This window comes from Castor canadensis, chromosome 1, assembly GCF_047511655.1.
Source record: "Castor canadensis chromosome 1, mCasCan1.hap1v2, whole genome shotgun sequence".
In the NCBI taxonomy this organism is placed as follows: domain Eukaryota; kingdom Metazoa; phylum Chordata; class Mammalia; order Rodentia; family Castoridae; genus Castor; species Castor canadensis.
This window is the reverse complement of record NC_133386.1, coordinates 160582355-160870712: the sequence shown is the minus strand read 5'-3', so window position 1 is coordinate 160870712 and position 288358 is coordinate 160582355. Positions and strand designations below refer to the sequence as shown.

The 288358-nt window shown below is 34.6% G+C and overlaps 4 protein-coding genes and 1 long non-coding RNA gene across 14 annotated transcripts; 4 read left to right on the top strand and 1 right to left on the bottom strand.

The window, feature by feature from the left end:
* Window positions 1–67348: 67348 nt before the first annotated feature.
* On the top strand, window positions 67349–70127 carry Ccdc179 (coiled-coil domain containing 179). Its single transcript, XM_020188318.2, has 4 exons — window positions 67349–67393; window positions 68218–68259; window positions 69625–69729; window positions 70083–70127. Exons 1-4 carry the CDS (start codon window positions 67349–67351, stop codon window positions 70125–70127), a joined length of 237 nt encoding a protein of 78 aa, XP_020043907.2.
* A 33994-nt stretch (window positions 70128–104121) lies between these two features.
* Window positions 104122–110326, top strand: Svip (small VCP interacting protein). The gene is made up of 4 exons (XM_020188317.2): window positions 104122–104291; window positions 106261–106311; window positions 106797–106910; window positions 110089–110326. The coding sequence occupies exons 1-4, from the start codon at window positions 104238–104240 to the stop codon at window positions 110101–110103; spliced, it is 234 nt and encodes a 77-aa protein (XP_020043906.1). The 5' UTR covers window positions 104122–104237; the 3' UTR covers window positions 110104–110326.
* Window positions 110327–115967: 5641 nt separating this feature from the next.
* Window positions 115968–234518, bottom strand: Gas2 (growth arrest specific 2). 10 transcript variants are annotated; one of them, XM_074042938.1, is made up of 9 exons: window positions 234406–234518; window positions 226295–226459; window positions 216165–216286; window positions 192824–192965; window positions 181742–181805; window positions 173750–173891; window positions 167612–167719; window positions 153722–153775; window positions 115968–117577 (listed from the first exon to the last, which is right to left on the bottom strand). In XM_074042938.1, exons 2-9 carry the CDS (start codon window positions 226437–226439, stop codon window positions 117359–117361), a joined length of 996 nt encoding a protein of 331 aa, XP_073899039.1. In that variant the 5' UTR covers window positions 226440–226459; window positions 234406–234518; the 3' UTR covers window positions 115968–117358. The 10 variants fall into 10 exon arrangements, 9 of the variants coding, with proteins under 9 accessions (XP_073899039.1, XP_073899032.1, XP_073899042.1 ...); XM_074042931.1 differs by having other exon boundaries at window positions 234305–234443; XM_074042950.1 differs by lacking the exon at window positions 234406–234518 and adding an exon at window positions 156245–156330 and having other exon boundaries at window positions 117333–117577; window positions 153722–153778; window positions 226295–226570.
* Window positions 234519–261209: 26691 nt separating this feature from the next.
* On the top strand, window positions 261210–264547 carry Fancf (FA complementation group F). Its single transcript, XM_020188315.2, has one exon. It carries the CDS (start codon window positions 261244–261246, stop codon window positions 262318–262320), a length of 1077 nt encoding a protein of 358 aa, XP_020043904.1. The 5' UTR covers window positions 261210–261243; the 3' UTR covers window positions 262321–264547.
* A 4945-nt stretch (window positions 264548–269492) lies between these two features.
* Window positions 269493–276219, top strand: LOC141421502 (uncharacterized). The gene is made up of 3 exons (XR_012446058.1): window positions 269493–270132; window positions 274455–274585; window positions 275973–276219. It is a non-coding gene; the product is annotated as an uncharacterized lncRNA (long non-coding RNA).
* The last annotated feature ends 12139 nt before the right edge of the window (window positions 276220–288358 follow it).

The window sequence follows — 288358 nt, the reverse complement described above, 5'->3', positions numbered from 1 at the left end:
CTATTTCCCCATTCTTACAACTTAGGAAGATAATTATTTTACGTTTTTTTTAGCAAACACAGAGTGCTTATTACTGCTAGAAACATACTGAGCACTTTAGAATTACTAACTTGCTTAGTTCTCTCTGAAGATAGAGACTATGATTATCAACAATTTTTACTGAGAAAAACTGAGGTCCAGAATGACTACTTTGCACAAGGTCATGCTGATACATATGATAGAGTAAATTTCACGAACTATAGAAATGATCCCTGAAAGTATAGTCTTTAGAGTAAATTTCAAATAGAGCCATCTGGCACTAGACCAACAATTAAAGTGGTTAATTTGTCTGAGAACACACACTATTAGTTCATAGTGGATGAATAAGATTTTAATCATTGTGTGTTTGCAGCATTGCCATCAGACTCACATAAGAAGAGCTTGTCCTAAGCCTTATGTTTTAGAAAGCCCTTCCCTGGTCTTCTTCACAGTAAGCACCTGTGTCCCACCCCCTACTTTCAGAACCACAGGACCAGCAATTACTGTCCAGAGTTGTCACTGCCAGCCCAAGCATGCTTTTTTACTTCTTTTGGGTTTGGTAGTGTCACCAAAAACCTGACTGAACTATTAGATTTGAATTCCAGGTATGAAATGAATCTGGACAAAGTTCGGGCATATGATTTGAGGACTTCCATACATGTTTACAAAAGACTCTTTGTGGTTCAAGACACATCCAGTGATGAGGAGAATAACCCCAAGGCTAGCAGCCTTATTTCCCCATGCAATCATGTTTTGCTTGATGACTCCAAAGAGTTTAAGCATTCTACATTTGAATACGGCCTTCCAATTGATTATGAAAGCCACTTATAAGTATAAGAAGATAGAATTAATTTATGGGTATCTTGCTGCTGTGTTACCACCTGGTAGAAAGCAGAAGGGTAAAAAATGTCTACCTTATTCCCTCCAGTCCTTCTATAATGTAATTATTAACATTAATGAGAGTTCTGCCCTCAGAACTCTAATAAATGCCCATTGCTTAATATGATCACTTAGGTTCTAACATATGAATTTAGAAGAGACACATCCATGCAAACCATAGCAGATGCTATCAGGACTTTTTCTAATCATTTATTTGGTTGAAGGAATACAGTGATTTGGAGTTTCCACATTATTTCAAAGTATTATTTGTGAAATTTGGCACTTGAAATGGCCCTCTTACAAATTTTTCTGATGCTATGTTTTTATGGAGAATATCATGTTATAGATATTCCATCATGTTAGCAAGCAATCTTATTCACAAAATTTTAGTAGTAGCAAAGAAAGAATATATCACTTTTTCTGAAGAAATGCTTTCTAATTTATAACAAAATGTGACTTCAGAGAAAAATCAATATTATATTATCTCAGAGGCAAAGAACACTGAAGAATAAGAGTAAAAAATACCAAGCCTAGATACTATAGTTCAGGAAGAAAAAACAATCATACAAGGTCTATCTCTTGTTAGAGATAGAATTCCCAAGGAAAACTAATAATCTTTTCATTATAAGTTAATACCATCCAGTCTGAAAAATGGGCTTTGAAAAGGCTAGTCACACATGAGCAAAAATAATACTTATAGCCAACAGTCTATTAAAGCCATACATTTTGGGAAAGGGAAAAATCTATTGTTGAAAAGTTCAGAAACTTTTAATATTCCATTAAAAACTTTTCTATCTGTTTTAATAACTTTTACTGGGATAGTTTTATTTTATAAAATTTTAAAAGTAAATGGAACTGCTGGTGAAATCTAGTTTTTTAAAAGTGTCCCAAATTATATATGGAAAGGTAAAACAAAAAAGTTAAATCATATTTCAGCCTTCATATAGTCTACATTCTGGGCATTTTGAAATTATAGAGTTCAGCTCAACTGTATAGTTAGATATAGTTGCACTAACATTGAGCAACCTCTGACCTCCAAGTTTTGGGTTTTGCAATAAGGGATCATCACTCATTCTTTAGTAGTGGGTCAGATATTTATTTTATGGGGTATTCCATACTAATAATCCCCTCTCTTCTTTTAGCTATGATCTGAACATGACTAAAAATCGCTATTTGTTACTAAGGGCAAAAAGAATGAAGAAAGAAGGGGAGGGAAATGTGCTAGAAGAGAGAAATAGAAAGGAAAGAGGATAACCAACAAAGTTTTCCAACATAACAACACAAACGTACATAGTATATAAATAAGGAGAAAACAACCAGTCATTTTGATAACCTTCCTACACAATCTCTAGAATTCATATCTTAATACAAGTTAAGTGCTAGCTGTCTTTTAGGAAGTTACAACGAAGGCTAAAATGCAGGGTGTAATCAGAAAATTAAATTCTGTCACCAAAGAAAGATGCATATGCCAAGATAACTTTAGTATATTCTCCTCTGAAATCATATTTCTATTTCATTATGAACAAGTGATTGAAATATAAACTATTCTAACACGATCTTGTTTTTCTGAGAATACAGATATACACATAATTCAAATACTTGTTCACTTAATGGTATCCCATGAGACTCAGAGTCTTCATTCTTTTGGATTTTTTTTTTAAATAACTAGGCTATTTCAAAAGAACTGTCTTTGTGGTCAGAAATTTTTCTTCTTGATCTGCTCTGTTGTTGAAATTCAAAGCTGTGTTTTTTATTTGACTTATTAATCCTTCAGCTCTAAAACTTAGTTTTGTTCTTTCCTATGGTCACTCTTTGCAAAACTACTTTTTAATATTATAAGTTATTTACCTAATTTTGTTGAATTATTTGTATTGTCTTTGATACCACTGAGTCACCCTCAAATCATCCTTGGAAATTGTTTTCTAGGAATTTTGATAATTTCCTTTCCTTTGCTGTCTATTGTTTGTGTGTGATACTACTCCTTTGAGGCATCATATGACTTTGTTTTGTCATACTGACTGTGCCCCTGTGTTGGTATTTATACATCTGGTGGATGTCTCTGCGTCTTTTATACAGTGACTTTTGTAGTATGAGGCTTTCTCCTGAAGATTTGTCTTAGTGGTTCCATCATGCTTTTAAGATTTCCATTGAGAAATCTGCTGTAATTTTGATGGGTTTACCTTTGTATTTTATTTGTTTTTTTCTCTATTAAAGCCCTAAGTATTCTGTTTTACATTAAGAAATTAGTACCTATTAAAGTTAGCACCTATAAGTATATTTTGTAACATGAGCATAGGGTCTGATCTATCTTTGACATAAGATTGACTCCTATTCATATCTGCACCTACAGTTAGACTGCAGCCTAGCACATTGGGTCAGTATGGAATTTTGCACTGTGGTATCATATCAGCACTCAAAACTTCAAATTTAGGAGTCTGGGCGTTTGGGGATACTCAACCTGCAATAGTAAATTCAAATGTGCTTGCAAAAACCTGTTTATTAGCAAAACAGTTGCTTTTAGAAGTAGATATTTTAAAAAATATTATTTATCCCCCATAACTGTGACAAGTTGGCTTCTCTTAATGACGTGAATATGTGTGTATGTATACATATACACATATGAGGTGAATATATATATATATATACTTTATATGTGTATTATATATAATTATAGGATATACATATATCCTATAATTTTGTGTCACTTTGGCATTCATTTTAAATATAGGCTTAACTTTCTCATACCAGAAGTAGGGCTTAGTCACCTTGACAATTTCTAGTTCCCCATCTCCTCCTCATTCTCTATATAGTTGATTCAGATATTTGCCTCTGAATACCACCTCTGGGTGATGAACTCTTTCCAGGATATGTACATACAATATACTTGACTTGCCAGACTAACCTATACCCCTCATGAACTGTGTATATATACTTCAGTGACCACCTCTCAGTCACAATATGACTTTATGATAATACATATACTTATTAGAGACCCACAAATTAGAGCTCCCAAGCCTTGAACCTTAATAAAGGCCTTGGCTCACTTTCCTCTCTCTCTCCATACTGACTTTCTGAGGGCATTGGCTTCCCATTGACTTTTGTTGGTATTCATCTTCTCTCATAAACCTAAAAATATTAAACTCCTTGTGCTATTTTTATGTGCTTGTTTTATTGTCTACTCTGTGTCTTACCTGATAGATATAAGAACTAACTTTTCTTCCAGTCACAGTTCTGCTAGAAAATGGCAATTTCAGCAGGAATAATCTGGACATGGGTCAGAACAGGATCCACAAGGGTTTCAACCAATATAAATATTTCCCATAAAAAAGTCATGAGCCATACTGTCAGACATTAGGCCATCCACAGAGGTTAAGAAGCATCCCATGAAAGGCACATTCCTCCATGACCAAATACTCTGGAGCCAAATCAGGGCACAGATAAAATTTACACCCATTCTCTCAAGAAAGACCTTGAGATAAAATTAGAAATAAATATACTATATATTTAATAGTTCACATTAACATGATTTAACTATATACTTATGTTTAGTGTCATATTGGATGTAACAATAAAAAGGATGTAGGCTTTCTTCTAGCTCATAATTTAGGCTTTTATTAATTCCCTTTATATATTTGCATATTATAAAGGAATAATGGTCCTAGCATTAATCATTATCGAGTGATCCTTAATCCTGGGCCCAAAAATTTCAATTTTGCTTTTTTAACCATACTCATTAAAATAATAACTTTATCATGGTATTCAATATTAGTGTTCAATTGGTGGGTTCAAAAGCCACTTTGGATTAAGTTTGACCCCAAAATTACAGAGCTAGAGATCATGTTGTGTTTGAATCTATATTTTCTCAATTCACTCATTGATACACTTTGGCATCCTAAATTTGAAATCACTGAATTTGGGTGGAAAAAATAGCTCTTAATGTCACTAAATTTATCACCAATGCTAATAGCTAGTACTTGCACAGAGCTTACTATGAATCAGGTACTACTCAAGTATTTTAAATCATTCAAATATAAAAAGAACCCTATGAGATAGGTAGTATTGTTTCACCATTTAAATATAGACAATTGGTTCTGTTCTTCAGTCATCAGTTCCCCTACATTTAACTCAATTTTATAGTCATTTAATGAGTGCTTATTGAATCTCTGATCTATAGAAGACACTCTACTTGGAACTAAGGGAATAATAATGCATTTACATTGTTTCTTTCTTGAGTATAATTATATGTGAGAGAAAGGCAAATCAACAGCCACAGGATACACACCAATAAGTACATATAAAGGGTACCTTAATGCAGCCAGCTGAATCAGCCCAGGAAGGTTTTAGAAGACTTTCTGGTATAAGGAACAGTTAAACTGAATTAAGATGGGCCAGGTAGGAGAGGAAAAGGCTTGTCTGGGGAACTGAGTGTGTGTGTTTGTGTGTGGAAGGGAATGCATGCTTATAGTAAATGGCATTCCAGAAAGAGCAAACAATATGTATAGCAATATTTTGATTATTTGTCAGCAAAATTTTGACCCGGAACAAAAGTTATCTTGATGAGATGAAAGTTTTAATTAAAAAACTGTTGGAAAAGTCAGGTGTGGTAGTTCATGCTTGCAATTCCAACACTCAGCAGGCTAAGGCAAGAGGATTTCAAGTTTGAGGACAGGTGGGCTACATAGAGAGACCCTGTCTCAAAAAAACAGCTGGTAGGAGGGGAGTGGTTTATTAGGTAGTAGAAGATCCTAGATTACTGTTCAGTAGCCATGTACTTAAATGTCATATTTTGCCCCACCTTATCTGTTGATCATCAGTCTTACCGTGATATAAATCCACATTTTATGTGTGTGTGTGTGTGTGTGAGAGAGAGAGAGAGAGAGAGAGAGAGAGAGAGAGAGAGGAGAAAGAGAAAGAAAGGTAGGGGAGGGAAAGAAGGAGGGAGTAGAAAGAGAATCTGCAAAAGATAGAAGCTTTGCAGTTATTAATGAGTTGAGGGATGCAAAACGCTCTTGCAACATACTGTGCTCATTCTCTTTTCCAATTTGCCATCTTGTTAGAATCTGATTATCTCCACTGTGAATAAATGTGTCATACATATATTTAACTTGATAACTGTTTCTTGTTATAACAATAAGTATAGATATGCTCTTACTGTTGAATAGGCAGAACATTTTTCTCTATATAACAATTTACATTGTTACTTAAGCCATGTATGATTAGGATTATTTCATGCATAGTAAATATACATAGAATTATAGAACCGTGCTTAGAATCAGATGACCAATGTTACAATTAGGGAGAACTTGCCTCAATCACTCAGGCTAATTCAACAAAGCTGTCTCCTCTAGGGACCCCAGCAAAACTTAACAATCCTCAGTCAGTTTTTTTACTTTTCTCAGGGTTAGAACCAAACTATTCTCATTTCCTCAAGTATGAGTGGAGAATCCATTCTCTGTGATTCCCACTGCAGGAAATTCTCCAAAAGGACCTTTGGATTAAGCATGGATCAGAAAGCAGACTGCCATCATTCCTCATCTTAGAGAAACGTATCTCTGCAAAATCTGTTCTCCAATAGTCTTTCCTCTCTAGAATCACAGAGGTGGGTGAATAGTGTAGAGTAGCCTCTCCTTCATTCCCTTTGTATAGGGAATATGTTCAGTCTCACAGTCATGTTGCTATCTTAAAAAAATCTAAAACTGATGTGGCTGCATTCCCATGGCTGCACCTGCATGACTGAGAATGTGGTCTCCTCAGGGTATTCAACCACTATTAAAATTGGAGAGGGCTGGTAGAAAGGATAAAATGGTAGAATGCCTGCCAAGTGTGAAGTCTGAGTTCTAACCCCAGCATAGCCAAAAAAGAAAAAAAGAATTGGAGAAAAATATTTTTCTGTATCTATTCTTTTAATATCACCAGTGCATTCTAGACCTGTTTTATATTTGTAAACAAAGGATAGAAAAACTAGCAAAGTAATTGGTATGAGTCTTAATCTAATGAGAAATTAAAAGGAAAAAAAAGCATGTCTATAAGAGAATAATAAACCAAAAAGAGCCTAAATCAACTTGTCCTCTTATAATATCTGTGCTAAGATTGTGTTATAATAGTTTCTAGTGAAGGTTGGTCCATGTTATCTGAAGAAATTGTAATTCACCCAAAAGTGGCATACCCAAAATAAAACATAAATCAATTTCAAAACTTTTCTCAAAACAAAAGTTCACAAAGAAATCTTCATTTCAAGTATTTTCCTTTAATCATAGTCTTTTAAAATCAAAATGTGCCTGAAAAATTTGGAAGGCAAATACCCTACAACAGTTCAGGACCCACTGTCAGATAGGCATTGGAGTGTTAATCTGGTTACAGGTGGGAAGGTCGGAAACTAGGAAAAAAGGCTTGAAGTTGAATTATCATATCTAGCACATTATTTCTGCTTAGAATCTCTGTTTATTTGGGAAGGTCCTTTACAAATGTGAATTTGTTTATAAAGGTAATGAATATAATACTAATATAATATATAATATAATAATAACTAAGAGTTACTGCAAGAAGCTTCTTGAAAATCAGTGATTTAGAAGAAGTCATTATGAAGAAGCAAGCCTAAATAGAACAACAACCTATTTATTTTAATTTTTAAGCTTTAAAACTTGAAATAATATAACAGGTATAATTAATAGCATCAAAATAACACAAAAAAATGAGTAAAGGTGAATTTTTTATTTAAAGAACATCTTACTAAATTTTTAGAAAAGATAACAATTATTCTAGAGTTCATTTCTTCCTGCCAGTGTAAAGAAAATATATGCTTCTATATACTTATTGTGTCTATGCCTATACATGGACAAATTTAGAACCAACTTGAATTGCTCCTAAATCACATTGTAAATATGAGAAAATTATAAAATTTCCCTTAATTTCATGTACAATTATTTTAAATGCTTTCCTAGATTGTGAGTAATCATAAATTGTAACACAAAGAGAAACCAAAAAATGGATTTTCAGCATTACTGTGAAAACATAATTATGCATGCAAGAACTGTTTGCATTCATGCTATCTTAGAGAAATAATTTGACAATTTAATTAATTTGATTTTTCTCGTAAGCAAGCACTTCTGCCTCTTAAATCATCCTTGTTCTCCAAAATAATGTGCTATTAATGTCAGCAGTGGCACAAAACATGGATCTTTACAGCATACATGCCATCACCTTGTATTCCAAGGACATATGGTAAGTGTTAGAGAAAAGTATTTTCCTTAATCCTCAACAGAGTTATTCACAATGATGTCTGGCACATAAACACATTTTATCTGCCACAATCCAGCTGCAGGAGGGGCTCCAACTCTGGTCTTGGGTGCTCGACCTGCGAATAATGACACAACCTTGGGGTTGTGCTGCGCAGCAATGGCGTAGTTTATTTTCTGAAGAGTGTATTTAAGCAGTGCAGAAAAGCAGGAAGGAGTACCTGGCAGTCCCCAGGTTTCCTTTGACCTCTCTACTGGGATTTGCTGCCACGTTGCTATGGCTACAAGCCCAAGAACAGAACATCATGTTCTCGTGACGGGGTCTTCCCGGTCCCATGCAGAGAGAGAACAGGGTTGTTCAGCAACTATCCTTTTGGACTGTTGCAATCTCTCTTAGGGCTTTTGCACAAAAGCTACAGTGACTCCACTCCTTTCCAAGAAGCTTGGTGGTCCTAAGGGTTTCCCACACTTATCCAAGCTTAAGGGTGTCTATAAATTTTCTTTTCCTGAGTATTAGGGTCCTGTTAGATGTAAGAATATCCATTTTGCCTTGCACATTGCATACCTCCTAGAATTACTCAACATACCTACCCAATTCTCATAGCATTCCTAGTCATAGGTGTCTACAATTTTCCCAAGTAGTTTCAAAGGTCCTATTGAAAATTACTATTATAGAGCAAGTCAAGTTAGAACTAGGAATTATTATAATTTATGTATTAATTAGGTTTCATTTAAACAAAAGTTGGTGAGACTTATCATTTGAGTTAGCCCTTTAAAAATGATAGAGACATTTACTTTTTGGACAACAAAGGAGCTATTGCTGGTGAGTAACATGGCTTGCTTTCTGTTGTATCAACCAAACAAAATTTCATCTTCAGTTGGATCACAAACTACCAAAGATTTACTAATCACTTTTCCTATTGCTTTATTGCTCAGTTCTTCAACCTACATCATGTAGCTCTGTGAATTAAAGAACATAGAATGCACATGTCCTTCTCTTTTCATGAAAGTTATGACCAAGTAGTCAATCCAGGTATAACTTTTAGCTAAACTTTATTAATAGGGCTCTACCTTTCTCAGATCTGCATTCCAGGTAACCAGGTGAGATGGAAAGAATATGAGATGAAATGGTTTGACATTGTTCATATTGATACTTATAAATTATTAATGAGATACTAATACAAATAAAGGAAATATTAAGTCAGTTTGTTAAATGAACTAGATCTATGAGGAAAAAGAAACTTCTCCGAAATCTGAGGAGTTGTAGCATCAAGAGGGTGAGACAAGTCACATCTCTTTAAAAAAAAAATCTAGAAGAAATGCTACTACAGATATAGTCATTCTGAAATCACCACAATGAGAATACAGACCAGCTGCAATGCTTTTATTCTCCGGCAGGATATTGTAATTTATCTGACAAATATGCATTCAATTAGCCACCTTCTCTGAAATCCTCTTTCAAAAAAGTGTTTAGATCAAAATTACTCAGATAACATATGCTCCTATTACAAGCAAGATAGAGTGAACACACCTCTTTTTATATCTTATACACTTTACAATTATTAAAAATGCACAGAATACATGGAAGAACTATTTAGAAATGCTGAAAAATAAACAGTAGCAGGTAGATTGAGGAAAATCAGTATCTTAGGTACAACTAAATCAGAAGGAGGTTGTAAGTTTTTCTTACATTTGATATTTCCCTACCCTGGATTCAACAAAACTCTCAAAATGGAAATGTACAATGAAATGAATGGAAAGAGCTTCATGAGAAACCTCTGGCTCTTGTTCTAGGAGCAGGAAACAGGTTTCATAAAGGAATTCAGAATTTGTTTTCTTTTCTCTATCCCTACAAAAGTCAATCCTCAGGCATTCCTGAAGCAATATTGGTGGCAATGGAGTCCATGAGACTAGATCTTTAAGGAAAGAAAAACTTCTGTGGAAAAAGCCCTATTTCTTCTTTTTCCTCCCTTCCTCCCCCTTACCCCCCATGCTTGGTCCTGAATACTCATTGGAAGTATGGAATTAAAATAAGTAAATAAAAACCCAGATGATGCCCAGAGAACAAAAACACAAAGCCTAAGAAAATCAGAAAGAGCTAGATAGATCACAGAGAGGGAAGAATTCAGGAAAGAAAGCCTCATAAAATTGTGATCTGTGCATGCATAGATCTGACTCTAAATAGCATATTAAAGATACTAAAAATTGAACTAAAGGACAGATTGCTGACAAGGTCCCTACTAGCCACTGAGTGATGCACACATAGATCAGATAATAGGACTCCAAAGCCTTGAAAAAGCTAACTTAACGCTAAAACCAAAAACTTCCAGAAAGCTGATTAAAGTTTTTGGCCTCAATTCAACTGTGTCAATTGCCTGATAAAATACAATGTGCACATTTTTATGGCCATAAGCACAAACCTGCATTCTATATCATGTTTAAAATACCCATGGAGGAAGCCAAATTAGTAGATTAGAAATAAGTAGTACTTTCCAGTTTCTCCAGGGCTCGGAATTGAACCAGCCAGATAATAGCTTTGTTTATCAGCAAGATGAGTGACTGAGGAAACACACTGAAGTTCAATATTAGACAGAGACTTGGAAGGGCCCAGAAATTAGAGTTATCTGAACAAAGGGCAAGAGAGCATTAGTGCTGAGCCTGAGACAGGTAGGTGGTGCTGCAGAGGAGAGAGCTAATAGGGAAAGAGGCAGAGACATAAAGCATAAAATGTGCACAAAAACTGGTGTAGGACAGAAAGATAGTCTTAACTTTGCTGATCTTATTACTGGAAATTAAGTTTCACGCTGCTCACTGGGCTAGGAAAATTCAGAAGACAGAATTAGTGGAAGGAAAGTAGTTTTATTCAAGATCTATCCTGAAGAAAATTGAGGAGACACTTTAGTCTTACATCTCCATGAGGGTGGGGGTAGAAAACCAACTGTGTTGAGGGTCTTTATGGATTACAGTGAGACAACAGATGGGAAATCCCAGTGCTAGGTGGAGTCTTTCTCTCAAGACAGCAGTCTTTTTATTTTCTTAGATCTGGACCTGGGACTTTAACTTTCTGGGCACCTTGACCTCTGAATTTTCTTTTTATACAAATTCCTTACTTTTCTTCAAGTCAATTCATGTGAGCTCAGGAAAGGAAAAGATATTACAGTCACCCTTTTTAGAATTTAAAATGCCAGTGTGAAAGGAATGGGTCATTAAAAGATTAGGAAAATGATTAGAGAGGGAAGGCAAAGGTTTCAGGTCCCTCCTATTCTGTTACATTGCATAACAAAGGAGACCAAAAAAGAAACCAGGCCATCTTCTGGCAAAGCACTGTAAGAATGACTTTTATTTCTCATGCAGCTTTTAAACAATAGGTAAACAACTATAAGTCCACATTTTTTTGTGAAGGTTCTGTTATGATCTTGTTACCAGAAAATCAGCACATCTACCTTGGTCCTTGCATCCATGAGAAAAGAATTCAAGTAAGACATGGAGATATAGTGAAAATGGTAGCTCTAAGTTCAAATGAAACTACTGCCAAAGGGGGAAAAAACAGACCAAAAAACCTTATATAAAGTATGAACTCTTATATACTGTAGATGGGAATGTAAATTAGTCTAACTATAAAAGGTGCTCAATTTGCTTTTGCTGAAAAGCACCGACTCCTTATTTGAGCACACAAATTAACAAAAACAGGAAAAGTTTGGCATCTTTGTCTTTCCTTTAAGCCATTCTCTTTGCAGTCACTTTACAATCACCTTGGATTTCAAACAGGACAAAACTGATAAATATCTTTATAACAATGAACTGGAGCCACCTGGAGCTGCTGAAGGGCGGACTGCCAGGGGTTCATGTGTTACCCAGAGATGGTGATTAGCCAGGGAAGGAAACACCTTATCTTCTTTCCAAGAGATACCTGTTAGTGCCACCTGGTGGCAATAAAAAAAAAAACTATAAAACCTGACATCCAATCTGACATGGGGGACTACCGGATTCCAGTTCCCACCACACACCTCTCTGTATGGCCTTTTCTTTCATTTCTCTGTACATAAAATTCCTTTGATCTTTGCTTCAGTTCTTGCCTTTGATTTTGATCTAAGCATGGAACCAGGACCCTCGCCACTGGGGAATCCCAGTCCTTCATCTGGCAACCACGAAGGGTTGCCAGACCTTCTTCACCTAAGGTCAGAACAGGTTGCACCAGACTAAAGGGACTGCCTAGGAAGTGGCTGTAATCAGTGCTCTGGTGGAGTCTGCCTTCCAGGAGGGTCCCCCATCACCGGTTAGCTATGGTGGAACTCTCAAGCCAACTTTTCTCTTTCTCTCTCTCATTAAGGAGGGTTTCTCCCTCAAGAATCTGAGGAAAAAGCTCTGAGTCCACTACAGCTCTTAAGCAGGCAACCGGAGAGATCGGGCCAGCCAGGGGCTTATACCAAACTGCCAGTGCTACATGGGTGGAGCTGAAAGCTCGGTGCACTGAGGCTTTTGTCTCAACATTTGGTTTCCTCCCTTTTTTCTTTCCCAAGTAGATTGGAAAGAGTGGCCGTATCTTCTGCCCTAGGTAACAGGTAGATATGGATCAAAACCACTCTGAGGGAAGAGTTTATCAGCAATATTTCCTAGGCAGACATTATCTGGGAACAGCCTAGCCTGCATTCTCCCCCTGTCAATGCAAGCCTTCCTAGGGCTTAACCAAAGACCTATTAAATATCAAAAACCGGGCACCTGCCAGCCAGTTGCACGTAAATAGCATGAGCTGCCAGCCTCAAGGTGCTGGGTGTGAAGCTTTGCTGGGATGTGTCAGCTCATTCCCTAAGGATCCCTCACAACCCTCCATCTTCTTCTTGCTCCTTTATTTATCATTGCAAAGGGAGGGAAATTAAAAAAAAAAAAAAGGATTAGGCATTTTTCAGCTTTACTTCTTGGTGCAAGGGGCTCATTTACTGGCCCTAACAAGAATAAACAGTCCTATAGATTGAATAACATACTCCAGGAAAAAAAAAGATATTTCTGCTGGACCCGCAGCTTGACTTTTCAGGTGGATGCAGCTGTCTTAGGACCCCCAGACACATCACTATTGACCCCCAGACACATCACTGATGACCCCCACCACCAGGAACAAATGGGAGCAGGGTTTCTCTCCGTTGGAGTTAAAATTCCAGCCTTCTGGTTAGGAGGAAGGAGAAATCCTCAAAAAGTCTCCATAAGAAAAATGCAAAGGGACACAGTAACACAGACAGCACTATATACGGCACTTGGCAGAACATGTTCCTGTGGTCTCCCACTTAGGAAAGGAATTCTTCCCCTATCTATGCTAGCCCTCCTGGTCATTCTGGGACCCATTTTCAATAAAATCTTGTTTAAACTAGAGGCTCTTTACAAATTGAAAATGGCTAAATATTCAGGTCTCCTTTGGGAGACCAGGAGTGCTGGCTAGAAGCATTAACTATAACATCTTCCTACAACTAGACTTATTCTACAGAACGTAGGGAAAAACCTAAACTTTGTAGAAAATGTTATATAGATGCTGTGTCGTTAGCTACCTTGCAGGCATTAGCTCCTGGAAAAAAAAAATGAGAAAAATGGGAAAAGAGGAAATGGCAGTTATAAAAAACCAAAAAACCCAGGGTGTTTACATTGGAGATCTCTACAGTAAACTGCTTAAGCTTTTTACATAAAAATATGTAAATATCTTGAGATGTTCTTATTGTAGAGTTAATGTAAAAAAATTGTTACTTGTATTCTGTTCTGCAACTTTCAAGAAAATCAGTTTTCAGATGAATTCAATCAGGTCTCACTAAGATGCAAATATTCAGGGGTTAACACTCCAGCTCAGAGCAAAAAAAAAAAAGTGCTGTTTTAAATTCTGGCTGAAGCCTGCAGCAGAAATCATAATTTGGGTGGTTAAAGAAATGACCTTAGCCTGTTAAATGAAATGTGGAATTTAATCCTCTCTTATAATACTTGGGTTGATCAACAACTGGGCTTTCTATAAATTGTTTTTATACAAAAAATAATTGTAAGGTTGCTTTCTGGGTTTTTTTCAGACAAATAAAAAGCTTTAAGTTGAAAGACTTAAGGAGTTATTTTCAACAAGTAACAAAGAAATATAAAAGCTATTAAGGAATGGTTTTTAAAAATAAAAGGTTAAAGAAAAAAGGCTTTTAAATAGAAAAAAGAATTATGTAAAAAACTTTGTCCTCAAAATTGTCTCAAAACGGGAAAAGGGACAAGGACAAGCTCCCCCAGGAGGGTGCAGTTGTCATAAAGAACAGAGTAAGTTGTCATAAAAATATGGAGCTTACAAGTGCTTACATAAGTGGCTAAGTTGACTAAAATCTTATAGTTACATTAAGGTTTTATAAGGTTGAAATTTAATGAATGGACATTAAACTAAAACTTAATTCTCTAAGCTCATAACAGGGCGTCTTAAAATACTTGTCTGTTCTTGACAACACTTACAGAAAAACTGTCTTGAAGAAAAGGTTTTGTTCTATCAAGATAACAGTCAAGGATCTTTGGTGCTCCAAGAATTTACCAAGACAATCAAGTAGGAAAACAAAAATTTATTAGGATGCAGATAGGTGACAGGCAGCTAAACACAGGGAGTGCTGCTGCACTAACATTTAGATTGGGATAAATCTACTTTTGTAAAGCAAAGTAAGAAACAAAGCCAAAGTACATCCTCCAGACAGGATTAAAAAGGACTTTAAAAAGAGCACTACAATGGTGGTCTTAAGACCTTAAGTCTTTATTAGAGTCAACAAAATAGAGGTAGTTCTAAAAAAAAAAAAAAAAAACTGGGTGGAGTGTCATTAATTCTCAAACACTGGGTTACACATTTTCAACTCCAACTCCTCCCACATGTTAGGTTGAGGAAATTCTTGGCTTAGGCTGGTCAAAATGAATGCGTTAATTTTGGGGAGTTCCACTGGCTACAGGTCAGCAGAACCCTGCTGTACCTCATAAGCCATCCATTAATGCCAACCATCAGGTTTCCTAACTCTACACTTAGTCCTCATGAATATTTACTTGTGTTCTCTGCTGATTTTTGTCATGGTCTTGACTACTGAGATAACTGAATCAAAATTAAATAAAAGTTCATTTAGGAGTTGGTTTATGTAAAATCTTCTAGATGACCTCATAATTGTAGTGAAACAACTATTGTCTTAGGTTATAACAATGCAGTTAGTACCCTATATATGCCTGTGAATAGGCTATTTGGGGTCACTGACACTGCCTCCCTCAACTAACGGGAAATCTAAGGTTTTACTCCAAGGATAACAACTAACATGTATATATAATTTTGAAAGAGCTGTGACACCTCTCTATGCAGCCTTTTCTTTCACTTCTCTGCAATAACATTCATTTGATCTTTGTTTGAGTTCCTGAATTTGATTTCTATCTAAACATGGAATGAGGAACCTCACCACCCAAGAAATCCAGTCTACAGCTGCCACCCTCCCAGTCAAGACAATTATCCCAAGAATCCTCTCAAACAGGAACCAGATTACTCCTTGCAGGTGATAACTTCCAAAACTGGACCATACCATTTGCCTAACTGAGATTGTGAGCTCCACCAGACCACCTGCCTGACCAAGAATGCCAGCCCTGCCAGTCATGAGACCAACCAGACCACACTTATGACTGGACTGTTTAACTTTGCATACCTTTGTCCCCTGCCCCCAGTTCTTTTGTCTGTTTAAACCTATAGCTCATTTCTGTACCCCAGAGATGGCTGAAGATGAGCTGAGTGCTTACTCTGCCTCTTCCCTGGGCATGCCCTGAGCTGTCCACTAAGCCTCCTTTCTCTGCCTTCTCCATGCCTCTTTATTTGGCATTTAGAGGTGGATGGCTGGACCTGGCATATAGAATCTCAGGAGTTTGCACCTTGGGTCCAAAACTCTGGTTTCATAACTAGTATGCATATAAGTATGGTGGTTCCTCAGAAAACTAAAAGTAAAACTACTATATGATCCAGCTATGCCACTTCTGTTTACTTACTGAAAAGAATCAGAGTAACCTGCCTGTAGAGAATACTTGCATAACTGATGTTTACCATGGTGTAAGACGTACTCAAACTGCTTTGCTGAAAATCATGGACTCCTTACTCAGGCCCACAAATTGACTAAAAGCGGGAGAAAACCATGGCATCTCTCCTTAATTTGGTATCCGTCTTTGCTCTAGGCCATTATCTTTGCAGTCACTTTGCAATCACCTTTGATTCCAACAAAGACAGATGACAACATCTTCATAACAAGGGAGCCAACTGCCCCCAACAATAAAGTTTCCTCGGGATGGACCCCCTGTCTGACTCTAGATGACAACTCTGGAAACTCTCTCAGCACAAGAACTGAGAAAATGACCAACCAGACCACACCTGTGACTAGAAATTTTTAATGATGCATACCTTTTGTCCCCCACCCCCAGTTCTTTCGTCTACTTAACCCTATAGCTCATGTCTGTACCCTGAAGATGGCTGAAGACCAACTGAGTGCTTACTCTACCTCTTTCCAAAGCATTTGCCCATCCTTGTAATAAATCTCCTTTCTCTGCCCTTTATCATGCCTCTTTATTGGGTATATATGGTCAAATGGATGAAACTGGCATGTGGAATCCCAGGAGTTTGGGCTTGGGGTCCAAAACTCCTGTTTTAATGCCACTAATTCAGAATAGTCATGGAATCCAATCAGCGTAGGTTCCTGTCAAAGATGAATGGATAAAAACAATCACACACACACAGACACACACACACACACACCCCACACCCTGGAGTATTATTCAGTCATAAAGAATAATGAAATTATATCATTTGTAGGAAAATGGGTGGAACTGGAGATAATCATGCTAAGCAAATTACTGAGACTTAGAAAGAAAAATATCTGTCTTATGTGGAATCTAGAGAGAATAGGAAGACATAAAAAGAGAAGGGGGATTTGGTGATGAGCACGGAGATCAGGGGAAAAGGGAGAGGGTAAGAGATGGTATGGAAGGGGTGACTGATCAAAGTATGTTATATATGCATGAATGAATTTTACACTGAGCTCCATTATTATATATAATTACATTCTAATAAAAATTGTTAAAATGAGTTGTGTAACTTTACACACACACACACACACACACACACACACAAAATAGATAAGACAAGAGCTGGAGGAGACATGGCAAGCAGTAGAACACCTTCCCAGCAAGTGCAAAGCACTTGTACTTCAAACCCCAACACTGCCAAAAAGAAAAGATAGAGAAGGTAAAATCAGGTGGTTCAGAATTATTCAATCAATTAAGTAGAAAGGAAAAACTTAGACCTTTTGGGTGCAAAAATTATAAATAAAATGATTACAGTATTAAAAAATAATGTCTAAGATACTGCATGAAGGGTTTAAACTGATTTTGCTGAAAAGCACTGACTTACTTGGGTCTGTGAGTTAACAAAAAACAGTGGAAAAGCTTGGCATTGCTGTCTCCATTCTGTACCTGTAGTCCTTTGCTGTGAGCCATTCTATCCTATAGCTAACTTGGGATCAAGGAAGGACAGCAAAATTATGGAACCACTTCTTACTTCAAAATATTTGTTAATTTTCTATATTTCTATTGACAATAATGAAAGAAAGTGCCTTTTTAAAATTGTTATGCTGGGTGGGAGTACACTGTAGCATTTACAAAGGTTCTTAAAATGTATCAAATATATCATACTTGAATTCACCCCCTCCACTGCTCTCTTTAATCCCCACTTTTCTGATTCCTGGTATTATTTTTGCATTTACATACATGGGTATACATTATTTGTACCATATTCATCCTCCTACCCCTTTCCTCTCCATTAGAGTTGATAAGGACAATTACTTTATACACCTATAAATAGGAAGTAATAGACCATTAAGAAAATAGTGATCACCATAATAGTCACTGTTAAGTAACTCTTCAATAAAGTGTGTCTCAATAGACCAACAGACAAAATAGTCATTTTTAGCAAAAAATAAAATAGATTTAGTAATGTGATTATACAAATCAACTTCAAGAAACATTTGCCCATGATAACACAAAGGCAACAACATTCTGAGAACAAAATAAGCCATGAAGCACTCTCTAGCCTAAAAATGAATGAAATGAAAATGTAGCTATTTTCTCTAAGCTCTTTTTCAATACACTATAATTTGAAAGATAAGAAAAATTCATCCCCAGGGTTATGTGTATAGCTCATATGTATGTAGAAGTAGGAAATGATACATAAACATTAACCAAGATTTCTAAAATAAGAAAGTAAAATCAAGAAAAGAAACTCCTGCAACTTAATATATGATACATTTATGAAGAAAAAAATCTTAAAATTCAGTGAAAATCCAGATTAGTGACAAAATGTCCACTGTCTAAGTGTGCAGGTACATTTCATTATTCTTTATTTCTCTCTCTTGATCTCTCCCTTGGTCTCTCTTGATTTCTCCCTTGGTCTCTCTCTCTCTCTCTCTCTCTTCCTCTTTTGTTGTTCTATTTTAGATTAAAGCATTGAAGATGCCATTTAACATAATAGAATAAGACTATGTTTAAGCATTCAATGTCTGTAATATATGTTTGTTGAAGAATATTTATAGATGGCGGCTAGAGGGAGGAAGCAGAAAGGGTACCTCCTAAAGTGAAATCTTGGAGAGATGCTGGAGACACCGAGAAGAGGCAAAACTTTGACCCCTCCACACCTCCAGCCTGCACAGAGCATCTCCACTTCATGTTAAATGGAGAAATCAGGAGGGCCCCCAGGCCGCCACCAGATGCCCACACCCAGATGGCTTGGGAAGATGTGAACCACAAGGTGAGCTAAGTGATACGTGGCACTTCCACAGACAACCCTGGGCCAGATCAGCATAGCCCCCTGGACAGACTGACCCCCACCCGGGGAAAAAAGAGAAACTGAGTAATAAGCAATAGGAACAATTAAAGATACATAGCAAAGAGGTTGGGTCACCCTGAGCGCCAAAGAGGCGGGGAGGGGAATCCCTCACAGAACTGGAAGTAAACAAGCCGGGCCTAGCTGGAGAGGGCGGGAGCAGCGGCGCGCCCAGCAATCAGGAGGGGGAAAGCTTGTAAAAGTGGCGGTGGGAGGAAAACTCCACAGGAGAGGGGGGAAGACGCACTTCACATGTGAACTGTAAATAAACACGAAGACCTGAGAAAGCGAGTGAAGTGTCACCTCCTCCAGTGTGCTTGGAAAGGGGAAAGCTTGTAGCAGTGGCTCATGCACAGGAGAACTCTGAGTAAACAAAGCCTGCAAGGCCAGGTGAGTGCTAAGTTCACCCCTGAGATCTGCATAAATAACGCCTCCAGCAACAGCAGGCTGACAGCAGCGGGCAGGCAAGCCACAGCCGCAGATACCATTCTCAGAACTGTCTCCAGACTCTTTTTTTCCTCTCTCCCTACCTTTGATGAGAAAACAACCAAACTACACCTGCATGATGAAAAACTTACTGAAACTGTATTGCACTTGAACTTGGGACACTTTGTGGGGTTTTTTTTGTGTGTGCAGTTTTGTTCTATTTTGTGTTTCCCCTTTGATGAGACAACTACAGAACTACATCTGAGGCGCCATCTCCAGGACTGGAGGCTGAGGGACAAACACCAAAACTATTAAGACTGAAACTTCATTGCATTTGAACTTGGAGGTTTTTTTTTTTTTTACTTTATATATTTATTATTTTATTTTATTTTTTACATATATTTTTCTTTCATTTACTTATTTTTTATTTTTATTCTTATCTTTACTCTTTTTTTTAATTTTCAATACTCTCTCTGTCTCTCTAATGCCTTTTCAGCTTACAGTTAATTAGTACACTGTCTCTCCCTGTTTATATCTTTGAAACACTTTTCGTTTGTTTCTTTGTTTTGTTTTTTTTTCTACTTGATTGTTTGTTTTTCCCTTTTCCTTTAACTTCTTTGCTTTCCATCTTCTCTCACCCTTCCATTCTAAATATCACTAGTGCTATTATTACAAGCCAGAAAATACTTACTTGCACACAGTACAGGGACAATAACAACACCAAGGGCAATGACAGGAAGACAGAAAAAACAGGGAAACCAGTTTCCCTACAGCAAAAAATTAGTACAGGAACCAGAGGGAAATGAAGAAAACAGATACTCAGATCCAGACTCCAAAAAATGAACATAAGCTATGCCAAAGAACCCAATGAAGCCCACAAGAATAATTTAAAAGAAGACATACTACAGGTACTCATTGAAAATTGTATACAGAAGATACTGGATAAGGCCAACCAAAATGTACAGGAGACACTCAAGAAATTCCAAGACAACAAAAATAGAGAATTTGAAAAAGCAAAAGAAGAAATAAAGGAAACCATAGAAGCACTGTATAAACACCAAAGTGAAACAGAGAACATGATTAATAAAGAGATAAATGAACTCAGGACAAAAATAGACAACATTAAAGAGGAAACGACCCAGGACATGGAAAACCTCAGAAAAAAGAATGAAACAGAATTGCAAAACAAAACGGAAGACCAATCCAGCAGAATAGAACAAACAGAAGACAGAATCTCAGAACTCGAAGATGAAATGATAATTAAAGGAAAAACCAAAGAACTATTAAACAACTCAAGACCTGTGAAAAGAAAATGCAAGAACTCACTGACTCCATCAAAAGACCAAACTTGAGAATCATGGGCATCAAAGAAGGAGAAGAGATGCAAGCGAAGGGAATGCATAATATATTCAACAAAATAATAACAGAAAATTTCCCAAATCTAGAGAAAGATATTCCCATACAGATGCAAGAGGCCTCCAGAACACCAAACAGACCAGATAAAAATAGAAATACCCCATGACATATCATCATTAAAACAACAAGTTCAAAAACTAGAGAAAGAATGTTAAAGGCTGTAAGAGAGAAAAAACAAATAACATACAAAGGTAAACCCATCAAAATCACAGCAGACTTCTCAACAGAAACATTAAAAGTAAGAAGAGTGTGGGGTGTTATCTTCCGGGCACTGAATGAAAATAACTTCAACCCCAGGATACTCTACCCAGCAAAACTATCATTCAAAATAGATGGAGCAATAAAAGTCTTCCATGATAAGCAGAAACTAAAACACTATGTGACCACAAAGCCACCACTGCAAAAGATTCTTCAAGGAATTCTGCACACAGAAAGTGAAACCTAACATAACCATGAAAGGACAGGCAGCACCAAACTCCAGGAAAAGAAAAAGCAAGAAAGTAGAGAGTAACCTCAACTTAGGTACACACAATCAAACCTTCAAACACTAAGACAACGAAATGACAAGGAATCACCACATACCTATCAGTACTAACACTTAATATTAACAGACTTGATTCACCCATCAAAAGGCACTGTTTGATGAAATGGAATAAAAAGAAAAATCCAACAATTTGTTGCTTACAGGAGACCCATCTCACTGACAGAAATAAGCATAGGCTTAGGATGAAAGGCTGGAAGAAGATTTACCAAGCCAATGGCCCTCGAAAACAGGCAGAAGTAGCAATACTTATCTCTGACCAAGTAGACTTCAAACCTACATTGATCAAATGAGATAAAGAAGGACATTCCATACTAAGAAAAGGGGAAATAGACCAAAAGGAAATAATAATTATCAACCAATATGCACCCAATGTCAACACACCCAATTTCATCAAACATACTCTGAAAGACCTAAAAGTATATATTAACTCCAACACAGTGGTTGTGGGAGACTTTAACACCCCATTGTCATCAATACATAGGTCATCCAAACAAAAAATCAATAAAGAAATCCTGGATCTAAAATATACAATAGATAAAATGGACCTACTTAATGTCTACAGAACATTTCGTCCAACTTCTACACAATATACATACTTCTCAGCAGCCCATGGAACCTTCTCCAAAATAGATCATATCCTAGGGCACAAAGCAAGCCTCACAAATATAAGAAAATAGAAATTATACCATGCATACTATCTGATCACAATGCAATAAAACTAGAACTCAACAACAAAAGTAAAGACAAAAAACATGCAAACAGCTGGAAAATGAATAACTCATTACTTAATGAACAATGGGTCATTGATAAAATAGAAGAGGAAATTAAAAAGTTCCTGGAAGTCAATGAAAATGAAAACACAACCTACTGGAACCTATGGGACACAGCAAGGCAGTCCTGAGAGGAAAGTTTATAGCCATGAGTGCATATATTAAAAAGACTGAAAGATCCCAAATCAATGACCTAATGATACATATCAAACTCCTAGAAAAACAAGAACAATCAAATCCTAAAACAAATAGAAGGAGAGAAATAATAAAAATAAGAGCTGAAATCAATGAAATAGAAGCCAAAAAAACCATACAAAGAATTAATGAAACAAAAAGTTGGTTCTTTGAAAAAATAAACAAGATCAACAGACCCCTGGCAAACCAGACTAAAATGAGGAGAGAAAAAACCCAAATTAGTAGAATCAGGAATGGAAAAGGGGAGACAATAACAAACACCATTGAATGCCAGGAAATCATCAGAGACTACTTTGAGAAATAAATTTGAAAATCTTAAAGAAATGGACAGATTTCTAGATACATATGATCATCCAAAACTGAACCAAGAGGAAATTAATCACCTGAATAGATCTAGAACACAAAATGAAATTGAAGCATCAAGAGTCTCCCCAAAAAGAAAAGTCCAGGACCTGATGGATTCTCTGCTGAATTCTATCAGACCTTTAAAGAAGAACTGATACCAACCCTCCTTAAACTGTTCCACGAAATAGAAAGGGAAGGAAAACTGCCAAACACATTTTATGAAGCCAGTATTACACTTATCCCAAAACCAGGCAAAGACACGTCCAAAAAGGAGAACTATAGGCCAATCTCCTTAATGAACATTGATGCAAAAATCCTCAACAAAATAATGGCAAACCAAATTCAACAACACATCAAAAAGATCATTCACCATGACCAAGTAGGCTTCATCCCAGGAATGCAGGAGTGGTTCAACATACAAAAATCAATAAATGTAATAAACCACATTAACAGAAGCAAAGACAAAAACCACTTGATCATCTCAATAGATGCAGAAAAAGCCTTTGATAAGATCCAACATCATTTCATGATAAAAGCTCTAAGAAAACTAGGAACAGAAGGAAAGTACCTCAACATTATAAAAGCTATATATGACAAACCTACAGCCAGCATTATACTTAATAGAGAAAAACTGAAACCACTCCCTCTAAAATCAGGAACTAGACAAGGATGCCCACTATCTCCACTCCTATTCAACATAGTACTGGATTTCCTAGCCAGAGCGATTAGGCAAGAAGAAGGAATAAAAGGAATACAAATAGGTAAAGAAACAGTCAAAATATCCCTATTTGCAGATGATATGATCCTATACCTTAAAGACCCAAAAAACTCTACTCAGAAGTTCCTAGACACCATCAATAGCCACAGCAATGTAGCAGGATATAAAGTCAACATAGAGAAATCACTAGCATTTCTATACACTAATAATGAACAAACTGAAAAAGAATATATGAAAACAATTCCATTTATAATAGCCTCAAAAAAAAATCAAATACCTAGGTGTAAACCTAAGAAAATATGTGAATGACCTCTACAAGGAAAACTATAAACTTCTGAAGAAAGAGATTGAGGAAGACTATAGAAAGTGGAGAGATCTCCCATGCTCATGGATTGGTAGAATCAACATAGTAAAAATGTCTATACTCCCAAAAGTAATCTACATGTTTAATACAATTCCCATCAAAGTTCCAATGACATTCACTAAAGAGATTGAAAAATCTACTGTTAAATTTATATGGAAACACAAGAGACCATGAATAGCCAAGGCAATAGTCAAAAGAACAATCCTGGAAGTATCACAATACCTGACTTCAAGCTATATTACAAAGCAATAACAATAAAAACAGTATGGTACTGGCACAAAAACAGACATGAAGACCAGTGGAATAGAATAGAGGACCCAGATATCTAGCCACACAACTATAACCAACTTGAACCAACTTGTCTTTGACAAAGGGGCTAAAAATATACAATGGAAAAATAGCAGCCTCTTCAACAAAAACTGCTGGGAAAACTGGTTAGCAGTCTGCAAAAAACTGAAACTAGATCCATGTATATCACCCTATACCAAGATTAACTCAAAATGGATTAAAGATCTTAACATCAGACCCCAACTCTAAAGTTGATACAGGAAAGAGTAGGAAATACTCTGGAGTTAGTAGGTATAGGTAAGAACTTTCTCAATGGAACCCCAGCAGCACAGCAACTAAGAGATAACATAGATAAATGGAACTTCATAAAACTAAAAAGCTTCTGCTCATCAAAAGAAATGGTCTCTAAACTGAAGAGAACACCCACAGAGTGGGAGAAAATATTTGCCAGCTACACATCAGACAAAGAACTGATAACCAGAATATATAGGGAACTTAAAAAACTAAATTCTCCTAAAACTAATGAACCAATAATGAAATGGGCAAGTGAACTAAACAGAACTTTCTCAAAAGAAGAAATTCAAATGGCCAAAAAACTCATCAAAAAATGCTCACCATCTCTAGCAATAAAGAAAACGCAAATTAAAACCACACTAAGATTCCACCTCACCCCTGTTAGAATAGCCATCATCAGCAACACCACCAACAACAGGTGTTGACGAGGATGAGGGGAAAAAGGAACCCTCTTTCACTGTTGGTGGGAATGTAAACTATACAACCACTCTGGAAAAAAATTTGGAGGCTACTTAAAAAGCTAGACATTGATCTACCATTTGATCCAGCAATACCACTCTTAGGAATATACCCAAAAGACTGTGATACAGGTTACTCCAGAGGCACCTGCATACCCATGTTTATTGCGGCACTATTCACAATAGCCAAGTTATGGAAACAGCCAAGATGCCCCACTACTAACGAATGGATCAAGAAAATGTGGTATCTATACACAATGGAATTTTATGCAGCCATGAAGAAGAACGAAATGTTATCATTCGCTGGTAAATGGATGGAATTGGGAAACATCATTCTGAGTGAGGTTAGCCTGTCCCAAAAGACCAAAAATCGTATGTTCTCCCTCATATGTGGACATTAGATCAAGGGCAAACACAACAAGGGGATTGAACTTTGATCACAAGATAAAAGAGAGTGCACACAAGGGAGGTGGGAGGATAGGTAAGACACCTAAAAAATTAGCTAGCATTTGTTGTCCTCAACGCAGAGAAACTAAAGCAGATACCTTAAAAGCAACTGAGGCCAATAGGAGAAGGGGACCAGGAACTAGAGAAAAGGTTAGATCAAAAAGAATTAACCTAGAAGGTAACACACATGCACAGGACATTAATGTGAGTCATCTCCCTGTATAGCTATCCTTATCTCAACTAGCAAAACCCTTGTTCCTTCCTATTATTGCTCATACTCTCTCTTCAATAAAATTAGAGATAAGGGCAAAATAGTTTCTGCTGGATATCGAGGGGGTAGGGGGGAGAGGGAGGGGGTGGGGTGGGTGGTAAGGGAGGGTTGGGGGCAGGGGGGAGAAATGACCCAAACATTGTATGCACATATGAATAATAAAAAAATAAAAATTAAAAAATAAATAAGTAAAGAATATTTATAAGCGCTAGAATACTATACTACTAGAGTTTCAATCCGGGCAAAACAAAAATGCAGTTTCACAGTAAAGTTTTGGAAGAGAATGTTTAACAGAGTACAGATGACATGAGCCATGGATTAGGGCTACAACATATTCTTTCTATAGAAAAACTACATTCCAACTGAGAAACATGTTCATGGTTGGAGACAGGAGGCAAAATGAAAGCATAAACTGTACTTAAATTCAAAGAGCCTCACTCCTCTCCTCATGCTCTTGTTATTCTTGGCAGTTGTATGGAACAGCTGAATGAACAATATATTCCAGCTGCACACAGTAGAGATATCCTTGGCTCATACAGCCCAGGTATGCTATTCCTTCTTGTTACCTATGAAACAAAAATACAAAAAAAATTGTAGAAATAATTTAGAGAAGCCAATGATGAAAAAATTCTAGTCACTTATTTTCTTCTTTATTTATTCTTTAGTAAATATTACTTTCATTACTAGTACTGTTCACTGAAAAAATATAGTCAAATTATGTTCTTTTTCAACAGTTTGTCAAAAAATGGTAGCTATGGCAAAGTGCCAACATGTTTCCACTTACAAGCTTATATTTCTGTAGTTACATGTTTGTGATGTGAGTCTTCCCCCACTGCCAGTCACTGGTCCATAGAGTATGATAGAAATTAGAGACCTACCCTCATGTCTAAATCTTGAATCAAAGCCTCTCAAGTGAACGTAATATAGTTCAAACAGCCCCTCCACTACTCTATTCCACCCCTACCTCAGCTGACCTGCAGATTTATGAGGACAATTTTTACTTTGGCTTAAACTAATCTGTCCTGAGATGATTTATTACCCAGCAATATTTTATTAATAACAAACTGACCACATGCATATTGCTTACTGCAGTAGAAAAATACAAGCTGCACATGTATGCACCTCCACCCATGTTTGCAGAGAGAGCACATGAAGAAGAAAAGAGCACAGGATGAAAAGAGGAAGACAATGAAAATGAGCCTTGTATTCACAACACACCAAAAACTTTAATAACAATTTTTTGGAGTTACTGAAATTTACCTACTACTACTGCCCTGGCTATTTCAGGTCTTTACAAATTCTACTATTCTCTGGAATTTTACTTCTCAGTTTGTATCTCTATCTAAAAAGCAACCTTTCCAATGTTTGTGCTTGAGTCTAGAACATTTTATTAACTGTTGGTGTACAATAAATAAAGGGTCATATTGCTATTCAAAGGGCCAATAATTTGCTATTTTCAAGTAGATATTATTATTAAAATATTATAGAACCTCCAGCCATTGGTCATTTGCCACAAACCACATTATTTCTCACCCATCACTAATTTATTGGCTTGCCTCTTTGTCCCCCACAATTCTCTTTCTCACAAGTCTGGTATCTTAGTCCACTCCAGCAGCTCTAACAAAATATAAAGTACATAGCTTATAAAAAGCAGGAATTTCTCAACATTCTAAACTCTGCGAACTCCAAAATCAAGACAGATTCAATGTCTGGTGAGGGCTAACTTCCAGTTCGCAATGTGGTGCCTCATTGCTGTGTCATCACATGGTGGAAGGGGCAAGGTAGACTTCTGGTATGTCTTTTAAAGGAACAGTAAAGAATAGTAGGGACGAAATCCCATTAAGGACTGAATCATCTCCCAAAGTCAGTATTTCACAATGCTTTCACACAAGTGATTTGACCTCAGCATATCTACGAGTGTATCACTACAATCTGGTGAATGACTTTGATTGAAAATTCTGCTTAACATATACTACAATGGCCAGCTGCAATGAAATGGAACAACAGCTCTCAAATCCATAATTAATATTGGATTTTTTTTCTAAATTTACTCCTCAATCCTTGTAATTCCTAGGGGTTATGTCTCTACTTGCTTCCTTATCAAGGATTAACTGACAAATTAGAAATTTTTAACTTTGAGTAAATTGTATAGATTTATTCCAATTTTGTTAACAAGAGGCATATACAAATGAAAATATCAAAATAATCCTGTGCAAATAAATATTTTACTATAAGCATATTTTATTAATTAAGGGAAGTTCCGATAGGTTTAAGCCTGAAAAAAGTTCTTGAGTTGGATTGTCCATTATGTTGATGTTTATCAAGGAAATATTTCTTATAATTAGTAGAAGTGATCATTTTGACTGCAGGTTTAAATTTTTCATTAACTACTTGATTGATGTACATTTGAAGTTTTCTTTCTATTACAAATGTTTAAATAATGAATATATAAATGAATGAATCAAATAAATCAATTAGTATCAATAAAACAGCACATTAACAAAGAAATATGGAACTTAAGATAATGGGAAAAGGCAATGAGACAGTTACTAACACATCTACAAGTACTCTATAAAATGTCTGTGAAAATGGAATTTTTTTTTTTAGTTCTCCATAGACACTGTCAATAATTTGTTCTCATTTTGGTTTTGACTAGGAATACCTAGTTCTATAATAATTTATCAGCTGCAACAAACTTGAAATTTCTGTAGAAGGAACGGTGTTTGAATGTTTGCACAAGTATAGACAAATAGATAACTGTGAATAAAACTTTGTAACAAAACGGATATTTGGGAAATAATGAGTTTTCACCCTTAGTATATAAAAATTCCTATACCTTCAAATATCACCCACTATAAAACAAAGTCATTGCTATCCATAACACAAAAATGAACTTCAACCAACCTGCATAAATAAATGTCATTTTAATGATCTTCTTGTAGAACTGAAGCTGTATAGTACTTGATATTTGGGTTTATTATAAAAATGCAGCAGTCAAGAGTTTAAGGAAGTTGTGTAAAAATAGACATATATATTCAATAGAGTCATTTAGATGTAAACACAGATGCTTATGGCCAATTGGAACTTGTAGTGGTCAATTTTATGTGACAATATGACTGAAACATGAGGTACTAGTACATTTGGCCATGTAAAAGACATTCATATAAATATTCATATCAGCTTCATTTATACTAGAGAAAAACATGATGAATGGATGGATAGTTCCATGTCCAGTCAACAAAACATCACAAACTAACAACAAAAATGTACTGCTGTCATAAGAGATAATGGATTATTCTCAAAAGCATTTTGTTAAACAAAAGAAACTAGACATCAAAATTAGTCAGTATATGATTCCATTTTAATAAAATTATATAAATGACAAAATTATAGTGACAGAAGCAGTCTAGCAGATTGCTAGACTTGGGAAGCAAGAAAGGGAATGCCTATGAATGCATGATTTAGTGATGGAAATGTCTTATACTATAATTATGGTAGTAGTTGTAAGACTATATATGTCAAAATTTATCGAATTATACGTTTGAAACTTCTGGATTTTGTTGCGTAGATTATACTTTATTATGATTATTTTAAAAATCATATTTCACAGGATCAGGCATTGTGGTATATATCTGTAATCCCAGGTACTTGTGAGGGAGAGATAGAAAAATTGTGGTTTGAGAACAGTCCAGGCAAAGAATTTAGCAGTACCCTATCCCAATAAACAAGGTTGGCAAGGTGGTTTGTATCTACAATCCCAGACACTTGGGAAGTCGAGATAGAGCATCACTCTCTTAGGCCATGGGAAAAAGTACAGTACCTTACCCAAAACAAGCTAAAACAAAAAGGAATGGTGGTGTGGCTCAAATGGTAGATCACCTGCCCAGCAAGTGCAAGGCTCTGAGTTCAATTTCTATTACTGCCAGTATATAGACATATAGTTCATAAATTTTCTTTTTTATGAATTAAGTGTAATTGTTTTAAGAAAAATAGCACATCTTCAGGGCTATAAAGAATGTTTACACATGCTGAAACTTAATGTCCTATATTATTTTAAAAAATGGCTTTCCAATGTGTTGTGATTATATTTCCTCCTTTCTTTTTCTTTTACAGCTAAGGGAAAGTCTTCCACTAATCACTGTACTCATCCTTTCTAAGTTGTCAGTGAAATTATCTTCTACAATTTGCTTTAGAGTATATGATTAGATTTCCAGTCTCTTATACGCCTACTAGATTGTTTTAGTGAGATGTAGATGTGTGAGGATGTTACAAACACAGTATTTCTTTCAATGGTCATTAATAACATAGTGGTTTCACTGACAAAATGATGCTTTTTTACTGTTAAAAATTTTTTTATTAGAATATTGTGCTTTTTTTTATTGTTCCATAATTATGTGTTCAATATAGCACACAATAAGAAAAATCAAAGTTATTTATTATTTACCCTGATGTGACTGTACCTGAAGTTTTAAAAATATGCCCAAATTCATCACACATGCAATTTCATACAAAATTGAGGACACTGACACTCTGTAATTACTTTAGAAATGGGAAATGACTTTGTAATCAACTTTTTATGAATTCTTTGTGGTAGTGGTGTGACAAAAAATTACTTGCTTCACAATACCTTTTATATTAGTCATGTATATGCAAATTAGGTTTAAAAATCAACAGCAATCAAAGTAGTCACACACTTATTGAGATCCATAAACATGTGCAGAGAGGGAGAATAAAAAATACTAGAACATGATAACAAAATGTATGTTCAAATATCATTAAATTTCATTTTCATATTTACTTACTTGTTTGGTGATACTGGGGTTTGAATTCAGGGCTTCATGCCTGCCAGGCAGACACTCAATCACGTGAGCCACTCCACCAGCCTTTTTTGGGTTAGGTATTTTTCAGATACTGTCTCCCGAACTATTTGCTCAGGCTGGCTTCAAACCTGGATTCTTCTGACCTCTGCCTCCTGAGTAGCTAGTATTACATGTCTGAACTACCAGCGCCAGGCTAAACTTTATTTTTTTGAATATTATTAAATTTTAGAATAAAAAGAAACAGTATTGATAATATTCAACAACATATTTTATAAAAGCAAAGGCTGAAACTCACTTAAATTAAGAGATTTAACCAAAGTCAATTTTCTGACTATAGTGAGAGTTGATAATCCAAATTCTCATCTCTGAGTGGTCATTATACTTGATGAGTTTCCTCCTTTTCTTTCTTTTGTTAATAAACATAGGGATACTACATTGTACTTGGAGCTTTTAGGACTGCCATTTTCACCCTCAGAGTGCATTAGACCACTACATAGGGTTTCATTCAAAAAGTAGTCTGTGTGATTGTTTCCCCATAACTTGCATAGCAAACAAACTACTGACCACTCTGACATGATTTTTATACATTGTATATATGTATTGAGTTAGCACACTGTACCCCATAATATGTACCATTAAAAATACTAATCAATTTAAAACCCCTTTAGATATCATCCTTATTCTTTATTCTTTGTCCTCCAAGAAAGCTTAGTGAATGTAAACATTGGAGAATATGCCTTTAAAAGTTCACTGGATTAAAAAAAAAATCCATATATTAAAGGCAGTTTGTAATTACAGTTTTGGTTCCTCTGAACCAATATTCACACAATTGCCAATATCTAGTTATTTCAATCCCTTATTTAAAAATCTTTGAAATTTTCAAAGAAGTACCTCATTAGGTCACCTTATTGGATATTCCCGAAGCTTTAACACAGAGAAACAAAAGAGAGAAAATACCAATGGGGGAAAGGAAAAAAAAAAAAAAAAACCTCAGTGGAGGTTGCAGGTACACACTCAGAGAGCAACTTTTCTTTTAGTTTTTACTATAAAGTGCCATTTCATTTTTAAAAATGTTTTTTATTATTGTTGTGCTGGGTGGGGTACACTGTAGTATATATAAAGGTTCTTATAATGTGTCAAATAATTGATACTTGAATTCACCCCCTCCACTGCTCTCTTTCACCTCCCTTACCCCAATTCCTGGAACAGTTTCAACAGGCATCATTTTGTATTTAATTACATGTGTATACATTATTTGTACCATATTCATCCTCTGGCCCCTTTCCCTGCTATACCCCTCTCCCAAATGTGTTCAGCCCTACTGTTCTCTGATTTTGCAGAAGAAAAAACAAAATTAAAAAAACACATGGTGTTTTTGCTAGTTTGAGATAAAAATAGCTACACAGGAAGATTCCTTGTGTTGTCTTCCTGAATGCATAACAACCTATATTGGTTCATCTCTACCAGTCCTCTTCACTACTTCTGAGCCTCCCTCCCTTTGTGGCCTCTGCCAATTTAAGATTGATGTATTTGTTCCTATACAGTAAGCACACCAACCACATTCAAGTTTGTGGTTTCCCATAATTGTCCTATCCCTCCCGTGCACATTCTCCCCTCAGTGTGACCCATGTCCAATAATATTGCTGCATTTGTTTTAGGTCTATAGTATGTATATGAGAAAGAACTTGTGATTTTTGGCTTTCTGAGCCTGACTAACTTCACTTAAGATAATGTTCTCCAGTTCCATCCAGTTACCTGCAACTGAAAAAAATTCATTCCTCTTTGTGGCTGAGTAAAATTTCTTTGTGAAGTGTCACATTTTCTTAATCCATTTGTCAGTCATGGGACATCTTGGCTGTTTCCATAGCTTGGCTATTGTGAATAGTACTGCAATAAACATGGGTGTGCAGGTGTCTTTGTTGTAAGCTGACTCACATTCCTTCAGGTATATCCCTAGATGTGATATTGCTGGATTGTACTGCAGAATCTATTTCTACTTTTTAAATGAGCCTCTATATTGTTTTCCATAGTGATTATACTAGTTTACATTCCCACCAGCAGTGTATGAGAGTTCATTTACCCCACATCCTCACCATTTGTTGTTGGTTTTCTTGATGGTAGCTATTCTAATAAGAGTGAGGTGGAATCTTAGTTTGGTTTTGATTTGCATTTCCTTTATGGCCAGGGATGATGAGCAATTTTTCATGTGTTTTTTGGCCATTTGGACTTCTTCTTTTGAAAAAGTTCTATTTAGTTCAGTTGCCCATTTTTTTATTGGTCATTGAATTTTGGGGAGTTTAGTTTTTTGAGCTCCCTATATATTCTGGTTATCAATCACTTGTCTTAAGTATAGCTAGCAAAGATTATTTTTCCCACTCCGTGGGTGGTCTCTTCAATTTAGAAACCATTTCTTTTGTTGTACAGAAGCTTTTTAACTTGATATAGTCCCATTTGTCCATCCTTTCTCTTAGTTGCTGAGCTGCTGAGTTCTACTGAGGAAGTCCTTGCCTGTACATACTGTTTCCAGAATATTCCCTGCCCTTTCCTGTACTAACTTCAAGGTTTTGGGTCTAATCTTAAGGTCCTTAATTGACTTTGAGTTGATGCTGGTACAGGGTAATAGGTATGTGTCTAGTTCCGGTTTTCTTCATACAGATATCCAGTTTTCCCAGCAACATTTGTTGAAGAGGCTGTCTTTTCCCCATCACATATTTTTTGGCACCTTTGTCAAAAATTAGGTAGGCATAGCTGCGTGGATTCATATCTGGTTCTTCTATTCTGTTCTACTGGTTTTCATATCTGTTTTTTTGCCAGTACCATGCTGTTTGTATTGCTATGTCTCTGTAGTATAGTTTGAAGTTGGAGATGGCGATCCCTCCAGCATTGCTCATTTGTGTTTCCAAATGAACTTTAGGGTAGATTTTTCATTCTCTGTGATAAATGTCATTGAGATTTTGATGGCAATTTCATTGAACATGTAGATTGCTTTTGGTAGTATAGCCATTTTTACTATGTTGATTCTGCCAAACCATAAGTGTGAGCGATCTTTCCACCTCCTGTAGTCTTCCTTGATTTCAGAAAGCAACTTTTCTAAAATCAAGCAACTGGATTCAGACAGCAACTGAAGGGGAATCACCCAGTAATGTACAGTGTTCATGTTACTGACATAATGATGGGCACCAAATGTGTTGTTTTCTTCTTTGACTCAGGAACACATGAAATTCTCCTCTCCAAAAGAATTCAACTATGATATATTGAAGGAATTTTTGTAAATATCACATTATACCCTCAGTGCAACAACAATAAAAAAATTCAAATATGTTTGGGAATTAAATAAAAATATTTAAAGGAACTAAATTATCTATGAGCAGAGTGTAATCTTTACTCTCGATTCATACAAATGATAAGTGGATCCAAGCTGTGAGAAAACAAGTTATTTTGTAAATTATTTTCCTTCTAAAAACTGTGCCATTAAGGTCTTAGTGAGTCAATGCAGTCCTATAAAAATATATTTATCAAAGTATATATTATATTTATATGGAAGCTATCATGTATTATTTATTTCATTTTCTTTTGTTTTTTTTTAACCTGGTCCAGCTATTTATTTTATTTTTTAAATTGTTTTTACATTTATTCATATGTGTATACATTGTTTTTCTGCCCTCTTCCCCCTCCTTCCTCTCCCCACCCCCCAGCTTCTAGGCAGAATCTGTTCTGCTCTCTTATTTTCCAATTTTGTTGAAGAGAAAACATAAGAGATAACAAGAAAGACATAGCATTTTTGCTAGCCCGAGATAAAGATAGCTATATAACAGATTCCTAGTATTGCTTCCATGCACATATGTATTACAACCCACCTTGGCTCATCTCTACCAGACCTCTTCACTAGTTCCTGGTCACCTTCCCATAGTAGCCTCTGCCAGTTTAAGATTACTTTATTTGCTCGTCTACAGTGGGCACATCAGCCACATTCCCTCCCTTTCCCTATTCCTCCCATGTGCATTCTCCCCTTAGCATGTGACCCATGTCCAATAATATTACTGCATTTGTTTTAGGTCTATAACCTGCATACGAGGGAGAACATATAATTTTTGGCCTTCTGGGCCTGGCTAACTTTGTTTAAGATGATGCTCTTCAGTTCCATTCATTTACTTGCAAATAACAAAATTTCATTCTTCTTTGTGGCTGAATGAAACTCCATTGTTTATAAATACATTTTCTTAATCCATTCATTAGTAGTGGGGAATCTTGGCTTTTCCATATCTTGGCTACTGCGAATAGTACTGCAATAAACATGGGTATGCAGGTGCTATCATATATTATTATTATGAATCTAATAATTGAGAAATAAGAAATTCAGTAGATCTCACTGGATTAAAACCTCGGTATCACAGGGCTATGTCCCTTTATGAACACAAAGGCAGAATTATTCCATTTCCTGCTTATTTGGATTATTGGAAGAATTCAGTTCTTCACTATTATAAAGCTCAGATCTCATTTCCTTGAAACAGGGAATGGTAATTCCCATGACCATGTCCCTTGGCCTGTGGCTCCATCCCTCCATCTTTAAAGAAAACAGGTTACATCCCTCTTTTGATACTTTGAAACACTCCTCCTCTTATGTTATATTTCCTAACTATTCTTCCTAGGCCATTTGATCACATGGGACCACTCAAATAATTAAGGATAATCTTTCTAACATACCTTAATTTTACCTGCTACCCTGATTCCCTTTTACCATATAATGTTATATGTTCATAGGCATACCATTATAGGGAGAAGATCATGGGTGCCAAAATCTTTCCTACAACAGTTTCAGAGTATGATATTTCAGTTGTAAGTTCAGAGGCATAAGAATCACTAGGAATGTGGTTTAAGATGCAGCTTCCTGTACTGCATTTCATGAAATTCAAAACTACATAGGTCTTGAGTATGGCCTATCAATCTTGATTTTAACACAACCCAGGTGACTCTAACACAAGTTGACAATAGATTGCACTTTCTATTTTATAGAAAATTAGATTTGAGGTTAGGCAAATAATTTTATTTGTTCACTCATGAAATACTATCAAGTACACAACACAAGTCTGACACTTCTGGAGATACTGTTGGGAATCAACACTGAACCTAACCTCTAAAAAAAAGTTGGTTAAGTTCATAGTACATCTGATAATGATGAATAATAGGGAGAAAGATATTCCAAGACACAAAGAATTGATTCTGCCAATATTGGGCATGGGAGAAAATGCGTGTTTTTGCTAAGAATCCAAAAAATCCTTTGGAAGTAATCCCTCTGCTGGCAGTGAAAGGAATAAATTGTAGAGAATCAAGGCAAAAGCAATGAGATTAGTTAGGAGACAAGAAACGGTGACTAGCCTAGTAACATACCTGGTAAAAGTGGTTAAATCCTGGTTACATGTATGTACATTCACAAAAGAATCATTAAGATTCATAAATGGAGTGAAAATCAGACAAAATAGAGAGAAGTCAAGGATGACTCTGTTGATTTGCCAGCTAGTAGAGGAAGGAGTCATTATTCACTGAAATGAGGAAAAATAAGGGAGGAGCATGAGAAAACGATGCCTCTTTGGTTCTCACATGGATTTTTCAAATAGCCAGATAGTTGGCTATTTGTGCTTAAGTTCCTGGAGAAGATATAAGTTGGTGAATAATTAGCTTATAAATGGCCTTTAAAGCCAGGCAAAGAAAGAGAATCCACAAGATAATAGGTTTAAAGATAGGAAAAAATATCAAAGATTAAGCCTTGGGTCAATTCTACCATATAGAGAAACCAGAAAAGTAGACTAAGAAAATACAATAAATAGAAAAGGAGGATAACTGTGCAATTGTGACACAAAGTCAAGGTAGATGTTGTGATTAAATGTGGAAAATATTGGCAATAGGCCAAAAAGAGTTTTGAGAACTAAATGGCACTGGAGATTTGCTGATCATTGGTGACTTTGATGGCAGCAGTTTCAGTGATACCGGGAACAGTACATTGAAGTAGATCTACCACTAGAAATTCTGTCATTATATACTAGTTTTCTAACCTTTTTAAACATCAGTTTTCATCTCTGTGAGATAAGATAATTATACTCCTATTGTAAAGTGTTTGAGGAGAGTAAATATGATAAATATATAAAATGTATGGCATATAGGGATAAAAAATAACAGTTCCTTTCACCTTCTTTGAAATTTCCATGAACAGATAGATTAATAAAGAAAATATGACTCATATACACAATGGAATTCTATTTAGCCTTTATGAAATTACTATATCCTCTCATGTGCAACAGTGTGTGAACCTAGAAGACATCATGATAAGCAAAATAATACAAGTACAGAAATAATACTATTTGATTTCATTCATAAGTGGATTCTGAAAAAGTTAAACTCATAATTATAGAAAGTAAAATGTTGGTTACCAGGGGATGAGGGTGGTGGAGCTAGAGAAACATTGGTAAAAGGTTACAAATTTTAGTTAGATGGAGAAATAAGTTGAAGTGATTCATTGATCATGATGGTGATTATAATTAATAATATATCATGTACTTGACAATTTCTAAGAGTGCAGATTTCAGTTTCACCACAAAGTATGGAAAGTAATACATGTGTTAATTAACTTCATTAGTTTAGTTACATTTAGACATTCCATCATGTAAATATGTAACAGCAAATCATGTTTTCACAAACAAAATATACAATTTTACTTATAAACTAAAAAATTAAATAAATAAAATGCAGTGACCTTCCAAGAATTTGTATCATCTCATGAGGGCTCACCTTCTCAGAGATAAGGCTGGCTTGAATTGGTTCACTTGATGAATGAACTTATACTTTTATCTGCTAAGAATTTGTTTAGCTATAAACAACGAAAACCCCAATAAGTAATGTCCTAATATAAAAGTTTATTTCAACCTGTAAGAAGTTCAAAAGTTAGAAGTCCAAATCTGGTATAGGTCCTCTGTGGTTCTCTAGAGGCCTTAAGCTCTCTCATATTTACATTCTCTTACCTTTAGCATGCATGCCTTTGTCCTTCGCAAAGTGGAAAGGCACTGCAAATAGTTTGGTATCAACAACTCTGTGGGTGGGCCACCATGACCCAAGTATAAATTCAGATATGGAATGGCAACATTTTTCTTGCTTCACACACACATGTGCAGGAACAAACACACATACACACAAACCAGGCCTTCAACTGCATATTAGAATTCATTAATAGGTTGGAAAGGTATAGTAAAGTTTATGTTGCAAAAATGCACATTATTTAAAATTAGTGGTTATGGAGCTGGGGACACAGCTCAGGGGTAAAGTGCTTTTCTAGCGTATTCAAGGCACTTCACCACAAAATAAATAAATAAAATTACCGATTGTGTGTTTTTGCTCTTAAATTTCCATTCGAATTTCTAGTATGTTCTACCACTTGGTAGGTTATTTACATATCTGTTAGTGACTATTTTCAAAACTTGAAAATGTTAAAAGTTCCAGGTACAGTGAAGTCAAGTTTATATGAGTATGAAATTCATGTCCCTTTAGCAAAATCCTTGAAAAACTAATCCAATGTGCATATATATATATATATATATATATATATATGTAAAGGAACACATTTCTCCTAGCCCTAGGGATTATGTGCTTGAATTTCCTTGAAAGCACATTCAAATTAGCTGGGTTAATCCTCATAATTAGAATTCAGTGGCTCACTATATGGCTAGGCCCACTGTAGATGACTGACTGGTTTGTGGGATAGAAATACACCCAACTTATACAAAAGATGTGGGCTCCTCTGAAACATGTTTATGACTATAGGATTCAAGAGATGCTATGTTTCTGATCATTTGGTCTAGTTCCTCAATGCCTATGAATGCCACATCTGATAAGCTCATTACAGAAATTGTCTCCTGGGACACTACTGAGAATTTTGTTCTCTGATATCATCTGATAAAATTACTCGCAATCTTCCAGAAGTAAATTAGCTGAGGTTTCAGTTTGTCTACCTAACTGTATCATATTTATACTGATCCCCATAGACTCAACTTCTTCAGATGCCCATTTTGTATAATTCAAAGCAGTGATGATTCCTAAACTCACATAAGTAAGTGTTCTACAAATTAAACCCTGGGTAAAATTTGGGAGTTCAACCAATACTTCTTTGGAATAATTAAATTAATCTGAAATGATGATTCTAAAACCAGACACTTGGAAGCCCTGAGTGTAGGCAATTTAATGAGATGGTTAAGAACATGGTTTTTGGATACAGCTATTAGGCAGATCTGGTACCAGTCTTTACTTTGTCAATTACAGACTGTGTGACTCTTGGCTATTTACTGCCCTGAGAAAACCTCAATTTCTTCATTTGTAATATAAGAAGTTTGTGCATGAAGATAATAACACCTGCACAAAAGTGTTAATACACTAACATGAAAAAAATGCAAGCGGACTGACATAGTACTTGGTAGAGTGTAAAAGCTCAGCAGTTTCTGTTATTATCTATTGGTGGTGCCCTAAAAAGAGTTGAGAACGAGTGAAATCCCCTCTACTCTCCAAAGCAGCTTTACCTATCATCCAGTTTTTATTTTTGGCCTTCTTGATAAAATTCTATTTTAAGAAAGGATTTTATGACTTAGGAGGAAAAAATATGAAAATAAATACTGTGAGAAAATAATACTATCCAATATTTTTTACATATCATATTCTAGGCACTATTGTAAGTTCTTTCTGTGAATTAATATGTTTAATTTTCACAACAAATTCTGAGGTAGATACAATTTTCTACACTTCATAGAAGAGCAAAATGAAGCAGGGAGGAATTTGGTAACTGCATTGTGTTATACAGCTATTAACACAAAGAGCCAGAATTACAACCAGGAATACTAGCACAAGAGCCCACAAACTTAGCCTCTCTCTTCTACTGCTTTTTTAAGTATAAGAAATTCTCAATAGATCATAAATTTCAAATTCTCCTTAGTATTTTGCAGGGAACAATTACATTCACTTCAACATTGCCAAGAAGAAGAGATGGCTAAAATGATAGCTAACCTGGAACACATCATGGTGGCTAAAAAATAATTCATAGCCTACACACATAAAATACTACAAACTTATCCAGTGAAAAGTTATAAACTTTAAAGTCAGGTGGATTTGGTTCATATCCAAGGTCTATGTACAGTAGCTGTGTATTCTGTATTAGGATTTGTAAGGGGGCAATTAACAAAAAACTCAACTTTTTACTGGCATAAGAATTTAGGGATTGATTAAAAAGGTGCAAGATGCTTCATAAAACCAAAAAGAAGGCCAGGCCAAAGAAACTCAATAATTGGAACACAAGACCCAGTACCAACAGAACTTTATTTCTCTCCTCCTTGCATTATTTCCTTGCCTCTTGGGTGGCATACATAAAGCCATTCTTAGCTCTAGGATCACACTCATAGCATACGTGATCTAAAGTAAAGGAGTAGTCTTTAAACCAAATTCAGCACAAAACCCAAGCTACTGAGAAGTATGAGGTCCACACCTATTTCCAGAAAGAGAAAAGCTGCCTCCAGAAAAATGGGAATGATAAGAATTTACCAAGTAGATGAAAACCGTAGTTGCCATAAGGACTCAAGTTGTTAACTGAAAAGCAAGGTAATCCTATTCACCCCATTAGTTTATAATAATAATTTGTGTACTGAAGATATTGAGTAAATATGTGGATTCTCAAGTTCTGTAGCCCTCCCTCCAAGTCTTGGGAAGATGCTGACAAAGGATGGGAGCTACATGAGAACTGTGAGTGTGTGCATGCATGTGTGCATGTGTGAGCATATGTGTGTGCATGCATGTATGTGTGCTTGCATGTGTGTATGTGTGCTTGTGTGTGTTGGAAGGGGCATGACCTTACCTCTCTCATTGTGCTCCTTCATCTTGTTTTGACCTGTGTTCTAAAAATTATGTAACCCAAGGTGAAGTTAAACTATAACAAAGTGCCTCTTCTTTCTGGAGCTTTACTTCATACCTCTTATTTTTATTTCTGTAACATTTTACAATTGCTCTATTATAATTTTCATCTTGCTGATCACATTTATTAGTTTGCATGTCTTTCCCCTCAAGTGAAATGTAAGCTTTTAACATGAAGGAAGCATTTTTATTCATCTCTGAACTTCTAGTATGTGCCCAATAAAATGAATGAGTTCAGATAATTCAAAGTTTATGATTGCAATTATGTTTTTGGTTGTGTTGTTTTTAAAGTATACATAACACTCGTCAACAAAATAATGTCATGAATCCCTCGTTAAGAACTACTCTGATTAAAGTATGGTGTATAAATGCTTGTCATATTCATTCTCATTATTTCTACTTCAGTATTTCTATACATTTTATGGTATTGGTTCCTTACCTTTCCTTCTGTAAATACTTTATGTATCACTTTTAGATACATAAAATGAGAATTAAAGAAATCAAATAAATGGAATTTTAAAAGATCAAGTGATCACTCCCAGTTGCCTAATTAGTATTAAAATCATCAATACTTTGTGGGTTTTTAATATGATTTTTTTCTGAATGTCATGTAGTCTTTCAGCCAAATGTACATAGGAAACACTATGGATGCTGACAACTTCATTGCAGAACACTATTTGCATTCATTGGTCTCAGAGCATATGTCAGAATCAGCTGGGTTTATTCTGCCCTCACAGGGGGCTATGAGATAGCCAAAAACTAAAAATTGTTTGTCATATTATTCCTACAACTCGCTGTTGTTAGACTGTGTTTTATAAGGAAGTACATATGTATTTTTCTGAAAGTACTTGTCTCTTGCTGTCTTACCTTCTTTCCAGGAAGTGCCTCTAAAATTGTGCCATCTAAGCTGTCTTGCAGCAGTCAATCAGCCAGCCCTCACAGCAAGTTAGAGTGGCTGAAGAAGGTGGTAACGCCTGTTTTAGGAGCAGAATCTCTGTTGATCACTGAGAAAAAAGCATTAAAAGAACCTCTCTTGCCTAGAGGCTATAATATTCTAAATCTCCTCCAAATACTTTTTTTCCCTGATAGCCAGATTCCAAAAACAAAACTCAAATGAGAAACACAGATAAACCTGATTTCACATACTTCCATTTATAATGGGAAATATTTCCTTAAAAACGAGAATGTCTGAAGGATCTGAGTCTAGGATCTGAAAACCATCTTCCTAGTAGGCAGTTACTCAGAAGGTAGATCTTTTCTCAGAAAATTTTATGAAATATACAGAATTAGATTCAATGTGGGAGAATGTTTGCCTTATGTCAGAGAGCAACAATACTCTCCAAGTGGACTCTGAGTCAAAAAATGCACTTAGGGCAGGGGTAGGCTTTCATTTTTCCCAAATATGGTACTTTTGCAGTATTGGACTCCATGACAAAATTTCTTCTCTGAATTCTATTTTTCTAAGATAATGACAACCCTTCAATTCACCTTGCCTTCCTCAGCTTGGGCAAGAAGCTAGAAGATAAAATGCCGTCTTGGATGGAGCTCCCAGAAGTGGGCAACCTTGTGCATGAACCCAGCCAACATCTTATGTAGCAAAAGGATCACACAACTGAGTTCAATCAACCTAACTGATAGTGAGAAATAATAAATTTAAAATTTAAAAGTGAAAAAATAAGCCAAAACAACGACAAAAATTTGTTTTGATAGGTATGACGAGAATGAGAGATGAGGAGGCTGAATTTTTTCTTTTGTATTAATTTTATTAGGTCCTCTCTCAGCTTTAAGGGTGTCCCTAATGATTATCTCAGAAAGCATCTGAGAAGCCAGCACAAAAATCACTCTCAACTGCATAGATGGAATGACAAAGTGTTGAAAGACAACTAGAAATTTGGGGATAGTCTTAGCTATAATAAAAAAATAGAGGCTGACTGGTATCCTAAAATGGGGTTAAAAGCCCAGAATTGAAACTGTGTGGACCAGGGTACAAATCTACTACCTACTTTACAATAATGTCATATTAACTAGCATCTCCAGTCCTCTGCCACATCTCATATAAAACAGAGATCAGAATAGTATAGCATCTTTCACATAGGACTTTTGTGCTAATTTAGTGTGTGAACATTTTAGAACTGAAATAATAACCTGCCGCATAACTTAGGGTGTAAATAACTGTCTGTAATTAGTTTCCTAAACACAACCTTGCATTCATACCTTCTCAGCTTATCAAAGAGTCTCTAGCTTAACCAGTTATATCTGGCTTCCCCAAATATAAATGGAAATCCTCATACTCATTCTTGTCCAAAAAGTTTTTTCTCTCTCTCCTTGTCTCTGAATCTAAAACCCAAATATGCCCCCAAGAGACAGGGAAAATTCTACAATTGCTTCTGTCATAAAAACTGAATTGCCGTAAAATAAAATAAATTATGTTATATAAATATTACGGCTGGAGTCAAAGCCAAAGGTTGATTGACACATATGACATTGAGACATTACAAAGGGACATGAACCCTCTGCTTGTTACTGTGGGCAATCTAAAATATATCTGTGGAACTAAGCCTTCTATTCTTGTCTTTGCAACTGTAATTGATGTAGGTGTTTCTCCCATAGCATCTCACAGGAGAACATAATTCACCCCAGTGCTGTGCTCACCGGGAAATAGTGCTGCCTTGGGGCCCAGTATAATGAGGATGCAACATAATAATAGAGTGAAGGGGAAGGGAGGGGACAGTGGTTTTACACCATCATTTAGGGATGCCATTGCTGTTTTAGCAGCTTCCCATTTCTCTGGTCCAGGCCTGAGGAGACATAGAAGTTATTGATTTCATTCAATGTATGTCACTCTTGGTTCTATGTAAGAATTGGCTTGTGATCTTCTGGAGGAACCTGAGTGAGGGATCCCTAAATCATCTGGAGGCATAAGATAACAGGCTGGCACTATCAATTCAGCTGGTTTCAGAATGATATCAATGACATTAGGATTGCATACTTATTCCTTATTTGTTGTGTGATATATCTGTACCTTCTTTTTAACAAAGCATAGCAACAATGGCATAAATGTATTGTTTTGGTCTCAGAGAACGATAAAAGAACAACATGGCAGAATGAAAAGAGTCTGAGCTTTGAAATCTGTGCTAGGATTGAGTAAAGATTCTGTTACTTATTACCTTTGTTATCTCAGGCAAACTTGGCTTCTCTAAACAATTTTTCTTGTTGACAGTGAATCTATTACATCTTATTCTTACATGCCTTTTTTCACAAAAGACAGAAAAGTACTATTGAAGCAAAGAATGAAAACTAGAAAGACAAAGCCAAAAAAGAACAGTAAAAAATCTTTGGCCAATGTGGAAATATTTGTCATTAGCCACATGTATCTGAAAAGAAAAACTAGCTTGATAGAAAAAGAAATTGTGTTTTGCTATAATGTATATAAATTTCATGTATAATATGGCACTTTTCTTCCTGAGTGATGGTAACTTGCCCAGGGCCAAGCTCATCAGTAGGTTGTTAAGACAGCACTATTAACATCACTAAATGAAATACAGTATATGAAAGATTCCTAATCATATTTTTTTACCACTTTATGAAGAGAACATTACTTTTGTGGGCAATTTCAGAACAGGAGATGTTCTGTAGGAAATCATAGAGCAGAAATTCTCGATCAGTTACCTACAAATCTGCTTAACAGACAACACTTCCGTGGTTCAGAGCTCAGGAAAAGGGAAATTTTAAAGATGCTGGAATATTAGAAAAACACTCATTTATCTCTCCAAAATAGTGGTATTAAATTGAGATCATGCATCGTTTAGGGAGCTGGTAAACATCCCAGAACTACCAGCCTCCAGCACCCTATCCTTCTCATGGAAACTCTGTAAAACCTCACATATGACCCATACTCTTGTTTGTTCTCCCATTTGGAGACCTCTGATCTTTTGTGTTTTAGTTTTTATTCTCAGTTTCAAGTGTATCAGACATTATGGTTTTCCTTGGTATTTTTTCTCAGTTTCCTGGAAATTATTTTGTACTTATTTCTTCACCTGGATGTTTCAGATAACCACCCTCTCCTAACCCACTAATATCTCATGAAATTCTAGCACAAATTCACTGAAATGCTGTGTCAGTCTGCTCCAAATATAAAAAAGAATATCAAGAACCATGAATACCTATGAGAAGTCCTGGCACTAAAGAACAAAACCTCCATTAAGAGCCACTTTAAACAATGCCGGCACTTGCTGTCTCACCTAATCAGAAGAAGTAAGAGGTGTCAATGCCAGTGCAGCTCTTCAGCATTTTCATCAAAGGTATAGACTCCTTCCATTTTTCTTTCCCCTATTCTCAGAGCATTGGCAAAAATTGCCAACATAGCTATGAGACAGCTGCCACAGCTATGAACACAGATGATAAAGAAAGATTCCCTTGGGCAGAATAGACTCATCCTTACATGGCTTTCTTAGACCAGGGAGGGAAAACTTTCTCATTATGCCCTTATTAGACATGCTTTGTCTCCAACTCCCAGAACAAAAACTAGCAAATATCCTGGGAGTGACACTCCTTCTCCCAAACCAATTCAGTTTCCTAGGAAACCAAAAAGAAGAGATTGATGACTTTGCATGTGCAACCAAAAATGTCTACCAATCTATATTGAAAAGGAGTAAAAGAAAAGCATGGCAAGGGATGTGGTATCATAGTTTTATTTGCTAAAAAAAAAAAAAAAACCCTCAAAATTTAGAAATTTAGAAACAATGTTTTATTCAAAAAGGCATATTAAGTATTATTACCTATGCAAATTACAAGATGAAGCAGAAATTAGTGTCTTTTGCTTGTAGGACATCCCCTCTAGTCACTGCCCTGATGAGAAATCATCTGACACTATCACCAGCATCACTGCTCTGCTTCATTTTATCACAATTTCACTGAAGTATAAGGCAGGAAGGGGGGCAGCAGCAACAGAGCTGGGAAACTCACATGAAGGAGATGAATCACAACCGTGCTTTTTTTCTGCAGGATTCTGGTGCACAACACAGCATGTTCTGGGGTGAATGCTCCATGTGAAGAGAAATGAAACAAGGTACAAGTAAACCTTGTTTTGTATGGCTGTGCAGCTCTGAGGAGGTTGTAGGAACAGTCCACGATGACAAATGTTAAAGAAGAGGAATTCAGCTGAACACTATGAGTGTACACAGAAAATACTGCTGATTGCTGAGATACCTGCTAAAATAGAAGGCTTTAAGATAGACATCTAAAGCAGTGTTTATCCAACTGTACAAAGTCCTCAATCATATCCCTGCCCACATAACACAATGTGCAATTGCTTGTGTGAATGTAATAGGTAGACTGAAACAATCCCCACAGGATAGAAACTTCTCTAGGAACTTTTACCTTCTTGCTATCATCTGCTCCAAAAGACAATTTTGAACCTAAGCTACCTGTCTTATTTTATCTCAAATAAGTACATTTAATAACTCTCTATGTAAAAAATTAGTAGCAACTGATTTTTTAAGATAGGTAAAAATGGTAATAGAAATAGAATATACAAAAAAACTACCATTTAGTTTTATTCATCAGACTCACTGACATGGCTTGATAATATTATCTATCATTTGTCTTTTGAATGTTAACCACTCAAGTGCTAAACAACTTTCTTTCTATTCATTGTTTATAGTAGTTATAACAACCTGTCTTACAAACAGCTAAACAGAATCTCAAGACAGTACAACAGGAAAAACATAGAGCTGATCTCTTAAACCAGGTTTGTCTAACTGTAAAGGACTTTTATTTCATATATCCTAATATGTTGTTTCATATGTACTAGTGTTTCTCACAAAATTAATTATATGTCAGGTCATATAAGATTGCCTATCAAAAGGGATAGGTTGAAAGTAAAGGTTGACAAAGATGGTTTTAATCTTGTTCTGTGAGGGACACAGAAGAACCGGCTAAAAAACTGATTAAATTGTCTTTACATTCTGGGGACTAACAATTGGGAAATGCTCTAAATAATGGGAAAAGTCAACCAAAAGAATAAAACACCATCTGATATTTTTGCTGCTGAGTCTTAATATTGGCAACGTTCATAAAGCAATTTTATAATTACATAGAAATTCTACTTTTCAGATCATGCCTATGATCTCAGCACTCAGGAGGCTAAGGTAAGAGGATCATGAGTTCAAGGACAGCCTGGGTTACATGGTGAGACCCTGTTCCAACACAGCAAAATAAATCAATACAAAACAAGAAAAAAGAATATTCCAGTTTTTCTTTAGTGAAATTAAACAATAAAAATCTCTTAAAAATAGTAATTTATTCGTATATCTATATATCCATTAATATTTAATACATTCAATTTGCTAAGCATTGGAATTACAAAGAAAAAATACTTATTGCCTGTTTTGAAAGAGCTTAATGAGTGGATCAGAGAAAACAGAATGGTTATACATAAACAAATACATACAAAACAGTCTTATGTTTAGAGATAAAAGATGGAGTAGGAGAAAATATTATAGCTTCCTCTAAACTGTTAAGTTCAACATCGTGCTGGGGAATATTGTTTAACCTTATTGATACTTTATTAGTCACTAGTCTTTTGAGTTGATGAGAAAAGCTATATACTCTCAAAAATAACTTAAACACTGCAGTTCATTTGGAGCAAATACATTGCCTCCAACATAATTTCCTACACAGGAAAATTTACAGTTTTTTGAAAATGGTTAAAATGAAGTATGTATGCGTAAAGAATAAATGAAAGAAAACTGCAATAATTAAAACAAATCTTTTCAATAAAATGCTTCTAGTAATTATGTATTCATGTACAAATTTACAAATTTTACATAGGTACTGAAGAAAGTAAGGATAGGATTTCACTCAAAGCATTCTGGATGAAGTCAGCCCTACCCTGTCACCTGCTGTGTGACTTTGAAAGTTACTTCCACTAGCTAAGCTTCAGAACATAAATTTCTATTGTTAGTAAACACATATTTTCATTATTTTAAATAAATGCAAAGAAGCAGAAAGAATGAGTCATCTGATAGCCTCAGGCCTAGTTGTTGTTTTTTTCTTTTATATCGGCTTGTTTTTTTGCTAAAAACTGTTTTCCAATTTGCAGTTTTCTGTGTCATCACTAGCATTTGAGTCATTTTGACAACTATGTGGCGATATCTCATTGTTATCTTAGGGCTTTTAGGCACAGGATTTTTTGTTTGTTTGTTTGTTTTGTCATTGTTGCTGCTGTGGTTGGTATTGTTTTGGTTTTTATGAAACAGAGTCTTGCTATATAGTCCTGGTCTTGAACTTGCTATGTAGCCCCTGCTGGCCTCAAATTTGATATCCTCCTATCTCATCCTGGGAGAGTTTTCTGGGAGAAGTTTTAAAACTTTGAATTCAGTATCCTTCATAACTACAGAACTACTCAACTGATCTATTTCATATTGAATGAATTGTGGCCATTTATGCTTTCCAAGGAATTAGTTCATTTCATTTAAATTGTAAATTTATATCTGTGGAATTTTTTACCGTATTACCTATCATCTTTGGATACATGAAGGATCTGTAGTGCTATACTCTATGCCATCCTAATATTGGTAATTTGTGTCTTTTTTTGTCCATCTTACCAAAGGTTTTACATTATACTTACCTTGTCAATAAACTACACTGTTAAACTGATTTTTCTGTTTTCAATTTAAGTGATTTCTACTATTTATTATTTCCTTTCTTCTTCTTGCTCTGATATTTTAAGTTATTGAGCTGAGAACTGAGAACTTTTCTCTATGTATGTGTTTGGTGCTATTTCTTTCTTTCTCAGCTGTCCTCTTCCTATGTTTCACAAATATTTTCACTTTCATTCAGTTCAACGTATTTTTCCCTTGAGATTTCTTTGTCCAAGTGTTATTCAGAAGTGTGTTACTTAATTTTCAAATATTTGGAGATATTCTTTTGTTTCAGCAATGAACTGAATGTTTAATGTCCTTCACTCAAAATTTATGTATTGAAATCTTAACCTCCAGAGTAATGGTATTAGTAGGGGTTAACTGTAGGAGATAACTAGATAATGAGGGTGAAGATATTACAAATGGAATGTGCTTTTTTTAAAAAAAGGCTAAACAAAGACATCTTGTTCTTTCTGCCATTTGAAGAGAGCAGATCTCTGAACCAGAAAAGTGAGTCAGCTAGTGCCTTGGATCTTGGATTTCCCCACCTCAGCAAGAATGAAAATAAATTTCTGTTGTGTATAAGCCACCTGTCTGTGGTATTTTGTTATTGGAAATCCAAACAGATAAAGATCCATTCTATTCTATTGTGATCAAAGAGAATGTATGTTTTATTTTACATTTGTTGAAATCAGTTTGTTTCATGCTCCAAAGTGTGACCTATCCTGGTATGTGCTCTGTGATAACATGAATGGATATATGATCTCTGCTTTGGCAAAGAATGTTCTGTAAGATTCTTTGATCATGCTATTATGGTGCTTTGTGTGTCTATATGCATGTTGATTTTCTGTCCAGTTTTGCTGTCAGTTGTTGAAACATCAACTGTAGTTGTGAATTTCTCTATTTGTCTTTCCACTCTTACAAATTTTTTGCTGGAAAAAACCCTTTTTTGTTTGATGCATGCAAATTTAATATTGCTAAAACTTCTAAGTGGACACTTTTGTGTTCTATTATCTTTTAAAATTTATTAGCAAATAACCGTTGAAGAGGAGATATATTGCAACATTTACATATGTGTTTATAATACATCTTAATATATCTTAATTAGATTCACTCCCTTTATCATTATCCCACATTCAACCTACTCCCTTCTTAGAAAAATGTCAACAAGTTTCATTATTCTATTTTTTTAGTACAAAATACATCTACCATATTCTACTTCCTTCATCCTATGTTTATCACTATACAATAGCCCTATCTATAATTTCCTTTTCTATTACTGAAAGTTTCTGTCTTGGTGGGCTACCACTTACTTCTTTCTTTGCCTGGAGAGAGTAAATTTGTGTTGGTTGTTTTTCTTTTTTCCTTTTATTTGTTTTTATTCTTCCTTTTTTTGGTCTGGTCTTATTAGCATTTCTGAGTTATGAGTTTCTTCAGCTACATGTTTAGGATATTTGGGAGAAATAAAACAAAGCAAATAAAAAAACCAGAGATTTCACTACCATGTCATTCCTTGGTCCTAAGGATCTGTAGCAGGTCTATCTTCTTTACTTCATCTTCTAGAATATGTTTATGTTTGTTTTGTACATAACACTCAGGGTTTTAAGTTGTTCTTAGCTGAAGGAAGAGAAAACTACATAAATTTCCTCTTCACAGAAGCAGAAATCTCTTGAGTTGCTCTATAATTATATGGCACCATGTATGTGAAGCTGTCAGCAACATCTGAGAAATAGTAAATGTTTACTCTGGTCTAGGTTTTTGTTTACTGACACAAAAGAACAATGTGACATCTCAAAGTTGGAAAAAATGCTTATTATATTTTGCACATATTTATGTATTTTGACATACAAATTGCTTTCACAATATAAACATAAGATTGTGTCCAGCCTGTCATATATAGATGCCAGTCCTGAGAAACATGAAAAATTTCATAAATATGAAATATAACAACTTCTAATATTCTGAAACTAAGTCATTGCAAAGTCATTTAGACATTCCTGCCATAATTACTTTCCCTCACTAAGCAGTCATCTCTAGGTATCCAAAAGGCAAAGTACATTTGACAAGCATTTTTTTTCCAAGGGAAAAAACTAAGAAACTGTTAAGAAATCCTCTGAAAATACAAGCTTAATAAAGTAAATACAGAAATGAGTCATATTCCTGACTTTTGTTGCAGTCATTTGCTATGTGTTTCATTTCTCTGGGTAATAGACTTCAGAAAGACATTATCATCAATAAGAGATATGATTAGGGAACATTGTATCCACAGAAAATATCCAATGATGGTGTTTGTCTATATTCTTTGATATTTTTAAATGAAAATAGTCACAAGCTACTGTAACTGTTCTTTAGCACACCATATCATAATAGAAAGGGAGAAGGTACAGTCAAAAGGGGAACAAAGAATTTTACTTGAGAATCTTTCAAAATGTAATATCAAGGAATTTAGAAATAGATGACCTCTATCCAGCCCAGTCTTACTTTATATAGCTATGGCAACTGAAATTCAGAGAACTTAAATGATTTGCTTAAGCCCAAAAAGCTGACAGCACTGCAGATTAAATCCACATCATTTATTTCTAAGTCTGATTGTTGTTTTCCACTTACAATGAGTGTTTAACAATACTTTTGGTTCATAAAACAAAGTAAAGACTTGATAGCCATATATTTGAAGAGGGTGGAAATGAAGCATGTCTTTTGCTAAGTAGAGACTATTATTTTTGTTTTTCATATAATGTGTTGTCTTTCAAAAAAACTCTTCGATAGACCCAAAAGATAAACATATATACAAAAACAAGCATGATCATATACAAACTCATATGTAGAACGTGTTTGTAATAGTTGAACTACTCTGTGGAACTTGGGGAAAGAGGAAAAGGAAAAGAGAATGATAGAGCAGCAGTAAAATCGCAAAACATAACATCTTTGCAGGAGGAGGATATAAGGTTATGTATTGAAGACTGTTGAAATTGGGAGGGGGGGATGTACAGGGGTAAGAGAGAGTAATGGAAGGGGTTGAATGGACCAAAGTAAAGCACACTCACAATGGGCATACATTGAAACATCCTTTGAACATCAACTTAAATTTAAAAACTAAAGAACTGTAAAATAAGTACAATGTGTATGGGGGGTGTAGTACTCATGGGAGAGATTATAGTGAAGGTATATGGTTGATGGACTTCATATATCTATTTGAAAAAGAACAAAGAAACAGCTTGCAATTGCTTTAAGTGGGCAGGGAGGAGGTTGACAGGGAGAGATGGAGACGATGTAACTAATGTATAATATAAACCTAATCAGAATTGTCACTATGAATCCCTCCCTGGTGTAACAGATACATCCTAATAAAAAAATTGTAAGAGAAAAGAAACTTTTCTATATTTAGAACTTGACCATTAATTTAAACCCAATATTAAAAAGGTATGATAATATTAATCAGAAAGAGATTAGATTTAATTTCTTGAATTATAACCGGAGAACATCCCGAACAATAATATGCATTATTAAAGAGGTCTCTCAAACATCATTCTGAGTGGGGTTAGCCTGGCCCAAAAGACCAAAAATCGTATGTTCTCCCTCATATATGGACATTAAATCAAGGGCAAGCACAACAAGGGGATTGGACTTTGAGCACATGATAAAAGTGAGAGCACACAAGGGAGGGGTGAGGATAGGAAAGACACCTAAAAAATTAGCTAGCATTTGTTGCCCTCAATGCAGAGAAACTACAGCAGATACCTTAAAAGCAACTGAGGCCAATAGGAAAAGGTTAGATCAAAAAGAATTAACCTAGAAGGTAACACACACACAGAGGAAATTAATGTGGGTCAACTCCCTGTATAGCTATCCTTATCTCAACTAGCAAAAACCCTTGTTCCTTCCTATTATTGCTTATACTCTCTCTACAACAAAATTAGAGATAAGGGCAAAATAGTTTCTGCCAGGTATTGAGGGGGTCGGGGGGAGAGGAAGGCGGCAGAGTGGGTGGTAAGGGAGGGGGTGGGGGCAGGGGGGAGGAATGACCCAAGCGTTGTATGCACATATGAATAATAAAACAATTAAAAATAAATAAATAAATAAATAAATAGGCCTCTCTATTACATTATAAACTGAAAAATTGATTATTTAATTTTATGTACATTTTAAACTTTTTATTAATGTTTGTTGCATACTAAATAATATATGTAAGATATATGTAACATAATTTACTCATAGATTGGGAACTGTATGTATACTTGGGCTCATCAAACAACTCAGGAAATAGACTTATAAACATCCTCTCCAAATTTCCTGTTGTTTTTCTCTTCTCTGTTATCCCATCAGCCTGCTTTTCCCACTTATGAGGAAACTGTATCCTCAATGTTAGCTCTTTGCCAATCTTATATATATGCATTTCCATCATCTATCTCTCCCTTCGGTGTACACAGTCTTAACTGGGAGAAACCATGACACTTGGTATAGTAGCAGATAGCTCTGTAAATTTCAATCATGTCCACTGTGATGGATAATGCAACAGCAGGATTTTCCCCCTATTTCTATTAGTGTATATTCCTTGTATAGTGGGGATTCATTGTGATAATTCTGGATAGCCTTTTATTGTACATTGGTTGACTTGCTCCCACCATTCCCCCCCAAAAAACCCTCCCAATCCCACTTAAAGCAATTACAAGAGGTTTCTTCATTCTATTTTGTATGTGTATATGAAGCCCATCAACCATATTCCCTCACCTTCGTCTTCATCATTCACTGTCCCCCACATTGCACTTACTTTACAGTCCTGTCTTATTAATTCCAAAATCAATGTTCAAAGAGGTTTCTCAAAGTGTCCCAGCTGTGAATACACTTTACTTTAGTCGGTTCAATCCCTTCCATTATTCTCTTATCCTCCTTCCCTCCCACTCTCCATTGATCAACAGCTTTCAATACAAATCTTTATAACCTCCACCTGCACAGACGTTATGTGTTTTGATACTGTTGTCTATCATTCTCTTTTTCTTTACCTCCTCCCCAGAGTTCCATAGAGTAGTTGCACTATTACAAACATGTTCTACATACAATTTTGTACATAACCATGTTTATTTTTGTGTATATGTTTATCTTTTGGATTTATCTTCCACATGAAAGAAAGCATGCAAACTGTCTTTCTGAGCCTGGTGCAAAAGCAGTTTGTGTAGGAGAACTCTTGTGTGCAATTTGGCATGACAAAAAAATTGTAAATAGAGTTGCCAGAAATTTCCTGTACTTACAGAAAATCCTAGGTTTCTAGAAGTTTTCTTTCTCCTTAGGATAGGGGGAGCAAGAGCAAAGATGATTTGGAAGTGCATGTATTTTCTAATTTTTATATATGAATTTGTTATTATGCTTTACCCACAAGAATTCTGAATTTTAAGAGTGTGTATTGGACATTGAGATAATCTACCTCTTTGGTTGTGATTTATTTTATCTTCTTTATTCTTTCAAAACAATGTTGATAATAAATTGTATTATTTTGTGTTGGTTTTAAGTTTATTTTTCAAAATAAACTTCAAAAGTTCATCTGGGAAATATTTATCCCACAATAAAATGTATCAAATGTCTAAAAAAAGAAGGTTCTGGTCCTCATTTTTCTTAGCTATCTGAATGTACAGTTCCACTGCCCAGAGATAACTACTGATAACAGTATGGATACAGACTTCCTTAGATACATTTAGATATAGACTTTTTTGATTTTTTTGATGCACTCACATTACCTTACTTTCTCTATTAAATGGAAAAATAATGTTTCTAACATAATGTTTGCTACTTGATACTTTCTCTGAACAATATATGATGGAAATAATTGTCAGGTAAATTGATATAAAAAAAGGATACTTGCTATCTACCAAAAGCAAAAGGATATTTGCTATCTACCAACACTTCAGGACATTGAAATAAGCAAAGATTTGTTGGAAAGGACCTAAAAAGCAAAAGCAACAATGAAAAAAAGAAAAACAGACAATGGGATTATATCAAAGCATGCCTATAATTCTAGCTATTTAGGAGGCAGAGATCAGGAGGATCTCAGTTCAAAGCCAGCCCAGGCAAATAATTTGAGAAACCCTATCTCTAAAAAACCTTTCACAAAAATGGGATGGTAGAGTGGCTCAAGGTGGAGTCCCTGAGTTCAAGCCTCAGTACCACAAAAAAAAAAAAGAAAGAAAGAAAACAGACAATGGGATTATATCAAAGTAAAAAGCTTCTGCAGATCAAAGGATAAAACAGAATGAAGTGATAAAAGATATAAAATGGGTGATATATTTCCAAATGATACATAATGGTTAATATCCAGAATACATAAACTACTCTAACAACTCAATAACTAAACCAACAAATAATCATATTTTTTTACATAGGCAAATCAAAACCCCAGTGAGATTTCACTTAATTCCAGAATGGTTATTACCATAAAGACAAAAGATATCAAATCCTGAAGAGGATGTTGGAAAAAGGGAACCATTGGTGGGAACATCATTTCCACTATGGAAAATGGAGGTTCCTCAAAAAAAAGAAACAATTATTGTAATATGATCCAACAATCTCAATAATGGGTATATATCCAAAAGAACAAAAGAGGCAAAATCAGAATGTCGGAGAGACATCTGCACTCCCACCTCTATTGTAGCTCTAATCACAGCTGACAAGAAATAGAAACCACCGAAGTCTCATAACAAATGAGTGGATAAAGAAGATGTGCCCTATGTGCATAATGGAATACAGTTCAGCCACAAATAAATGACATCCTGTCATTTGTAACAACATGAACCTTAACTGGAGGTCATTTTGCAAAGTGGTCAGTTTGTCCAGAAAGACAAACACTACATTATCTCTCTCATATGTGAAATTTTTAAAAGTTAATCTCATACAGAATGAGAGTAGAGTCGGTACCAGGAGCAGGGAACAGAGGGAGTAGCAAAGATGGGGAAAGGTTGGTCAATGGATAGTAAGCGGCAGTTAATAAAAACAAGAACTTCTGGTGGGGTATTATACAGATGAGTCGCTATAAAGAATGATAATATACCATATATTTCAAAAATCAAGGAGGAAGAATATCAAAGCTTATTTTACCACAAAGAAATAATAGCATTTGGGAGCATGAATAAGCTTGTCCTGAATTGAACGTTACATGATGTACACATGGAGCAAAATATCTCATGGTGCAAAATATCACATGGTGCCACACTAAAATGATTGCTGTGTGTCAACCAAAAACAAAGCTGAAAAGAGAGAAAGAAGTAAGTTGAAAGTTTAAAAAAAATGCTGAGCTTCATTATTTATATAATATTGTGATTGATATATTTGCGGTTACAAAATCTGGGTTGAGATCTAAAGGTCAGGACACAGTGTATTGATTACAAAGGTCTTGACCCTTTCTCTTGCAGAGAAATTAGATTTGTGAAACAAAGAGCTCATTAGCCACTTAAATTTATGGACAAAAGTGAGCAGATTAACATCTTTGAAATGTAAAAATGTGATCCAGTCCCCTAAAACTAATTAACATGTTTTATTGATCTAAAATTCAAATATATTCTCAAAAAATTGTGAGCAAATATTATCAATGACTCAGTAAAAGTTAAAGCAACAAGAGTGGGTAGTGCCTCACATCTGCAATCCCAACTACTCAGTTAGAGATCAGGAGGATTACAATCAAGGGCAGCCCAGGCAAAATGTTAGCAAGAACCCATGTCAACAAAACAAACTGAGTATGGTGGTTCACACTTGTGATCCCAGCTACTCAGGAGGTGTAAGGAGGAAGGAGGAAGATGATAGTCTGAGGCTTGCCCCAGACAAAAACTGAGCCCCTATTTGAAAAATAACTAAAGCATAAAGGTCTGGGAGCATAGTTTTAACTGATAGAGTGCCTGTCCAGCAAATGCAAGTCCCTGAGTTCAAACCCCAGTTCTACCAAAAAAAAAGTAATTTGAAACAGACAGGCTCAGTTATCAGAGAAAATGAGATCTGAAAAAACTACCTCAAAGTATATTTCAAGTGTGTTGAAAATCCTAAAGATGATATAAATTAATTTCAAAACTGTGTGAAGTCCTACTATACTCAACATTGACCTCCATAGAATTTCAAACCTCAAAGGGACTTTGAAGTTAATCTAACTGCCCCATTGGATCCAAATGTAGGGAGATTAATTATACTCAATTACTTTAGTTACAGGTAGTTCTCCATCTACCTCAGAATTTGTTCTAGTTTTATATATTCATTTTCTTTCACCTTAAAATTAATTTTCTCTATCAACTTTGGTCTTAGATCAGCTCTTCATTACTCTTTCACAGAGAGTCCTGCAGATACTTTGTGACAGCTACCATCTGCTTGCTGAGCTTTCTCATAAAGGTAAACATCTTGCAAATGGGAGATATTCTGAATCCTACAAATCAATCACACTTCCCAGAGTCTTCTGATTTTTGTTTATTCATTCCATTAGTTCACTAATATTTATTGAAAGTTTCACACAAGTAAAGTAAAGTGTGTCTACTCATGGAAATACAGTGATGACAACTGTCTCAGTCCTTGTAAAGTTTATGCAAGAGATAGGGCAAAAAGACCATAAGCAGTTTTTCACCATAAATAAACCACATCCAATTGCAAAGCTGTGTACCACGAAGGAGAGTTACACAGAACTATGTTATGTAGAAACACATAACAAAGATCTCTGACCTAGACCTTGATAAAAGGGTAGGTTTCCTGGAGAAAGTGATGTTTAAATCTATCTGAAAGATGTATATAAGACATTTAGGTGGACAAGTAGATGAATAGTGTTGCTGATTCAAAGAACATGTGAAAGACCTGAAGATGGAGGCTGCACTGGCTGAGAAAGCTCTTGTACAAGGCTGTAGAAAATGATTGGAAAGAATGGGATACTTGAAGATGTGCCTTCTGGGCATTTTAAAGGTTTTAGTGTTTAAGAGAAGTGGAAATTTATTGGTGGCTCATCAAAGCAGAAGTCGAAATGGTCAAATCTGTACTTATAAAATGTTATTCTGACCTCATGACAGGAGGTTGTGAGGGAAAGGAATGCCTTCATAGGAAGGTACTGGAAGGGCCCACTAGCCATCGCTAGGTGATGAGGGAGATGCACTGTCTTGTGAGAAATGGATGTCCTTGAGAGAAATTTAATAGGAAAGTATTCAGAATTAATGATTTGGCAAAAACTTTTAGAAAATAGAATTTATGCTACTATGAAAGTTTTCAAAAAGTCATGAAGCTATTTAATTATTTTCTAGTTTTTAATGTAATTAAAGATAGGTATATTGGCAAGAGAATGTACAAAGTAATTGAATTAAACAATATTTTTGAAAAGCCCATTAAGTACAATAGAAGAATTATAATTATTTCAAACTTTTTTTCTAATTTGTACATATACTGCAATGTTTCTAAATCTGAGTCACTGCTTCATCTTCCTAAGAGGATTTTAGTGGCGGAGTAGAAAGAAAAGGTTATGAATTTAAAGATATATTCTGTGTGATCATATTATCTCTAAATATGATCTTGAAACACATGAGGATAAACAGTAAAAACAAAGTATTTAAATATGATATATTTTTCCTTGCAAAGATTATGAGTGACAAAAATTATAGTAAATCAGCTGTATTAGGCTTCATTTATTATAAAAATAACACATTTAAGTTTAAATTTGAAGATATTGAAGGTATTGAAGAATTTCAAACAATGCTGTCTGCAATATTTAGGTTTTAAGTCCTGGGATTCAGCAAAAGTGCAGTTCATGGGCTGAGGGTGTGGCTCAAGTGGTAGAGTATCTGCCTAGCAGGCAGGAGTCCCTGAGTTCAAGCCCCAGTACCACCAAACAAAGCAAATTATATATATATATATATATATATATCCTAAAGTGTAGTTCATTATTTCACAGGCACTGTGTTTTAAAGATTGGTCACTTAGCACCACCTTCAGGGAAAATAACAATTTTTTTTTCCTTATTCCCCTACAAATTTTATTGAAATAAAAAATATGATTTTGGCGCCATCTGCTGTCTAAAAAGTACACATCAAGTTGCCAGAAATCAAATGGCTACTCTGTAGAAGCATGTTATTTTAATCACTCTATATCTTTTATATTACCCATATCTATTATATCATTCATAATATTTTTAAAGTATTTAGAATCTTGTTGCCAAATGTTACTCTAAACTATTTAGAAATAATATCCTAAATAATCATCATAGATCCAATTTATTCTGATGGGAAAATAGGCCATATGGCCCTTCTATCACTTACTCTCCTCCTCTGAGTATTGAACTCAGGCCCTCACACATGCTAGGCAAGATATCTACCATTTGAGCCACACTCCCAGCCCTTTTGTTTTCGAGACAATCCTTAAACACATGAGAAGTTACCTTCATACAATTAAGGAGAAAAAAAAACTAACATTTAAGTACACTTGAATAGATGATCCATTAAATGTTAAAATTCTACAAAAAGTATTAGCCCCATTTTACCATTTAGGAAATGGAGATGTGGTATAGCTGTATTTAGAGTGACTTACTCCAAAACAAAATACACAAAATTTGAACTAAAAGTGTTTTTACACTGACTCTCTTGTTTTTTTCTACTCTATTTTCATTTCTAGTTAAGAAGGTTTGAGTAAATGTAAATAGAATATAAATGTAATTTTTAAAGTATGTTAAGAGATATTCCAATCTTCATTAATATAATTTCCTTATCAGACTTCACAACTCTTAGCAGAAACCATTTTATTTCCTATACTAATTTTTCCACTGGCTGCATACCACCTTTTCTAGTTATTGACCATGCCTCTTTTTTCTGACTGAGTATCTTTAAAACCAACCATAACATTCTAATCTCCATTTTTGATATTTGGAGGGAAAAGTCCAAAATAAGGAATAAAACTGTGTGTCTTGTTCTAAAGTATTTACTAAATTCAACCGAAGAATAAAAATGCTAAAATTTCTGTCAATTAAAAAACAGATGCTCAATTAATTTACTAACACTAATCAAATGTAATGTGATTTAGTGTAAACCTTTTAATTATGTATTTTAATTATTCTTTTAGCTGGTAATATATACCAGTCAAGCTCCTCCTCCATAGCTGGCAGTGAAGACTCTCTTCACAAAGAAGGGCAGTAGGTGTGGCCAGACTCCCTCCTTTGCAGAAAAACCTATCTTCAAGAGGGTGGAAGAGGGCCAACCTATAGAGGAAAACAAAGCTAACAACAGGAAGTTGAATAATTTGAAGTGAACCAATTTGACTCCTGTATCACCTCATTATGAAACCAAACTAATAATCTTAGTGTTTGTTATTGTCATAAATATTTCCACTCTTGATGCTTAAGGAGTCTTAATACAGTATCTCAAATATATTTATTAACAATAAATATTGACTAGGATGATTCTAGTTGATTCCCCAAAGCTTTGAATTTCATTTCTTGTTTTTATTAACACCACAGTTAATTTGTAAATATTTTATGAATAAAAAATTAAATTGAGTTTTACTCATTATTAAATTATAAAATTAAAGTTTTTATATACACTTTACTTTCCTCTGAAGGTAGGTTTCACATGAAATGATAGATTTACAAATGTATTATACATGTGCTGTAAAACGCCCAAGATCATGATATCCAGACCTGTCACGTTGTTTTAAAAAAAATCAATTTACTCTCTCAGCAATTGCTCCTTAAATATGATGTATGTCCATAAAATATAATGCATTTGCCAAAGTAATCTGTTTCCATGTGTCAATTTTAACACATCAAGATAGGAATGGGAAACTTTTCATGGGCTTTGTCATTTAACATGGAACTATAATTTAATGTTATGATAAAATAAGTTGATTAAGTTAAAGTATCAGTATACTTAACCACTGGCATTTATATTTACTTTATAATAGGTGCCTGGAAAACCACTATGCAAGAAATAACACTACCTTTACATTTTTCTACAAACTTTGTAGAAAAGCAAAATTCTTTATCTGTCATATAAAAGTAGATGATTTCTCACAGTGGTTTTTCAATTCCTGCTATATAAGTAATATTTTCTTTGATCCAACCCTTAATGTACTAGTGGTTGTTAAAGATTCAGAAGAGCAATTCATATTTATTCTTATGACATAAATACCTAACATAATTTTGTCAGACTGAAGATTCTTTTTAAAAGAAGTTTTACCAAGGACTTATTTTAGTATGACAGAATAAATTAGAAAGAAGTGGGGGCAGGGAGGATAGAGAACTATTTCATTTTCCATGCAGGAAATAAGAGAAAATATTTGTCTTTTTTCTTTTAAAGACAGCTTAATAAGGTCACATTTTTTTCTTTAACAAATAAGTATGTGTGCTATTTAGATTCTGTATAATGTATTTTTATTGATGTCTTCAAAATAGCAATATGACATGAGAAATTGTATGATAACCAAAATTAGAGTATGTGAATGGAAAATTTATTATTTCTACAAACTTGAATACAATTATTTTCTTTTATACAGGATGACAGTATTAGCACATTCACCCTTTCCTTATCCCATCTTCCCTGTAATTTGACATTTTAAGAATCACAAGTACTAAAAGAGGAGTTCTCTCCTCACTACAACTTATCTGTAAATTAATTTTTGTTCTAAAATACATTACATTGTGCTTTTCTCCAATAAGTTTAAAATAAATAAATTCATTTAATAAAAATACGAAATAAGAAGAGTCTTCGAATTAATCCACTTTGTTGTAGTAACTCATATAGTAGTATGAACAAAGAGGAAAATAGAAGTTAAACAGGGAACTATGATGAACCACAGCAAACCCTAAATCTAAAGCACTGCAGATCCTAACATAAAGGTATGTTCAATACACAAGTCCTAGAAATGCATGCTTCCTAATAAAGATAATCCAGTATTAGGCCAATTAATGTATGTGTATCCAAATAGAAGTATTTAACACTTATAAATTATAATCATTAATCTTCAGTTCAGCTTGCTTTGATGTTGCCTAAAAGTTAATGTTAAGTCCTGAAATTCAGGATTGTTTTTTCCAGTATGAAATGCATCACCACCCTAGCTAAATATTCCACTAGTATTTCATCTCTAAATTCATACCATGTCCAGGAGTAAAGACAAAAGTATGGTCACTTTGGGAAAATTTTGTCAGGTAGTAGTTAAGCACAAAGTGCTTTTTCTCTCCCACTGCAGATGACCCGTGATGGGGAAGGAATCATTTAAATATTCTATAAAAATTGATCATCATTAACAAGACATGTTTTTGTGTTATCTAATGCTGTCCTCAGAGATTTCGTGAGATACAGTCCTTCCCCTTGTGAAAAATCTGTCTTTCAGGATGAAGCGAGAACCAAGAACCCTACAACCTTGATCTCTAGAGTCAATAAATAATTGAGAAACCAGTAGAACGGGCTTATATCTGTCTAGGCTGATTGTATGTAAGGAACTGTAAGTCAGAAATGGAAGACATGAGAAATGTATTGTGTTATGACTTCAGTGGGTATGTGTGCATGTATGCATGTCTGTCTGCCTGTTTAACGAGCTAATAGTAAGAGTCTTTTCTAGTAAGCAGTGTATTTTCAGGTCATTCCAAATATTTTGAATTGAAATACTAGGTTGATAGGAAGTTAAGACATTCCAACTACAAGAAAAAGAGATCATGAGAGAGAAAATATCCTCAAAAATTTTCATCTAATAACTACTTAAATTCTAGAGGCTTAGCTAAAATGACCAAATTTCTATTTGTGGTACTTAACCTATTGTCTTATACAGCCATATTTAAAACCATATTGGAATCATCCCTCACTATGGCAATTGTAGATACCAAAATCCACAGATGGATGTTTATGTTCCTGAAATGAAATGGCATAGAATTTCCATAAAAACCCAATCACATCCTCTTATGTACATTATTATTGTTGTTATTATTATTTTAGTGGTGCTGGGGTTTTATACTCAGGGCTTCACACTTGCAAAACAGTTGTTCTACTGCTTGAGTCACTTCTCCAGTCTATTTTGGTCTGATTATTTTGGACATGGGGTCTCAGGAATTATTTGCTTGGGCTAGCCTTGAGCCATGATCCTGTCAGTCTCAGCCTCCCAAGTAGCTAGGATTACAGGCATATGCACCAGCTCCCTGCTCTCTTCTGTACTTTAACTCATCTCTAATTCCTTATAATGCCTAATATAATATAAAACTATGTAAATAATTGTTATATCATTTAGGGAATAATGACCAAAAAAAGTCTGTGCACATTTTGGTACACACACAATTTTTTTAGATTTTTTTTTGCAGTGCTTGAGATTGAATGCAGAGCCTTGTAATTTCTAGACAAGTGCTCTACCACTTGAGCAATTCTTCAGCCCTTTTTTAATTCTTTTTTGAGACAAGGTCTTGCTAACTTTGCCACAATTGGTCTCATGATCCCTCTGCCTCTCCCTCCTGAGTACTTGGCATTACAGATATGCACCAACACATTCAGTTTTTCTCTGAATATTTTATCTGTGGTTGACTGAATCCACGGATGTCTGTACTATATGAGTAATGTATTAGTTTAGAACTATTACTTATCTCTATGCCCACATTTCGCTAACCAGTATCCTTCAAACTTTCCATAAACAAATTCACACCACTGTTTTTTAAAAATCATCACTGGAGATATTTTTTATATAGCAATTTTCTAAAATATTATTTTTCATTCCCCATCTAAGTGCCTTGAATTACAGCACTTTTAAAATTCTAGTTTGATACTGTTGCATGTTGCTAGAAATTTATCCAAAACCTAAGTATGCTTTCACATAACATTAGAACAGTCATTTGTTTTCATTTGTTCTTTGTATGTGTATTCAGAATCTCTGAAATGTAGCCATTTGTTATTGTATTAGTCTTGAAAGTGATCTTTAAAAGGTTTGTTTACAGTGACTTTCAGAACTCCCAAAGGTGATGTTGCACCCAAAGACCTAGGTACTAAATTTCTTTACCTTGTATTTTTACTGATCCAGCTATGTGACCCAAGAAGCACTCAAAGTAAGTATTCATTAAGGTCATTCATAACTGATGTGTTTCCTGAAGATTTTTATCTTTCAAAACAAAATAATTGAAGAAACTCTCTAAAGTAGAGACATGACATAACAAAACTCATTCTTTTCTGTGGAACAATTTTGAGGAGAAAATCTTGACTTCATTTTGGGGCAGGTATGATAGGGGAGCGTGGTGAGAAGATTGAAAGCACAGCTCAAACTCCAAAGAACTTAAGAGAAAATTTAATCAGTGGAAGCAGGGTTGCACATTATCTCCTTGCAGCCAAGAAAATGGAAGACTGGATACAGGGACCAGAGGATAGAAACAGTGAGGAAAGCAGCACTCACCACTGATTTGTGCATCTTCCAGTTGATTTACCTTGCCTTTTATAATCTCATCTCAGTTCTACCTTTCTCCACTAAACCCTATCTTTTTCAATTGCATATTTCACCCATAGGTATAGGTCTCTCCTTTTCGGGCTAAGGCAAAGATGACCCTTAAATTGTCCTCTCTTGCCTATAAAGCCATTTCTAGCTCTCGCTCTCTCTCTCTCTCTCTCTCTCTCTCTCTCTCTCTCTCTCTGTCCCTGACTACCTCTGATTTCCTTTGTCCTTTCTGGTGGCAATCATATGGCCTTAGTTCTTATTCATGCCCATGATTTATAAGGCACCACCACTAGCCATCAGTTCACTTCTGCCAGCTCATATCTGTAGTCAGAGCTGATTCTTGGTCCAGAAGGAATTCAGAAACTAGAATCTGGGACATATGATTTGCAAAAACTCCTACCAAAAGGAATATGTGATTAAAGCCACATAAAGAAATGATCATAGACAATTTTTCATATGTATAATGGCAAAGAATGCCATTTGTTACTTCTAGCATTCTAACTGTAGAAGCTGGTTAATTGCTTTCCTTGCAATGATCCAATGCCCTAAGAACACATTAAGTGTGACCCTAACTTTATACCACCTGGGTGAGAAGTAACAGTTCCAAGAGGTGGAAAGAAAAAGCGGGTCCCAATAAGATAAAGAGAATGCAGGTGAAATTAGTCCCTATTTCATCTAAATGCGGAATAATTTTCAAATGGACTGAACTATGTCTAGATTTCAACAATGCATGTGAAAAAGTCTTTTTGTGACATGGATGTAGATGAAATGAAAATAATGGGAATGAATTTGTAAGTGAATGAACTACTTTACCAAAGGCACAAAAGGTGCATCAATCATGATCAAGGAGAAAGAGATGAATTCTATGTTGCAGAAAGGCACATTTTTCTCCTTCTTGTTCTGTCCATGGTTTTTTATCACAAATTTAAAGGAAGACATGGCCTGTTCAGCAGATGGCTTGGAAGTGCTATGCTGAAGGAAACAATAAAAAGATTACTGATGGGGATAGAATTGTGAACTGAACCAAAACAAATGCAATTCAATAGAAACTAAGTAAAACTAAGTTTTGAGATTTCACTTCTGGTTGACTATAGTGTAACAAAGGCTCATCAACTTTGAAAGGAACGAGACTTAAAACAATTCTCAGAAAAGATATGAAAGAGTGCATGTGGCTTTTTCAGAGCATGATGCTGCTATAGCACTTACTGAGCTTTTATCTCTTACCTCTAAGTCCACTCTTCTTCATGTGTGAAGAGCCACAACTGGGACTCAGCATATTGTATTTTTCTTTAAAAACTAAGAATTGAAAGTTAGCTAAGTGGAGTCCTGAAAGATTTATCCAATGAACGGTACTACGGAGAGAGTGGAATGCAGGTGGAGGGGAGAAGGATTTTGCTCATTCATGTTTTCCTCCTGGCAGTGGCACCCAGCAATGACCCTTCACCTGGTAGTGGAAAATGTCTTCAGCATGTCAGTAGTTTCTTCCAATTTCTAAGACTTTTCCTCAGGATTGGCTTTACTGCTCTTCCCTAATCTTATCATCACATGCCAGAGACTGCTGCTTTATAAGAAGTCTTTCAGCTCTAGAAGGTTTCTTATTCTTCCCTATCCAACTTCTTGTCATGCTACATCAGATGGCACTGCTACCCTCATCGGTGGTCTGATTCCTAGCTTATAGGGCTCTGCCTTCAAAAGTAATAGCTGACAATACCAGCTCCTTTCTCTGGCCTACCACCATGAAAAAGAGGGACTTCTTTTGTGAGGTCCTGGAGGATATAATATTATGTAGAAAATAATAATTAATTGGCCAGGGACACAAAAGCTTTCAAGTGGCTAAGGCAGAATATGGACTTGTATGGGTTCCACTGAGCAATACCTAGTGTCAGACATGTGATTGTGAAATATTCTTTTACCGCAGCCTCCCAGTGCCAGATTCCAAACAATTGTTTTATTTCAGTGTTGACATTTTTATTTATATTTTCTGTACAAAATAAGAGAGTAGGAAAGGCAATGAGAAGTGATCAGTAAAAAGTGGTGACAGCTTACTAATTGTTACTTACCACCCCATAATACTGATCCATACATACTTCTTGCCATTGGCACACACTACTGTCTCTATATAATGTTCTTCTTTTAACTCTGTGGCAAACTCTGACCACTCCACTTAAAAGTCTTCTTGGGCTTGTCTTCAGAGAGAACTAGAGGATATCAAATGCATGCACAGGTCACTGTTTTACTTTTTCATTAGTGCTAATTTTTCTGACTTTCTGTGAGGGAAATAATGTTTGTAAGTCATTGGATCCAGAGAGATATGTGATAGTAAGTATCCAAAACGTGTTCTTGAGACATTGTGATGTTTTAGAAAAAAACACAGGGTTTTATGGCAACTTATGATTTGTGATCATGGGTAAGGTTAAATAATTTTGCTAAACTTTATTTTCCCAGAGAGGAGTTTCATGAAGGAAGAGGTTAATGGTGTCAAACACTATACTTGAGCATGACAATTTAATTTTTATAAGTTTAATTCATGCAATAGATCTCTCAGCCATTTCCAACATTATACATACATCTAACATATTACATGATATAAAAGTCATGTGTCAATTGAATTCAGAAGAAAGTTCATTAATGACCATTTTGAGACAAGTCCCCGTGGTGTTGTTGAGGGTTGGAGCAGGCTGCAATGTGTCAAGCATTACATTGAATGTAAATAAGAAGGGACACATGGTAGGAACAACTTTCATGCTTGTTTCAGCAGAAGAAATGAGATATATAAAGTTGTTATTGTTCAAAGGGATTCCCAGTATTAGTTTGAAGAAGGAAAGATTTGAGCATAGAGTGTTAAACTATTTAGGAAAAAGGTGGTAACAAGAGGTTGACAATGAGAGGGAACAACATATGTAGTAAGATCTCTGCTGAGATTCTTGGAAGGGAAATGACATGGAAAGAGAAACAGAGAAATTCGAGGCAAGAAGAGGAACACCAAAGTTTTCCATTTCAACAGGACTCTGGGGAAAGGGTAAGGTGGACACAGACAAGTTTATAGGGCTATGGATGCTAAGAAATAAAGGTATCCCCAGTCTGGGTTTCAAGAGTAGTTTGTAGCACAGTGCTGATTCAGAACATGTAATTTCGAGGCAGACATTCTGGATTTAAATCCTAGCTCACCTTTTTGCTAATTATATAATCTTGGGTAAGTTATTAAAGACGCCAGTGCCTCCTTTCTCAGGTAACACTAATCATGCAGTTACCTGCTGAGCTGTCTGATCAGTTAATATGTATAAATCTATCTAGAACCACTGAGAGAAAAGCTCTATCTGTGTATCTCACTATCAGTGTTTGACCAAGGATTGTCCTACCTCTGCTGGGAGTGACTGAGATGGTGGGTTCAGAGATTTTAATACAACAAAGACAGTTTAGGAAAAAAGTGCAGAGCACAGTAAAAAAGAAAGTGCAAGGGCAACATAAAAGCAGTGTAAGCAATGCTAAGGACCCAGTTTAAGTTGGGAATCATAAATATTATATCCATCTTCAATTCCCTCCTCCAACATCAGTCCCACCTTTCCTCTGCTATAGAGAGATGGGAAGGAGATAGATAGTTGGGTTGATCCAACTAGAAGCTGTGATGGAAGGCAATGAGTTGTTAGAACTTAGAACCCAGACAACAGATTGAAGCGATAAACCATAGAGCTGAGCTGGATATGTTAAGAAATGAAGGGGAGTCCATAGAAAATAAAAAGATGAGGGCTGGAAAGATGAGAATTTGGTATGGCGCAGTGTTCTGATAGAAAATGGGGAAAAACAGTAATCTGACCTGCACAATTCTGAAACTGTGAACAGCTAGGGGTTTTGCTTTCTTGTCATGGGATTGGGAGTGAGGAAAAGGGTGGGGCTCACGCTGAGACAGTTAAGAGAATTATGATGGGGACAGGATACAGGGTGGGGCCAAGTGTGGTTGAGGGCCAACGGTGACTCCATAGTCGGCCGTAGGCGCCAGGGCGCCTTTTGGCTCTGCAGCATGTGTCTACGCTGTGCAGATGATGATCGCACCCAAGTCTACCCCGTGAGTCTTCCAAGACCCTTAATTCCTTTTAGAAAGCCACCCTTGCCCCAGGCTTGCATTCCAGGGCTCAGGGCCATTTGCACTACTAGTCATTGCACTTGTGGACCGGAGCTTAGGGAGATACAGTAGATTCTGGACTGAGGGACAGACCTGGAAGAGGAAGGGTTCCACCCAGTGCTCCCAGCAGTCAAGCACGTTCAATCTACTGTGTTGACTGATCCATTGACCTGCCCTAGAGGGTGGAGTGGAAATTACAGAAATGGGAGAGGGAATAAATTTCTTAATGTTGAGATACAGAGGAGACTATCTTGGGGTCTTCAGGTTAAAACTGGGGTGAAAAAGAGGGAGAGTGGAGGAATTTTGGTGTTTGAGGGTAGATTTGGAAATTAGGCAGAGGGGAGCTTCTCTAACAGCCAAGTTCCTTGTGCCAAATCACTTCAATTAATGCAGATTTTCCAGGCTTTAGAAGCCAGATTAAAGCCTAGATCCCTAAATCAAAAGCACTCTGGAAGCACTGAAATCACATATCACCAGAATTGTGAATTTAAAACAAAATTTTTTGTACGTCTTTCCCTGTCAGAATAAATCTCAGTCTATTTCTCCCTTGAAATATAGTTCATAGCTGGTCCTTTTTTTCTCTTAATGTATCTCCATACTGTGCCTTAATTTTTCATCTGAGATTGTCCTTTTTATCCTGCCCCTTGCAGTTCATATGATATTCAAATACTATAGAAAGAAGCAGTAGCATGTTATAATTGACTTCTCCACTTTCTCATGACTTTCTGTGGTTATGTGTGTGTCTTTTAATTTTACATACTATGTAGGAAGCATCAAGAAATCATCCTTCAGAGGTCAGTGCCAAGCAGGTACTGTTTAAATAAACTAATTTCTAGCAGTTTCAACATTGTGCTTTTAACTTATTCCTTTATGTCTGATGGTCTCTAATGTTATACAATTTTTATTAACCAGATACTTCTGTAATATCTTTCTCAATGCTGGGATCTTGTGATTATTATTGGAATTGGTCTTAACTAGAGTAAACTAAATGGATTATTTTATAGTTTCTTAATATTTGATATACAAAACATACTTTGCATATGTAATTTGTGCAAAAGAATAATAAAATATACCTACAACTTAAGAATTAATACATTATGAGTATCTTTGAATCCATCTAGAAACCAACCACCTACTTTACCTCCCTGTGTATCTCCTAGAGATAAGTCCTATCTTGAATTTTATTTTCTTCACTCTTTTCCTTTTAATAGTTTGTTGTACATGTGACACTATATGTGCATTGTTGGGGTTTTGGTTGGGTTTGAATTCTATAATTGTAGGATCACAAAAAATTGAGGATACAATTCCCTGTTTCTTTTCAACATCGAGTCCTAAGGTTAGTCTAACTGGCTACATATAGTTGTAGTCCCTCTATTTTCACTTCAGTTTAATATTTTCTTGTGTAACAAATTATAGTTCATTAATCCTTTCTCTTGTACATAGATATTTGGTTGTTTCCACATTTTCCTATAATGAAGAGTTAAAAAACTAGTGCATGCCCTCTTTCCTCATGCAAAAAAGGTTCACTTGAGTATTTAGATAGGTGGGAAATGGCTGAATCACAGGGAAAGCACAATTTTCATTGCTTTAAAGATATGTTACATTGTTTACAAAGCAATTATATTAATTTATACTCCTATTTGCAGTATTAATATTAGAGTTCTCATTTTTCATATTCTCCTCTAATGGTGTATTTCAGTCTCTTCAAAGCATTCTGCTTAAACTTCTTCAGTCTTTGCTACTTATAGATACCATACAGCAGTTATATAAAAAGCTATGTGTGAAATGCAACATTTAAGAAGAATAAGATGGAGCCAGTGGCTCATGCCTATAATTCTAGCCACTCAGGAGGCAGAGGGAAAAAAAAGAATAAAACCTAAACTTTTTGTACATTCCATGTTTTTAATGAACATTACATTTAAAATCAATGAATCTAGGTTTAGAGAAATGTGCATAGTGGTGAAGAGGAAATTGAGTAAATGGTCTCTTTTGAAAACCCTATTGGTTCTCCACTGTTTCACCTATGTTTTTCTTCACATTTGCAATAAATAGTTATTGTCTACCTGTGTTAATTATATAAATCCTGTATCTTGGTTGTGTTTAATCTCTTTTCTAAATTGACACACATATTAGAAAGGGTGTGATTTGGCTCTATTCTTTTAATTTCCCTGAAGTCTATAGATAGACGTATCAGGTATATGCGAAACCTAAGAAAAGAGAAGAAGAAATTAAGTAAGCAGTTTTCAAGGCCTTCTCCTGTTCCAGGAGAAGTACTCCGGGTAAGTATGGAAGTGTCACTAAACAGATCCCTAAATACTACTGGCATCCTCTTTTTTAGGGGGAGGAAGGGGGATTGGGGTTCGAAATCAGGGCTTCATGCTTGCAAAGCAAGTGCTCTACCACTTGTGCAACACCTCTAGTCCATTTTGTTTTGATTATTTTTGAAGATGGGGTCTTGAGAACTATTTTCCTGGGTAGGCATGAACTGCTAGTGCCCAACTGACATTTTTGATTTAACTAATATTAATTCCTATTTGTTCGCCACTTTTCTTTTGAGAAATTCATAATTTCAGTCTGGAAAGGTGTCTTAATATTCTTTGATTAAGTTCTCATTCTTCCAACTCCTTTTCAGTTGTCTCCTGGTGATAATGCTATTAACAGAAAGTTTGGTCTTTGAAGCCGTGTGCTGTGGATTTCAGTTCTTGTTTTGCCGTGTTAGCTGACTGTCCAGCTAACAAGATGTTTATTCGCTTAAACATCTTGGGTTACATTATTTGAAAAATAAATTACAAAATCTCCTATGAAACATTTATTTAACCTAGGATTGAGCATTTGAAATATTTGAAAACTCTATGTCAACCTGAACTTATTCCATCTTTGCATATCTTTGACAAAGATTTAAAAGTTCAACACATAATACATTTTACATTGTTCATGAGTTTTTTATTTTATTGGTGTGCTGGATATAGGGGTATACTGTGGTATTTACAGAGATTCTTACAATATATTAAATATATTGTAATATATTAAATATATAATACTTGAATTCACTCCCTTCCACCATTCTCTTTTATCGTCACCTCTTCCTATTCAAGAAATACTTTCAACAGGAATCTTTTTTCCATTTACATTCATATGTACAGAGTATTGGCACCATATTCACCCTCTTATACCCTTTCTCGACCTCTTCTCCCCTCCTATTGCTACTAGAACTCCCAGACAGGACCTGTTCCTCCCTCCTGTTCTCAGATTTTTGCCAAAGAAAGGAAAAAGAAATGACATTTTTGCTTGTTTAAGATAGCTACATAGGAATTTCCTTGTGGCAGTACTTCTGCACAATTTGTTCTATTCCTCTATTTTTTCTTCTTTCTAATTTAGTCTCTTTGTCATGGTTGTTTCATCCAGTTTAAAAGTTCTATATTCATTCTTGCATAGAGAGAATATCAACCATATTTACCCTAACTTCTTACTTTTACCCTCCTCCTCTTGTGTGTGACCTCCCCTTGGCATGTCCTGTCTTCTTAATATTGCTATGTTTGTATTAGGTCTATATTTTGCATATGGCAGAAAACATGTGATTTTTGGTCTGCTAAAGCTGGCTAACATCACTTATGATGATGTTCTCAAGTTCTATCCACTTAACTACAAATGACAAAATTTCATTCTTCTTTGTGGCTGACTAGCATTCCATTGTATATAGGTACCACATTTTCTTAATCCATTCATCAATAGTGGGGCATCCTGGCTGTTTCATAGTTTAGTTATTGTGCATAACGCTGCAATAAACCTGGGTGCCTTTGTTGCAACCTGAATTACATTCCTATGGGGATATCCCTAAGAGCAGAATTGCTGGATCATGTGGCAGCTCTATTTTTTTTTTTTTTTTGAGGAGCCTCCATACTGTTTTCCATAGTGGTTCTACTAATTTACATTTCAACCAGCAATGTATGAGGGGTCTTTTTTCTCCACATCTTCAACAATGTTTGTTGGTTTTTCTGTTATTGATGGTAGCTGTTCTAACAGGAGTAAGGTAGAATCTTAAGTTAGTTTTAATTTGCATTTCCTTTATGGACAGGGAAGCTGAGCATTTCTTCATGTGATTTTTAGCCATTTGAATTCTTTCTTTGAGTAAGTCCTGTTCTGTTCTTTTCTCTGTTTTTTTCTTTCTTTCTTTCTTTCTTTTTTTTTTTTTTTTTTTTTTGCAGTACTAGGGTTTGAACTCTGGACTTGGATCTCCTTGGTGTTTGTTGTTATCTCCCCATTTTCATTTCTAATTATATTAATTTGAGTCTTTTCCCTCCTTTTAGCCATTTGCCAGGGGTTTGTATATCTTGTTTATCTTTCTAAATAACCAACTTTTTATTTTATTGATTCCATTTTTTTGTCTCTATTTAATTGATTTTAGCCCTACTTTTTATTATTTCTCTCCTGCTAATTTTGGATTTGGTTCTTGTTTTTATAAACAAGATGCAGTATTATGTCATTTATTTGAGATCTGTGTTCTAAATATATGCACTCATGGCTATAAACTTTCCCCTTAGGACTGTGCCTTCACTATGTCACATAGGATCTGATAGGTTGTGTTCTCATTTTAAGTTCCAAGAACTTTTAAATTTCTTCCCTTATTTCTTCAATGACTGACTTATCATAGAGAAACTTGTTGTTCAGCCTCGAGTTATTTAAATATTTTCTGCTGTTTCTTTTGTTGTTGAATTCTAGTTTTATTGCATTGTGGTCATACAGTATGCAGAGGGTTATTTCAATTTTCTTACATTTGTTAAGACTTGCTTTGTGACTTTAGGTCACAAAAAAAAATAGAGCAAAATATGGTCTATTTTGGAGAAGATTCCATGGGCTGATGAGAAGACTATATATTGTTTTGTGCAGGATGGAATACTCAATAGACATCTACAGGTTCATTAGGTCTATGATGTCATTCAATTCTAGGGCTTCTTTGTTCATTTGTTGTGTGGATGAAATATCTACTGGTGGTAGAGGAGTATTGAAGTCACCACAGTTTTGGGGTCTACCTGTGTTTTTAAGTCCAGTAGTGTATGTTTAATGAAGTTGGGGATACCAATGTTGGGTATATATAGGTTAATGATTGTTATTTCTGCTTATTGTATCACTCCTTTTATTAGTATGAAGTAGACTTCTTTGTCTCTTCTGTAGAATTTGGGTTTAAAATCTACTTTATTTGATATGTGTTGCTACTCCTGCCTGTTCTTGGGGGCTATTAAATTGACAAATCTTCCACCCTTTCACTCTAAGGCAACATTTCTTTCTGTCCATAAGATAGATTTCTGGTAAACAACAGATTGTTCGTTCTTCCTTTTTTTTTTTTAACTATTCATTTATTCACATGTGCATACATTATCTCGGTCATTTCTCCCCTCTGCCCCCACCTCTACCCTCAACCCCCCCACCCCCTTGCTTCCAGGCAGAACCTGTTCTGTGCTTTTCTCCAGTTGCCTTGAAGAGTAGAAATAAGCAATAATAAGAAAGACATGGTGTTTTTGCTAGTTAGGATAAGGACAGCTATACAGAGAGATTGCTAGCATTGCTTTCATGTACAAATGTGTTACAATCCAGGTTGATTCATCTCTTAACTGATTTTTACACTGGTTCCTTGATCCCCTTCTCATGTTGACCTCTGTCACTTTAAGGTTTCTGTATTAGCTCCTCTGGAGTGGAGACATCAAAGGCTTTCATGTTTTGGGTTTTCTGTCTATCACCATACTTCCCATATGTGTTCTCCCCTTGTCATGTAACCCAAGTCCAACAGCATCGCTATATTTGCCCTAGATCTAAAGAATGCCTATGAGGGAGAATATACGATTTTTGGTCTTCTGAGTCTGGCTAACCTGGCTCAGAATGATGTTCTCCAGTTCCATCCATTTACTTGCAAATGATAAGATTTCATTCTTCTTCATGGCTGAGTAAAATTCCATTGTGTATAAATACCACATTTTCTTGATCCACTCGTCTGTAGTGGGGCATCTTGGTTGTTTCCAAAACTTGGCTATTGTGAATAGTGCTGCAATAAACATGGGTGTGTAGGTGCCTTTGGAGAAACCTGTGTCACAGTCCTTCGGCCATATCCCCAGGAGTGGGATTGCTGGATCATGTGGTAGATCTATGCTTAGATTTTTAAGAAGCCTCCAAATTTTTTTCCAGAGTTGTTGCACCAGCTTGCATTCCCACCAGCAGTGTACCAGGGTTCCTTTCTCCCCATATCCTTGCCAACACATGTTGGTGGTGGTGTTTTTGATGATGGCTATTCTAACAGGGGTGAGGTGGAATCTTAGTGTGGTTTTCATTTGTATTTCCTTTCTGGCTAGAGACGGTGACAATTTTTGCATGTATTTTTGGTCATTTGAATTTGTTCTTTTGAGAAAGGTCTATTTAGTTCAGTTACCCATTTCTTTATTGGTTCATTGATTTTGGGAGACTTTAGTTTCTTAAGTTCCCTGTATATTCTGGTTATCAGTCCTTTGTCTAATGTATAGCTAACAAATATTTTCTCCCACTCTGCGGGTGGTCTCTTCAGTTTAGAGACCATTTCTTTTGTTGTGCAGAAGCTTTTTAATTTTATGAAGTCCCATTTGTCCTTTCTTTCTCTTAGTTGCTGGGTTGCTAGGGTTCTATTGAGGAAGTCCTTGCCTATACTTATCAGTTCCAGAGTGTTTCCTGCTCCTTCCTGTACTAACTTCAGAGTTTCGGGTCTGATATTAAGGTCCTTGATCCATTTTGAGTTGATAGCAGTACAGGGTGATAGACATGGATCTAGTATCAGTTTCTTGCAGATGGATAACCACTTTTCCCAGCAACATTTGTTGAAGAGGCTATCTTTTCTCCATCATATATTTTTGGCCCCTTTGTCAAAAATAAGGTGGGTATAGTTGTGTGGATTCATATCTGGGTCTTCTGTTCTGTTCTACTGGTCTTCATGTCTGTTTTTGTGCCAGTACCATGCTATTTTTATTGCTAGTGCTTTGTACTATACTCTGAAGTTGGGTATTGTGATACCTCCTGCATTGCTGTTTTTGCTGAGTATTGCCTTGGCTATTCATGGTCCCTTGTGTTTCCAAATGAACTTTAAGGTAGATTTTTCAATCTCTGTGATGAAAGTCATTGGGATTTTCATGGGAATTGCATTAAACATGTAGATTACTTTGGGTAGTATAGTCATTTTTACTACGTTGATTCTACCAATCCATGAGCATGGAAGATTGTTCCATCTTCTGTAGTCTTCCTTGATCTCTTTCTTCAGGGGTTTGTAATTCTCCTTGTAGAGGTCATTCACATGTTTTATTAAGTTTACTCCTAGGTATTTGACTTTTTTTGAGGTTATTGTGAATGGAACTGTTTCCATATATTCCTTCTCAGTTTGTTCGTTGTTGATGTATAGAAAAGCTAATGATTTTTGTAAGTTGATTTTGAATCCTGCCACCTTGCTACACCTATTTCTTGTGTCTAAGAGTTTTTGGGTAGAGTTTTTTGGATATTTAAGGTATAGGATCATATCATCTGCAAATGGGGATATTTTGACAATTTTTTACCTATTTGTATTCCTATTATTTCTTCTTCTTGCCTAATTGCACTGGCTAGAAATTCCAGGACTATGTTGAATAGGAGTGAGGATAGTGTGCACCCTTGTCTTGTTCCTGATTTTAGGGGAAATGGTTTCAATTTTTCACCGTTAAGTATGATGTTGGCCATAGGTTTGTCATATATAGCCTTTACAATGTTCAGGTACTTTCCTCTTATTCCTAGTTTTCTTAGAGCTTTTATCATGAAGTGGTGTTGGAGCTTGTCGAAGGCTTTTTCTGTATCTATTGAGATGATCAAGTGGTTTTTGTCTTTGTTTCTATTGATGTCCTGTATTACATTTATAGATTTGTGTATGTTGAACCACCCCTGCATCTGTGAGATAAAGCCAACTTGGTCATGGTGTATGATCTTTCTGATGTGTTGTGGATGCAGTTTGCTATTATTTTATAGAGGATTTTTTCATATATATTCATTAAAGAAATTGGCCTAAAGTTCTCCTTTTTGGAGTTGCCTTTGCCTTGTTTTGGGATGTGAGTAATACTGGCTGCATAAAACATATTAGTCAATGTTCCTTCCCTTTATATTTCATGGAACAGTTTAAAGAGGGTTGATATTAATTCTTCTTTAAATGTTTGATAGAATTAAGCAGAGAATCCATCAGGTCCTGGACTTTTCTCTTTTTGGAGACTCTTAATTGCTGTTATAGATCTATTCAGGTGATTAATATTCTCTTGGTTCAGTTTTGGATGGTTGTAACTATCTAGAAATCTGTACATTTCTTCATAATTTTCAAATTTATTAAAGTATAGGCTTTCAAAGTAGTCTCTGATGATTTCCTGAATTTCCATGGTGTTTGTTGTTATCTCCCCTTTTGTATTTCTGATTTTACTGAATTGATTTTTTTTCTTTCCTCATTTTAGTCAGGTTTGCCAAGGGTTTGTCAATCTTATTTATTTTTTCAAAGGACCAACTTTTTGTTTCATTAATACTTTGTATGGGTTTTTGTTTGTTTCTATTTCATTGATTTCTGTCCTTATTTTAGTTATTTCTTTCCTTCTGCTTGCTTTGGGGTTTGCTTGTTCTTATTTTTCTAGGAGTATTAGTAGCTGTAGTATTAGGTCATTGATTTGAGATCTTTCTGTCCTTTTAATATATGCACTCATGGCTATAAACTTTCCTCTTAGGACTGCCTTTGCTGTGTCCCATAGGTTGTGGTAAGTCGTATTTTCATTAACTTCCAGGAACCTTTTAATTTCCTCCTTTATTTCATCATTGACCCATTGATCACTGAGTAATGTGTTGTTCAGCTTCCACTTGTTTGCATGTTTTTTACTGCTGTTTTTGTTGCTGATTTCTAATTTTAATGAATTGTGGTCAGATAGAATGCATGGGATTATTTCTGTTTTCTTATATTTGCTGAGGCTTGCTTTGTGCCCTAAAATATGATCAATTTTGGAAAAGGTTCCATGACCTGTTGAGAAGAATGTATATTGCACAGCAGTTGGATGAAATATTCTGTAGACATCAGCTAGGCCCATTCGGTCTATGGTATGATTTAATTCTAGAATTTCTTTATTGATTGTTTGTTTGGATGACCTATCTATTGGTGATAGAGAGGTATTAAGGTCTCCCACTATCACTGTGTTTGAGTTTATATATGTTTTTAGGACTTTTAGAGTATGTTTGATGAAATTGGGTGTGTTGACGTTGGGTGCATATAGGTCGGTAATTGTTATTTCCTTTTGGTGTATTTCCCCTTTTATTAATAGCGAGTGTCCTTCATTATCTCATTTGATCAATGCAAATTTGAAGTCTACTTTATCCGAGGTAAGTATTGCTACCCCTACCTGTTTTCGGGGGCCATTGGCTCGGTAGATCTTCTTCCAGCCTTTCACTCTCAGCCAGGGCTTGTTTCTGTTGATGAGGTAGGTCTCTTGTAGGCAGTAGATTGTTGGATCTTCCTTTGTAATCCAGTTTGCCAATCGGTGCCTTTTGATGGAGAAATTAAGTCCATTAATGTTTAGTGTTAGTATTAATAGGTATGTGGTGATCCCTGTCATTTAGTTGTCTTTGTTGTTTAAGGGTTTGATTATGTGTAGCTGAATCAATGTTACTTTCTGCTTTCTTGCTTTTTCTTCTCCTGTGGTTTGGTATTGCCTGCCCTTTCATGGTTTTGTTTGCTTTCACTTTCTATGCATAGAATTCCTTGTAGAATCTTTTGTAGTGGTAGCTTGGTGGTCATATATTGTTCTAGTTTCTGCTTATCTTGGAAGACTTTTATTGCTCCATCTATTTTGAATGATACTTTGGCTGTGTAGAGTATCCTAGTGTTGAAGTTATTTTCATTTAGTGCCTAGAAGACTGTACTCCATGCTCTTCTTGCTTTGAAGGTTTCCATGGAGAAATCTGGTGTGATTTTGATGAGTTTACCTTTGTATGTTATTTGTTTTTTTCTCTCTTACAGTCTTCAATATTCTTTTTCTATTCTCTGTACTTGTTGTTTTAATGATAATATGTCGAGGGGTAGTTCTATTTTGGTCAAGTCTCTTTGGTATCCTGGAGGCTTTGTGTACTTTGTGGGCATAGTTTTCTCTAGATTTGGGAAATTTTCTGTTATTTTGTTGAATATTTTATGGATTCCTTTTGCTTGCACCTCTTCTCCTTCTTCAATGCCCATGATTCTCAGGTTTGATCTTTTCATGAAGTCAGTGAATTCTTGCATATTCCTTTCACAGATCTTGAGTTGTTTGACTAATTGTTCTTCAGTTTGTCCTTTAATTACCCTTTCATCTTCAAGTTCTGAGATTCTGTCTTCTGTTTGTTCTATTCTGCTGGAATGGCCTTCTATTTTGTTTTGTATTTCTGTGTCATTCTTTTTTCTGAGGTTTTCCATATTATGGGTCACTTCCTCTTTAATGTTGTTAATTTTCAACCTTAATTCATTTATCTCTCTATTTATGGTGTTCTCTGTTTCATTTTGGTTTTTATTTAGGGCTCCTATGATTTCATTTATTTGTTTTTGTGTTTTCTCATATTCTTTATTTTTGTCCTCTTGGATTTTCTTGAGTGCCTGTTGTACATTTTGGTTGACCATGTCTAGTATAATCTCCATGAAATTCTCATTAATTACTTGCAGGATTTCTTCTTTCAGAATGTTCTTGTGGGCTTCATTGGGTTCTTTTGCATAGTTTATCTTTGTTTTGTTGGAGTCTGCACCTGGGTATCTGTTTTCTTCATTTCCCTCTGAATCCTGTATTAATTTATTTTAGGGGGAAATGGTTTCCATCCCTTTTTCTTCTTCCCATATTTCCACTTGGTACCATTTCTGTCCTTAGACTATGTGTAATTTAGTGTTAGTTGAGTTACAACAGTGAAACTAACAAAACCAAGGAAAAAAGAGAAAAAAGAAAAAGAGAAATAGAAGAAAAAAAGAGAGAACCAAGAGAAACAGCAGGGAGAGATGATGGGCCATCAAAGAGCAAACCACACAGCCAAACCTTTAAAGGATGGTAAAAAAAAAAAAAATCACCAGTTCAGGAACAGTGGAATTTCAGTCTTAGTAGTTCTGGTTACTCCTTTAGCATATTGACCTGTCTGTGTCTCCTAGGAAGGTTTGGAGCCCTCCTGTGATGGGTGGAATGTGGGCAAGGCCCACAGGTCTGGGGGCAGAGGCCTGTCGTTGAGGTGATCTAGAGGGCCTGTGGAGCATAGGCCTGGTGGTCCTGAAGGATGTGGGGCAGTGGAGATCATGCGGGCCTGTGTATTTCTGGCCTGACAGGCCTGAAGAGCACGTTTCTGGTGGAGATGGTGCGGGCCTCTGCAGGTCTGAAGGGTGCAGGTCTGTGGATTGCTGGCATGGCAGGCCTGAGGGGTGGGAGCTTGGGGGATATCTGGCAGGCCTGTGGAGCTCAGGCCTGGTGTGGCTGGGGAGCAGGACCAGAGGATCAGAGATCCCATGGCCTGTGGAGCAGCAGCTCTGTGGGCCTATGGGGTGGGGCTTTGCATGCAGCACCAGCTGTTCTGTTGGTAAATTGTGGTATGGAGAAGACTTCCAGGAGCTAAAGGTTCAGCGTGCTGAAGTTTTGGCTCTCCCTTGTGCTTTACCTTAGCCAAGGATGTCTCCAGCATCTCAGCAAAGTCCCTGGTTCATGAAGCACACACATTCTGCGACTGTGTCCCAGTTGCCCTCTTGGATCTTCCTCCTGGGTCTTCCTTTGTAATCCAGTTTGCCAATCAGTGTCTTTTGATGGGGGAATTGACTTCCATTATCATTCAGTTTTAATATTGTGAAGTATGTGGTAATTCCTTCCATTTAGTTGTTTTTGTTGTGTAAGGGTTTGTGTGTATGTGTGTGCATGTGTGTGTGTAACTAATTTTATGCTGCTACTCTGATTACTTACCTGGTCTTTTCTTGAAGTTTGATAAGTACAATCCTTTCATGGCTATGAAAGGCTTTGCTTTTATGTTCCACGTGTAGGATTCCTTTCAGGATCTTCTGTAGTGGTGATTTACTGGTTATGTATTGTTTTAATTCTATTTATCATGGAATATTTTTATTTCTCCTTCAATTTTGAATGATAGTTTTGGTGGGTAGAGTATCCTAGGACTGAAATTGTTTTCTTTCAGTGCTCAAAATACCTCACTCCATGTCTTTCTTGCTTTTAAGGTTCCTATTGAAAAATCAGCTATAATTTTGATGGGTTTACTATCAGATATGTTATTTGATTTTCCTTTCTTACAGCCTTCAATATTTTTTCTTTGTTCTCTGTGCTAATTGTTTTAGCAATAATATGCTGTGGAGAGGTTCTATTTTGCCCATGTCTATTTGCTAAATTTTCAACTATTACTTTGTTGAATATATTACCTATACCTTTGGCTTGGACCTCATCTCCTTCTTTAATGCCCATGATTTGCAGGTTTGGTTTTTGATGGAGTTGCAGAGATCTGCATGTTCTTTCACAGCTCTTGAGTCTTTTGCCTAAGGATTCTTCTGTTTTTCATGCATATCTATTTTGTCTTCAATCCCTGAGTTTCTGTGTTCCACTTGTTCCAGTCTGCCAGAGTGGCTTTCCACTGTATTTTTTGGTTGATTTAGGGACTTTTTATTTCCAGGATTTTTGTTTTATTTTCCTGAGAGTCTCTATACCTTTGTTACATAGTCCTCTTTCATATCTTGTATTATTTATTTCATTTACCTTCTTTTCTATACTTTTCTTATTTTCATTTTGGAGTTTGTTGAAGTCCTATCTGAGTTCATTTAGTTGTTTTTGTTTCTTCTCAAGTTTTTTAATCCATATTCTCTTGATATTTGTTGAATATCATGTTTCTTTTAAACTTGTCTTCAAGCTTTTTGAACTATCTTACCATCGTTCCTCTGGGGTCAGCAAATGGAATTCATCTGCTTTGCTTTCCATTAAATCTTCTATTACGTTATTGTTAGCCTTTTGAGGAGTTGTATTCCCCTACTTTCTTTTTCTCCTTATGTTTCTATTTTGTACTTTACTCATGTGCTGTTGATTAGTTAGTTAGGGGTTTTAATAACCTGTTTTCTTTCCCTTGAATTCACTTCCATGGTCTGACTAGCTTAGTTGTTATCTAGCTTTTAATATTATTTCTGTTCCCTAACCTGGAGGTATAGCTGGGTGGTAACAAATTCACAAATTCAATGCCAATCCAGTTATTTATATAACATATGAGAAACCCCTTGGTGATATCATCTATAAACAAGGAATATTGGGGAGATAACAGTTTTTTGGATAGAGGTAGATACTTGGGTAATTGAAAAGATGGTGATAGAAGGGGGCACAGGGAGGGGGGATGGAACAGTGGGTAAAAGAGATGTGAGGTGTTGGGGCTATAGGGTGTTGGGGTCCTAGTGTGTGTAAAGGTGTAGTTCAGTTCTTGGGGTGGGAGAAAGTGCTGTTGTCAGGGATTTCAGGGGACAAGAAGTATGGAAGTAATGTGCAAAGTTGTTATAGTAGTCTATTTAGTGGGTGGTGAGCATGGAGGAGGTAGGGGCAGTGAGGTGAAAGGTAGGGGGAAGAAAGGAAGGAAAGGTGAAGAAAGGAGGAAAGAATAGAAGTAAAGAGAAGAGAAAATGTTAGGGGGGAGACAAGAAAGTGGGGTGAGAATGGACTAACCAAACTGATATTTGGACAGAGTAGAAGAGGAAGATAGGTAACATAGGATTGTAGCAAAAAAGAAAAGAAAATGAAAGTAAAAATGAACATAAAATGATAAGAATAATACTAAATTAAAAAAGGAAAAAAAATCAGTTTGCTAAAGGTTCTGGATTTTTTTCCTGTGATTTCAAATCAGAGGCACTTTTGACAGGAGATTTCTCAGTGTCTCTGCCCTTTCTCAAGGTTGCTCTTCTGGGCTGTGTGGCAATGAGTTCAAACCCAAGGACCATTAAAAAAAAAAAAAAGATTTTAGTTTTCTTTTTTTGGTGGGACTGAGATTTGAACTCAGGGCTTTGTGCTTGTTTGGCAAGTCCTCTACCACTTGAGCCACACCTCCAGAGCATTTTGCTCTGGTTATTTTTTTTTTTTAATATGAGTTCTCACAAACTATTTGTTCCAGTTGGACTCGAACCTCAGTCTTCCGAATTTGAGTTTCCCAAGTAGCTATGATTATAGGCATGAACCACCAGTGCCTGGCTCATAACTATTTTTCATATAGAGCTGTTTATTTTATGAGCTTCATTGAATTATAATTGGTATATAATCAGCTACACATATTTAAAGTGCATTTTATTTTTCTGTTTTAACACATGTACACTAGGTAAACAGGACTAAAATAAAGGTAACAAACATATCTATCACCCTCATAATGTCCTTGTGTGCATTTTTCTAAATTAATAGATTCTAGAGCAGTTTTACATATCCTGGACATATGCTCCTATATACTTCTCTTCCTCCCACAGGTTTCACTATAATTGACATCTTGTATTGCTGGGATACATTTGCTACAGTTGAACTGCTAGCAATACCTTTAATTAAAGCCCACAGTTTGCAAAAAGGTTTTATGTTTTGTACAGCTTTGTGAGTTTCAACAAATGTATGTCATTACAATATCATACATAATAGGATTGCTGCCCAAGAAATCCTATGTACACCTCTTCATCTCATCCCACATTCACTTCCCTCAAACTCTGGCAACTACTGATCTTTTTTACTATTTCCATAGTTTTGCCTTTTCCAGGTTGTCATAGAATAGAAATCATACAACATAAAGTCCTTTCAGAATGACTTCTTTTACTTAACAATATGCACTTGTGGTTCCTCTGTATCCTCCATAGCTTGATAACCCAATTGTTTGTATCAGTGAAAAGCAGTTCTCTTTGTGGATGTACCACACTTTGTGTATTCATTCACTCATTGAGAGACATCTTCATTACTTCTAATTTGGGGTGATCTTGAATAAAACTTCTACAAACATTTATGTGCAGGTATTTACAAGGTCATAGTATTCAACCCATTTAAATAAGCACCTAGGATTTATTTTGCTGCATCATGTCATTAAGACTATCTTTTGCTTTGTAAGAAACTACTAAACTTTCTTAAAATAAAGTGTGTCATTTTGTATTAACTCCAGCAATGAGTAAGTTCCTGCTAATACCCACTGTCATCAGTATTTGGTGTGGCATTGACTGGGGTCTTAGTCATTCCCATATATATGTAGTGATATTTGCTGCTTTAATTTTCAGTTCTCTCATGACGTGATATTGACTGCCTTTTCATATGTTCATCTTCTATCTGTATAACTTCTTTGGTAAGCTATCTAGCCAGATCTTTTACTTACTTTTTAGATAGATTGTTTACTTTGTTGTTGTTGAGCTTTGCAAGTTCATAGAATATTTTGGATACTAGGCTTTTTTTTCTTTAATCAGATATGTGTTCTGAAAATATTTTCTCCCAGTCTATGGTTTTTATTTTTCTTTTAAGTTTTTTCACAGAACAAAACTGTTTAATTTTAATGAAGTTCTACTTACAAATTTTTTCTTTTATGGATCATACTTTCAGTTGTTCATCTGAAAACTTATTGCCAAACTTAAGGTCACATAGATTTCCTCCTGTTTCATCTTCCAGAAGTTGAAATTTAATTGTGTATTTTATATTTAGATCTGTAACCCATTTTTAGCTAATGTTAATAAAATGTTCAAGGTCAGTGTCTAGGTTATTATTTTGTAGGAAGAGGTCAAGTTCTAGCACATTTTGTCAAAAGTATTATTTCTGTATTACACTGCCTTTCCTCCCTTGTCATAGAACTGTATCCTGTATTTGTGTGAGTCTACCTCTGGCACCTCTTTTCTGTTCCATTGAATTTTGTTCTTTTGCATTACTGCACCATCTACAGTAAGTATTAAAGTCAGGAACTAGCAGTTTTCAGATTTTTGTTTTTCAATGTTTTGCCAGTTATTCTGGCTCTTAGGCTTTTCCATAAATAACTTAGAATTAGTTTGTTGAAATCAACAATAACTGTCTGAAATTTTGATTGGGATTATGTTGGATCCACAGATCATTGTAGAAAGAACAGAATCAATAATGTTGAGTCTTCTTAAAATTAATGTAGAGTTTCTCACATTTATTTGGGTCATCTTTGATTTATCAGTTGGTTTTATTTTACTTTCCTCATCCAGATATTGTATGAATTTTGTTAAATTTACACCTACATATTTCATTGTTTTGCTAAGATAAATGGTGCTCTGATTTTAATTTCATATTTAAATTGTTCCTTGCTGGTTTATAGAGATTCAGTTGACTTTTCCATATGAAACTTATATTCTGCAACCTTAATATAATTATTTATTATTTCTGGGAGTTTTGTAATTGTTGTTGCTGTTGATGGTCATGATGATGATTCTTTGGGATTTTTTACATAGATAATTATATTATCTGTGTAAATGACAACTTTATTCCTTTTTTTTCCAAAGTCTATACATTCTCTTGTCTTCTCTTCTCTTATTGCATCAGCTAGGACTTATAGTATGGTGGTGAATAGAAATAATGAGATGTGACATCCTTTCCTTGCTCCTGATCTTAGCTGAAAACCATCTGTTTTTTCACCACTAAGTATGTTAGGTGTAGTGTGCTTTAGATAGTCATTATTACACTGAAGGCATTATCTTTTATTCCAAGTTCACTGTGAATTTCCACAAATGGATGTTGAATTTGGTCAAATAATCATTTAGCATCTGTTAATGTGATCATAGGATTTTTCACATAAAGGATTATAATTATTGGCTTCCTAGATATTGAACCAGCCTTGCATATGTGATATATCCCACATTATAGTGTATAATACTTTTTGTACATTGTTGGATGAATATGTTGATATTTTGCTGAGGATTTTTGTATCTATGTACATGAGAGATGTTAGTTTGTCTTTTCCTTTCTTATAGTGTCTTTCTTTGGTTTTGGTATTGATAAATGTAGTCGCAGAGACTGAGTTAGAAATTATTCCCTCTCCTGTTTTTTTAAGAGATTTTAGGTAATTGGCATAATTTTCTTTGTAAATGTTTGGTAGAATTAACCAGTGTAATCATCTGTGTTTAGCAGTTTGTACTTTGTAAGATTTTTAATTATTGATCAAATTTCATTCATAGATGCAGACTTATTCAGTTTATCTCCTTATGCTTGTGTGAGTTTTGATAGATTATCTCTTTCCAAGAAATAGTCAATTTCATCTAAATTGTCAAGTTTATTGTCATACAATTGTTTATAATATTTATTATCCTTTTAATGCCTTTGGGATAATGATAGCCTCTTTTTTATTTCTGATGTTGGCAGTTTGTGTCTTATTTTTTATTGGTTATTATAATGAGGATTTTATCAACTTTATTAATATTTTTCAGAATAAGATTTTGGTTCCATTGATTTTTCTACACTAATTTTTGTTGTCAAGTTTTACTTATAAGTTTTATTTCTTTTCCTCTACTTACTTTGTATTTGATTTTCTCTTTTTCTTGTTTTATATACTGAAAACTTAAGACTATTGATTTTAGATCTTTTCTTTTTATTCTCTTTTTTATCAGTGTATATCAATTATGCAAAGTGAGTATATAATATACTTGGATCACATTCACCCCATCACCTTCTTTATTCCCCTCCCCCCAACTGGTTCCTCTCCAAATAGTCCCCTTTCCATCTATGTCTCTTTTCTAGGTTAGCTCTTTTTTCCTAATACATTAATGCTATCAAGTATTCTTCTAAATGTCACTTTTACTATACTATAATTGTATTTTCAGTTTAGTTATGAGTATTTTTAAATTTCCCTTGAGACTGCTTGACCCATATGTTAGTTAGAAATGTGTTTCAGATAATTTCCAAATATCTGAGGATTTTACAGCTATATTTTGATTTCTAGCTTAACTGTATTGTTATTATTTTGTATGATTTCTGTCCTATTAAATTTATTAAAGGGTGTATATTAAAGACATTGAATGTAATTAGTACTGGTGACTGTTCCTGTGAGCCTGAGGAAATGTGGATTTTGCTGTTGTTGGATAGGTACTGTAAACATGAATTAGATCCAGTGGGTAATAATGTTCATCCAACTATATTGTTATTGGCATTCTACCTACTAGGCCTGTGACTCCTGATGGAGGAGTGTTGATATGTTCACACACGGTAGTAAGTATGTTTGTATATCCTTCACTTCAATTCAATTTTTCCCCACATATTTTGATGCTCTCTTGTTAACACATGTATAATTAAGTGCTGATATGTCCTCTTGAAATTTTTATATTATCATTATGTATCTTCACTGGTGAAGATTAGTGCTAATAATTTTCCTTATTCTAAAATGTGGTTTTCTGAAATTAATGTTATTCTAGCTTTGTCGGGTGGGAGATTACTGCTAGCATGGCAAAAGTTTCTCCATCTATCTATCTACGTATCTATGTATCTATCTATCTATATACATGCACATATGTACATATATAATAACTTTCTGATGATACTGGAGTTTCAACTCATGCTCTCATGCTTGATTGGCAGGCACTCTACCACTGGAGCCATACCACAGCCCTGTTTGACTGTTAGTTATTTTTCTGTCAGGGTTTCACATTTTTACCTGGCCGCTAGTATTACAGGCACATACCACAATACCCAGCTTGTTGTTTGAGATGGGGGAGGTCTCTCACTTTCTTTCCCTGACTTGCCTGGAACAGCAATCCTTTAGGTCTCCACCTCTCAAGTAGCTGAGATTATGACATGCAACACCATGCCTGGTCTTATATTTATATTGAAAGTGGGTTGTATGTAGACAACATGAAGTTTTTGGTTTTTTTCCATAGTCTGTCATTTCTTGGTATATGCATAGCATTGATACTCAAATTGATTGTTGATATAGTTGGATTAATATATGCCTTATTTGTTAAGATTTCTAGTTATAGTCTTGGTTTTTGTTTCATTTGTGTGTATTTGTTCCACTCTTTTTCTACCATACATGGTTTTGAATATTTGATTATACTTTCTCTTCTATCTTAGAATTTCAATCATCTTTGTTTTGTCTTCTGCTTTTCTAGTGGTTTCCCTTGCAGCATGCATTTAAAATTCATTCAAACCACATTCCAATAACATTATACTGCTTCTTAAGTAATACAGAACTCAGAACAGAGTACTCTTACTTCTTTCTTCCTGTTCATCATAACAGTCATTTGTTTCTCTTATCCATAAGATGTAATTACAACACATACTGTGCTATTATTTTGAACGAACTATTATCTCTTAGATAAAATAAGAAAATGAAGGTTAGGAGATGATATTTTGCCTTGTTTAGAGCGCTAACATTCTTAATATAGATCAGAGTTTCTGACCTATATCATGTTCTCCGATAAACTTTTTAAAATATTTCCTATCAATCAAGTCTCCCATAAAAAAAAAAAACTTTCAGTTTTTGTTTAAGTTTTTATTTTTTCATTTTTGAAATACAATTTTGCTAGATATAGAATACTAGGTCCTTGTTTCTTTTTCTTTCGACACTAAAAACTTTTACTCTATTCTCTTCCTATATTACTACTTTTTTTGCACATTTAGCACACATTTTATTAAAATTCATCTTATTTATCAGCAATTCTCATTTAAGTATTACCACAATTTACCTATTCACTGCTTTTAAATAAGATGTATTGTGTTCTTTGGTTAAAACCATACATAATTCTTACTGTTCCTGTATAGGGAAGGTATTCTATCCTCTTTCCATTAGCTTCTTTCAAGATTTTCTTGGACATGGGTCACACACTAAGGGGAGAGCGCATACAGGAGGAATAGGGAAAGGGAAGGAAACCTAAAACTTGAATGTGGTTGATGTGCTCCCTGTTGTGAAGTGAATATAGTAATCTTAAACTGGCAGAGGCTACTATGGGAAGGGAAACAGAAAGCAGTGAAGAGGTCTGGAAGAAAGAATCAATGTGGGTTGTAATATACATGTGCATGGAAGCAATGTTTGGGATCTCTTTGTATAGCTATCTTTACCCCAAACTGGCAAAAACAATATGTAGTAAATGTAAAAATGATAAAATAAAAAGAAAGAAAAAAAGATTTTCTATTTGATTAAGTATAATGTGCCCTATATATATGGAAGTGCCACAGGGAAATTCCCTGTGTAGCTATCTTGAACAAGAAAAAATGTCATTTATTTCTTTTACAAAATCAGAATAGAAGGGTAGAACAGGTCGCACCTCAGGGATTGGTACCAGTGAGAGGGGAGAAGAGGTGGGGAAAGGGCATGGGAGGGTGAATATAGTGCAAATACTATGTACACATATACGTAAATGGGAAAAATGATACCTGTTGAAACTATTCCAGGAATTGGGGGAGGGTAAATAAAGGAGAATGGTGGTTGAATTCAAGTATATTTGATATATTGTGAGAACTTTTGCAAATACCACAATGTACCCTCACTAAGTACAACAATAAAAAATGCAAAAAAAAAAAGTATAATGTGCCTATGTGTGGCTTTTGGTATTTTCCTGCTTTGTGTTTTCTGAATTTCATGAATCTGTGATGTGTTGTCTATCACTAACTTTGTAAAATTCTCAGTCATTATTACATCAAATATTTCTTCTGTTTCTTTGCCACCTTTGTCTCTTTCTGGCATGCCCATTATGAGTGAATACAGCTTTTGCACTTGTCACACAGTTCCTGAGTATTATATTCCATTTTCTTTTATTCTCTTTCACATCTAGTTTAGACTTTAAGTCACTAATTGTTTTTTCCAGTGTCTGGTTGCTAATGAGCCCATCTGTGGCATGTTTCATTTCCATTACAATGTTTTAGATTATATTATTTCTTTTTGGTTCCTCCTTAGTTTCCATTTATCCTTATATTAGCCTTCTCTTCTGCATCTTGCCTACTTTTTCCATTAGAGCTCCATTAGAATTTTTTTTAATTCCCAGACTAACTTTTAAAACTCTGCCATATATGAGTATGAATCTAATGTTTGTTTTGTCTCCTCAGACTGTTTTTGCCCTTTAGCCCATCTTGTAATTTTTTTGTTGAAGGCTAGACATGATGTATTAGGTAACAGAAACTGAGATAATTTAACCTATTATTTGAGTTTAATGTGTGTGTTTTGCTTTTCTGACTAGGATTTGGGCTGTGCTTTCTCTTCATTATAGTTGTGGTGCTAGAGGCTAAAATTTCCTCGGTGTCATTTTTTTTGTCTTCACTACTGTCTTTGGGTTTCCCTGGAGACACTTTTAAATAAGGTCTGAAGCTTGTAATTCTTAATTCTGGTTCCCCTAATATTATACAAGAGATTTATTGATGATGTGATAAGGTAGAGAGAGGACCAAAGCATTCTATACTTCTATGATTAGTTCTCATTCTTTTAGTGAGTCTGTGTCCCTGGGATGTGACTTTCATACTGCTACTTGCTGCCTTTCCCTTAGGTGAGACAGAAAGGCTATAAGGGGCTGGAAATGAATATTTCCCTTTACCAAGGTCAGTTCAAATTTGACAAAATCTAAACTGATTAGACTCTTGTGGAGTAGTTTCTTTAAGCAGAGAAAATAAAAAGCTCTGGAATATTTCAAAATGTTTACTTCTGCCTTCCAATGTTGGCAGCAAAATGTTTTTCTCTGGTTTTCATAGTGAGATCAGGTGGGCACATGGTGATAAAACTAAGGGAAGTAAAGAGACAACCCTACAACTGTCCACCCCCAGAATTTTTAACTTTTAAGCTCATCCCCACTAAGTTTCCAGCAATCCCTCAACTAAAGTTTGTTACCCTTATGGTAATGACTCATAATAGGCTTCTGTTTCTGGTGAGCTGTGATCCTTCATGGCCACCTGTCTGTCTCTCAAGTTTTCAGAGCACCAGTTTGTCTTGGGATTTCACTCCTCTGATGGATATTGAATGAAAAGTTGATTTTCGGTTTCTTCAGTGTTTCTCTCATGGTGAGTATGGAAATGTTTTCAAACTCTAATCCTGATGGACTGAAAACCTCCACTTATATTTTTTTGATCAACATTGGGTTACGGGCCACCCCTAGGTACAAATAAGTTTATAAATGAAAAAGTTAAATTGGCTTCTTTCTGCCCTGAAGAGATTTGACATTCTATCAGTATGGAAGAAAGTACCTTCTTTTTTAGACCATAAAGATCCTTTGCTGCTGCTGTTGATTGTTTTACAATTTACCTTCTTTCCTTGGTTTCTGGAAGAAATGTGTATTAAGAGTAAATATTTAGTTCATTGGCTTTATTTACCATTTATCCTCTCTGTGTCACAAAAATTCACACCCTAAACTATACACACAGCCTCTCCTTTGCTGATGTACTAGTGTTGGTTATCTCACTCCATAATCTTTGGTCTATCTTACATTTAGCTATGCATATTGGACATATTTTATACCCACAGAGTTATACTATAAAACACTTCTGAACCCTTTACCTCTTAATTCATTTTTAGTTACTTTGGCTACTCATTCTATGCCTTTACCATTTAAGATATTGTGTGGTGCCATCAACATAATCCTTTTGTGATTTACCCATCAACAACAAACCATTTCAATTTTTTCATTAAGCAAATCACCCCTTTTCTTTCTTGACCTGTTGAATGTTCTTTCCAGAACACGCTATACAGTTGGTCTATATTGATCATTCCACCTGCTCACATGAGTTACCAGAAATAACGAAAATATTTCACAAATTAATAAGAATATAAAAATAAAATTCATGATACACGCAATGCCTAAGCTTAATATCTAGTACTTATGCTTTAGTTTTTCATAATATAAGTATTCTGGAGTTGTCTTCAGAACACTCAGCTATTTTCTACTTATAGTATTAGGTTGTCACTTTGAAAGTTCTGGTACCTTATAAGAGAGAAAAATACACCTTCCTTCCAAGAAAGAACACCAAGGGGCTCAAAGATTAAAATACTCTACACCAAAGACATTCTTATCAGTTCCCAAAGAATAATAATATTAAGAAGGTACAGTGGAGCCAGTGGAGTTGCTCAAGTGGTAGAGTGCCTGCCTAGCAAGCATTAAGTCCTGAGTCTAAACCCCAGTACTTCCAAAAAAAAGAAAGAGAGAGAGAGAGAGAGTGAGAGAAGAAGGTATTGTGAAGACTCGTTTTAAATTTTCTTCTATATGATGACCAATATGTATATAATATTGCCTATTTAAGGTCAAGCTTTCAGGAGCTACTTTTGTTTCATTTTTTTGCTTTGTTTTAATTTTGAAGCCATTATAGACAATAATTTTGTAAAAATACTTCTAATATGTCATTGTTACACCAAATTGTTATAAATATGAGTCATTACTCTTGATTTCTCTACTAACCTTGCTCTGGTAATGAAGAACTTGCACCAGAAAACAGAGCACACAGAGTAACGTTGTTTCACAGTCTGTGGATTCTTATTTCACTTTTTCTTATACCATTTGCAAATTATTTTACTATAAACAGATCACCACTAATATCCTCTCTTCATGTTTTTTGCTCAAATTGTTTTTTGGCTTTGGAAAAATACATTAACTTAATAATAAATGTAAATTGTTTGGGATGAAAATAAATGCTTTATCCATATAAACATTGACAAATGTGCCCAAATAAACCCAGTTGCAAAAATAAGTATGAAAAACATTTTAAAATTTTGTCTGTTTAGTGTATGCAACAAAAGTTTTTTCTAATTGTACATATTCATGAATGTTAAAATTAACATGAAGTATGATTTTTAAGGTTAAATGCTTGCCAAAATTGATATAATCTTTTCATTTTTCATTTATTTGTCCTTGTTGCTCACTTCATTCTGAGTTATTTTAAGTTATTTTTTTCTGAAAAAATCTTAACAGATGTCTAGAATATGTTTTCTCAGTCAATTACAGAACATAAGACTTGGAACAGAAAATCCCTATTTTAACATTTATGTCACTTTCATTATGTTCAGAAATGACTTGACTTTTCTCCAAACTGGCATCTTAGGTTTCTAGAAATTCTTCCTGCTTGCAGTGCTTTTTGTCTGACAGAGAATTGTTTTATATCATATCCATCTCCAGGTATGATTTGTTGGATAATGGTAACATTCATATATGACTTCTATCTGAATATGACCTTATTTTTAAGGTAATCCTTAACCCTAGCTATTAAGAATTGTTATATGCAAAGCTGTTTGCATAAGGCAGCTTCACCCTAGAGAGCTTTTCTAGGTGATTTATAGTTTGTATGAGCTTTCCTTATATAAATTTTAATTAAATTTCTATTTCTTTGTGCATTGAGCTTTTCTAGGTGATTTATAGTTTGTATAAGCTTTCCTCATATAAATTTTAATGGAATTTCTATTTACTTATGCATTTTAATTTTGTCTAGTGGACATCTTGATAAACCTGGAGTCTGTATGGAAGACACTCTGTTCCAGACCAGGATATGTGGATATTCAACATCAAGTAGTACATCATGACTTGACTTCATTTCAGAATTAAAGGCAGTCCTCTGCTATTACAGCATAATAAACACAGTGCATGCATGAAATATCCAATCTTCAGGGTTTTGAATTTTATTAAATGTATTTCACTACTGTATTCTGTGTCAAATTTGGAATGTGCTGCTTTTCAACAAATAGGTTTATGAAAATAATATACTCATATTTAAATTTTTGCATTTGAGTTTATGACTTATTTAGATATTGAGAATTATGCTTTAATAAAAAAGTGAAATAGGATAAATATCCACTTTACATGTAATTATTTGTATTTAAAAATATGTTTATAATGTTTTTTGAACATCCTAAGGGAAAGGGTTTTTTGTTTTTGGTAGGATTGAGGTTCAAACTCAGGGTTTCTTACTTGCAAAGCAGATGCTCTACTGCTAGAACCATACCTCCAGTCCATTTGTTATTTTGAGAGATGGAGCTCTCATAAACTATTTGCCTGGACTGGCCTTGAACCCAGTCCATCCAATCTCAGCCTCCCAAATAGTTAGGAATACAGGCATGAGCCACTGGTACCTGGCTCTAGGAGAGAGTTTTAAAAAAACTGCAGCATATGCTATGTGTTGATATAATGAATAAGTCATAGTGTAATTAAAATTTCCATTGTAAAATTTAAATGCTGAATTATCTTACTTTTACATATAAAATAAATGATAATTATATTTTTCTAAAATGCTTTATTTCATTACATTATTTCCTATGCAAAAGTAATAATGACAAGTGTTTTCTAAGTTAAAGAATTACAACTATTGGGTTAATGTGAGCAATGTATTTGGTAACTGATTTTCAGTCTCCAAAGTGCAATTTACAGTGAGGTACAGGGAATCTGGCTATTAAAAATGATGGAAGTAAACAACTAGAATACAGGACAAAATTTTAAAAACAATGATTTCTAGAAATTGAATAAAAGGAAAAATGTGATAATTGAAGTAATAAAAATAAGTAAGGTAAGGCCTTTACATTTACTTCCTGTAGGAACATTTCATATAATACAAAAAAGAAGATTGTAAGTAGCACACAGTAATTTTCCTGAGTGGAGGATAAGTTGTGGAATAGATATAAGAATTCAGAAAGTCTCATTTAGCAAGAAGTTGCAGTGAAGAATTCCAGAGAATGAAGACCATGCAAAGAGTTATCTCTCTTCATATCATTTACCTTGAGCTTTTGCTGAATGCTAAGCTGTATGATTTACCAATCAACTGACTGGGGTCATTTTGGTTATCTCAGATAGAAATTACCAGTGGGTAAGGAATAGTTCTATTATTGGCAGACCTGGGCCCTCCAGTGCTGTAGAATTATGCACAGGGCTTATAGACTCAATTACTTACAGCACCAGGTCCTGAGAACTAGAGCCTTACGGCTCCAGGCTTTAGAGGTCAGAGACTTACAAATCTAGATACTCAGTTTGAAGCCCAGTTTACTCTGGGCTTTGATTGTTGGTATCTTGGCAGCTAGTATAATCCTTGGCTTTTAAAATTTTTTAAATTTTTATTTATTTTATTGTTGTGTTGGGTGGCAGTACATTGTGGCATTTACAAAAGTTCTTACAATATATCAGTTAGGATATAATCCTTGGCTTTTAGCAGCAGCTAGCAATGCCATAGCTGGCTGGTACCAGTGCCCAGTTAGTATTACAATTCTCAAGTCTTGGGTGTCCAGATTCAGGGCTCCTAAAGAAGTTAGTTTTATAACTCTTGGGCCTTGGTGTGGGCACCCTTGACCCTCAGAGCTTGTCAGCAAACTGGAACTGTTCTGGTGACTAACACCCACAGCCTTCTCTATACTTACACCATCTTTGTCTCTACCACCTGTGCTCCCTAATATTTCTGCTACCAGCTGCTCCCTAGGACTTTCCAGCTGTACTCTTGCTACTCTGGCTACTGTCACTATCACTGCTGCTGCTGTTGCTGCTGCCATTCCATGGCATGTCTCCTCTACATGTTTCCAGCTCAGTCTGATCTATGATAAAAATCAAAAGTAGGTAAAGAAAATACCATTCAGAAGAAGCCTTTATTGGGCCTAATATTGCACAGCAGGGGTCATCAAAGGAAGTATCTCCTAGCTGACTCAAAAGTGCACTAAACAGTGGTCCTATAGCCTGGAGGGGTGTGTGGCATGGGTATGGCATGCAAATGTGGTGCTTATAACACACTAATCAGAGCAAAACTTCCAGTTTCATCAATCACGTGCCTTCTATAAAGACCAATCATATACCTCACTTGTACTAATCACAGGTTTTCTCCTGAACCAGTGTAGGAACTGCTTTCCCTATCTCTACCCTGCAGCCTGAGTGGGAATAGCTGCAGGGTAAACAAGGTCATCTAGAGTTTACCAAGGTCTGTCTTGAGGTGATGTTTTCCAATACCAGTGCAGGTCTGGAGAAGTCATGATTGGAGCAAAACCTCCTGAAGTGAGAGTTGCAGTTTCAGGTGCAGTGTTCCTTACAGCTGGAGTGTACTTTCCTCAAGATATATAGAGTGTTCATAGTAGCCAGGTTGCCATAATGATTGGTGGTGTCCAAAAGAGGTGCTGCTCAGTTGTCAGCTCTCCACCCAAGGCAACTGAGTATAAAGGGAAGGTCTAGTCACTGCCATCCAGTGTCTGAAACAGTCCACTCCAGTGGTTTCACTCACTCACTGAGAAAAGAAATAATAGAAAGCTCAATACAAAATTAACATTCCCAACATTTAAGAGTGCTTGACAGCATTTAAAATGCTTAACAGTGCTTACCCCCTAGCCCAGTCCCTAGAGAGAGGTATGATTTGTATCACAAGGGCACAGGTTGAAACTTGACAAAGTCAAATCTACTGTCTGTTTCATCCACAAGACCAGGTAACAAAGGGTTGTCCAATTTTAAAGTAAACAATCACCAGCATCATACTTACAGAGGTAGAAGTTTGAGTACTGAACAGTCAGCAGGCAGAATCCTTATTGATCAAATAGGGCATTTAGTAGAGATATCAGAGGATTCATGCCATAGTAGCAAATTATCCCTATCATTAATATCTCTGGAAGACCAGGAAGCTTGACGAGAAGTTTGAAATACATAGTTCCCCACCCCTTTATCCATACGAGATACATTCCATAGCCCTCAGTGGATGCCTGAATCTACATTTAACATGGAACCATATGTAAGCTTTTTCTTTATACATGCACATGATAAAGTTTAATTTATAAGTTAGAAACAGTAAGAGATTAATGACCATATGAAATAATAAAATTGAATACAATGATACACTGAATAAAAGTTACATGAATGTGGTCTCTTTCTCTCATCAAGACAAATACTATTTTCAGACCATGGTTGATCATGGATAACTGAAACTGTTAAGTGAAACTCAAAACAAGGGGAAACTATTGTAATCAGACTTAGCCACAAGCACCTGTTCATCAGATCATAGAGCAACTGTTGAAAGGAAGAAAAAATGCAGATATGTAAAATGCATAATGTCCAAAAGTCAGTAAAAAGTACTATGAATACTGGAATGCAGCAAAATATAACATGAAATCAGGGGGAAATCAAATCATGAAAACAAACATAGAAATTAAGAGATGGCAGAATTAGAAAGAAATTACTTCAAATATACATTCTAAATATATTACTCATACTCATTAACGAAAAACATGAGCACAAGGAGAGGAATTAAAGAGATTAAAAAGAATTTAATGGGACTTTTAGAACTGAAAAATCTATGAAATTTAGAATTAACTAAAGGAGATTAGCAACATATTTAATACAAAAATTAACCATTGAAATTGAATATATAGCAAATAAACCATAGATAGAACACAAACTGAAATAAAGAGAAAAAGCTTGGAAAATGCTGAGTGCCTCACTGACCTTTGAGAGCACATCACATGGACTAACATGAGTAATTGTGTACTTCTGAATGGTGTGGGACCAGGAGTGAAAATATTTCCAAATCTGATGAAACTAAACTCACATATCTGAATAGAATAAAGTACACTAAGCAACATAAATATTAAATCTTCCAAATTTACTTTATAATCAAATTTCTGAGAAATATTCAAAAGAGAAGAGAATACAACAGGACAAGGCACCTCATTAGATGCTGAGAAACAAAGATAAGAAAACCACAAACTTCATCGGATGCTTTAAAAAAACAGAAGGCAACGGAAAGACATCTTTGAAGAATTGATAGCTAAGGGAAAAGATGTTAACCTAAAGTTTTGTGTGAAGCAAAAATATCCTTCAAAATTGAAGACCACATGCTACGTTTTTTAGAGAATAAAAGCTAAAATTTGTTGCTAGTTGACCTGGAGAAGGAAGTTATTTCTAGACAAATGAAATTTATTATACAAAGAGCTCTAAAAATGATACATGTACAGTTAAATATAAAATTATTTTCATGCTTTTTCCCCCCCAAATCAATTACATTAATCAAAATTAAAGTATGGTGGCATTTATAGAAGCAACAAAAAAGAGAGGAAGAAGGCAGTTTAATTATTGAAAGGTTCTTATATTTTATACAAAGAGATGTATTTTTGGTATTGTTGCTGATATTTGAGACAATGTCTTGCTATGTAGCCGTGGCTAGCATCGAACTTGCAGTCCTCCTGTATCAGACTCACAAGCAGCACTTTGGTATCTTAAAGCTATACAGTAAATAATAAACACTAGAGCAACCACCAAAAACAAAAATAATCAGAAGTATAGCTAGTACTGTAGAATGGAATGCTAAATACCCATTCAAGTGAATACAATTAAGAGAGAATTGATTTCAAGAAAAAATTGATTTCAAAACAAACAAATGGCAAGGTGATGTTTCCTTTTAAGTTAATAACTACATTAAATAAAGTCTGGGCATTCCAATTAAAATACACTTCCAAAAACTATAAAGGATTTTTTTTCTCCACCTATAAATAAAAGTTTCATAGCTGCTATCAGAAGGCAAAGCCACTGCCATATATGAATGAAGGACTTTCTTATTCCTGACACAGCAGACAGCATCAAATACAGATTTAATATGCATTTCCTGTTCTCCTCAAGTCCCTTGAGTGTGATGCAGATATATACCCAGGTGGATGATGTGTACACAATGGGTTTGTGTCATAGCTGAGGAAGACCATATCTTTCATACCAACCTGCTACTGAACCTGCCTAAATTTTGCTTTGGGGAGAGACATATCTCTACTATTCTGAAGAGTGAACAAATTTACTCCAGAGAGAATAGATTCTCTACTATACAAACATCAAAAAGATATTCTAGAGCAAAACAATATCAAAATTTTCTGTCAAAAAGCATACAGAAACAAGAAGGAGCCATGGAGATTTTCCCAACAGACAGAGTTTGTCAGACTGAATTAAAACAAAAGTAATTCAAAACAAAGCAAATAAAAATAAGAACCAACTATAAACTGTCCATTTGATACTTTCTACATAAGCATTGATAGGTTAAAAATAAAAAAGTGGATAATACATACCTACAAATATAAATCTTAAAGATTACATAGCTGTATTAACAGCACAAAAAGTAGTCCAAAGGAGTTCATATTATCAAATATATAGATGGGTAGTTATAATGATAAAAGGGTCACTTCATCACAAAATATAAGGATCACAAACATATGCTTGAATAACAAAGATTGAAGATAGCTAAAATCTGACAAACTCAAAGAACAAATAGAAAATTCATAATTATAATTGTAAAAATAAACATTTGTGTCTTGGAAATCAATGCAATGAATCAAAAACGAGTAAAGACATAGAAAACATTATTTCATCCAACTTGACATAACCGATATTTATAGACCTTTTCATCCAACATGAACAGAATATGTATTGTGTTATGCGTATGATGCAACATTAAAATAGACCATCTACTAGGTCATAAGGTAAGACAGTAATTTTCACAGAACTGAAATGTTCTTTAACCACAGTGGAAAAAGAAATCACCAGCACAGAGAAATCTGAAAACTCTCAATATTTGAAAACTAAACAAAAAAAATGCATGGGTTAAAGCAAATATCACAATGAAAATTAGAAAATATTTTTGTAGTGAATGAAAATGCAAAGGTTTTATAAATACAGCAAAAATGATGCTTAAAAGAAAAACAGCTCTTTTGTTTGGGCAAAAATCTAAAATAAATGATCTTATCTTGTATACTATGAAAATGGGGAAGAAAGAGCAAATTAATCCTAAGTAAATAGACGGGACTATGGAACTATGACTATAAATTGTGTACTAGAAATCAATGATGGAAAACATAAGTGAAACTCAAAATTGTATTTTTAAAGATCAATAACATTAAAGTCTATGTGGATTAATTAAGAAAGGATATAAATAACCATTATTAGGAATGTAGGAGGAGACTGAAATAGAGCAATATGATAGCTATGTATACATATATATATGTACATATATAATGTCTGTGATGATATATCTGAACAACTATCCACCAATATATTTGATAATATGATGTTTCTGGACTACTTTTTCTGCTCTTAATATAGTTACTTCATTTTTAAGATTTCTGTTCGAAGGTACGTATTATCCACTTCTTTATTTTTACTATATCACTGTTTACATATATATGTGAAATTGAATTCATAATTAAAAATATTCTTATAAGGTATTCTTAGTTCTAAAAAGGCACACTGGTGACTTCTATGAAACATTTAAGACAAAAATATGAATTTTATAAAAACTCCTTTAGAAAACAGAGAAAGAATGAATGTGCCCCAACTCATGCATGGGATTTGTTTTAATCAGATGTGGTAAGACATACCACAAAATGATTGACATAAAGGCAGAGATGCTTTTTACTGTCACAGGCCTCTACAAATAGGAAGCATCCTGTGCTCTGCAAGGCCACATCGAAGCCCAGAAGTGAGAGAAGCAGGTAGACTGACAGAACTAAAGATGGGTAGAAGACTTTTCTGTGGTTTTCCTGGGAAGGAATGGGAGAAGCAAGGTAAACAAGCTAAGCAAGTATAGGATTGAACAGGTTGAATAGTTCTAGTGAGCTCTGGGTTATAGCTTTGTCCCTACTTGTTAGTACCTGACCTGGGGTGATTAGAGAAAGATCATGGTGTCCCAGGCAGCAGGAGCTTGATAAAAGGAGATGGATTAGAATATGGACCTAGAATTGGTGTGTTTGTGCATCAAAGGACTTTTTAAAGATTGGTTACTATCTCTAGGAATGAAGGTAAGAGAGGCAGTCCCTTGTCAGGACATCAAGAATACAGAAATAAGTAAACATGACTAATACAGAAGCTAGCATTTTTCTGATTACAAAACCAGATAAAAATATTACAAACCAATGACCTTGATGTATACTGACTCAAAATTTCTTAACAAAATATTAGAAATTTGAGTTTCACAATATATAAAATCCACAATACCCCATATCCAAGTAAGGTTTATATTAGCAATACAAAATTGGTTTGATATTCTCAATAAAAAATGCAGAAAAAGAGTTTCAAGATATTCCTGATAACTATAGTTACAAGTAGAATAGAACTTCCTCAACTTGATGATGGGCATCAACATGTAGAATATCTACAGTTAACATGATACTAAATGTTTACAGACAGGGTTTTTTTTTTCCTAAGGCTGGGAAATGATCTTATATCTTCATTCAAGTGTGCTAGGGCCTAGCCAGTATGATAGGTCAACAGAATGTAATCAAAAGCATCTGGATTGAAAGGAATTTCTGTGGCCATTGTGTAATCATCTATGTAAAAATCCTAATGTATAAAATCAATCAGCAAATTTAATAGCATTAACAAACATATTATTAACAAATTAAAAAACTCAACTGAAAGCCTCTCCAGTAGAATACATCAAATTGACGACAGATTATGGGGCCTTGAAGATAAGGGAGATGTCCTAGAACATTCGGATGAAAATAAAGAAAAAAAGTGAAGTATGAAGGCAAAACTCTGAGGCACCATTAAAAGACCAGTCACAGGCATAGATGAGGGAGAAACAGGTGAAAACTGAAGGCGCAGAAAACATATTCAATAAAGTAATTGCAGAAAATCCCCAAGTCTTGGAAAAGAGATGGCCATCTACTTGTGGGAGGTATTTAAGGCCCCAAACAGACAAGACTAGAGAACAAGGCATGTTATAGTTAAAACATTAAGTATGCAGAACAAGGAAAGAAAATTCAAATCTGCAAGAGAGAAGCACAGTCATAGATAAATGGAAACCCATTAAAATAACAGCAGATTTCTCAACAAAAACTTCAGAGGCAAGGAGGGAATTGGATGATATATTTCAAGCCGTGAAAGAAAAAAAAAAAAAGCTCACCTAGATTACTGTATCCAACAAGACTAGATTTCAGAGTTGAAGGGAAAATAAAAACCTTTCATTACATATATTTTAAAAAACTAAAGGAATTCATAGTTATCCAGCCCTGCAGAAGTGCTGCAGAAGATCTTAGTGATGCTATACACAGAATAGAAAGATATATGAAACTCTGAGAAAGAATAAATCTCACCAGATGAGTAGATAAACAAATGAGAAGTAGGAAAGAAACAAATACTACAAAAATGACAAATGGCCTGAATTTCTACATGCCTTTCAATGTAACTGAATGTTAATGGAGTCAATTCTCCAATCAAAAGACACAGACTGGCAGATTGTAATAAAAAATTGTTGCCTAAAAGAAATGTATCTTATTGGCAAAGACAAACATAGGGTTAAAGTGAAAGAATGGAAAATGACTTTTAAACAAATGGAGCCCCCACACCAATCAGGAGTATCAGTATCTAACAAAGCTGACTTCAAATCAATATTAGTCACAAAATACTAAGAAAACTGTTTTCCATACGTATAAAATATGATACACTTATTCTATTCTCAGGTATTCAGTCAAGAGAAATAAAAGAAATATGTTCACACAAAGAATTATATGGGAATATTTATGGATATTTGTTATGAATAGCCTCAAAATGGAAATAGGTCATATGTTCATGGCAAGGTAAACTGAGTTTTTAAAATGGGATTTATCTATGAAAATGCAATAGTAGACAAGGAACATACAGATATGCATAGCTTTAATAAATTTCAAAAAAAATTACATAGAAGAAAATGATCAAGATAAACAAAGTATGATATATTTCCATTGTAGAAAACTTTGGGATGGGGTAGAAAGTAAATTAGTGTGAGGTTGTTTGGAAAGTGGTACAAAATACTCTTTGGGGAAATTAAAATGTTCTATATCTTCCTGGTGGTTACATAAGAACATACACTTGTTAAAAAACTTAACTAATATCATGACCTCCAAGATAAATTGCTAAATGATATATGTGTGCTATGTGTGTACTATTATGTCATTTAGGTTTAAATGTATGTATGTGTAATACAATTATCAAGCTTTATGTGTGACTGAATTTATATACAATGAACTGTTTACCATTGGCAGTCTTTGTAGAAGGAGGTTTCAGATTTAAGATGGTGTCAAAAATTTTTCACTGTATTATTTTTTCAATTCATTTTTATGCAAATATTTTTTCAATTAAAAAAAACCAAATTAAAAAACTAACTAAATTTGTCCTGATAGAATTAAAAAGGCAAGGAAGTCTTTATTCAAAATTTTTATATTAAGAGGAGGGAGAAAACTCAATTCCAATTCCACTGAAACAAAAGGCAAGAAAGATTATAAGCAAGGAAGTGACCTAGTAGAATAGTTCTAGACAGGTTAGGGATAGGTTGATTAATATGGTTGGACCATCTGTGTCTGCTGATTGTGCTTATGGAAGTTAGGTTCATACTCTCCCACAGAGCTAGAGAAGTAGGGGTGTTACCTTTCTTGAGCATTGCATTTTGGAAAGATGGCACTCAAGCTCTTCAGAAAGAAAGTTCTGGGTTATAGAATTGGTGAGAGACTAGATTTACATATTACTAGGCAGAAAAATAATTTATAAATGCCAGTTTTCTGATGTAAATACTCTAAGAATAGGGAGACCAAAGGCCAATAATCAGGAGCAATCTGTCAAAACATTAATCAAGCGGAGGGAAGAAGCAATGACATCTTAGTAACTCTGAACCTAAGATGAATGGGTACAGTGTATTTGAGACCTCAATAAAATTTATTAAAAATAAACCACAATTAAATGCATCAAACTCATTACAAAAATTATAAACACCATAAATACCAAATTCTGTCTACCTGTTAGTTGTTGTTACCTAAAAGAAAAAAACCTTATTATTTGATGAGCAAACAGCTATTATCTTGGAGCTAAGTGCCTGCATACTAAAATATCATGAAGACAGCCTGACAGGTGTCACCCTTCTGGATGTTTACTGTTTTAAAGAGGTCACTAAGTGTCTTGTGATATTCCTGGGATTGAAAATGGACAAGAGATCTATTTAGTACTCTTAGAAAAGTTTTATATACATCTCAATAAGGCAGAAATGGCATTCATAATTTTAAGTTTTCTGAACAAAATTCTAAACTATAAGGGATGGGTACTTTCCCTTTTTGCAAAAGATAAAATTCATTTTTTCTTTATTGATTTACTCTTACAAAGTTCCAAACAATGGAGAAATACTTAATATTTAAAAGGAATGAAGCTGGGCATGGTGGGACATGTCTGCAAACCTAACACTTGGGAGGTAGAAGCAGAAGGATGCTGAGTTGACATCTTGTCTCCAGCAAACAAACAAAAATGAATGAACCACTTTCATACAGCAACACGGGGAAAAAAATCTCAAATGCAAAACTTACATATTGCATATGCCAATTATGTGAAACTTCTTAAAGATTGTAAAGACCAAATTAGTGGTTGCTTATATCCAAGTAGGGAATAGAAGACTGCCTGGAACGAATAGGTACAGAGAACTTTAGGGAGTGATGGAAATGCTTTATATCTTGAATGTGGTGGTGGTAACATAGGTGTATTTGCTTACTAAAATCTTCTGAGCTGTGCATTTTAAGTAGGTGCTTGTTACATCTAAATTACTCATCTACAAATATATATAAATTTATATTATATATAAATTTAAATTTCCGTATATAAATATATATGTATAGTAACTGTTAGTTCACGTCCTACCTTTTTGTAATATTTGAAAAATTCCCAACAAACAGGAAGAACTAATAGAATGCAAGGCAACATTAAAAGTGTTGGTGTGGAAAAGAGATCGGTAACTTCATCATCATTATCTGTGAATTCAGAAGAATTCACACCCTAGTTTTTTTAAATCAGCACCTGAGTTTAAATAGATGTCCAGATGACTCAAATGCTTATTAAAATTTGTGAAGCACTTCATCAAAATATTTCTGAGAGGAAATTTTATTACTGTTCTTGGAGGGATAAATGAATTCCAAGGGCCAGAAATCAGTGGGAATCTCCACTAATGCTGCATTTACGAAGGTGGAGTAAAAGACAAAATGATGGAATTCATGTTCTGTCCTCTCAACTGCCAAGTGCTGAGTTCCACTGCGAAGGAAGGCAGGAAGGGTGCTAAAGAAAACCTGCAGTTTCGGCCTTAATTTCTTGGAGGGCAGAGTCTCAGCTCACAAAAGAGGAAGCAAAAACTCTCCAGTCCTGCCGCTAATTTGCACATGGCGGGGCAAGGAGGGCAGGCAGAGCTTTGGGACCCACAGCCAAGCCTTTCCATCCTGTCCATCTTTTCTGCTGTCACACCTAGGCTTTGTCTCTAGGAATAGCTCACGGGGCTGGGCTAAGCTGGGGGCAGCGCTGTAGGTGTGGAGGTGGCCATGCCAGACCTAAACCAAAGTCGGGCGAGGTGACTTCGCAGGAACGTCCGGGCGTGGCCGCACAGAAACCGAGCCAAGAGGTGGCGAAGGGATGGAGAGGGCAGAATAGTGGGGACAGGGCTTTACCGCGATGGGTGGAGCGTTGCCGCAGGGGGCGGAGCCGAACGCTAGAGAAGAGAAGAGGCGGGGCGGAGGCAGCGTGGGCGGGGAGTTACCATGGAGAGATAGGGCGTTGCCACAGGGGGCGGATCCGAACGCTCGTGTAGGGGTGTGGTGGGGCGTTACCGTGGCGTTACCTCAGGGGGAGGAGCCAAATGCTGGCGAAAGGGTGGGGCGGGACGGAGCGGCGGCAGGCGTTATCGCGGGGGGTGGGGCGTTGCCGGAGGAGGAGGAGGAGCGTAGCGGTTGCGAAGGGTGGAACAAGGCGGAGCAGCGGGGGCTGGGAGGTGTGGGGGTGTTGCCGCAGGGGGCGGAGCCGAGCGGAGCAGTCCTGGCCAGGGTGGGGGCGGGGTGAACGCGGAGGGCCTGCGAAGAGTGTCTGGTCGCGCGTCGAGCGCCGCCCGTGGTGGGCGGGCGGGGCCGGCGACCCCCGTGTGCTCTCATGGGGATGTGTTTTCCCTGCCCCGCGGAGTCGGCGCCCCCTTCGCCGAACCTGGTGAGTAGGGCCGCGCCTCGCGCACCTGTTCCGCGGCGCCGCGCGCCCGAGGCCCGAGCCGTGGGCAGCCCGCGGAGCCGTTGGATACGGCGGCGGGGCTCAAGAGCCCTCCTGTGGGAACCTTGGTGACAAGGACGTGTGGCCCTTTACCTGGGTCATTGGGGACCTGCCACGATCCATGTCACCGTCTCCAATTTCTTTAAAAAAAAAACAAATTGTCCCAAAGCGACTTTAGACTTGGGTTCTTTTTTACCTTTCGCTGACTTTGGCAAAATTGAGTAGGACGTCGGTGTAAGCAGACGGTGCAGCGGTTGTGGGGGCCGTAGATGGAGTTAGGGTGCCCTAAGCTGTTTCTCCGAGAAGTGCCTACTGTCCTAGGGGATGTGCCTTTTCCTGTGTCTGTACGAGCTGTTTAAAGAAGGTGATCTGCCCATTTCCGTCTTGTATTTACCTCGTGCTTTCGTTTCTGTTCTTCCCTTTAACCAAAAAGAACTCTTGACGCAGTGTAGATTGTACACCTTGTCAGGCTGCCATACTTAATAAAAATACTGGGCACCCAGTTAGATTTGGACTTCAGAAAAACATGGAATACATTTTTCATGTAGGTTTTCATTATTGCAACATTTGGGATACATTTATATAGAGTAGTCATTTATCTGAAATTCAGATTTAACCAGGTGATATGTAGTACATTGATACTTTTTGTTGAATTCTGTTATTAATAGTATTTTTACATTAGTATTCCATACAGGAAGTTGATAACATAAAAAACCTACCTTCTTTTCACTTCTCCTATCTAGCTAAATATTAGTTGGGGAAATGACATATTTAAGGAAATACATTAATACTTGAGCCTCTTGTTGCTGCTATTGCTTTAAAATGATACTAATTTTGTTTATCTAGCTGTTGAGAAAATAGCAGTTTGTCAACATGTGTTAAGCTGTCCCCCCATCCTCACGCTACACTCTCCTCCCTTGATAACCACGTGACTCACTGCTAGGCGTCACTATCAGTGAAGCTCTGTTGTCCCCACTATGCCACCTTTCCATCCTCCATTACTTCTCTACCATACTCTGTATTTCCCCCAAACAACTACTGCCATCTGACAGGTATTTATTAACTTGATTATCTTTGTTTCTGTGCCCTCATTGAAATTTAAGTTTAATGGGTTTGGAGACATTTGTCTATATGTCTATATTTTGTTTTCACTACTGTATTTCCAACACCTAGAAAAATTCATGAGGCACTGTTGTATTCAGTAATTTGTCCAAGGGATGAATGTATGTATTGTGACATGAAAAACAAATGGATTATTTACACTACTCCCCAAGAAAATGCTATTGGTTTAGTATGTTTAACAATTTCATAATTAAGCTGTATATGACATAGAAAAATAATACTGTTTCCCAGCATGAAACAGTACCTCTAGTGAATTTACTTATCCTCCTGAAAGCACTAGCCCACTTCAGTCTCCCTTTAAGCTGTCAGTACCAAATGCATTTCTCTGTTTTTGTTATTGTTGTCTCAACGGTTTACAAAAAAAGAAATTAAGCATATTGTTAATAGGCCAACCGCTTATATTTATTTTAGTATATGCTTATATGAAGGTTATTGATCTGGAGAATGAAATCCAGAAAGCTGCATATTCTGTAAATGTTCCAAGAGCAGTGAAACTTTTGTTGTTTAATTTGGTTTGGTTTGGGTGAGGGCACAGGGTGCTGCTATATTGCTCAGACTGGCCCTGAACTCCTTGTCTGAAGCAATCCTTTTGCCTCATCCTGTTAAGTATCTAGGATTACAGGCCCAAGCCATCACTCAGCTTTAATAATGGTATTCTTTGTTAGACATTTTGAGCCAGTACTAAATATTTTTTGTAAACTCTTATATTACCTATAAAATATTAGTTATATAACTTATCCATGATAATGTTTGGTTTTATCTTAAAACATTTTTTAAACATTTTCCTTAGGAAGAGAAAAGAGCAAAGCTTGCAGAGGCTGCAGAGAGAAGACAAAAGGAGGTGAGATTAAAAATAAAATTATGCCTACTTAGATGTTTTGTTACTAGTATTCTGTAATGTAAATGGTATCTGATAACCTAAAAAATTATTTTTAAAGATTATCATTTTAAAAATTATTTCTGCATTTCAACAAACTGCATGTATTTACATCACTTAATGTAAGAAAATTAGCCAAAAGATTTCTTCTGCAAGTTGAGATGCTCCTACAATAGCATTCTGTGGGACAAAATACCCAAGCATTGTAAAACACTTGACAAACGTGCAGAAGTTTAGGGAGTGTTTTTGTATGGTTGCAACATATCCAATGGAGAAATAGCAGTTTATCTTATGAAAGGCTGTTGTAGAAATACATTTTGTTAGCAAAAATAAATCAACTTCACAACTCCAAAGAAAAAACTAAAAAGGAAATACAAGTACCTTTTGGACACAGGATACCAATTTTTGTTGTTTTTTTAAAATTCCATCCTTTATCAAATTTCTTAAAGGCCGCATCTCGGGGAATTCTAGATGTTCAATCTGTGGAAGAAAAGAGAAAGAAAAAGGAAAAAATAGAAAAACAAATGGCTACATCTGGGCCACCACCAGCAGGTGGACTTAGAGTAAGTATTAAAATTTATTTAAGGTTCAACTTAATGGACATTTTTGAAAATTTATATAGTAACCCAATCAATAATCTGAAAATGCATTATGAGAAAATTTGAAATGATCAAAAGCTTGGATTAGATAAATTTGGTGGAAATGTCAATTTATTTTAATATTCACTTGAATACATTTGCTTTCTTGTTTCCAGACTGAAAGGAATAGTTTTTTTCGTAATTATCTTAACACTATAGCTTGATACTTTCATATTTAATCTTAAATGTGTCCAAAATTCAATCAATATAGAAAAATATAAAGAATACAGAATTACCCAAAGTCAATGTTATTTTCACACTTATCATTTCTAATCTCTATTTACATATAAATCTTTAAATAAGATTACCTTATAGATTCTGTTTTATAGCCTAATTGTTTCACTCATGTTTTTGGATCTTTGTTCTTTCTTTTGTCACTCATTATCATAGTTATGAAAATTTTAATTTGAACTGTAGGTTGTACAGATAAGAGTGTGACACATGTTCCTCCCAATGCATCTGTGATAGTGCTAGACACTGGGTATATACTGGTGGACAAGTTAAGCAAGGTCCTTGAACTCTGGAATCTTTATAGTCTAGCAGGACTATAAAGGTTTTATTATACATGGTATAGATCAGGAAAATAATGATTCGGGTACTAAGATTTTACTGATGGTGATTTTTAAAGAAACCACTTTCCTAAAGTAAATGTATTGTGAATTGGACAGAGTACTTAATTTTACTCATTTATAGTTAACTGTTTTTGAAAGTCAGTTTTGGTTTTGCTTTCAAAACCACATACCTACACTCAAACACAGTTGTGTCTACATACCCATAAATTGTGGGGCCTGCAACCTAGGAGTATCCTGAGTAGAGTTGATGCTGGCTCAGGAATAGCACACAGAAATGAGTTATCTGTGTTACTTTACTATTGTATGTTGCTCCATCTAATTTCAATTAAATTAAAAGAAAGACATTTTTCTTTGTAGTGAACTTTTTAAACCATATATAAAATAATTGTCTTCAATATTAAGGTATATAATGTGACCATTTTGGTTATTTTATATACTTTGAAAAAAGAACAAAATGCATGTAGATTGCAAAGATATTAGGCCTTATGTTACTTCTAGTCCTCTCAGAAGAGCTCAAAAAACAAAAAACATTTCCAGTAAATATAGTTCATTTTTCTTCTTTGTGTACTCTTCTTATAAGAAAGCTGTCTGACTCCTTTGGTAATAATGATTCCCATGGGACAATGATTCCAAGATGGAAATTCACAGGAGAATTTTCTCAAAAAGTATATCACACTGTCATAACCACTGCTGCTGACCACTCTGAGCCACTTTTCCCTGGATAGTCCTAATCACCTCTGCCAGCAGCACACTGGCTGCAAGGGGCAAGCACCTTCCCTTTGACCACCTGCAAAGTAAATTCAGAGGATGAAGTTCAACAGAAATATTTTGGAGGCTCAGGGATAACAGAAAAGAAGACAAAATGCAGAAAGAACCTTAATCCTCAAACCTCTTGACCTAGGGTTCTTTAGAGCTGTTCTCTGGCTTGTTTCATGAGCTGACATGGAGTATCCTATAGAATCACAAGATTCTTGCAGTGAGGAAAACATTTCCTTTCCCTGTGTTCATACCTTTCACATATTCTCTGCCAGTTCCCTGGATAACTGGCAAAGATAATGTTCACTGTCATCTGGAAATCCTATGGTGCCAAGATACAAAGTACCATCAATACCAGATACGGCAAGACGGGAGTCCTGCAAGACATCCAGTGTAGTGGCTTGATTGCATATCACTTTCATAGGGAGCGTTAAAAAAAAAAAAAAAAAGATCATTTGACCCCATTTCATATCATTGAGAGTCTCTGAGAATGGAATTTAGCCGTAGCAATTTTTTAAACTGCCTAAGGTAATTTTAATGTAAAAAATCAAGTTAAGAATCTCTGCTCTAATATGTTTTGAAGCTAAGATTAAGTGATACATTGTGGAAAATGGAATCTTATGATTAAAAAAAGTTCAAAAGTCCTGAATAGAATAGAATATATCCTAAATATAGTACATTGTAGACTGTATCCTCTTCTTGCAGTTCTCAAAGGGTACAGTATTTAAGCCTCTAAAAAGTTATGCAATAAAGTTTACTTTTACTAACCCTTAATTTTCAAACTGTATTGAAATACAAAGTTTTAAAAATTATGTAATACCAAATATCTCTTGGATGTACTCTGAGAACACTACTTAAGAAACTGTTAAATATCTCTGGTACTTTCCCAGTGGCTTTTTTAGAATTTACTATCTCAGGTATAATATATGTGGTTAAACAAAGCAAAAAAATGAATATTTTCTCAGCTCAATAAAGGTATTATATATCATCAATTAATAATTACTACTATTTTTAAATCTCTGGTTCAAGAAAATAATTCATTTTCTAAAAACATATGGTTTTATTGGGGTTTTTTTTCCTTCAGTTTTTGTTTTATTTTACTGATCCTGGATATTTGGGTTCTTGCTACTATGAAACAGGTTCACTATATAGTGTTTACCTTTTGAGTCTGGTGAGATGCATGCATTCACATGCAGTACATTACATGAAGTGGTTTATTACTTGTGGATGGGCTTCCAGGGAACAGAAGCCTAGGATTCCTCCTGGGGCTCAGGAAAGCAGCCCTGGATGAATGGAGCCTTGACTCAGTATCCCCCACTGCACCTACATTGAGAGAAAGCAGCCTGCCCTTGGTCTTACTACTTGGAGACAATGTGATTCATTGGGTTAAGGTATTAAAGGACACTTTCTAGCAAAGGACTGGACAGAGTCTGGGCTCTTCTGGACAGTCCCTCCCAATTTTAGGTTGTTAATATTCCCAGAAAATTCCTATGGTCATTCTTGATAACTGCAGGCAGGAAAGGGGGGAGAAGTTGGAGAAGAGGGCTTACTACAGCTTATTAATCTGCCCAGATATTTTGTCTTGTCTGTATTTTAAAACTGTCATGTGATTTAAGACTTTTGACTGTAATACAAAATTTTATTATTGCCTGATATTTAAAAAAATCATTTTGCATTTTATAGCCCATATTATTCTTTTTACTTGTTCATTAGTATATTGTTATATAACATTAAATAGAAATTTACTTTTGTCTCTATATTTTTATCTTTTCTAGTGGACAGTTTCATAAAGCATAATATGAATAGAAGAATTTACTGCCAATAACTTCAACATCTGCAATCCAATGGATTTCCTCAAGATTAATTTCATCTCTTTGAATACATGAAAAGTCACTTTGTATTAATAGTGCCCGTAAGTGCAGTGCTAAATCTACATTGAAACTATTGGTAAAACTTTTGACTTTCAAATTTAGAAAATGGATATACTTGTCATTAAATTCTTATTTTCCTATATTTTCTCTTTTGCAAAAAGTGAGTAATTTCCTGTTTTCATAGTTAAATATGGATCTAAATGGTATATATTTGGCATGTAAAAATCAATCATACATTTCTAATACTAAAATTTGTGACTTTATTTCCCTCCTTTGTAAAGTGATCTAGCTACTTTATAGTTGTGCTGCATAGACTTATTTCTGCTTTTATTTCACTGTATATGAAGACATTTGCTTAAACTAAGGGACATAGTGCCTTTAAACTAGTCATCAGGGAAACTTGAAAATTCATTTGAAGGGCTTATGTGAAGGAGCACTATAAATTTTTATAACTTACCAAGTAATGAATATTTATTTATAGGCAGTGTTGAATTTCTCCTAATTTATTTTCTGTTTCTGTACCTTATAAAATTAATATATTGTGTTTTATGTTATAATAATAAAGGTTTTCTTTTGTTTAATTTAAAATTATATATTAGTGGTACCATCAGAAGGTAGTGATATACTATAGTGTAATATCAGATTCAGTTCTGTAAAGATCTATGGAGTAATTGAATGTGGTAAACCAAGAATCTGGATGGGTTATAATGAGTGGTAATATATTTCTCCAAATTTCATAAACATTTTTATTCTTTTGAATTTATTAAAGAATTTTAAGATTTATTCAGATGTAAAATTGCCAATGCAGGTATGAATGTAAGAAAGAAAAACATGTAGGTACTGTATTTAAAAAGGACTGCTTCAAACAAAAATAATAGGAGGGAGTTCTATAGGATGCACTAACAAAAATTTTTTTAGGTTTTTATTAGGAACATGAGTTTTATGACACTTTTTGCTTTCATTTTGCTTTTTAATGTAGAATAAACTAAGATTAACATTTATAGATACTAAATAACAAAAGGGGATGTAAATGAAATAGACCACCTCACTTGATTTAAAAAAAGGAGAATAAGCCACTATCTCATCCTTCCCATAAGGTCTGTATTGTAAAGGTGTATTACACAATTAGACCAGCTTATTGAAGGACTTACTACATGAGGTTTTTGAACAAGCACAGTTAACAAAAGATGATGTGCATGCTCAGTTGATGTGGAGAAGCTGTCAGTCAATCCTGCATTTTAGGCAGTTGTGTTTAAACTCTATGCATCATGAGAATTCGTGATTTTTTTCCTCAGTGGTGATTTCCTTGGAATTATATACCCAAAGATACCAAGGGTCTACTATTACATGTTCATTTTAAAGAGTTTGATATAATATAGGTGTCTTGTCTTGTCATGAAAAAACTATGTTTTCTTTTGTATGACATATGCTGTTAATATTTAGGCAAGACATGAAGCTAAACAAGTTCAATTTTCTTCATTCTCCAGATTATTTGTGACATTTTTGTTCATAAAAGATAGTGAATCATTAAATTGCATTTCATAACTAAAATTTTTGAGTTCATTAAGAAGATAATTTTTCCAACAGAAAAAGGATAATTAATAGCTCAGTGGATATAGAACCAGAGCATATCATCTTTGAACTATGCAAGGCCTTTCTCCTATTAACATACCAAGAACAAATTTCACTACATCTTAAAGAATTAGAACTTAGTTGTGTTAACAGAAGGTTTACTTCCAGGGGACAATGCTCTATTTCTAACAGCATCTTATACTCAAATAACATACTTAACTACTGCTGAACCATGAATGATCTACATGAACATTGTTTTCTGGGGAAAGTGGGACGTGATTCTTCTGCTAGCCCTGGCCTGCCTCTGAGGTTGTGATCAGCTTTCCCAAAACCACATGTGTTGCAGGCATTAAGCAGTGACACGTCTCTTAAGAACATTTTAGGATGGGGAAGAGAAAGGGGGAAAATGGATGATTGGTAAGAAACTAGAAAATGACTATTAAAAAAACATATAATCCAGACATTTCCCTTAAAAAGTTACTAATCTGTTCATATGAAAATCTTAAGTGGAAGTTAACTTTCTATAATTTATAATTTAAGAGAATAATGATTAATGTCATCCAATCCCTACTGTGCAAATTACTAAAATATAACTGACATAGTAAGTTGCTTACATGTAACTATCATGTTAAGATGTACAATGCTTAAACCACATCTTAATTATAACCATCAAACTCTTAATATGGCAGATAAAAAGTAGTATATCATTACACAGCTCCTTTGTGACACACTGAATGATTTTTAAACATCTAAATGTGATTTTTTTCTTTGAATGTATTGTTTTTGGAATGTGATTTATTTGGAATGTGACTTAATAGTTTTCCCCATAGATTTGGTTACCAATTCTGTATTGTCTTTTGAGGCTATAAATATACATTTTCCTATATAAAAATTGGCTTTGTCTCTGTTTAATAAAATTTTGTCTTTACTACATCTTAAATAATTAGAACTTGGGTTTGTGATTAGGAATAGTTTTATCTCTTTCGGATTAACAACAGCAAGAGAGCTAATAATGATTGTTTGGAGTTCATACAGTCTCTGAGTCTAATGATGTTATTAGACTTCTGGTTTTCTTTAGAGAAAAAAATACTACAATAAAGGCTCTATCATCATTGGTACCACAGGAGAATTGACTTAAGCTTTGAATTTTCCTTTTATCTAAAAATTTGAATTTGATTTGTTTATTTTCACTGATTAGAATTATCCTGTGTCCTCTGAAGATGAAAGTATGTCTTGTCAGTAGCAAATAATTATGCATAAATTGATCAGCAAGAGGTATCTGTTGAGATTTAAGGTGTATTTCTTTAGTATCTTTTCTAGGCAAGCCTTTTAAATTCTGTGTATGCGCTCTAAGCTGATTCACATATGGTAATGAGGCCCTTTTCTTTGCTTATCTAAAAAAAACCCACTCACAAAAAACATTTGTGTGCATAACAGGCTTTGAAGAAGTTTTGACATAGAAGTTGGCATCTGAACAATGTAAAAACTAAATTTCTCATAGGATCTGGCTTTTTATTATACTGTTCTCTTTCTTGAAGTATGCTTTAGTTTCACAAATACTGTCTCAAAATGACCACTGTCATTCAAGAATTAAATATGCATGAATTGATTGACTTGAGTATGATACTTTTGCCATATCCAAAATTATATTGGCTGTTTTTGTAGCACCACACTTGTGCTAAATTTTGAGTTAATGTCCTGTAGTTAACTGAATTTTCAAGAATTTTCTTTTCAGTGACACAATGTCTGGCACCTTATGGGAAGAACATTGCATTTTGAAGAATTTTTCAAATTCTTCAGAGGCAGAGTAAAAACCTTCAGAGGCAGAGGTTTTTACTCAGTCCTTTTGGCTGTCACAAAATAGTTACAGAAATAACAGTTCTCACAGTTCTTTATAGTCCGTAATGTTGTTCTTTGTTGCTCAGTATTGCTTTGGCTAATCATGGTCTTTTGTCTTTCCAAATGACCTTTAGGGTTGATTTTTTCAATTTCTGTGATGAATGTCATTGGAATTTTGATGGGGTTTGCATTGACCATGTAGATTGCTTTTGGTAATATATCCATTTTCACATTATTGATTCTGCCAATCTGTGAGCATGGGAGACCTTTCCATCTTCTGTAGTCTTTCTTCAGTGGTTTAGTTTTCATTTGTAGAGGTCTTTCACTTCCTTTGTTAAGTTTATTCCTAGGTATTTCTTTCTTTGTTTTTTTGACACTCTTATAAGTGTAATTATTTTCTTATATTCTTTGTCAGTCTGTTCATTGTTGGTATGTAGAAAAGCTACTGATTTTTGTAGATTGATTTTGTATTCTGCTACTTTGCCGAAGATGTTTATGATGTTTTAAGAGTTTTTTGCTGAAGATGTTTATGATGTCTTAAGTAGTTTTCTAGGTCTTTTAGGTATATGATCATGTCATCTGCAAATAGGAATAGTTAGACTTCTTCCTTTCTTACTTAATTCCGTTCATTTCTTCTTCATGTCTTATTGCTCTATCTAGGAATACTAAGACTATGTTGAATAAGAGTGAAGAGAGTGGACACTCTTGTCTAGTTCCTGATGATCACCATTAAGAAGGGGACTAAGGAAGAAAGGAGAAAAATAGAGGGGATGAATCAATTAGTGTTATAATACATATATATATAATGTCATAGTTAAACTCCCTGTACAGCTATCTTAAACAAAAATGTCTTCTTTAAAAAATGGAGACCAGGAAGGTAAAACAGGCCCTGTTTGGGGCTTGGTACCAGTGGAGGAGGAAGAATATAAGGTAAAGGTGTAGGAGGATGAATATGGTGAAATGTTATGTACTCGTGAATGAAAATGGAAAATTGAGACCCGTTGAAACTATTCCAGGAATGGGGGAGGGGGATAAAGGAGAATGATGGAGGAGGTGAATTAAAGTATTAAACTATAATATAAGAACTTTGGTTAATGTCACAATGTATCCCCAGTACAACAACAAAAATATCTTAATTAAAAAAAAAACAACACCCACAATAAATACCTTTCAGAGGTCCTGAAATCATTCCTTAAGTGTCAGTGATTTAAGGAGTAATGATTTTCTCCCTCCCACACCAGAAAAAACTATACGAATAACAGTAGATCTCTTTACAATCTTGGTGTTTTTCACCAGGTTCCTGGAGTACTTAGATTTTTAATACTTACTCACTTGTATAATCATACTTCCTTGGAACCTACTCTGGCTGAGAATAAGTAAATACCAGCTCATTTCACTCTGCTGTCTGGCCAGTCATCATTAAGTCAATGAGTAAGAGCCACCTACATTTGGTTATTACCTTATGAATACAGTCTCATTTTTCTGCATCCCTTCAAGTGCTGATCAGCTTGCAGCTAGACCCCAATGTTATTTGTGTTCTCTGCAACACTTACCAGACCATTTTAAATGTAGCACAGGCCTAGTAATCCTCTTCTCCCCCACAAAATATGTTCATGTCTGAATTTCATGAATCTGTAAATATTCTATTTTATACAACAAAGGTATTTTTAAAAAATGGGATCAAGTTAACAACCTTTAATGGAGTTTGTCTAGGTGAAGTTATTTCTTAGTACTTGAAGACCTTTTCCAATCTATGTTCAAAAAAAGAGATGTGAAGAAAGAACAAGGGTTAAAAAAATGCAGTGCTGCTGGCATTGAAGATAGAGGAGGCTATGAGCCAAGGAATGAGTTGCACGTTATTTCTGGAAGGTGAGGAAGGCAAGGAAATGGATCTCTCCTAGAGTCTTCAGAAAGGAACAAAGCCCTTATAACACTAATTTTGACCCAGTGAAGTCATGTTGAACTTCAGACAACTCTTTTAGGTAACAACTCATACAATAAAGAAATTAATATTTGTAAGCTATTTTTATATTTGAACTAAATTAATGAAATTGGCTTTCATTATTAAAGATATGAGTATGTTTATGGAAAATTCTAAAGATAGTTTTAATGGAAAAATTGTCAATAACAATACACAAAAAATTAGTGTCAATATTAGTTTAATGATACAAAGATTGAATTACTCAGTATATTTAAAAAGATATTAGATAGCTGGATGTGATAGTAGACACTTGTAATCCAAACACTTGTCAGACTGAGGCAGGAGAATTGTGAGTTTGAGGTGAGCCTGGGTTACATAGTGAGACACTATCTCAGAGAGCAAATAAGCCAAAAAAAAAAAAGAAATAGAATTATTCATTGCACCAAGATGATTCTATCTCTTACAAAAACTTTAGGTTTTATTTTTTTCATTTGTTTGTTTTTAAGCGGCGCTGACATTTTTCCAGAATCAGTACTGCCATATTCAGTACCACCAACTTATGCCACGTACTTTTACAAATTTCCCAAAGAACAGGTTAAATGTGTTTTGACTAGATTGTGACAGATTACGCCACCCTTTTTTTTAGCAAGAAAGGTGAATTTTTTTGTTGTTGTTGAAAAATAATGAAATAACAAGTTAACTCTGCCAATGCTTTTTTATTGTCAGTGTTGCACTTAAAATCTAAACCTCAGCTGAGGTAAAAGAATACCACCAACCTTATCTTCTATTATGAGTAGGCTATGGGTAGCCATACTTTGACCCTATTAACTCTCAGGAAAAGTAGCAATTTGAAGATTAACTTTATTTTAGATTAAAGCATTGATAGAAAGATGACATTTTAGAATTTATCTTTTTGATTCTCGAACCTATGGACGATATTTTTGCCAAGTATATAAGGGTATACATAAGTCTGTAACATCACTAGGTACAGTGAATTTACTTTACTAGACAGCATAGCAAAGTAGGATTAACTAAAGATATAGTTTAAAAGAAAATGCTTTAAAATAACATGAGTCAATGAACATTTGTACAATTCACTCATCAAAATATAAATGTATGTCAGATTATGTGTGTGAATTACACTAGGTCATCCAAAACACAACCATGTGTTTAGGGATATGTAAAATTCATAAACTATTCTCTAAGGGGTATACTGAAAATCTCCAAAAGTACCCCAGGTATTTGTTTAGAAATAAGAGATAAACTTTAAGGCAATCTTCCAAGTGAATGTAAGCTTTTCTGAAGTGTTCTTTCCAGTAAAGTGTTACTGTTATGGAGACTCTGTACTTCATGTAGAGTACTGTTGAATATTTTTAGTAGCACATTATCTCAGTAATTGTTATTTTGTAAAAAATAGTTTAAAAATCCTGCAATTGTAAGAATGTCTGAGGTGCTTTTACTCAGACATACAGCAGGCACTTTCTGTTGACTTACCTGCAAATTCTAAATATTTTCGTAAGTTTTTGCCTTTAGCCCTGAAGCTAGAATTGTGTTCTTATTATTGTTTGTGTTCTAAATACTGTGCTCACGTATTGAGAAATAACAATTTGCTTACAATTTATCCAATTTAAATCTGAGTTTAGAATTTCTTTTAATAGGTGATTTTCTACAGAGGCATTAAAAATAAATAGTGCTACTCTGAACATTTTCAGCATAATGACATTTTTTTTTCCTGTTACACCTTTTTCCAAAGTAGTTTTCAGAGCATGTGAACTAAACTGACTATATTGGAGAAGAGGATATAGGCCATTTTGAGAGTCCCCTTGTAGTGACCAATTAGTTTCACTTAATCTCTTTCTTAGCCTTGTAATTGGCAGAGACCACCAAGTAATTATCTGGATTCATGTCCTTAAGTGTTGGAGATTTGCTTTGGATGGGGGATGTCTTGCCATCCACTCGGGAAATCTGCAGCATTCGGCAGGGGTCATGTTTCAACAAATACCCTGCAAAAGTCTCCCATCCTCCTCCCACACGGACCATAACATGTTTGTTGTGCAGCATCTGAAATGAAAGAAGAACAAAACTATTAAATTCTGAGAATTCTTTCAGTACCTCAAATTAATGCCCAGTTCTAGTGAGATTAGTGCTTTTTGTTTGTTTTGCATTTTCTGTCTGTTGTTTTTCTGGTTGATGCAGAGTGTCTGACTTAGCACATAGTTTATGAAAGAAGCCTTGTTTTTGCCATGCAACTGGTTCTTGGGTAAACATCCCCAGAATCCAGTTTTGCTTATGGGACCAAACTTTCATGCCTGATTCACTGTGTTGGGAGACTTCTTTCTGACATCTAATGTCCCATTAGAGCTCTCATGGCCATTTCTGGTTCCTGCCTATCCTCAAATCAGTGCTGCTTTTCTCCTACTGAGTTATTTGCCTATCAACCAGGATTGTGAAGACTGTAAATGTCTGCTATTGAATTATAATGTTAACAACTGCATGAATATTTATGACAAAGTAGAATTGAAAATGCACTCAAAAAAATTGAAATCTTTTCCCATCATTGTCTGATCCCTTCAAGGCAAGGTATTTTTGAATAGCCAAACATCAATATTTTGCTTTAGTCTTATCCTTCCTAATTACTTTAGAATAAAATTTTAAAACAAATTCTTATCTGCAGGCCCAGGAGCCATTAGAGCTCCAGGTTAAAAAATAAATTGCATGGTTCTTTCTGTCTGACTAAAACATGTCAGAGTGGTGGAGATTTGGCACAGAAAGCCAGGGAATTTGACCTTGGCTTCTTTAAGTATCAGAAAACTTGAGGAGTGTTTCACAATAAACAAGGACCCTGCTCAGCCCTCTCCTGCCTGCAGTATTGTGAATACAAACTAGCTGTGCAGTGTTGAGAAAGGGTGCAGTGAGCAGGCACATGGGATGCCATTTCCATTGTAGAGCCTAGAAAAGCTAAGCCTTCTGTATCAGCTTGAGATCTGGGTTTTTTTGACTCCCAGTTAGTAGCAGGAAGACTTGTGTTCACACCACTTGCATTTAACATTTGAAAGCCTTTGAAAATTTGAAGGAAATTTTGGACCCTTTTTGCCTGTTTCCACAAAATGTTGCATGTGTGGTTAGGTGTTTCCAGAATCTTTTAAGTCGTTATGTGGTTGACATTAGGCTATCTTTAAAATCAAATTGTGCAAACTATTAAAATATAATAAAATCGACTGATAAGAATCAAATTGAATATAACTCTATAGGTCATTCTTATTTAGAGTTGTTAGAATTTTAGAATAGAAGGAACGTTAGGCTACATATTTCACATAGATTCTTTGAATTTAGCACTACCCATTAAGTAAAATCACAAGAAAAGTCCCTGAAACATAAAGCAGATAAAGAAGTCAGGATATAGCTTGCAGCTACTTTGCCTCTCCAGGTCTAGCCAGTGTTACCATGTTCTTATTTCACAGATGAGGGCACTTAGGGCCACATCTTTTAAATGATTTGCTTAGGATCCAGATTTCTAGACTCCTGTTTAGTGCTTTTTCCATGACAGTTTCTCCTAAAAAATAAAATCAACCCAAGTTTTATAGATTGGTCAGTGTATTCCATACCCACAAGTTTCTATATGTGCCTCTATTGCCCACTTCAAAAACATGAAACTTAAATTTTTACTAGAAAATTAAAGAAATTATTTTCTTTTAGAAAACAGGTATATCTTTTGGGACAAAAATTGTGAAGGCTAGAGTTAAAATAGCACTTTGATCCATTTCCTCACTTTTCCATAGAGCCACTTTTCCCATTATTGAACTTCTGCTGCCTCCCAGCCTGCTAATTATATTTAAGAGTTGCCTCCAAATGTCCTCAGTAAGAATACCTGTGGCCATATGCCATGTTCCCTTGACTGTGAGCTGACTATTTCAACCAGAAAGAACCACCAGTCAGAGCGGTTTTTAAATCACTGTGGGAAAGAGTGACAGAAATTCTTTCCACCTTCAATTTCTTTCCGTGCATGTAGGCACATATTCTGCTTACAGACTCTTTAATGAATCCAAAAGGCCTACCATGCAAAATATATATGACATGAAATAGAGTCAAACTGAACCATAAATAACACAGGAAGTAAATTTCTGCCTACTTCTTCCACTTCCTTCTTATGGCAGATGTAAATTTCAGTGCAATAGTCTTACCACAGTAAATAGCTGAGGATTACCAGGAAACACTTTCACACCATATCTAGGTTTACTTGTCTGCCTTGGTAAGTGCAGGCTAATGGCCATAATTGTATTTCTGTGAGTAACTACAATGTTCTGAAGTCTAACTTGATCATATGAAAGTTCCTTTAATGAGAACCATAGTTGGAAGAGTCAAGTGTTTTTTCCTGAGCTCTAAAAGCTTTGTTCATGTGATTGGGGGATGTATTTATTTGTTTTCTCTTTGAAATCTGAACCTCCTTTTTTTTTTCTCCTGTGATTATGTCATTTTTTGCTCTTGATTGTACTCTGCAGCCAATAATTGAGGTGTTTTTCTCAAAGGGTACAGACTAGTCATCCTCCCACTCCTAAACTTTTAAAGGAAACAATGAAGAGACCATATAAACTGTTCCTACATTTTAAAAATTTTACTACAAAATTGGAGAGATTCTTCCCTTTTTTAAACAGATATAAATTCTTATAAAATGTTTTTATGTGATTTACATTAAACACTGACTGATTTGAAACCTCAACAATTGAGGTATTGCTAATAGTAAAATCTGATATCAAAGATTTCTTTCTCCTATTAGGTTTCAGCCTTAATAGTGTGTTTTATTTTGTCAATTTTTGTAAACTCTTTTTATTTCCCTGATGTTCTCTATGGACACAGATACAGCTCTTAAACTTGGGCCCTTTATATTTCTTAGAACTTGTAAAATGCTTCTCTTGATTTGGAGCTAGGCTTTTGTCATTTTTTCTGCCCCTAAGTTATAAATAAAGACAACAACCCAAAGAATTCATACAAATGCATTAAAACCTTTTAGTGCTTTCTTGATGAAGCACTTATCAAGGACCTAAGCAGTCATGTTCCGTGCTTACATGTATTTATCTATAGTACTTAAAACAAAAAGGACTTTCTACATCTTCAAAGAAGAATATTGATTCCATATTGAAAAGGAGTAATTGTGCAATCCATTACATTTCCTCATGACTCAATTTGGCAACTTCAGGGAGTTGGAAAGGTTTTAAGATAGTACTATTAGGTTTCTACAGAAAAACACAGAAATCAGATATCTCAACCCTTTGTGAGATAAGTGGCCCTGTCTGAAGATATACTTGAGAAAATGGACTTTTCAGTTCTAAGATATTACTCAAGTCTCACTTGGACCTTGCTAATGAGTAACCTATAATCTGAAAAGAAATCTAGTGGTCAGACTGAGCAATAGTTTCAAGTATGAGATTAAGATATTAGAGACACAGAGATTGATAACTGATTACAGAGATTTAAATTCCTTTTTCAGGATGTGTTCTCAAGAAAAAAAAAAGTTTACACCCATCCCGTCTCTGTAAACAAATTCTCTACTGTTCAACCTAAAAGCAATTACCTTTTATAAATCAAATTACTCTTTAACTTTTCCCTTCCTTCCCTCATAACACTTGTACTAAAATGAGTTCTTCCATCAGAAGGGCTGAGTTTAGAAGGAAGATTGTATGCTTGTTCCAGAGACTCAATCCATTTTAGGGATTAGTGGCTTTAAGCTAGATGTCATTACTTGATCCTCTTATGTTTTGTTTTGGTCAGCTCTATTTCATATTCCTCTCTGTCATTCTCAAACACATACCCATCCCTACTCTCCTTGGTTTACTGATAACTTTATCTTCATCAAGCATGCTTCCTCTCCCTTGACACCTTTACTGACCAGTTTTCCTGAATCTATATTTATCTTTTTCCCCTTCTCATCCCAGAATGAAGTTCTCGTGTCCAAGTTTAATTCTTCCCATAATGTCCTAATTCCTATTACCTATCACTAGTGTTCTCCTACCTTCTCTTTACGGCTGAGCTTCTTGGTTTAAATTTGGCATATTCTCTTCTAATTTTCTAATTATTATACAACCCACAGTACACAATGCTTCTTCCCTCAACCTCTTACCTAAGTGCAGCAGGAAAGGTAACCACATGGCTTCTAAATGGATCAAATCTAATAGATGGTTTTTAATCCTTATTTTTCTTGGTTAACTTGTTAAGTATATGATATTTGGCAACCCTATCCTTAAACTTCCTACTGTTTCACTACTGTTTCCTGGATAACGTGCTTCCTAACTCACTTTTTTCTCTTCATCCTTTATAGGTCTCATTTCTTCTGTCTTTTGAAGTTTTGCTATTGCAAAGGATTCTAATTGATCTTGTCTGTATCTTCTGTTTTTCTCATCCTAACCACACTCCATTTGCAATCTTACGGTTTTCACTATCTACTTTTGTTTCCCACCTTATAACACAGTTCTTTTCTGTTCTTTGAGCATCAGAGTACAAAGGCTCACCTGGGCACTGTCTTCCACAAGAAGGACCCTCAGACCTTTCCTAATAAAGCGGGTAGCATGCACTTTCTCTGTAACTAGACAGATACCAAAAACATTCATTTACTCTTAAATGGTCTCCATGGTCTTTGTAGCTATTGCCACTATTCAATTTAGTGCCTCTTTTTCCCTGGGCTACTGTAAGGGTGTTACTACTTCTAGCATTGCCCCTTCTGATCTATTTAGTAAACTGTCTCCAAAAGGATTTCCCTAAATTCAAACTTGAGTTGATTGACTCTGATCTCCATATTTTCATTAGTTCTGTCTTTCCTGCATGCTGAGTTTCAAGTTTGTTTGTTCGCGTATATTGTTATTCATGCCAAGCCTGCCAGCCTTATATGCCTTTCCCTAAGCTTTGGTACCCATGAGTTCCTTTATTCTATATTCATTTATTTTCTTCATGTGTTTATATGCTGTCTCCTAAATGTGGGGTATCACTTCTGTTCTGTTCTTCCCACCAGCATCCCCCAAATTCAACCTGAAAAACCTTCCATGACCACATCTCTTATTAGATGTGAATCTTTCCTTGCTGTGTGCTGTTTATGTTAAATGTGATGTCACTGTTACACTAATTCTACTGCATTGTAATGGTTGACATGGCTGTATTTTCCTTTTCCTAATGTGTGTGCTCTCTGAAGAGAAGTATAATGTATTTTGCATTTTTTGCAAATCACATATATACAAACTCAGAACAGTGTCAATACTCTAATCTCACAATACTCCCTTTAATTTATACCTTCATAGAGTGTACTTATTTTGCTGTGTCAATGTCTTACAATTTTTGGGATTTCTCTCATTTTATAGATAGAAACAATAATGTTCTTAGAAGTTGAGCAAGTTGTGCAAGACTATACAAGAAATCAGTGGGCAGAAATGGGACAAGAATCTTTTCTTAACCCTGCCCACTTATTCTTCAAACTGCCGAGATTTGGATTTTCATATATGGTTAATGATAATTTAGCACACAAAAGGCATCCTTAATATCAGAAATAGTAATTAGCTTAAACAGATTAACTATGCTGATTTGAAAGGATTTATAGTTATATCCTAGTAGTCTCTAAATAAACACTAAATTTATTTTTTTAAAATGATCTCTAATTATTTGGAAAATGAACATGTTACATGTAATAACAAGATGCAATACATTCAAAGCCATGTATCTGTTGGCGTGAGTGATTGGAATCTTTAATGTTTTGTTCAGTGTACATCTAATTGCTCCTTTATTTTGATGCTTCACAATGTTGAACAATTTTATTAGTAGTGTCTATTCCAAAAAGTAGCTACTCTTGATAGGAACAACAATGTACATGCCAATTGAGTATTTATTATTATTTAATTCTATGTTGTTTATTGCATCTCTTCTTAAGTACAAGTTACAGTTGCTGCAAATATCCTCCAGTACTGTATGTTGCACAGCAGTTTTTGGATGTAATGATATTCTAGTCTAGCCTTTACCACTTTCTGTATTCTGTCTGATTCCTCACTATACCTCTTGTCCTAGCAAAGGGAAGGAGGTCATTATGGATTTAGGTAACATTTCTAATACCGAAGGGGAAAAAAGACAGTAACTAAAACTCTTATCTTGACATTTCTCCCAGTTGCCTTAATGAATTTATACAAATATACCTGTGGTGTTGCAAACATGTCCTTATTTCACACCTATCAGCAGCACACATTCTTTGTCCAGAGATAAGAATCAGTATGCCTGGAAGTTATGTTTTTGTTTTTCCATAGTTACTTTCAGTAATAGGCAAAATACTCCCATTCTTACCAAGGGTATTTTGTTTGATGACTATCTCCTATTACAATGCTCAATAATGTGTTATCTTAGGTCTCTTAGTGTGTGACAGAAAAAGGGAGCCATTTTCTTTTCAAGACATAGAATGATATAATAAGAGCACATGCTATGTTTCCAAAGCAAAGTCTTTTAGAAGTAAAAAAGCTAAAAAATTGTGAGGTCACTGGCAATGACCTTGCTTCACAGATGTTCATACAGGTAGAGAGAAGGTCAAACAAGTGATTCACCAGAGCCAGGCTAGATATCTTATCTCCCTGTCTAGTACACAGCTTTACAATTGAAGAGCTGTATTATTCCAGATATTTTATTATGAAAATGAATTCAGTATTAAAAGGTGGGTGAATTCCTAAATAGATTGATCTAGCAGTATTTTATACAATGTCAGATAAGTCACCAACTTTATGTCTACCTAATGCCTGCTTTCTAACACCATCATTTAATCTTATTTTCATAACGTGTATGGCAATAAAAAACTGTTTCATAACTAACCAAATCTATACCCAGATATTTATCTCAAAGGAAAAGATGTGTCAAAAGGAAAATAAGTTAATTTTCCCATGTAAACTTAGAGCATAAGGGAAATGTCTTCAGTTATAGAAATGATCAGAGTACATCTTCTTATAAATCTTGGAGAGATCACTACTGTTTCAAGGCATCCAGTGCTCTGGCTCATATAAGATATAACAAGGTTTCAGAAAAGAGACGTTTTTCCTCTCTCATTATGTAGCTTGAAGAAGCAGATTGGAATCACTTGGGTAAGGTATTAAAAGCCTCAAGGGGGAAAAGACTACCTTTTTTTCTGGGAGATATTATTAGTGTTCAGAAACAGAAATATATCAACTCACTTTTAATTTAGAAGTAAAGCCTATAAATAACAGAACATTAGGGGTTGTACTAAATGAAATAAATGGTTACATAAGAGAGCTAGAAAAATATCAGGGGTTTATTGACAATGCACTTGCTTTTTAGAGTGACCATGCTGTGTGTAGCTCAGCTGTATTATATAAACAACAAATAAGCAAAAATACCTCAACAAAAACAAAGAATACCTAAATAACAAGAAATGAGTTTTTTGAATGAGCAGTATTTAAAGTTAAAAGTTCCATATTCCTATTTGATAGCTTTACTTAATAAAGTCCCAGGCAGAGATCTAGTTAAATATCTGTGTCTGACCCAATTCATAATTCTTATGAAATGCTTCAGGTGTAATCACCCTCTCAAGATAACAAATCTGTTTCATTCTGGCTTTAATCTTGTGTTGGTGGCCCCAAAAATCAAGGGCACAGGAGTATGTGTCAAGTGCTGTACACACCAATGTAATTAGACCCTGAAGCCAGGAACGTCTTTCAGCAGGATGCCCTCCATCTCTCACATTGCACTAATCCACTCTCCACGCCAGCACCTCAGTGCTCTTTCTAAAAGGAAAATTTGATGATGCTGCTGCCTTACTTTAAAACCTGTGAGTAGTTCTACATTGTGTGCAGTGTTTCTGAGCATTTTCAGCTACAGCCCACCTGAGGACTATGACTCATTCACATTGGCACAGAAAATCCACAGTGTGGCAAAGACTCTGTAAATGTAGTGATGGGGGCAGAATCAGCATCCCCAGAATGGGCAGAGACACATAATGTGGGCAATTTTGTAGTAATTCTGATATTTTCCTACCTCTGCCTGCTGTCCATTCACCATAATCATAAGCCAAATGTGGTTGCTCATGCCTGTAACACCAACTACTTAGGAGATAAAGATTGGAAGTATCTCAATCCAAGGCCAATCCTGGACAAAACTGCATGACCCTATCCAAAAAATAACTAAAGCACAAAAAGAAGGGGTGCATGGCTCAAGTGGTAGAGTGCCTGCCTAGAAAGTGTAAGTCCCAGAGTTCAAACCTCAGTACCACCAAAAAAAAAAACAAACTCAACCAAACCAAACAAACAAAACTAATGTGGCACACAAATCACTTTGTGGTTCAGCTAGATTGTTCTTCCCCATATTCTTTCTACTATGTTACAGTTACCACATGTGATTGTGCAGGTTGTACACAGTACAAAGCACAGGTATACTGTGGTCCTACTTGTCTTTACCTGAACTATTCTCCAAATTACTTATACTATAGATACTGTGAACTCCTTAAAATTTCATGCCTTTTTATCTACACATAATTGATCCATATTTTCTAGGTGAATTAAAGTGACTCCTTCCTTTGACCACTCAACAAATATTTTTTGAGTGCCAAGCAAGGTTATTCCTTGTTTTCATACCTTTTGGGTTTTTCACAATGCTAGGCAAATAATGCTTAATGAACACTTTTTAAATGAATATTAAGTGAATATTAAATAAATTAATGCTTATTTAATGAAGCAACAAAGTTAGTACTTAACTGCCCCATCCAAGTATCACTGCCTATTTGAAATATATCTGCATATTCATAGGAAGAAAATAAGGAAAAATAAAATGATTTCTTTCTTTATTTAGAGGAATCCCTCCAAAAGAAGGTATGAATGATACTTCATATCAACTTTTGCTTTAGAGAATTTCTTTAGGAGAAGATAGATTTGGTGTCAAAAAAATGAAGCAACAACATGAATCACATAGGAAAGAGGGAGATGGTTTAGCAAAGCGAAGAGAAATGGACAGGAAAATAAATGAGAAAGTGAGGAGAATTAGAAAAAAATATAGCATGGCTGAATCCACAGTTGAGCAAGTACATTGTTATTTGTGATCTTCTTCACAAATTCTCCTTACTCATGGAATGCATTTTTTAAAAAAATATTGGTTCACTGTATCAATAGATTGCTTTGTAAAATTTCCACCCTTCTTTCCCTTAATGCTTAGGTGGTTTGGATCTCTCAGCACCAATCTTGCCCACTTAATGGGCCAAAGAGACTCGTATTTCTGTCCATCTTATAACTGCTCCCTGCTGGAGCCATCTTTTTCACAGGCAATCATATCTGATACTTACTGCCTAGAGGAGGCAACCCACCTAACGTTAAAACAGTTCAGCCTCCTGGGATATCATATGATTTCTAACACCTCCTTGTCAATCCCATTCACTGCATGTTTTTATGAGCCATCATAACTTGAGTGAAAATATTGTTTTTAGAATGCAGTCATTTGCTCTCCAGAGGAAGAGTGTTAAATTAATTTATAGGACAACAGACACTGTCATTGTCTAATATTACTCTGCAAAGGCATATGCTCAAAATTGGGCAACTGGGAATTCAGCTATCTGCCTAAGGTACCTTGACATATGGAGGAGTAAAATATCAGGTGTTCAGTGGGTGGTTTGCTATGTTGGAAGCTTGATGCCAGCATTTTCAAGATAAGTGTTAAGGTCATATGTTAACAGGGCAAACTGAGGCACTTCTAGCAACAGATGGCATTTGAAACTTTCTTTGACAGAGGTTAGGATTTCATCTTAACCTTTCCATCTCTGTGAAATTATAAATGGTTAATTACAACCCAAATAAAGAAGCTTCCAGAGTTCATTTCTCATTGTTTTCAAGCATTTTCCATGTTTATTATCTCATTTTAACTTTCTTAAAAGTCTTTTATTAATCCTTTTCCTTTGATAAACTCCAGAATGATAAGCAACAGTAACCACAGCAGAAAATAACCACTTGCTTATTTTCTACCAGAATGCCTGGTAGAAAATAGAAGTGGTAGAAGTCAGTGGTAGAAGTCAGCTACCACTGACTTCTCTGTGACCATATTAAACATATTTAATATCCTTATACCTCAGTTTCTCTGCAGAATAATGAATACAATAATTTTTCCTCCTAGACTTGTTAAGTGAAAAATATTGATAATGTTTGTAAGCATGTAACAACAATACCTGTAACACGGAATTTACTCAATAATAGCCTGATATTATTGTCTATTAATAATTCTGTTGTAGTGCTTCCGCTCCTGTTGCTTCTGATTATTATGACCCTATTGTCCTTCCAGATTTTATTTCGTGGACTCCTTATAGCAACTCTAAGTGCCTTGTAATTGTCCACATTTACACATAAGAAAATAAGTAGCACAGAGAGGTTAAGTAAATTGCCCAAGTTTACTTGGCTAGGAAGCAACAAAACTTAGATAGTGACTCTGAGTCTCTGAGAATTCAAAGGCAGTGCTCATTGCCACACTCAAATGTATACCTTAATGGGGTTTTGCCAAGGGTTGACAGTTGCATGAGCCTTATCCAGAATCTTTCTAGGAAAAACCTCTATTCTTTAGGAACACATATTGCTATTTTATGATATCCCCATTGATGATTATATTGCCCAACTCTGGATTTGCCCCAAACCAAGAACTTCTGCTTTAATTCATTCCTGGAAGAATTTACTAGAATTTAAGCCTCATCATTTTACCCATACAAAAAAAATTTTAAGTTAAGTATACACAGAATGCTATGCCCTGGGCCCTGCATTGCAGAATGAAATCAAGACCCTGATAGACTGAAAAGTACTTCCTTTTATTTTATTTCACTTTTTTAATTATTATTACAACTACGCAGTGTTTTAACAGGCTAGTATTACTGTTACCCTTATCTGGGTGGAGAACTGGAGCCTCAGAGAGGTTAAGTGGGTGGCTTAAGGAACCACAGCACACTAGTCTTCTGATGACAAGTTGTGTGATTCAGTATCTTTGGCAGTAAAACATATATTAGGAAAATGTAATTCCAAAACCCTCATTTAAAAGGTGAATTTGCTGTAATGCTGTAATGTGAGAGTCAATCCTCTAAAATGAATAGTGTCTTGGGTCAGAAATACTCTGAATATTGGGAATGGAAAGAAAATAATCCTGGACTATTGCTGTTGTTTCCCTCTGGGAGGAAAAGTTAACTTTTGAAACTCTAGAGACAAATGTCTTTAGTGGCTTCTTTCTGGAAGCACACATGAGACAAGTAGCTAGCAGATGACATACAATGATGGACTGGCAAAAAGTTCCATTTGTATCTGCTTAGAAATATGTGTAGGAGTACTTAATGCCAACTCTTGTCAGTTCTCATCTACTTATTATGCAAGGTTTCCATTTACCCAGCTCTGCTCCAAATGAAATTAAGAGGCTTAGCTGCAATCTAATTGCCAGTGTATGGCACCATTTCAGACACAGAAGACAAGAGTCGTAATAAATATTTTACAGAACAGTCAGCATAGTGAAAGCAATGAAGAGTAAAACATTGGTGCTGGGAAGAGAAGGGCTATTGAAAGGAAGGATTTATAGCTGATCTGTACAGAGTAAAACAAGAATTCCTTCACTACAAGGATATAAAAAGTGTTCAAGAAGGGGAGCTAGGCTCTAGGGACAAAAATTAGACACATAACACAACACAAAAGTATTCCCTGTACTAAGCAAACAGGTTATGTGTTTCTAATTTAATCCAAACTCCATTATTTGTAAATACTAATACCAAAACCCAGCAAACAAACCAGCATACACAAAGGGATTAACAAAATTTAACATTTCATGATGCTTCTGCTGCACAACAGTGGTTTTTCCAAACGGGTGTTTTCCCAGGTCCTGAAAGGTGACAACAGAGATTGTAATACAGATATTCTGAAAAAAACTATTACTTAACTATTGAATTTAATGTATTTTTTAGTACAATAATAGATATATTGAAATGGAAGTTAAGCATTTTAAAATGCATTCACCCTCTGTTTGGTAGTACTAGGGTTTGAACTCAGGGTCTCTCACTTGCTAGGTGGCTGCTCCACTAGTTGAACCAAGATTCAGATCTTCGTGTTTTTCTTTTCAAAGCCCCAAAGTCAAGGAAAAAAATGTTTTAAAGTCACAGAACAGAGGGAAGTTGAGAAGAGAAAATGGCAGACAAGAAAGGTTAACACATTTTTAGAAGACAGAAAACAAATGAGTAACCAGGAGTGAGAGGTGGGGCTAAAAGCCTGAAATGAAAACTATCCAAAATAAGCTGGCTAAATTAGGTCTTGAAATTATAGAGAAATTAGATTTTAGAATCACCAGTTATATCCATCAGATGAGTAGTACAGGTGAAAAAAGTATAGTGGAATAAAAATCAGCTTATGGATTGTTTATTATCCCAGAGTAATAATGCCCCAACCCAAAGTCACTAAGTCAGAGGCTGTCTCATTCTGCCAGTGACTGCATCATCATAGCAACAGACAGAAGATTTATCTTTGCAGAAACTGAATGTGAGGTATTCCAGAGTGGAAGATGACATGGGAACAGGATGGAGAGATGGATAGATAATAAAATATAAAATAAATATAGTGAATTGTCTTTTGCAGACTCAGATGGTAGTTTTATGGTTCTTAACTTTTTGTATGAAAGTATTTTGCAATAGAAAATTAGAGGAAAAGTTCATCTAGATTCCAATCTGTTCTCACTTTCTCTATGGCTACCTTGTTAGTCCAAGGTTTCCTCATCTTACCTGAATTATCACAATAACTTCCAAACTAGTCTGTAGGCCTCGGCCCTTTTCACACAGTGTATTCTCAGAAAGCACCTAGAAAGATCTTGTTAAAGCAGAACTCACCTCATGACATAACTTGGCTATAAATGGCTAGTCATTTCACTGGGAGTGAACACGAGAATCTTGCTATAATGGCCTGAAGTGATCTGCAGTTCTGCTCTGTCTTTGTCTTTTGTCACACCACTGTGCTCTTCATATGCTCAATGGCAGCCACATTAGGCTCTCTGATATTTCTGAAACATTCAGGCTCATTCCAGGCATTCTGTGTTTAGTGATCCTTCTGTGTAGAATAATTTCTGCCAGAGAACTGCAGAGTTAGCTTCTTACCTCTCCATACTTCTCTGTTAAAATTGCAGCCCCTCCTGGCACTCTCAATGTGCCTTATCTGGCCCTACTTTTCCTCCCCCTCCACAGCGTGGCATTTGTTATTTTCCAATAAGGTACTTATTTACCAATTGTATGTATTTTTTTGTTTATATAGTCTAATCCTTCCCGAGAAAGGCTGCCCAGTACAACATATATAAATATAGCATACTAGTTAAATTTGAATTTCATATACTAAATACTTTCTTAGTATAAGTATGTTCCTTCAATATTTAGAACACTCACACAAAAAAGTATTTTCTGCTTATGTAAAATGGAAATTTAACCTTAGCACTCAGTATTATATGTGGCAAACTCTCTCTCACACACACACATACACACACAGATGAATATGATGTCCTTGAGAGACTCAGTAATCACCTATTTGGTTTCCTTGATATATTCTAAAATGCTGCTTGTTTCATAAAAGATGATGAATAAATAAAAAATATATGTTGGATGAATGAGTAATTACACATATTATTTGGATGAGCTCTAAAAAATGAAGGAAAAAGTCACAGAAATCTATTCAGGAAATAAGGATTTCACAGAGAAGCAACTTAAAGAAGTCTTAGGATGACACTGTGAGACAGACTTAAAGAAGGAGAGATATCACCATCTTTTGGTTCCTGCTACACAGGGTTATGATTATACCATAGAAAATGTCTAAAATGCAAAATCTAAGATAAAGCAACATAATTACATAGTTTAGACAACTGGAGATAAATAAAAGAAGAAACAACTATAAAGGTGAAACTAGCTTCCTTTAGGGAGAACTCAGCTGAAAGACAATGGGAAAAGGTAAGGTGGAACATGTTTGTTGTTTTTGGTCACAAGTAGTAGTGCTATTTTATTAAATATGTACATGAATTTCTATAAAAATTAAATTTAAAACACCCAGCTCTGCTACTTGAGAAAACAAAAAGGAAGAAGTAGAATTTCAAAAACATGTATATATGAAAACATTCTTTTCACCAAGAAAATTGTTTCCTTATTAAGAACGCTTATAATTCTTTTGTAGAGTAGCAGGCAAACTCTCAGACATTTGGCTTTATAAAGACATAATTTTACCTGAAATCAATACAAAGTCAATGATGGCATTTGATCCTCCTTAACATATTTCAGGAGTTGCAGGTAATGGAACAATCTAGCTACCTAATCTCAAACTTATTTCCTAAGTAAGTACATATTTCCTAATAGTACTTTATGGTTAAAAGTGCTTTTTATGCCATTTCATTTATAATTTCATATTGCACATTACTTGAATTTTCCCATCATCCAAACAAAACCAGCATAATGTCTTTAAATAAATCCATGACATGAAATTGACAACTCATCACTTTGCATTTCTATTATTTCCCACTTGTTTTATCCTTGCTTTTTGTATAAGATGTGCCTGAATAACTATACACTTCATTATTTCTCCAAGATATGTTTTTTTCCAATATCACAATCCCTTGTTCTTCCTACTTCCACACTTGACCACTGTGTTTTTCATAATTGTAATTGATTCCAAACACCTTTCTGAGGTACAAAGTTTTCCTCTTCCTCTAACTCTGTGTTTCTTATTTTTTAGTCTGGATTATACTAACAGGTGAATTGCTTCAAAGCTTTAATGATTACGTAATTATGATACTTAAAGTTTCTTGAGCATAGAAGACTTATTTAAAGCCAATCTTATTTATCAATTTATATGTGAAAATCCCCTTTGCATATATATATGGTGCTTTAAAAAATCCTTTAGTTGCATCTTCCACACAGCTATAATTTTTGCTATATCTTCTGAACAGTTTAACCTATTCTGAATTCAAATGTCTTTACTGAATATTTTAATCTCACCATTCATTTTCCAGTATGAATAGGTGAAGCTTGGAGCACTCTTCCAAATTGTTCGGTCTTCTTAAAGAAAAAGTTGAGAATTAAAGAATTCATCAGTATCCACTCTTGCTTCATGGTTGGCCACATGCTAATTTATAAATGGGCCTATTGTTCCATGGGCCATCCAGAGGTCCCCACAGGAAGAAAGACACAAATTTTGTTTATAAAAGCCACACATAACTAATGCCCTTGGCAGTTATTGTCAAGATCTGCACACAGAAAATGTCTGGCTTCAGATGTCAACAACCAAAGCTTCTGTGTTGACATTTTTACTCTTGAATTTACTTTCACCTTTAAAAATTCTAGTAACTCTTCCTCTAAAAGTTTACAATAAAATTGTCATCAGCATATATTCTATTTTTGTATTTCCATAATTTTATATTTTCTCATTTCTCATTTTATTTTCTCATAATTTTCTAAAGTATTCATATGTATGTTGGTGTGAGGGGGCATATACACAGGTATGTTATGTGCAAACATTAGTTAGGAAACAATTTATATAAATTTATGCCATGTAATATAAATTTATATATATATATTCATCCCCATTCCCTTGACTTTTTTCCTTCAACTATTTTGGACAGATTTTTTTTTCTAATTAGAGTTTGGCTAGTACATTGAAACTTCTTTCTGTTTGTTTATTTGTTTAGTTCACCCCTTTCAAATGATATGTATTTTCTCATGATAAAATCCATGTCTTAAGACGTGTGGTTCCTTGGCCACTTCCTTTTCTCTCTCCAGTGACCTCACTACATGCAATGGTATGTTCCTGATTTTACAAATATCTTCACATATTTCAGGAACTTTCCTGCAAAGCTATATCTCCACATCAATGAGAATGTGGGAGTTTTCTGTTAAATACCTTCCTGTATCCCTTTCCTTCTAAGCTAAATAATGATGCAAAAAAGCACCAACATTCACTCATCAGTGACAAGTTTAACCTGAATTTCCTAATAATTTACTGCCAAGTCAGCTAAACACTGTAAATGTGCTTGTCTGTTTTAGTGGATTCATATACTGATCCATCCCTATCTTGCTAATAGAAATGTCACCACTGTTTGGGGTGTGAAGCCATCATCTTATCTTGGGGGGTGGTAAAGTTGGCAATAAGTGTTACACCAATTCTGTTTCTTCATTCTATTGTCTTAAATGTTCTCTTTTCTTTGTTCCAAGATTTTAAGTATACCCAAAACTCTTTTCTACCACTTTGTGATTCGTGATAACATCTCGCCAGCTCATATAGCAAAGGCAAAGCAAACATTTTATAGTCAATGTTGAAGTCACACTAATGGTTTCCCTAATCTAAGATTCTCTTTTTGGTTTTTGCACATGTTATTATTAATACCACTATTTAATGGAAATGCACAGTCCATCTTGGCCCATAAATTCCTGAAAATCATTGCCAGTCTTGAAGACCTCAAGACTAAGATTTGCACGCTGAGATGTATCATGTATCTACACCTACCTGAAAGTGATCTTTAAAGTATGACATCAGACCTAAAATTTTTGCTTCTCTCTCTTTGCCTAGTTTCCATTTAGACAATGACTCTTCTCATCTATGCCTTTCCTAGAGCTTTGCACACTTTTACAGGAACTCCATTATGTTATCTCTCAGTATCTTCACCATCTATCTATTCATTCTCGAATCTCAAACCCAACACCCTTTCTCCTCTGTCTTTCCCTTGCCCTATGAGGTCTTTGGAAGGGGATTTAATTTTACCTGCTCTATCTTTCTTTTCTTTTTATCTTGAGTCTATTTTATCTCTTATAGTAGCTATTTCTGCTTGAATTTCTTCAGCTTTGTAGTTTTGTTGTTACATATGGTCCTAATGTTATTTTTATTCCCCTCTGAAGTCCATTTTTATAGACTGCTTTTTCCAATTTTCTTTGATACTCTACAGAAAATCAGGACTTCCCTGCATGTATCATATTTTAAGTTTTGCTTTATTGTACATAATTTTAATCATCTCCCATATATCTGTATCAAGCTTGTTCTGATAAAGGTTTTCAAAGGATGCTATAGAAGCATACTAGGAAGACTTTCAGCCTAGTCTTTGAGAGGAAAGGGTTCTTGAAAATGTTTTTTGGAGGAAATTATCTGCATCTCAAAGAAAAGCAGAATTTGGGGGGTGAAAAGAGGTGGAAAGGTATTCCAGTCTGAAGGAAAAGCACGCACAGAACAGAAATGTAAAGCAGTAAGGGCTGTACATAACATGGAATATTTTACTATTAATGCAGCTAGAATGTGAGAGGGATAGGGAAAGCCTGTTAGGAGACAGGGCTGTTGAAGTAAACGCTGAACACATGGAAGGTGATTTCAAATGTTTCTCTATGTACTGAGGTTAGGGATGGGTCCCTGATACACTTTAACCAAAGGGTTATCATGACTACCTTACTATTACACAAGGAATCCTCAGCAGACCCACAGAGAGGTCAAGACTTGAAACAAGAAATGTTAAAACAAAAACTTTCACAGACTCTAAGAAAGAGGTGAAAGTGGCTGAGATAGAACAACTTGATCTTTCTGCTTCACATTCAACTTCAAGCAACTGCATAACTTATCTATTCCATCTGCTGATCTTTAGTTAGCCTCATAGAAGACAGTATAAAATTAGGAGCATTACAATATAACCCATATTCTGAAATCTCTTTCCAGTCCTGGTTTATGGTATCCTAGGTTTTGAAAGGCTTTGTACTTGAAGATGAGCTAGAAGAAATTTGAATCGAGAATGAAGGAAGGTTTGAGGAATGTCTCAGAGCATATAGCTTTGAGCAAAGGAACGTTAGAACAGATTAAAAACAAGATGGATAAGCCAAAAGAACAAACAGCTAAATCCTTATCAAACCTAACAGGCTTTAATTTATCTCAAATCACTTCCATATTTTCCTGCTCCCATCACTCAGGATAAGATACTTATTCTTTTTCTTTAATAAACATTTACTTCCATTTGACCTCTCTTTTCAGCATCTTTGGATATACTGTTGCAAGGCCAAACTTGCCCTTTCCTGGACTATATTTAGTACACACATTCTAGATTTTTAAAAAGATGTCCCAAATACAACTTTTCGGTTGTCTTCCCTTATATGCCTACTTTGAAAAAGTATCAGCTAAACAATATTATTTCCTGTTTCTTGAATGTTATCATTTTTCTTTCCCAAACAGAATACACCCTTCCTGATACATATAGTTATTTGGACTCTACTTAAGTCATAGGTATTTACATACCCACCAGTGCCCAAATCAGATGTCACTTCTCCTTTCAAATCATTCCCTCATAAATTTTAGCAAATCTTTGATAACTATTTATTTATTTGCCTTATGTCTTAAAGAAGGATAAAGAAGAAAAAATACTTATTGTAGGAAGGAGGTCTTACCCTAACATTTTATCTTCCATAATTCCAACATAAATATTTAGTAAGAAACTATTATCTAATAGATAATGCACTGACCACAGAGCTTACCACACAGAATAAATTTAATAGTTCCCTGCCTTCATGGAGCTTAACAGTGTATTATGTAAACTGACCTTGAACAAATAAATATAAGTGTGACTAATCCCATCAAATTTATGTTTCCTTCTTCCTAGAATGTACCACTGATACACAAGTGAGGATTGTGCCATCATCTCTGATGTGAGGTAGAAAGAGTGGGTAGGATATGCATAACCCACTTAACACAAGAGAAATTGAGGCACAGAAATAAAACTGACTCACCAAATATTTCATCTATTTACAGTGACTTCTATTTCATCCATTTACAGTGAGAGCCATGCTATATACACCAAGTTAGAAAACCACTTTGGTATAAAAAATATTATATAATAAACCTTCACTCTAAATTTCCTCTATTTTATAACTCTGCTAATTAATTTTCAGAGAATGCATAAAGTGATGATACAGGTGCTTGTATTTTAAATCTAGGGGTCATGATGTTGCCAGGTAAAAAAACAAATACTGATTAACTGTGGACTAGCAATACTCTGTAAAAGCATCTCCAACAAGTTAGTGTCAATACCAATTAAAAATAACAGTTAATAAGACCCTGTAGCTTTCCTTTATCATAATAATGATCACTATATACATATATAATTTTTCCACCATGAATCTTATTTATTTTGGAAAAAGATAATAGGTAACCACCATCACTTCCCTAGCAGGAAATATCTGGTACATATCAGGAATTCAAATATTTATTAAACCAATAATTATTGAGCGATCACTAATTGTAAGACATGGTGCCAAAGACTTTAAATGAAACATTTCATTTAAATTTTATATTAAATTTAAGAAGTAGTACAATTACCATCTTTAGTTTAAGGTTGAAGGAAATGAAAGTTAGTTAGAGATGCGAATTTATTTAATTGCAACATTTAGTAAGTCAGAGCAGTAAACAGCCACCAAGTAAAGTACATACATGATTACAAAATGGTGGCTGCAAGCTGGAACCATTCTGTCTGAGTTTGTGATGGAAAGATAATGGAAAGGATGAGTGATAGTCATGGCTTCCCTTCAGACATCTCCGTATGGCTTGTTGGCCAGGAGAGCCATATAGCTATCCAGATGGATGGAAAGTTGAGAAAGTAAGTTTTTATATTTCCCTATCTGTAGCATAGAGGCCAAACAGAGAGGAGATTGAAGATAGCAGCCTAGTCAGTGACATTACTGAGATTCTAACTCAGTCCACTTAATTACATGACATTCCCTCTCCCAGACTGATGAATAAGTGCATAAATGAATGGTTTGATTTTATTTTTTAGCAATTCACTGTGCATCATACAATATATGTCCCTGATTATTACTAACAAGCCCTAGACTAACTAAAATATAAAAATTGCTATTTAACTATAATTATCACAGTATGATTTTATTGTCAGTGGTTTGTACATATAAACCAGTGATTTATAAATGTGTATTTAACATTTTCTGGGGACACTTTTGTTCCTTATGACTGGGGACAAGGGTGTGTGTGTCACAGTGTCATCTAGCAGGTAAATGCAAGGATTATTGTGAAAACTCCTGTGTAACACAGAACACCATAAATCACCAACAAGAAAATGTCTTTCCAATATGTCTGCAGTGCTGAGATTTTAAACCCTATTCTGTCTCATATGACTATTCATATGAAGAAGTTGAAATGTATGGAAACTTTGCCAGTAAATGGAAAATAAGTCACATTTTAATCATTTTCCCAGTTTCAACTATAATTTCTTGTTTTGCTTTTGGGCTGTAAGAGTAATTATCATGAAAGACTCATAAAATAATATTTTGCTATTAGAATAATGACAGTAAAACTAGAGATATTATGGATACATTCCTTTTTCTCATAGAGCACAGACTTGAGAAAATGTATGTTATTCCACGTTGCAGAGGCACCTTGACATCTTAAAGACAAGCCTCATGACCAACAAGAAACCAGTAAATTATTCCAGACAGATAGACTATACTCAATACCTAAAAGGGAAGGTGAATAAATACATTCCCACAGAGAGATCCTAACACTATTTAACATCTGTTTCAAAAAGAGTAACACCAAGCTGTTTGCCAACCTTGTCAATCTGTCAATTGACATAACAAAATTGCAGTTATCAGGTTTACTCGCTAGGTGGCAGCAGTACACAGTGCGTGGGTTTGTCCCTGCACAAAAATTTAATGCTGCATTGTTTAAATTCTATTTAAAAAGAAGTAAACATGCTCCCCTTAACATTTCTCAGGAGTGCCTCGTATTTATTTTACTGGGCTCAAAAGCATTATGCTGTTTTGTTTTCAGAATAAATCTACTTTTCACTCCTGAGTTATTCATTTCTCTGTGTGAAAATAAATGCCTGTATGCATATATACATACCCACAAATGATGTAGCTATGATTATATGTATATGTACATATATTGTATATGATATTGTGCATAATCGTATAATATATTGACATGAAATTTGTAATGATGGTGAACAGAATACAGTAGTAACAACATTAGTTACTCTGTATTGAGCACTTTATCTCATGTAATGCTCTTAAGAGCCTTATGGGGAAGGTGTTTGTTTTTTCTCTTTGAAATTTTATTATCAAGGATCAGTTATTGTACAACTTGTCAGGGCCATATAGTGTAATGAATTATAGAGTTAGGATTCATGGCATACATTTCAGAAATTCCTAAGGCTTATAAGATTTTGAGATAACTAATCTCATTAATTTCTATTCTCTCTCACCAAACATAGATAAATGTATTACACCAGTCAAAAAAAAAAGCTTCATAGTGGCAAGTAAAAATATTTTGCACGGGAAAACAAAATTGATTACTGAGATTAGTATGGAAATAAAAAAAATCCATAAAACCCCAAATACTAAGTACTTCTGGAGAAGGTTATGAGTGTATGTTTGGCACTGAAGGAGATAAGAGTTTGTGGCTTAACATTGACCATATCCTATTCATTGTATGTGCTACTTTTGTGGTTGATTTTCTGACCTCAGTGGCAGAAGCAGGTGTCTATTTTTGCCTATTTCTATGAAGAGTACTGTTGTACAAGGTCAAACATTCAGAGAAGTTAGTGGCAGATGCAGTTAAATTTTTTTGTCCTCATTATTAGCTTTTAAAATCCTAGCAAATGTTCAAGATGTACCTTTAGATGTGGTTTATTAATTTATTAATACTAATCCTAAATTGCTATTACTAAACTCAAATCCTGCTGACAGTATACAAGTGGTAACTTTTTGCTGTGTGAATAGTGGATAAATGCTTATTTATCCATGAACAACTAGGTGAACAGACATGGGGTAACTTGTTAAGCAATGGGATACATGGCTAATCTTATTGGTTAATCTTCAGAAACCCACTTCAAAGCATTCTTAGTAATTTCTACTAGTATTGCCATTGATCTAGTTAAGATGAGGTTCGTTTTCACAATTTTTAACTCAACAATATATAAATGCAGATCTGCTTTCAGAAATGAAAGTCTGGCATTCTTTGTGATTGTTTTAACAGAACAATGAGATATATTTAGATCATTTTAAGCTATTCAGAGGTGGCTACCTCAAAAGCAGTGTCTGTCTTTGGAAAAACAGAACTGTAAGATCTGTTTTGGCAGTGTTTTGGTTTTGGTTTGCTTTAGCTTTTAACCAAACTTCTCCATGGAAAACTAAGTCCTTCTGAAGGACTTATGAAAACCATATGATTGCACTCCTTTTGGTCAGAATCAATTCCAGATCAGCACAAAAAGTTCAGACAGCATTATTATGAAAGTAATTCCTGAATTTGCTAAAAGGTTGATATCTTCCAGAGTTTTAAAACCATTTCCCCCGTTAAAGTAAAGCCAACTCTGTTAAAAAGTTTTTTCATTGTTCACTTTCCTATAGACTTGTCATCCTGAAATAAGACAATTCTCTCTCTGACAACTCTCTGTGTGAAGGTGACATATCATCCAGTGTTTTGGGGGTGTGGTACTGGGGACTGAACTGAGGGCCTTGCACTTGCTAGGCAAGTGCTCTACCACTTGAGCCAAGCTTCCAGACCCTCCCCCCTTTTGTTAGCTTTAGTGTATTTTTCAGATAGGGTTTCCCCCAATGGCCTTAGGATAACATCCTCCTAGCTTTGCCTTTCACATAGCTGGGATTGCAGATATGTACCACCATACCTAGCTTTCATCCAGTACTTTAAATGGTAGAGCACTCAGAGTAAAAAGCCTAAGTACAACAGATGTTGTAATGAAAGTAAATAAAAGTAAAGGTGGAGATTCATTTAGAAAACAGCACCCAAAGAAGCTTATAATCTATACATATTGTCAACAGACAGTGTGGAGGTGACTGGGGCATTCCCTGACTTCTAAGACACCAGCAAAGTCCTTTACTCAATGCATATATTATTGTGTTCTAGATATAATATTGTTCTTGAATATTAAGCATTTGGTGATTCAGTGCCATCTGGTACTTCCTGGTCAAGCACAGCTCTGATACAGTAAGGATGTGTCAGGAGCAAGGAAGCACAATTTCTGATGGCGCAGTGTGTCACAGTGAATCAGAGAGGCTTGGTATAAGTGTCAGAGGACAAACTATCCTTTACCCATGATGAATAGAAAAAGCGAAGGTGGTAGGGTACAAAATGTGCAGTGGATGTACTTTTTGAGTACTGTGGAGATTTTTGTTGTTGTTTTACTTTTTTTTTTTTCTTTTCCCTTGGCAATGATATGAAGTGTAGGCTGGGCTTGAATGACAAAAACACCAAACAAGCTGTCCTTGGCATGCAGAATCAATGGAGATACAGCACTTAGAGTGTTATAAAGGAGCTGTGAGGTTTTCTTCTTATTTCCCTTTTGTCCACCACAAGCAAAGGATGTCCTTGAAGTTAAACCATAGGGTTCTATTGTGTCAGGTTTACTACAGCCTCTGTGTCCATGTGAGATGACACAAAGAGGTCTTTAAATTAATCCACGTGACCTCTGTCCTTACAGTTAGGGGCAACAGCAAGTTTAGAAAATCAGGGAGAAGGAGTGATAAGAGTGATGCCTTACATGGTATTAGAAGATGGAAGACACACAGAGGAACTAGACCACTTATGAGAACATGTTTGTAGAACTGCATTTGATTCTGAGATCCACACTGAAGGGGAAACCTAGGCAACTTGGAACACATACAGTGAGTGTGGCCAGGATGGTGAGGATCCTAGCAAACTTTGATTGTGGGGGAAGGACTGAGTGAACTCCTTAGAGAAATAACCTGTTACTTACAGTATAAGCAAACTCTATACTATGCTTGGTTCTTTATGTACAGCAATCTGGAAGGCAGTTACCCCTTTAACTATTTTATAGATAAGAAAACTTAGAGTCCCAGATCAGTGACTTGTCAGACACTATATGATGCAGCTGGGGAGGTTGGTTGGTGATGAGGAATGTAAACTATTTGAGCTTGAAAGTACAGAGGGCATTAACAATTCAAAGTTTTTTGTGTTGCAGCTGACAATAAAGACCCTTTAAATGATATGATGTTCCCAAATTGGCATTATAATAGAGAATACAAGCCCAGATCAGCAGGGTCTTAACTTTATTAAGCATTCAAACAGTGCTTCCCAGCTGACTAGCAACTAAAGGATCCTTTTATTTTATTTTGGAGTTAAATATCATATTTTGCTAAAATTAGAATGATGATAATGATGATGGTAGCATTCACCCTTAATAAGAGGCTACTATGTACATTTGTGGGCTACTATCCTCTTTAGTTTTCACAACAAATATGCCATAGATAATACTCTTCTTTAAATGAGGGAACTCATTCTCACAGTAGTTGTATAACTTGCTTAAATTGACAAAGTAGTACCAGAGTTCCATTTTACATTTTATTCCAAAATCTGCATTATATTTGCATAATCATGTTAAAAGAATTTCTCATTAGGAAATAACTTAGTCACTATTCTAACTGATCAAAAATATATATGCTATGAAGAATGTCAATAGATTTGCGTAAAGAAGCAACTATTATAATAATTTGACCTAAAGCCAAATGATTTTGTGAGCCCATGTACCCTGGTCATTTGGCAAATATACAAGTTTCATTGTAATTTCTGAGATACTGAAATTAATCTATGTATCCATATTTCTACAAGCACAAGATTAGGGGTTATGGATAATCCAAGGGGAGAACTATTTTATTAAGTTATTATAAAAATGATTTTGGACAATATCATATTTTGGGACTTTATAATATATTACATTGAGTTAAATAGTAAACATCAAGGTTTGTTACTCACATATCTTTAGCTCAAAGCTCAGATAAACTATTATAATTTGCTTTTCATTAAAGTACCTAATGAAAAATTTATGAGTTGTTAAAGAGGTTACTAATCTCTTCCTATAGAAACAAAGGCAATGCAACCATGCAAGAGTAATGAGCACTGAGCTTTTTTTCTCTGAGATAGAAAAATTAGAAAAGAGAAATGATAGATGGCCCTTGCTAGAAATTTTAATTAAACCTGTGAATGAAAATTTTTGAATAAGACTGAATGGCAGCTGAACATGACCTGCTGCAATAGCAGAGGTGGGGACATGTGCCAGGAAGTATTCAGTGCAAGCAGCCATAATATCCTTGCATTTCATTTAATCTAGCTCTCTACAAGGCCCAATTCTGAAGGACCTTGGAGGAGACACTCCCCACCTTAGAGAACAGCTCAGAATACAAAGCATCTGCTTTTGGTTGCTTAGTGACACTAAAGTGTCTACCACAGGATGTCTTCAGTGTTTGGAGGCTTTCTGCCCCTTGTTTGTCAAAGGAAAGCATATACTGTCACTCTGCCCTTCTGGTTTTGCTTCAGTAATTAAGCAAGACTCCATCTGTAATCTGTGTAAGAACTATTATTAAGAATACTAGATGTCCATGCAAACATTATAATGTATGTTCCCCTCCTAAATTGCCTGCTTTACCAGAAAGGCACATAGGAGATGTGTCATTTCTAAATCATACCTCCACATATTCCTTTACCATGCTTTGTCTTGTCTTTTGAGATAAGAGAAAGAGCTCAGATTTAATATAACATAAACACAGTTCAATCTTGACTCCATCACTTACACGTTTTCTGCCTCTAGTGTGATCTATTTCTCTGGTTCTCAAATGTGAGTCTACTGAGCTTGGGGAGCATGTTATAAGATAAAATGCCCTTATATTCAGGGTGCTTTGAAAAATAATCAGGTATTAAATAGACATGAGCTTCTGTGACTATTTTTTTTTTATTTCTCAACCATACTTACTCCGTTACTATACTGTTTGAAAGCTAAAGAGATTGATGACTGATTGAATTTAAACTTGAGTCCAGGTTAGAATTAAGCTGCCTGTAAGTCAATACATTTTCCCATAAACTCATGCTATTTCTTATTAGAATCATCCTTGACTTACATGTCTCCTATCAATATTCCCCAAAATATCAAAATGAAACAAAAAACACTACTCTAAAGAACATACTGCGTTAATATTAGTAACATATCCCTTCAATTTTTATTATGAATTATAGAATCAAAGTTTTAAATTCAAAGACCAACTAATGTTTGCTGTCCTGCCAAGTGTTCATTTGAAGTACCTAATTACTGTGATGTGCATTGAGGTCTCCTGATAAGGACTTAAGTCAGATTTTAGTACCTCCTCTCTTCCTCCCAAGCTGCAGAAATTTTAGTTGGGCATGAAAGCTACTTCATCTCCTATGAAACTAGATGTGAGTACATGTTTAGGTTACAATTAATGAAATGTAAGCAGAAGAGGCAAGTGACAGCTTCCAGGAACTTTCCTGAAGTGACACATGTGCTTTTCATCCTTCCCTCAGTCTTTCTGCCTGAGACAGAGCTACCATAGACTGAAATGTGTCTGAGATCCATCACTAGCAATGGCAGAACATTGAGAGTAAGGAACTGAATCACTGAGGACTTTGAGGATCAGTGTCATCAAACCAGCCCTAGACTTTCATGTTGGAGAAATAAAACTTTCATCTTCCTTAAGTCACTGTTGCTTCATTTATCTGTTTAAGCCAATCCTGATCCTAACTAATGAAATTACTTTTCCACATCTTTCTTTCCAGAGTGCCTCAACTTTCAAAAATATATAAGGTGCCTACCTTATATTTCAAAAATACTTGTTTTTTATTTTAATTCAATCTATTTTACAAATAATTATGAAGCAGTTCAGTAAATATGCCAGGGAATATGTGAAAACTGCACTGCACTGGGAAGAGAGCAGTGAGCTACTTCACTATAACCTGTATCCTGAATGTCTGTAACAATAAAGAAGGGAAGAAAACACAACAAGATTATTTGCAACATCATGAATGAGAGGTTTGGGGAAATTGGGCTGAGCATCTTTAACAGAGAAGCATGATTTAACAGTGGCCCACCTCAAGGAAAGATTTCTTGGAGAACAGACCATTAAAAGTGATGGACTTTTTTTTAAAGTGATAGATTAAAAAAAAAAGGATGTTAGGCAAAGGGCAGAGAGGGGAGGTAGATTCCAGAAAGAGGAACTCTCTTTCCAAAGGCCTTTCAGCAGCAAACAGCACAATGGGTTAAAAGAAGAAAGGTCCAATAGAGCTAGAGTCTGGCAAAGAACCACAGATACTGGAATAGAGGTCATCACAGCCTTCATATCCTCACTGTGTTCTCTACTGTCTCCTTGTCATCTTTCAACTGGGGATATGGGCACAAAATGACAGCAATGACTAGGGAGCATAAATAAAAAAATTTCAGGACTCATTTTTCAGAATTTTCTTGTGGGTTTGGATAAAGTATTTAAACCCACGCCACAGAATCAAAGTATTCCCTGCCTTCTGAAACACTGAAGTGAAATAAAACTGTTAATGGAATCATTGTTTTACCCTGGTTTATATAAGAATGAACAGGCCAAACCAAAATATGCAAGTCATCCCCCTCAACAGGGGACTTCTTGTTCCCTGTTTCCAATCCTACTCATTTACAAAAAATAAATAAACATATTTCTCCTCTTCTATAAAAGGTATCTTCCCAGAATTTTTTCTTGTTTCCTACATGAAGAAATATGAATGTGTTTCACAAAACAACTATGTATATACACAATTTTACCACCCTCCATGGTACTGAGCAAAGACCTGAGAAAAGCCTATGAATAACAATAAATAAATATGGAGAGCATGTTAATTTTAAATTTAATTTCTACTCACAGACTGAAAACTGGATATTTACGTCATAGGTATGCAAACCTAAATTGGTCCCATTTCCCACAATTGCTGAAATATAAGCTAAAAATATCTGCTACATTGCTCCTCACATAAGCCCAGCTTTGCACTTGTTCTTCCTGTCATGCATGAATTGCTTTTCCTGCTCTTCAAGGCTGATCCTTTCTCAGCACTTCGGTTTCATTTCAAACACCACCTGCTAGCTGGTGGAATGGCTCAAGTGGTAGAGATGCATGAGGCCCTGAGATTAAACTATAGTACCACCCAAAAAAAAAAAAAAAACTGATGTGATCAAATATCTTGCTTAGGGAGGCCATCCTTTAGAGTTCTGCTGAAAATTTCACCTCCTGAACCAATGAATCCTTGTTGCACCAAATATTTCCTGCTAATATTTATCAGAATCCAAAATTAACTTGTATATTTGCTTACTTGGAAATGAATCCATTTTGTACTATAAAGAGTTTCTCTTAAAGGCCAGGACCTTGTCTTATTACAACTCAGTTCCCAAGAGCTGAGAAGAATTTGTGAAATATCTGCTGAATGAAAGAATAAACAGTCTTCTAAAAAATGAATACCATAATTCATATTGCAGATGACTTGAAGAGATTTTAAATAACTTGATCAAGGCTATGCAGCAAATTCAGAGCAAAATTACTTGACCTCAAAAATTCTTCTTAACTAGATTTTTTTCTGTGAAAAGTAATATGTATTCAGAAATCATTATATTCAGAATTCTAGTTTCTACTTTTCTTCTTCCCTGTACAGATCACATCTGTCCTCAAAACATGACAATTTGAGTATCTCTTCTCCAAAATTCTTGGGACCAGCAAAATTTCAGATTTAAGGGCTTTTTAAAAAGCTCTGAGACCTTACCAGTTGAGAATTCATAATCTAAAAAATTGAAATGCTCCAAAATCTGGTGCTAAAAAAGTTTTGGATTTGAGAGCATTTCAAATTTTGGACTTTCAGATTAGAAATGTTCAAATGAAATTCTAATTTTCTAACCTTTTTCCATTCTCTTTGCTAAGATTTTAATGATCATATCATACAATTGGAATAGCCTCTTAATTGAGAGCACTGCCTGTAGTTTCTTCTACTCCAAGTTATTCCTTATGAAAAACTTGGCCAGATTAATTGACCCAATTTTCAATTGAGTATCCTCAGGTTAAAATGTCAAGTTTTTGGCTTTACATGTAAGGACTCCCACACTTGTTTCCAACCTATCTCCTTCCTATGGTCTGAGTATACTTGGTATCCTCCAAAATTAATTGGAGTTCAGTCCTCATTATAAATTATTAAAAGTATAGATAACATGACTGTGATGCTTAGAGATGGAGGCTTTTGGGAAGTGATTAGAATAAAATAAAGTCATCAGATGGCCCCCATGATTGAATAGTGTTGTCTAAAAGAAAAGAGGGAGAGACCAGAAGAAACCCTTATGTACTTCCTATTTCCATGTGATGCTCTGTGCCACCTTGGGACTCTGCTATGAAGAAAGCCATTTCCAGATATGGCCCCTCAACCTTGGACTCAAGAATTATGAGTGAAAACAAGTCTGCTTTCTTTATAATGTATTTTGTGTTATTGTGTTATCAACAACAGAAAACAAGTACATTGATATTGTTCTGTATCTCAATTCTCTACACAATCTCCACCAAACCAGCTCACTTATTATTCAAATGGTCCTTGAGCTCTTCCTATTTCTCTGCCACATATACCTTATTATCATGTAAAATTGCTCTCCTGCATTCAAATCCATCATCTTTTAGGACACTGTTGAATTTCTACCTTCACTTTGAAAGCTTCCCACATAAATCCAATACACTGACTCTCTGTCTAAATTCATTTGAGTCTCATTCCAAATGGGTTGTTAAGGTCTACCTATGACTCCTATTCAGCAGGAGAGTACTTATTGTCTGACATTATTTTGCATGCTTTCACCATATAAATCAATCATCACAGACTATTGATAAGCTTGTACACTCATATTTGTTTTATGGCTCAGTATTTAACAACTATAAAACCTACAAATCTTACTCAAGAGAATATTTAAGGTTTAGATGTCTTTTCTTTTTCTTTAATTTCTGTATAGCTGAGTTAACCTGTGAGAGAAATTTATTAATCTGAACTGTTTCTTGTTGGAATCCTAGATGTGTTTTCTTTTACTTTTTCTGGTCCTCATAAAATGATAATAAAATAGTTATGATGTGCCAGCTACACAAGAGCACCAAAGGAGACAGTACTGTAGAAACTAGGATAAAACACTGTCCACATACATCAGGGTGTCATATACAAAGACACAATGGTCAATGTTACACTTTATCATTGGAACCAGTAAGTTAGTAACATCACTTGATTCATATCATGAAAATGTAGGCAGGATTAGAGAAGAAGAGTGAGGCTCATTAGGGAGCTATTACCTGAATTATTGTACTTATTGAATCCCTGTATACACATCAGCATATTCTTGTGGTCTCTGTCTTCTATGACTTATAATCCATAACTTAACTTTCATAGCTTTACCTATATTTTTAAGGGAAAAATAAATAGATGATATTGAGGACACGCTTTTCAATCATTTGGACATTGCTATAGACTAGTCATGGAAGTCTCCAACAATTCATGCTGAAGCACCACATCCAGTAGTTCTCTTCCGCATTGGCCTGACATCTCCTTTCTTTTGTATTAGTACTTAAGATGGGTTTATTTAAGGGGTCAGTAAACTATGGCCTACAGGACAAATGTGGCTCATACCCTATATTTATAAATAAAATGAAATTTGAATATAACTATGCTAATTTATTACTTAAACAAGAGAATTAAGTAGTCCTGTAAGAATTTGTGTACCCTCCATATTTAAAATAACTATATCTGGGCTTTTGCTATTTGACTTTTGATCAAAGTATTTATTGTCTGTTTCTCCACTCCCAGACTATGATCAAATAATGTTTTGTTCACTAATCTATCCATGACACCAGTGCCAGGCACATAGTAGGGACTTAATATCCGTTACTGACAACTTGCAGGTTTAATAGGAGAAGACTGTATTGTCTTAACATGTGCCCAAAGCACTGAACTCAGCCACACATCTGGAACCATGCTTTCTGGCTCTGTATATAATGAACTCATGTAAAGAAATTTGTAAATGGCTAAAGAATACTCTAGGGAGGATTTTTGGCCCAAGAAACAGTTTTAATATAAATGCCTTGGTCTCACTGCAAGGCTTAGTGGGGACAGAATACCTTATTTTTTATAGTCCTGCTATACTAAACGAAACATATACTAAATCACCAGACAAACCTGGAACTGAGAATCTGGGTAACATCTGGAGAACGAGAACTTGGAGTAACAAATTTCTAAAAACTTGTTGATAGGAGCACTCGACTGTGCCTTTTTGTTAATTTATTTGACTTGTCAATTGATATTACCCAGAGGTTTAAAAAAACTACAGTTATAAAATATAAAAACAGCATTTCCCATCATTCTTTTTTTAGTTCTATGACTAGCCTACAATTTTATTTTGTGTAAAATTCTCACCAAAGAAACCCCTTATTACCAAGTGGAAACCATGACCTATTGAAACCTAGCCAGTTCCTCTGTACCCAGCAGATGTGTTGCAGAACAAGCCAAAATCAACTTGTTACACTTTAGCTATTGTTTAAGGGACACAGATGAACTTAGTGCTTCCATTTTAAATAACCAGTACATCAAGGTGAAAGCTTCACTCACTAATATATAATATATATTATATCTGCAATATTTTTCAGGCAGATCTTCAGGTGAGCTGCCATGGTCCTAACCCACCCACTTTCCAATCCACTATGATTGGATGGGGTTCCTCCAATTTCCACCTTTCATATCTGCAACAGAAACTGAGTGATTTACATTATATGCTACTTGCATTTATCTCATTTTAGAAATCTCTTTATAATCTCCTTATTGCTTCAGAAGAAAGCCAACCTTCAAATTCTTCATGGCTTGACTGTGTGTCTGTCTGGTGTCTTATCTCCATTTCCACTCTAGCCTCTCATCACACTCTTATCCTTTGTCCTCTGTGCTGAAGGCTATACTTCTCACTGTTTTTAAAATATCTTAACATATCTCTGTCTCCTATCTCCCTCATAATTTCCTTCTCTGGTACTTCCGGTTCTTTGTTCACGGTATTTCCTTTCTAATTCTGGCCTAAACACTTTTTTCTTCTGCTCTTTGTTTAACTAACATCTGCTTACTTCTTGTCTCGTCCTGGACTTTACTTTCTCCTAATAGCCCTTCTTGATTCTTGAGATCCAGATTAATAGAAATACTTCATGATAGGTAAAACTCATCAGGGAACACCAATGTTAAATCTAACCCCAAGAAAGGCACCACATGAAAGATCAATGAAGGTACATCTCTAGATGAACTGATGTTAAGTTTATGTTTTCCTCAATAGGTCATTAATTCATCAAGTCAAAGTACCAGTATCATTTAAAATACAAATACAAGCTAAGGGGAGGTCACATATGAGAGAGTGGGGATAAAAGAAGAAAGTAAAGATGGTTGATGTATTTCCTATACAAGAATGAATATATAACTTTTAAACATGTTGAAATCACCAAAGGAAGGAGACTAAGGAAGAAAGGAGAAAAATAGAGGAAATAAATCAATTTGGGTTATAATACATATATGTCACAAGGAAACTATATAGCTATCTTAACCAAACAAAAATGTCATATTTGTTTTCTTTCACAAAATCAGAGAACAGAGGAGCAGAATGGGTCTTATCTGAGGGGTCGTTACCAGCTGTGGGGGTGGAGGATATGGGGAAAGGGTGTGGGAGAGTGAATATGGTGCAAATACTGTGTACACATGTATGTAAATGGAAAAATGAGACCTGTTTAAACTGTTGCAGGAATGGGGGTGAGGGAATAAAGGAGAATAATGGAGGCATGAATTCAAATAATATATTTGATATTTTGTAAGAACTTTTTTGTAAATGCTACAGTGTACTCCCAGCACAACAATAAAAGAAACTTTCAAAATAAAAAAAACTTAAAGTACTCACCCAAGCACTTCAATTCTGGGTCTTTTAGATAAATATTCAAAGACATTGCTACCAAAAAAAAAAAAATCTAGGAATTGTTCTTTTAAAGTACAGCAAAAGTACCTGTTTAAAATAGTGCACTAAGTACCTTTGAATCAAACTATGTCTTGCTATGAAATCTTTCATTTAAAGAAAGGCACAGAGTAAAGGTAGAAGATAAGCTACTTGCAGTAGCTCCAATACTTAGTAAGTTGAGAAAGTACTGGGTTATTCTGGTGAATTATTTGTAGCATGTTTAATAGTTTTGGAGAACAGAGTATAAAATTTAAGAGAAAATAATGTAAGAGTGAATATGATCAATGCACATAGTAAGTGTGTTTGGAAGTGTCATAATAAACCCCTTACTATGTACAATTGATAGTCATCAATAAAGTAAATAAATAAATAAATGTATATAAAATTTTCACATAAAATGAAAGTGGAACTTTATTATATGTAATGGAGAGTGCCTAGGCAGCATATAACAAGTGAAAGCATTTTAAGTAATTTAATATCACCTTCCGTAGTCTCTAGTTATGTAGAAACTGCTAGAATCTAATGGTTAGAACAATGTTGTCGATCTGTTTTATAACCTGTGGGAACAAGGTCAAGAAATGACATCTTGAAACGATGATCAAGTAAAAGGACTGATCTTACAAATACAAAAATGAAGCATTATGTAGAAACTGCTAGAATCTAATGGTTAGAACAATGTTGTCGATCTGTTTTATAACCTGTGGGAACAAGGTCAAGAAATGACATCTTGAAACGATGATCAAGTAAAAGGACTGATCTTACAAATACAAAAATTGAAGCATGTAAAAAAGATAATTTTGCTTCAAAGAGAATGATATTTCAAACAGACAAGCTCTAAGGACTGTTACTCATTCCAGCCCCATACAAATGTGGCAAGACTGAAGGTTCTTCAAAAAGGAGAGATGAAAATTGAAGTGTGGCATTATATATAAGGGCAAAGACGACAAGAGCGTTAAGTCTCATACATGAAAAGGTGTTAGAAATAAGGCACAGAAAACTAAAAGCTGAGCACATATGTGAGTAAAGAGACTCAGAAAGGAAGGTAGCTTGGCAAGACTTCCAGCAAAAGCCAGAGGGCAGAGTCTCCAGGGAATAGTGCAAGACTGATACAGCCTCCAGGAGTAGTTAAGAATTAGAAGGCTGGCATTGTACAGCCCTCTGTAGACCTCCAATTATATCAACTTTCAGCTCTGAGATGTGACAAGGCCTTCTAAACCATGTTGAACCATGGTCCCACTGTCTGAGAGGCCCATGAACTCTCTCAGAGCTTTATGAGTTCAAGGCTAGAAGGATAGATGGCCTAGAAAAAGGATGCATCCATTGAAGTCAAATCCCAGAAAGAACTAACAAGCTAGCTCTAGTACAAAACTGAGACTGCTGGTGGCTTACGCCTATAATCCTAGCTACCTGGGAGGCTGAGACTGGGAAAATGGTAGTTCAAAGCCCAAACAGAGCAAATAGTACATGAGACCCCATCTCCAAAATTAAGCAGAGCAAAACATATTGGACATGTGGCTCGAATGGTAGAGTACCTGCTTTGTAAGTACAAAGCCCTGAGTTCATATCCCAGTCTCATCAAAAAAATGAAAAAATTAAAATAATAAAATCCATCTACTGTGGTCATACTAACTAGAGGTTTTCTTTAAAGACTCTCCCTAAAATAGGAAGAATCATGATTAGGGCATTTCACATAACTATATTCTCATTTCTCTAGTTCAATATGTATGCACTTTTAAAAGACATGAAAAGTAAAAGAGAAAGTAAAACCATTAAAAGCAGCAAGAAGTGTAGCAATTTAAGTAGTGAAAAAAACACATATATTCATATTCTTTGAATAAGTGACACCTGAGGAATGAAAAAGGAGACAGCCAGCACCACCAAAAAAGAAGGAAAGAAAAAGGAGACTTAACCCTAGCCAGCAAAAGTGGTTCAATCAATTTGGTGATGAATAGGGTCAAGGTTATCATAGTCACTTTATTTTTTATTTTTATTTTTTTTCATTTTTCTTTTATTATTCATATGTGCATACAAGGCTTGGTTCATTTCTCCCCCCTGCCTCCACCCCCTCCCTTACCACCCACTCCACCCCCTCCCGCTCCCCCCCTCAATACCCAGCAGAAACTATTTTGCCCTTATCTCTAATTTTGTTGTCAGACTGAGGTTTTACATTCACTTAACTTGTTCCTAAGTCATTAAGCAGGGTCTTTCAATAGGTCCAGGGAAAGTTATGTCTGGTGTTTCTGCCACCCAACTTGGTCATGTGATCTAATATTCTATACTTTATTTGCAGGTTCATTGAAGAAATTTTAGAAGTAACTTTTCAGAAACGCATCTCTTCTTGTCACTATTAACAGGGACAACCAATTTAATTATATTGAATTGTCAGAAACTTAGTATAAAAAACATTTACATTGTACATACACACACAAACACAAATGCACACAAAACCTGAGCTTACAGAGAAAATGAATTCTCAAGTTTTCTGATAGCGCTTTAGTGTGGCACACACATGTGTATTTGGTAAATGAACAGAGGAATATATGATTGAGAAAAGAATTCATTTAACTGTACTCTTTTAGAAAACAAAATTAATTTTCATAATGTAGTTTTTCAGAATATGTTCATCCTGATTAAAGAAAAATATACAAAATGAAATTCTTCTAAAATTATTTTGTATTTATATTTGATAGACAGGCTTTCTCAATAAGCTGTTCTTTCTCGATCATAATTTACAAAAAAAAAAAAAAAAGTGAATCTTCCAAAGTGCACTGTAAATCCCAGGACCTCAAATTCAATTTCTGTCTAATTCCTAGGCTCTTTAAACTGTATTATACACAAGTAATAAATCAAACTTCTTAACTAATTAAAACACTACTGATACAGCTGGAGGTAAGGCATGGTGTCAAGAGCAGAGAAATTTGGTGAGATTCCATATATGTTAAACCACAAAAGGCAATTTGTAAAAAACAAAACAAAAAAAAAGCAATTTACGCAGTAAGAGTAGAATGGAAACATTCTGGAATTAAATGCTGATTAACTTTTATTGCAAAAATGTGTTATTCAAAATATTTGAAAGAAAAGACAGAGATGGTATTGCATATGGAAACTAAACCTAGGTTATTTTTTAAAACAATTTTAATAATAAGCTCTATAATGGAATGGCCTGGTGCATGGGAATTATACTACAAAAAAAGACAAGAAATGCCATCCACTTACCCACAATAAAACTTAAATTGCATTTTTTTTTTTACAAATGTTATAGGAAAAACAAAGAGAAACAATGCTTAGTACCTCACTGAAAAGAAAAATGCGTAAAATTATTCACTTTTGGATGCCCATTTTCCCTCATTTGATTGGAAGTCAAGGTTCCACAATGAAAGCAAAGAGAAAGGATTTTCTCTTAATTATCTAAGTAATTACCTTAAATGTCTGCTTTGTTTTGGCTGTGGAGACATAGTCACAACCATGAAGACCCTACTAAAACAAGAAGATATGAAGTTCATAAAATGGTCTCCATCTCCATTGCAGAAAGGCATAGAAACACCACCTAAAAACACAAACTGTGATCTTATGTAACAAGATTAAAGAAAACTTTTTTTCAGCTACAATAAAAATGACTATTTCTATATCTCATTACATCCTATAGTGATGTTTTATTGAATAGTAGTTCACATTAAATGAAAAATCAGAATTATAGACTGTGTTAGCTGTTAGCATTTTGAAACACAAATGTTAGAATTATCACTTTTCTGGATTCCTTTGGTCTTCTTTTTCAAAACAAAAGCTATAAGTAAGGATATAATTTTGTCTAGGAAATGAGCATCAAGTCTGTGTGTATCTCAGTTACACAAAAGAAACATACCAGAGTCCACAGAATATCTATAAAGTCTAGGGAAAGCTGCTACATAAATGAAATCTTCATTTTCAGTAACTTCCTACTTTGAGGAAATATTCTGCCATCTTGTTCTGACTTCTATGTACCCACTTCAATCATGTAAGCTTCTTGTTTTGTTTTGTTTTTCACAAGGTCCTACCACTTCCTTCTGCTGTAATTAAAAATGTATTTATGCAGCATTTTAATCTTGGAATGGTTACAAGCAGACATCTTGTTAATCTGAAAGGTGATTTTTTTTGGCAGAATTTCAATTTTCTCTCAGATGTAGAATTTAGACCTAAAAATAAAAATGAATGACACTGGTGTAAAATAGGGACTATTTGGAGATGGGAACCTGTGGAACGGGGGAGGGCAAAAGATGAGGATGAAAGGGGGATGAATGTGATCAAAGTACTTTACATGCACATAGGAAAACAGAACAATGAAACCTGTCAAAAATTGTTTTTAAAGGGGAGGGGTGGGATAAAAAAGAGTAGTAGAGGGAGTGAATATCATCAAAGTACATTATATGCATGAATAGAACTACTATAATTAAACTCCTCTCTATAATTTAAGTGTGCCAATAAAAAATAAAATTAAATAAAAACAATAGAAAAACATGTCCAAGAGTCTTTGCCTTGGCATCAGAGTAACAAGCTAAGGTAATCTTTGGGAAAAACAAAACAGAAGAAAGTAAAATTTTCCCTTCCCATGATTGGATAGTATCATGGTTATAATTTTATTTATGTATTTATTAGTCTAGGTTATGTTTCCTTTTATTCTTAGAATATTGCATTTTTACTTTCCTTTAGTCATTATAAGTAAATATGTGATTCATCAGATCTATGGGTGCCAGGCATGAGGAAGAGCTTATTCATATATTTGGTACCAAGATGTCTACTGAAATTCAGGTTCCTTTGGAGTCAACATTGAAGAATTACTTTGTTGTTGTTTTTACAGATGTTGAGGAACTACAGGAGATAAATGAAATCTCCAAATCCAGATGTAGGAAACACTCCTTGCTTTGCTTCCATGAACACATTTGCTTACTCCTAAGAATACCCTTGGTTACATGTCATGTTAGCTATAAGTAGCTGTGAGTGAAATGGTAGGAGGCTAAAAGTTGTTTACTAAATATCACTGTTGGGAAAGGAGTTTTGCAATATGCACATTGCAACCCAACATACCTCCTAGTACAAGGCTAAAAAGCCTCAGTCCTACCAGGTAGGGATGAAATGTAACATTCGTAAAACTGCATATTTATGAGTACCTTTTAAGTTTTCCAAAAACCCAGGTCTTCAAAAGACTATGATTAACAAAAATGAGTCCTGGACTGGGTAACATTATCATAACTAACACTAGTAGGTGATAGTAAGTTAATACATTTCTCTTTGTGTGGGCGTTGCAATTCTGGATTGGGACTCTTGGAGACCTTAACACAAATGTTGTAAGACAAATTTGGAATCACCTTTCTTTGCCTTTAAATAAGGCCTCAAAAAGACTACTCAATTATTTCTGTCCATCATATTCTATAAAACTGAATTTCAGGAAAAATATGACCAATGAGATTATACAGAATGAAAAAGACTGTTAAACTAAGGTGTCACTTACTGGGAAACAATAAAATGTGGGATGGGTTGGTTTATGAAAAAAAAAAGAAGAATGAGCAAGTCTTGTACAGGGTAATACCTCAGATAATTGTAATTTTTTCATGGAATTTGAAATCTTCTAAAAGTTGTTTATAGTACAAACTAGACTGTAAGATCTCTGGGCAAGATACAAGGTATTTTTGCATCAGCAAGAGTGTTAGGTGAACTAACTTAAGTGTGGTTCAGGAAGATGGGAAGCTGGCATAAGAAACTGGTGTGTTAAAAAGATGGCAGTGTAAAAAACGCTGCAGTCAGAAGACAAGAAAAGCTTTGACCTGATCAACAGTTGCTAGTGTTCTTTCAGAGAAACGGGGCAAATACAACTGAATTACTTGCTGAGATTTATTTTTTAGTAACATCAGGATTTCATCTTAAGTAAATTGAGTGATGTACTCTAAAGGCAATATTCAATTCTTTTACCTTCTTCCTCCCCAAATCTGCACACAGAGTTCCTCGAATTCCCAGCATGCTTCCAATGTTTCAACAAGATGGCAGGAAATGTGAGACTACATTGCAAAACAATGCATAACCACACTTGAGGATAGTACTAATCAAGTATTAGTAACAAAGTTGTAAAGTTATTATTCAGTAAAGCTAATACTAATAAAGTTAGAACACACCATTCCTGTGAACTGCAATGGAAGGCTTGGTAGTTTAGGTGAAGAAGGCACCTGCTGAATCCAGGACCAAGATTACATATTTTTACTGAAGAGCTGAAATTACAAATTTCAAGTATTAGAAGGAAATGCAAGGCAAGGTTTAAAATGACCAAGTCATTCAGAAACTTAACTTGGTAATTTTATACAAAAGACAGCACTAGAGTTATAATTTATTATTGCGAATGTTGCATGGCATCATTTGTACCACAAAGCTTAAGATTATTCAATACAAACTCAAGATGGCCACATTTGTAATGTATATTTCTTAATGACTCTGGCTGTATCCTGTTTATGTAGCTGGAACCCATGGGAGAATTACATGCAATTTATAATGACAGATATCTCACAGGTTTATTCTCTGGCTGCTAGAAGACTCATCAATAATTCAAGAACCTAACACATTATGTATAATTGTTTCATTTCTCTCCCCTTTACAAAAAATCATTCACATTTATGTCAGTATAGAACATATAAACTAACAAATATTCTTGTTGAGAAGACTACAAAGAAAGAGAAAAATCTTATAAGTTTTGTAATTTCACATTCTTATGCTATATCTATTTTGTAATTTAAGGCAAATGATCAAATTTAAAACAGGGTGAACAACAAAGTATTTAATTTATGCAAACTTTAAGGAAAACTTCAAAGGGAAATTTTATTGTATGAGATTTAAAATATGTTGAGTTCAGATATAAAAATATGATTTAAACTGAATCAATGACTTACTGACCGGATTATTTTAAGAAAGCTACGGAGTTTCTATTACCTACGGTTTCTCAGTTTCATCTTCAATGTAAATTAATGATCACATAGATTTTTTTTCTCAGAGTAATAATGAGGCTGAGACAACATATAAGTGAATTTCCTTTGCAAACCATAGAAAAATAAGATCTTCACTGTTATCAAGTAACATGACTAAAAACTGTTAATATATTATTTTAAATTACTAGACATACAATTTTGGGGCGCTAGAAGCACTAGTTCTTATAGTTAAAATTCTTACTTTGCTCTTGGTCGTAAGTTTGATATAGACACTTTGATAAAAGTAAAAAAAGGTAGCATAAGGCAACTTTACCTCCCCGCTTCAGACAGTTCTTCCACATAGAATTACATTCTGAGAATTTAATCTTAATGGAGCAAAAGCCAGATGTAAATGAAAATATATAATTGCAATAAACTGAGAATTTTCCTGGAATAAATATTTTGCTTTCAGAAGACTTTTCAAGTGTGGTCAATAATTGAAAAGAAAATATGATTGCTAGGCACATAAAAACCATTTTTATTAGATGTTTTTATTTTCTTCTTTGGTGGTTGTGCTGTTTTGTAAGGTTCTGTTTTCCTGGGTTCTCCCTTCTGACTCTCCAACAGTGATTGGCTGTTAAGTTCCACGTTTTGTAGCAAAAACACTATGTCTTTCTTATTATTGCTTATGTCTTCTCTTCAACAAAATTAGAGAAGAGGGCAAAACAGGTTCTGCCTGGAAGTGAAGGGGGAGTAGGGGGGAGAGGGAGGGGGTAGAGGGAGGAGGCAGAAATGGCCCAAACAATGTATGCACATATGAATAGGTGAATAAAGAAAAAGTTCCATGTTTTGAGGAAGCACATAGGCAAAGGAATTCAAAATTTGGAACTACACATCAAATGAGGGTCAACTACTAATGAATGTTTTAAAGAATGAACAGAAATACTCATGAAATGTTATGCTAATGATGATTTTCTAGTTCTGCAACCAAATGAATGACATATACTTTAAACTGTGGGCTCTGAAATCATATGTATTCATTTCAGTTACTGGCTTTGACACTTATTAGTAATGTGACTTCTGGCAAAGAATTAATTCTCTTAAAAACTAGTTTTTTTTATTCTTAAAATGAGGATAATGTAAGTACCTAACTCTAAGAATTGTAAGGGCACTTAAGCAAATACCTGATATACAGATAGCCTTCAGTGAATGCTAAATAATGTGTATATAGGAAAAAAAATCGTCTCCTCACAAAATTCTTTATTTAGAGGTTTAAATTTCAAGTCAGAAAAGTGAAACTCAGCTCCTTAGTTTTTTCTAAATGGCAAACAATTGGACTAATACAACTCTTTAATTCATTTTCAATGCAAACATAGGGAATAGGAGATTTATGCAGGATGAAAAGCCTCCACTCAACCTTGCTAGCTTAGGTGTTTAGCCATAAGTAGAGTCAGCATCCCAGATTCTTGTTTTATAAAACCAAAGAATGAACTTCACAGACAATGAAGGTTGAGTATCGAGGTAGGAAAATTTATTAAGCAAAAGAATAAAAGCTCCGGCTTTCATCCTTGGGTTGCCAAGGACTATGCAGTTTCTAGTTTTTATTAACCACACTAAAGTGTTACCCAATTTCATACGCTAATTAGGTATTGAACTAATACAGGTTTATTGGTTCCTTTTATGGTCAAGTCCTCAATGAACAATGAGGTTTGGAGGGGGTTGGTTCTCAAACTCCACAAATGGAATAGTCCTCAAACTGCTTCTCCCACCACCCCGTCTCCCCTTCTGTGTAGGTAAGCCTTAAGTCATCCTGCTTTGCTGCCCCAGTCTGGAACACTTTTCTTTATGGTGAAACAGGAGTGAAAAACAATCTGTGACTTTCTTTCTTTGTTTTATTGTGTGACTCACAATTAGTCACTGGACACTTTCCGTACCTGCCTGTCTTATTCTTGACTCCTATTCTGTTATATATGCATACATATGTGGAGATAGATAGACAGATAGATAGATACAACACATCATATAAACATATATGTAACAAATTTCTCTTAATAGGAGTCTATAGCAATGTAGAAACATCTTAGGAACTGTGCTTTTTTCAGTGAAGTAATTTGATTTTCCACTGTTTCTATAACTTTAAATTGTTTTGATCTATGGCTAGCAGAAGAAAGAACACACCTATTTATTATATACTCAATATAATGGCAAAATAGAAACAATTCAAGATGAAGTGGAGTAACATGTATTGTTGAACAATTTAAAAACATGGTAAACCTAGCTAAATGACTTGGAGAAGAAAAGGAATATGTATCAGGACAAATGAAAGTAGACACAATTTTAAAGACCTGCTCTTCAGTAAATGGTCAATCATAGCAAATTTTTAGGGAAGAATGATTTTTGCATTTTAGCTCTCATTTACTGCATATTAGGTTAATCACTTAAGTCAATGGAATCATATATTATCTAGCTTAAGAATATAAGACCTGCTTAAATATATTAGCTATTTTTCTGTTCTTGAAATATCAAATTTCATTTTTTTTCTTGCTTTTAAAAGTGGTAGAAATAGTGTCAAGCTATCACCTTAAATAAAGTCTGGCTTAGTTTTTTATATTTAGAGTTTTCAACCTCAAAGGATGACTCTCAGAATTATAACACTCCTTTCAGCTCAATTCTTTACTGCAAAGGCCAGTCATTACTTGTTCATTTTGCATTCTTCCAAGATAAATGCCTTTCTCGAAGAGAAGGGGTTAAGAGGAATTATTAACATTTGTAAGGTCCTTTGAGAGATGTTTTACCAAAGTGTAAATTATATCCTTTATTAGCTCAGCCTTAGTGAACATGGATAAATGACAAATGAAAATGTCTTTAATAGATCAAAAACATTAAAAAGGAATTTAAAACTGAAATTAAAAATTAAAGTACTTACATACATTTTAAATGCTATTGATTCCTTTTCCTGAGTTAGTGACCTTTTCAGGTAGTTGGACAAGAAAGGGACTGAGTTTGGAAATATTCATGTGCTAATAGCAACCATGTTCCTCTTACCATAGATTAGAGTTCTATATTGTCTGAGATTTTATGTATATAAGAAGCAAACAGTTGTATTTTTTTAGAAACAAATATAAAGTATTTAATTATGAATTCCTAATTACTGCTGTAGTAAATTTTCAAATCAGTTGAAGGTTACATATTTTTTTCAAGCTTCAGCTGCTGAGTAATGGCTACTTCTGCAAATGTTTCCACTAAAATAAATACAGGTTTTAATTTCCTTCCTACTTTTTTAAAACTCCTCTGCATTTTGACACAACAGCCCTTTTTTCATTACTAGAAAAGGTAGGCAATTTGAGCCAGGCTACTTTTTAGTCACAATAAATCAATATGTGTCATAATAACAGAAAAGAATGTAATATTACTTATTATCATTGGACCTTCCCTTAGAGCAAATCCCAGAAGACACTGCATGTTCTGTTGCTATAGCAACAGTGCTCTGGTACCTCTCTTGCTTGGTATGTTATAGTGAGTTGGTTTTTACCACACAGGTACAATACTGAGGAATATTATGATAAAAAAAATGCTACACAGAGTCAATAAAAAATGTGTATGACCTTTCTATTGATCTGTGATGATTTAATTCAAAAGTAAGACAAATAAAGTAACTCTCTAACACTGCAAATCCCTGTGCTGACTTTCAATTAAATTATTCTTTGTCTTTTCTTTAGGGCCCTAAAGTAGTCACATTTTGTAAGCTACAGAAATATGCCCTTAAGCCATCACAATGCTAGTATGGAATTTCATATTGTTTTATCCAAATGTAGAAATCTGCAAAAAATTTCTTGAAATGGACTAATCAATTTAAGAGTGTGTATATATGTGTGTGTATGTGTGTATATCGAGAGATGACTCAACAAGACCATACCAAGGAAAATTATTTTATCACTTCTATTAAAAAGATATCAGAACAAATAATGACATATCTTGAATTATGTAATATTTAAATAGTTTTGACTACTAAGTGAAATAGACAATTTAAGGCATTTTTTCATAATGCCTGATACAGTTAACATCTAATAAATATTGCTATCATTATTATAACTATCATAATACAATCAGGCATATTTATCCTCTTCTTTATGTAGGCACTATTGATTATGTACTTATAACGTCCTTGTATTCTGAATACTTTAAAGAAAAACAGTTACAAGGAATACTTTATTACAGTTGAGTTTTAAATACATAATAAAAATGTATGTCCTTTTAAAATTTGCTTCAATTTAGAATATCTTCCCCAAAATATGCTTTCAGAACCTCCTAGCCAAGGATGATGCTCCTGAAAAAAAAAAAAATAGGAGGGAACTGTTTCTATAATTAAATACATTTGGAAAATGCTACACAGTAGAGTTCTCTCCAGGAGTTAACAGATCACATTAGTATATTGAAATACAAGAAATTCTAGGTAAAAAGAATCAGTATTATTTAGTGTCAAAGAAATATAATCAGGAGCTAAGTTGCCAGTGTTTGAACTTCAAATCCAACACTAATTTATTAGGTTAGAATTTGGGGAAATTACTCAACTTCTGTAAAATGAGAAGGGCAGAGTATTTCTCACACTGGGATGATTGGTTATAATGAAATATGCCAGGTGTTTAGAAGAGGCTAGCAAAATCAATAGTAAGAGTCACTTGAAAAGACTGTTTAAACTCTTTACTACATCAACTCTTCTTCACAAATGTCTTGAACATCTTCCAGAGTGATTACTCTTTGGAATATGTTTTAAACAGTCCTAAACTATAATATTAGGGTAATAATAACTTGTGATTACATTTTAAAAAAATCATTTATCACATTAATGCCCAAGCACATTAACAAAAAGTCAGTTACCTCATAACATACGTTCTTCTGACAGCCATTTTGCCAAAAAGTCCAACTACCAGAACATTACAGCAAGTGTAAAGATTTTACCCAGTGGATATTCTTCTCATTAGAGCCAAACATTTCATGCGTTAGCACAGATCAGTTTATTGTGTTAGGTTATTTTTGTGTCACTAAATACTGGGCCTTAAAGAAAAGGAAGACCTAATGGTTAAAGCTTTAATAATTAATAGGGATAAAACTGAATATATTGCTCACTAATGGAGTCTGCAAAGAGAAGCACATCATCCAGATGGTGAACTAATGTGTGAGTATTTGCTAGTACTAATTCTCAACAACTTGAGTTTTCAAAATGGAGAGATAAGATAGCTATGATAAGAAAACTTAAGGCCTTCATCCAAGGAAATGTACATTTGCAAGTTCACAACAAAATGCAAAATCCCAGTCTAAATAATGTCAAAACACCAATAAACTTCCCTACCCTTTTCTAGAAGATTGGAAGCTTAGCAAAAAGGCCATTAAATTGAGCAGTGAACTAATTAATCTATAACTTTCAAAGAGCCTTCTATTTATTTTTAAATTTGTAATTAAGTTGTTGACTTCTCTTGGAAATATTTTTAATACTATCATCAGAAATGAAGAACAAAAAATTTTTGCTCACTCATAATTCAATGTTCTCAACAACTGAAAGTTGTCAATTATTTTGCTCTGTTTAAGTCTTAATCAAATAATATATCATTTTTATACAAGCTATTTTACTATTTAAAAGCCTACTTGTCCACTTAACCTTGTATCTTAGGATTTCCCCCAAAATACATACTAGTCTTTAAAATGATCGTTTTTTTAGTACCTCCATGGTAATATTCTTGCATGATAAGACTTGCACATGCTTTCTAATTGTGCTGTCGTACTACTCTCTTCTTACATCTAGTTCTTTCTTTTAAAGATTAGTGGTGTTCAGACTTCAGCATACATCAGGAACACCTGGAGGGCATATTAAAACATCAGTGTCTGGGTCCTAACCTTGAAGTTCCTGATTCAGTTAGTCTTGAAGAAGGCTTGAGAATTTGCATTTCCCACAAGTTCCTGGATGATACTGATGCTGCTCAACTGGGGGCCATTTTACAAATCACTGTTAGATTATATACATTGATTGTAGTCCTCAAATTGGGGTCGACAAGTCAAATAGCATATACATTTTTGCAGTATCTAATAAATAGTTTTGAAGTCCCTTCCTGAAACATCATACAGACTGATATTGCCTACTGACTTCTTGATAGTTGAAGCCTATGTCAGTATCAAGTGACTGAACAAAAGAAGAGGAGAAAATTCTTACTTCTCACTGCCTAGAAATCAAGGCATAAGGACTGATATATCCACATGCTTGTATTTCAGAGAAACCTATCAAGGCTGATTGTAAATATTCCAATCTCCGTTACTGCAGAAATTAGTAAGGAGATTTTATCACTACCATCAAAATTCAAAAGTCAGTGAAAAATAACTGAAATGTGTATACCTTGGAGGAAAGTAATTTGACACACATTATTTGGACATTAGCTGCATTTGATAGTTAAAAAAAAAAACCTGCTTTACTCACTGGAAGGTATCCAATGTTTGGGAAATTGTTTCTGATCAGCTAGAAACAAAAAATACCCTATTTGACAGGATTTTTAGGATGTTTGCATAAAACCAAAGTCAAAATTCTCAAATAATTTTCTTTATACTAAAGGATTCTTTATGCTAGGGTAGAGATTAATTTCCTACCAATAAATAGAGTTACATATCTATACAAAAACATGTCTACATAAACATATAGATGTATCTATATAGGTGTACATTGAACCTTTAAGAAGTACCTATTCATATACTGGCTTCTAGAAATTCACAGACAAGGCAAACTCAGCAAAAATATTCTCTGCATGAGGTGTCTTCCTGGTACTTCTCTGAAATTTGCACTTATTATTTTTTTTTAAATTCATTTATTCACATGTGCATACATTGTTTGGGTCATTTCTCTACCCTGAACCCCATTCCCATCCTCTCCCCCTCTCCCCCACTCAGTTCCAAGCCGGTCCTATTCTGCCCTTATTACTGATTTTGTTGAAGAAAAGACACAAGCATAATAAGGAAGACAAAGTGTTTTTGCTAGTTGAGCTAAGATAGCTATACAGAAAGATTCTTAGCATTGCTTTCATGTACACATGTGTTACATCCCAAGTTGATTCATCTCTAACTGATCTTTACACTGGTTCCTGATCCCCTTCTCATGTTGACCTCTGTCATTTTAAGGTTTCTGTATTAGTTCCTCTGGAGTGGGGACATCAAACGCTTTCATGTTTTGGGTTTTCTACCTATTCCTATATCTCCCATATGTGCTTTGCCCTTGTCATGTGATTTGCACTTATGTTTTTGGCTTTTGTCATTATGTTTGTCTGAATGTAAAGATAAGATATACTTATGTACATACATAGTCATAAAACAATACAAAAGTAAAGTGAGTGATGTTGTCAACAAACCTTGGAAGGTGGTAAAGAGTTAGTGTGTTAGAGATAGGCTTATTTAGAGAATCTTGAATATATGACTTTTTAGGAATAATTCTTTCAGAGTCTATTTTGATAATTGTGCTATCTCTAAGAGTGAAGTTAACAGTTTCAATATGCTTAAATGACCCTGCATTATTCTTTGAATTGGACAGGTTCATTATGATCACAGGAAGATACTGCAACTCCCAGGACAGGCTGATAACTAGGGTACAAAGGCTGAGATACCATGTGTGTTTCATTGTATGTATATTTTATAGAATAATATATATAAACACAGGCACAAAATGATATGACAAAGTTTGCAATATGCCCATGTTAAAAATGCAAACTTAAAAATGTAGAACTGTAACAGACACTGTAAGGTGATCATTCACCTACTGTATGTGAGAAGTTAACCCAAGTATTCAAAGAAATACAGTTAAAGTATTAGCTACAACAACCATAAGATGAATGCCTGTGAGGTTTTTATTGAGTAGTAAATGTGTTTTAACTCATTGTGGTTCCTTACAATGAGTTAAAGCAGAATGACAATCCATTAACTATAGTTCCAGCCACAAATCAAAAGTACTAGCCAAAGTGAGTGCACATCCATGAGATGTGTTTTGCTTGACCATTTGAGAAAATGTGCAAAGAAAGGTACAAATGAGCTACCTGTGAGATTTTCATTCCTCAGCCTCTAAGGATAACCAGAGACAAGAAGAGAGCCTTTTTAGAATCACCAGGTTGGAAATGAACTAACAGCAAGCAGGTTAAAAATATGGGTTTCTTTTTCCCCCCTGTTTTGGACACATAATTTTGGTTTGTTTAGGTAGTGATAGAAAGTTTCCTTAAAAATTAAGGTTTTTTTTTTAAAGGATCAGTTTTCACTTGACATTTGTTTTAAAAATAGTAAAATTGTGTGTGGACAGTGCAGAAATCAAGACAGTAATTGGTTAGAGTTCACTAAAACATTGTTGTAAGCACTTCATAACACCCTAAGGTGATAATCTGCTGACTCAATCAGTGAACAACCACATCATGACGAACTCTTTCATTACAGGCTTGCCCAGATGTTTGAAGTAAAAATTGAGTATGCACAAGATGTGGTGTTTCAGCTGATATTAAATAAAATGTTATCACTAAGGAATTTCACATATTTTTTCAGTAATGCAATTCTCAATTCCTTTATAAATAATACATGAATAAAATTCACCAAAAGGAATCCACTTACTGAAAAGAAAAATTCACTGTCAAAAAAATACTTCTGTGTTAAATATTATAACTTATGCTACTCATAAACATGATGTTATCTGATAATTGAATAAATATGGAGATAAGACATAATTAAGCATATATAATATATATTCTTGAAGAATTTAGGTTACAATGAGGGTAAGTATCTAATTTATTAATCATGTGCTATATTAATATTTCTATAATTAAAAAGATACTTTATTATTTAAATAAAGCTCTTTCTTTTGATTATACATTCTAGGACCCAATATTCTGGTGGACACTGATTCTCAAAGGAGAAAGGTCATCCTGGTAAAATTTTAACACAACCAGGGAGATTCTGAATCATTATTATTTAATAAGGAAAAGCAAAAACAGGCATTTCAGCTTAAAAAGGCATGTTATCTTTGCAATAAAGAAGAAAGAATAGTAAGCAACTCAGGCAACTGTTTTTCCTAGTGATGTCATTTACCCAGATTTATTCTCAAATCTCTAGTAATAATATAATGTTATATTGTTTTTTACTGTCATCCTTGCAATACAGAATATCACTTATTACCTGGAAATAGTAAGAATATCAGTAAAAAATAACTGAACTAAAATTAGGTTAAAATAAGAAATGATAGACACTACATTTTTAAGATTAAATTATGATAAAACTTTTCCTCAAATACACATTGCAGTGTCTTGGAAAAAAGACCTGTCATACAAAGAAGTTTCAGTTAAAAGTTCAAATAAGAAAATTTTACACTGGCAAAATTTCTAGTGGGCCACCATAGTTTTGCATAGTTTAAGAAGGCTAATTCATTGTACTACATGCACACTTTCAAAGCATTCTCTTCTACAAATTAACAAGCAAAATACTTTTAATTTACTCAAATGAGATGAGAATACAGTTTCTTTGATTTATAGCCTCTATACTTCAGGAAATGATTAAAAAGGCACAAAAATACTTTTATGAAGATTTTAAGAATATATCAGTGATATCTTCATTATCTTATTTTTAAAAAAGAGTAATTCTTGATCTTTGTAAAATTCACAAACTTATTTTGAGGGATTAAACTCTCTTGATTATAGGCAAAACAGATTCTGAGTAAAAGATCTGAAATACTACTTTACCCAGCCACCCATTGCAATGTAAGACTGCTCGTGATATTAATTAGGAACATTGTGAAATAGATAGTGACTAACAAATCAATTTTTGGTCCAGTCTCTCTTACTCTGACTAGAAAAACTAAGTAAGAAATGTCAGTCAGTATTTAGCTTTGCTAATGTATTGAGCTTTCATTCTCTCACTTTGGTCCATAAACCAGAATTCTCAAAAAATCATGTTGAAATCATCTGAAAGGTACCCACAATGAAAAGAATGACCATTTCCGTAACATGAGGCATGGAAGACCAAGGAAGAACAATGTTTCTAGTCCCCTGAAGTGGGGTGGTGTGGTAGTGCCTTTGAAACTAAGCAATCAAACATCTACAAGATCAAAAAGGAGTATGTTATTCTTTTGCTCATTGCATTTCATCTTTATTGTCTTTTTGTGTGTTTGTATATATGTAAAAAAGATAGTTCTATGTATTTAACTCTCAGTAGTACATTATCTTGTACACTGCTTTAACTGGCACTGATATCTTGCAGCTCCATTTCAACTGTACGCACATAGGAAGTATCTGCTTTGTTACCTGTCCTGTTTCACCTGCAATTTCCCCCAATATTCAGAATATTCTCATAAAGAACAAGATAACAGGTAAATGTAAAACTTTACCCTAATGAAGAGGATCTTTTCTCCCACTCGGTATCTCCCTTGGGAGAGCCGCTCTACACAGAACTTGTTTGGGCATTTGCAAGGAGGATCTTCAGAAATTCTTTTCACCTGTAAAAGAAGAGCAGGCGGGTTCACTCTCCTTAATCAGGTTACATGTAGATTAATTTTTTTCTAAAGACTCCAAAGTACCTGAACCATTAATAATCTTGAACTTGTTCTAAATCTATGGCCATGATATGAGGCCAGGCATACTACGGCACTGTGTCATAACTATGTAAAGGTCACATGCTGAAGGCATCTTCTGAAACCACTGACTACACTGAGGCATAGCAGGATGACAGCAGTGATGAGGCTGGAAGAACAGTCTGGAAATCAATTGCTACTACAGGAATGATGAGCTGCATTCTCATTTTTGTAGAGTAAAATGATCAGAATATGGTAAACATACTGAAAAGTAGAATAAAATATATGCTAACATAGTTTGTTTCCTTGGTATAATTTAATTATATTCATTTTGACTCATGTTCAAAATAAAGGGAAAATGTGAGATTATCATTTCATCTTATTTGAGCTCTAAGATTTTTTTCTAAGACCATCTCCAGTTCACTCAGATTCACCCACTGGTTTACTCCATTTTAGTAACCGTCACCAAACCCTATTTGCTTGGCCATATCTTGGAATTTTTGTGTATTTTATGTAACTCATTCCTGAATAGTAATTTTTATGAATAGTATAAATTTCCTCATTCTTAAAACCATGCAATTGAAATGATATGTGCCCAATGCTGATAACAGTTGTTACATCAAAAGATAATGTAATAGTCCATGATTCTGGGAATAAGATTTACGTGTATGTTTTCCTTGATTAAGAATCTACAATTCTGTGTTTCTTTATGGTCCTCCTTTCAACTAAGCAATTAACCAAACCAAAACAAAATGACATACAATCTGTATTTGAGAAGCTGGGCACAACGAATTTACATTCTGAATAAAACTCCTCTACAAAAATGTCAGGGACAGAAAAGGAAAACATTGCACACTCTTGACAGGAATAAACAACCATTATGGAGGGGATTGAGGGGGAAAGGCGATGGGGCAATGTAGCTAATGTATTACATAAGTCTAATCAGAATTGTTACTATGAATCTCCCCTGTATAATGAATATATCCTAACAAAAAATTTACAAAAAAAACCAACCATTATGAAAGGCAATATGGAGGTTCCTCAAAATATTAAAACAGAATTGTTATGTGATTTACCAATATATCCACAGGAAAAGAAATTAGTATCTCAAGGCAATATCTGTACTCCTATATTTTTTGCAGCATTAATCATAGCAAGTGAGATAGTGAAACAACCTGTGATCACAAACAGATGAATAGATAAAGAAAATGTGGTTTATATACACAATGATATACTATTAGCTATAAGAAAGTCTTTTCTGTTATTTGCAACAACATAGAAGAACATGGACATTTGCTAAGTAAAATAAGTCAGTCACAGAAAGACAAGTATTTCATGATCTTGTTAATATGTGGAACATGTTAGTGTTGATCTTGTAGAAATAGAGAGTAGAATAGTGGTTACTAGAAACTAGAAAGATTAGAGATCTGGGAGAAATGAGGAGACATAAGTCAAAGAATATGTAGTTATAGTTAATAGGAGGAATAATTTCAAGAACTCTAATGTACAGCTTAGTGACCTATAGTTAATTATGATATGTCTTCCTAAAAAGTATGAAGAGTATGGATATTTTTACCATCTTTAATTTTGCCAACATACAAGCCTATTTATTATATCTCACTTGTTAGATAATATTAAGATCTCCTGATTAGATTGAGTTCCTTAAGGAATTCAATAACAAAAATGTATTTCATATATTTGTAAATCCTTTATATAAAGTACAGTTGTTTAATGGCCTTAACAAGTACTCAATACATGCACACTGAATACATGAATGAATACATGAGTAATAACATGGACCTATCTATACAGGACACTAAGGCATATTAAGTATATCCACAGCAGGGATACATTGAGACACCCCTTTGAACATCAACTTAAATAATAATAAAAGACAGGACTGTAAAATAGGTTCAGTGTGTGGGGGTACTAGTGGGAGGGGAGAGGGTGAATTAAGGAGATAAAGATGAGGGTATATGGTTGGTAGAATTCATATATGAAATAGAACAAAGAAATCTCTTGCAATTGCTTTAAGTGGGGCAGGGAGAGGGTTGAGGGAAAAAGACAATGGGAATAATCTAAGCAGTGTACATATAAACCTAATTGGAATTGTCACTATGAATCTCCCCTTATAATAAATATATCCTAATAAAAGTGTTTATAATCAAAAAAGAGATTAATGGAACAGAGTAAAGCTGGATTCAGAGAAACTTAGAGATGCCTTTCATTGAAAAATGAGGGAACTGCCTATCACTAAGTTAGTGATTAGGCCATGACTTTGAGTTCTGAACTTTTTTCCATCATACTTATACTTTGTCCACAGATACATCATCCACTTATACATGCATCAACAGAATTCTGTTCCCAAAGAATATTTAAAAGGATAATCTATAGTTGGATGGTGATACTAAAACAAGAAGTATAAAAGTTGGGTAATGGTAGTATGATTCCCTTCCAATAATGCAAAGCCATGTCCTGGGTTGTGGGTGCTATCCAAGGATCAATGAACTCATTCATGTATTGTTTTCAGTGTTTCTCTATGCATTTATTAAATATATTAATTATATGTGTCACTTCTAGAAGTGATACAGTTACTCTCCTCACTACAACAAGGGCTTGCACTACAATAAGGATGAGGGAAAGTAAGGAGGGAAGAAGAAAAGCAGATAGACAGTATTGAAGCACCCAGTTTGAGATCCGAACTGTAGGGCCATCACGTTTTGTACCATCTTGTTCGCAACTGGCTGAGAAAACAGTAAATTGAGGATCAAGTGATTCCTCTGGTAAGAAATGACAGTCACAAGTCTGCACAGAAAGTATTTCCATATCGTAACAACTTGAGACAAAACACAGAAACTGTTGGTGTTATATGAAGCAGAGTCAAAGAAACATTTTCTAATGCCTTCCTCACTTTGAAAATGGACATGATTTTAAAAATTAAGAACTTTTTTGTGTGTTGTGTGAGAGATGGAGGCAAAAATAGAAGAGACAAGTCTAGACTGAAATATATTGTTAAGTAAACAGTGACTGATGACTTCTGTGCTTCTTACATTACCTTGGGATAAGTCAGTCTGGCAGGTGTTCTGTTCTTGGCTAGGAAGCTAGCCAGTTTTCTGTTGAAATGGGATTTCAAGAGGAGCCTGATTACTCAGAATTATACTATCTCACATCCCCAGACTGAGGAAGTTGATGGAGAAGAGGAAGAAATTAAGAATGGTTTCTTAGAACTGTATTCAACTCATTGTGTGGGAACTAGCTCAACACATGGGAATGCAAAGAGAACTGAACCCGATCCCACCATTTTGTCATAGCAGAATCATTCTATCAGGACATCTGGAGAATAAATTAATCTGAATGGGATGAGAAATGACAACCTGTGATGAGAAATGACAACAAAAACTTTGTATAGAAAGTAACAACACAACATGCATATTAAAAGATGAAAATATATTTAAAAGACAAATAAGAAGTATGGTGAGGAAATAATAATGGCTATGTCAAAAGGTAGGAACTAGTTCAGAAATGGAGGAGCTGGGTAACACACACTGCACCAGAACATGAAGGGCGTATGTGGCATGTGAATCAGTTTGAACATTAACCTGAATCATATGGGGAACCCCTACATAGTTTTAGTTGAGTCCAAGTTGCAATTAGTTGGAACACTCTAGTTGGAGGAATATTTGTAGAGAATAATTTAAAGAGTCAGGTGTTTAACAGTAGTAAGTGGCAGGAGGTGGCCTCATAATTTGAGGACTAAAAAAAAATCATTTAAATCAGTAATTAATTCATTAGGAGGCAAATGGTGATATTGGCTAGATAATTTATTAAAGAATATTATCAGATGTCACAACTGAGAAGAAAAGACTAAGAACAGGTGTAGTTTACCAAAGAAATACATTTATAAGAGAAAGGCTAAAGGAGAATCTTACACTACAACAAATCCAAAAGAAAATGTGTAACTGACAATGTAAAACTTATTCTTGTCCAAATGTAAATAATGCACCATTATTTACTACAATGCAATGTTATGGAAAATTATTCTCAGCAATATTTAAATAATACATCATTATCTACTATAATATGTTTTTCAATGTCTGTACAGAATTTTTCAAATGAAGTAATATAAAAAGCATGGTGTGTGACTGATCCTTAAGAGGACTTTAAAATACCTTTGTGTAGCATTAAATTAAAATGTTTTGCTTATTTTTTATGCCCTGAGTGGACTGAACAGTTACCCAAAATAAATTCACTGAAAAATGACACTGGCTAAGGTACCTTGATATGCTAAGTTTAAGCTTATTTCCCTTAGTGAAAATGATACCTCTTGATTGTTAAGGCAGATTAATGTGCTTCTTTTCATCTTAATATACAGCATCAGGGATGTTAGATGGAGAAAAGCAAAAAAAAAAAAAAAACAGGAGAGAGAAAGAGAGAAATCTCTTTTTCTGAATCTTATTGTGTCTGTCAGCCATTTTTCCAGCTCTTTTAGGCTTAGACCCTAGAGAAACAATCTCCCAGCTAGTGACCAGAATTCCTGAATATTCTATACAGCTAGTTTCTAAGGCCTTTGCCTATGAATGTAAGACATACTTCAGTCTAATATCTCTGCTATTGACATTTTCTATGAAACTCATAAGTGATTACAACTCAATAGATGCATACTTTACATAAGCAACATCCCAATCACTTAAGATTTCTCTGATTGTTTACATTTGTACTCAAAATATACATTTATGGGGGTATATAATCAAATGCACTAGCCATCATAACCAAGAATTCCCTAGCAGACAATAGAAATTTCTTGAGAATTTTACTTTATCCTGTTTGCTGTTATACATAGAAACATTTATTGTGATTTTGAAGATATCACTGAAATAGATCCTCATTGTCAAAACTGTAACTCAAAGACTCTGCTTAGTATAGAGACATCAGAAAGTCAGATAAAACTGTATTGGAATCTAAGCTTCTTTCAGCAGGTTATAAATCTTCTAAGTTTCTACTTCCTCTCTAAGAAACCTGTCTTTCAGATATGAGAGCCCTTGAGAAAATAATGATTGGCTGTGGCTGATAGCAGACAGTGAATAAAGCACAGTTTTAATCAGATTAACCCCTCTATTACTTTCTCTTTCCCTACCGACCTGCTTCCCAATTATTCAGCAGTTTATAGTACATTACATTGTCATTCTCTTTTGCTCTCTTGGCTCCCTGTAATCTCCATACATATTTGGAATACCAAGGCAAAATCTCCTTGAATAATCAATATACACTTAAAAAATGGACAGCAAGGTAAAACTGGTCCTGTCCAGGGATGGATAGCAATGGAGGGGGGAATAAGGAGAGGGTGAAGAAGGTGAATATGGTAGATGTAATTTGTATTTGTGCATGAAAATAGAACAATGAAACCTGTTGAACTTGTTCTAAGAATCGGGGGTGGGGGGCACAGAATAAGGGAGAACAATGGAGGGGGGTGAATCTAAGATACAAGCACATATATAAATTTCACAATGTATCCCCCACTCATGACTTTGTATGTAAATAAAAAAATATAATAAAAGACTACACATTAAAAAAACAGCTATCACTCCTATCATATATTTGCTTTCCCTTCTTTTACAATCATCAAGATTTTGTTCCTTCGGCTTCTTATCTGTGGAAAGAGGAATTATAAACCAATAAAAATTAGGCTAAAGTGTTTTCAAATACAATTTTCATAGAGTTGGCTTATTTTCCGAAAATTTTAGATACTATTTACCAGACAGAATTAAGTGGTATTTTATTTTAAATGAATGGCTCAGTTTTGAATTTCAAAAGACACAAACTTTTTCATAGGTGTTTAAAATGAGTTTCAAGCATATTGAAATAGGGTTAAGGTCAGACTGAAGAGAGATTGTACAAAGTATATCTTGTAGTTGAAAACACTTTCTGCTGCCAAGAAATCTGATCAACTTTACTTACTGCATCATCCAATAAGTTTCCTGTACTCTTTTTTCCAGAAGACTTTGATGAAGGAGAAGGTGAAGGAGAAGGGATAGAAAGTGTCTCTTCTTGTTCAATTTCTTTTTCCAATTTTATCAGGCCAGGAGGTTCCACACCATACCTTTGTTTGAAAACATCAGATTGTTAGCCATGAATAAAGTATAATGATGGTAAGTATCATAGATGTAAACTGCTGTCTTTTAAAAAACGTTAACTTTTTCTGGCATTAAATTGTTGAATTAGCATCTTTTAAGCAGGGGAAGTATGTGTAGGTGTAAGTGCACATATATAAAGACACGTGATAGATAACATATTACAAATAAATGAAAACACTCAATGAAATGTGTTAATGAGTCAATAACATGAATAACCAGGGGAAATTTATTCTTTAGCTTTTGTATTTATCAGCTTTAACAATATTGGTTCTGTAATTACATTCCTATTTCAAACACGAGCTTGTTAAAGATAGAGATAAAAGCAAAGGCTCAGAGTCAAGTTTGTAAACATCAATACCCAGAAAAAAATACTTTAAATGATTTAACAGAGAAGGAATTCACTGTTAATTGCACACTTCCTCTGGGCCTAGAAAAATGTTTTGTTGTAATACAGAGTCATAAATTACACTGTTAGGAACAACATAATGAAAACTCATGTGTTGATACGGAAAAAGAAAAGGAATGAAGCAGAAACCAGGATAATTTAGAATGACAATACGTAAAAATTGTCATTTGTAAATTATATATGCCATCATAATTCAGAGAAAGAGAGTATGAGAGAGAGAGATTTGCTATCTGTTTATCTCCATAATCTTAATTTTCTTAAACTAAGCTTAAAAATGAGGTTTAGTTTCCTAGATACAATCAACTATATCTAGGTAGAGAAGGCCAAAGATAATTCAAGAATTGGAGAGTTGTGAAGAATTTGGGGGATCATGTAGTTACATGCTTTCATTTTAACAGGTAAGAGTATAGATCCACAGAAGATGAATGCATAGCCAGGAACAGGGTACGGACTCAATGCAGGTTTTCTGGTATTAGGGCTGATGTTAGTTACCCTTGACATTTTAATCCAGTGATTATTTATTAGAAAGTGGAGGAAAAAGTCACTTGAGGATCAAAAAGTAGATTATATATAATATAAAAAGTAAATTATCTATAAGTAGAGAATAAATACACTGGCTATATGTTTAGCTCTGACTGGATACTATGTGAAAGTATCATTCAATGTAAAAACCTTAAATTTTTATCCTAGTCTAATAGTTTGTTATTTTAACTGACATCATTATACATATGCTCAGTAAAAATTTCTATGAAAAGCAATTTCCTTACTCTTGTTTTTTTGTTATTACAGGGGGCACTCAAATTAGTTTAATTCCTGGTCTCTCTGCTTCATTGCTCACTACTCTCCAGTGAGATGAAGGGATTTGAATAAACTTTGCATGCCTGACTCAGTTTACACTATTTTCTAAAGAGAAATGGAGCCCTCCATGGGACCCCCACCCTGCTTCATCTTTGCTTAGGATTAGGTCATTAATTGGCCTAATTCTGGAATTGAGTTAAAGATACCATGCATGTCTGTAAACTTAGACCTTTTCATTTATAAAGGTGATACTCGATATTTGACCTGCCAGTCATTTATTTCATTTTCTAATTTTTATTCAGAATCTGGATAATAAAGGGTTACCATATGAGCCAGGTGCTGTTTGAGAGCTGGACAATTGCTGTTGATAAAGTAATTGCCTTAATCAAATTTGTACAACTGGGAAACTGCAGCACTCAGGTTCTGCTGCCAGTTATCAGGTTTTTAAAAACACATGATACTATCAAACAAGATGTTGCAACAGTCTCAAAATTAAGGTAGTGTTAAGATGGAAAGTATATTTTTACTATGGTTGCATCTTTACAAAGGAATTAATTGTAGTAAAGGAATTTTCCTAAAATTGTGGAATAACAGAAATATCTCAGGATTAGAATTTAGCAGACTAACTGATAAACTCAGCTTTGTTAATAACTGGCCTGATGAACTTCAGCAGGCAACCCTTTTTAATCTCTCTAGACTTCTGTGGATTCTTAGTTCCATCGAAGTATCAAATTTGGTCATGTTTAATGTTCTTAAGAGAATAATATAAACTTTGTGATAAAGCTGGAAGAATTTACACTGTACATCACAGCCAACTAAAAGTCAATAACAAATGAAAACATCATATTTGAAAAACATAAATTAGGTCACTTGGAAAATATGATTTCATTTGTAATTGTAGTGGACTCATGCCACTTTTCATGAACAGGTTGCTTAAGTTTAGCTTTTAAGAATTACAGCAAAATAATAATTAATATGCTACCAGATTAACAACAAGCTCAACTTCATTTCCAATATAAACAAAGTAGACTAAGTTTGAACAAAATTGGTTACAAAATCACACATGGAAAATATTGCCCTAGAGATTTTTCTTTATCTAGGAAAGCAGAAAATTAGCTATGCCACTGAACATAGAAAATCAACACTAAGCCCCAAATCTCTGCTTATCTTGGCTTTTGAATACTTCAAGCTGCCTGAGGTAGAGTTGGCCAGTCCTGAAATGCACACTTAAATAAATTCATTGCCTTCCTGTCTGTCTGGAGATGTCAACAGGCTATAAATCATGAAATTACCCTGGGATCAGGTCTTGCACCTGCAAGCCAAATTTATCATCAAATAATTCTTTTCTCTGTTCTCCGAAAGGCTGCTTCACTTTGTTTCTGTTGATTACCTTTAGACTACTTCACATTTCAATTTTGTCTATATGGCCCTGACAAATATATACTGTTTTCCATTCTTTTCTAACTATAAGTTTTTAAAGTTTTGGAGGGGGGATAGCTGTAGTTCTTACATTCAGTAAGGATCAATCTAAAGACACCAATAAGGCTGAATCCACTAAAATTAAATTCTCAAACCCGTAGACTTCAGTGGTATGGAGTACGGTAAATAACTAAAGGGCAAATGTTTATTTTTATCTCATTAAGAAAAGCAAAGTGCTAGGAAAAGGGTCTTTTGATTGATGACTTTATGAGAAGAATCTAGGAGTGGATTTCTTATTTTACTGGCACTTCACACAATTTTTGTGATTGATTTAGATAAAACAAGTAGACCCACAAACAACCGAGTTGAGAACTAGAAAACTTACTCAAATGATTTAGTAGACTAATTTTCAATAGACATCTGGAGCCTATTTTACTAGGGTTAGAGGGACAAATTTTATAGAAAAATGGAAGAAACTCCCCCTCTTAATGCATGTCACAGATAGTTTATAGATTCTTGCATGATAGATTTTGCCCAGTTTTTCTTCTATGTTTAAAGCAATTTTTTTATTGTTTTATTATTCATATGTGCATACAAGGCTTTGCTATGTTTAAAGCAAATTAAAGATCAATTTATATTTGGAAAAATTCCAATCATGTGAAAGCACAGTATGTGCTTAGCAGTAAGTTCTTGTGGTCTAAATTAAGATGAGCCAATTAGTAATCTTGATATAAGAATAATTTTCTTTTAAGTAAGATTTCTTTTCATTAGACCACAGATTGAAATAGAAGATTAAAGAATTTTCTTTTGAACGTTTATAAATTTTGTTCTAAATCAAAGAAGTACTCACAAATAAAGTCATAAAATGTTCCACCACGATGCTGATTATTATGGCACAAACCAAAATTTCAGAAGTTTTTCATTTTTATCATAAAGATAATCTTAATTCTACAGCTTGTTAAAATGTTGAATTCATAGTGACTTCTTTTTCAGCAAGTAATGTCAAAGCACTGTGATTAAAAATATCCTTGAGATCTCACTGAGTTGTTTTTGTGAGTGTTTTACTTTTCGGAAGGCAAACACAAATTCCACATTCAGAAACTGACATCTTTCTGAAATAATAGCAGCGAGATTTCACTCTCCAGTAATGATAGCTCTATTTAGTTGAAAATAAAAGGAAGTTTTACCCATGAAAACAACATAAGTGGTTTCACTCTCCCATCTCAGAACTCAAAGAAGCCCACAGCTCTCTTAGAGCTTTGCACTTAAGTGTCCCTAGGCAGAAGAAAGGTGGCAGAGAATCAGAAACATTCTGGGAATCATTTCCAAAGTGATGCTGATGCTTTCAAGATGATATTGTGAAATTTGGAGAAGAAAATGTTCAGAGTAGGATATAAGAACACATCAGTGAAGAACATCAAACTCACAGGATTGCATTGGGAACTTTGTTAAAATCAAAACTCTTTGTTCTATATGCAAGTCAATGTTGTGGTTCTTGAGTGAACTCCCAAAGTCACTGCTACTTTTGGCTAAAGCTATTTTAATTCATTAATTTGTGTAATCCCCTATAGAGGAGTGGAGAGAGGTAGGAGCAAAAAGTCAAGCATCTACATATAGGTATATAGCTATAATTATAGCTAAGGCAAAATTTAGAAGTAAAATAGAGGGTTGGTTTTCCTTTTTGTTTCCTCGACTATTGTGTTCAACACAAGGGTAAAGTAGAAAGATTTGGTTGTGTTGGGTTGCCATTTGTAAAGCACAATTGAACTTCCATCAAAACAAAAAATCTTCCAATGTATACAGAGAAAAATTTAAATAGACATTTACACCTAAATAATCTATCCAAGTGGTATTTAAAAGTACTTAACTTCATGATGCACAAAGTAAAGAAAGTAACACCATGAGTAACATTGTAGGTTTTTTTCTTTTTCACTGAAAAAACTATAGCACTTCACGCTACTTAAGTAGGCCAAAAAGATAAAAAAAAAATTCACATTAAGCCTGGTGCCTGTGGCTCATGTCTGTGATCCTGGCTATTTGGGAGACTGGAAAAATCATGGTTTGAGGCCAGTCTGGGTAAATAGTTTATGAGACCCCATCTTTTTTTTCTTTTATTATTCATATGTGCATACAGCACTTGGGTCATTTCTCCCCCCTGCCCCCACCCCCTCCCTTACCACCCACTCCACCCCCCTCCCTCTCCCCTCGCTCAATACCCAGCAGAAACTATTTTGACCTTATTTCTAATTTTGTTGTAGAGAGAGTATAAGCAATAATAGGAAGCAACAAGTGTTTTTGCTGGTTGAGATAAGGATAGCCAAACAGGGCATTGACTCACATTAATTTCCTGTGCGTGGGTGTTACCTTCTAGGTTAATTCTTTTTGATCTAACCTTTTCTCTAGTTCCTGGTCCCCTTTTCCTATTGGCCTCAGTTGCTTTTAAGGTATCTACTTTAGTTTCTCTGTGTTGAGGGCAACAAATGCTAGCTAATTTTTTAGGTGTCTTACCTATCCTCACCCCTCCCTTGTGTGCTCTCGCTTTTATCATGTGCTCATAGTCCAATCCCCTTGTTGTGTTTGCCCTTGATCTAATGTCCACATATGAGGGAGAACATATGATTTTTGGAGACCCCATCTTAAGCAACAGTTGGGTACAGCAGCTCGTGCCTGCTATCCCAAGATATACAGAGGATCATGGTTCCAGGCCAGCCCAGGCCAAAAGAAAAAAAACTCAATGGATAAGAAGCTGAGCATGATACCATGTACCTGTCATTACAGTGATGGTGGAAAGCATAAAATAGGAAGACTGTGGTCCAGACTGACCTGGGCAAAAAGCACGACCCTATCTCCAAAATAACCACAGTAAAAAGGGATGGAGGTGTGGCCTAAAGTGTAGAGTGCCTGCCTAGAAAGTGCAAAGCCCTGAGTTCAGACCTCAGTACTGCTAAAAAAAAAATTCAGACTGGAGGTATGGCTCAGACTGTACACAGCATCTGCTTTGCTGAGTTCAAACCCCAGCCACACCAAAAATAAATAACTATTATAATGTAAGAGTTATCTTACTCTTTAACTTCACTGTGATTTCAGTAACTTTTTAATATAATATTTGCAATAATCACTGTTTTTATCAGCTTACATGGTGATAAAGCATGATCTGACACGAAGTAACCCGGAATGAATTTAGAAAGATTTGTGGTGACGGAGAACTCTTGATATTGTTCCTTGAAATTGACAAATCTACTATGATTTCTTTTTATTAGCCATGATTTTAACTTGTTTTACATCCTATGGCAAAAGGCAATTGATGCTGGATCCATGAGTGGAGGAAAGATGACTCCTAAAGGCATGTTATCATTCTGTAACCCAACTTCTCTGTTGACTCAGCTGTAATTAACAATGTTCTTTCCTCACCAGAGCATTCACGTAATAAAACTATAGTTGCGCAAAATAAAAAATAAGCAAACAAGAAACGAAGCCAAGAACTAGAAACTAAATGGGTAGAACAAGGAAAATCCAAGCTCATTCCAGAGGCAGAGAAACTTCTGTTAACGACATATCTTTCACAAGCATGGTGACTTTCAGGTGCATATAAATCACATTACTTAAGCCACAAAATGGAATCTAGCTATTCAGAATATTTTAGTGTTTTGTTAAGAGGACCTTTAGACCACCCGTGTTCCTTTTACTTGAGCATTTCAGTGGCAGCAGTTCATTAATTGAGGTTTTACTTCATGTCTGCTCCTCCCTTTTGATGGCTGCTGAATTTGTGGTACTTCTTTGACTCAACCCTGCCCTTCCTGCAGCAGAAGTCCCAAGAGTGGGGAGGAGGCACATGCTTTGCAAGGACTTAGAAGAAACAGTACCTTGGTTCTACATCCTTACAAAACTCAAAGTTGTAGCAGCACTAAAGGGGAATGGAGTTTAAACAGAAAGAGGCCCCACATTTGAACTATACTTGAGTAGTGGACAACTGAATGAACCAAGAACAAGGGGTTCTTCCCAAGATACATCTGCACAATTATTAGGAAACAGGGTGAGAGAGAATAAGGAAATCCCCAAGTGTCTCAAACTGAGTTTTTATTTTTTTACTTCTTATTGGGTGACCTTCAGTAACATTAATTTGAATTAAAAATATGAGAGCAATCTTTCTCAATGCAATTATTGTAGTAAATAAAATTCAAACCTGATGTGTAATTCATTAAAATTATATTGACTATGATAATTTAAGGAACTGGGGCTACTTCTGGCTATAGGTTAATTTTATATTGGATCAATAAAAGTTTTACAGCCATGCTCTAACTTCCTGAGGTGTATGCTTTGTATTTTCTTTCACTTAGTTTTCCACATAAATTCTGTACTTGAGTATGTATACTTAGTGCTATCTCTCACTGCATTTTACTGGTTCATCTGATGTCAACCTTAAGAATATATCCACATTTGAATCAGAAAACATCTAAGTCTGAATTCTTATTTTGCGCCATTCTCATTTGTTATTCTTTGGATTTATACAACTATCAGAAGCACTCTCTGATGGAAAATAAGAAACCAAACTTGGCCAGCTTATCTTATAAGGATCCTTTCTCTGCTTCTTTTAGCTGTGATTGCTACAATTATTTCGTGCTTTTCTTCCCTAGAAGAAAAAAGTTTCCAAAGATGTCTCCATATAATTATCTAAGTTGTGTCTCATAAAAACATAGAGAATAATTTAAAAACTATGTCCCCACTCAGAAGTGGAAACTAAAAGAGCTGAGGGATGATGTATTGAATGGTGTAAATGAGGAAAAATAGCAAAAAGGGAATCTGAAAAGTATGAAGGAGTAAGACAACAAGCATGGGGGTTAAGGAGGAGGATACAGGAGAGAGTAGAAACAAACTTTCCACTAAGGAACAAGTTGAAGTACAAGATTCTCTTTGATATTCCTCCAAGAAAGATTTAGAGGGAACATGTATTTGAGTGATGGATATTAGCAAATGCTTAGACATTTAGGTTTTGACAAGACTGTGGCCTTAAGAATACTGGTAGCGCGATTTTAGTTCGAACAACTGCACACAAGATGTCACACTTATCATATTTGAATATATGGTTTCTCAACATCTAGGTTAAACATCAGCACTGAAAAGCCAGAGAGCTTCTCTGTTGCTTGGATGCTGAGATCATCTACGTCTTGACATAGTGGCAGTAGTTTGACCTACCTTGCTGCAATTCGGCCCAGCTCTAGCAAACAGAGACACACTTCTCTGGGTTGCTTGTGGAGGACTGAAAGACAAGATAAAGACACTTTTAAAATACAAGGCACTGTGAAACAGTTCAATAATGAGCATACTTATACATGACTCTCTTCTTGTCACTCATGGCCCCAGGAAATGAGCTAGTTTTCATTCTGATATCTGTAAGATTCTTGCTACTCTACAGTACAAATAGTTTTACGAAAGGCTTGAAATAGTTTTCAAAACTCTTTCAATCCTGACTCCCCAAAGCTGTTAGTCTCAGGAACTCTCACCCTGAGTAATGTTCATTCAATTAGTCAATATATGTAACTGCAATTAAGATATAAATAACTGATAAATATTTAAAACCACACAACACACATCATATTATGGAAGAAGGATTGGTCTTTTTAATATACTGCTTCTACCCTTCACCTGCGCCTTTAAGAGTTCAAATTATAAACCAGTCTTTTGTAACCTCTAAACAAAGACAAATGTCAAGTGAGGTCTAAAATTTGATGTCCTCTCCTAATCAAATTGGATCAAGTAATACTTTAGAGTGAGCTTTTTTCAACTGACTACATTTTGTAAATATGTACCAATGTGACATCAGTTTTGCCATCAAATGAGCAAATTAGACTTCTTTGAATTGATATTTCTATTCTAATAAAACCTGACCACTTAATAAATCTGCTTTACTGATAGCTTTGTACACATTCAAGAATGCTGACAAATCATACTTGTGTTTTCTGAGCTGATCAGAGGAGCATATACTGCTTATGCTGCCTTCTTTTTAAAACCATGATTAGGGTATTTAAAAATATTATGTTTAGTGTGAAATAAAGAAAAAAGATAATGTAACAAAATTTTGCATTGGGAACAGCCTTTACAAGGTTTAGAAATTACTACTCTAAAAAATAGTCATTTATTGATAAACTAAGAAAAATAGCAATAATGCTTTAAGTCTTACAAATAGAATTTTGGAATAATTCAATTTCTAGTATTATCCTATCTGCTTAACTTATAAATCATAATCCATTCTCACAATAGATTAGAGTGGTGCTAATATTTAATTCACTGAAAACATAGTGAAATTTTCTGGAAATGGGTATAAATAGAAAAAATATTTTTACTTGGATTGTAAAAGTATGCTATTTCATTTGGCTTTATGCAGACATAAAAATTAATTATTACAATTTGGCTATGAAAGTGTTACTTTTAAACCTTTTTATATGAGCTAATGTCATCAACAATGCTTATTAAATCAGAATTGATTATGGAAAGTTTGATTTCAGAATATTTCCATTCTTAATAATTCAAATGATAGTTTCAATTGACCACTGCTAAATTGTCACAAAACCCTAATAAGGGGAGCCTTAAATTACTGATAACGAAAGGGGCTTGGCATGAAGGTACTTACTACCTGCAGTTTCAAGTGTGCCAGCTGACTATGGCCAGGATGACACCAATGTCACAAGGTAAGTAAATCAACTTTAGCACAAGATAACAATGGGGTTGTTTAATATCGTATTGGCATTGATTTCAAACACAGAAAAACAGACATCACAAAACAGAAGAAAACAAATGAAATCAATCTTCCTGCCTAGATCACAAATTTCTTCATACTCTGACTTTTTCTTAACCATGTCCAAAGTACAAAATAATAAGGAAAAATTTTGAGTGGGAGAGAGGATGCACAAAGAGGAAGACTTTTAAGGTCCTACTGATACAATCATCTTAAGTGAAAGTCATGTGAAGCAGGTGGCTAAAGTCCTGGGAGCTTCAGAGTTCATGCATTTCTTGATGGAACCAGTGTCAAAATATTAGTGAGTAGACATAATTGTGTCAAAGCGCAATGAAAAACCAACTGTGAAAAGTAACACCTGACATAGCCATCTTATTACATGCATTCTGAGGACTAATATAAGCACCGGTGTGCAAGTAAGTTTACTTCATGGAAAACCAAATTTGTTATGAAGAAAAACAATAATGGGCAAAATAAGAGAGACAATTCAATATGAAGGATGCTTTGCTATTTTGTATCTCTTTATCATTTGTCAAATTAAAATAGATTTTGTATGCTAAAAGTCAAAAATAAAAAGCAATGATGATGACTAATAAGCCTTAAAGGAGGTATTCTGTAGAGGAGCATGATTTAGCCCAAGACCTAGGACAGACTGTTTCTTTAGTCACTGTTATATGTCATAACATCAAAGGTAGTTACAATTTTGTGGTGTGACAGTTATTACGATGATTAACAAACCATAAGGACCGAAGTTTTACCTAGCATCTTTGGAAATGGCAAAAATTTAATTCATGTAAATGTTTATTTAGTGGCAAAAGGAAGCACTTTTAGCATAATGCTTTAAAATTAAATTTTAAAGACTAAGGAGTTTAGCCAATTATCCTATTTTAAGAGTTGACATTGATTTTTGTACTAAAGCAAGTTCTAAACTGAAGTTGATAGATGGAAAGTATACAGTGGTCATGTGATTCAACTCACTATCGTGTATGAATGTGAGTTCTAACTGTGTTATTTTGGGAGGTTATTTTACATGACCCCATCTTTCTCAGCAAATCTATACTGCCTACCTCATAATATTTTTGTGATAATTAAAAATAATAATACTTGTTATACTTAAAATAGTATTTGGTACAGAGGAACTGCTGGCCCAATGTTAGTTTTCTTCATTTTTGTTTTTTTTTTTTCTGTTGTTTCTAATGGCTTGCTTAAAGATTATCTTCACTTACTTCAGTCAGTTAACATTAGTTAATTCTAAATTTATTCAAATTTTAATCTAATGGATGAATTTGGCCAGTACATGTAGACAGATGTAAAGCAGATAGACTTTAGCTGTTACAAATTGGTACTAAGTATAAGTTTAAGCAAACATTATATTTGTACTATAAAATTTTTGAAACACCAACAATCTTGTCATTAATTTTCCTCTGTCACTGAGAATAAAATAATTTAGTTGAGTCCATTTTCAATGAGTTAGTTGTGGATTATGTATTATATATTTTAGAAGACCAAATAACTGAATGCTTATCTTTCTAAGGATACCTTAGTATACTTTGCTTGAGTTAACACTTGGCATTGATTGAGTCATATGTACTACTCATTTTAAACATATTTCCTTATTTGTCTTTTCAAAAGAAACTTCTATTTATACTGAAATTTACAGCAGGAAACAGTTTTCCCACTATATCACTGTAACATTAACATAAGCTTTTGCTTTGAGTTAGCAGTAGAGAGGGAATTCATATTGTTGTGTTTCCTCCGAACAAATTCACTTTAAAATAAATGAAAAGCTCTCCAGTCAATGGTGATTATTATGCAAAAGGGTTTATCACTGGAGGCTTTAAAATATGCTCAAAACCCTAGCAATGAAAAGTATAATACAGAACACCTCCAGGAAAAGAAACACAGATCTCCATTCAAAAATATGTGGCTAGAGACTCCAATCTCATAACCTAGATTCTATAAAAATCTCATGGGCATCAAATGTCAAATGGAATGCTGCTAGTTCTAGGAATAGAAAATGAGGGCTTCCGCTAAAGCAAGGGGTAAAGATTCAATGTCACAGAATCTGCAGGGATAAAATGCATCAGCTTATGAATATATGGCTTAGTTAAATATATTAAGTTTTAACAGATGGGCAAAGAAATGAAAGCATGAAAAATATATTATCTATTTTGTTTGTATGTAATCAGGAGCTATAATAACTATGGTAGTTTTGGCAAAAACTGGGTTTTTTTTAGCTATTTATTTAGGAAGAAAACTTGAAAAATATATCATTTGCTAAATGTTGAATTATGAACATATTATAAACTAATGGCTGCCTACCTTTACAGTATGGACAGGAGGTTAAACTCAAATAAAGAGAGGCGGTAGAATAGAACACGAAGTAAACTAGATGTCAGAAGAATTTCCTCATCTCTAAAGCAGGTGACATGCCTTCCATTTGCTCTTCCTTATAAGGTAGTTATGGTTTAGAGCACTTGGGACATGGCAAACAATAAATGTTACTCATTTTAGATTGAAGTGGGGTTCTCAGAATTAGCATCACCTGGGCGCTTATTAGAAACAAATCAATATTGGGTCCTACTCTACCCTACTGATCAGAACATGCATTTAAACAGGCTTTCCAGGTGGTGCTTAATATGTACACTATAAACACTGTGTTAACCAACGTTATGATATCAATAAATATCATTTGTAATTCCTATACCTATTTTGCTAAAATATTTAAATGTGTAGAGATGTATGAAACACGCACTATAAATGTGAAGGCTAATAGTGGTGATGATGATGACAACAAAGAAGAGAAGGAAGGTTATTCTTACACTGTATTAATTCTTAGAGGATGTTTTGTGTATCTCTCTCCTGCTAGGATGACTAAATAGAAAGTGAAGGAACAGCCACAAGCTGTTTCCTGTGTCCTATTCTGATTAAGATGGGAGTTTAAATGTAGGAAGCAATAGGGTGCCATACAGTGGATTTGTAGAGGTTCAGTCCCCAGCACCACAAGCAAACAAAGGAAGACTAGTAATCTGAATGTGAAGAGAAGGAAAAAGCAAACAAGGGAGAATCTCACAAGATCATTAATGCAGAGTATTCAATTTTTCTCAGAATTAGTAGTATTACTTAAAATATAATACAGCATCTATATAAATCATATAAAGAAGGAATGTCCATGCATAATTTCATAGTAATTGGACTTGTATAGAATGGAATGTATGCAGTTAATTGCTTTTACTTCTCACTTGAGTGATGTCTTGGAACAAGGGTCTCATTTCTTTCTCCAGCACTTAGCACCCAGAAGAGCAATCAAGGGCAAGAGTGTTTTCTCAGTTGGCTTTATTTATATTTTATTTTACTTTTACTTAAAATAATCCTAAAGATATTTAAAAATAACTAAAAGAAAGTATAAACTTCCATAACAAAGGTCATTCCCATGATCTTTGGAGGTAAACTGAGCTGAATTCAAATCCTAGCTGGGCCATTTAAAAGCTGTGTAACTGGGTGAGTGATTTACTTCTCAAAGTCTCAGCTTGTCCTTTGTGAAGTGGTGGTGTTGGCAAAATACATATGCTAACCTATGTGTACTGCTTAGCTGCCTTTTGTTAAGCATAGAACTATAATCGTCAGACACTGGAAGAGTGAAAAAACTGACTTCGGAAAAGCTAAAATCCGTCCACTTTCCTAGTTCAACCTGACTCTGTGAAGTGCTTGACAAAGTTTTCATTCCAGGGCACACTCCGCTGTCTCAGTCAGATTCGATATTGTTCTGTCTCTGTTTTCCATTTTCCCTGGCATAAGACAAATGGTTAAATTTGAAAAGGGTTTCCTGAGTTCAAAAGTAAAAATTTAACTGATATCCTAATATAGTAAGTACTAATTGAAACAAAAGGTGGGTTTTTTTTAAGGTCTAGAAGAAAATGAGCCTGGGAGAGAAATAAAGTGAATATAAATAACCTAGAGCCAAATCTATGTCTTGAAATTGTTTTCCTATATTAATACTAGTAATAGAAAAAACAACATAAATACTTTTATAGTCCTCAATATAGGCAAAAACAAGAACAAGAACAAGAACAAGAACAAGAACAAGAACAAGAACAAGAACAAGAACAAGGGGTGATTTATTCAACACCAAGGCAGGCAGACTTTTTCTGATGCAATCAGTAATTTGAAAGCATAAAATGGAAAGCATAAATGTTTAAAAATCCAAGCAGAACCCATTTCATTTTTGTGCAGCAACATCAAACCAATACTGCATACAGATAGTGTTTGTCTCCAAAACAAAATGCTGACCCATGTTCTTGAGAACAAAGGATTTTGTAAAACTGAGTTCATCAGAGTGATGCATCAAAAGAAGACAGTACCATACAACAAACACAAACACAGGAAAAGAAATTTAAAAGTTATATTCAAACAAATTACACACATTTGCATGCTACACAGCAGATAGCAAACCCTTTTCTTGCTGAGTAGATTCTTTCTCAGAGAAATAGATGAAGAATAGTCACTGGCTTCCAAATCCTATAATCATCCAATAACATAATGATATTGACACAATTACAAAAAGTGAAACTGTATTTTTAGTGTTCCCCATCCCTTTTTTCCTGCATCTCCCAGATCACCACAATGTATACAAATCAAAAGCAAATATGCCTCTGGAAAAAATTACCTTGACAATTTCTAAATTAATGTCCAATGTAACTTACATATAAACCTTATAAACAAGAGTATTACAAATTAGAACATAGTTTATACCTAAAACATCTCCAAAAAAACACAAGCACTGATTTATGACATAATTTAGAAGTGTTTTTAAGCTGAGAATAATTCATGAATTTCACATCTTAATTTAAAGAGCAAAAATGAGCCACATAAAATATTAAGCATTATTTTATGATTATTGAAATATCTAATTTGATATTTGAAAATAATTAAATTTATTGTTAGAAAGGTTATTGATTAATACCATCTAATAATTTTTACATCTTTTTGAAACTAAAAACGAAATGTTTTCATCCCTGGAGCCTTCTAAACATTTTCTTTTTTTGCCCCACAATTAGAATTTTAAAAATTTTTAGATATGACAGTATACTATTTTCTCTTTATGCTGATAACTATATACTTTAAATTCAAAAAATATTAATGACTAAGGTGAAATTCTAAATATTTTAAAGGTGTTAAATAAAACAAAATATTAATCTTAATGAATCAGAGACATGAAAAAGAAATCTCCTCTATACTTGCTTGTATATCAACATGGTTTGAACAGTAGGGGTCAGGGTGAGCATTACATGTGTACTATTAAGATCAAAATATGTTCTATAGAGCATGCAAAAATGTATGATGACCCTTACTAAAACAGTGTACAATTCCAGAATCAATTGAAGTGTCTGTTTAATGTCAATAATGAGAAAAAGCCTACATAATATGCTGATGTATAAATCATGCTAGTAACAATTTTCTATGCAAGTCAGCCAGATTCTCTTTTCCTTCTTTCTTCCCTTCCTTCTTGCCTTTCCTCTCTTTCTTTCTTCCCCTTCCTTCCTTCCTTTTCTTTCTTCCCTTTCCTTTCTTTCTGTCTTCCTTTCTTTATTTCCTTCCTTCTTTCTTTTTTTTTTTACATTGGGTCTCCCTATAGAGCCCAGGATTGCCTTGAACTCAGGATCTTACTGCCTCATCCTCCCAAGAGCTAGGATTATAGGCTTGTACCACCATTCCTGGCTTCTATTGCATCTTAATATAAATAAAATTAATTTTTCATGTTTCAAATGTCACTTTGCACAATTCAATTATTGTTCATTCAAATTGTGAATATGAATTTTACTGTTTCATACTAGGTGTATATGTGTGATTTCACATTCATTGTATGTTAAATTTTCCCCATATCTTTAAGTGGTTTCAAGAATATGATTTTTGGTTGGTATCTCCAGATGGACATAGTTTGCTATGATGCTTGATGCTAACATCAAGTATCATAAATACTGAACATTTCTTAGGCCTTTGATATGTAATGTCAGATAGCCCTGTGTAGACAATTACCAATTTTCTTCAGCAATATATAGAAGATGTTATTTTCTAATATATTTGCAAACAAATTACAGAATGTTCCTAATTTTGCTCATATTTTATAACTTTCATTTGCATTTACCTTATTATCAAGGCATCAAACATTTTTATATCTTAGTTGAATTTTTATATAAGTCTCCATGACATTGTCCATTTTTCTATTGGTTCATTTTGAAGTTCTATTTGGATTATAGTCAACTTATGATCTAAAAACTTGTCCATTTTTAGAAAAAACTCAGAGGAAAAAATGATGATCATAGAAATGTCATAGAAAATAAATTGCAGATTATACCATGTTTGTGAATCTAACACAGGATACATTCTATCTATCTATCAAGGATCAAAAACACAAGAACACGGGAGAAGCATATGGAGCAACTATCCACACTCCCAAGTTCATTCCTAGCCCACCTTCCCTCACCCACAGTTTTTTGCCATTCACTGTGGTAGAAAGAGAACAGGTTGAGTGAGTTGTGATCAAGATCCTCTGACAAATAACTGTACAAAAAGGCATTGCTACAGAGGATAGCATATCAGTTGCCACAAAGATAAGAATGCTTTATGCAGGCAAAGACTTTTGAACAGCAAAAACACAGAAGCGTCTTCATACACACTCAGTACAGTGATCCACTTTATCATTAATTTAAAAACATTTTCCCCTTCATCAGGGCATCTTTGCATTTTATTTGCTGTTCAAAACACTAGCACACAAAGGATGCTCTTCATATTATGTACCACTGAAATGAAATCTTGAGATATGAAAAAAGAAGGAAAAAAACACCTTGCCCTAAATTCCCTTTCTAAAGTGAAGTGTAAAAAGACATCAAGCAGAGTACACAGTGTTATTGTCGCAGGAAAGTCAATTCTGCAACTAAACAGTCCAAGGCCATCAGCAGGGGCTCAATCACTTCCTCATCCTCAGTGAATAATAAGGAAAATCCAAGGAGAAAGGGTTTCACTTGGGGAAATGGAATTTCTCATTGTCTTTCCTCTTGGTTATCATTAACAACCATGGGCACAGCTGTTTCCTTTCTCCCACTAATCCTAAAGTCAATGCTGTAATATTGAACCCTTCTTTTGTATCCCCAGGAACTATTATACATTACCTCATATCCTATTCTGAGCTGCTGAAAGTTCAAATTTACCTTTTAATTGAGCAGCAAACTAGAAAGCCTATTTAATTTAGTTTGATAATGAGAAGATTAAAGGTGATTTTTAAATTTTATAAGCCTTGAAATTTTGGCCTTATTACACCAGCTTGGATATTTAAATACAATTTAATTGTAAGTTATAAGTTAAGTAATTTCAGCTAATAAGCAAAATATCCAATAGTATGCAAAACTTGTTGAGAACTTTCTTGTTAGAATGTCAACTTGTTTTTCAAACAAGTTGAAACAAGTGAAGAAGTAAGACATCTTGAATTTCTGTTGACAGAATTGTATATTCTACAAAGTATGCACTTATATCATCATACAAGTTATTTTAAGTTTATAGTATCAAGATAAAATGTATTACTTATTACTTGATTTGAGTTTCTAAAAGCCCTAAGGTCAACACTGTATAAATACACACCAGAATCTTGAGCTATAGTGATATTTTCAGTTGGAGAAAATATAGTATTAGACTGATTGTTCTTCCATTGTTTCTGAAAGCTGTATTAGTTCAAATAAAAAATAACTCAAGGACTGTGAGAAAATTGAGACAATATGACACAAGTGTTACCTACTTAGTTTATAATAGTGAATGAAAAATAATTCTTCTTGAATGCAAAGTTTTACAATGACCAAACTCATAAATTAACATATAATAAAGCAGTTTCCTCCCCAAGTGGTAGTTCTTTGATAATGCAGGGGCATTCAAGAATTTAAAATCATGATTTTAATTGCCCATATATCCAGAGTGACACATCCAGAGTATATTCTTTGTGATTAAGATTTATTTGTGTGTGTGTGTGTGTGTGTGTGTGTATTAGGTCTCCCATGAATTTCTTTTCAAGTAATTCCTCTGCATTCCCTTCCTGTGTTTTCCTACAAGCATGAAAGTTAAAATCTATTTGCAAAATTCCCACTGGACTGAAAAAGAGGTAACTACAAACATGCATATTATCTAGCAAGTTTCTTAAAGGAAAAAATAAGATGTAAGGAAATGATAAGAATAAGGTCTATATATTTAATAAGTATTCAAGGAGCACACTATTTTACATGGCAAGACATTAGGCAAATATTCTGGTTCATTTTTTTCAGGTCTACAATGTTCTCCCAATCTCAATTCATGTTATTATCTTCTCTGAGAGGGTTCAATTTAATTGCAGTCTCTTCCACATCACATTACCTCTTCTTAAAACACACGCAAAAATTACCTTAAATTTAAGCAGTTATCATTGATTTCCTAAGTTCAACATGGCATTACTGTTTGTAAAGCCTAAAGGGGCAAAGGATATTTTAGCTATCTGGAAAGTAATGTAATGTGTATACTTGTTCTCTCTGAAGGATGCTCACCTTACTTTAATGTTAATATTTGGTATTATATGATCTCAAATTTTGATTTTTAAAGCCCAGGCAAAATAACCAAATCTCTTATCCCCATTAGATGTCTCCTTTCTTAAGTTGGTTGCCTTTCATTTAAATGGGACTTTCATTCTAATATTTTCCATATTAGAGTTATACTTCAGAGCCTGTACGGGAAATTTGAACATTTAAGCCTAGGGGACCAAGTAGTGTTGAAACAGGGAGTAGTCCAAAATATGTTTTCTTCAAAGGAAACAAAAGCTCTCTCTATGGTCTAGAAATGGATTTGACAAAATTTAATCAGAAAACAAAACAAAACAACAGCTGGGTAGATTTTACCACTAAAATAATCTGCCTCTTATTCAATTATCTCCTGTCTCAATATCCTCTTTGTATGCCTGCTTTTTAACTCTTTCTGAAAAATAGATAAATGTATAAATTAGCAAACTTCAGTTTCAAAAAAGATGGAGTTAGTGGAGATACAGAGTTTTCATATTTCATAGAGGTGAAAAGACAACAGTGCCCCCATTGCTGTAACATATATAGCTACACTTCTAATTCTGATTACAGCCTGGTAATAAAATTTAATCTTACATTTTCCAAAAATTCCCAACTTTGCATTAATAGCTCTCATTTTTGGCTTGGAAAGGATTGTGCTACTTCTGTCTTATTCAAGGTGTCCAACAGTAAGAGAGCATATGTATTATTCTACCTTCAGTGGGTAAAGATTACAGCCAGAATGCAAGTTTACAACAGACTCATACTTTTAAAAAATAATCTGTGGACAAGGAGGCATGGCTCAAGTAGAACAGCACCTACCAACCAAATGCAAAGCCCTGAATTGAACGCCAGTGCCACCAAAAGGGAAAAAAAAGTCTGTGAAATGACACCATACAAAAAATTTGGATGACTATAGTAAGACAAAATCAGTTATAATATTACACCAGTTAAATTTCTAAAGGAAATACATACCCAAACCTTCAGATTCAAATAGACATGTTTCATCCACCCCTAAGTCTCGGCACCAGGATAAGAAATTTGCTGTATTATCTCGAGCAAAAAAGGAGCCTGATGGTGCACTGGCTTTGCATGGAATCTTCTTCAACGGCAGAGTCTGAAAAATAAAGAAGTCTCACTGTAACAGAATACCTGGCTACACAGGTATGTTTTACAACAAAATGCTTAGGAATGACCTCATGTCAACAAATACGTTTGTGAAGAATTACAGAAAAGGAAATGTAATGTTAATGAAACTTACCTGGCATTAAAAGATTATAAACAACTGTGCCTGCAGGCACATATTTTTGCCTATCTAACACTTAGTAGTAAATACATATAAGTCCTTTTTCTGGCCCAGATTTCATTTATTCTTTCCTTTATTTTGATTTTTCTCTTGTTCTTTCATCTAAGGATTCTAACGATATTTCTTAGTGGCTCAAGTGCTACAGCTCCTGCCTAGTATGTGTGAGATCCTGAGCTCAAACCACACTACCACAAAAATAGTGTTTGGCACCTTACCAAAGGTCAAAGTGTTTTTGTTCTTTAATAGGATATTACAAACTTCCCAAGGCATTGCATCAAGCTATCGAATGTGATTCTATGTCATGCAAAAACTGAGACAAGTATTTAGATGATCTGAGCTACATAGAGCTTTGCCTCAAAAAGCAAAAAGACCAAGGGAGAATCTTTGTTATTTATATTCACAGACAGGTTGGCTCCTCCATTCACTGTGAACCAGCAAATACAATAACCAAAATGTTGTAGATTGTTGAGCTCATTTACAAGAAGAGTTATTTAAAAATGAAATAGTGGCCTAAGTGGACCAATGAAGTCCTATTAACATCAATTCCAACTAGAGTTCTTCACATCCACGGCTTTTGTGGCTACATAACAAAAACATTGTTACTATATCGCTCAAAGATTTCATTTGTCTAATCTCAAAGATTCCTCTCTTTGCTGCAGACTGCATTTTATTTAGGGCAAACATAGTTAAAATTTTTGCATGAATATGCACATATATACTTGAATATAAACGGTATATGCAGTTGCCTATACAAGTATCTCTTTAATTGGTTTGGCCTAGGTATCAGAAATGATTTTCAAAGAAATGCTTCCTCAAATGAGTTGCAAAAACAATCATAAATAGGATAGCATAATGTCACCCTTATAAAATGTTCATGAATGTCAATTAGTATTTTAATCTTAAGATTAAAATACATATGTATTTAAATCTAGAAATTTACTTCTAATAAGTATCTACAGATACAGCATATCGGATATGTTCTATAGGTAAAGTACCATTGCTTAGCTCAATATGCAAAATCATCTTAATCTACTGGTTACGTAGGAAAACAAAGATAAAATATCAAGAAAGGGATGGTGGAATAATATAGATTATACATGTGCAGTGTGGGTCTAAGTAATTAATAAGACAAAAGTATATGTACTGAACTATAAAGATATTCAGAATATACTCTTCAGTAGAAACTAATTTGCATATTTGTAACATTATTTTATTTTACTGCATGCATAAGCATATGAAATAGATGACTCATGCATAAAACTAATTTCCATACAAATATGTTGTGATCTATAGATATGTGTTTATAGAATGTAAATTTAGCAGTAATTCAGAAAGGATCTGTATCAAATTAATAGAAATTACCTTTGAAGAGATTCAATAATGATGTGGTAGAATTTTGAATGACATATTTTATTAGTACTTTCAAACTAAAAAATAAAATAAAGTATGTAAATTATGTAATCCAAATATTTTTTTAAAAAGATTTGCTGAGAAAAATCTCCAAAAGTTGACTGTAAAACTATTTTATGATAATTTTTTAAAAAAATAAGGCAAAAATGATGGTTAAGAAAAGAACCTAGGGACTGAGGGCATGCTCAAGTGGCAGAATGCTTGACTAGGAAGCACAAGGTCCTGAATTTGAATCCTCAGTACCATGAAGGAAGGAAAGAAGGAAGGAAGGAAGAGAGGGAGGGAGAAAGGGAAGGAGGGAGAGAGGAGAAAAAGAAAAGAAAAGAATGTAAATATATTTTTAAAAAACACTGCCTCATTTTAACACCCACTACCTATCACTAGGCAGCGGGAGGTGAATGAATGATTTTTCACAGAAGAACTGCTATCTAAGAACCACGAAATACTTGCCTTCCCTAAGAGCATGCTAAAGAGAATGAGGTAAACAATCTGTGTGGCAAAAAGGAATGCAATATCCATATTGCACTGGATTGATTTGACAATTTACCAAGAGACACATTTTAAAGAATAACCACAAGCAATATGAAAAATCATTTAGCACAGTCTAAGAATTCATAAGGAAAAATACCCAGTAAATAAATGAAAATAGCATTTTCCCCTGCAAGCCTATACAAAATCATGTACATATCATATTCCAGAATCTAAGCATTTACTTAAAATTCACTGAAATCATAATGAAAGACATTGCAGTTGTTTTAGGACCAGTTAAAATCTGGCTATTGACACTTCATAACTTGGGAATTTCCAATGAAGAATAATTCAGTATTGAACTAACAAATAACTAGGCATTTAAGTGATTTATAGAATATTTGCTTCTGTTTTAGAGGTGTTAGATTCAGCGATTCCATGTGAACTGAAGACTATATATGAGTAAACTGTATGACTGGAGCTTTCCAATATTGCTCTTAGTTGCACACCAACCAAAATTGCAAGGGTCAAGAGTCTTTCAAGAGCTGACATGCCACTTGTAATTAATAGTCTTAGACCAGAATTCTTAATTTCACTTGAATTAAAAGTAAAACAACACTAGTACTCAAAACCTTTCGATCTAAAATGTACTTTGACATACTTTACACAAAAATGTTTACTGAGTTGTGAAAACTTCCTGTTTTGTGATTTTTTTAACATGTACATTTTTCTCAGGTCTCATGAAAATCTTGGAAAAAAAGCCAGTCCTTTAATCTTTTCTTTAGCAATAAAATTAGCCAATATTTTGAATAAAATCAACTTTCATCCTGAACTAGAGATCTTGGAAGAGGTAGTTTTGGATTCAGAACTCCTTTGAGTAATTACAGAAATACATGCTCAAATAGCTGAAAAATTTAACACACCTATAGGGAGAATACCTTAAATCCCCCCCCCCAAAAAAAAGGGAACAAAAAGAGAATCTCTACATGTAGCTCACCTGATATTTTTTCTTCTGTGTTTTTTTCCATTTATTACCTGTCTCTCCAAAGGACTCCTACAGTATTGAAATAATACACCATCTGTAATTGTTTAATCATGTGTTTTTTCCAGACAATGGTGCTATATGTCTTATCCTCAAAAACTGATAAATGATTAATTGTCACTCCTCAAACCAGATCATAATCATCTTGAGGTAAGTCCAAATATTCTATATTACATTTGGTATTATCAAAGGATAAATGTCTGTAGGACCTTCATAATTTTTTTAGTTTATAGTGTATCTATACATAAATTGATTCCCATAAATTAAGAAAATCACAGCTGAAAATTTTAAGTCACAGTTTTTGAAAGTTTTCATTTTCTCTCTTTCTCTCTCTCTCTCTCTCTCTCTCTCTCTCTCTCTCTCTCTCTCTGGAACTGGGGTTTAAACTTAGAGCCCTGAGCTTACAAAGCAGGCACTCTACCACCACTTGAGCCATACTTCCAATCCACTTAGCTCTGGTTATTTTGGAAATTGGAGGCTCACAAACCATTTGCCTTGAACTGCAATACTCCTCATCTCAGCCTCCCAAGTAGCTAGAATTACAGGAGTGAGCCATGGGTGCCCAGTTAGAATAATTTTCTGATAGAACATTCTGTGATGACGGAAATATGGTATCTGGGATAGCCAATGCATTAAACACTTTTAACTGTGACAAATGGTGATCAGAGAATTAATTTACCTTTTTATTTTATTTTAATCACCTAAACTCTACTAGTGACATGTGGCCAGTGTCCGTTATATTAGATACTACATTCATGAGGAGGAAAGTAAAGCCATTATTTGATGTTTCATAAAATCTAATGTTTGACCACTTGACCATTCTTCCTCTCAAACAGTAACATCAATCACCTTCATGTCTCTTAATCTCACTCAAGTCCAGTAGTCCCCAGGAGAGACATGAAGGTGATTGAAATATACAACTGTGCTAGTCATTTGCCAAGATTTTACTTACATCATTAGGTGTTCAACACAGGAATGTTCTAGTTATGGTGTCATGGTTGTTATAGCTTAAAAGGGAAGTAGTGACTTATTGTACTTGTAATTCATATAATAATCTGGAGCTGGAGAAACAGCATCTTATTTAACTATGCTGCCTCTGTGGTACACATAATGATTTTTGATTCAGAAACCAGACTTGATTTCTGTAACTTACCATCTGGGAGAGAACCAATACTCTGAGTGTCTACCATGCTGCAGGCACAGCTCTTACTTTCCTATGAGTTATTTTACTGAATTCTCAAAACACGACATCAAGAGTTAGGTAGAAAATAGTATCCCCATTTTTTGGAAGAGTAAACCAATCTTAAACATAGTTCAAATTAAATCATTCAGTTTCATATCCATAGACTTTTATCTACTTCACGATAGCTCAACAATGCCTTTAACTTAATATATTTCATTATTTATTTATTTCCCAAATTTTTGGCCAAGCATTGTCAAAATAGAATCATGTATTGTCTGTCACCTGTTCCACCTGGGAAAAAAGAAAGACTGAGAGAATGACATCTTTAATTGCCTGTATATTGGGAACTGAAAATTTTTGCTAGTAGTTTAAATAATTCATTCTTCACAAAAGTTTGAGACATACTACTCCCCTTGATTATATAAAGTAGACATTTCAGATATAAAACAGAATAAGATGTGGCGCTTGCCAAGAACTAATACCTCTCCTTTTCCAAAGGGTATATAGAATGTACTGCTCAAATATGCAGGCAATAAAGTCACTCTTTCCATAATGGAAATAATGGTTTCCATTTGTGTTCCCATGACACTCTTAGTTTTACTATATATTTTATTGAAAAATAATCTCTTTGCGTAAAATTATTTCATTCAACATTCACAGTATCAAGGTGCCTAAATATAAATATCAAGTAGTTTTTAAAAAGGGTGAAAATATATTCTTTAAGGTCAAGATTATAGAAATTCTTAAAAAAAGGAGAGAAAAATCTGTCTGGTATCATAATCTTCTCTGTAGGAATCTGTAGTAAGACCACATGGGTCAAACAGTGAGCCAAGATTTAGCACAGTAGTAACTGAAAGCACCAAGCTTGAATTCAAAATAGACTGTCCTCTTTCCCTCTCCAAGATAAACTCTTGCTGTAATCTTCATTCCATAATATCATAACAATATTCACATAATCAAAAGAAATATGAAAAAAGGTTTCTTACAGCAGAGTTTTAGTATATCTCTTCATTTCAAAGCATGAGGATCATAACTTAAATAATATAGCAAATATGTGAAGCATTTTAAATTACCTGAAATAATCTCCGGCATAATATAAAATGATGTTAGAAGTGAAGGTCAAATCTAGATCTCAAACCACACTTAAAAAAATAAGATGTTCAATAGAAGTTACTATGTAAATTAGTTGAAAACGTCTATCTACTGAAAAATCTGCCCAGAAGGCTTATTGCAGCTTTCTTAATAATTGCTAAAAGTTGGAAGCAACCAAGAAAGATTTCAGTAGGTGAGAGGCTAAATAAGTGGTGGTATGTCTAGACGATGAAATATTAATCAGTTATAAAAAGTAATGAGCTGTCAAGTCATGAAAAGAAATGGAGGAAAATTAAATGCATATTACTAATTGAAAGAAGCCAATCTGAAAAAGTTACCCACTGTTTGAATCTAACTATAAAACAATCTCACCAATGGTGACCAAGAACAGTTATTTGATCTATTAAGTCTTTTTTTTCAACTGCAGGTTTAACATTTGCAATTTGTTTTGATGATTAAATAAGATGCTCTGAAAAGTACATAGTATCAATAACAGACAATAGCTTATCTTCATTAACGATAATTTTTCATACATGTCTACTTTCAGTTCTATTTACAAATGTCCCAAATAGTTAAGTAGTTACATCATCACGTCTGTAATCACTATTATAAGCTCACATATACATAGGTACAAATTTAAATTTAAAAACAAATGCTTTACATTTGTATGGTGATTTAATTTCCTCCATCTTCTGACTTTCCCCACTATCATGCTGTGCATTCCTCTCTGGTTTCCATATTCTAATCAGAACAGTACTGAAAATGAAAATTTGATTTTTTTCTATTGCTGAAAAATCTTCAATGACTTCCCATTCTTATAGGATAAAGACAAAGCGAAAGTTTGTGTTAACCTGGCTCCTACTTTCAGAGCTCTAGTACTATGGTTCTCTCTCTCCCTCTCCCCCTTCCTCTTACAGTCCCACTTACTTACAGTCCCACTGCCATTTGTTCCCACACCTGCATTCTCCTCATTCTGTCTCCCACCACATGATCCTTACACATAACTGTTATCTCTGCTTGTCCCATAAATCTTTGCCCAGTTAACTATAGGCCCCAGGTGACGGATCACCCAAAAACACCACCCATCACATTTACTTTTAACTGGGTAAAATCCATATTGTTCAGGTGTTCCTGCTACCATGTTCCTTCAGGTGATTAATTGGTTATAGTGATTTTCTCTCCTTCCAGACTGTAAATTTCACAAGGAATAGAACAGTTCCTGATTTTGTTCACCACTTTATTCCCAGCACCTAGGATAATATCTATCAAATAGTACTTATTAAATACTTGTTGAATAAATATAAATATACCCTAGCTAAAGCATGCATTTCCTCTGCAGAGGGGAAGCAGAGTGGATTGGTTATGAACATAGAATTTAAAGATCAATTGAGTTTGAATTCTGAGTTTTTACTTACTGAAGTGTTATTTCAGGCAAGTTAACTAAACTTCATATATGAAATAGAATAATAACAGCTTATAATATGGTAGATTTGCTGTGAACATTAAGAGTTCATAAGAAAGTTCTTGAAATACTGGTTGGCACATAGCAAAATTTAAATATGTGTTTGTTAGAACCTGAAGCAAAGAAAACTCAATGAACTGAAATAAAATTTATTTTGGTACTTCAGTGAAATTTTGACAATTATAAACCACATTATAATTTGAAAAAATCCATCATTTCTACCTATATATCATGACATACAGAATATCTATCAGAATATTACATCCCCTCAAAAAAACTCCAGAATGTCCTTCTTCTCGTTTTGCCTCCTCATCACCATCATATCACAGACTTAAAAAGCATAGTAGCTTTGATTGTTTCCGCATCCTTCTTTGTATGGTCAGTAATTCACCAGTCCAGCTCGTTATTATTTTCTGGTAAATATCTCAATTATCTGCCCCTTTACAAAACAATACTGAAAACCTTATCCAAACACTTTAACAAATTTAAAATATATAAAAATTTCAAAATGATCTCCTTTTCTCTCTCCAGCCTCAATTCTCTCCAACCAACAGGAGATAGTGGCTCATTCCTGAAATGTACCTACTCAGGAGGCAGAGATCAGGAAGATCTCTGTTCGAAACCAGCTTCAGCAAAAAACCCCAAGACACTATCTCAAAAATACCCAACACATAAAAGACCTGGAGGAATGACTCAAGTGATAGAGTGTCTTCTTAGCAAGCATGAGGGCCTGAGTTAAAACCCCACTATGGCAAAAAAAAAAAAAAAAAACTCCAATACAATCTGTATATCACAAAATTTAATGCTCTCATTTTCCAGCTCACTAAAAAAAAAAAAAAACTTCAAATGCTTAAGACTTACAGCAATGTGGCTTGTCACTTTTACCAGTCTGTATGCCAAAATTTCTCCCTATATACTCTCTGCATAAACCAAGTTGGTCTATTCACTAATTCTAGAATATGTTTATAGTTTTCCAATTTTGAAATGGACTTTAGTCACTACCATTTTTGTTGCACTTGCCAAAAATTTGTCTATCCATCTATGTGCATCAAGTCAAGATGATCGATTCAAATTCTACCACTTCTATGAAAACATTCTCAAACACTGACAAACTGACTTGTTTTTTAATCTTCATGGAATCTAGTGTACATACAATATAGGTACAATGTACAATGTTGTATCTAAATCAGATGATAGTTAAAGTCTAAGAAGCTTATGATTTTATCTTAATAGTTTAAAAATGAAATATCTTTTAAGGACTATTTCAAGGCATATTCAGGATTATCTCTAAAGAACTTCTGTACTTATTTGTTAATACATTCCATTGAGCAGAAAACAAAAGAGTGATAGGACTGGGAGCCCACACAGTTCATAACACTGGGACGCTCATGAAGGTAAACTGCACATGTGTATACTCAGACATGCCCTTTCCCCAATCCTACTCTTCCCCTGCCTTCCTAATTGCAAAATTGAGCACCACTATTTCCATTTTCATAAGTCTCCAATTCATCATTAGGGCTGGCTAGTCTGCCAGGTGTTAATATAATGCAAAACCATTTCCTTTTTTCCAGTTCCTCTGCCACCACTTTAGGCTAATTGGCCATTATCTTTTATGTGACCTGGACAGTACTTTTCTAACTAGGATTCTCAATTCCACTTTTGCTTTCTCCTTACAACCCATTCTCCACACTGCCAAAGTCATGTTTTCACAAGATTCTATCATGTTTCCTTTAAAATGCTTCAATGACATAAAGTGATTCTTAAGATAAAGGCTAACATTTTGAAGCCTTAGCTCCTGTCTCATCTCCTGATATTCACACATTACATGCCAGTGTTCAAACACACTCACTTTCCTTTATTTCTTCAAAAAATCATGTACCTACACATCTCATGTCTTCACATCTGTACTATCTACTTTCCAATATTTAAACAGTTTCAAAAGTAGTAAATATAAGAACAATGGTATAGCATACAGTTTGTTCCCTAATTTATAATTTCATATATATGTAGATAGAAAGATAGATTAGATAATAGGTAGGTAGATAGATAGATAGACAGACAGACAAACATGCAAGTTGAGTATCCCTTATCCAAAATAGTTAGGACCAGAAGTGTTTCAAATTTTGGATTTTTTCAGATTTCATTTCAGATTTTCATATACATAATGAAATATCTTGCAGAGAACCCAAGTCTAAACAAGAAATTCATTTATGTTTCATATACACCTAGACTGAAAGTAATTTTATACAATATTTTCAGTAAGTTGTCACTCAAAAAGGTTCATATTTGGAGCTTTTTACATTTTCATATTAGGGTGCTCAATTTATATATACATATTATATATGTGTGTGTATATTTTGCACACATCATTATTGTATTGCACTACTGCACTTCATTTATTCTGTAAAAGTCTTGTTTTCGGTTTGCATGTTTATGACAATCCTCCTTACCACACTCTGATCATGTACAATGAGAATGCTTCTTCTGAAAAGACCATGAACTTGAGCTAAACAAAAACTATCTTTATTTTCAGTTGTCTCTAATTGAAGCTTATTATTCTTCAGTTATGAATGCAGATGAAAAATATCACAATAGCATTCTCATCAAAAGAAAATGAGAAAGTTTTCATTTTGCATTGCAAATGTTGCAGGTCTCTGGAAATGTTGCGTTTACTTTCTCCTCACAAGTGCTATTTCCTGTGCTTTGAAACTACTACAATGTTTATTAGAACCAATGATAGATTAACTTTTTTTTAAAGGCAACATATTCTTCTATTGCAGTTTAATATTTATTTTAATATTATAAAGATAGTTTAGACTTCTTTGTTCTGCTACAATGAAATTGGTTCCATTTAGCTTGTGTTTGTAATACTGTGTTTATTCCATGTATTTCAAAAAAGAGTATCATGGGAAGGGATCTGTAGTTTTCCCTCAACAGCCAAAGAGAGCACAGCACACAAATGATTCAGAGCTCCTGATATGGAAGTAAGAGTTAGACTTATTTTCCTTCACATCCTTCACAAGACCTCGTACAAAACAGACTCTCAAAAGACTTCTAAGAAGTCTAATGTACTGTGTTGGTTCATCTCCATTTTAAAGTTCTCTTCTTCCTTTTCACATTAAAGGTTTAATTTTATTAATAATTGTTGATTGAGCTGTTTTGTTATTTTTTTCTTTTTTGGCTTCAAGATTCAGAAATTGCTACATTATTTCTTATATGTAGCAATAATGCTGGCAAGGCATGCAAAAGACAAGCATCCTAAGCTGGTATGAAATTAAACATGACTAGTAAAAATAATATAAGCACAACACACATACTAAATGGCTTCATGCATGAAATATAATGCATTTTCAAATGGCTAAGTGAAACAATAATGGTATTCATACAGTCAGCCTCTGCACACTGTAAATTCAATTACCTCATCCAAAAAAACATTATGCCAATACTCTGCAATGTGCCAATATCACATACTTTGGACCACACACACACACACACACACACACACACACACACAAACACATTTATATTTTTAAATTAGCAATCCTTAGACATTTTAAAGGAAAGAGGAAGTTTCTCTAATTTTCTGTCCCTTAAAAAAAAATCTCTAAAAAAATCTATGAATGCTCTCCTTTAAGAAATGGTATACTTTCATTATTGATTTGTTCAAATGACTTAAATTTCTCTAAAGCATTTAGTAACAGGTCATTTTTAAAAGAATTAATTTCCCATTTTCCATATGGTGAGAGTGACTTTTCTTGACACAGTATTCTACATTCAGGGTCCTTTGAAAGCAGTGACCTGCAATTAGTGCTATCAAATATCATGAAAACAGTTCCTCAGTTACACTCCTTTTACAATCTTGTCTTGCCTATGGCCTGCATGTGGTTAAGGCAGGATGTGAGCCTTTAAGTCGAAGAGATGATGTCATGGTGGAAAAATTTGGTCAAGTTTACTTTCATGCTCAAGGAGCAAAATATTGCTGGCACTGGGAAATCATATATATGAAAACTGTGTATGTGTGTATGTGTATCCCTTCTCTAAATACGAATTTATTTTAATTTTTAATGTTTTGTAGAATTTTTATTTAGTATGCTTTATTTTAATCTTATGTTTTATATACTTTTAGTGTAACCATCATTTATATACTATTAAGCAACAGCTTATGGTTTGAGCTTGTGAAAGGAACAATTTTGAAAGGGACTTCCTTTTTCTGCAGATTCATATAAACTTTAGCACTGAAGTCTAGGCAAGTTTCTAGGACAGGGGCTGCCAGCTGGTCTTTCTGTTTTTCTTTGCATCACTTGGAATAAGGATTCTCAACAGAGAACAAAATAAAGCTAGAAATACTTTCCCTCTGATAATTGGGGAAAATAATGGCTTATTATGACTCATATAGAAAGGTTGGTAGATACTAGTCTATGACAAATAAGAAAGAGAAATATGGTAGTAGATTGTTTCATTGTGCTATATTTTAAGGGAAGTTCTGAATTCATTTTTTCATTTGTCATTTGTAGTCTAGTATATAAAAGGAAAGCCACCTCAAATATGAGTGCTGTGTATAAGGCCAAATCTGTGCTTTGTACATATCATTTTTCTTTTGTCTGGGACCTATAATTTTAACTTTTATGGTGGTACTAGGATTTGAACTCAGAGCTTCATGCTTGCTAGGCAGGTACTCTACCACTTTAAGCTACTCCACCAGACCACAGGACCTATAATTTTAAACATGAGTTTGAATCATTGTAATTCCATTTACAGATAATCCATCTAACTTTAAGAACTTCAGTCCACCTTCTCAGGCACACGGGTTTTCTTTGCCACCCATCAGAATATTACATAATAACAGGGAAAGTGACAATTCTATGATACATTGAGGATAAATGGATGAGAATAAATTATATTTTGGCCTTGTGATAATAAAGAATAAGTGATGTGATAATGTGTGAATAATTAGAATTGTCAACTTATTGAAGCCCACTTAAAATATTTGCACAAAGCCCATGTTGGATATTGCAATGTGTATACAGATATTATACATAGATTATACAGCAAGTATTTTTTTATTTCTAACTGATATCTGTCTTGACTTAGAATTTAAATGAGAGGTACTCAAAATAAAGTAATACAAGTATTTGGGTGAAAATTTTTACGTGTTTAGTATGTTTTAACTTCTAAATTAAGCCACATAAACTTCTCATATTTAAAACCTCTGGCTGCCCTTAATTTTTTTTTTTAACTCACACTTCTTTTAAGTTTTTGGTAGTACTAGGATTGGAACTCAGAGCTTCAAACTTTCTAGGCAGGTACCTTACTACTTTAGCCATACTCCCAACCATTTTTTGTTTTAGTTATTTTTTTTGGATAGAGTCTCGGGTTTTTTGTTTTTGTTTTTTGGCCTGTGGTTAGCCCTGGACCGAGATCAGAGATCCTCCTTCCTAAAGGTCTCTCTGCATACTTGGGATTACAGGCATGAACCACACACTCAGCCACCCAGTTTACTGGGATGCAATCTTGCTAGTTTTCTGCCCAGGTTAACCTCAAACTGTAATCCTCCCAATTTCTGCCTCCTACATAGCTAGGAGTATAACATGAGCACTACACAAAGTCTGTTCAACCCATTTCATAAGCTTGATCCCACATTGTATTGTCACATACAATGTATTTCTCTGTAAAAGGGAATAAATGTCTAATGGCTGAGCCTATCATTAACTCACACCTGTCTTTCTCACAACTAACACACATGAACATAAACTTCCTCAGCAAAGAACATCATCCTTTGTTTTTAGTATTATATAAACAGTCTCAATTATCATAAAGTATTTGCAGTTAGTAGTAGTCTATATTTTTAAAGATTTATAAAATGATCTTGTTATACTCCATTATCATTTTTAGATCCTTCTTTAATCACTAGCTATTAAAATAACACTTTTTGTGAGTGCCAATAGCAGTGTTTATTGTACATTGTTCCTAAGCACTGAAATGTCTGACTCACTCCTGCATTTTTACAAAAACTGTGTTCTTACCTAGACTGCTAAATGGTACTTTAGTAGATGGCTAATTAGGGGCTCTGAGAAAAAACAAAGGTTCTTATATTCCCATTTCATTCATCAACTACTTTATAGGGCAAAAAAGAAGCAATTATTAGGGGAAGAGATATAAAAGAAAAATAACGATTTCAGACTTTTGGCTCCTTGAGTAACTGAAACACATAACCCTTAAGTATTGTAACAATATACCTCATTTCAAGTCAGAAACACCTTTTAAGTATGAATTACAAGAAAGCTCAGTAATCATCCTTTTCCCTAATTCTCAATGGTGAGTAAATTTATAAAACCAAAGACTTGGGGGCTAAACAAAACCAGGCGAGGGAAGAATTTCCAAATCGGTGATGACAAAAGTCTTCAGAATTACAAATCAAAGATTGTTTAAACCCACTAATATGTTCAGTATCAAATAGTAAACAGCTATATTGGGACCATTTATTCACTTATTGTTTCTTTTTTTATTTATCAAACATATATCTACTGAGGATCTAAATGCCAGACATTTCGTTAAGCCCTTAGATATATAAAACATAAACCATGTCATCAACAATCAGTGCCTAACAGGCAAATAATGTCAGGGAAACAAATAACTATAACAATATGGCATAGTGTGGGGGATGATATACAGATGGGGAAACTAAAGAAGGAGACCCATTCTACCTACAGAGTGTAGAGATTGTTAAAAAAAAAAGACATCTCTATGCTTCTAGGATCCTTTTTCCCCTCTTGAAGTAAGAATATATCAATGCTTTGATGGGGAAACATCCATTTCTCATTTTATTCCACTGAACAACTTTCACTTAAACTATAAGACCACGACATGGTCAGGGTGTTGGCTGTTAAGACTATTCAGACTCTTTCATGCTTAAATTGTAATCTCAAATTAATAACTAAATGTTAATAAACACCCACATGTACTAAGTTTTGCTTCTCTGCTTATTTATATTAACTTATTTAATTCTCATAACTAAAGATGGAGTATTATTTAGCCATAATGAAGAATGAAATTATGTCATTTGCAAGAAAATTGAATGAAACAGAAACCATCATGTTAAATGAAACAAGCCAAACTCAGAAAGCCAAATGTCACATGCTTTCTTTCTGACATGTGGAATATTGATTTACAAAAAAGAAAAAAAAAAACAAATGAAGGTTGAAAGGGGACTATCTGGGGGGAGGATGTTCAGTAGGAGGGAAGGAGGACAAGAGAGTGTCATGGGGTGTATATGATCAAAATACATTGTATATATGTATGAAAATGTCATAAAGAGACCCAGTATTTTGTGCACATTATTATATGGTAAGAATTCAGTAATATAGATACTATTAATATCTACATTTTACAAATGAAGAAATTGAAGCACAGAGATTATAAGTAACTTGAGTTATGATTAAATTCAGGCTGTCTGTTTGCTGAGTCTTCTAGTAATAATCACTCCTGTACAGATGACTTGTTTAAAAAAAAAAAAAACAACAGCTTGAAATGACTGGTTCTTACCATGATACTCCAAAATGATTGCTATGTATTGGTAGGCTACATAACTTTTCAATATCTTCTAATTATCAGGCCCTCTAAGGCTAGGTTCACTTTCCTACCAATCTCTTTATTCCCCAGAAGCACCTCATATTTTTGTACTAAATTATTTTGGCTTATGTTAGCAAAAGTTGTTTATTCTTTCTTTAGGATCCAACAATAGAGTTTAGGCATCAAGTCTTGGAAAAATATGGGGTATTTGGAAATAGTGTTGAAGCTGCAATTATAACAGAATTGTAGAGTAGAAAACTAGCAGTTCATAGTATTAGTCAGGATTAGAAATTATTTTTATGGATTACTAATATTATACTACTTTAGGGATAGCTTTAAAAAATAAAGAATTATGGATACAAAGTTAGCTAAGAACTCATTTATCATATCTAATATCATAAAATATGCTACAATAAATGAATGACTTTTAAAAGATGGTAAGCACTAGAATTATCACAAAGCATACTAAGAAATACATGTTTTTATTAACTGCCTCATGGAACCCCACTTTATTTTTCCTGTAGATTTTGGTGCTATGCTTTTTGGAATGCCTCTTCAAAAACAAGATTTGGAAATATTTGTAAAGCAAGAATAGAAGTATAATAGAATTATTCTTCTAGCATAATCAATAAAAAACCAAATATTTTAATAGTTTAGAAAAATCTCAGCTTCATAATTCATTATTGATCAACACCATAATTTTCAAAATTTATAAACATTCTGTTGTCGAATTTGGAGAAATCAACCAAGTCTCATTTACAAGTGAACTGTTAAAGGTGCAAGGATTTCCCACAAAACAGCTATGATATAAGAAATTAAGATTCTGACCTTCGCCTAAATCCTGTCCCCTAACCAAATTCTGTTCTCAAGTGAGAAAGCCCTAATAACATTTTTAGTATGGGAAAGGGTAGAGACAGGAATGTGAAAGGCAGGCTGGGAGGTTAAACAGCCAGCACACCCTTCCAGAGGCAGCAAAGTTACTTGGTGGAGTTTACACCATTGACAGTGTCCTAGGCAAGGATAAGAAAAAAAAAAAAATCAAATATCCCAGAATATTCCTGGAACCATGACTTTGTCCCTAAACTTTTCAGCTAGCCACTGAATTAAGAACCTGTATTTTAGGCTAAAGCTGACAATCTCCACCAGGTGTCAAAATACAAAATACCACAGTCTGGCTCAGGGGGATTTTGTTCCAGCTCACAGAAAGACTCAGGAATTCCTCGCAAAATAGTGACCTTGTCTCAATGTACATTTAATACCATGAGCACCCCTTTATTTATGATGACAGGGTTTTTCTTCTATCCAGGTATGAGATTTGGGGAATGTTAGTCTGTAAAGAACAGACTGTAGTTTTACATTTAACAGAATTAATGAACTCTGACTATACAAACAAGATATCTTTAATTCACTGTGCTAGCATGGATGCTCAGGGATGATCTTATATAAGTTTGCTAGATTTGTTAATACAAATGTTGATCCAATGTTTGCCGACACTCAATGCCACTAAAAGGCCACAAATTACATGGTGTAATATAAAGAAAGGAATTCAAAACATGGGGAAGAAAGAAATGCTGCATCAGACTTATAATGCAAGCTTCACCTAAGCATATTTTTGATTATGTCATTCAGTAGGATCCAAAAGTCTCTATTTTTACTAAAATGTGAAGAATAGCTTGGTGAGGAAAGTTCTAAAAAATTCTAATGTGACTTTTTTCTCTAGAAGGGGAGAGAAGCTATTATTGTCATAAGATTCCTCATTTCTAATGCAGATTTTCAGGGTAGTGGAACATCTGGTAGTGCTTAACATCCAAATGCAAGATGGATATGGTTGACAGAATCCAAGACAAGCTAGTCAGATCCATTAGAATAGTGTGTACCTCAGCAAATGTAACTGGTTGATTAATCATAGGGCTTTGAGGTATAAACTGAAAGCCAACACCCTAAGTTGTTTCTTACAGCAACAATAACAAAATGAGATAATCTTCTGATCTCCAAATTCTCAGAATGGACACAATTTGTAGATTCTGACTCCACTGAATAAAGGAGCTAGTAATGACTTCCAGTCTTACTATAAAGCTTCCTTCTAGTCTTTATCGAATGACTTGCCCTGTCTACTTGTATTAGGACAGTGTTTTGTGAGGATTAGGTTATAGATGTTTTTAAATCAAGGCCACTTTATACTATGTGTAGAAAACTTTTTAATATATCAGAGATTATTTTGTGGTCTTTTCTGAATGTGTAATTAGCATGGATAGTCTCAACAACAGTCAAAATTCTTATTCTCCGACACATGGTAAAGTTTTTATATGGTAAAAAGGACCAAATAATATTTCACACCTTTGAAAGAAATCAGATTCAAACTACTATCCATGACCCAAGCTTTGGAGCTAAAGTAATTCCTATCATATTTCTATTCAATTTAAGACGATATAAAAGATCAATGGGACTTGGAACACGGCAGGGGAATTGTAGTGAAATTACAGCTTCAATCAGAATTACTTTGACAGATGTGGTGTTTTCACTGAAGTATATCAATCAATATCCTGATACTTGACATTCATCTATTGGTCTGGAAAATGTAATTTTCTTAGATATAATAAATAGAAAAACTCCAGAATCCATTCGCATTTGTCTCACACAAACAATGAAACTCTTTCACTATACTGTACACCAACTTCAGGGCTGTGACACAAAACGGACAATGGGCATTTCAACATCCTAATAGCAATGAACTCTACTGAATTATATTTCATTGGTTTGCTACTGGAGAGCAGGAATAATAGACAACCTAGATGATTTCATAAAATACACACATTCTAGAGGGTAAAGGATAAATTGCATGAGAAACCAGGAAGGATCTCTGACAATTAAATAAAGTTTTTGGGTCTAACAGCAAGAGCCAAGTAGGAACACAGCTTTCTTAGTAAATGACACAATGCCAATGTTCCTACTTTGGTAACTGGTATCTGATAGGGACTGAATTTATGCTACAGAATGTTATGAACATGAAATGTAGGAGCTTTATGAACTTAGTGCAATATAATCCATTTAGCCGTATTTCCATTGTGCTTAGCATTACTTTGTCATTGGGTAGAAGTGGCACAGAAGGAATTATTTCAATTAGGCCTGAAGATCCAGGCAAGTTTCATAAGAGTATCACTCACTTCCTACCATGCATACATTTTTTAAGCTGTTACTTTTTCTCATTCTGTACACATAGCTGTATCAAGTCTTTTATGACTAGTTGACCATAGGTGAAAAAAACCAAACTCCTTTGTATTTTATTCTTTTAATTCTATGTGCTATACAAACACGTGTTGCCATGGCACTGAAGCCCATTTGGACATATCTCTGTAAGACAGCATAGAACAGAAATATTCCTAGTGAGAAAAACATTGTCAGACAATTGTCTGATTTGGAGGTGAAAGACTTAAACATATGGTTAAAAATTAGAGAAGTGGTGATTAGGGATTTTAATTTTCTATTGAGAAATAATTTACTTTAGCATATTTAAGGATTGAAGATATTTATTTTTTATAAATTATGAAGAACTGGAGTTCACCACAAACTCTTCCTGTTTTTTTTTCTTTTACACTTCGTCACAGGCAACAACGCATTATTTATTTTCACATAATTTCACCTATATTCCTTCCATCTCATCATGACTCACTTCCTGTTGGCTTAATCTTAGCCATTGTGAATAAGACATTGCATTGTGAACAAGACATTTCTTTAAAAATATAAAATTATTTCTTTCAATTTTTGATTTTGTTTTTTGTGGTGCTGGGTTTCAAAGCTTGGTCCTCACACATGTAAGTTAGTGCTCTCTCACTAAGCTATAATGTCTTCTAAAATTATTTAAATACATACAATTATACATAATTAGTTATGAATGACTTCTGATTAACTACTGCTGTGATTTCCTGTTCTTTTCATCAAAAAATCCTTTCTCTTTACCACATTTTCTTGTTATCAGCAGTAAACACAAATCCCTGGATAAAAAGTGCTATTTTTTGGAGAAGAAAAATACTAATCTGTATGTATTATTTAATTCCCAGATAATGCAACATCCTGAGGTATTGTTATCTTGCAGCTCAGGGAATTAGGTATTCTTGATGGGCAAATGTCTGACAGGCATTCTATCTGACTAGGATGTTCTTTCCCCGAACAAGGATTGGATTCTACATTTTGATGGTGAATGTCCAGTTCCTTCCTTGGAGTATAATGTAGCATTCTACTAGGTAACAGAACTTCTTTTTTCTTCTTCTTCTTCATGTGCTTCAAACCTGATCTAACCTTCCAGGGCCCTTTGAAGTTAAAGGAAGCTCTGAACCCAGAGGAACTCTGATGTCTGAGACAGAGCCTCTCAAAATAAATGAGATAAATGGAAAGGAATGTTTAAAAGAAAAAGAAAGGTCGAACCCTTTGAATGTCTTGCCCTGTGTTGACACCCCCGTGCTTGAGAGAGTCTTATATACAAACCGGCAAAGTTGTGGCTGGTAGAAAAAGAACAGAGTAAATATAAAATACGAAGCGGTCCATTACAGTTGAACTCTATTTGGTCTAGGAAGTTAAAGTTCAGGCACACAATGCCTGCACATGCAGTATTTATTCTGTCTTAATAAGAGGTACCAAATTTAGGGCCGAGTGTATAAAACCTAAATTGGGACCACTCATTTTTTTTAGGTTTTCTCATCTTAATTGGAAAGGTTAGATTTAGATTATTCCATTAAAGATCTTCAACTTCAGAAATATTAAGATTGATAACTGTAATGAATTTATCACATGTTGATATACAAGCTAACTAAATCAATTTTTGCATTAGACTACTATTCAGTGTTCTCAAACATTTTCATCCATCTACTGTTTAATTCTGTTGTCTCTACATTGCATCTACACTGAATGAGCAAAAGTTAAATTACTAACACAGTTAAAGAGGCTGTTTTTAAATTGATCTACTTATGCCTAGAGAAAAACGCAGAATAGTTCTTGACATTTGTATTACTTTATCTAACCAGAGAAAATTATAAAAGAGTCATAGTTTTGTAGCTAAAGTATTAAGCATATAAACTTTTTAACATATATTAAAATGTGCTTTCAAATATTAAGAGCACTTAAATCATTCTTAACATAGACCCACTTCACATGTACCAGGCATAACTCACTTGTTCAAATGTGTTTACACAGCTGTAAAACTTCCAAATAAACTATCAATCAGAAAAGGTAAAAATACTGTTATGAAAATAAAAAGCTGAAATTTAAGCTGCTAGAAGAAAACTACAAAGGGTTTCCTGTAATATACTTTTAGATGAACTCAACTTTTTTGCTGAGTTTTTAAAATAATTCTGTTTCATCATCTTCCTTTATGGACATTTACTATTTCAGAGAAAGACTGACCAATTCATCTACCTTTATCATCATTATTTGTGAATTTCAGTATGCCAAGATACACACACACACACACACACAACTTGATACTGTAACTCAATAATTATTTATACATAATTGAAAACTTCTCTTTTCTCTATGAGAACTATTCAGTGTAGTTCTAAATACGTAGGTGCTCATCCATTTGTTATTGCTTAATATACATCTAAATTTAAAAATAAAAATGGTATACAATCACATATAACAATTTTTTGTTTATGAAGAGTGAGAACCATGAGTCTGACAAAAATATATTTATGAACAATAATTTCCATGATGATATTAACCACTTGGTTTGTCATCTTTTGAAAATTCCTCATAAAATGTAGAAAAAAGCTATTTTTGAATGTCTCATATAGTAAGGCACATGCTATTTTGACTTAAGCTACAAGTCATTGGAAGTCACTAGTGAAATACATAAATGCTGCCAAGAACAACTCGGTCAGAAGCAATTGTGTCAACTCCAAACTCATCAAATTTGAATTTTTGAGCACTGAAGGAGAAGTTGTAACGGATATTTAAGACCTGATCTTGTTTAATGAACACAGGCACGTTTTTATAACACAATAAATTTATCATAATCAAAATAAATTTTAGCTTTATATTCAACTAAACAAAATAGTTTTTTTGGAAAGATCCAAGGTTGAGGAAATATTTCAAGTTTAATAAATCTTACTCCAGTTATACTCAGATTGAAAAGAATTTTTCCTTTGCTCATTTTTACATTTTGTGTTTTTATTATAAAATTATATTATATTGAAGTAAATGTTTTAAAGGAAAACAGTTATCAAAATATTGACCCACAAATGTTCTTTATATTACTTATAAGTGAGCCTGAAGATTTGGGGAAAATATCTGCATATTTGCACATGGAAGCTTTCATGCTAAATATGAACATTTGTAAAATTCTTTCTTCTAGTTAATCTAAAGTTCTCATCAGAGTCTGTTAACCTCTTTCATGTAGGAAAGGGAGATAATATTTATCAAGAATATTTTTGTGTAATAAATGTAATTGCTCATCTTATTTTACAGATAAGGAACCTAAGACTCAGACTTAACCAATTAATAAACAACAAAATTAGACTTTAAGCAAAATAGACTGAATGAAAAGACATTGTACTATAGGCTAATGCTTTAAGCCTGTCTTATACTTGACAGTCTTATAATTATAGTTGTATTTGAGGATATTTGCTTCTGCTTTAAAGGTAAGATTTCCAAAACCAAACCAATCAGACATGTGTACCCTCAATGTAACAGGGTTTACCCTCTACTACAATGGAGGATTAGATTCTAACCTTGAGCTTTCTGTTCTCAACCACAATCAATACAAGTACAGGTTTCAGAACCTATGTTCTCAATAAAGTCTAGTCACAACACCCTTTTCCCTTTGTTAATGGCTTTACAGTAAACTCTCCAAACAAATTAACTATCTATTAGGCATTTTGTTTTCTCATCAGTAATCTGAAGTAGAGGTCCATTACATCACAATGGAAACCAGAACAGAAAAATTGGTATCCTCATGTTAAGCTAGACATGAAGCACTTTCATAAACAGTCTCTCCCTGTGCCATCCATAGTGAACCAAAAGGAGAGAGCACAGGACTTGGAAAGAGGATGCTTGTGTCAAATTCTTATTCAGTTACTTCATAGCCAGATGATCTTGCACAAATCACCTGCAATCTGCATCCATCCAATGGAGGGGAAAATAGGGCATGGGGCAGAATGCAGTGATTACTAACTTACCTGAGCATTATAGTCTTCTGTCCAAGTTGCACTCTATGGGATTCAATGAATTCAGGCATGGGAGACAGTCTCACAATTTTTTAATGATGCTCAGGCAATTCCTCTGTGCAGCAGCAAATTTTGACAGAGCTACTTTTTTTATTCGTTTATTCATATGTGCATACATTGTTTAGGCCATTTCTTCCCCTTCCTCCCCCTCCCACTCCTTGCTTCCAGGCAGAATCTTTTCTGCCCTTATCTCTAATTTTGTTGAAGAGAAAGTATAAGCAATAATAAGAAAGACAAAGCATTTTTGCTGGTTAAAGATAGCTATACAGAGAGATTCCTAACATTGCTTCCATGTACAAATGTGTTACATCTCAAGTTGATTCATCTCTCACTGACCTTTTCACTAGTTCCTGATCCCCTTCTCATATTGACCTCTGTTGCTTTAAGGTTTCTATATTAGTTCTTCTGCAGTGGGGACATCAAATGCTATCATGTTTTGGGTTACTTTTAAGGTGAAAAAGTGGAGAGGGGTTGTATATTATCCTATACTTTACAGACTGATATAAAATATCTCCAAACCAAGTACAGTTCCAGTGCTCACATACACACACCACTTTCACTTTGTTCTGCCAGGATTGAAGAAACAATTTAACAGTTGTTTTTCATTCTGTTCTATTTTATTTTAACAGTATTCAACAAGATTCAATAAGATTATTTTAATCTTATTTTTCTTATTTATTTTCCTTATATATTGATAATTACAAAAAAGTATCATCTGCCTTATTTATTTCAAAAATACCTCCTTAGCCCAAAATACCAGGCACAGTGGCTCACACCTATATTTCCAGCTACTTGGGAGACAGGAGGATCACAATTCAAGGCCAGTCTGGGCAAAAAGATAGAGAGACACTACGTCAACAAACAAGCCAGGTATGGTGGTACATGCCTGAAAACCCAGTTATATCAGAGTTGACTGGTGCAAATAAGCAGGACCCTTTCTGAAAAATAAGTAAGCCACGTGAGGTATAGTTCAAGTGGTTGAGTGCTTGCCTAGCAAGCACAAGGTCCTGAGTTCAAATACTATTACGTCCAAAACCTCATATTTTTATCATGTTTATAACTAAAGAATATTAGAACTAATGTACAAAAGGGAAGTCTGAGCAACCAGAAATAATGTAATGTATCCAAAATTACTTAGTTCAATGCTACTACTTATTTAAAGTAAACACGAAATTACTCTGCAGATATTTTATTGCAATATTCTGCTGTTTGTGAAAACAAAGATCTATACAGTAAACCTTTCTTAGCTAGATTTTATTCACTGCCTGATGACATGAGTGATTTCTCTGCTACATTTTTAATCGATACATCAAATTCAACCAGTTTATACAGGGTACTATTTTGATATCATCATTTTCTACAGCCTTTTATTTAACTAGACTTACCAAAAGGATTATGTAATTTAAGTAATGAAAGTATAAATAACATGTTACCTAAATAAAAGATATGCTTTGAGAATGAACCTTGATGCACCCATTAACAATAAATTCTCACATTCCACTCAGCTCACAAGCACCTGCACATGTTATGTGGCTCTCATCCATGACTTCTGCACTGGGATCTTTACCTTTGTGGGTTTGTTGGCATCAATGCTCTCTTTGAATTTCTCCTGCACAGTTGCTGCAAGTTGACAGAGCAAGGCACCATTATCCAACTTCTCCATAAAAGTTTCTGCTGTAATCTCCTTCCCTGAAATAACAAAAAAGAGAATTATAAAAGCATAACCATTCCCTAACATAAATGTCAGATTCATGCTAAGGTACATACTTGACATAATCATATCACTAAAATTTCTATTGCAGCTGAGTTACTTACCTGAGATAGGAACTTACATAAGGAATGGATTCTTTGCAATTTTATGCTTTCATTTGATTGTAAGAAACTTGACATTTTATATGTATATAATACAGTTACAAATGTATAAAATTTTTATTTCACAGTAAAGGTGACAAATGACAAATCCTGGGTGAAAGAGCCCCACCATTTAGCAATCAGAGGAAATAAAAATCAATCAGTCAATGAAACTCAAAGAACCTACCTTACCAGGGTTTATTCAGTTTGTCCTTTCTGACTCATTCAGTTCTCATCCTTCATAAACCCATTCATCTACTTTGGCCCTGAGAGCATTTTGTATTCGTTGTGTCTGCTTATAAGAACACTACAGACTCTTTAATTTAAAATAGAACCACGGCACATAATAGAATAGAACCACTGGCAGTCTTAATATCATGGCCAAGGCATAAAAACCACATCTCTAAGTTCTATTTATCTAGCTTTCCTGATTAAGATATAGACAAACTTAATGTAAACGATAAACCCTAGGTTTCAAAAATCCCTTTTTAATCCCTTTTTAATTTAATCCTCTTCTATCACAGCCCTTGAGCTATAAAATTATTAAGTTCAAATTTCTGTCTTTTTTCCCCTCTCTTTTCTCAAGTATCCTGACAGCTTCAACTACTGCACTTATAAACAGATTTAACTATTTGTTATCTCTAACATTTAACTGGATTCCTATTAAAGGTCATTTTTAGTTTCTCTAATATGGTCCCTAATGTACATTTTTATTCTTTTTTCCATTCATTTTTGTAACAGCTTTACTAAGATCCACCTCATATACCTTACAATTCACCAATTTCATTCAATGGCTTTTAGTATATTCACAGAGTTATACACCATCACTATAATTTTAGAACATTTTTATCATCCCTCAGTGAAACTCTATACCCTTTAGCTGTCACACAGGATTCCTTCATCCCTTAGCTCTAGCCAGCAATTGATTTCTTACATGTTCCCACAAAACTGATCTTTCTCAAAGCCCTCTCCTGTTCTTGGTTTCTTATTTCTCTAAGTTTCAGAATATTTCATTTCTGCAACCATAATTTCCTATAACATGTAAGTCACAAATCCTGTGGATTCAAGCTTCCATTCTTCTCATGTTATAATCTTAATAAAGATCTGATACTAACTCTCTAGCAACAAAACTAATGACGATTTTCTGTGTCTACAACTTCTCTTTCCAATGCATATGATGTTAACTGTTAAATTAATATTGCAAAACACCACCCATGGTCTCACAATGTGCTTGGAACCCAATTTTTTAACCTTACATCTCTATGTCTACCTCATGGTCACTGCCTTCACGGATCTTACTCACAAACCTTTCTGTTTCTACTGCTATGCTTTTGTGCCTGTCATGGCCACTGCCTTCAGAGTCTTACCATCTATTTTCCTGGTCAATTTCCATTTCCATCTTTCCTTTAATCACTGTTCCAAAAAGAGATTCTGCCAGTGGACACTGATCTATTTTCTATATAGTCATTCTCATGCATATCACTTACTTTGGCATGTTTTAAAAATGTTTTGTGTAATGTTGTGTCTCTTGTATTATATAAACAACTTGAGATCTACTTTTCTTAAAGAAATCTCCTAGCGTCGAGCATAATAATATTCACACAGTAAGTACTAGTAAATGTGTTCCATGAGCACGTGAATTAAGAAATGAAGAAATAAGCTACTGGAAAACTTTGATGAACAGTGGGTATTATTTTTGTGAAAAGTAGGTCACTTAAAAACAAAACAATAAGAAGTGTTTTAAAGATTTATACTGAGATTCCCATAGACTTGTTTTTTATCTTAAGGTAAATGCAGGTAGCTCAATTCCATGAACACTTAACTATAACCTAACTGGAACCACAGATAAGTTATTTACTTAAACTGATAATATCTAACATAGGTGGATTTCAAGAAAAATCTGTTTAATTTTTTTTTAACTTTTTGGGGAAGGATATATAAAGAGGGGAAAAGAATTACTTTTTAATGTTCTTTGTTCCCTACTGGATAGTTTGCATTTTAGTCCCTAGTTAAGATAATGACTTCTGCATGTGGTAAAACATCAGTAGCTCTCAATACGGACCACAGAGGTCACCCTGTGCAGAACTACTTGTATTTCAAAATTGCATGCAGTTCAACACAATCAGAAATGAAAGTTGTAGTCTCAAGACACAAAAATGCAAACACAACAGATAATACTGTGCACTCACTATATTGGTCTTCATTTGCTCACAATTGTAAGAAAGTTAGTTTGAAAAATTATGAAAAGTAAATATTAGAAATAATTTCTTAAAATTATCAATTTATTCAAATGTATATTAATTTCAAGATAAAGAAGGTAGACCTTACACTAAATTGTTGAATAATTCCTTTCTAAATTACTTGTAAAATTCTCTATGCATGGAAAAGAACTTTAAGTATTTTTATTTCATTAAGCTCTATGGCAATTTAAAGATTCCTATCATAATTTTAGGTGACTAGATGATTCTAATAAACATAAAAGAAATTACAAATTATGAAAAGAAAAAATGGCTTTCATTAAAAAGCCATTAGCAATTTACCAAAAAGTATGAGCTTTTATTTTTTCTGCTTTATCCTTGAAGATTTTTAGTTATCCTGCTTTTCATGAACACTTGAAGAAAAAATTTTACATGGAACATCTGTATCTAATGAAAAATATATTAGGTACTAACTTTCAATTCTGTATATTTTATAGCTTGGAAAGGTGTGGTTTCTCTTTTTTGGCTAAAACAGACTTATATACTTTATAGCTGAAATGCACTGCCTCAAATGAACAAAAAAATGCAAGACTGAGAAGCACTTTTAAAAAAACTTCACATGTAATGTATTTTCCATTCAACTATTAAGAATCATTAAATACATATTTTAAATGTGCTGTAAAATTAATTGTAAGTAATCAGTTACAATCCTTGCTTGGGATAATATATTACCTCACTATTTATGACATTAATATTACCAACAGTGTTCCAAAGAGAAAAGCAGAATATAAAACTAGTTGAATTTAACCATAACAAATCCATAAAAACAGATTGTGAAGAACTAAATTACAATTTCTCAAGTAAAAGTCATACAAAATTAAATATATCTGTTAAATAGCTGTTGTTTAAATTGTGTTAGCAGGCTTCATTTGTCAAAGGATAAATGTGAGAAGCAAGGTTATTCATGACTAGCGAAGTCCTTTCTCACCCCATATCCTTTTCATGTTGTTTGAAAGTTTAGGAAAATAAAAGGTCAATGAATGGGTATAAGTAAGTCATCTTGGAGTACTGAACTACACTGGGTTGTAAAGACTATTGGTTTAAAGATTTATAAAGCCTAGTCCCAAAGTAATATTTACACTTCTTGCATTCATAATTATGAACTTTAATCTTCACAACATCAATTCAGTCATGATCGACAGCTTGCCAACAGACAGAGATTAGGAGATTTGGTAACATCTTCTGGTTAGTCACTTCCCTTTAAACTAATAGGGCTCAATGAGAGGACCTAAGCATCTGCATGAAATTTTTTGTTAGGCAACTAAAAACAACAAGTATGCTTATACACATCATTAAATTCCTTTCAGAAACATGATTGCCAGAATTTCCATAAAGATTAACTATGAGTCAATAAAGTGCTTTAGACTGGAGCCACCTGAGGGGGGAAAAATCCATTTTATGGTACAGAGAAGGAATTTTTCCTCATGATAAATCAGTAGTTCTGATTTCACAAAGATAGGACCATATCTAATAAGCATATTTAATATCTGACTACCCTGTGCAAGATTTTACATCTATTTGTGTATTAATCTTATCATAACATTGCAAAGTAAGTGCTACTATTTTGTCCTTTTATAGATAATGAAATTATCTATGGATTATAGATTGGTGTGGATAAAGTTATTTTATTAAAATCACACAGTGAGTTCATAGAGAAATCTGGCTCTTTGACTCAGGCATTCCAGTATCAGAGACTATGCTCTTAGCTACTGTGTTTGCTAACTTAAATATTTGCTAACTATGCAGTGACTATTTCCTATAGCAATGCATTCTCCCTAATGCAGTTGTCTTTTTTTCTCTGTATAAACACCACAGAAAGCTTTTCAGAAAAAGAACAGCTTGGAATTGAAGATAGTGGTGCTGGGACATGAAGGTAAGTCTGCCTTGGAGCTTGGAGCTTGAGTCACTACAAAAGAAAGCTGGTATACTATTAATCTCTAAGGATGACTCAGATACTGTACTATCAACTTCTACTCCTATGGCCTCTGAGTCTCTCAATTTCAATTTCTCATACTAAGTAGCTCAAACTTCACGCATTTTCTATCTCAACTGAAATTATTCAGTATTTTTGAGACTAAGCTTTGAAAGTGGTGAGATAGGAAATGAGTCATTACAATTAGAAACCCTAGTCCAGCACCTACTTCATACTGATTCACATGTGTTCACCCTGCATTTATATTAAAAATGACAAAGATGGTTCTGCTGAAAAAGGCAAACAAAAAAATCAGAAAACAACTATTCTGAAAGGTATCAACTCATGAACATGAGCTCATTTCTTTAAAACTTTTGAACTAGCATAAGATAGTACTTTTCTAAAGAAATTTTTATTGACCACACCAAGAACATGGGGGATCATTCAGGATAGGTATCCAGTAAAAGGGTGTTATGAAAAAAGAAAAAAACAAGTTGTTCCAAACTTTTTGGATAGCAGGTGGATTTAACAGCAGCAAATTCAGTAAATGTTGAAGTTTTAATACTGAAAATGCCATTTTTAAAGAAATACCTGAAAAATTAAAACATGTGCTGGTCATATTAAATTGCAAACAACTGAATTTTATTTTTTGTATAGAAAGGACAACAAAGGGAAAAACATCATGACATCAACTGTCATAGTGAATCTTTAAAATGTAAATAAAAAGCAATTCAGCATAACTGAAAGTACTTTCAGTACAATACTTTCTCCAAATATACTCTTATGTAATTCATATATTATTGAACAAAGCTAATAGAAGACAAAGGTCAGCAATCATTTTCAAATTGTTAAAAAGTACAGATAACTAAACAATGTGACCTTTATGTTACTATATTCATTTCCAAACCAAGTCAGAAAACAATCTTCAAAAGTCCATGGACAACCATATTAGCAGTATGTGCTCCACCTCCTTGAATGATGTGTGCTTGGCATAATCTAGGGCTATTAATTTAACAGCATGCTGTTTGCATAAAGCAACAATTAAATATGTCCTCAAAATTTATTGGTATAAACATTTGATGTTCTAATATTTCCTAAAGACATAGTTAAATAACAAATGAGCAATAGTTGGTCCATAAGCAAAAAAAATCAAAAAACAGAATAGCCACAGAAGACCTACAATAAAGATGGAATGTGTATATTGAATGTGTAATAGAACACAATGTATAGCAGAAGACAATATTTACTGTATAACAGAGGACTTTTTTTATAGGGAAGGATAGGATCTTCATGACTGTTTTTGAAGACTTTTCTGAAGATTTGTCACAAAACTGATCCATTATCCCAATTATTAGAAGTCTCAGTAGGACTGCAAAGTACATTTTCCAAAAGATCAATAGCAATACCTACAGATGTGTGAGTAGTCAGATAATATTACACAATGATCTCCCATAATCATATTGGTATGCAATATGACTAAACAAATTCCTCAACAAATCCTAGCTACTGCAGTTATTGTTCACTTAAACTAGCTGACCCATTACAAAATAGCCAGTATTTTATATTTTAATGTATAAATTTTAGCTTATCTAACAGTTTACTATTGCTAATTTAACTCTATGCGAAGGAATCTAACATGGTACTTATTATTATTTTGACTGAATAAATATATGAAACCTGAAAATTACAATGTCATACCTACAGTTGAGGCATGAATGTGAACATTGGTTTATGAAGCAAAAATTTATTTTCTTCTCCATCAAATCATATTTATTCTTCAAGAGGTTTGATAGAGATGAATCAATTCGGGTTTTAATACGCATGTGTATGGAAGCAGTGCTAGGAATCTCTCTGTATAGCTATCCTTATCTCAAACTAGCAAAAATGCTACTTTTTTCTTATTATTGCTTATGTCTTCTCTTCAACAAAATTAGAGAAGAAATTGAATTGCCTGGAAGCAAAGGGAGTGAGAGAGAGATGGAGGGGGCAGAGGCAGGGGGGAGAAATGGCCCAAACAATGTATGCACATATGATTACATGAATTTTTAAAATTCAAATATATATTAAATATACTTTAAAAAACTTAATTCAAAGTTGACATTTTATAAGTAGGACATAAATATCTGAATTAGAATATCATTAACACTTCTTTGGAAAAAATATAAAAAGAAAAGGTACATTTCAGGCAAGTATACTAGAAAGAAGCAGAGACACATACAAGTGAGGATCTATATCAAAATAGTAAAACCTAATTAAAAAGCTTAATTTCATACTGAAATTTCTGTTTCACCAAAGAATTCAGGTACTTTATGTTGAAATAAAAACAACTTTGAAAATGCTTTCAAGACATCTCTTACTTTTAAGTAGATAAAAAGCAAAGCGGGAAAGAGCTGTATAAGTAAAAATTTGCAAATATTTCTGAAGTGATAAAATGATTGGTGATAAAAAATTTTTAAACTTACCTTAATGGTTCTATTTCCAAAGTATGTGAATACTATGTGTATATATTATGTGTAAGGAAAATATTTTCTAACATACCATGCATTTATTCCTCCTCTCCTTATTATCAGCATTCTAGTACATAACATATCCAATGTTTTAATATTTCAAGCAATCTGAAGCTTTTACACTATCTTCCAAGTTACCATAAAGGTGAATTCTCTTAGCTGTCTATTTCATATGAACTAAAGTCAACTCACAGTTGATATTTTGCTACATCTTGAGATTCTTCTAGGATTCCTTTTCTGAGAAAATTTCACAAACCATCAACTGCATTTGTGTTAAAACTACTAGTATTTTTTAAGTCGTATTCTTTAAGAAAAGTCACTTATTAATATAAATCTTATTTTTCTTGCTTATGCATATTAATGACCTCAACTACCTAAAACTGGCTCTCAAGAGATAGATTTCTTGGAAACTTAGAGCTCTGGAGTTGGAAAGGATGTTAGAAATCATCCAACTCCTTCATTTTATGGTTAAGGACACAGAGCCCAGAAAAGATAGCTGAATGACTTTGGGCAAATTTCCTACTGAGTGGTAGAGCCAAAACCAGAAGCCAGGTCTCCTGATGCCCAGTTAGGAGCCAGGTCTCCTGACTTTCAATCCAAGGATCTTTCCATTACACACACTGACTCCATTCTTTGAGGCTCTCTTGGGCTGCTCACACTGATCAAGCTACTTTGTAAGTGATCACATTTACTAAAACAAAAAAAAATCTATGATGATGTCCTGAGACATTGGGGCATGCCTCTATCTCAGGTAATACTCTAATTAATCACACCTCCCCTTACTGGAACATCTCAATGCCTCCTCATTGACCAAACTATAAATGATAATGTCTATAGTATGCTCTTCAAAGCAGTGTATGATACAGCCCCAAGTTTCATAAAATTCTCTTTCTGTGATAATGACATGAGCTTTCCTTTAGTTCTTCAAAATGATCAAATTCCTCCTTTTCTCAAACATTCCTTTCCCTTTCCCCAAAACTCTTGTGCCATGCTTTGTCTGACTAGCTGTTAACCATTCTTCAGATCTTTGTTTTAATATAAGTCCCTTAACAAGGATTTTCCCAAGCTTTTTTGATATTTTGTACTGTTCTACCTCAATTCATGTTCTAACTGTAACCAATATCTTTTACTGTTTATGACAAGTCCTATTAATGGATTGCATACTCAATTGCTTATTTAATGTGTTTCTTTGCTAGTCTACTACAAGATTTTTAAGAATAGGTACTATGACTATCCTTAAGCATCACTCTATCTTCTAGGAACTAAAGGAATGTGTCTGGAATACAGTAGCTATAATTATTTGCTGGTTGATTATTATGAGCAATACTTTGTTATAAAGGCATGATCTCATTCACCACCAATAACTCTTTAACGTTGGTATCGGTATTGCATATAATAAAACTGAGGCACAGGGCAAGAAGACACTTGCTCAGTATCCCATGGTAAGTGACAGAAGTGGGGTTTGAGGCACATTCTCATTCCAGAGTCTATTTTTTATAACAATACTTTATGCTGCTGCAAACTCAAATGTTGTTGAATAAGTGAATGAACTTCTGCACAAAATTAAATCAATAATTTTACTGAACTATATAAATGGAATAACAACATACAAGTCTTTCCTTATATGCCAGCTACTGTTCCACATACTATATGTATTTAAATTATTTATCCCCACATTTACCTATAAAGTAGATACTACTATATTACTGATGTACACATGAGGAAAATAAGGCACAGAGAGATTAAGTAACTTTCCCAAGATCACACTGTAGGAAGCAACAGAGTGGGAGTTCAAACACAAACAGTTTATTTCCAGAGCCTATCCCTTTAACTTCTATACTGTGATACTTGTGATAGCTCATATCTGAAGATGTGAAGTTAATAAATTACTAATATAACAATCATTAGTGAACACTTAAAAGATAAAAGGAAAAAAGGAAATCCATGTTTTAGCTAAAATATCCACCTCTATTTGAGGGAGAAAAAGTTTCTCCTTGGCATGGACAAATTGTAGGCAGTGGTAACCCCTTTCCCTCTGGTAGAAACAGTGCCACAGTATAGCAAAGGATCTTGCTGGGAGGGTAGGGGGGCGGTGAGTGTCTTCTGTACTTTTGAGCTATTACCCTTTAGCTGAGCACTTTTATAAAGGGTGCATACTCATGTTTGGAAAGTGTATACAACATTGTGTACACATGAAGAAAAATGTAAACATCTAACTGTAAGATAAAAACTAAAAAGAGGAGAAAATAAATATAAAAGTCATACAAAACCCTATGACCATGGGGAGCAGGGAAAAATCTTGCTAAAACATGCTAAGACATTGGAAAACACTGTTAAAATTTCAGATAGGTACTTTTCACTAAGCTCCTTGGTTACATCAGTGAGTCAGTAAAGATACTAACCTTGAAGGACAGCTGAAATAATGAAAGTGTTGATGAAATCCCTTTTGAATATGATAAAACACCACACATATATGCTTACTCAATATTTAAATCTTGTTTTATATATATATATACATGTATATATATGGTTGAAATTTTATCCTGTGACTATGCCAGACATAAAAGAGGTAGCTTTAGCATGAGGTAGCATTTTTCTCAACAACAATACTTTCAGACAAGCACATAAAAACAAAGGCAAATTAAAAAGAAAAATTTTAGTTCAAGGTTAAATGATTCTAGTCATTTGGACAAAGGATGGATGTTTTTGTTCCTGAGCTTGAGTATTCAGCAGTTTTAGAAGGTGTGTTATAAAAGTAGGGCAGAGAAATCCAGTTTTAGAAGCTAGATTTCACAAAGACTGTGGCCTATGAACAGTGTCAAAAGAATAGGTCAAACTGGCCAGCTACATGAAAGAAAAGTCAAAAATAAATCAGCCCAGCATGGAAATGAAATAAGCAATTGGACCACATATTTTCACATTTCAGTGTGTCATGGAGGAATTATGAAGCACAGTTAATATGAGAGACATTGGGAAATTCATTTAAATTTTCCACATGCTTCAAGTTTCCCAGATGAAAAATTCAAATAGTGAAAGTCTTTCTTTCCAAGGTGCTATCACATGCTTAGGTGAAAGACACCTTAAAACACACACACACACACGCACACGCACACACACACACACAAAACCCTGCTATCTTTGTTCACAAAATGATATCTTATAACCTTACCTAATAGATTGGTTAACCACAAGGCTAGATCTTCTTTCATCGGCAGCAAATTAGCTTCATGTCTGCTGGCCAGCCACTGGCTATACTGATGCATATCAGTCAGGCCGGGTCCACTGCGTACCTTTGGGCTCAGAGCAGTACACATTATCAATCTGCTCAAAATACCTGTTTTGGAAACAAAAGAGCAATTTCTGTTTACAGATTTCTTTGAAGAAGATTTTTATCTTCATACCATGATATAGTAATGAAGCAGATTTGTGGGATTTTTTGATGACAAGTCATGTGATTAATTATTAAGCCCCATGAAACATTATTTGCTTTATCTGTGCCGGTCCTCTCACTTTTAGCCAACCACTTGTAACAACAGCAAAGGTCAAACTAAAAATCAAACAAAAGACTCTTAGCTTGTATAAAACAATATATCTGGAAAGGGCCAGCTGCTAAGGCAAAAAGTGTCATTTATTGAAACACAATAAAAAGTGGTTGAATTAAGATTTTAGCGTCAAATTTCTTACTCCCATTGTTTGGGTTATTGGAAATACTGATTTCCACAGAATTTTAAGACTGAATATTATCAGTGGCAGTATTTTCACAATTTTTTGTAAACACGTAACAATTATTCTTGACTACTACCTAAAAGAGTAAGCATAGTACTTGGTTCATTGGAGAGGGCCCAAGCATTCAGAGACTCACAATTGAAATGTGGGTGGTAGACAAGATAGGAGGTAGATTCAAAGAGTCCTTACTACAATTCTCAAACTCACAGAAAACAAAAACCATAAAGGATATGTGATTTAACCAAGATATATAGCTAAATTACAGTGGAGTTAAACTAGAATCTGAGTCTTCATACTCCAGATTAGTATTCTTTCCATAAAGACACATTTTTCAGAATAGATAAATCAAGCACTCATACTGACAATCCAAGAACTGTACCCTAATTGTAACAGGGCTTTTTGTTTTCCCCTACTGTCATCTTTTATGCTTTCATCCTCCTGCTTTGTTTTACATACTGGGTTTTATTCGCAATTAGTTTTAGAGTAGAAGTACCTAACTGCTTTCGATCTAAAAAGAGACATAGGAATACGAGCATGGCTCAAGTGGTAGAGCGCCTGCCTAGCAAACAAAAGGCCCTGAGTTCAAATCCAAGTGCTGACAAAAAAAATTGAGACAATTTCATTAACCTGATGACCTCATACCTATTGCTATCCTCTATTTGAATTATAGAAAAGGTATTTGAATATACAGTTGGCCTTGAATTTAGCACTTTTGTATGACCCGAGTCTACAGAAGTAATATTGAATAATATTGAAGCAGCTAAAATGACAAAATTACGTTTGACAACATGTAGGATTCTAGCCTGTCACAAATACAGTATGCATATGAAACAGTCAAATGTATTATGATTGAATGACAATGAAAAAATATGTTCAACAGGCAAGAATTAAGATTTATATGACATCATGGGGATTTCAGCTATCTTTCAATATGTATGGTATTTTTATAGTGACCAGTGTAAGTTGTATGCTCTCTCAGGGATTTGATTCTTTGAAACTTTGCATAAGCATTCCTTTCTAGTTAATCTAAAACTGTAATTGATTTAGTACAAGTTAATTTCTTTTAAAATTACTTTTGAAAAACTAAGATATGATGTTTAGAAAAATTCAAAATGTTACCATCTCCCAAATATTAGGAAAGAATGTTGGAAAGTGAATAAATACCTAAAATGTATCATAAACATACAATTTTAAGGCACAATATCATTTCTAATGCAATTACTCTTTTGAGTAATTTTTTGAAAATATTGCCATAGAGTTTTCTTTAAAATATTCTCCATATATCTATTTATCTAGAATCAAGCAGTATAAAATGTGAACTGTTTTCAATACACCTTGTCATATGTACTAAATTGTCAGTATAAGAATTAGAACGTTACCATTGTTTTTTCTCTCCCAGATGACATTATTCATAAAAAGTTGTAACATTTTCTCCACATCCTGTGATTAAATACCCAAAACTTGAAACGTTTTTAATACCAATTCTTTCAAAAATATGTCCATTCACAGCAAAGCAAAACTCTGATTAGGATTCTTATAGCCTGGCTAGACTTGGAAGCAAACATTTAAGTAATCATACATTTAAGCACATGATTTATACATTTAAATAACTAATTGAAATCTTAAAAGGGTTACCTCTAAAATGTCTTTCTTCTCAAGACACAATCTCTCCCACTACTTTCCTGAAAATGAGATGTGGTTGCTCAGTAACTTTACCTACTCCCTATTATGTGCTCTGTCACTTCCATTTAAGCATCAGAGTCCTATTTTGCTCTATAAAAGCAAGAAGACACCTCAGATTCTTAAGCTCATTGTCCAGCACAGAATTCATCAAGGGATAGTTTACAGTCAGCCTAATGGCATGTAACAATTTCAGTGAGCCAGAGGGATACAATCCTTCCTTCTGAACAGTGAAGTTTTTATTTTCCTTGACAGTGGCACATTTATTTCTCATGTAATCTGTCTTGTGTTTTGCCAGAAATGTAATTCAAGCTATCTTCTAATATGAACAAGTGATTGTTAAGTAAAAGCAGTAAGAATAATTAACCAATTTCATTTCAATATTTTGTAATCAAAATGTTAGTCAGGGGGAAGCAAGGATAGTCTTATATAGAAGAGGCCAAAGTGAGAGAAAGAAGGCGTACTTGGTAGTTAACATGCAAAAGTTAAACAATTAAACATATGACAATTATACAGAAACCTAAAGTCATTGTCATAAATGAGGCCTCTTCTGCTTAAGTTCCTTCTGAAAGAATTAGGATTGTCAAACAAATTTCTCCTGATCTGTTTTTCATATTTCAGATCACCAGCAAATTGCCCATAACATGGTAAATTACCTGAACGTTACCATGTGTAGGTCTCAGATTTGTCTGAGACAAGGACAGAAAACACAAAAATAGATCCAGCTAACAGGATCAAAATTTAGAGACTGGAGGAATTTATGCCATGGTAAAGTAGATTCCAATTTAAATGACTAAATTGCTATGAACAAATGATGCTACCAGATAAAAAGATAAGTACAGAATTTGATGCTTTAAAAATTTTAATTAATGTTGAATGATTCTGGATGAATTGAATTACAAATATCATTTCAGTTTTCTTTTGAATTAATTCAAAAGTTTTCACACCTACAAATGATGTTAAGGAGTAGATTTTAAAGATGGGAAATGAAATGATTAATTACTCACTAGACTCAAAAAAGTTATATTAGGAAGAATAAAAAATTGTATATCTAAATACTGAAAGCTATTTTCAATAAATTTTATGTTTATATAATCTAAATATTTAAAAATTTGATAATTTTGGTGTTAAAGCCAATAACTTTGAGAAGAGTAAGAACTTAAAGATTTCTGTAAGTCCTCAAAACTATGACTTTTACAAACTTTCTGGGTCAATCAAAAAAAGGATAATTCAGCCCTCAGAATTTGGAATTTAAAAAATAAAACTTAAAGGGAAAAACATGCAGAAACTCAATATAAAATTCTTAAAAGAACGTGTGTGTGTGTGTGTGTGTGTGTGTGTGTGTGTATTTTTTCTTTCCCTAGTAGAAGTGATTCTGGAATAACAATTATGAATATGATGAGACTTGAACAAGCCCAAAGGAAGAAGGGAAGGTTAATGACTCCATGAGTAGAATATCACATGTTTAAAGACTGTCTAGTCTCTTGGTCCAGAATTCCATCTGGAGACATCATAATTTTGACTCTAAAGAAAAAGGATTCTTTCATGCCATCTAGAGATGTGCTTTGGCCATGACCAAATGGTTGCTGGCCTATCTCTGGACTGTAGACATGTTAGAGAAAATACATTGCAATGTTACATTGGAAATAAATTGGAAAGAACCAAAAAAAAAAAGCAAGAATAAAACAAGATAAATTTATATCACTACTGTCTTTGATATTTCACTAAGAGATCAATTATTGGATATAATACTGGAATCAGAAGATATAGGATCAAATAAAGACCCAACTACTTTACCATTTAGTAATTGTTTCTCTTTGCACCTGAGTTCCTCACTGCATACATCAGAAATTATCATTTTAAAGATAATTATGAGGATTAAATATTTGTGCCAGTGCTCAGCATATATTTTAAATCCAATGTTAACAAAATATAAATCATAACCATCAGGAAATGTGCCAAAATAAAACTTCCACTGACTCATTTTGGAAATAAATTCTGCAACAAAATAGTTGCAATCTATAACTCTAAATCATTAATAAAAGAAAACAGAGAAGAGGGAGAACTTCTAACAGATAAAGAATCAATTGCACAGCCATAAATAATAAAAACATCCCAAGTTTTCTTCATGTTGAAAATGTTCCCCCAATGATGATGCATGAAATGCTGAACTCTAAAATGAAAATTTATAAACATTTTTTAAAAATTGGTAATAAATTATACTGCATTTTGATACCAGTTAAAGTCCATTAGCTATAGACTGGGCATGGTGGCTCATACTTATAATCCCAGCTACTCTGAAGGCAAGGAGCAGGAGGATTGAAGTTAGAAGCTAACCATGGCAAAAAGTTAGCAAGACTCCATCTTGACAAGAAAATTGGGTGTGCTAGTGTGCTCCTGTCATCCCAGCTATGAGGGAAGATCTTAAGTTATTAAGATAAGGAGATGCTATACTCATCAATATAAAGAAGAGGATATCACTACTGCCCTACCTTATATCTTTCTTTCTCTTCCTCTCACTCTGTCTTTCTCTTTCTCTCCCTCACCACTAAAATCTATGAGTTCCGGTTTCCAGTGATGCACAGTCAATGGTTCTATCCTTAATGGCAACCTTTGCTCTAATCTGCAGACCTCTATCTATCCAGTTTTGCATATTACAGGTGAACAAACGATGCAGAAACAAAAATAATAGACCATTAAAACAAAATTAAAAACAACAGAAACAGAAGTCTCAACCCCATAACTCTTCCAAAATCTGGCAGGAGAAAATGCCAGCTACAAGCTGGACTCAAAGAATAAACAACCTAGGACAGTTCTTTCACCATTGTATTTTATTCCATGTGATTTATTTCTGCTAAGCAATGATATCTCCACAAAGACATATATTCACAACCAATATGGATACAAAATCTTAATCTAATGATATAATCAGAAAATAAGGTCTACAACTTAAACAGTTCTCAGTTAAATCTTCCAATGAGACCTCTACTTCTGTAAGAGGAGCAACTTGTACACAAATTTTTAAAATTACCAAACATAAAGGCAAAAATAAGCACTCAATGCTAGTTTATCTAATTATGTAATTAAATCTTTAAATTAAAAGAAACCTTGGCTAGGATTCACACGAAGACACTAAAAATTCAGGGACAATCACAAAACTTTCTCCACCTTCTTGATGCCCAATCTGTGTAATGCTAACTCTCTTCAGGTATCTCCTTCTTATCCCATGGCCCCATGATAATTTCTCTTGAATAAAATTGTGGTATACTTACAAAACCATTTTCTTGTCCAGCCATTGCCAAAAAATGAAAACAAGTAGGAATGGCTTTTCTGTATGTTCACAGCATCAGGAAGTTTTTCAAGTTGTTTTTCATAAGTACTACAAAATCACTCTTCCAAAAAATGTAGTACAGATTTTTAAACTTCTGCCAGATTAAATTAAAACATACTTTGAAAAGTATCAAGAATTAATTAACTGGAAAATTTAAGGGCTGATTAGATAAAGCTTAATCCATGAGATTTATTTTGTATTGTTCATAGCTGGAAAACTTCTCATTTACTTAATTCTAATGTGGTTGTAACTAGGAGAGTTTCATATATGTGTGTGTGTGTGTGTGTGTATATATATACACATACATACATATAGAAACACTTTATATAAAGATATATATGTATAGATATATCACTTAGCCCCTTCATGGATGGGGCTAAAATTATTAAAAACTCAACTGAATTGACCCTGAAAACATTTAATACAGAAAATTACATAGGCATCTTACCAACTTTCACAAGAGATACTTTCTACTTTCACTCCAGCTCTTTTCTTTAGTCAGAAAACATTGAGTGGAAAACCTTGATAGTTACTCAGGAAAAATTAAAAGAAACAGCAGATTTTGTCTAAGGCATAATATCAAAACCACAAAAATACCAAAATAGCATTACAACATCTGCAGAAGTTTTAAACAAGAGTATCCCTATAAACAAATTATTAGAGTCTCATCATTCTGTTTTCAACCAAGGTAATATAGGCCTTCAAAAGACTCCCAGAGTCTACATTGCATACTTCCAGACTTGAAGCAAAATTCTAAAATACACATCACACTGCAGGTTAATTTAAGACTTGACATTTTACCATATCTATAAATTTAAGGTTTGGCTAAGACACTAAAAATTCAGAAGCAATCACAAATTCTTTTGCACTAGGTAAATTAAATTTTGCCATGTGAATTTATTTCCCAGTACAGCACAGTCCACATCATCAAAGCAGGATGTTTAACAATAAAGTGAAGAAATAAGCCCACAGCTTATTAGCAAAGAGGCTAAAATCTTAACTACCTATCCTTGTCAGAAACTTCTCAGGCAGTCCTATGTACTAGCTCAATGGGCATTGCAAAGGTTTATTGTCCCCATCCTCCTCCCTCAGGCCCTTACCTTCTCTTAGACTGTCATAACCTGAACACCCGTCTTGGAAAGGATCACTGCCATCACCTTCTCCAGGGTTAGGAGGAAGCATTCCTTGAGAAGGAGCTCATTGATCAATTTCAAAGACAAGATGGGCAAATCAGATTCCAGCTGTGGTTAATCAGTGTGCACAAGACTAAGAGGTGGGGGAAAGAAGCAATGAGCACAAGGGTTTGTTTTCAGTCTTGTCTCTGTGGACCTCAGGGAACAGGTGGGGAGGAAAGGAGGACTTCCTCTGTCTGATTGGTACATCCAAACTGTCTGAGCCTTTATTTAACCCTGGGAGGCCAAATGGGTGTCCCTGTACACATGCAAATCTTACCTCCTCAGTATAAGATCTCCCATACACAGTTAATCAAGCTTTTTGATTGGGAGGTTGAGTGATGGGTGGGGAAATGGTAAGAGTAAAGTTTTGTAAAGTCTTGACTGTAAAAGGATGAAGATGAAGAATATGGAAAGGGTAAAGGCTGTGATTTAAAAAAAAAAGAAGAAGAAGAAGAAAGAAAGAAAAAATTAACCAGAGGAAAGTATTAAATAACCCACTTCCACCTCCAATTGTGTTGAAATATAGAAAACAATCTGCTAACTCCTGATTTTCCTCCCTGTCTGTCTCAGACACTAAAAACTTTGACTGCATGGGCAAAGTTAATTGCAATTTACCATACTGAACTGATACAATTTGATTTTGCCAAGATAATTAATGCTTCCAAAGCTCTTCTGCTCCCTAAACAAGTTCAGACTCCAGTCTACTCTTTGAGCTAAACAAAAGTAAGATACCATACAAAACTACAAAAGTTGTTGGTATATAGGCTAGCCTTTGTTCACAGATGTAAAAAATACTCAACACCATCCAACTCATCAAAACAATTATCACTCCAAATAATTCCTCCCATCCTGGCCTCATTGACGCAAACATTCACTATCAACAGATTAAAAATAGCCTCTCTATCCCTTCTCCTCCAACAACAGACAACGCAGAGCGTGCACGACAAAACACCCCTGTGCACATATGCATATGTATGCATTTATAATCTCGGTGTGCTAATTACAAATCCTCTCTGCGGCCGGTGGTTGGCTGGGCGGTCTCAGCTGGCTTTTCATGCTGCGGTCATTTGGACTGTTCCACAATAGGGAAGAAGAACACATGGTTGTTTCTAGGAAATCAGAAAGTCACCCAGGGCAGTGACCACCACTCTCAGCAACACAGCCTGTGCAACCGTCCCGGCGTCTCCCCAGTCCCCGCCACATCCCTGAGGTTATTGTTAAGGACCGGCTCCCTTCCCCTCCCCCCGCTGCTCCCGCGCAAACAGACCCGCAGGGTCTCCTGCAACCCCGGGCTGCGGAGCGCGCAAGCTGCAGCGTTGGCGTTGGCGTTGGCGTCTGCGGAGAGCTGGCCCGGCGCGCTGTGCTCACCCCCGGGTGCAGAGCTGGGCTGCTGGCTGCGCTCACAGGCGCCAGGGCTCCGGGCTGGGCTCCTGCAGCTTCCGCGGGCCGGCCCCCTCCAGGCGCAGGTCCTGCAGCAGAGGCTCCCCGCACCCCACCCGCACAGCGGCAGCAGCTATAGCCGCACTGCCCCTCTTCATACTTCTGTGATGGCTCCTCTTGGTGCTGTTTGGGAAAACGACTTTTTCCCCTTGCCAGAAACAGATTTCCTACATTTCATCAGTCCACATAGACCGAACGGAAGTAAAATGCTTACTTTTTTCTGGTGGACAGCAAATGCAATTGACACTGATTTACCCTTCAAATGGGGAGAGATTGTATTACAAGCCCTTGGCAGCAATTCCGAGGTTGGGGCCAAGCTCCAGCCCCTCCTTGTCCCCCAAACACTAACCTAAGAGAGAAAGGGTGAGGGGGTGGAGAGGGGGGATCATATTTAACTCTGGGGTTTTAACAGAGTCAATGGCTTTAGCACAGTATTAAAATTGGGTGTTAGAAAAGTCTTTCTTTCCTGGCCTGTGATTTTGCAGACTCAGAGACATGAGCTTTCCAGTAACTTCGGCCACTCTTTATTCCAAATTGAAGAATTTGATGTCTTACAATGCTCTTTAAATGTCGAATTTTAGAAGAGGCCGCACTCACGGCTGTTTCCACTTTACAAAAGGAAATGCAATTCTACCCTTCCTTCTCTCGGCTGTAGTTCAGGATTATGTTGAACATCATAGACGATTTAATCCAACTGTTGTTTATTAGGACATGTATTCTGAGATGAAAAATCTTCCATGAAGTGGACAGATGTTCAGCTGTCTGGTTCACCTCTGATGTACAGTGGCCTCCTGGCGAGTGTCTGGTTACCACTTCCCATGGAGTCTAGATGAAAAGCATCGTACTTTCCTACTCTTCACATGTTCACTTTCAAGTATTTCTCCATCCAAAGAATATGATGGCAGTGACACAGATACTCTGATCCGCTCTTGGATACCATGTTTAAATTGGTTGGTGATTTATCGTCACATCTTTCACCAGAAAAATAGGAACCGCTTGTAAGTGCATAAAACCAATATAATATAGATAATTTTAGATATAACTGAAACATACATTTTCCATTTGTTATTGCTTTCATCTGGAAGTGGTTATTTGCTTAAAACCTCCAGAAATTGCCCCAGTTATTTGCTTGTGATGGAAATACAGATAAAGAGAGAAAACACAGATTGCAAAGTTTGGAACACTGAACTCCAAGCTTTTTTTTTTTTTCATTCAATTTGATGTTCCTATTTAGCATCCCAAAAGAAATGAAAAAAAGTCATTCCTCATTTTAAGGATTAAACAGCATTTTGAAAAAGCCTATGTAACTGCTGAGATACACATAAATAACAAAAAGCATACAGAACTGTCATTGATGAATTTGAGTAAATAAAGGACCAATCCAATTTCCTAGAACTCCAAAGTATTTTGAGTTTCTGAACCTATTCAATTTAAGTAAAAAGTCAACATCCTTGATACCTTTTTCATGATCAAGACATCATCATCCAATAAATGTTAATTTGCCCATTTTCAGGGTACGTAATAAGAGTTAAAAAAATTTAGCACCTTGGCCTTTCAAAATTTGATATCCAATCGCTCCCCAGATATAAATATTCTGGTCACATTATTCAATATTGATGCTATAAAAAGCAAAATGTAAGGTACTGGGTTTTGTTGATTCAGAGATAATGCTAAACCCAGCTGGAAAATAAGGAGGGCTACAGGGACACTGGAAAAGCATAATCATTCAAAATCGCTTCCTCTCCATAACCACCCTTCTAGGTGTTTTTAATTTTAAATTAGGCATTATATTAGATCCTCTGTGCTTTAGGAAAAGCCAAAAGGAAAAGACCAGGAGAAACAAATTATATGCATTTTCTTCCCTTAGTATCTAAGAGTTGTGCTGAATATTTTTTTGATGACGAAAGTATTGCAAGATTTCTGAATAGGTACTAAAATAGTATTTACATTTGAATCTTCTTAGCATGTGTAAAAACTCCCATTTCATTTTTATATTTATCAAAATCAATATTTTTGTTCATAATATATTTGTCAAAGATAATTTTTTTGTTGGAGAATCGTCTTAGGTTAATCTGGTCTTAACCCAACTGTTCCTCTTAGAAACCTAGAAACTGTAGTCCAACTGATTCAATTGTAACCTGTCTGATAGGAAAGTTAAAAAAAAAGCAAATGTTTCACTTAGTGAGATGAAAGACATCTAACTATATCCTTAAAACTCGACACCAAAAAAAGTCAAGCCAAATTTAAAGAAAACATACTTTTACTTTTTAAGGTATCACAGTTAAAGGACTTTAATATTGCAAGTCTAGGTTATTAGATATTTCTGATATTTTACACTCTTGCTACTGTCCCAAACTTGTTCTGTTCATCTACTTAAAAAAACAAAAAAAGACAATTTAAATGAGCTTTAAAATTCTTTCTTTTCTTCATCTATATGTTACATTCCACTTTTTTCTTTCTCCTTCTCACCAGAGGGAATAATCTATATTACCATTTTTGACAAATGCCACGATGGAAGTTAGAGGACACTTTCCACTAAGTTTAAGAACATGGAAACAGAGACTGAGTAGAGTAAGTAAAATAAATTTCAAAAGATTACCTAGAAATCCTTACATTCTTAAATAGCTGTAAAAGAACAACTAAAGATGGTGAATGAAAGACTTAAGAGTGGAAATAATGATACAAATAACATAATGAAGGCATGAAATAATACTGAAAAAATATATGAAATAATGTAATACATAAAGCAACATAATAAGTGAAAACCTATTTACATTTAGATTTCACTGAAACACTTCATGGAAATACATCAAGATGAATACATTTATCTTTTCCTGCATACCAGCTTAGTAAGGTATAGGCTTTCAATTACTTTGCAATTGAGAGAGAGAGAGAAAGAGAGAGAGAGAAATAATTTTTTTTTTCTTTCAATGTCATAACACAAAGAGAATGAATTTTACAAGCCCTAGTATGATAATTACAGAAGTGTTAAGAATTTTAAAAAGAGACTGATTTTTGATATTTCAAACAATAAGTGCTACTGCTTTCACCACAATTCATAAAACAAAAAACTATAAAGCATAAATTAAATGAGAGAAATTTCATGAGAAAAGTTCAAAGTTTGGTCCCTATTTAAAATGCAACTTAAAAACATCTATGCTTTCCTCTCTGTGGGAAACATTAAGCTTTTATAAGTACTATAAACAGTAGCATAGGCATTCATTCCCTACTGTCCAAGACTTACACTTTTGCAAAATACATGATATGTATAAGTACATGTCTTCTAATTTTTCCACAAGCGATTTTTAATATATTAAAATCACTTTATGAAATACGTAATTTGTCTCATCTAGTTTTAAATAGTCTATGCAGTATATGATGTGGTGTGACTTCCTTATCTAATTGGAGTTGAGTGTTTAAAACACTTTCTTGCATTATGTATCTTTGTCATTTGCATCAAAATTTTAATTTTAACATTAAAATTTTAACATATATATATATACATATTTTAGCAAACCACAAATATATATATATTTATACAAACAAGCTCAAATTTAATTAAAGGCTTAATAAAAATATTCTTATTTCCATAACTTTGACTGTCTTTGCACTATTGACTCTTCAACATATACAGTACCTTTTGACATGTGGTAGGCACTCAGTAATCATTGCATGAATGAATGTTAAAGAAGAAGCAGTATCTTATGAAGCTTACTGCCAGTTGTTTATACCTTTATTTATTGTCTCTAATTTTGTACTTGGAAAGTCAGAATAGAAAACTAGTGTTAAAAATAATGTAACAAATGATGGTTTCATTCCTAAGCTAGAAGTATTTCATCTAGTAAAATGTGACCAGAGTTCACTAAAACAGATGCTTGCCTGTGTGCCAGGCTTATAAATGAGGTCAGTCTATGTCACTTGCCACTTCATTAAAAACCAAGGTTGATTTGAACTCAAGGTTTAATCATAACCAATATAATGTGCATGCAATGAAAAGCAGTAGAAAATATTACTACCACAGTGGCTTTCAGTTTTGCAAATCATGACCCACAATAAGAAATACATTATGGAACAGACACATACAAACACACTCAGACACACAGAACCTGAACATGACTGACCAACAGTCCTTACCTTGCTAAGTTATTGCACTCATATTTTTCTATTTGGCACTATGCTAGTCTCTGTTATGCCATTCAATTGAAAAGACATGTTATTGGAGACTGGTTAAATTTGTTTCATTAACAGCAACTCAAAACAAATCTGACTGTAAGAAAACTGAGCTTAAAAGGAAATCAATCAAAATTGAGGTGTGGGATCAATGAACAGATAGCTTCATTATAAAATCTAAAGCAGAAATGTGTGGATGTTAGTCACCAGTAGACTCGACATGATGCAATGTCCTAACATTCCAATCATCTTATGCTCTGTACCTCTTTGTCTTTGCTCATAACTAAAAAAATCTTTTCTCTTTTCATTCTCCCTCTGAAGAAATTAGATTTGTGTTTTGAGGGGAAACTTACTTGTCACCTTTTTTGGGGTTCTCTTGATCTCCCTGGCAGAAATACTGCTTGAGCTTCTGTGATCAGTGCTCTGAACACTTAGTCATTTCTTTTATATCTCATTTGCAAAATAGTATCACAGTTATTTCCTCATGCATCTATCTCACCCAGTAAACTGTAAATCCTAGAGACCCAGAATTAGATAGATTATCCATGTTTATATACAAGTTTGAGGTTGTTGAATAATTGAATGGATGAATAAATGAACCATAACACCACTAAATACCTGAAGAAGAAGAGGTGGGTGCTTTTGGGTAGTGGGAGAGATACATGAAGGAAGGTCTGCTCATTAAAAGAGAACTGATTGAAACTTTTAATTTTCATCTTTATTGATAAAACAATTGGCATTATAAATGAGATTTTTACTTTGCAGGGACACTAATAATGACAAATTTAGGATTGCTTTATTAAAAGATTATAAAGCTATCTGATTTCCAATATTGGAACTTTCACATATTTGATGAATTTGGAATATTTGCTACCTGATGATCTATATAAAGTATTTAAGAGAGATGAGCCTTCAAATAATCTTATTTGGAATTTGATATTCCAAATAGTAGATCAGACAGAATGCCACAAAGAATACCACTTACCCAAAGTCAATAAACTGCACAGAAAGGGTGAGGGTCAGTTGGGCTTTTCTCTGCAGAAGATAATCACAGTAGCCACTACATCTCCCCAATCAAAATTCCCAGAAGCTTTCAAGGAATAGGCATAAGCATGGTAATAGTAATAATTGTCATTACACTTGCCATTGTAATTAGAGGTCCAGATTTGAAGACAGATAAAACCATGGACAAAATTATAGACAAAATATTTAACCTTTCTAACAATCAGTTTTCACATCTATAAAGTGGGATTAACAAATACCACATTCTCGTACACATGTCTTAAGCACTACTTAAGATATTGTGTATAAAATATTTAGCTTACTACCTACTAATGTAGAAAGTAAAAAATGAATGTTAGACATTTTATTAATTGAGCACCTAAAGCATCTTAATGATTTTCATCACCTGAACTCCTAAGAATATTACAATCCTTAGAGAAAATGAAAATATCTTATGATTCCAGTCCCTGAATCTTTCTCTCCTTCCATTTTATTCCCTTTTAGACATACAGAGGTTTAATGATTTGTTCATTCTTTCATTCTCCAACCATCTGTGTTCTAGGCATTTATTATATAAGTAAAGGTAAATTTTTCACACCCTGCTCACAAGGAACTTGGAGTATAATAGGAAAATGATTTTAAAGATTTTCCCTAACATCTTAAATCTATTAAACACCATAGGCAGGATGTCTGAGTCTCACTGATTATAAAGTATGTATTAATTTCACAACACAAATGGGAAGGAATTTGAAGCAATGAAGCTTGTCTTCCTTCCTTCCTTCCTTCCTTCCTTCCTTCCTGCCTTCCTTCCCTCTCCCTCCTTCCCTTCATCCTTCCCTCCATCCATTCCTTCCTCTTACCCTCCCTCCCTCTTTCCTTTCCTTCTTCCCTTCCTTCTCTCCTCCCTTTTTATCCTCCCTCCTTTCTTTCTCCTCTCCCTTCCTGCCTTCTATCATTATATAGTTTTCTCTTTTTTAAAAGAGGTCAGAAGAGTCTCTACATCAACATTTTTAGTTTCATAGATAATATAGAATGAATTAATATTCACATGTTTAAATGTGGTAACATCCTCTGGGAAAATAAATAGATCATATTTGAAAATAGAAGACTGTCTGTATAGGGTATCTTACCTCAAGGCCCCTGGTACTGAGGGTTCCATATCACACAGAATTAAGTTAAATACCTGTGACCTTAGGGCACAATGGCAGCACCTTGTAGAAAGTGCTAAAAAAAAGATGTAGAGCAGAAGACATTTGAGAGAAAATTTCTGACAAGAAAAGTCAAGAAAAAGTTTCAAACCCTACACAAAAATCATCTCTTTTTCTCTTTACTTTGGTCACAGGAAAGGACAGATGGGAATCAGAGAAGCATCATTTTACTTAGTGCCATTCCTGAGCAAACTAAATAACAACGGGCTGAAAGAGCCCCTATGGAAGATTTCAGATCTTTATTTTTAATAAGAAGCTGGCCACAGATTTAATGATAAACCGTCTAAAGAATTTGACTCCAAAACAGGAGTTAGCATAAGAATATACTAATCAAAAACCAGAGTTAGATTCAATTACCAGAGCTAATAGTAAAACATTAGTGAATAGAGGATCTCTTATGTCTGAGTTTTTAAAGAGTTTGTCCTTTAATATTAAACATACCTCACTTAAAACTTTGATTTTATTTCAAAATAAATTATTGGAACTGTTGTGGTTATATATTCTGTATTTAAGATATGACAGATTTATCAAAGTGTAGACCAAGAATAGTGAGTCTGAAATCTGTAGAAAGTGTCTGCCTGCAATCTTCAGAGGGAATTACCATGAGTCTGAGTCAAAAGTAGGGGTACTATGCTTTTATTGATTAGTGCTGTCTGTTCAGGGTGAAGGAGAAGGAGTATAAGGAAATACATGAAAGAGTTGGTAAAATCATTGTATAACAAAGGATATGCCCATAGATTGTAAATGAATATTATAATTCTTGAAACCATTCTAGGAACTAGATCAGAAGGAATGGAAGCAATTCAAAGAGTTGAACATGCTAACCTAAAGTTAGAAAATAATATGAGATTAATTTGTCATATTTTTTGTTTATTTTGGTAGTACTGGGGTTTGAACTCAGGACATCACTCTTGCTAGGCAGGTACTCTACCACTTGAGCTATACCACTGCTATATGGCTCTTCTCTGTTGCCAGTGGGACATCAACAGCTTAAGGTCTCCATGCTTCCCCTTACCTCTGGACTCTTGAAACCCTCTTTCAATAATTTATCATAACTTCCCAAAGACCTAGATTTTCATAAACTCTTATCTAAATTGGCCTGGGAAAAAAAGAGATTTAGCTTTTCTGACAGGAATTGCATTAATCATAATTGTTTTGTAAGGACCAGAAGATCTTTGTAAGGACTTTGCTTATCTGGCAAGAGTGACACACACAAGCAGAGTGACACACTCAGATTTATAGTTTGTAGCTATCAATCTGACTTCTCATGGAGAAAACTGTAAAGAAGGATGGAGCATGGTGAGTCCAGGGAAATCTGGCAGTTCTGTTAATAATCCAAGGAAAAGGGGATAGTGACCGAGATCAGAAGGATAGTCATGGAGTTACGGTAAGTAACTGGACTTTGTATATGCTTGAATGGCAATTCTCTTTTTTATCATCCTCTTTCCTCTTATGAAAAAGGTGAACAATGTGATTAGTGAATACTAGTCTAAAAACCTACACTCTCCGTGCTTTTATTTATTTTGATGACCTAAAGAAGATAAATCATTAGGTGGTTCTTGGTTTTACAAAGCCACCAAGCCAAGCCTTACAATTCTTATGCCTTTAAGCAAAAATCTTACTATACCAATCTTTAAGTGCTTGCGAGGCAGGCGCTCTACCACTTGAGCCACTCTGCCACCCCCTCATTATGAATTTCAGTTCAGGTTGTTGTTTAAATTTGGTCATAACTGGCTGATAAGTTTGTATGTGGAAGAGTAACAGACAAAAAGAACACTTAGATTTTTTGAAAGTAATTACAAAAGCTATGAGACCAATTATTAAAATGGGAAAAATGTTGGGGAAACTTGTTTTGTTTTGTCTTATCTCATTATTGGGGAACAGAATTCAGGTTGTTCCAGCTTGCTGTTAACCTGTCCTGGGTTACAACCTCTGATGTGGATCTGACTGGCAGCTTTCTGTCACTTGGAGTTGTAACAAAGATTCCTGTCTTTTATCTATCCAGTGCCAGAGTGTTGTATGCCTCTATCCAAAAGATCTATAATTTTATAAACAGGAAGAAATGAAAGGCTCGTTTTTACTGAACAACTCCTTTTCTTCACCTTGTTCATGCTTTCATAATTCTTCTCTTCTTACTCACCCCTGTATTCTTCCAATTTCAATTTCTTTTTTATAATGCTTCTTCCTTCCCACTCTTTCCATAATATAGAAATATAGTGATCAAACTTTGCTGGACTCAGGAATTTCTCAAAAAACTTCATAAAAATAAAATTAGAGAAAAGAAATGGGTAAGAAAATACTAAGTCTAATGAATTAAAATGACTATGTCCAACATAAGCTATAAAAGCATGCAGTTCTACAAGTCCTACTGCTACCTACAACATGCACAAACACATCATGAGAAACCACCACTAATGGGAAATAATCAGCAATATCTCTATAATGTGCCCTGTAACCTGAACTTCCTGTAACTCTCTCCATTGGTAGCAAATTTCTTTAGCTTCTACATGTTAGGGCTTATGAATAAAATATGGGAGCATTTCCCATTGTTAATGCTGTTCAGTTATAGATTTGTGAAAGCTTAAGGTTTACTTCTAAGAAGGCTTTACAATTTTTTCCCAAAATTCCAACAGCTATGTTTTACTTGAATTATGCATTGTTATGCTATATTTCTTCAAACCTCTCCAATTCCACAGATATTTCTCTCAACATTCCATACTTCAGGCAAAGCTACCTAACTGCTGCAGGTACCTGTCATGTACCAAATTAAAGACAATAGTGAGGGAAATTACCAACTCCCTCTGTTAATGACATACATAGTTGCAACTTATAAGCATCAAGCTTCAAAAAATATAATCAAGTTTAAGACCAGATATCTAAGTTAAGAGTTCAAAGAGACATCAGCACCCAGTATATGCTATTGTTTTACGGCTTGTAGAAACTATAGATATGACTGAAATGAAAATTTTGCCATTTCTTTTATACATTTTATTCCTCATTCTTGAGTATTTTTCCCCACAATTTTATTCAGAAAATATGATACCACCTATTAAAATGCTTTTATTTTTTAGTAAGAATATTTCTGTAGAGTTACAGGAAGCAGGTGTTACCCAAAGGTAGAGTAGCTACAAAATGTTTATTTGGCACTTTTCCTCAGAACTATGTAATATAATGGATAAAATCTTATATACTCAGCCTTAAATGTGCTGAGTTCTCAGGTCCTTCTAGAAACACAGAAGGCAAGGAAATAAAACTGGGCTCTATACTAAGGATGAATATGATTTATATCTTATGGTTTAGTTTAATTTCTTTGCTGAGCAAGCAGAGAAGGCATTTATGAGAACTGCCAAACCATGCATTAATTTTTTTCATTAAGGCAGAGTTTATAAGGGGAACAAAATTGTGTATGGGAATAACACAGATATCTTTATGAATACCAACACTAACTTTTTCCAAAACAAATAGGCAAATTCCACAACTTTAATTTTTATGATTTCAAAACAAGTACACTGATTTTTGTTTTTATGCTTATTTTTCAAGTATTTGGACCAGTTTTTGAATCAGTAAAAGAGCAGATAGAGAATCTGATCATGTTTTTTGGAATGCTTCTCTTATATCCCAACCTCACTTCAGAGTGGTTTTATATTGTTTTCAACATTTAGGAATCTTTATTTAGTATCTAAGATGGATAGTGTGGAAATACAAAGATGAATTTGACACAGTATTTCCTTTGAAAGTTTTTCATGAAGGAAACAGACTGAAGAATTAGCCTATTGCAGAATGAAATAAGTGGTAAGTATAGATACAAATGATATTCCATGACTGAGCAAAGTAAAATAGGTGAGTCTCTGAGAGTCAGTGCAGGTAGCAAGGTTCAGTGGGCTATGCAAGATAAGGAGGGAGTAATCAATCCCAGGCATGGAGACCTGAAAATGTACAAACTCTCCCAGCATCCAGAAGAGCCCAAGAGTTCAAATGATAATGGGATTTTGTGGCATATGAGGATCTCATCGGGTTTTGGATTTATAATAATGTAACTAATGTTTCAACTCGATTTTCTCACATTTGGTTCTTAATTCAGTTTTGAGTGTCACACAACTGCATTTTTTCCTTTGAAAGAGTTTTCATTTTCTAGTCATGAGGATTATTATGTAGTCCATAATTGTTTATGGTCTACCTTTTAATTTTATAATTAATAGTATAAGGACATGCTGAATTGGGGAAGAAAATCTTCTTTATTAGAAAAATAGGTAACTTTTGTATTATTTAATTTTATTGTATCACTTGGACTTCTGTGTTCTCATAAGTCATTGTATACTTAGAAAGAAAATTATGTAAATAATTTCAACTAAAAGGGTTTAAAGATATCATTGCCTGTCAGTGATAATGACCTTATAGTTTTAGCCTGGATTTGAGTTCATCACCCCAACTCAACCACCACGTAAAGCTCCATTTACTATTGCAAATTGCCCCAACTTAGCAAATAACACCCATGTTATTCTGTTTACCGAGTCTGCAAGAGATACCAGACAAAGCACTGGGACCTCCAGTGAGAAAACCTGAACAGTGAGAGATTGTAATGAGCTGCAAGTTTTGCCATTCATTTGGGCTGAGGTGACTGAAGATGTCTCCATGTGACATGACTTTTTCAATGTGACAGCTGAGTTCCCAGAAGGAGAGCTCTCAGAGGAGGATCCTAAGGGGCAAGCAGTATAAGCTGCATGGAAGATGCATGATGCATTGGCATCTGACCTCAAGAATCACATAGTTTCATCTATTTTGCTCTATTGGTCAAATCAGTCCCAAGCTTCTTTTCTCAATGGGAAAAGTGCCAAAGAATTTGGCACCATGTTTAAAATTGCCATGCCAAGCAACACAATTCTAACTATAAATGTTCACTGTTTAAAGTTTGCTTTTTTCTTAAACCTGGTATTGCTAAGACAGTCTTTGCTATTCATTGCTATATCCTTAAGACATCTTACAGTATATACCATGGATTCCAAATATAGTGATTGAATGGATATTTCAACCAACAAAGGCCACTCACCTAATTTTTTCATTGCCTAGCACTCATATAGTTCTGTAAATGATGAAAAAGAAGAAAATTTCATGATAGGTTTTTCATCTTTCATCATAACAACATTTTGATAAATATAATTATTTCTTCCATATGAAGGAGCAAACACATATTAAGTGACTTTTCCAATATAGTGTTAAAAGCAATACTGTTATTAATCCCATGTCTATTCCATTCCAAAATTTTGTTGTACTAAACAAACACTGAATACCAACTACATGATTGTGCTAGGAACTAAAGCTACAAATACTTAGCCTCTCCCCTTTTAGAGCTCAAAAGATAATGAAAAAATATCTCCATCTAAGAAGGTTTGTATTTTTTCCATGCCATTACGCTTTTTTCTTATAGTCTGTTAAGACAGTGTAGAAAGTATTGTGAACATGAAAAATAATATTGAGATACAGTGTTCACATTTGAAAGGTTAGGTTGGACTTACAATGTACAAATCTACCTGAAAATGTAATTAACCTGTGCATTCTTACCCTTTATGTGAAGATGGTACCCTGTGCAATGAATTTGAACTACTGGATCCTAGCAGTAAAATACCTAGCTTAGTGATAGATCTAAGTGGCTTTACATCATAAACATTTGAATCATAAAAAGAAATGTGCTTGTATTTAAAAATCAGTAAGTACTAAATAACAAATTAACAATCCATGGCCAAGTAGTATAAGGATTTATGGTAGGAGCAATTAGGTTTGGGTGTTGTAGCTAGAAAAAAAAGTGTTGCTTATGAGGCAAAGGGGAAGATAGTGCTTCCAGGTGCAAGAAACAGGAGGCACAAAACAGTTAAGGAATGAAAGAGCAAAATTATTTCACAGCAGAAATAAGATTAGTTTAGTTAAATTAGAGCCAAGGTGTACATTTAGGACACACCATAAAATAAAGCCTATATGTGTTTCTGACTGCCTTGAACTCCCAGACTATACTACATAGTATTAGCTGTCTTTTTTTCTGAGTGTTTATATGAGAATATTTCTTCCTACAAAGTACGTGAGTCCTGTTCTTGCCACATATATAAACAAATGAATGTACATAAGAGGGGGAAAGTAGAAGAAATGAAAGAGGAATGGAAAGACACAGAAGGCAGAAGAATGGGAGGGAGGTAGTGAGGGAGGAAGGAGAGGAAGAAGAAAAATACTTGAGAAAGCAAGTGTGGCCATGTGCCAAAATTACTTAACATCCATTTACCATGAATGGTGTATGAAATAGGTTTTCTTTTCTAGATTATGTTCCAAAAGTTACAATTTAACAAAGTTGGTCAATTGTCTATGGCTCTCTCTTTCCAAAATATCCTGCTTTTCTCAAAATTTATTTTTTTGAAATTTCAACTGAATATCCTTTTAGTCCTGTGACAGAAGAATGTCTAGTTTCATATTGTCTGGGTATCAGATTAATATTCACAGCTTCTATCCCTTCACTATATTCCTATCAAGATTAAAACATTCAAGAATCATAAGCAGATTTAAAGTTGAAAACACTTGAACTACTGGAACTTGAGTGCTAGCTTTAGTGCACTCTGAACTCAAAACATAGAGCAGAATGAGGGAACATTTGGCAGCCAGCATATGCAATAAAAGGTAAATTGATACTAAAGCACACTGTAGAGACATTAAGTCATTCTTTTAAAGTTAAATTAAATCTGGGTTTTTCTCCTTTTTTTTTAACTAAAATCTGTAAACAAACTAATTAAAATACTCACATTAGACAGCTACAGGAGAACCTGGAGTCCATTTTAATAATTTTTCATTTTAAACAATTGCAGATATTACCTGATATTCCCTTGGTTGTACCAAAGGCTGGAACACTACTAAGTGAGTATAACCTCTTTTTCAGTAAATAAAATAAAATGAAATTAATATTGCTTTTTGCAACTAAGAAGACCAAGAACAGAATACTTTATTTGAACTAGATCAAAGATTTCAATTTTGACTAATAAATTTTTCACTATAAAATGTATTGTTCTTTTTTGCTTAGAACTATATCATTGATTTTAATTCTTCTTATTATTTAAGATATCTCTAAACTTTTTCCATTATTTAAATAATTTAATAATTATTTAATAATAAATAATTCTACTTATTATTATTTACAATGATAAAGTCAAGTTTAGCCTTCTACATATGTTTTAGAATCATGTCTTTATTATTTTTACTACTTTCCTATTTCCTTTCCTACAGTTCCTTTAATAATTCTGTCTTATTCTGAACTCTATGCATTTTTCTACATACATAATTAGTCATGGTTTAAAAAAGTCTTCACCTGGATCCTACTGTAACCATCATTGCTTGGTGGTAAACATCTCTTCCTCTTTGTACAGCAACAATAAAACAGATAAGAACTAAAATTATATCAGTGAGGGGAAAAGTAAAGACACCATATTCTAAGATATAAAAAATAGGAACTTTTGTACACTAGACCTGTTTAATAATGATATGCAAAGTCAGAAACTTACAGCATTCATTAATCTCTTCAAAATGATAAGGGGCAAAGAAATATTAGCACTATAACACTTTTGACTTCAAACACATTTCTCTATCTTTTAAATCAGATGGAATATTACCTGTAAATTCTCCCTAACTTAAAATTTAGTAATCACATGATGAAAATACTACCAGAAAGAGCTATTATATTCCAATAAAATGTCTCTAATATTGTGAATTTTGTTCTAATCACTTATTTGGCATATTTCAGCCAGTTTAGTTTGAAATGTTAGAAATATTTGGTGAAAACCTTCCTTGACATTAATGTTATTAACAGGCCAGTACAATCTAAGATCTCAGATTAGGTCTGGAAGTGATTAAAAACAAGAAAGTGTCCTGATAATGTTTTCACCATATTTTCTATTTAGTAAAAGAATAATAAGAGACATGATTCATCTATTATCTTTTGAAGGAAAATAAAAAATGAGTGTAAATATCTATATATCCATGTGTAAGTGTTTTATATACTTTTTTTCCTTTTGTTTTCCACTTTCTTGGCTTTTTGAAAATACATTAATTCTCTTAGGACATTTCGGGTTATATGTCTGGAAACTTCAGGCATCCAGAAAAAAAGAAGGTCAGGAAATAATGAAAAAAATGTGCTGAAAGAATTCACATAAAAGTTTTGGAGACTTAAAAATGGGAACAACAGACACTTAAAAAGTTATTGAACCAGGAAAAAAGTCCTTCTTGGCAGGTACTTATACAGCAATATACTGATAACTATTGGATACAAATAAAGGCACTCAGATATTGTTACAGACCTCTCCTACATGAAATTCAACTTCTAATTCAATGGTAAGGACAATATAATTCATAGCTGTTTTTTTCTTTCTGGTTTGAACATTAGGAAACAAAGCAAAATCAAGTGTAAAAGAAAAATGAAACATTAAACATTTAAAATTATTTAGCTCAAGTATCATCATAGGAAGTTCACACAATTTACTGCTTTATAAATACATACATATATACAGATAATGTGTGTTATCTGCATATTGATATATAGATTCAAAATAATTTGTCAATATGAATTTCATTGGTATCCTTTTAGTGTAGTTTTTAATACTTTGATACAGGAAAGAGTAGGAAATACTCTGGAGTTAGTAGGTATAGGTAAGAACTTTCTCAATGAAACCCCAGCAGCACAGCAACTAAGAGATAGCATAGATAAATGGGACCTCATAAAACTAAAAAGCTTCTGTTCATCAAAAGAAATGGTCTCTAAACTGAAGAGAACACCCACAGAGTGGGAGAAAATATTTGCCAACTATACATCAGACAAAGGACTGATAACCAGAATATACAGGGAACTTAAAAAACTAAATTCTCCCAAAACTAATGAACCAATAAAGAAAGGGCACGTGAACTAAACAGAACTTTCTCAAAAGAAGAAATTCAAATGGCCAGAAAACACATGAAAAAATGCTCACCATCTCTAGCAATAAAGGAAATGCAAATTAAAACCATGCTAAGATTCCACCTCACCCCTGTTAGAATAGCCATCATCAGCAACACCACCAACAACAGGTGTTGGTGAGGATGCGGGGAAAAAGGAACCCTCTTACACTGTTGGTGGGAATGTAGACTAGTGCAACCACTCTGGAAAAAAATTTGGAGGCTACTTAAAAAGCTGGACATCGATCTACCATTTGATCCAGCAATACCATTCTTGGGGATATACCCAAAAGACTGTTACTCCAGAGGCACCTGCATATCCATGTTTATTGTGGCACTATTCACAATAGCCAAGTTATGGAAACAGCCAAGATGCCCCAGCACTGACGAATGGATTAAGAAAATGTGGTATCTATACACAATGGAATTTTATGCAGCCATGAAGAAGAACGAAATGTTATCATTCGCTGGTAAATGGATGGAATTGGAGAACATCATTCTGAGTGAGGTTAGCCTGGCTCAAAAAACCAAAAATCTTATGTTCTCCCTCATATGTGGACATTAGATCAAGGGCAAACACAACAAGGGGATTGGACTTTGAGCACATGATAAAAGCAAGAGCACACAAGGGAGGGGTGAGGATAGGTAAGACACCTATAAAACTAGCTAGCATTTGTTGCCCTTAACGCAGAGAAACTAAAGCAGATACCTTAAAGCAACTGAGGCCAATAGGAAAAGGGGAACAGGTGCTAGAGAAAAGGTTAGATCAAAAAGAATTAACCTAGAAGGTAACACCCATGCACAGGAAATCAATGTGAGTCAATGCCCTGTATAGCTATCCTTATCTCAACCAGCAAAAACCCTTGTTCCTTCCTATTGTTGCTTATACTCTCTCTACAACAAAATTAGAAATAAGGGCAAAATAGTTTCTGCTGGGTATTGGGGGAGGAGAGGGAGGGGGTGGAGTGGGTGGTAAGGGAGGGGGTGGGGGCAGGGGGGAGAAATGACCCAAGCCTTGTATGCACATATGAATAATAAAAGAAAAATGAAAAAAAAATAAACTAATGTTGGAGCAGTAGAAAAGATACAGAAATGATAAAACTCAGAAAAACTTCCTCCAGTGAGATTAATTCAAGTATTTAAGTAGTTTCTAAATATTTTCAATCCAAGAAGTACTAAGATAAATGCTCCAACTCAAAGAATTGAGTTAGAGGTTATTTAAAGAGGGGGGAAAATTATCATTTAAATTATTTCTTGCATAATTTAATCCATACTTCTAGAAACATCTCACTCCATCAAGGTGTTTTTCAATAGAATTTGAACCAGCTATCCCTGAGTTAAAATTTCATGAGTTAATAAAATTTAACAAATGAATGTGGAAATTTTGGGGGTTTTCCCACAAATTGTTCACTAATTAAAACTTTATTATTAAAGTTATGTAGAAAAAAATGTTAGGAAATAAGTCCAGAGGGTTAACATGAATCTAAGATATAAGGCATACATGGGACTTTGGGCTCTATCCACTGTGCAATTAGGAGACATTAAATGCTTTTACATGAAAGGTAAAAGAATAAAATGTTTATGGAAAAGTTAATTTTGTTGCTTTATCATCATTTTCCTTGGTGAGTTTGAACTCAATTACAGAATATGCAATGGGTTTAGAATAATCTTTAGATAAGTTTCTGTACTATTATATACCCACAAAACATATTGGTGTGCTAGTCACAATATAAAACCATTCTAAGTGAACAGAACTGTCTCATTCTTTACATTCTATACAAATTCTCAGATATGTTATTGTTAACATAATTCCAAGATACTGGGAAGATAAAATAAACTAAGCCTTGAGCTGACACTGATGCTGACCACAAAACAATCTTCTGAATATCTTGTGAATACATAGTATTCATAAATTTTCTATTGTATTATCTAATATTTAATCCAAGTGATCCTAAAATGTATGAGGAATGATAATAGTTGATGATTAACAAACTAAATTCATATGAATTTCCAGTAAGTCAATGTTCTGCTATGAATTGTTTTCATCCCCAATTACTAGTCCACATCAATATTACTTTCATTTTAAAGGAAAAGTAATGTTACCCAATTACTTAAATAAGAAAACACAGAACACCTCCATCAATACCTATAGATTCTTCCTTAGAATTTTCTAACCTGAGTACCGCCTTTTGAGGCTCTTTTCTTAATGTTTCTTCTGCTTCTTCAAGCAGACCATCATTTTGCTGATACTATTGCAGTATTTTCTAGTGGACTTCCATCCTTAGTCAGTTGTCCCAGCAGGTGACAATCAATTCTCTACATTGCTTTATCACAGATATGATATGATCATCCATGGGCTCAATAATTATGAATAAAATTTGAATGCCAATGTAACACAAACCCAATTTCTTTTCTTTTTATTGTTGTGTGTGGTGTGGGTACATCGTAGCATTTACAAAGGTTCTTACAATGTATCAAATATATCATACATGAATTCAAACCCTCCACTGCTCTCCTTCATCCCCCTCCCCTGATTCCTGGAACAGTTTCAACAGGTATCATTTTGCACCATATTCATTCTTCTACCCCTGTCTCCTACCCTACTCCCACCGGTGCCAACCCTCCCCTACCCCATCCCCTGCAAAACCTGTTCTGTCCACCCTCCTGATCTCTGATTTTGTAGAAGAAAGAACATAAAAGATAAAAAGAGAAACATGATCTTTTTGCTAGTTTGGGGTAAAGATGATACAGATGGAGTTTCCTTGTGTTGTTTCCATCCGTACATGTATTACAACCTTGATTGATTTGTCTCTTCTCTTACTCTTCATTCCTCCCTAGTCCACTTTCCCTGGTGGCCCCGGCTAGTTTAAGATTTCTATATTCATTCCTGTACAGTGAGCACATCAACCACATTCAAGTTTTGGTTTCCTTGCCTTGCCTTATCCCTTCTGTGTGCACCTGCCCTTAGTGTGACCCAAATCCTGCAATATTGCTGCATTTGTTTTAGGTCTATAATCCACATATGAGGGAGAACATGTGGCTTTTGGTTTTCTAAGCCTGACTAACTTCACTTAAGATAATGTTCTCCAGTTCTATCCATTTACCTGAGAATGACAAAATTTCATTCTTCTTTGTGACTGAGTAAAATTTCACTGGATATAAATACCACATTCAGGTAGTGGGGCATCTTGGCTATTTCCATGGCTTAGCTATTGTGAATAGTGATGCAATAAACATGGGTGTGCAGGTGCCTTTGTTGTAACCTAACTCACATTCCTTTAGGTATATCCCTAGGAGTGGTATTGCTGGATCATATGGCAGATCTAATTTTAGTTTTTGTGGGAACCTCCATATCATTTTCCACAGTGGTTGTACTAGCTTACATTCCCACCAACAGTGTATGAGGGTTCCTTTTTCCTCTGCATCCTCACCAACATTTGTTATTGGTGGTGTTCTTGAAGTTAAATATTCTAACAGGAGTAAGGTAGAATCTTAGTGAGGTTTTGATTTGCATTTCCCTTATGGCCAGGGATGGTGAGCATTATTTCATGTGTTTTTTAGCCATTTGGACTTCTTCTTTTGAAAAATTCTGTTCAGTTCAGTTGCCCACTTCTTTACTGGGTCATTGATTTTTGGGGAGTTTAGTTTTTTGAGCTTCCTGTATGGTCTAGGTATCAGTCCTTTGTCTGATGTATGGCTAGCAAAGATTTTCTCCAATTCTGTGGGTAGGCTCTGCAATTTAGAGACCATTTCTTTTGCTGTGCAGAAGCTTTTTTATTTCACGTAGCGCTATTTGTTGGTCCTTTCTCTTACTTGCTGAGAAGCTTGAGTTATACTGAGAAAGTCATTGCCTATGCCTATTGCTTCCAGTGTATTCCTGTACTAGCTTCAAGGTTTCATATCTGATATTAAGGTCCTTAATCCATTTTGAGTTGATACTCATACAGGGAGAAAAACATGGATCTAGTTTCAGTTTTCTGTAGGCAGATATCCAGTTTTCCCAGGACCATTTGTTGAAGAAGCTGGCTGTCTTTTCTGCATTGTATGTTTTTTGGCACCTTTGTCAAAAATTAGGTGGATGTGGCTGCATGGATTTATATCCTTGTCCTCTACTCTGTTCCACTGATCTTCACATCTGTTTTTGTGCCAGTCCCATGCTATTTTTATTGCCATGGCTCTGTAGTATAGTTTGAAGTTGGGTATTGTGATACCACCATGGTTGCTCTTCTTGCTCAGTATTGCCTTGCCTATCCATGGTCTTTTATGTTTACAAGTGAACTTTAGGGTTGATTTTTCAATCTCTGTGATGAATATTATTGGGATTTTGATGAGAATTCTGTTGAACATGTAGATTGTTTTTGGTATTATAGTCACTTTTACTATACTGATTCTGTCAATCCATGAGCATGGGAAATCCTTCCATTTTCTCTAATCTTCTTCCTTTCTTTCTTACATGGCTTGTAGTTTTCCTTGTAGAGGTCATTCACATACTTTAAGTTAATTCCTAGGTATTTGATTTTCTTGAAGCTATTATAAATGGAATTGTTTACCTATATTCTAAACCCAATTTCTTAGTAACGTATTCTAAGGCCTTCACTACTGGATCCATCTACAAACACCTCCACCATTGCCCCCCACCACACACACACACACACACACACACACACAATTAAGGAACGTTTTTCCACCTCTAATTAATTGTTCATGGAAAAACATCATATTATCTGTCATAGTATTCATTATTCACTGTATCAATGATGATTTTATCATAGATCAGCAATAGTATATGGCCATGACAGGTTTTTGAAAATCAGTGCATTAGACTAGTCATTCCCTGAGCACACACTGATTGACAGTATTATGACTCACACACAATAATTATAAGAACATCTGAGAATTCACCCAACTGTCAGTTGAGGTTTTGTCAGGAAATAAGGGCATATTCATCAGGAATTGTGAAGATAATTTAATACAGCAGTATTTATAGAACATTATGGAATCCTTAGTGTATGTTAGGACAAGCAGAGATTAGCAAAGACAGGTAGTACACAGGGCTGCAGGAAGCAGTAAGTATTACATCAAACTCAGGAAGGTCTTGCAGAACTTGTGGTGGAGAAAGTCAAAATACTGGAAACTTGCAGAGAGCAGAGAAATGAAAGCCCAAAAGATTTCTCCTTCAGTCCTCCTGTTTGTTTAATGTTTTTTATTGGTCAATCCAGCAGAAAGTCAAAAGGCAAGAAGAAAAGGGTAATATGGTCAAAAAGATCCCAATTCTCTGCACAGCATTGAGAAAAGAAAGAAGGAAATGGATGGGATAAAACAGGAAGGACAAGTGGTGAATAGGTAGCTCTCTTATAGTTCTGTTCACAGAAACTTAAGGAGGGCTGATTTGTCTCACATTGCCCTTTCTCTTGCCCCCTCTCCTAAACTGATTATGTTGGAATGGAATGCTTATGTTACAGCTATGCTTTCTAGCCTTTTTTCACATCAAGGCAGAGACATTCAACTAAAGGAGATTTGAAAGTCATAGATAAAATGTTATCTGAAAAAAAATTGGAATTTATTTGTATGAAAATATGAAGTGACAATATTAAATATTAAATTTATGTGAAAACTCCCAATATTACAAATTCTGTATTTTAAGAGAAAAATTGAGTTTGCTTCACAAATCCAATGTTTTAATATTAATCTTTGTTTGACATGATCATTCACAATTCCTAGTCAAGACTTTTTTATTGGCATCTATTAAATTGTACATAGTAAGGGGTTCCAGTTTAACATTTCCATACACACATATAATGTATTTTGCTGATAAAGACTTTTTTTGGAGGGGGATGGTTGAGAATGGAATTGAACTCTGTCCTTTGGTCTTGCAAAGCAGGTGCTTTACTTCCAGTTCATTTTGCTCTGGTTATTTTGGAGATGGAGTCTCATGAACTATTTGCCCATACTGGCCTCGAACTGTGATCCTCCTGATCTCAGCCTCCCAAGTAGCGAGGATTACAGCAGTAAGCCACCAGCACCAGGGTCCGATCAAGAGTTTTATACAAAGTTCACTTCATATTCACTCCTAAGAGTCACTATTGACCAAAAAAATTGACAAAATTAGAAATACCATTTTTGATGGTACTGGCATTTGAACTCAGGGCTTCACACTTGCTAGACAGGAACTGTACTTTGAGCCACACTTCCAGTCCTTTTTGCTCTGGTTATGTTGGAGGTAGGGTCTCACTTTTTGCCCAGGCCAACTTGGACCAATATCCTCTTAGTTTACACTTCCTGCCATAGCTGGGATGACAGACATGTGCTACCATGACCAGCTATTGGTTGAGATGGGGGTCTCAAGAAATTCTTGCTGGAGCTAATCTTGAACTGCAATCCTCCTGATCTTAGCCTCCTATGTAGCTAGGAATACAAATGTGAACCACTGGTGCCAGGCTGGCAATACCATTTTTAAATGGCTATATAGCCATTCAAAATTTATAAGAAATTAGATTACATTTAAACAAAAGTTCTTCTTTCCTATGTATAAAAAGCCACATGATAAATATTACTATGATGATGCAAATAACTTTTAAATCCAAAAGCTTTTCATATTATCTATTTCATTTCAAAGTCTTGATGGAAGTAAAATATTCAGAATAAATGCATCAGTAGAGCAATCTGTCTGCTGCTAACTCTATAAAGCCATTTAAAGTCATACCCTCTGCCACTAAAAAAGTGTATCTCAAATTTGTGAAAACAAATTTTGGAGCTATTATCTAGACCTGTGCTTACAAAGAGACTCCCTCCTTTGATCCTTCCTCTATGTCCTTACTCTGAATTTATGAGGTTTTGACTATTGTTCTAGAACTCTTTCACTAACTTCATGGTCCTCTTATCCATGCTGGGTAGCAATATGTGCTTACTTTAGCCACCAAATGTCCAAGCAGTGGTATATATCCAAGAAAGGACCACGGGATAGGTTGCTGAACTTTCTTCATCTCAGTAATGACTCTAACCTTCATTCCTATGCTCCAAAGTCAAAGGGGGTCAATATCTCAGACATGCCCTTTAATTCTTTCTACTTTACATAGATTTTGAAGCTCAGGAAGCATAGAAACATTTGTTTAGTTATAGTCTGTTACAGACTTCTGAAAACAATTCTAAAGGTAGGAAAGATAAACATGGTGTGTGTTTTTCCTATCAGATATACGAATTTAATATCTTTAAGACTTGGTATGAGGGTCTATTAATATCAAAACCATGGGATGCAAGACTGGAAACCCAACTGTCATGTTGTTCTTTACATATCTAAAGTCTCAATCTATTATAATTCATTGGATGCTTTTTTTCCTCTTTTGTAATGGAAGCAAACCAAATGAGGAAATTGCGATTCTACCAAAGTAAATCCCACTAAAATAATTTTTTCTTATTTTTCAGAGTTTGCATTATCTCTCCAAAATGACAAATATAGTATGTAAAAAATTTCTGTTAGAAATCTCAAAAATATGAGCCAGCTTGCTCTTTATTATTTATACTAAAGGGTATAGAGAGCCTTACTCATACATCTGACTTAAGTGAAGTAACAATGCTAGAATCGAGTGTAATCACTGCCCATATATGTCCCCACAGTGATTATAAAATGATTAAACTCTTTCTGCCACGATCTAGATTCCTGAATTAGGGGAAAGCCCTCTATGTCTGCTGTGCCTGAAGATATGGAATCCAGCTGTACTTGTTAATATGGAAAAATATCATTTCCCCAAGCAGGGGGCTGATGTTAGTGTGTAATATGTGCATCCATAGGGGTTACATCCTGGGATTCTCCACTAGTTGCTTAAAAGCAGGGGTAGTATGTAGCATCATATATAGTGCATTTTCCTATAGGTACTGCAGCCTTACCACAGAGTAACAGAGTTAATACATCTTTCCATTTTTTATTCTCTGTTGCCTCCTTTGGCTCTTTACTTTTGTGCTCTGCAGACACAAAAGAGCTTCTTGAACATATGCACTGCATTAAATATCAAGACAGTCAATCTGATAACCAGGAAGGCCACTGAGTGACTAATGGTGAGGTGCAGGTAGCATATTCAGGGTAAATGTACTGGTCAAAACAGGACAAAGTGGGATGGCCTGAGATTTCATCAAACTATTAAGAGTGGCATTCAATACAAATGTTATGAATTGCTTATTTTTGGAATTTCCTATTTAATATTTTCAGTCTGTGGCTAACCTCAGGTTGGTACAATTGTGCAAAGAAAAACTGTGGATAAAGAAACAGAAAAATTTGTTTTCAGTGGTCTCTCAGTTGCAAAGTGTCCTATGATTTCTGCTTTACTACATATCTTAAAATAGCTAAAAAATTAGATCTAGCTTAAAGAATGAGGTCAACTCAATTTTTTAAGTCATAATGTTCTACCAAACAATATTTAATTAGAAATTTCCCAAGACTGAGAGTAAATGTTGCAGCAGCAAGCTGCATCTTTCTTCAATAAAATTTTCTCTACTGCTGCCCACAGTGATGTTGGTAGTGGCTCTTTTATATTTGGAAGTAGAACTGGGAGTAGACATTTGTAGTTGTGTACTTTGAAGACATATATAATACTAATATTACATAAACATTAGCCAATGTTAATTGAGTATTTGTACATATCACACACTGTTCTAAAGAGTGTAGGTGTATTTAGTTGAAAGTAACAGAAAATATTACTGAATTATCCCCTAAAGCAGTTGGGAATATACAAGGTTACAAAGTTCTAAACAGATTTTGATTAAGGGCTAGGTTAACCCAAATTTTCTTCATGATTTGAGATTGTCTTAGTTCTGGGAAGGAGATGCCTGTGGTAGCTTTAGGAGTCATATATATGTACATAATATCAAAAGGAAGAGAAAAACTATATCAGAAATATGCCTGACAATAAGCTTGCACACACAGTTTTTATGGCCATCAGTCATTATTAGTTATTGTTCACCTACTGACTTTGAAGTAAGAAAATTAAATTTTTCTCTGAATCCTCTAGGGCTAGTTGATTGGAATTTATACATCTGACCATTTCTGAGTAAATTTCTGCCCTGAGGGAATATTATACATTGATAGGCTTAAGGCTAGATTCCTAAATTAAGAGAGTGATGGATAATATGATTTGACCAAAGTTAATAGGTCCTATCCACTGACTTGTGTTGGAAACAGTATCCCACACTGCATGGTTATTATACAATGGTGGTAGCAGGATGAATATTAAAAGACAGCCACAAAATCCTCTGTGCACATTATATTTATAATATCATGTAATTCTCCAAAGGGCTCTGTGAGGTAGGTTCTTTATGAAAGTCTGTTTTTCTTGTTTGTTGCTCAACTCCCATGGTTTGAATGATGCCCTGTTTTAATAAAATCTTGTAATAGCTGGCCGTCTATTTTCTGCTCTAATTTACTATATCCTGGGAATTTATAGATCATAACCAAAAGATGGAAGATTGTTCCTGGTATTCACAGCACATGGTACACATATTCAAATACTCATTTTTTTTTTGCAGTACTGGGGCTTGAACTCAGGGCCTTCACCATGAGCCAGTCCACCAGCCCTATTTTTGTAAAGGGTTTTTCAAGATAGGGTCTCGTGAATTATTTTCTGGGTCTGGCTTCAAACTGCAATCCTCCTGATCTCTTAACTCCTGAGTAGCTTAGGATTACAGGCTTTGCACCACTGGCTCCAGGCTCAAATACTCCTTGTTATTTCTCACTTGGATTCTCCTTTCTCCCATGATTATTCAAATACTGGGGCCAAAATCAAATATCAATCCTCTTATAGTATTCCTAGAACTCTCCTGTCAATTTACATCTTAGTCTGTAAAAGCAATTTATAATCATTGTTACAATTTTTTAAATACTTGAAATCTGATTGTACTTAAATGAGCTTAATAAATGCTCATTAAATTTTTTGTGGTACCAGGTTTTAAACTTTAGGTCTTAGATCAAGCCCTCTGTTGCTTGAGCCACACCCACAGCCCCTAATCCTTAGTCTTGAAACTAGAAATGTAGAGCCAAATGTGCTGCCCACCTTTGGCAAATGTGCAGGTGTGACTAATCCATTCATTTATGGGACACTTAATGTGGGGCACTATAAGTTTAGTGGCACGTAAAATAAATGTTATCCTTGTCTCTTGAAGAAGTTAGTCTACCATTTAAGAGATTAAACTAATAAACTCAAATGTGATAGAAGAACCCCAGTACCACAAAATAAATAAAAATAAAGATATTGGGACAAAGGATTTTAAGATTCACGATATACTTAGGGTAAAAAAATTAACTTCCTCAATAGTTAATTTTAGCATAACTGATAAAAGTTAGGTAATAAAACAGAATCAACAATGAACATAACTTCTTTCCACTGCTTTATTTTTTAAGTGTGGAAATATTCATTTTTATAAGTGAAAATGAAATGAACCTTCTTCCCTTTGAAATTTATTTATTTATTACTGGAAACAAAACAGCTTCTACCTACTTAGAATAATTTTGACCAGTGTCTTTGAGAATGGCACGATGTTACACCACAATGAGACATTGTATCATCTTCCATAAGCAGAAACTTCTCTTGGGGTAGTGGCCAATGCCACTCCAAATACATACTTGCTCAATTATCAGTGAGTACATAATGTAAACTAGGTGAGAGTCAAGAATGGGTCCTTCTCTCTCTTCTGGAAGTCTTTAGCCAAACATTTGTTATTGTTATATACTCTTTTGTGCATAATAAGAGTCCTGTTATGTACTCTTAAATGCCATTTCCTTCTGTTGGTTATTTGTGTTATGAGTCAACTAAGTTATTTTGCCTTGGAAATTATGAAAGCAGTATATAGTTCATTTTTAAAAACAAATTTAAATTCCTCAAAATCTTAAAACATAAAGTTTCAATCTTCAGTTAATAAGGGATTCAGTTTTAATGTGGAAGCCCAGAAATTAGCATAGTGCCTGGCATATAGGAGGCCAATAAATTTTTGTCAAATTAAACTGATCATAAAATAATAAGGTGTCCTCACATAATAACAGCTTGTCCCTGGCGTTACCTAATTACAATAAACTTCAATACAGATCCTCCATTTAGGTAAAGCTCAGAAAATTTCTACCTAGGTTTATGTCGAAAGCGAAGGGAAGCGCCGAGACGTTACTGACTGACAGAATCTCGCACTTGTCGCCAGTAATTCTCGCTAAGATGCCCCACACCCGCTTTCCTTCCACTAAGAACATCCTCAGTAAACAGCAAAAGAAAATGGTCGGGCGGGACTTCTAATTTAAAGATCCCGGTCAAAGAACCCGGATGTAGCCGCCGTGAGATTGACATAGATTTTAGCCAATAGGGATGCTGAGAGGCGTATCATTTCGTGGGCGCTCCAATCGACACGCAGAGAGTCGCCGTCTCCTAGGTGAAGGCGGAAGTAAGGCCTGGGCGCGCTGATGGAGCAGCTCCTGCAATACCTGGATCGTTTTTCCGAGGTTCTGGCGGTATCCCGCACAAGCCACGTCAGCACCTGGGACCCCGCAACCGTGCGCAGGGCTCTGCAGTGGGCTCGCTACCTGCGACACGTCTACCTGCGCTTCGGCACCCATGGCCGCATCCGCACAACTCTGGAGCGGCGCTTGCACAGCCAGTGGAGCCAGGGGCGCGTCCTTGGGCCAGGTCCGGTCCCTGGATTGCTGAACTTCCAGGCCCTCGGACACTGTGACGTCCTCTTGGCTGTGCGCCTGCTAAAGAACCGGGCCCTGAGAGATGCCGCTAGTCACTTCCTGCTGCAGCAGCTGTTCCCCGGCCCAGGCGTCCGGGACGCCGAGGAGGAAAGGCTCCAGGAGAGGCTTGTCCTCCTCGCCCGCCGCCGGTCTGCGGTTCACCTGCTGCGCTTCAACGGCGGCAGAGAGAAGCCGGGACTTCAGGAGGACCCGTTGATAAGGAGCCAGGCCGATCTGCTGCTGCAGCGGCTGCAGGAGGTCTGGAAGGCCGCCCCGGAGGCCCCCGGCACGTATCTCAGCAATCTGTGGGAGCGCCTGCCTCGCATCTACTTCCTCAAGGTGACAGCGGTGGCGCTGTTGCAGCCGCCCTTGTCTTCCAGGCCCCAAGAAGACTTGAAACTGGTCGACCCCAGAACTCTTGAAGAGGGCAGGCAAGAGCTGGTCAGTTGGCTGCTGGGGAAGTCCGAAGTCATGTCTGCCTTTTGCCACAACCTTCCAGCCGGGCTTTTGACTTCGGTAATGGGCCGCCATCCAGCGCTCTCTCGTGTCTGTATGGGTCTGCTAGCTGACTGGGGTCGACGTCTGCACTACGACCTTCAGAAAGGCATTTGGGTTGGCGCTGAGGCCCAAGATATGACCTGGGAGGAGCTGTACCATAGGTTTCAAAGCCTCTGTCAGGCACCCCCACCTCTGAAGGATGAAGTCGTAACTGCCCTGGAGGCCTGGAAGGCGCAAGATGGAGACTTCCAAGTCCCTGGTCTTAGCATCTGGACAGACCTGTTGGTAGCTCTACGGCGAGCTGTATGATACTGCATTGGGAAGAGAAGAGTGTTAGCCCTCAGCCCAAGCCTCAGCTCTCCATGGGCAACATGGAAAATTCAAGGAACTAAACTTCCTGGAATATTAGTTTACAAAATGAAAAAATCTCAGTATTCTCGCTGAATCTCTTATGGCATGTGTCCAAAGGATAATTATTTCAGGGACTAATTTTGAGTGGTTCATTATACAGTTTCAAGTATGGAATTGGCTTGTAATGCTATGGATTTTCTGGATATAGAAGAAAACATTGGAAGTTTTCCAGCCATGGAATTAGCAGTAGTTTGCTTTTTATAAGGCTCTCTTCTAAGAATGCCAAGAATATTCATACTTTCTAAAGAAAATCAGCTTTAAGATGGCAAACAAGGCCCTCTATTATGATCAATATGATTTGCTCTTTTAATTTAGTTTTTTTATTTGCTTGTTTTGCTTGCTTCCAATAGCGAAGCGTTTTCTTTAACTAACAGCATGTGGTGTCAGAAATGTTAGTTTGAAAGGTAACAGTCCTACTTGGAGTTTAAGCCCTGAACTTTGGCCTTGTTAACTTAGTGTGTTATTTGGAAAGCTTTGTTTCTCATTTCTGCAAATTAGTATTCTCTGAAAGTGAAAAAAATATATATATTAGCTTAAAACACTGACAAACACAAAAATGTTTAAAGCATAATAAATGCAAATATACATGTTTGGATTTCATAGTGAAGAATCAAAACGAATTTATAAATTAGTGATCCATGTGCCACTCCTTCCATTAACTCAGTTAAAAGTCACAATAGTGGTGCTATAATTACTTTGTGTTAAATGAAGTACTTAAGAATAAAATAAGTAAATTTCCTTATTTTTTCCTTGCTGGCTGCCTTATGGAGAGAATCTGGACATTAGTTTTGTGTGTAGGAACCTAATTTTGTTAGTTGACTAATGTTCCTCAACTGGCAGAGTGATCTCCAATAACCAGACTCAAGAGTGCTTTTGTTATTTTCCATTAGGGGTATATAACATTTCAGCAATCAAGATGTTTTTCTTCATGTGCAGGTTAACTGATTGCAAGAATATTTAGAAAATAGATATTCAGAAAGATAATTTCTTGAATTAGAATGAAAAGTTGTATAATGCGGAATTTTTCATTCTATGGTAGAAACTGGGAGTGAATTATTATTCCACTACTAAATACACGTCTTAAAATAGTCCTGTGTGAACAGTAGCAAATGCTTACTCCCTGTGGTCTGATTCCTTTTTTCCTAGGGCTAATACATGTAAGCCATCTTGTATACTGCATTATTACTGCATTTAGCAGTAATAATGAAGGCAATTCCTTTCCTCAATAAAATTAGGTTTATTTGCAGAGTTCTACCATGGCAAGTCCTATACTAGCTTTAGTTTTAGAATACGATACAAGAGTTGTGAAGTTATTTCCTTTATTTATAGCTACATCTCACACTGTGATTTAAAATAAAATGGTAAAGATTGATACAGACTGAGAAGATTTTAAGTCAAAAGCTCCATGATATTGTTTGTTACATACATAGTTTGTGTAATCTTATTTAATCTTTGCTCCAAGATTTGATTCTTAAAATGTAAACAGGGATTAAGTAAAAAGCCCAAAGCCATGCACAAACACAAAGTGCGTATAGAAGCTATATGTTATTGTTTTGTTTCTAAGAGTTTAGCAGTGTTTGGCATGTGGTCTGTACTCCCACTGTTGGAATTGCTAACCCTCTGGTGCCTAAAACAGACACACAAGAGACAGAAAATCTTGACAAGGCAATTTTCTCTTGATCAAGGGAGTGCAAGCATGTGCTTATTCCCTCTAAGCAGCACCAAGACAAAATGGTTGACAGTAGCTCCTCCTTATATCCCTGATGCAGTTGTACCTGCCCCTCACCTGGGATTTGTCCAGGTCAGAGGTTCACAGTCTTTCCCAATTGGCTAAAAGGCTTGGGGGATGGGTTAGAGCATGTAGTTTGGTGGGCAGTGGAGTTGTACAGGAATGCCAATGAAGAAACAAGAACCCTTTAAACATGCAAGTTACCTAAGATGGTGACCTGCGGAATTTTTAAGTAATCTAAGAGCGTAACAAATACTTTGATAGAAAAGATCATTTTTCTTACACTACTGTTTGAGTAAATAAAACTAGCATTAGGACCTTAATCTTATGTTTTCTAATTGTGAATTTATCTGTTTTTTCTTGATTATTATATAAATTGTGTTTCATTTTCCTGTGGATTTGTGTTTTTCTCTGCTTTGAAAATTTTCCAATAATTTCTTTTTCCTCATGTTTTCTTTCCTCCACATTTTAAAATCTCTTCTGTGACTGATCATGCCTGTATTATAACTTCTTAAAGTGCACTTATATCCTACAAGCTCTCTTTCCTGGCTTTTATCACTATATTTGTGTTGGTGGGGACACTGCTGTTGTCTCCCAGGACCCATTTTCCCATCTTCGCCTTAGTAATGAAGTCCTACCCCAAATTTTAACTGGAAATGGTCACCCAGTTTGAGAGTAAACTTTCCAGTTTCTTCTACAGTTAGGCATGACCATAACTTTAGATTTTGGCTAATTGTATATAAATGGAAGTGACATGTGTACCTTATGTTTCCCTCCCCATTGAAATATTAAGTAATTTTCTTAATGCTCTGTTTATACCTTTTAATGGGCTGGAAAGTCAATGTGCTGATAGTGAACCAACTGGAATGAAATGACTGGAACAACTGCTGTCAACTCAAAAATGAAGTAACATCTTCACCATGGTAAAAACACCCTGCCTGCCCATACCTTATGTAGTAGGAAATAAGCTTTTCTGTACAATCCTTTCCTGCCCAAATCACTGTTTGGGGGTATCTTTGTGATGTCACCATTGCCTACCCTAAATAGTATCAGTATAGACTTGGAATTCTCTATGATCTGTTTGATATTTAAACCATTCATTTTGCATTTTAAGTTTAAACATTTTTTTCCCCAAAATTTTGTTTGGCTTTCTTTTTCTCAATTTTGCATGGCCATTTTTCATAATTATTTTTTTGTGTGTGTGATTCTAGTTTTATTTTTTAGCATTGTCATTTTAATTGTTTCAAAATCTGAAGTTCCTTGGGACCAAAACCTGCTCTACTTATTCTCACTTATGGCATTTTATTTGTTTACTTATTCTGCAATTTTTGGTGAGCTCACATATATTTTGTATTAAACTATGGCAATCTGGATGTCAAAAAAGTGTATTCTTTTCCCCTTAAGGGCATTTTGAATTACTTCTGTCAGAAGGACAGAACCCCCTAACCTAAAGCCACTTCCTCAAGATTCCTGGCTTAATGTAAATGTTTTGGCTTCAATTACCTTGCGATTTTCTTGGGAATTTCCTTTATTTACTAAAATCCAAACAAATGTTGGAGGTGTGTTTTATTGAGAATCTATTTGTTTTGTACCAGTTGGGCCTATGAAGCATACAGCTACTGTTTTGCCATGATCGAGGTTCTCAGTTTCCTTTTAACCCACACCGTCCTAATTTCTGCCCTCAACATTCCTCTGAAACAGATCTCACTAAGCTTACCAATCATCTTTATAGTGCCAAATTTCAAAGGACACTTTTGGGGTATTGATTTATTTGCAGCATGAGATACTCTTGACCATTGCCAGGTTTTTGAAATGGTCTGAAATTCTGTTGTCACTACTTGTACAGCACTACTCTGTCCTGGTTTTATCTCTCTAGCTACTTTTTTTTCAGTCTAAGTTTTTGGATCCTCCTGTCCTAATCAGCCTTTAAATATTGGCATTTTTCAGAGTTTAATAGGTCTGCATCCTCTTGTGTACTTTCAGTGTAAACTCCTTCATACTACTACTTTCCTTTACACATACTACTTTCTGCTGTCTATTGCACAGATTATATAGGAAGCCCACAGCTCGACTCAGAGCTTCAAAACTAATCTCTCCACTTGAATGCCTCACAAGCCTTTCAAACCAATCATCTCCAAAGCAGTTCTTAACATACCCACAGAAGTCTGCTTATTCCGAAGTGTTTGTCAATAATTAGCTTGAAACATGGGACTTATCTCAAATTATTACTTCCTGTCAAACCTTACATGTGTTTTCTCAATATATTTCACTTATGACCCTAGCATAGGCTGTTGTGACCTTACTTTCTTGTTTGCTTTTGGAGGCATTACACTCTCTGATTTCAAAACATGTTCTAAAGTGATTGTAATCAAAATAGCATACTACTGGACAGGAATATCAACAAATAGAACAATAGAAAATCCAGAAATAAACTCACACATTTATGGTTAACTAATTTTTGACAAAGGTGCCAAGAACACACATGGAGAAAAGACATTGTCTTCAATAATTGATACTGAGAAAATTCACATGCAGAACAATGATATTAGACCCTTTTCTTACATGATATACAAAAATGAATTCAAAATGGGTTAAAGATTTAACTATAAGTGCTGAGACTGTAAAAACTACTAGAACAGAGTGGGAAAAGCTCCCAGTAGCCCTGCTTTTTTTCTCTCATGTATCTCTAGCATATACACATGCTGCTATTTCTAATACCTCAAACAAAGCAAACAAACAACATTTTATCCATTTCACCACATAACAGTTCATTTATTTGCTATTCTTTACAGCAAACTCCTTGAAAGCCTCCCATTTTCTTTCAAGACTATTCCAATCTGGATTTCTCCACCAACAAATGTATACTCAAAGACACCTAATGTCCTCCATGTTGTTAATTCCAATAGTTTTCAGATCTCATCTTGTTTAATCAATAGCAAAATTTCACATGATTGATGATTCCTTTCTCCTGGCTCATTTGGTTTTCAGATTCTATGCTTTCTTGGTTTTCCATTACCTTTATTGTGACTCTTAAAACATTTTATCTACTCTGTATAAGCTCTCAATATTGGAGTATTTTAAGATTCACTCCTCTGTCTACTCTAAATTTGTTGATAGTTTTTTTCCCCTGTATGTAACTGTTTATTAGTGACTCATTTTCTTTAGCTCAGACATCTTAAAATTTAGACTTCTCTATATAAAATCATACTAAACTCATTTTAGATACTTAAAACTCAACACGTGCCAAATCTATTTGAGCTGTAGCCTTTTTCATCTCTGTTATGGGCAACTCCATCCTTCTAGTTTTTCACACAAAAAAAATCTTGATTAACATTCAGTTCTTTACACTGTGAATCCAAACTGATAGATTTCTAGTTCAATATATCACAATGTTTTAAAAAATTGAGCACTTCTTATCACCTCAATTGCTAAACACTTAATCCAAGCCAACATTATATCTTAACTGAACTACTGCAATGACTTTTTAAGAAAAACATTTTTTAGAACAGTTTAGTTTCATAGCTAATATGAAACTAATATGAGGCCATATGTATGGCCTCCCCATTATCAATATCCTTTACCAGAGTGTTAATGTTTATCAGAACCAGCAAACCTATATTGGCACATCATCACCTCAAAGTTCATGGTTTATATTAGTGTTCATTCTTGGTGTTGCACATTTGTTTGGACAAATGCGTAGTGGGAAGTACCTATCATTATGCTATCATGCAGCATAATTTCATTAAATTAAAAACCCTTTGTGCTCTACTTATTCATTCTTCCTGCTCTCCAACACTGAAAACCACTTATTTTTTACTGTTTCCATGATTCTGCCTTTTTAGGATGCTATGTAGTTGGAATCATACAGTATAAACTGAAAGCTCAAAAAGTATTTGTTAAATGAATGCATGAATTAATGAAGTTTTTATGAAGTCAATTTTCTAACCTCACTCACCTGCTTAAAAACCTTGAGTAGCTTCCCATTCTACTCTGCTTACATACACATCTCTTGACATTCTTTCCATACTCACCAAAAACATGGGACTCCTTTCAGTTCTTGGGATAGGCACAGCTTTTGCTTAGAACGTTTACTTACCATAGTCTGTCAGCTGACAACGTTCACATCTTTCACTTCTCAGTTTAATTTTGTACTCTCACCATAATGACTAAATATATTTCATTGCTTCTTTTCCTCCAGAAACTATTAATTATAATTTTGTTTTTCATATGTCTGTCTTTTGAACTGGGCTACATGCTGAGTGAAGAAAAAAGCTGCTTCTGTTTTGCTTCCCATTGGACAGGCAAGACCCTCCCTCCATGACTGAAGTGCAATAAGTAGCTGATACTATGCTTTAATGAATGGAAATAGAGTAAACATTTGGCTTGCACATCATCTGGGTCATATGTATAAGAGAAGTAAAGCAAAGTAGTGGTTATAAGGGGTATTAACCCAAAAAAGAACAGCAAGAGTCCCAATAGATGGTGCCATTTCCATACTACAACCTAACAATCTGAAAAATCATCCAAGGCTTGTTACTGTTGCATTGAATCAATATTCACAAATTTTGAGATTTAGTTGTTTTCCATGTTTTTGGCCTAATCTTTTTTGTATTTTATATGGTTTTGGAACTCTGAAATAGTATACTAAAGCTGAAAATCAGAAGCAAGTTATAAATAGAATGGTCCATCTTCCCTAGAAAAATGTGAATATAGGGTATTCATTATTAGTATACATTAATCAATATAAACACTCTAGGAAGGAGCCATTGATTTTTCTCAGGAATTAATTGGAAATGATCAATCACAACATTAGAAGTGTGACACTGCATCATTTATCAGATTCTAATTGTCATGGTAGGCTAAGAATGCCCTTTTGGCTTAGAAATATGGTGGCCCTAAGGGAAAGTAGGTTAAATCATTATAATAATGAATGTGTCTTCAATTGCCCTTTGGAGTTTCATTACTCTTAATATTGAGGTTAAGGTTTGAGTTAAGAAGAGCTTATAATGTTTTAAAATCCCATTGTGGCTTTTTCCTTTTATCTCATGAGTGATCAGGACTTAAACCTTATAAATTTTTTATACCCAGTGATTCAGAAGTACAAACACAGGTGTATAACCTGTGAAAAATCAGAAAATATAAAATCAGTTTATATTTGTACATATAATACCAACAGCATATCAAATTCCAAATTATATCTATGTCAGTCTCTAAATTTATCATTACAACCTTCTGACTTTATATACAATCTTTTTAGTCTTACACTTGTGTTGCAAATTTTGATTCATTGGATAAATATTTGATCACTTATGATAAATTGGTGTCAAATAATGTGCTAACATTTTTACAAACCAATTTATATGGTTTATATTTTTATTCACTTTTTTTTAGACACTATCTTGCTATATTGGTCCTGACTAGCTTTGAATTTGTGATGCTAAGGAGCTGGCAATATAGATGTGTATCACCATACCTGGCTGGAAGTTTACATATATTTTATATTCTGAACAAAATTTCTCATATTTCTAAGAAAATACATATATAAAGTAATATCTAAATGGCAGATACAGAAGCAGATCAATATTGAATCTTTTACCATTCACAATTGTTTAAAGCTCTATGAGATAGCTGTTAAATATTCATTGTTATACCAAGCATTTGGCATATACCATGCATATATTTATAAGTATTGACAATATGTCAAGAGGGAATAAGAACATAGAGAGTTGTTAGCTTTCAGCAACACCCATGGAAAGGAATGATAAAAGTTCTTTGCTAAAGTTACCCAGGCATATTCAGTACCTTAAAAATGTTAACTTAATTGGAATCCACAATCAAGTTTGAAATAATCTTTTACTAATAAATTAGCTATTAAAATATAGAATAGGGAAAATCAAAACAGGTTATGAATTGTTTTATGCTTTCTTCTAGGGATAAGGAGATCTTATAGTTTTGTAATGAATTTTCTCAGCACCAAGAGAGTAAGTTTTCTATCTTGTATTTAAATATGAAATAATGTTCATATCATCTAATGATTTGAAAAATTAGTAGTTTACCTAAACATTAACAACCAGGAGTGGAAATGTGATTGGACATGTATCTCCTCTGGTCCGTTTTTCCAATAATTGCAAAAACATGGGTTCCTGATGATGCCAACTTGAAATTATTGTTGAAAACATAAAATAAATTGCAAGTGACTAACAAGAGCAATTTCCAGAAGATACATGATATAGTTCACTAGTCAGCAGATGTAGGTTGCATATGGAATTGCTATTGTAACCAAAACTAATCAAGAGCAGGCACCATTTTCTAATTATAGCTGGAAAGCACTGAACCTCTTGCACTGCACCAGCAAATTAGCCCCTGTAGGTTCAAAATGACTTCATGGTTTGTCATTATGGACATTCACTAAGGCAGGATATTTAAAGGTTATGGTTTCTGTAAATTGTTAGAGTTATTACATCTATATTTATTGTCTAGTTCCATGAGTGGTGCATTTACTATCATGATATTACAATTCAAAGACATTTATTAGTCCACTTACGAGTAAGAGAAGTATCAGAGAAAACAATATTTTTTATGGTATGGGAACTACATGGTAACTAAGGAGACCAAAAGAGAAAACAAGTTTAAAAACTTACTAAATAGGTTTTTATGACTAATTTTTATCATATAACACTACCTCTGGAAAGCTTGCACAAATTATTTCACTTCTCTAAGCTTCAAAGTATATAATTTCAAAAAGAATAACTACATATACCTTGAATAAAACAATTCAAAGCAAGACTATCCAAAAACTTCTTTTAGCCATTTTTAGGGTAATTCTCTTTGTGACACATGCATTGAATTTTGAAAGATAATTTAGCCAGGTACAGAATTTGGGACTGACCTTTCCTTTAGCCTTTGAGAATGTTGTACCATTTCCTTCTTGTCATCCATAGTTTTTGATGACAAATATCACTTGGATTGATTTTCCCCCATAGGTAAAATGTCATTTCTCTCTCACCACCTTAAAATATTTTTTGAGTATAGTTTTCACAAGTTTGATATTGATGTGTCTTTGTATATATTTCTACGGAATTGTCCTGTTTCAGTTCTACTCAGTTTTTGAATATATAGGCTTATACCATTGCACAGTCTACCTTCATTATGTGATTGAAAGCATAATTCCATGTTATGAGTACTAGAGATATCCCCTCTTAATATGAAGAGAAAGATTTTCAAATCCAAACTGGACCATCACAATAAAAGTTTTGGAATATATGTTTAGGATACTAGAGAGGGACCTCTGAACTATAGGCATTTAAAATTTTTTTCTTATTTTTGCAGTATCCAGGTTTGAACTTGGGGCCAGCCCTTTTTCACTTTAGATTTTTTTTTTAACATAGGGTCTTCTGGTTTTGTTCTGGCTGCTTCCCACCACAATCTTCCTACTTGCCTAGCTGTGATCACAGATACGTGCTACCACACATGGCTTCTTATGTTGAGAAGGAGTCTCACTAACCTTTTGCCTGGGCTGACCTCAAACAGTAATTTTCCCAAATCTACTTCCTATGAAGCTGGTATTATAAGTGTGAGCCACAATAACCAAATAGGATTTTTTTTTGCTGATTAATTTGTCTATTATTTTATCATAAGCAGTGGGTAGGGACCTCAATGGTTGCTCCATTCATACCTCAGCTGCCAAATGCAGGAGAAGTAATCACATTTTCCATCTGACTTCAGTTAAGACTGTCTATCTCCTGGCTGCTGCTGGTGGTTCCCATCATCTACATACTTCATTAGCCATACAGACTCTTTGTTACTGGGCATGAAAAAAATTGCACATCTTGCCAGTGTCGTGTGGAAGCTAAGTAAACCTCAAGAGAAGAATGAGAAATTGGAAGTCCCTAGTATGCTTAGACCTGTTAGACCTACATGATAGCATGGACTCTTCTGCATGAATGACTTTTCTCAGAGTTCCAGATGGGAAGTAGTACAAACATTCCCAAGCTGTCTCTGAATTTGAATGGCCAAACCTATTAAGAGTGTCCTATGATCTCTTTAGAGTGTTGGCTATAAGGGGAGGCAGCGTTAGAAAAAAAGACTTCCACACTTATCTAAACTCTTGCTCTTTCTTCCACACCCTGCCCGAACTCCTAAGCTCATCCACAAAGAATAATTTAATCTATTTTCTCATAGAAACATGACTCTAATGCCATTACATAATCTGCTTGCATTATGTAATTGACAAAGTAATTCTGTGTTCTGAGTTTTAAAAATATTCCCTCTTAATATTCAGAGCAAAGTATTCAGAATCCAAAGCAGACAATCACAATAGGAGTTTTGGAATATATGGTTAGAATACTGTTTGATATCACTGTTCTAAATTGTACCTTCTCTCTCTAAAGGAAATAATGTTTCTTACTGTTAGAGGCAAGTAATCAAGTCATGAGGAATATTAGCTGTCAAAATAATATAATAAGATAAATACAAAAAGTCAACAAATAAAATGGTTTTTGAATGAATCTTAAGAACAATGTAAAAGCCACAGTATACATTTATCATTAATTTCGATGGGGTAGGCAAAACAAAGGAAAGGCATGTTATTCTTATAAATTATATTTCACTGATATTTAAAATGAGTAAACTTGGCTTCTTGGGTCTTATACATTCACCAATTACTTTGTTTCCCTTAATGCATCGTCAATGCTTCTAATAGAAGCAATAGGCTTTAGTTACATGAACTAAACATGCGGGTGTCCTGGGGCCTGAAGGAAAACAGGTTAGCTTTTATTAGGAACCTAGCATTTGTGACTTTATTAGGCTTTTTACTTACATTATTTTACTTAATTGGCACAATAATCCTACAAAATAAATAGCATTGTTTCCATGCTATAGATGAAAAACAGAAGTTCATGGAAATAAAATAATTTGTCTAAATTCATTCAGTTAGTAAGTAAAGGAAAGATTATTATTACTCCTTTCTTTCTAACACTTTGTTGTTTGCTCTATGAAATGAATTACCATGTGTAGTCCACTGACCAATGGCTCAAGGAAAATATAGAATACTTTAATTCACATTTACTCATTGTATTTTTAAGTCATGAATACTGGTAACACTAGTCAGTAAGACGAAGTAAAAAGTCTAGACAGAATTGTCAATATGAAGTGTGAATCAGATGAAAATAATAAATATGGCAATATTTGCCAACACCACTGGGAAAAAAATATATATATATAGCATGAGACCCAGTAGTTCTAGATACTTAGAAAAAAAAAGACAGTGCCACTCATGGTGGCTCGCACCTCTAATCCTAGCCCTCTGAAGACAGAGGCAGGAGGATTTTGAGTTTGAGGTCAACCTGGACTGTGTACAGTGAGTTCCAGGCCAGTATGGGCTACATAGCAAGATCCTGTCTAAAAACCAAATCAACCAAGAAACATGACAAAAACAACCCTGACTCAAAGCATGGCAAGCTAAAGAATTCAGTGCAAATGGAGTTCAAAAAGACAACATAGAAATGAAGAGATTTTGAAAAACTAAAGAAATTGTGAATTGGATCTTTTTTACAGTTATAATAAATAAAGCATATAATAAAGAGAATTTCAATTTACTGACAGAGAAAAGTATGAGATAATAACACTAATTATAAAAGGTAGATGTGAGATAAAAATATGAACGAAACTAGAGAGGAGATAAGAAATGAGAGATGAACATGATTAATATGAGTATTTGATATCTTTGGAGTAGACAAACCCCAAGAATGGTATAAATAAAACTGTTAGAAAGATATTAGGAAAGATACCAGGAAAAATTTTTCCTGAAATAAGGAAAAACTAAAACTAAAAAATGAAAAGTCAGGCCACATTCAAGAAAAATTGATTATGAAAAAAAATCAATATATGCCTATTAAGTTACTACACTTCAAGTATCGAAGAAGGAACTTTCAGAGGACTAGGGAGAAAAAAAGTGAATCACTTACAATAAAAATATTAAAAATCCCATCAGAAACTTTGAATACCACAAGGAGAATAAACAATACAAGTAATGTTTTGATGCTGGGGCTAGTTTGTTGCAAAATATTACATCAGCATTGATATTTTTAAGAAATAGATAAGACAAATATGTTATTAATCATAAAAGTAGGGAATTAAATTTAGATAAAATAGCCTATGTATATATAAGATTTAATGAAAAATAAATGGAAATCCTTTGTAAAAATGACAAGTGCAGTACACAGTTCCAGAAAAGCATAGACCAATGGGTATTATTTTGAGAAACATGAATTATAAATTTATACCTAGTATGTTTCCTTTTTAGTACTGTATCTCAAGCAACAAGTCAAGAAATGATGCACATATAAAACTTTTTAAAGGAATACCTTGCAAAGAAATCCAGACCATTATGAAAAGTACCTCATTAAAGAGCACAATTGTGGAGGAAGGCTGGAGGTAAGTACTAAATCTAATAATGCATATAGAAATTTTAAACCTGTTGAAATTACCATAAGAAAGGGACTAAGGTAGAAAGGAGGAAAATGGAGGGGATGAGCCAATTTAGGTTGTAATATACATATACATAGAAATGTCACAATGAAACACCCTGTATAGCTATCTTCAACAAACAAAACAATTATTTTTTCAAAAACAGACCAGGAAGGCAAACCAGGTGCTGTCTGTGAATTGTACTAGTGGAAAGGGGGAGAATATAAGGAAAGAATGTAGAAGGGTGAATATGGTGGAAATATTCTGTACTCATATATTAAAATGGAAAAATGAGACCTGCTGAAACTATTCCAGGAACGGGGAGGGAGGGATGAAGAAGAATGATGAAGGGGTTGAATTCAACTATAATATAGGAACTTTTGTCAATGTTACAATATACCCTCAAGGAAACAATAATAATAAAAAAAATTAAAAATATAAGTGTGTATATACATGTACATGTAATGCATAATATGCATTATAAACCATTAGCAAGTAACAAAAAATCAACTTTTTAAAATGGAGGGAAAGGAAGAGAGAGAATGTAGAAGAGTATTTATTTTTGCAACAAAAAATATAAAATTAATAAAAGTCTCCAACCCTTTACTGTTATTCATAATCTTTCTTGAAAAAAAAAATTCCTTACCATGTAATTTTTTGTTCGCTTTCAGGTTTATGATTAAAAGAGTGACAATATAGTGGCAATATAACTTCTCTGTTGGCCTCTGGGTTTACTCCTTAACCTGTGCTTGGTCTGCTCTGTATGTCATGAAACTAATGGCTATAAACTACATTTCTTAGGCTTCCTTCCATGTGGGCTTTTACAAGAATAGTTCTTAGATGATTAATGAGTTGGAGAAGCCAAGCTATGCCTCTGCCTCCTTTCCTCTCTCCCTTCCACTCTCTGCCCTTCTTTCCTTCATTCCTTTCGACCTTCTCAGAGATGGTCACCATCTCCGGCAATATCTGTATCTGTGATTTCCTCAAACAGTTCCTGCCTTCCTAGACCCAGCTTCCTCTAGACTAGCCTAGACTCCATTGCTTTAATAAACCACTTTCTTCTTTGTCCTTGTTTTGTTGTGGCTTCTGGCTCTTTCTAATAATTGAATTGCCATATTGTTTTTGACTATTAACTTCTGTCTATATTAAATTTCCTTAATAAACTCTGTAATTGACCTTTTGGCATGGGCTGTATTTTCTTGATTAGATCTTGATGTTTACATGTTATCTATGGAGAGATCTTTAAATAAGTATCTCCAAAAACAAAAATAATTACCTATTTTTAAAGTTATTTATCTGTATTCTTTTTGTTAAATTCAGTTTTTGTAGCATTATTTTTCTATCTACTTACTAGGTTGGAGAATATAGAAACAAATATTCTACTTTCTACTTTGAAGTTTCTAACCCATCATTAAACTCATGACTTGGTGAACACATAAAATAGTAAAAGGTAACCACTGGCAGCCAGCGTTGATTCACTAAGAACAAGTTATGCATGTAAGTCATATCTCATTTATGTGAAATTTACTGGACTAACAATCTTGAAAATGCCATAGAAAAATTCACCATTGATAAAATATTTCATGGTGTCTTTGTGGGCCAGATAAAGGAATATAAGCTGGATAATTATTGATTGCATTTACTGATTGTATGAAATAACCCCACCTCTGCCTCTCACCCCCTATACACTTGATTTACTCTGAGAAGTAAGTCTATTTTATTTTCATCATAATATTTATTACTGCTTGAAATTACTCCCCTTTTATTAGATTGATCATTTAATTGATGTTTTATATGTTATAGCCCAATATAAGGTGACATAATTCTCTTCCTTTACAGATGAGGAAGTTTCAAGAACTGAATTTAAAATAATTTAGTCAAAATTATACACTTATAACTACAAATATTGAGAATGATGGAGTTTAAATGAGCACATTGAGTAGATGTTCTGACTCAAAAAAAACCATGCCCTAAGCTTTAGATCATGAGGATTTTTGGGCAAGTGTGCACAGTACACACTGCTTGGATTTGCTCCATCCAGGAGATCTGAGTGACTGGGAAAAATCTAGGGTAATCTTAATTGAATAATCATGATAGGTGACAGGATTTAGACATGAATTAGGCCGAATAGTGCTAAATATACAAATGAAGATGTTCCAAATGTTAAGATACATTTTGCATAAAATTTCAAGAGGCTTGTGTTCTCCAAATAGATAAATATAAAATTAGAATTTAAGTAGCTGAAAATAGATATGCAGCATTTGGCACATACACAGAATTTGATTAGCTCTCTAAGAAAGTAGGCACGCTCTCCAGCATTCCAGCACTTATTTGCTGAGGAGGAAGAAAATCTTTAGGCATTGACATGTAGGAATATGTGAGGAGGACAAGAGGACACCACTAGCTTTTGAAAAAAACTCATTGCAAATGAAAATTTTTATAGTGTATTTGCTCAGAATACAGAATTTGGAACTAAGCAAATTCAGATGAGAATGCTATTGAGTAATAGAGTTATTTTTTTCATCTGAAAGGAAATGAAAGTCTTAATAGAATCTTCCAAGACAGTACCTATAATGACTAATGGCATAATATATGTATGTTTGTGTATGGTAATCAGTGAATATTGTCATTGAATGAGAAGAAGAGAAGGAGAGGAAGAACAGGAGGAGGAAGAAATAGAAAAGAAAAGACAAGTGACATAGGGGGAATGTATATATTTAAAAAATGGTTTGTGCCTATGTGAGGAGATAGTATAGTAGAAATTTGTAGCTTATATGTAGTGTCCCTTGAATGACAACATCTTGGATTTACTTTAGGGAAACTACACTTTTCCTTCGTATATAGACTGGTGGAGTTCTGGATAAGGTATTCTGCTCTTCCTTGTGTCAAAATATGACAAAAGAACTGTGGTTAGAGCCAAATTCACCTTAATTTTGGTATTCTGATAAATTTGAGCTCATTATTGTTTGGATCCTTGGACCTTCCCTTATTCCTTGGCTCTTTCCTGTTTTTGTTTTCTTTTTCTCAGTTATTCCTGTTAGTCAGTGAGGAACCTTTATTCTTTCAATAAATTCACTTTTTAACATTTCAAAAAATGTACACTATGTATCAATGTTTAAGGAATAATTCTAATATAAAATGTCAGAGGATAATAAGAGTAGGGGTGAAAAAAACATTCAAATACTTCCATCCTGATTTATACCTAAAATGCAACCAAAAGTCTTTTGTGGTCCAGTGTATAATCCAAGCAGTTGGGACACAGAGACAGGAAGATCACAAGTTCAAGGCCAGCCTGAGCAACAAAGCCAGTCCCTGTCTGAAACCCATCCCCAGAAAAAGAAAAATCCAATCAAATGAGGAGGACAACACAGTAATTTCAAAGAATTTTAAGGCATATATATGAAAATACAGAGAAATAAAGATTAGATTAATAATAATAGAAAATGAATAAAAGGCACATATAAGTATGGAAAATAAAAGTAATTTATATATTTAATAGTTTGTATGACATATTTCATATGCATTTAATCCAGTAGATATAATATATACTTATATAATATCTAGGGATTTATTTCAAAGTCTAAAAGAGTGAATCCTTGGCTGCATTTAAATAATAATAAAAGTATAAATTTTAGTGAATGAGTGAGTCATCTTTATATAAGATAAAGGTGTATGAAGGCAATACTTTACTCATATATGGCTAGCAATGTGTAGATAGGATTCAAATTACTAAAAATTAAGTTATACTCATGGAATATAATAGCTACATCCCACATTACTTCTCTAATGTCAAATATATTACAGAATGAATTCTGTCCTAAGCATATATTTTGATTTGGATAGATGCTGTCATAACCACTTTTCTTTCCTTGCCTTTATATTTAATGTTTATCACATTAATTGCCAGATTTGGAGGTCTACAATTAGTTTAATATTTCAACTTCCTAAAATAAATTCCATGAACATTAAATTCCAAAGGATATCATCAACTTGATAAACAAGAATTAAATAATATATTTTCTGATGATTTAACCAGAATTTTCAATATCTTAGAACATATCATTAATTTCTTTTTTACCTGTCATTTTTTTTCCTTTATTGTTGTGATGGGTAAGGGTACATTTACAATGCCACAGGTTCTTACATTGTATCAAATATATCATGCATGAATTCACCACTCAACCATTCTCCTTCACTTTCTCCCCCATTCCTGGAGTAGTTTCAACAGGTATCATTTTTGCATTTACATGCATGTGTACACATTTTTTGCGTCATATTCACCCTCCAACCCCTTTCCCCAACACTACCCCCTCCTGTTGGTGCCAGCCTTCCCCCAGGCAAGACTTGCTCTGCCCTCATGTTCTCTGATTTTGTAGAAGGAAAAAGAGAAAAGATAAAACGAAAAAAGATGACATTTTAGCTTGAGATAAAGGTAGCTACACAGGGAGTTTCCTTGTGATATTTCCATTGGTTTGTCTCCTCTAATTTTCTTCATTCTACCTTAGTTGCTTTCTTTCTTTCTTTCTTTCATTATTCATTTATTCACATGTGCTTACATTGTTTGGGTCATTTCTCCCTCCTGCCCCCCTCCCTCCCTCGCTTCCAGGTACAACCTGTTCTGCCTCTATCTCTAATTTTGTTGAAGAGAAGACATAAGCATAATAAGGAACACAAAGCGTGTTTTGCTAGTTGAGATAAGGACAGCTATACATAGAGATTCTTAGCATTGCTTTCATGTATAAATGTGTTACAACCCTAGTTGATTCATTTCTACCTGATCTTTACACTGGCTCCTGATCCCCTTCTCTTGTTGACCTCTGTCTGTTTAAGGTTTCTGTATTAGTTCCTCTGGAGTAGGGACATCAAATGCTTTCATGTTTTGGGTTTACTACCTATTCCCATATCTCCCATATGTGCTCTCCCCTTGTCATGAGTTGCTTTCTTATAGTAGGTCAGTTTAAGATTTCAATATTGATCCTTGTATAGAGAAGTCCAAATGGCTGAAAAACATGAGAAAATGCTCACCCATCCCTGGCCATGAAAGAAATGCAAATCAAATCCACATTAAGATATCCACTTTACTCCTGTTAGAATAGCTACCATCAAGGACACAAACAACAAATGTCAGTGAGTATTCACAATAGCTAAGCTATGGAAACAGCCAAAAAACTACTTATGAATGAATTAAAGAAATGTGACCTTTATATGCAATGGAATTTTACTTAATCACAAAGAAGAATGAAATTTTGTCATTCACAGGTAAATGTATGGAACTGGAGAACATCATCTTAAGGAAAGTAAGTCAGGCTCAGAAGGCCAAAAGCCAAATATTCGCTCTCATTTGTGGAACATAGACCTAATACAAATGTAGCAATATTACAAAACACTGATCACACTAAGGGGAGGTCACGGGATGGGTAGGGAAAGTAAGAACACATTATTCATTTCTAATGAAAGAAATTTTAATTTTGTTGCCACAGATATTGTTGAGGGCCTACCTTTTGTTAGGATGAATACAATACACCAGAAACCACAGTGTTGTGGAATTGCTAGACTCATGTCGGGGACAGATGTGAGGTAAACAAGCAAACACCCACACATATAGATACACATATAAAGAAGTTTAAGATACAGAGAGAAAATAAAACCACATGGCCATTTTTTCCTCAGAGCATCTTTGAGCACTAGCGTTATTATGGACACATTTGGGTAGAGGCTGATGATAAATATTTTTATCTGGTCATTCTTAATGAAACTGAAAATATTTAACCTTTGTAATTGATAAGTAAGACTTCATCAAATATGTTTCCATTTGCTTGAGACAATGACTTCTGTGTTCTAATTACTTCAATATTCTTTATTTCCTGTGAAACAATTGTGGTAAAGAACCTGAGAACTTTGAAATATAAATTATTTTTCCTTCTTGGTTTTCAGTCATAATAAAATAATGGGTTTCTAAAGTCATAAGTGAATTCCAAATAATAAATACAATGCAGTATTTTCTGTAATTTTATTAGAATATATTAATTCGGTAGTAAACAACTGAATTATATAAAATCTTACTTTGTAAGGCTATTTAAAGAGAAGTAATGAGTGGCTCTCTAATTCCCCAGTGAATATATTCATTTATTAATTCAAATGGCTTTGCTATGTTTCAATTTTAATATGACAAATATCATAGATTATATAGGAAACACACTTTTGTAGATCAATATACTATTCTTTAAAATTTAAAAATAAATTTTATATATTTTTTTATGGCAGTGAATTTCCATTCTGTGGCTTAATTATAACCTTAAAGTATTTATCAGTCTGGAAAAGATGACCAAGCCACTATATCAATGTAAAGAATGTTTAAATTGAAATCTGAGTGCAAATTAAAATATATTCAACATAATAGACCATTGGAGTTTGTGTCCTAATTTTTAAAGGTTCATATAATAAAACTCAATTTCTTATCATATACATGTTTTACTTTTCATCACTTTCTGGTCATTACATCTATTATTCCAGTAAAGAAAAATGATTATGTGAGAGAAAACATATTTCTGCTGAGTATGTATGACTAACATGTAGTGTAGAATTTGATTTTTTTTGGTCCCAAATTTCCTGTGATGTATGCCACCTGTCAAATCCTTCTGTATTTTGGCTATAGCTTTTTATGTGAAGCCATGTGGAACATTCGTCACTATGATTCAATGTTGAGCGTGAGTGTTGTCTACATATAATTCTGGCTACATTTTTATGTTGCTACATTAGCGAGGTGGCTAAACAAGAGGATTTGAATTTCTATAAAAGGCAAGTTCTATAATTACTATTTCTTGAATTACATTAAGCATTCACTGAAAGGTTCACCACCACATTAAATGTGATAAATACATGAATTTAATTAAAAGAAATAGCATTTTCTAGTATTTATTTAGAATTGACTTTATTAGTGGTGTTTATATCACTAGTAAAATAAGATTCTATAAACTTCTGAATATCTAGGCTGGCAATATAGAAGGAAAAGAGGCATGATTCCCTTACAAATATGAATAATAAATACCCCAATAAAATTTATAAATCAATGTACAATGTGTATATTTATCCTTTAAGTTCTGTGCTTGCAAATATTTGCATCAATATTTTTAGTTTAATAAAAGAACTAAGTTTTCCTCAATAATCTTGTCATTTGCACATGTAGTTCTTAATTCAGCCAGTCAGGACCTTATAATAACTTCTATGGCATAAAACTCTGATCATGATAAGAAGTTAGCAAGTGCATAAGATAAGCATTTTTATTGTATAGTTTAAGGTTTATTCCCTTACAAAAACTTTGTTGACTTTTAAATTATCCGAAGTTCCATGATGTAATATAAAATTATGAAATTTCAAATTTCTTTTCATAAAGTTATAAGCAGCAATTCTGTCCACTCAAAATTATAAGGCTTAAAAAACAGGTGAGTTAATGGAATTGTTAGTTTTTACAATGGAAATGTAACCAGGACCCCAAGTTACATATTTGTAAAGTGTTTATTTGTATGCCAAGTGAGATTTTTAGATATTAGATTAATTAATTTCATACAGTTCTACTTAGGAACTTGTTTGTTTTTATTATAATAAATATAATGCACTAAGGTCTTTATTAATTTATGGTTTCTTCTCCACTAGTACTAAAAATAAGGAAAATGCAGGCATAAATGCTGTGGTAATGACTTACCCTCAGGTGAAAAAAAAAATGATTCAAGCCAGAAGTCGAAACCTCATTTTAAACTTTGGTTTTTATTCTGACATTCACAAATGATGCTCCTGTGTCCAAAGCCTTGGGAAGCAGATGATCTAAAAAGCCAAATATTTGCTAATGAATAATTTTCAATATAGTGAGAAAAAAACTTTAAAAGCACAAAGTGAAATTGTCTTAAAAGAAAATAATTTACAGATTTTAAGGTATTTTTCAATCCAAAAATCCTAAAAATATACTGAGGAAATTATTACATTCTTATCATTTCATTTAATTCATAGCATAAAAAATGTAATGGCACAAGTCTTGTGAGCATCACAAAGAAAATATTTTTCTATTGAATCTGATTCTCATTACTTTTCATTAACTATCAAAATTACACTATAAAAATGATCAAAACTATGACACTATCAAAATCAACAAAAGAGCTACATATCCTGTTCTACAAAAATATTATAATAGATTCAAGTGGCAAATTAAATTTTTTAATTTCAGCCACATTGGTGATACTCTATTTGATTGATAGTGCCTGCCTGAAAGGCTAAACTGAGAAAGCTTCTAAGCCTATGCTGGGGCTCAATGTTTGCTGATTAATTTCTGCTAACTCCACTGGGAGAAAGGAGTAAGGAACACTCACCAGATATTTACTATGGCTGCATCTCATTTCTCATTAGGAATATGTGCAGATTGTCAGGTAATCAAATCAGTAACAGAAAGTCACTTAGCTGTCCTATGGATTCTCATAGAAGAGAGACTGTGCTATGCCATTATGTAAAAACCATGCATGGTTCAGCAACAGTTCTATTACTGAAGCAGATAGCAGTTCAGAGCAACATTGGTGGATGTGATTATTTTACATTTTGCCTGGCATATGGTTCTTTTATTGAGGGAAAAAATCCCTCCTGCTGATCGAGTTATTTTTTCATGTTTATAAGGTATAAGTATAGGCTCATATGGTAGATCCATATGAAGGAGTCAATTGCAAATAACTCATAAAATGATTTATTTATATTAGTTCCACATTTTGCTTTTTTATATAAAATGCATTTTATATATTCTGCCAAAGTTATCACATTTTATCATCTAAAAATTGCAAAGATTATGGTTATGCTTCCTTCTTTGTTTTTGAACTTCAAATGAAATTCATTACTTTTAGCTGAAAAGGTAATTTTGTAATGAGAATTCCATATGTACCAGCAAGGATGGTTTCTGTTCCTACTTGTGCTGGCCTTGCCGACTGTCATCTGTTGATATATCCGCTTAAAGTGCTGTGCTCTGCAGAATCTGGACCTTGGGGTCCTAGAATGTGACATGCAGGAAGCCTCAGTGGCTGGCATCTTTCTTAGTGACTTCATTAATGTTGCCATTTTCACAATTCAGGTGGTGCTCTTAATATCCTCATTTTAAAATTTCAATATTAATTTAAATACATATATAGAGCAAAAATAGTGAAATTTGTCTTCATATTGTCCTATAATCTATACTTAATCTCTATTCAATATTCACAAGTAAGTATTCACTTTTTACAGTTTGATGTCTATCCTTCAAATAGAAGAGATTTTTTAAAAACTATAAAGCTGATTATATTGTTCAGTAACTTTCTCTTTTCTTCTTCCCCCTCCTCCTCCTTCTTCTTTTCCTTCCTTCTTCTTTTATGATGAACTCAGGGACTCCCACTTGCTGGGATGGCGCTCTACTACTTGATCCATGCCCCCCAACCTGTTTTGCTTTAGATATCTTTCAAATAGGGTCTTGAGGTATTGCTCAAGGATGGCCTCAAACAGCTATCCTCTTATCTTTATCTCTCACATAGCTGAAATTATAGGAATGATGCCACCACACCTAGATTGTTGTTTGAAAGGGGGCTTCACTAACTTTTTGCCCAGGCTGGTCTCAAATCTCAATCCTCCCTATCTCTACCTTCCAAATAACTGGGATTATAGGTTTGTACCACCATGCCCAGCTAGTCATATTAATCCTTTAATTATATGTGTAGTTTTGAAATTTATACTTAAAGTTTTTCTTTAGTCAATCTGGAATTTATTTTTGCATGTAGTGGGTCCAAGTGGAGATCCAGTTATAGCAGTATCATTCATCAAATATTGCACCTTTTTCTGCTAACTTGCAATACTAATTTTTCATATCCTAATCTCATGTAAGGGCTGACAGAGTGGCTCAAGTGGTACAGTGCTTGCATAGCAAGTGTGAGGAACTCAGTTCAATCCTCACTACCATCAAAGAAAAGAAAACTCATATGTACTAATCTCCATGCAAATGTTTATAGACTGTCTTATGTTTGATCTATTTAGACTTTTTTAATGTTGATCTATTTCTCAACTAAAATCACTCTAATTTCTACATCCTTATATTGTGGTCCATCATCTGGTAGGATAGCTGTTTTTTACTGATAACTTAGTTATTTGCCATACTTTCCTACTTTAGGTGAACTGTAGAATTAGCATATCCATTCCATCCAATACATAATGGCTTTCTCATTTAATTTTATTGAATTTACATTTTCATTTACAGCTAACATTTTTCCAATTTTTAAGTCTTCCCATCTGGGAAAATTGTCTCCCCTTTTATTCAGGGATTGTTATCTTCCTTCCATTATATATATATATTATATATATATAATATATATATATATAATTGTTTAGTAAATTAGTAGGTTAATATTTCCTGTTAAATTCTTCCTAAATATTTTACAGTTTTGGTGCTGTTTTGAAGTATTTTTATTTTTAAAGTTTTTTTTTTAATTATTGTTGTGCTGGGAATACATTGTAGCATTTACAAAGGTTCTTACAATGTATCAAATATATTAAATGTGAATTCACCCAATCCACTGCTCTCCTCCCTCCCATGATTCCTGGAACAGTTTCAACAGGTATCATTTTTGCATTTACATACATATGTATACATTATTTGCACCATATTCATCCTCCTACCCCTTTCCTACCCCATCACCTCCTAACCCACCACCTCTTTCCTCCCACTGGTGCCAACACACCCCACCCCTCCTGGGCAGAACCTGTTCTATAGAAGAAAAAAACATAAAAGATAAAAAGAGAAACAACATTTTTGCTAGTTTGAGAAAAAGATAGATACACAGGGAGATTGTTTGTGTTGTTTCCATTCATATATTCATTAGAACCCCAATTGGTTCATCTCTACACTACTCCCTAGTCTCCTCCCCATGGGGAGCCTGGCCAGTTTATTCATTCCTGTACAGTGAGCACATCAACCACATTCAAGTTTTTGGTTTCCTTCCCAGTATCCCTATCCTTCCTGTGTGCGGCCTCCCCTTAGTGTGACCCATGTCCCATAATATTGCTGCATTTGTTTTAGGTCTAGAATCTGCATATGAGAACATATGGATTTTGGCTTTCTGAGCCTGACTAACTTCACTTAAGATGATGTTCTCCAGTTCCATCTGTTTACTTATGAGTGACAAAATTTTGTCCTTCTTTGTGGTTGAATAAAATTCCATCATGCATAAATACCACGTTTTCTTATTCATTCATAAGTAGTGGGGCATCTTGGCTGTTTCCATAGCTTAGCTATTGTGAATAGTGATGCAATAAACATGGGTGTACAGGTGTCTTTGTTGTAACCTGACAGACAATCCTTCGTGTATATCCCTAGGAATGGTATTGCTGGATCGTATGGCAGATCTATTTTTAGTTGTTTTTTTAAGGAGCCACCATATTGTTTTCCGTGGTGGCTGTACTAGCTTACATTCCCACCAGCAGTGTATGAGGGTTCCTTTTTTCCATATCCTCACCATTCTTGATGGTAGCCATTCTAACAGGAGTGGGGTAGAATCTTAGTGTGGATTTGATTTGCATATTCCTTGTGGCCAGGGATAGTGAGCATTTTTTTCATGTGATTTTTAGCCATTTGGACTTCTTACTTTGAAAAATTCTGTTCAGTTCAGTTACCCTTTTCTTTATTGATTTTTTGGGAGTTTAGATTTTTGAGCTTCCTGTATATTCTGGTTGTAAGTCCCTTGTCTGATGTATAATTAGCAAAGATTTTTTTTTCCAATTCTGTAGGTGGCCTCTTCAATTTAGAGACCACTTCTTTTGTTGTGCAGAAGCTTTTTAATTTCAGGTAGTCCCATTTGTCAATTCTTTCTCTTAGTTTCTGAGCTGCTTGAGTTCTTCTGAGGAAGTTCTTGTCTATGTCTATTGTTTCCAGTGTACTCCCTGCTCCTTCCTATATTAGCCTTAAGGTTTCAGGCCTGACATTAAGGTCCTTAATCCACTTTGAGTTGATACTTGTACAGGGAGACAAACATGGATGTAGCTCCACTTTTCTGCAGGCAGATATACAGTTCTCCCAGCAACATTTGTTGAAGAGGCTGTCTTTCTCCATTGTATATTTTTGTAGCTGCATGGATTTATATCCTGGTTCTCTATTATTTTCCACTGATCTTCACATCTGTTTTTGAGCCAGTATGATGCTGTTTTTTTGTTTGTTTGTTTGTTTTAATTGCTATGGCTTTGTAGTACAGTTTTATGTTGGGTATTGTGATACCTCCAGCATTGCTTTTTTTGCTCAGTATTGCCTTGGCTATTCATGGTATTTTGTGTTTCCAAATAAACCTTAGGGTTGATTTTTCAATCTCTGTGATGAATACTGTTGGGATTTTGATGGGAATTGCAATGAACATGTAGATTGCTTTTGGTGTTATATACCTTTTTACTATGTTGATTCTGCCAATCTGTGAGCATGGGAGACATTTTTACCTTCTGTAGTCTTTTTTACAAACCTCTTCAGTCTTCAATGGTTTGTAGTTTTTCTTATAGAGGTCATTTTTACATCCTTTGTTAAGTTTATTCCTAGGTATTTGATTTTTTTAAGCTATTGTAAATGGAACTATTTTCCTATATTCTTTTGCAATCTGTTCATTATTGGGGTATAGAAAGGCTACTGATTTTTGTAAGTGATTTTGTATCCTGCTACTTTGCTGAAGCTGTTTATGGTGTCTAGGAGTTTTTGGGTGGGGATTTTTGAGTCTTTGAGGCATAGGATCATGTCATCTGCATGACATGAAAATTTGGCTATTTCTTTACCTATTTGTATTCCTTTTATTTCTTCTTCTTGCCTTATTGCTCTGGCTAGGAATCCCAAGACTGTGTTGAATAGGAGTGGGGAAAATGGGAACCCTTGTCTCATTCCTGACTTTAAGGGAAATATTTTCAGTTTTTTAAAGTATTTTAAAGGATCCTAAGGAAAAGGTTATTACTTCTGTCAGTCATTTCTTATCATCCATATTTTTGTCTTACTATATAAATTCTTTGAGAAAATTAATTTTGTGCATACTCATACACATTCATGAGTTTGTTTTTTTTCTTAAGATTCATCTGTATGCTGACAAATACACTACTTACGTACAGAAATCTGAAATTCTCAGGGGCAAATGATCAATATTGTTGTTTCCAAGAAAATGTAATCTGTCCTTCTCTTCCAATGTTAGTAGCTTTGGTAAGAAATAAAGAAAAATATTTACGTATTTTTAGTTTTTCACTTCAGATTCATTTTGTCTGTGATATGAAGTATGCAATTATATTTGATTTGCATGGAGTAAGAGAACATTTTATTTTATTTGCACCCTGAGACACTCTATGGTTAGTCCCTAGGTTTCTGCCAGTTAAATTAGGAAATATAAATTTGAATAGCTATTTTGGACATCATTCATTATATCATTGACTCAGCTCTACATTTTTCATGATGTTTTATGCATTTCAGATGGAGTGCAAACAACGAAAGAAAACAACTTTTAGACCATAAATATTGAACGTATTTTAGATAATTTGTTTCACTGACATATGTAGTCGTTACACACAATTTAATCTGGTCTATGTGGCTAGGTTTTAAACAATTTAGTCATACCACTGGTCTTCATTTTAATTTTAATGTTTAATAGTAGCACTTACTAATACTTCTCTCAGTTTGCTTATTTTTATTGGTTGTGGTCCTGAAGAGTGCACTTAAAAATAAGAAACAAAATA

What these genes read in the sequence shown, in the direction of transcription:
- Svip (XM_020188317.2), top strand. Translation starts at nt 104,238, where the DNA reads ATGGGGATGTGTTTTCCCTGCCCCGCGGAGTCGGCGCCCCCTTCGCCG. An exon ending in CGCCCCCTTCGCCGAACCTG is followed by an intron (nt 104,292 to 106,260) that starts GTGAGTAGGGCC and finishes CATTTTCCTTAG; the next exon opens with GAAGAGAAAAGAGCAAAGCT. An exon ending in CAGAGAGAAGACAAAAGGAG is followed by an intron (nt 106,312 to 106,796) that starts GTGAGATTAAAA and finishes AATTTCTTAAAG; the next exon opens with GCCGCATCTCGGGGAATTCT.
- Fancf (XM_020188315.2), top strand. Translation starts at nt 261,244, where the DNA reads ATGGAGCAGCTCCTGCAATACCTGGATCGTTTTTCCGAGGTTCTGGCG.
- Gas2 (XM_074042938.1), bottom strand. Translation starts at nt 226,439, where the DNA reads ATGTGTACTGCTCTGAGCCCAAAGGTACGCAGTGGACCCGGCCTGACT. An exon ending in GAAACTTATTGGATGATGCA is followed by an intron (nt 167,720 to 173,749) that starts GTAAGTAAAGTT and finishes CTTCTTTTACAG; the next exon opens with GTGAAAAGAATTTCTGAAGA. An exon ending in AAACAAAGCAGACATTTAAG is followed by an intron (nt 117,578 to 153,721) that starts GTAATTACTTAG and finishes CTTTCATTTCAG; the next exon opens with ATGCTGCACAACAAACATGT.
- Ccdc179 (XM_020188318.2), top strand. Translation starts at nt 67,349, where the DNA reads ATGTGTCTACGCTGTGCAGATGATGATCGCACCCAAGTCTACCCC. An exon ending in CAGAGGTCAGTGCCAAGCAG is followed by an intron (nt 68,260 to 69,624) that starts GTACTGTTTAAA and finishes ATTTCCCTGAAG; the next exon opens with TCTATAGATAGACGTATCAG. An exon ending in TTCCAGGAGAAGTACTCCGG is followed by an intron (nt 69,730 to 70,082) that starts GTAAGTATGGAA and finishes ACTCCTTTTCAG; the next exon opens with TTGTCTCCTGGTGATAATGC.